The sequence below is a fragment of the Molothrus ater genome, chromosome Z (assembly GCF_012460135.2).
Source record: "Molothrus ater isolate BHLD 08-10-18 breed brown headed cowbird chromosome Z, BPBGC_Mater_1.1, whole genome shotgun sequence".
In the NCBI taxonomy this organism is placed as follows: Eukaryota; Metazoa; Chordata; class Aves; order Passeriformes; family Icteridae; genus Molothrus; species Molothrus ater.
The window spans coordinates 27,176,896-27,435,876 of record NC_050511.2 but is presented as its reverse complement, the minus strand read 5'-3'; the positions used below and the strand labels follow the sequence as shown (position 1 = coordinate 27,435,876).

Here is a 258,981-nt window from a genome sequence, read left to right as displayed (position 1 = left end):
AGCAGCCAAGCCCAACCAAAATCTGCCATTGTCTTGCTGAATGACATGAAGGAGAGAGCAGAATGAAAGTTTATTTTATCTTGTTTAATTGCACTTGATATCATCGATTTCTAACCATACACTACTGAAGTTTACTTATTTCTATCTATAACAACTGGGTAACTAAGGCCTGAAGGAGATCAGCAAAAACTGCAATTGAAACCTTGTCACTTCTGCTCATTCTTCATTCTTCACATGAATCTGGCTGTGCTGTGTGACAGCCTGGAGAAAGAGACAAGTATGTACCTATTTAAATCAGGTAAAAGCACTGAAATCCACCTGCATGAGAAGCAAGAGCTGTCATCAATCTCAAGTGTTAAAGCCTAGACCTAGATGCATAAATTCATATAGACATACCTAAAATTGTTCATATTTTTCAGATGTGTAGAACAACTGCAGTAATTTGTTTGCATCTGTCATCAGGAGAATTAATTTAAAAAAATAAGAGGTAGCCCAGTGGTGGAAAGGAAACAGATGAGTAAATATATTAGTTTAATTAAGCCATAAAATGTGTCAGATCTCTTAAAAGGAAGGCTGGCATGCATTACAAGCTACAGTAAAGCAAAACAAAAATAATTAATGCAAAGAAATGGTAAGGAACAACATTACTATGCCTAGACTTTGGTATGGAAATATCTCAATATATGAGTGGCACTAAAGAGATACATGAAGAAAAAGCACACTGGGTTTCAGGATGGGCAAGATCAGGCATATCTTGTGTAGAAGAGCTCTGACTTTGGATCTCATTGCCACAGGGTATAATTTTTTAAAATTATTATTTCCTCTCATATATACTTAAGAGTCTCAGATGTTGCTTTCAGTAAGTCAAATGTCTGATCTGCTCTAGGAGGGGGTGAATTGGTGCCTCTCTAGATAGTAAGAACAAAATGATTTGCAAGACATCTTCAGAATTTAGGCCATCCTTTAATTTTCTATCTATTTACCTTCTCATGTACCCCTTCTTACAACTTACTCTGCTTCTCTTTTGAGCTGTTTTGGTGAGCTAGGGGAAATTATTCCAATTCAGTTCCTGAAGACTAGCTAAAATAATGTTAGAATTTACTTATTTCTCTATTAAGGTTTTGTATTTCTCTTAATACTAAAACATTCAGTATCCTTTTTCACATTAAGGATTTCAGAGTACTTCTTGGTACATCTAGAATTATCTGCAGCATTCTTAGGACAGAAAAATGCCCTTCTGCAGGTACAAAACAATGTGATTGTAGCTGATATATTTCTTCCTGAAGCTTGAAATACCTTAAAAGAGTTGCACAACCTTAGAAAAAACATAAGACAATTATGCTTTACAACTTGTGAAGGCTAGAGACAGATCTTATTTTTGTGTTCTGCAACAGCAAGACTATATATATTGAATAATATTGAAGACCTCCATATACCTTTTGCTACAGTACAGTGTTCTATTATTTTCTGCTAGTGTTTTGTCCCTAAAAATATTTAAGGAAAAAAACATGCCAAAGTTCTAGGCTTTTTTTCCTTAATAATTTTCTTTATTTTTTTAATTTCATCAAAAATAATTCCACAGCCTTGACCTCAAAAAAAACTAAACCCGAACCCACAAAGTTGATAACACAACACCCATTGAAAATTAAAGAAGGGTGTAAAAAAATCAAGCCTATGAAATAGGGATGTTTTCAACATTCTGATGAGCAAGCTGTTTTAAATTTAATTTTCCTATTATAGAATGATGGACATTGGCTTTGATCCTGGATGTGGAGTCAAGCTGGCAGTTTCTGTAAAGGTAGCTATAAATTAAAAAACCCAACCTCACAAAAAAAGTATCCCAATAAAATGGAAAAAGAAATGTAGCCCAAGCCCATAGATCATTCTTGAAATGTTGAAATTATTCTAAAAACTAATTAATCTATTTGAAAAGACTAAAAGACATAATGCTTTGCAAGACTACCTGCTTGTACACCTAGTGAGTGCAACTACTGAGCAAACATAAATCTATATTCTATTTTAAACATTTTTTTATTTTTGTCTGATTTTGAGACATCGTGGAATCATTATGAAATTAATAGAATACATTTGTGAAAAAATATCAATACACTCTACCTGTAAAGATGATAAGAATATATTCTGTAGCTATATTGATCACTGTTACAAAGTTGTCAGAGTAGATCATGGTCAGGATTGTATGCATGAAAAAATGCTTTAATTTTTTGTGCTTAATTTTTTTAATGTTAATGAAACATACAGAGGAATCAGTCTTGAAAATGTGAACACTGTCCTGGGAAAAAATGACATATATTGACCGTGTTTGGTATTTTTTCCTGAGGCTAAAATAATTCAGATTATTTTGTTGTCGAATTAGGAGTGTACATAAATACATAAATAACCATTCTATTGACAAATTATTACCACATAGTGTCCTAATACTTACACAGTCATGTATTAACTTCCAAACTGTATAACTGTCTTAACTACATTTTAAGTGAATTACTTAAGACCAGCGTAGGAATATTTTCAGCATTTTGAGGCATATGAATGTTTCAGTGCTGGGAGATGCTGGGAGAGCAGTCCTACTGGAGCATGTACAGTACAGTGCAGTGCAGAGCAGAGTGTAGCAAGTGGAAGCTTGCCCTTTCATACATCTTAAAAAAGATCTTCAGTGATTCTAATTAAGAAAGGAAAAAATCACTTCAGTTTTACTTATTTAGACCTTCAACTTTTTCTGCATCGGTTAGCTTACTAATATCATTTTTATAAGTTTTGGTGACAGTTGATTTGTTCCATAGGAAACTAATGAAGTGCCTTTTTCTTCTAGTTTATGGTGAGCATATAAAGGAAACTGCATCAACAGGGAATTAAGGAAATTTTGAGTATTATGTTTTTTAAAATGTTTTGATAAAAAACCAGTATTTTAAAAATATTTCAAAAAATGTGTGCTAATAATCTACATAAAATATGGGTAGAATAGTTGAGGGTTTTAAATTTGCTTTTTTAATTTAATTTTGCTTTTTTAATTTAAGGCCAGTCCACAAGGTAGAAACTTTGCAATAGTTTTTTAATAACATAAAGCCATGAGTATATACAAAATCTGAAAACACAAACTGATCAGTTCTTTCTAATATCTCTTTGTCTTAATGAGAAAATAATGCAGTAAAAATTATAGCATTTCTAAGTTCAGTGAAGTGCCAAGGCATGTGGAACAAAATGCACAAAGACCTTATGTTTCTTATGTCTGTAAATACTTTAGTGTTACTGAGCACCCAAAATCACAGAAGTTTACCTTATAGCCTGGAACATGTCCCTCCTGACATCTGACCTTGAAGTTTAACTTCCATATATGCTATATAATGTAGCATATGTGATAAGAAAAAGTATATGATAGGAAAAATAATTCCTCCACTGAGCTTTACTTGACAGATGCACTGATTGTCCTCAAGGGCAGAGCTGATGGGGGGCTGATTTTATATCTGGTGCCATGAAATTGGTCTAATAGCAGTAGACTTTTCTTTCACAGTTGCTGTTTAATCCAGTGTAGTTTTAAACTACCAGAACCTTTATTGGTATATTTAATTAATCCAACCCTCTCTTATAATTTTAAAGTCACATATTTTTCTATTTCAGCAGCTGTTTCTGAATGCACAGGGGGATCAATCTAACTACATAGAACTTCCAGAATATTACCAGTAGGTGCTTTATCTTCTTTGCACTTGTTTCTCTACTCTTGCCAAAGATACCCTAAACCTTATCAAATTAGTCATTCTTCATGTTTTCTTCAACTGAGATTTTTTAGAATTGTTGAATTATGCTTAACAGTAGATAAAAAGTCTGGATTTGAGCTAAAAGTAACAAAGAGAGGACATTGGGAGGGAGTTTTTTTGTTGTTTGGATTTTGGTTTTTTGTTTGCTTGTTTTGGGAGGGTATCAGTGGTTGTTAGGGTTTTGTTTTGTTTTCCTTAATTAAATGAAATCCTATGCCAGATCAATGAGATTTTTATTGTTGTTGGAGTCAATGGGACCACAACTGGGAGGAAGACAACAGCTGCAGATGGGATTTTTCTTTGCTAGCTTATAGCCCTCTAATATTGAATACCTTTTTTTGCTACCAAAACTCAGTTTTGGTAACTATATGTTCTTTTATCAGCTATTTTTCACTGTTGGTATCAAAACTCATCTGTGTCAAACTAACATAAAAGAATAATGATGAAAAAGTATTAGAATTCCTTGATAATGGTTTACCTGTTAAGCTTTTAAAATCTTGGATGTGGAACTTTACATTCTAGATCACTTCTGGTTTTTTTAGTAAATTGTGTTCCTGGCCTCCGTAAAAATACTGTGTATATTGTCACTTATTTTAATGAAGTTTAGAAGATGTTGTATCCACATCTTACTTGGAGGAATTTCTATCAGTGAGAAAGTGTGATTATTTTTTCTTATTTCAAGCAGTGTAAATATTTCATACTGTGCTTATATGTTCTCCTGGCTGCAGACATTTTATGTTGTAAGAAAGCAGGCAAGCAGAGTGGGAAGGTGGCATCAAATGTGTTTCACAGATTGAGATTTAACTAGTAGTTATGTACTATTAACAGAAGGCTGAAGGAAAGCCAAGCTCTGAAAATCATCACAGGCAGACACGTTTTACAAAGTCACAAATTTCTCATTTGCCTAGAAAGAATGATGGCATATCTGTGAAGTGATCATGAACCAGCAGCAGTGTAAATCCAGGGGCATACTGTGGTAATGATTTTAAAAATGATTCTTCCTTTTCTTAAAAATTCAGCCACTTAAGAGTCCATGAAAAAATCTAGACCAATATGACTGCAAATAGTTTTCCTTCCTAATGACACAAAATGGGTAAGTATGAACAACAAGTATAAGTATGAAGAACACGTATTTCTTACAACACCCTTCTTTAGCCTCATGTGCGAAGGAACTCTGGTAGTAATAAAAAAACTAATTAAATTTGTGAAAGAGTAAAAATACCTGAGTTTCTGCAAAGCATTTAAAAATGTCTGTCAGAGAATATCAGCATGGCAGGGATGAGGTTTGTGTTGAAAGATGATGTCTTCATGGGCAAAATTATTCAGTAAATCTTTGTAGAGTAGACAGACAGATCTACTATCTGGAGTGGAGGTTTACCTTTTCACTTCTGATTTTTGTAATACCTTCTCACCTACTGACTCAGAAATGAACTCTGCTTAAGGCAAATGACTAAAATAAATTTGAACTAGACCTCATATATATTTCCAAGATTTTTGAGCTGTGGATCAGGCATTATTGTTTTCAGATGTACCTTGATATTGAGTGTTGCACAGGATATATTGTTCTTTGGCACACTAATATGTACAAAGCAATTCCATCCCAGAAGAAGAGTTACTTCACAGCAGCACCTGCATCTGACCTCTAGGCCCATGTGAAAAGGCTGGATCTTTACTGTAGTGGCAATCATGTCTCTTAATCTTGAAAAATTAAGAGGTAAAACTGTGTTGAAGAAATACCACTTTATTAGCATAATAATAATTTGTTCCCCAAGTGAAGATGATGATATTTTCTTGCCATCATTTAACCTCCATACTACACAAAGTACGTATGTATTAATACAAGGTAATGGTGCACAAAGCAAAAATTATAGGATAATATTCTACTGCTGCTCCAGCAACTCTGCAGGATGCCTCATTATGCAATATATGGTACAAGTAGCCACACAAAACATATGTCATTATAAAATTATTGATTCTAGCCGGCAGTTGCTTTTTACCAGTCTTCACAAATGACATAAATGAAATTGAAGGACACTGTTCACCCACACTCCATTTGGAGATTTATTTTAATGAAGACGTAATGAAGCAGAACGTTTTCTGGATAGAAGATAATGATAGCAAATGACAAAATTATTTTGGAACTCAAATCTCTTGGTAGCACATTGAAATGGATGAGTGAGTGAACACTAATTTAGAAATGTTCAGCAAGTTTGAGGTAATATGTTAACTGAGATAGCCAAAGATCTGAAGAGCAAAGTAGAGAAAGGAATTCAGAATTATTGGCTATGCAACTCAAAAATGAATTTGACCTTCTGGGACATTTCAAGAGCTTGAAAATACTCAGTGCCCTTGGCATCTTTTCTAGGCAGAACTAAACAGTCATTATATTCCCAATTTGTTCTGAGGAGTTTTATCACAAGATTTGGAGCTTTAGCATGGTCTGTGTCTAAGCCTCAGCTTTTTTAGTTGCCTGCACACATTAGAATAAAAACATCTAATTGTGAGCTAGGATTCTACTTCAAAAGAATGTAAAAAAAAGTGGAAAAATACAATGGTAATGGACTGTAAATGGTTCAAGGAAAGAACTCATCTTTTAAAATATTTTAAAATCTCATTTTATCTGATACCTAGCCTTCTTTCCAGTACTTTCCAGTACCCTACAAGAAAGATGGAGACAGACATTTTACAAGAGCATGTTGTGACAGGACAAGGTGAATGGCTTCAAACCTCAAGAGAGTAGGTTTATATTAGACATTAGGGTTTTTTACTGTGAGAGTGGGAAGACAGTGGAACAGGTCATCTAGAGAAACAGTTCATGGCCCATCCCTTAAGGTGTTCAAGTCCAGTCTGGATGGAGTTCTGAGTGACCTGGTCCACTGGAAGGTTTCCCTGTCCATGGCAGGGGAATTGGAATTAGATGATCTTTAAGCTTTCTGCCAAGCAAAACTGTTCTATGATTCTAAGTCTTGTCTCTGCAACCATTCACCCTTGTCTTCTCAGCACATGCCCTTGTAAAAAGTCCTCTGGCTTTTTTGTAGATGCCTTGTAGATGCTGTAAGACCAATAGAAATTTTTCCTTGAGCTTTTTCCAGGCTGGAAAACTCAAACTGTCTCAGCATGTCTTCATAAAAGAGGTGCTCCAGCCCTCTGGTCACTATTGTGGCCACTCACTTCAAGAGGTTCATGTCCTTCTTATGTTGGGGACCCCAGAGCTGGATCCAGTACTATAGGCTGGATCACAAGAGTGAAATAGAGGGGCAGAATTACCTCCCTCAACCTGCTTGTCACAATTCTTGTGCTGCAGCCCAGGACATGGTTGGCTTTCTGGGCTGCAAGCTCACTTTGCTAGGTCATGTCAAGCTTCTTATCAAACAACAGCCCTTGTCCTCAGGGCAGCTCTCCATCCATTCATTACCCAGCCTGTGTCCATGTTTGGGATGACCCAGCACAGAGGTAGGCACTTGTATCTGACCTTGTTGAACTTCCAGAGGCCCACCTTCCAGCACAGGCTCACCTCTCCAGCCTGTCCAGGTCCCTCTGGATAGCATCCCTGCCCTCCAGTGCATTGGCTGTCCACAGACTGGTGTCATCAGCAAACTTGCTGAGGGTGCTTCCACTGTCCGTGCCACTGCCATGGATACTATATAGCACTGGTCCCCTGAGGAGCACCATTCATCACTGGTCTCCACTTGGACATCAAGCTGTTCCCACAACTCTTTAAGGGCTACCACCCAGCCAATTCCTTATCCACATAGTGTTCCACCCACCAAATTTGTGTCTCTCCAGTTTAGAGACAAGGATGTCATGTGTGACAGTGTCAAATGCTTTGCATAAGTCCAGGTAAATGATGTCAGTTGTTCCTCCCTCATTCACTGTTGCAGTATGATTTTAGGGTTACCCCAAAGCCCTGGATTTCTCCTCCCTCCTTTCCCCACCCTGCCCCCTGCCAAGCACTGTCTGTCAATCCTGGAATTCCAGAAGGGCGTCAAGTGATTGGGCAGATTCAAAAGATGCCCTCCACCCTCCGGGGGGCATTGGGTCATCCAGGTGTCCTTTGTCCCTTGAGACCTCCTCTCCCATACCTGGTTGGTGGGCTCCCTATCCCTCCCTCCTCCCCTCCCCCGGGTAAAAGGGCAAGCAACCATGTGGTCCAGGAGTTCTGTGGTAGGATTTGCTGGATTCAGAGGCCTGTGGGCCAGAATAAAAGCTCTGGATTAAAACCCTCCATCAGAACTGACTCCTTTCCTTCTCTACTGCCGGCAGAGGGAAACCTGAGGAGTGGACCGTCTACGAGAGGAAGATCCATCCCGCCGCCACCGGAGCCCCGGCATGCCTGGACTTATCTCCACGTGCCCAGCTGCAACATCCAGCTAGCCAAAAGCGTCTCCGAGGTGAAACACCACAGTTGCCACCTTTTGGTTCAGCTGCAGGGGTGGACAAGCTCAGGCACGTCCCCTCCACAAAATTGGTAATACCAATAATCCACCAATGCTATAATCCTTCATAGAAGGCCTCCAAACTTGTTAGGCAAAATTTGCCCTTAGTGAAGCCATGCTGGCCGTTGCAAATCACCTCCCTGTACCTTCATTCCAGAAGGATATGCTACATGACCTTGCCAGGCACTGAGATGAGATTGATAGGCCTATAGTTCTCTGGGTGTACCTTATTTCCCTTTTAAAAAATCGGGATTATAGTTCTGCTTTACCAATCAGTGGATTGCCACAACTTCTCGAATATGATACATAACTTAGCCACTTCCTCCATCAATTTCCTCAGGATCTGCAGCTGTACCTCACCAGGTTTATCTCAAAATCCAGCTGACCCTTGGAGCTTTTATTCTGTGTATCCTTTCTCCATGCTCTTAAATTTCTGCTAAGAGAAAATTTCTGCAAGAGCTGGGGAACGAAAGCTGTCAAAGGGTATATTGACCCAGGGAAAACAGGATGAACACCATGGGTTACCATATCTCCACAAACATAGATGAAGTGCTGGCTGACAAATTACAGCCCTCCCTGAGCTGCAATGAAATGTATGCCAAAATTTTAGCTGCAAGAAAAAAGCTGGTGTTATAAAAATGCCCATGATTTGGAGGCAATCTTATTTTGAGACTTGAAGCTTGGCCTTTGAGGTTAGGTTCGAACTGCATGGGAAGTCATAGACCAAATTTTCATGGTTGTAGGGAAGCCTTAGACAGCCAAGCATCTGTCTCAGTGCATTAACTGCAGAAAAAGCCTGCTAGGAGCAAGGAGGGGAAATGAAAGCAGTGTAGTGCAGAGCAGCCAGGTGAATGCTCAGCGAGTGTGGTAAGTAAATCTCATACACAGCTGTTAGTATACAAGAGACAATATTTTAGGGCAAATTATGCAAGCAGTTTGAACAGTAATATGGTCATTGTTTCAATATATCATGTGAGGGATGTTGTTGATAGTAGTTCATAGGAGACAAAGCACTTACTGTCATTCTTAGTGTCATCTTTTCTAACTTTTGACTAATTTAGTCCTATATGTGCCTTTCAGTGATTCAGTTTGTGCTGGTTCAAAACCCAGGTGAAAAATTAAACCCATTGTAGCTGCCCTCTTTTCCCCCTGTCCCTTCTGATAATGGGGGAAACTAGGAGAAATTGTAAATTGGAATCACAACTTACTGAAATAATCACAACAGTATTAGTAACAAAGAGTATACAAGAGGCAGAGAGAGAGTTTTACCCACAAAAAGGTATTCACCGAACATCCACCTGAGCACCAATCAGCATACTCTCTAAATACAGGCAAAATAGAGACCATCACCACATGGCACTCAGCAAAACAGAGGCAGCATGCCAGGGAGGCTCCTCCCCAGTCCAGAAACAATGAAAGACAAGGACAAAACAAAATCTGGAAAACTACTTTTTCCAGATAAGGATCTGTGGTGCAGAGATGTTGGCTCTGGTGGTGGCAGCAGTACTGGTGCAGGCTCTCTCTCCCTTTCTGCCACCACAGTGGCAGCAGTGCTGTGGGTGCAACAGTGGTGGCAGCAGCAGAGTGGCAGCCAGCAGCTCCTGCGTGCTGGCTCTGATGGCTGCAACAGGGTTGGTGCCAGCTCTATCCTGGTGTCTAGTAGCAGTGCAGTCCGGACTCCGCTCTGGCACACGCCCTTCCATGTGCCCCGGCTAAAGATGGTGCCACTTCTGTTTCTGCCCCTAGCGTTTTCCTGTCGAGGCCGCACCCCTCCTCCAGCAGTGATGTGGGTGGTGTAGAATACACAGCACCGAAAGCTCCATCCTCTTGTCCCTGTATCCAGGACAGAGTTCTTAGGCCTTAGGATTCTTACTTATCACCAGGGGTGCAACTATTACTGGTAAGGGAACAATTAGAGGAGGTAATTCTAGTTAATTAATTACAGTAGCCAAAGGAGAAGACTTGAGGCTTTGCTTCAGTCTTCCTGGTAATTTGCTGCTTAGAAATTGTTTAGCTGGAGATCAGTAAACTCTATGGTAAGAAATAGAATTAAAACCATAAGAAATCACCTTCTATTTTTTTTTTATTTTAGATTTTAAAATGAATTTTTTGGACACAATATTGTCATGGAAATGCTGCTGGGCTTGAGGCAGCTGACTTTTCCAGCCTGACAGAAATTTGTGGTCACCAGTGGTAAGCAGGAATTCAACCTATCCTTCTAGCAAGTTTTATAATTAAGTTTCTGCAGGGCAGTTTAAGCATAATTTCACAGTTCTGATAGAAATGTCCTGTAAGAACAAACAACTCTTTCTGAAAATAGCCTTTGGAGAGACAAAATCTCCTGAGAAATAGCTGTAGAAACTCTTTGTCATCCAAAAGGACATAAAGTCCCCCTATGCATCAGGACTTAACTGCAGTACAGCAGATTTGCATGGTAAGGTTTTTGACTGATGAAATATGAAAGTATTTTAACAAGTGAGGAGGTTTGTGCTGTGCTAGCAAAAGGACTTCATGGAAATGACCCCACACTGCTGGTCAGTATCAGGAGCTTGCAGAAGGCAGCTCTTTTCTATGGCAGAAGCGGAAAGTATTCAAGAAGCAATCTGTACATAAATTCAGATAGATTCAGTCCATCTGTGTGTATATTCATCCCCTTGCTTATGTCCTCTTTTCACCTGCTAAGGAATGGAGAGGAACTGGGGTCAAACATGTAGCGGAATATTGTATTTCAAGTTAGTAGATTCAGTTGTAGGTTCACTTTAGAATTTCCAGAGATGTCTCTAGCTCCCCAGGATCTCTCTATCTGGAGACCATACAAAAAGATGAATGTGATTGTTCTCATGCAATCAACCAGTAGGAAGGAGTCAAACATGTTCTTTGTCAAAGCAGGAGTCACAACACAGAAATCATGTTGTATAATCTTCACTGTGTCAGCTGACAGTAGGTTACTTCTTTTCATCTAATGTGTCTGTGGGGCATTCCATTTGTGTTGTCTGTAGTCTAAAGAAATTCTGGTTACATTTAAATTCTGCTACTTTCAGATTACGACCACATGCTTTCTTGAAAATGAAAGTACATTCTACATTGAAAACTAAAATATAATAGCAGGGATAGAGTCTGTCGCAGCGCTGATTTTCCTAGTCTCAAATTTTGTGAATGTAAAAGTCAGCAGTGGTTAACTTTACTGTGACACCCTCCCAAGCCAGTGAATAATGTAAGGGGTTTTTTTTGGTCAAGTCTGTATGTTGAAAATAACAATCAAAAATTTTCTTCCTTTGAGGTGAAAGAGTATGTGGATATTTTGGGGCTAATAATCCTTTCTACCAGCTTGTTATGTTGCCTTTACAGGAAGGTAAGAAGAAACATACAGGGAGATATTTGCCCAGTAAAATGGTGTGTTGGTCACTCAGTTTTCAGCTCTAATGTCATGACATGTCTTCATGAGTTGCAGGAAACAGCAAAGAATTCAACCTGGACAGATCAAGGCACAAAATCTCAGAACATGTGATTTCTGAGTGTATGTGCTGAGAAATACAGAATCACAGAATCAGCTAATTTGAGAAAAAACATTTGAGATCATCCAGTCCAGCCTGTGACTAATGCTACCTTGTCAACCAGACCATGTCACTGAGTGCCACTTTTCTTTCCTTAACCATCCCCAGGGACAGTGAAACCTCCATGTCCCTGGGTTGCCCATTCCAATGTCTATCACCCTTTGTGTGAAGAAATGCCTCCTAATGTCCAACCTGAACCTCCCTTCAAGAAGCTTAAGACTATGTCCTCTTCTAATATTCATAGCTGCCTAGGAGAAAAGGTTGCCTCCCACCTGGCTATAACCTCCTTTCACGGAGTTGTAGAGGACCCCTGATACTCCTCCCCTCCAGGCTAAGTGATCTCAGCTCCCTCAGGCACTCCTTACAGGACAAGAATTTCAGATTCCTCACCAATTTCACTGCCCTTCTATGGACTTGTTTCACCACCTCAATGTCCTTCCTGAATTGAAGGGCCAAGAACTGAGTACAAGATTTGAGGTGTGACCTCACCAGTGCCCAGTACAGGGGAACAATCCCTGCCCTGCTCCTGCTGGCCACACCATTGCTGGCACAGGCCAGGATGCCATTGGCCTTCTTGGCCACCTGGGCACTGCTGGCTCACATTCAGCTGCTGTCACCAGCACCCCCAGGGCCTTTTCCTGTGGCAGCTTTGCAGCCACTCTGCCCCAGCCTGTGGCACTGCCTGGGCTTGCTGTGACCCAAGGGCAGGACCCAGCACTGGGCCTTGTTGAACCTCACACCACTGGCCTGGGCCCATGGTCCAGCCTGTCCAGATCCCTCTGCAGAGCCTTCCTGCCCTCCAGCAGATCAGCACTCCCACCCAGCTTGGTGCCATCCATGAATTTGCTAATGGTAGACTCAAGCTTCTCATCCAGATCACTGATAAACTTAGTAAATAGGACCAGGCCCAACACTGTTTCCTAGGGAACACTACTAGTGATGAGACTGAATATACTTAACTGAAGGGATCAGTTAAATTCTGAACATCTCTATAGTGAAATTACCCTAACTGGGCAGTTTGCAACAACTTTTTCTAATATAACATTTACTGAAGTGAGTAAGCAGTCACACTTTTCTTCTTTGTTATTTTTTGTTTTAATTTCTTTTTCTTTTTTTGTATATTTTTTTCTCAGTTTGAAAAAAACCCCAAACAACCAAACCAGCAAGTAAATTATCCTGTAGAAGCCATTTTTTGGCAATGTGGTTTGCAATTCATAATTTGAAAAGTTTTTCCAATTACCATCATATGTCACTTTAGCTGTGATTTGATGCTGAAAGTCTGTTGTTTGAAGTTTTCCTGAATTCTACAAAATATAATATAATTAATATAATATAATATAATATAATATAATATGATACTATATAATTAATAGCATTAATATAATATAATTATGTATATGTACATTAGGCCACTTTTTTTTTTGTTCAAATTTAAGTCTGGACAAAAAATCACGATAATAACAGCAAAAATAGTCCCTAAATAGTTAGGTTTTTCTATGCTAATTTATTTCTTGCCATCTCCCTAAAATCACTTTGCTTGTATAATCTATTTTGCTGAATAAAAATATTCCATTAGCTAGTAAAATAATTTCAATGTTTTTGTGCAAGCATGAGATTTGTATCATCCTTTTTTAGGAGCTGTCATGTTAAAATAAGGTGACTTCTTATTGCTTACTCCATATCATTTAACAGACTTATTGCTGAATGGGACTCTAATAATTCAGTTTCTTGGAATTGTAAGTAGTTGGAAAATAGGCACCCAACTGGAAATAGTTCAAAATTGCTTTGGTTTTGTGCTCTCAGCAGTAAGTAGATGGATTTGGTTTTTGTCAAGCTATGTTTGCTTTTGACTTCCTCATCTTCAGCACTTTGAAAACTCAGCTTCAGTATCAGATGGATGCTCCACATCAAACTTTGGAAATGTTAGCCTGATAATTATGTCTTGATCCATTTCACTGAAAGCAGTCAGGATCATCTTTAATGCTGTACTTTTCTCATTTCATCCACCCATGCCTATCCATTTTGCTTTCATTTGTTGCTTTTATTTGCATGTGGGGTAGTTTTCCAGCATGCTTTGCTTTGTGCACTTGGATCTGCAGGCTAAGCATGATGTATTTGTCTGTCATACTCTCTCTTTGTGCCCAATGGAAGTGTCCTTTTATCATCGAGCACTCGTTTCACCTCGCTGCATTGCAACAGAGCTTACACAAGCAGTTGTAATACTAATGCTGTTCTAAGAATTAATTGCTGAAGCATTCATCATTAAAAGGAGATATTTTCATCCAAATGTTTTAGGGACAAGGTAGTACTCTTAATTATGTCAAGGACCTTTGAAGTCTCTGATTTCAGCAAGCTGGATTATGCGGTGCTATTACTGTTATTCTGCTCTCCTTTTGTGGCTGAGTGAGACACTTTTCAAAGGTCTAAAAATCCTTCAATGACACAGTGTGAAATTCTTTATTCAGGGAGACATGAGAAAGATCTTGAATATTCATCTATGTTATAAGCCACGTCTATATTTATTTAAGGTGATATTGGATATCTTGCATTTGGCAAGGTAGGAACATTACAGAGAAATTGAATTACAGAGGAGTTTATTTTCACAGAATGGTGCTTTCTTGCCCGTTTTTGTCCATTTTTGATCCGCGTTGTTTTGGAAAGTGAGAGAATCTGACCATGAATTACCTGTGGGTTCAGTTACAAGTACTTGAAAATGGCATCTGATTTTAGTAGAAGATCTGATGTCATTTGTATGTGTTTCAGACTTGAAAAAGGTGGACAAGTGAGAGGAAATTATGTTGTGACTAATGAGTCAGTCATCTTACTCTTGTCAGATATATGAACTGTCAACTTTCTTACAAGACCTTGGCAATCAGGCTGACATTAACTATGAAGTCATTATTGCCTGTAATCTGTAGCTATTTCAAATGAACTCATTACACAATCTATATACCATTGGTATATATTCCATATTTTCCATGTATGGGAATGTTCCCAGATTACAGAAATAGATCTCTTTGTAGAAATATACAATGCGCACCTAAAAGAAAAAAACCTTCTGGTTCATTCAGATTTTTCTTCCCATGTTCCTCCACACAGTGAGTAAACATCAGGGTCAGTCTAAGCTGGCTATTTTTCAGGTAAGTGCATGTTATCATATGCTGCCCTGAATTTTTCCTTGAAACTCTGTTAGGGAAGGGTGGTACTAAAGATGTGCCCAGAGGCCATGATCAATATGCACAGGGTAAGGTGTACGTTGCGAGCAGGTGGGGAGTTATTGTGCTTCAAACTTCTGTGGAATTCTAGATGATGTTTCTAAAAAAAGGCAAATTTTATGTGCTTGCAGTCAGCATAAGTGAGCACAACCTTAGAAAAGCAGTGAAAAGGACTTTGTAGTTGTTTTTTTTCAGCTTGCTTACCAATTCCCTCTCATGGTTTAGTCAAAAGACTATAAGAACTATAAAGACTGGATGTGGAACTCAGTGCCATGGTTTTGTTGATGAGGAGGTGTTACCTTACAGGTAGGACTTGATGATCTCAAAAAGTCTTTTCCAACCTAGTTCATTGGGTGGTTCTGTGATTCTGTGGAAAGACTCCACATCTATGTTTTCATATTACTGTGTCTCTTTTTTGAGATGTAAATAGACAAGAAAAAAGGTATTATGACCTCCTGAGTACACTTTTACTGAACAGTTTTATTTGTTTGAAAAAAAAAATCAAAAACTTGCTATTCATTACTTAGAGAAGTCAACAACACTCCAAACAAGGGTGAAAGAGGTGTAATGAAAGTTAGGTTATCATTACCAGAGTTGTCTTTAAACAAAGTTTGTTATGTTTTCTCTTTGACACAGAATACAGAACAACACTGACAGATTTTATAGCAACTGGATTATTTGGTGGAGATGGTGGGAAAGGAAAGGGAAAGGAGCAATCACTAAAGAAGATTTGAGAGTTTTCCTCATGCATCCCCTTAATATAAATGAACTGTAATATATGCCATTTTCTGACTATATAAAATGCTTGCTGTGGAGGAAAGGAGCTGCTGTGGAGAAAAGGAAGCGTTGTTGTGGAGAAAAGGCAGATTGCCATTGGCCTTCTTGGCCACCTGGGCACTGCTGGCTCATGTTCAGCTGCTGTCACCAGCACCCCCAGGGCCTTTTCCTGTGGCAGCTTTGCAGCCACTCTGCCCCAGCCTGTGGCACTGCCTGGGCTTGCTGTGACCCAAGGGCAGGACCCAGCGCTGGGCCTTGTTGAGCCTCACACCACTGGCCTGGGCCCATGGTCCAGCCTGCCCAGACCCCTCTGCAGAGCCTTCCTGCCCTCCAGCAGATCAGCACTCTGGCCCAACTTGCCTGCAAATTGCAGGCAAGTAGCACTCAATCCCTTGTCCAGGCTGTCAACAAAGAAATTAAACAGAATTGGCCCCAGTACTGAGCCCTGGAGAATCCCACCGGACATCAACAGAATTTAAGTTCATTCACCACCACTCTCTGGGCCTGGCCATCCAGATGATTTTTTACTCAGTGAAGAGTGACAGCAAAGTGTAACTGCATGAAGCAAAAGAATGAGGTATTTTAAAAGAAAGATAATGGAAGGAAACAATAAACATATTTCTGGGCACATGCAACTGAAGGAACCAAAATATTTAAACTCTTAATTAACTATGAGTAAATTACAATTAACCTCTTTTTTTTTTCTGAATGCTGTGATCTAGTGAGGAATTCTTGTGCTATGGAAGAAATGTTGTACTTGTAAGCAGTGTTTAACAAGTAACTAGGATGCAGACAGAAATCCATGAATCCAAATCCTCTCCTAGGACACCATTAAACAGCTGGTATCATGGATTGGATACCTTACAAACAAGATGTAACACAGCAAGCTTATCAAGAGATGAATTGAATAAGGCAAAGGAATGACAATTGAAAGACCACTATGTTTTAAAGCATATGGAAGGGTGGATCTAAGGTAAAGGATCTTTGTTTATCGGTACTTATGTGTTTAAGTGGGATAATAAAAGAAATTGATGCACTTATCACTAACAAGGAAAGTCAGTTTCTACAGATTCAGTTAGTTTATCTGTATCTTCAAATGGTAGTAAATAGTGTACTTCCAAAATTGTCAATTATAGTTATGCCATGTAACCTGACAAGCATTTCATTAGAGTGGCTTAGTCAATCCAGTAACTTCCAGGATTAGTTTTCACCTGACTTTGACTCCTTGCTTTTCCATGTATATCAGAGTCCTTACACTTATCATCATTTGTGTGTGCCAAGAGCATCTCTGGATGACCTGTGTCTCATGCAGAGCAGCTTGGTCTGCTGCTTGTTCAAAGGCTGAAGCAATGCCTCCCTGGCTGTGGCAGGTGTAAGCCTGCAGGACAGAACCTGACAGCATGGAAGCAGACATCGCTATCTATGGAAACAGCCTTAAGAACCATAAGTGTCTGGGATGCAGGGCTGATTGCAAATACATGTCTCTACAAATCTACTGAAGAACATAAGTTACCTGTAATTTATAATCTTTATAATTTCACTATGCAAAGAACTAGCTACTTCAAATTTTCATTTGAATTCTTGACAAAACCTAATTTATGATGAACTTTATAATATTAAGAACAAATGTTTGTTTTACAGCATCATCCCTTTATTGCATAGAGAAACACAGTAAAATTTCAAAAAACATACTTCCCTGTAGTCAAATTCTGCTCTTTGCTATAATCCAATTATCCTGAGGATTGTGAGCATGCATCTGAAACCAGACACTATGGCTCATGCTCACTGAATAATAGTAAATACTGACGTAGCAAACTGTGTTGGTCAAGTTGTTTATGTGGCATATTCAAAATTCCCTGCACTCTCAAAGCCTAGAATTGTCTTAATTTACTCCAGTGTGACGAAAAAAAATTGTGGAACAATTTAGTCTAATTAAGTTAATATTAGAAGGCATTTGTTATTTTCAGAACAGTAGAGCATGAAAAATACAACTACAGTGTAACAACCACAGAGTTAAGAAGTTCCAAGAAGTTCACAGAACAAGATGAAATAAGGATAGAAGAGACTTTGACAAATTTATTCCATTTCCCTTTTCTAGTTATGGTTGTCATCACTATAGGCATGTCTGTCGAATCTGCTGGTGAAAAATCTCCAGTAATTGGGGATTACTGCATGCACCATGATATGCAAACACCATAGCTATCCATTCATTTATTTAAAGTTATAACAGCATCAAAAGAGAAATCTGTTGTAGCCAATTATTCTGCCTTCAATGCACATTCTGATCTTGAACTCAACCAAGGGAGGACCTCCTAATGTACACAGGTCATCTGTCATGCGAGAGATTTAGCAGATGCATGTCAATCTCCATAATCTGTTTTGGAGGGCATGGGAGGAGCAGTTACTGCTTTCTGCTAAAACTTTGTGCCTCGTGTCTCTGTCCAAATTTGTATACACCTCTGCCTGGTTCAGAGTTGTCTACTCTCAACTGAACACAGAAATTACTTGTAATTCTAGGACCTATATCTTGTAATTCTAGGACTGTAATTACTTGTAATTCTAGGACTGTAATTTTTTTTTCTGAAAAAAAAAAGTAGCTGAAAATCAGGGCTGCTAAGTTTCTGATTTTTTTTTTTAATATAGAGAATGGGTAAATTAAATAAACATTTTTCTTCCAGCCTTCAAATGCCAGAACACTGAAAATTTTCATCATGTAGCAAAATTTCTTTTGACCTCCCTGAAGTAAGAATTCCTATCTAATATGTGTAACAATGATTCTGTGGTTAGATTTCCCTGCTGAACGTTCAATGTACTGATTTGTGATGACTCTTTTGTCTCAAAAGGTACAGATTATTCTTATCTCTTACCATGCACAAAAACTTGCACGCATTGGTTTCTTCCCTATTTCAGCAGCTGTGATCTCATCAAGATTTTGTAAGGAATCACCTATGTGGGAAAATAAATTCTCAGTTCCTAGGTGGTGTGGGAATACCCATCTGGATTCATTAGGGCTGATGTTGTTTTCCTTCTTGCTGTTCTGAATTTGCCATTATAGTGATCCGCTCTGTGGTCATAGTTTAGTGATTAGTCTTGCTGTGTGCTGTTTCCTTCCTTGGCAGAAATAAACCCTTGCCTACATCCATCTGTCAGTGGTTGTGTTAAAAAACAGATATTACCATTCTGGGTCAAAGCAAAAGTTAGGCTTGTATCCTGTCTCTAATTATTGTCAGTTCCAGAAGCATCATGGAAATGAATTTACCTCCCATTCCTGTGAATTCTCTCCTGCTCTTAAGCATACAGTTGCATTACCTTCCAGTCTCTTGTTTAAATTGTCCTTTTTTAACTTGTCATCTTTTTTGGGTTTGGTGTTGGTCGGCTCTCATCCATAAGAATACATTTTGATAATAATCTTGTTTCTCAGTAGAAAAACCTGAAAATAGGGGAGTTTTGCTATGATATATGTTAGTCTTTGACAATAAATCAAGTAATTGCACATGTGCCAGCAGCGATCTGCTGGTGTTCATAATAACAATGTGAGAAGACAGGTGGAAGGAGAGAGTTTTCCTCATGCATTCCCCATTGCCATTGTTGAGGCAATCTGAGTAAGAATGTAATGTTTTGTCTAGCAGAGCTTATTTTTTAAAGTGTGATTGTAAAAGCATAGATATGCAATGTTTGTAGTCACGGGAACTTTCTGTGAGTACCAGAGTAGTGCAAGGACCAAGCTTTATTCTGGCATACTAGGCAGTGCTGATGCAAAGGATGTAAGAAGGGAATCATGGAAGTAGGAACATATTTTCTCCCTTTGCTCCTCATATATTGCTGTTCATTCTTTCTATCTGCTTCTGATCAGATACTATTTAGATGGTGAGCAGTTAATTTGCTCAAAAATGAATGCAAGTTTTCTTTTATTCTTCATCAGTTCTTGTGAAAGATACCAGGCAGATGGATGTGGAAACTGAAGCCCTCCACCTACAACAAAAAAAGCAGACATCAACCAGTGTAAGCAATCTTGTGCTGCCTGATGTGTTGGGGCAATGGGGAACTGAGTTTTCACAGCATTAATTTTCTGTTTTCTGTGACACCATTGTTTACATGTTATCTATTACGGGTCACCATTCATTAGGAATGGGGCTGGAGGCTACTAAACAGTTATCAGATGACAAGTGGACTAGGTTTTGATCAAATCAGTTTATAAAAGTTCATGTGTTTAATTTAATTAAAAGAGCTTCTGTGGAGTTTATCATAAGACCATTTTCGGTTACTCTGTTTCCTAGAGGAGGAGGTTTATCTGATCCTGCCTTCTTGCTTGTGAATGTGTTTGCATGTGTCTTTGTATGTGTTTGCTTCCCTCTCTTCTTGGAATAACTTTTGCACCTTGGGAATCCTTAGTTACATGCAAAGAGTCTCAAGATACAAAATTTCTGCAAGTCACATGAGACAGAAAACATAAAAACCCTGCTGAGGAAATACTGTATGACACATACAGTTAAGAAAGAGATTTCATTAGTTATTAAAATAATTTATTTTTTTGGTTTTTAATGTGTTCATTGAATCCTTTTATTTTCTTTGATGTTTGCTACAAAGAGGAGTCTCCTTGGTATGCAGAATCACCTTAGTGGTTTACCTTTAGAGAGGGTAATTAATGTGATCCTAGAATTGGGCTAATTTTTTTCTCCAAGTACTTGAAGCATTTTCCTTGAATTTGAGTTGTTTTTTTTTTCCCCCACAGAATCATAGAATGTCCTGAGCTGGAAGAGATCAACAAGAATCATCGAATCCAACTCCTGGCCCTGCACAGGATATCCCAAGAATCACACCATGTGTGTGAGGGCATTGTCCAAACTTTTTGAATACTTCCAAGCTTGGTGCTGTGGCCACTTCCCTGAAGACCAGGTTCTTGTGCCCAGCCACCCTGTGGGTGAAGAACCTTTTCCTGATATTCAACCTAAACCTCCCCTGACACAAATTCAGGCCATTCCCTCAGGTCCTGTCACTCTCACCACAGAGAAAAGATCAGTGCCTGCCCCTCCTCTTCCCCTAACAGGGGAGGACTGCAATGAGGTTTCCCCTCAGTCTCCTCCAGACTGAATAGAACAAGTGACCCCAGCCACTCCTTGTGGCTTTCCCTCTTTTTTATTAAGTAACCATTATTTTTGCTGAAATTATCAACTCAAATCACTTAGACATTCAGAAACCTTTCTTCAGTATCAACATGTAGAATCCCAGTTTGTAGGAATGTACATCTATAAAGTTTTTCCAGTGAAGTGAAGTAAATAGAGTTCTTCAGGTAGTTTGCAAAAGTAATAGTAAGCAGAGTTTTGCTTCATCGTATGTTGACTCTGTCCTACCTTGCAAAACAATTTTGTCTTATAAATTTTTCTTTGTGTACAGAATGTTTACCATAATTCATGTTATTATCACTTAAATAAGATTAAATCATCAATATTTTTAAACTATATTGCCATCATGGAAAGAAATACATCTGCAAGTAAGGTCACTTAGAATTTTTTTTTCTAATTAGTTAATGGATAGTATTTTTCCTGTTGTGTGTATATGAGGGGGAATATTGCTGATTTTTTGAATAGTGTTGTTAATCAAACACCCTCACCTATATGTATCTTTTTCCCTAAAAGTTTACTCTCTGTGCTGCTGGAAGTATTGTCTGCTGCTCATGGGGGATGCTACTACCCATGACTGGCTCGTATAGTTCCCACTTCTAGAAAAGACTGACAAAAAATACCTTCTACTAATGATACAGTGTAGTACAACAAAATTGGTGACTGAATTTGTGCTGTGAAATTAAGCTACACCTTGGGACTGAGTCTTTTGGTGGGATTTTTCTGAATGCAGATTATATCATGCTCTCATCTATGGCTGAGGACCACAACCAGTCTTTTTGTCTTTAGTTCTGTTTGTGCAGGCCGACTTGGCATAGCAGGCTGGTCCATAACACTTACCTTCAAAGTCCCATTTTAAGAAGATGGCTACATCACACCCTCCTGCAAAGCGATGAAATGCAGGTCAGAGAGGCAGGAGAAAATACTGCTAGTTTCATGCAAAGCTGTTTGTGTGGGGAGTTTCTTAAAGTACAGATTTAATAATTGGGGCTTACATGAAGAGTATAATTCTTGATGCAACACTGGAAGAATTGAGAAGAGAAGGGAGGAAAATTGTTCTTTCTGAACTGGAGAGATGATCACCACATAACATCCCAGTGCAATGACAGCAGAGGAATGATTTGCTGTGAAGTGAGAGTTTGCACTAAGTGATGCTCTGTAGGGTGGTGGGTGATCTAGTAATACTTAAAGGTAATAAGAGTGTATATGGGAATGAAACAAATTATGTGAAACAAATACTGTAAGTGAGATTACAACAGGAAAGAAAGTAATACCAGGTAATGAAAATCAAGTTACCAGCCATTTTCTAGACTTAGAATCCAGTAAGTTGAGTAAGCACTAGATTTCAGATGTTATCAGTAGACTAAATGTTACTTGAATTATTTTTTTTTAATCTAACAGTGATTACATACATCCTGTGAATTAAAGCCAGGTTATTAAGAACATGCAAACATTGACTGTGTACAACAAATTAGTTGTCCTTTTTCATAAAGGACAACTAATTGTCCTTTTTCATAAAGGACAATTTGTAATAGAGCAGTGTTAAGATGTAAAAGAGTCACACACCACAATTTTAAAGGCAATGATCAGATTTTTCTGAATATTTAGTGTACGAACTGAAAACAGTTTTTGCTGACTAGAGTAATAATGCTTCCTAATAGGAACTTACTGTCACAGTAACTAGTTTGCATGGACATCACTAGTCAAATAAGTTTATGTTCAGCCCTGTATTCAAACAGGCTCTTAAGTGTTTGATTTGCACCAAGAGTGGAGAAGTTATGTGTGCCTTTGTGGAAAGAACAGCGCTCCCAAAGCGCTGTCTTTTAACAAGTGAGAATTTCACAATACAGGTCTGGAAAAAATCTGAATGGATCTGAAGGGTTTTCCCAGGAATGACTCTCAATTCTGAGAACAGGAAACAGCATCGGGTGCTGATTATTCTTTCTGTGGTGGTTTAATCCATCCCTTCTTCTTTACTAGGACATCCTGTTGATATACAGCTGATAGTCTTGGTGGAGAATTCCTCAAAGAAGAGGTGTTGGGAAACAGATCGCATCATTTTCTCTGAAGGACCTATTGGTCTTTCATTTCAAAAACATTTTGAAATTTCAGAAGTTAAGACTTCTCAGTCTGCTAGCACAGTGCCCTTCAAATTCTTAAAGCTTCATATGGCAAGGACAACTTTTCAACAAAATGCAGTAGACAGAAAGAGCAGACAAGTATAGTTGCACATCGGGAGTGTGTGGACCATTTATAAATTTGCAGATTTGCTGTATTCAGCGGCCTAGATGCTTAGATTCTGAGCATGTCCATAGCATTTGAGATATGTTCTCAATATAGAAGTCTGTTCTTCTAAACATGCAGATGAAACAACTGTTGGAAAACTGAATTGCAGAGAGAACTCATCCCTGTGTTTAGCATTCCTCTACATCTAGATAGCAACAAGGGGACCCATTTTACTACATAATCAATGCAGAAAAATTTAGGCCCTACAGACAGACCTAAAGTGTCCTCTTGCCCATCACCTCTAATGAAGTGGTGCTGTAGAGAGAAAAAACTCAGTTTTAAAAACCAAATTAGCAAAAAACTTGTGAAGAACCTGGTCTGAAATGTCTGAGTGCATTTGCCTCTCCCAGTTGTGTAGACAAGAAGCATGTGAGGAATCCTGCCTAGTTCTTCCTTGTTTCTTCTGCAGCAGACAACAATCAAGCAGTACTACTATTTGGAAGAAACCTCCAATTTTGTATACACCCGCTGCTGTCACAATTCATTGGATATTAGCCTTCTGTTATAACTTGGCAGTGCAAAGAGCAAATTAGATGATGTTACAATTGTCTTCACCTAGCTGCAGATGAAGGGAGTTTGTATGAAGCTGACATTTGCATTGTAGTGTTAGTTTTGGCTAATCTGCCTCTCCTGCACTGGTTTCCAAACCAAACACAAAAATGGGAGGAGACATAATTGCTGAATAGCTCTGAAGGGTTTTCCCAGGCATTAGTGTCAATTGTGGTAACAGAAAACAGCATGGGGTGCTGATTATTCTTTCAAACTTTTGAATTAAAGCTATGCATAGATCTGGAGACTTCGCAACCTCTTAACACTAGGAAGTTTTATGTGCTGTTCAGTGTGAAAATATGAATTTAATAGTCCACAAACTTCAGCTAAAATGAAAATTTATCTTTATGGGGAGCCACAAAGCCAATAGTATATACTATGATTTTAAACAGTGAAATGATTTTATTACATTGTAGGGACAAGTCTCAGAATATCTACAAATGCAAATATCTATAATGGAAAAATAAGAGAAAGGTAATATTTCCAGCAAAGGTTGAAAGGTAACCCTCGGCAAATATTGAAGGTTGCTTATTTGTTGAAGTGGCTCATTGTGGATCATTGTACCTTGTGCACACTAAAATATACAACATATTTGACACACTGGGACACTCCCACACCCACACCCACATTCTTGGAGGAGTGCATAGGATTTGAAAGGAGGCTGCAGTTAGGGGAAGAAAGCCAAGGTAATTTTGTGCCTTCAATTACAGTGTGGATGGGGTGCTTTTTGTTGGTGTGGACATCCACAGCAAAGGGAAGCAGGACATACAGATAACTATGTTCACGGTATTTTTTACTTCTGATTACCCAAGATTTACATCAACCCTCCTTTTGATGGAAGGTTCTGTTGCGATTTCTACATTATAGCATTGTGTTGCTGAACTGGTATTGCATGTCAGTCCAAAAAGACATGTGGGACCCGCCTTTAGACAGAAAACAGAAGAGCAACACACTGCACTGTGTCACTAACATTGCTTTGAAATATTCATGTCAATATCTTTGAAGATATGTTTATCACTGATTGTACTACAAAACTGTCTGGAACATAAGAGTTTACCAAATTCTTTCTCTTTGTGTTGATTAGCTCAAAAGTAGGGCAATAGCAGAACCCTTAGTAATGTCTTTTGTACCCCAGAACTTTTTATTCATAATATTCATACTTCAAGTTGCAAAATATAACCATGAAAATTATAGTACTGCCATATTTTCCCATGTATTTTTTAAAAATATCACTAAGATTTAATTCTGCATATGAGAGGTGTATGATAGGAAGGACTTAGAGTGGGTGACGAGTCTGTTCAGTTCAATGCAGTTACTCATCACTGTGGGAGGCTGCATTCAAGCAGCCTGGCATCAAGAAAGCACCTGGTCTCAAACTTTTCATCACTGTTTTCCAGAAACAGCTGCCAATTTAGTTATTTATACACCAGCTTGAATTTAGTTATTTCCTGGTTTTTGAACGCTTGACTGTATGACCTGACATACCTTGTTTTTTGTAGCTCTATGTGTAATGTCACACCATTACAAAATGGTGCCTTAAGGCTGTGGGGATAAAAAAAACAAACAAAAAAACCTAGTTCTTGTTTCGACAATTTTTTTTAATAAGTTTTGTTGTACAACCGATCTTTAAGTAGAATTTCATAAAATCTTGATGTACATAAGAAAAATGTGCTTTCTAAAATTATTATAATAAAGGTTGTCACTTAGTGGTGTACAACCTCAAAGATTAGTAAACTGTCTGTATTTCATTTCTTCAGGGTTGTTTACAGAGTCTTTATTCAATCTGATATAAAGGGGTAGTAATGTCTGAAATCAAAGTAGTGAGATGAAAGGTCAGATATGACCTGGAGAATTCACTTGTGGACAATGGGGGGTGTGTGAAATGCCTGTTTCTGGTTTGCCTGCATTGTAGAGCTTACTGTCTCCCAGCAGCAAACTTCTCTGCCTTTCCTGCCCAGCTGATGAAAAGCAGGAGGAATAGCTTTGGGATAAGACACTGAGATGTACGACTATTGCTTGGGGACCCTCAGACTCTGTGGAATTTATCTCCAGTTTGTCTAGCACTCACTCATACCATCTTGTCCTGTGAAGCCACTTGCCTAATCCCAGAGTTGGTTACAAAACTGCAAAGCTATAACCCAAACCAAACCCATGCTGTGATTCCTCTGAAGGCCGCACAACCCTTCTTACTCACTGCAATGAAGTTGATGGTGACCTTTATGAACGTGAATGCCTTTTATGGTGTATACAGTAAAAAGAAGTGAACAACAATCTTCATAAAGGAATTAGCCTTTTAAGCTCTCCAGAGGTATCTGGTTTATAGTAAATTGGAGTGGCTAACTGGATGTTGCCTCTGAGGTAGTGCAACAGTTTACTGCCACAATACACAGGTAAAGATGGAAACTATAAACAGCCTCATTATGAAAAACTGGTCACTGACTGAGAAATGTTTGCTGCAGGGATAAATGAGGTGTTTTCGAAGTACTTGCTAGTACACTCAACCCAGAATGAGCACATGAAAAGATTGATCCAGTCTTGGTACTGGACCACCAGGCCAGTGGCCTCAGGTCGTTTTCCCAGAATGGACTATGCAGTCCAGCCTGCATTTCTGCTCAGACAGATGTACACAGTACTGCAATGCTGAACAGGGAAAGTCACATTGCTTAGTTGGGGGTTTGGTTCACTTCTGGTTTTGATCCTATGTCTGTCTTCCTGTTTCTCCTGTACTTAATAACTTGACACACACTGAAAGTAGATCACAATAGCAGCACCTGGTACAAAGTTTGTAATGTAAATGTATGAAAGGGATATTGGGCCTTTTGTTTCACATTTTTTCCACATTATTTATTGCTAAGAAATCTATTTGGAAGACAGGAAATACTCTAGACTGAACCTATGCTGTTTGCAAGTCCCTGGGTGTGGTAGAATCTGGTTTAGCCAGGGACAGGGACACATCTGCAAATGAGCAGGTTTTTTGGAATGCTGTTGCCAGACATCCACAGGAAGTGTGATTTGAGAATTGTCTTAACTCCTTTACTTAGCATGGGACTGCTGAAGAAACATTGTGGCTTTTTTCATGGGCTGTGGACACAGGCAGCTTTGAAAGAAACTGTACTCTGAGTCAGAGAATTTGTACTCCCTGTCTCTATTTATTATAGAGAACATCTTTGAAGCAGAATTGGATATTGATATGAAATGGAGAGAACTGCTGCAGGTGACTTTAAAGTCACCCAGACTCAAACCCCCTGATTTCTCCCAGCTTGGGAAATTAACTGGGAGAGGAAGAGAGGAAGAAGCCTTTATATTTGTGCTGCCATGATGTCACAATAGGAGTTAAGGAACAAAAAATATCACACCCGAAAAGTGCTTTTCACTCACTGCATTTGTGCTTCATGGTAGGCCTGGTGTCATGACTATTCCCATTTTGTCTCTGAAGCCTGCAACAGACTTCAGGCAGCCCAATGTCTGAGGCTGTTTCCTGGTTTAACAATTGCTGGGACAGTTGTGGGTACCTTGCTTCTCCCTCTGTCACACATCTTTTCTTCACAAAACAAAGGAAGTAGACACAGCAACAGAGGTATGAGGGCTGTTGGATATCCTTTTGTACTGCTGCAAAAAGCAGTAGGCACAACTAGCCTGCCTCCCTGTTTGTGCTTCTTTCACGTATTGAAATACAGATGTTCCCTCTGGACCTGAGGAAACACTTTTATTCTGTGAGGATGCAGAGCCATCAGCTTACAGCTCTTCTCTGGCAGACCAGTGAGCAGATGCTTTTCTTCCAAGCATTTCTGACAGACACTTACATAGGAAATGATGCTTGCTCCAATGTGGTCCCATTTTTTGCCAACAGTGGACTGCACTCATGGGGCAGTAGCCCACCAAACTTTTCCCCTGACCTTTGGAATAACTTCATGATGAGAAACAAGATTCCTGAGCTTACTATTCATTTAACTATTGAATTCAAAGGCAAATGAGGAAAGCAAGGTTGAAAGAGAGCAGAAGTGCCCAAACTTCCTCTGCACCCACAGTGTGTCCACTTTGGGGTGTGTAGTGACCTCCTTAGGTGTTCCCTGAGCCCCAGAAGTATGAGACAGAAAAGGCTCCATGGCTCCAGTGCCTCTCCCTCCTGCTGAAGCTCACATCCCACACATCCACAATCTGTGTTGCTTTTTCTTGCCAGTCATGTGCTGTGGGATCTTCAGGCAGATATGAATATTTCTGGTTCTGAAGGCTCCTAATTTTTTCAGCTACTGCATTACTTATTCCTCTTTAAGTGAAGCTTCTCTGGCTTTTGGCCTTTGATCATCTTCTCTAAATGGTTCTGATGCAATTTACCCCAGTTTGGGTCCCCCTCCCAAACTCACTTTTGTTTACATTTCTCAGGGCCTGAGATGGCGAGGAGTCCTTGATTCCTAGGCTTAGAGAGGAATTGTTTTGTCTGACCAAAATGGGAAATCTGTAGCTAGCATTCTGTATGGAGTTCAGAGTTATACAGTAAAGAATTGCAGGATTACAAATATATGAAAAATATAAAAGCTAAAATCCTAAGGCACCAGTTCACATAGCTATAAAATTAGGGCAAATATATCAAGGCTAAATCTTGATTACATTTCAGGATCATCACAATCATATGATAACAAAATCTTTTGAAATCATGTCACACAGCTGGCAGGGCAAGGACATCCTCTCTTGGTGTCAGAAATGTGTGTGACTGAAGGTGTGTTTGAGCTGCAGTGTTCAAGTGTCTTTTGGGAGCAGTTTTTGTGGAAAATAATTCACAACCCCATCAGAAGTTGCTTTCTAACATGCTTTTGAAAGAGAACAATAAGAATCAAAACCCTTTGGAGGAAGGAGTTTGAAAAGGTTTATAGAGATAAATGTGACTGGTTATGGAAAAGTATGAAAGAAAAGGAGTTTGGAGTCGATGTTGAACAGCAATATTTACATTCCTGGCAACTTTGTTGGTTTTGCCTACTTGAAGATACTGGTAGAATAAGAATGTTCTCCCTTAAAATCAGTTGATGAATCAGTGTTCTGGACAGAATCCAGTTTCTTATCTATCTGGGATCGAGTTACCCTACTTTCCCTATTTTTGTATGCGAACAATGATAAATGGAGATATCAGTCTCCATGGGAGACTAAAATGACATCACTGAAATAGCGATGATGTTTTTAACAACCTTGTAGATGAAACAAATGGGCACAGTTTTGACCTAACATCTTGAGTTATCACAACCTTACATCTTCATTACGTTGTCTTCTTTTTACTGAAACAATGTAGATATGAAACAATGGCAGATTACAGGGATAATGTATTAAACTGATGCAAACTATTTAAAATGCAAGATGTCAAGCAGTGGCTCCAAACATAGCACACATCATCTAAAAAAAACCCCAAATCAAAAAACCATAACACTCTGAAGAAAGCTAAAAGAAAAGAGAAAGTCTTTCCAACTATGAAATTATTTTCCAAATCCTCCTAACTTAGAATCTTGAACATAGCCAGTGTTAAAGAAATTAATTCACTGAAAAAGCACACAACACGCAATGTTCAGGAAAAAATATTGGTTAGTCAGAGAATATCTCTGTGTTTCAATATTTAATTTTGAATCCATATTTTAAAAAGTGTTAAAAGTTTAAAACCAAACCAAAGAAACTGTTTTAGATGCAAGCAGCAACCACAAACCAAATCACTGTTTAAACCAAGCTAAAAAATTGGTGTAACACCAGTTACTTTTATGTATTATAAAAAATTTTGCTTTAACTGGACAAACTTTACAACAGTGGTGATTTTTATAGCATGTATATTTTGTAAAGCAGCTTTGCAAACACTTCCTGAGTAAGCCTCTGCAATATTTTTGTACTTTCCTATATTTGACACTGGTGACATCTTGTGGTAGTTTTAGTCAAGGTAAATAGCAGCTGTTGCTTTTGTCATCCTTACTCTGCAGATTTGCTTACTGCTGAGTGATGGAGTCCTGCAATTGATAAAAATGCAGTGTATGACTTCATGGTGAGGAGATACTACATCTACTAGATTTTAATAAAATAAAACTAGCCTAGTTAAGTGTCAAATCTCACTCCAGCCACAGAAAGGAGAAAACAAAATCAAACTGGTTATAGCCGCAATTAGTCTGTACCAGAAAATTAATGATTCTTTCTGGAAAAGACTACACCCTTGCTGAAAAGGGCTCTTTAATAAAGTTATGGGACAGACGGGGAAGTGTGTATGTAACTCTAGACAATGGGGACTGCAAATGTCACAGTCCTAAGCCTCCCCTCTCATGTGTGCTCAGACAGCAACAAAATGACATGGATATCTTGTCATTCCCAGAACTACAGTGAAAATCCTCTATTAAACAAGAACTACCAGTATTAGTACAGCACAAAGAAAACAACTGATGAATCCTATAAAAATCTGACAGTTTTATCTGTCCTTTTAACCCAAAATACTTTATCCGGTTCACTAGCAAGAAAGACAGTATCACTATAAGGCAAGTAGTAGGCCAAATTGTCAAGTGAAATTATTTCATGCCTGCCTTGCATGGTCCTAGTGACATGGATAGTCTCATCTGCCCTTGCAGAAAATACGGTGGAGGTTTTTATGTTGTAATTTTCCCTGACCCTTGTATGTTTTGTTTAAAGAGGGGTACGTTGCAGACCTAGGAAAGGAAACAGTCAGAAAAGGTACAGCTCCCATGAATTCTAGCCAAGGATATCTGATCCTGTGAATTGCTTAATACAAGGGCAAAAACTGTGGTTTTGAGAAGTTTTTGTAGGAGTCCCACATACACATTATACTTAGCAATGAACTATAATGCCTGCTGCATGAATGCAGTCTTGGATTTCAGTTAGGTGCTGAAACTTTGATGAGGACAACACTGGAAATTCCCCTTCCAAGGCACAGTCCAAGCACCCACGGCAGAACCAATGCAAATGATCAGTTTTGGTGGAAATCAGTAGCTTGCACTGGTACAAGTAGCGTCACAATATTAAGTAAAGCACTGGTGCATCTAGGGCTGAAATTCTATAGCCTTACTAGTAAGAGGACTATGATGTCTAGAAACAATATGATGAGCAAGTGCCTCACCCTGCTCTGGGAATACCAGAAGGACTAAGAGACACATTTGCACAAAAGCTTTTACATGATCACAAGAAAAAGAAAATTAGAAAAATCAGGGATTTATTGTCTTAGAATTTGTGTGTAGAATACTAAATGTCTGAACTACCCATGATTGAACAGTCTGGTCTAGGTCTGGTAGCAGGAATAAATAACAAAGTAAGGTCTCAGAGCTGCTTATCTAAAATTGCATTGAAAGCAATGGCAAAAACATCTGATAAGCATTGTTAATTGCCTAATTCTACTCTCTCATATAACACTTTAAATTGGCTAAAATGCTTTATCCTGCTTACTATTGGTATTTCACCACTTTAGAGGCATTTTCAGGAGGAGCATTATTCAATTTATCACCATGTAAGACCTAAATTGAAAAAGAATTGGAAGTTATATGTCATTTTTTTGGTGAGATATACAAATGATAGGCTAAATGAAACACAAAATCACAGAATGGCAGAGTTTGGAAGGCACCTCTGGAGGTCCTGTGGTCTAACCCCTGCTGCAGCAGAGCCATTTTGAGCTGGCTGCCCATGACTGTGTCCAAATGGCTTTTACAGATCTCCAGTGGGGGAGACTTGACAAATTCTGTGGGCAACCTGCACCAGTGCCCAGTCATCCTCACAGAAAAAAGGGTTTCCTGTTGCTTAGAAAGTACCTCCAGTGTTTCAGTCTAAGCCCATAGACTATGCCCTGCGTTTTGTCTCTGCTCCTGTCACTGAACACCACTGAGGAGAGCATGGCTCTCTTTGTTGCACTCTCTCTTTGGGTATTTGTAGGTATGGATGAGTTCTCTTTTCTGGACTGGACCCATGTCAGCTTTTTCTCATGGTAGACACTCTCCAGTCTCATTAACATCTACTAAAGATTATTGAGAATTACCTCACAGTGGTACAGGTGAGTTAATTCTCACACTCATGTGTGCATCCCAACAAGACTCTGGTATGTTCAGATGGCTTAAGTGATCCCTGACCTGATCCTCTTCCACCAAGGAAGAATTCCCTATGCATTTTCCTTTCTCCACATTTTTCATGTGTCTCTGGGTTTTCTGCAAGATGGAATTGCTAGTAAAGACTGAAGGTATTTTGTACCACAGTGTTTTCTATGTCATAGAATCATGGAACATAGAATGATTTGAGTTGGAAGGGGCCTTAAAGATCATCTAGTTCCAACACTCCCTGCTGTGGGGAAGGACACCTTCCACTTCCTCAGCTTGCTCAGATCCCTATCCAGTTTGGCCTTGGACATTGCCAGGACATCCACAACTCCTCTGGGCAACCTGTTCCAGTGCCTTACCACCTTCACAGTAAAGAATATTTCCTGATATCTAATTCAAACCTACTCTCTTTCAGTTTGAAACCATTCCCCCTTGTCCTGTCACTATATGCTCTGGTACAAATGGAATGATGGAATGCCATGTTCAGCTGCTGTCACCAGCACCCCCAGGGCCTTTTCCTGTGGCAGCTTTGCAGCCACTCTGCCCCAGCCTGTGGCACTGCCTGGGCTTGCTGTGACCCAAGGGCAGGACTTGTACAAAGTCTCTCCAGGTTTCTTGTAGGCTCCCTTCAGGTACTGGAAGGCTGTGATTGGGTCTTCTTTTCTCCAGGCTGAACAAATCCAATTCTCTCAGCCTTTCATCATAGGAGAGGTTCTCCAATACCTCCAATATTCTGGATGCCTTTCCTCTGGACTCATGTCATTTCAGTGCTGGGAGCAGAGAGCTGATGCGGCACTGCAGGTGGGGTCTCAGCAGAGCAGGGCAGAGGGGCAGAATCCCCTCCCTGGCCCTGCTGCCCACACTGCTCTGGATGCAGCCCAGGACACATTTGGCTCTTTGGGTTGGGCGTGCCCATGGCTGGGTCACGTCCAGCCTCTCACCCACCAGCACCCCAAGCCCTTCTCAGCAGGGCGGCTCTGCTCTGTTCATCCCCAGCCTGTGTTGATACCAGGGTTTGCCCAAGTTGCACATGGGGACCATGAAATTCCTATGGATCCACTTCCTGAGCTTGTCCAGGTCCCTCTGAATGGCATTCCATCATTCAGGTGTGCTAAGTATGTCACTCAGCTTGTCACACTTCAGGTGTGTTAAGTATGTCACTCATCTGCAAATTTGCTGGCAGTGCACTCAATCCCTTTGTCTACATCATAAATGAAAATATTAAATAACACTGGTCCCAGTATGGATCTCTGAGGGACACCACTTGTCCCTCTTGTCCATCAGGACTCTGAGCCATTGCCCACAACCCTCTGGGTGCTACCATCCCACTAATTTGTTATTCACCTAACAGTCCACCCATGAAGTCCCTCTCTCTCAATTTTAAGGGAAAAGGATGCTGCGGGGGCCTGTGCCAAAGGCTTTCCAGAAGTCCAGGTAAATGATACCTGTCACCCTTCCCCTGTCCACTCGTGCAGTCACCCCACCACAGAAGGTGACTGGGTTGGTCTGGCAGGACCTGCCCCTGGTGCTGCCATGCTGGCTTTCCTGAACCACCTCCCTGTCCTACGTGTGCCTTAGCACAGCTTTTGGGAGGGTATGTTCCATGATCTTCCCAGGCATGGAGGGAAGGCTGACAGATGGGTAGTTCCCAACGTCCTCCTCTCTACTCTTTTAAAAGATGAGTACGATGTTTTCTTTTTCCAGTCACCTGGGACTTCACATGATTGCCATCACTTTTCACATATCACCAAATTAAATATCACCCAAATATGAGAGTGGCTTTGCAAATACATCAGTCAACTCCCTCAGGACTCAGGGATGCCTCTCATCTTAGTCTTCTGTTACCTACATGCAGGTTCTTTTTTTTTCACCAGCAGGACTGAGAACACCATCTGGGCCCAAGAGTCAAGTTTTGTCTAGCAGTATCATTTCCTTTTCTATGGAAGCTGAGCAGTGGTATTAGTCAGAGAGCCAGACAAGCTTCTGCAGTCCCTACACATTATCCTGGACAGAGGACCCAGCAGGCAGCAGATCTCTTCAATTGATATGTCAGGTCAACAGGTGGTTTATTCTGTACCCTGAACAGTGATTAATTGCAGCAAGGACTCACCCACTGCAATGAATCACTGTTTCCTCCTGGTACTATTGCATGTTTTAGGGTCAGGTGGACCAGATAATTTGCTTGAAGGTGCATGAAGCTCCTACTCAGCTTTGAGGATAGTGAAGCTGCAAGCCTTTAGGTGAGAAAAGAGCCTTCCCTGTTGTGCTGTAAGCCACTTGCTTCCACCTCTTCCACTCTCCAGAGGTTGCACTTACCTTCATATTAGGGATGAACACTGCCACCTTCTCAGCTGCAGGTGGGATTGGTGGCTCTTCAAGCTGTTGAGCCTCAGAGAATGTCCTATCTCTCTTTCCTCTTCCCTTGTGCTATGCAGCCTGATCACTTCCTTTGGGTAACTCCTCATCTTGGCAGCAAAGATCCTCCAAGACTTCACAGTTCCTACAACAAATTAAAATGAAACAACAGATTTTTAATGGAAGCATACTAAATGTTCAAGTAGAAGTAGCTGCTGAAGTACAAATGTCTTCAGGCCGAACATCCTGCTATTATCAAAGAACTGTTCCACTTGCCAGAAATATCTTTCTCATATTAGGTATCTCCAACTTCTGCCACTGCTTGCTATCACTATTTGTCCGTACAGGGATCCTCCTTCACACCACATCTAAGGTGTAGCTCGGTTTCTGTGTAAAGGTAACTTATCTAACTTATCATCACCTCTTATACAGAGACAGCCTAGCCTTACAGCTATTAGTCAGTGCACGGCTTACATACAAAATTGAAACTAAGAAACAAACAAACAGAAAAACCCCTACAACAAACCATTGTAATGCAAGTTACAGAAAGTTTTTATATTAAATGTTTGACAAGTTACAAAGTTTTCATATATATCTGCTGTGAAAATGACCATTAAGTGTAAGACTCTCCCTGGGAATGGTGATGCTCAAGAAAAGTTCATAGCATTTAGAGAAGGCTTTCCTGCAGTCTCATAGGTAGCTTGAAGCAGAAGAGAAACACTTTCTATGAAAAAAATTGTCTGAAACAACTCTTTTGAAACAACTTCAGATATACAATATAGATATGATCAGGGTATGGCTAGGGGAACAGGCTTCAGATACTTGCCAACTAAGGCTTTGAGTTTTCTCCAGGGTTGTAAGAAATGACTCAGAAGGGAGGATGTGAAACAAATGTGAAAAATCGCTGCAGGATTAGATGAAAGGTTATTCCACAGAGGGAATTTATATTGTATATCTGTAGTAAATAAGTAAAACATTGCCCAGTTTCAGATACCAAGTTCACTCTAAGCTCTCTGTGAAGCACTCCTACCTGCAGGTTTTTTGAATGCCATAGGAAGAAAATCTAGTGCCTTCATATTTTTGTGTATCAGCTCTGCTAGGATAATATATTATTGGATCATCATCGCACTGATGGGAAAAATTATGTTCAGAGATCCAAATTATTTTCTCAAGAAACTGTTGACCTGTCTTCATGACTTCATTGATAGGAGCACATTTTGCTTTCAAAAAAGTAAAAGGGGCAGGTCTGAGAGAAATGTCTTGTGAAAATCAGTGGTGAAACAAACTAAAGGAGTATTTGTAGAAATGACTCGATTTCTAAATTCTGCTTCTTGCATTATTATATTAATGGGGTTTACAGATACTGAGGTTATGGCCCTGGACAAATAAGTATTTCTCTCTGCACACTTTTTCCCCTAATCATACTTCCAGCCAAGTGAGAACAATTTATGCTGAAATTGGTGTCCACATTTGAAGCTCCTAAAGTCTTTCGTGCCATACAGGGCATATTATGTGCCATAACAGGCATGTTGTTTTATGGCATATTTTCCTACCTCTACAACATACTTATGGCATCCTTGCCATGCAGAGCTTGGCTGTTCCTGAGTCTCTTTTTTCAAACACAACCTGGCACATCCTACTCTACTGTCAGACCTTGTCTGTGAAGCCCTGACTAGCTTGTGAGAAAGTATGAGGAGGCATGGGCCTGTGTTTTATTCAGATATAAAGCCTTATTATTCAACTGACCTGGAGGTCTCCATGTAGGGTGAGCTGCAGCTGTGTGAAGAGTTTATTGTCTGTTCAGCAGTGGTGCAGTTGGGTGCAGCATCTTCTGCTTCCAATAGGAGAGTAGACAGGAATGTGCTTCAGCTGGGACCTGGACCTCTCTTGTCCTATATAGGAGCTGGAGAGTAACAAAATGGCATGAAGCAACTGTGTTCATGCAGCACAAGCCATGCAAACAGACTACATTCAGTGAATGACATTGTGGGCAGCTCCTTTGATGGATAGTTGGGAGGTTGGAGTTGTATGGATGATGTAAGTCTTTGAGTTGTGTCTGTAATGTCTAACTGGGATACTGGGCACAAATAAAAACACAGTGGGCTGTGAAATCCAGATTGCTGGATGCACTGTGCTGCTGATTGTAGAGGTATTGAGACATGGTTTGAGTGAAAAACAGATACATGGCCTTCTCTAAAAAGATTCAGGCACTAGTTTTCTGTGTGGTGCAGGAAGTGCTTCTTTCTGATATGTTCCCTATTCCTGCACCTGTTCCTGGTTTGGCAAGAGGGTGACTCAATATTCTATGTGAATAGCAATATGTTTTGTGAAGCATGATGATATGAACTTATAAGATAATTGCTGATACAAGAAAACAGATTTTTCTGTTCCCACTGATCTTCCAGGTGACTGCTTAAGTGCTGCTCATTGGTAGCATCAAGGCAAAGACTGCATGATTAACCTTAGGGCTTCTGAGAGAGGTTGTAATTACATCCAGGCTCAATCAGGCTCTTCATCTGTAAATAGAGAACATTCTTTCACCACCTGTATTGCCATTAATTGAGGTGATCTCCACATAAAAAGCACTTAAATACACCTATGAAATGTGGTTTTATTCAGCCGTGATATGACTTATTTTTCAAGAGAAATATTGTTTGAAGTAAAAACAAACTTGGTGCAGATGTCTCTGTTCAATACCAGTTTCTCAGTTCATTGTATCTTGATGGCATCTTCATGGAAATTGAGTGCTTGTTCATGGTCATTTCAGTTGGAAGAACTATAAAACATTTTTCTCTTATTTCTCTACAGCATCAGAATTTGTACTGCTCTCTGAAGCTTTTACAATTTAAAATCATGAGGCATATGGCACTTGCCAGTGAAATGTTTTTGTTCTGAGAGTCTAGACTTAGGAGCTCAGTAGTTACTGCTTTTTGTTAGTTTGAGTTAAACAGCAGCAAATTTAAAAAAAAAAAAATCACTGCTTTCTTGACACAATTTTATGTAGAAGACAACTGAAAGAATCACAAGTGGCTGACCCCTCCAGCACCTCTGGAAATCACTCTGAGCATCATCATGGTCAACAACAGCAAGTTAATCACAGCTTTGAACAAGCAGACAGATTCAAAAACCTTCCTGTTCCCAGTGTTTAACTACACCCATATTAAAAAACATTTCAATACTTCTAGCCTGAGCCTTTCATGCTCCAGCTTGGGTCTCTTGCTTTTTCATCTATTGATGTGCACTTCTGAACAGAATTTGTGTCTACCTTCCCTATATCCTCCCACGAGGTTGTTGAAGGTAAGAGAAAGTGTAACTCTCTGATGAATAAAACAAGAGATGAGGAGAAAGCTCAGGTACTCAATAGCTTTTCCCCCTCAGTCTTCACTAACAATCTCTTCCCGCAGCTCTGAAGTGGATGGGGAGCAAAGTCTGCCCACTATAAGAGATCAGGTTCAAGACTACTTGAGAAATCTGAACAGACATAATCTATGGGACCTGATGAGATACCAGAGTCATGAGGGAATTGGCTGATGTAGTTGCCAGGCCATTTTCCATAATATTTGGAAAGTGATGGCAATCAGGCAAAGTCCCCGGTGAATGGAAAAGGAAACATTGTATCCATCTTTTAAAAGGATAGATATGAGGACGCTGGGAAGTCCTCTGCTCTGTGCCTGACAGACACTGTCTTGTGCTCAAGACAGCCAGCACAACTTCACCAAGGGCAAGTCTTGCCTAACCAGCCAAGCAGTCTTCTGTGATGGAGGGACGAGGTCAGGGGGCAAGGAAGGGATAAAGATGACGTTTATCTGGACTTCTGTAAAGCCTTGTAATGGTTCCCCAAAACATCCTTCTCTCTAAATTGGAGAGAGGAATTTGATGGATGGACTATTCAGTGGAGAAGGCTAAATGGCTGCATCCAGAGGGCAATGGATCCAGAGGTCTGTCTGGAAATCAGTGATGGATGGTGGCCCTTGGGAATCTGTTTTGGGACTGATTCTGTTTAGTGTCTTCATCTGTGATACAGACAAAAGGATCAAGCACTGTCAAAAGTTTGCAGATGACACCAAGCTGAGTGGTGCAGTTGACACATGTGAAGGACAGGATGCCATCAGAGGGACCTGGACAAGCTCATGAAGTGGGTCCACGGGAATGTCATGAGTTTCAAAAAGACCTAATGCAAGGTGCTGGATCTGGGTTAGGGGAACCTCTGGTATTAACACAGGCTGGGGATGAACAGATCAGAGCAGCCTGAAGGCATTGGGGTAACCTTATTTGCAGCCCTTCACTACTTAAGTGGGCTTTATGAAGAAGATTAACACAGACTTTTTTTGGAGGGACTGAAACAACAGGGCAAAAATAGGAAAATAAAAGGGTAGATTCGGACTAGACATCAGGAAACATTTTTTACAATGAGGTGGTAGAACACTGGAACAGCTTGCCCAGCGAGCTTGTGGATGCCTCATCCCTGGGAACACCCAAGGTCAGGTTGGATGGGGCTCTAAGCAATCTGATCGAGGTGAAAATGTCCCTGCTTATTGCAGGAGAGTTGGACTAAATGACCTGCAAAGGTGTCTTCCAACACAAACCATTCTATCATTCTATGAAGTCAAAAAAGCAACAGATCTCCCATCCCTTTTCCCAGGTTGACAGAAGGCTAGGGGGCTCTCCTGAACCTAACCGAATATATTAATCTTTTCCCTATATTATTGGGATCCAAAACTGGACACAGCAATTCATATCCACCTCATAAATGATGAATCATTAACAGATAAAGGATAACTTCCCTGGATATGCTGTCTCTGCCTTTGCCAGTACACCCAAGCATTTGGCTGGGTTTATTTGCTGCAATACTGCTTCCCAGGTAACAGAGTAACAGAATAATTTAGGGTGGAAAAGATATCCAAGACCATCAAGTCCAAGCACTGGTCAAATACCACCATGCCCACTAAACCACAGCATGAAGTGCTGTATTTTTCTTTTTTCTCTGAATGCTTCCAAGGATGATGACTCCACCACTCGCTGAGTAGCCTGTTCCAATGCTTAACCACTCTGTCAGTGCAGATATTTTTCCCAATATCCAACCTGAATATCCTTCCTTGGCACAGTTCCTCTTGTCCTATTGTTAACTGCCTGGAAGAAGAGACAGATCACCATTTCACCACAGACTTCCATGTAGTTGTTCAAAGCAGGACCCCCCTGAGCCTTTTTTCTGCAGGCTAAACAATCCCAGCTCCCTTAGCTGTTCCTCATAGGTCTTGTGCTCTGGAACCTTCACAGCTCCATTACCTCCTCTGGACCTGCTCCAGCACCTCAATGTCCTTCGTGTACTGAGGGGCCCAAAACTGAGCACAGGATCTGAGGTGTGACCTCACCAGTGCTGAGTACAGGGGACAATCCCTGCCCTGCTCCTGCTGGCCACACCATTGCTGGCACAGGCCAGGATGCCATTGGCCTTCTTGGCCACCTGGGCACTGATGGCTCATGTTCAGCTGCTGTCACCAGCACCTCCAGGTCCTTTTCCTGTGGCAGCTTTGCAGCCACTCTGCCCCAGCCTGTGGCACTGCCTGGGCTTGCTGTGACCCAAGGGCAGGACCCAGCACTGGGCCTTGTTGAACCTCACACCACTGGCCTGGGCCCATGGTCCAGCCTGTCCAGATCCCTCTGCAGAGCCTTCCTGCCCTGCAGCAGATCAGCACTCCCACCCAGCTTGGTGTCACCTGCAAACTGAGGGTGCACTCAATCTCCTCATCTAGATCATCCATAAAGAACATAAAACAGAACTGGCCCCAGTACTGAGCCCTGGGGAGCACCACTGGTCACTGGCCACCAGCTGGATGTATCTCCATGCCCCACTAATCTCTGGGCCCAGCCATACAGCCAGGTTTTTACCCTGTGAACAGGGTGCCTGTCTGAGCCATAAGCAGAGACTTTGTCCAGAAGAATTTTGTGGGAAACAGTGTCAAAGGCTTTACTAAAGTTCAAGGAGAAATACCCACAGCCTTTTCCTCATCCTCTAAGGTTGTCACCTGACCATAGAAGGGATCAGGTTGGTCAAGCAAGATGCACATTTCACAAACCCTTGCTGCTGGCCCTGATCCCTTGTATTTCCTGAGCATTGGTGATTAGTCCTAAGGCCTGTAAAGGGTAGTCATGAAAAGTAATAATTTACTGCAGCTTTCTGGGTAAGTGAGTAGTATGAATCTTGAACTAGTCAAAGACACTTGGCTTAACAACACACATTGGAATTAATTTTGTCTCTTTGATTCAGAAACTTGGGCTGGGATAGAAAGTGTGTGAACTTGTAACTCAATGTTTTCAACTTCTGCTTTTTCCCCATTGCCCCATTTTTCCCTGGCCAGGTAGACAATGTTGCTCTCTTAAAAATGTTCAAGAGGCAAGAGATCAAAATGCTGCACAAACTGTCCCTGTCTTGCAGCATAGTTACTCAAGAAATCATGCCAACAGTCACACTGAATTGAACATTCTGCAGTTGGTGGTTGTATCTCCAGGTGACAGGTGAGCCAGTCTGGTTGCCAGGAGATCTCTGTCTACTGCAGAACTTGAAATCTAGCAAAAACAGGTGGTTTCACAGAAATTACTTTTCAGAAACTAATCATATTGACAAATGGCACTAAGATGTCAAAGGCTGAAGGGATCAGTGGGGAGGTCACTACCACACTGCCAGAGCATAACTGTCAGGCATTTTGGGTATCATCAGGGGCTGAAGGCCCAGTTTTTTATCTTAATATATATACGCAGAAAATCTGCACTGGGATTCTGTTGAAGCTGCAGCAGTGTACAATAAAATTATGGCTTCTCAAAAAGCAAGTCTGGAGCATGAAAAGACCCTGTCTCAGGTCTGTCCTACAGAGGTCACTGCAAACCCACGTCTGAGAAAACTGCAATGCTGGTTTGCAGTACTATCACACTAACACTGAATGCAGGCTGAAGTGTCTTTGTCTATCACCAGTATCTATTTACATCTCACATGTTTGCACCGTGGCAAACAAAAATGTCATGTATCCTTTCAGACAGATTCAGGGTAACTTTGAGAGCAAGACATTAGTAAGCATTATGTTTTGACTTCTCTGAGCCACAAAAAAAAAAATTAGGACTCCAGCTCATCCTGTTTTTTAAAGATGGACAATCAACTCTAAGTTAGAATAAAACTTGCATTCTTGGACTTCTGATTTTCCCCTACCTTAAGCAGATTTGCATTTTCACAGATGCCTATAACATTCTGTCTAGGATTTTTGGCGAAATCTTTTTATTGTTTGTTAGTATTGAAGAGTGGTGAAATAGAGTTTTTCAAATTAGAAAAACAGCGAATAGTACCTTTGAAAAACCAGTTTCAACACATGGATTGAACCTCAGATTGCATTTAGGGAAAAGGTTTATGAGATGGTAACCCTTATTTAACAGCAATATGATTATATGAAATAACAGCTTTATTTTTTTGATTACTGTTCAAGTGTTTGTGTGCAGTGTTGGAGTGCAAGTGGTAAAAGAAGATATAGTGATTCTTTTCCTGTGACACTGTTATAGGAACATGGTTTCCAAACCACTGAAATAAGCTTCAGGAAAGAAGCCCAGATAATGCTTCTGTGTACATATTACATTACTATTTTTAAGGCCTAGACTAAAGGAGAACATGCAGGCTTACAGCTGAATTTGGACCTCAAAGAGTTTGATTTAGACCTTGATTCATGAACTTATGGAAGTTCCAGCTTTGGCTGTGGTGGGGTTCTGCAGCCAGTGCTTGGAATGGCTGTGTGTCCTGTGTTTTCCCATGGCATTAGAGCTTCTGCACCTGGGATGGGGCAGCCCTGGATGTACAGAAAAATGAGATGCTGGAAAGCAATGCCACAGAAAGGACCCTGGGAGTCCTGGCTTATGGCAAGTTGAACATGGTCAGCAGTGCCCTGGCAGCCAGGAGGGCCACCCGTGTCCTGGGGGCATCAGGCACAGCATCCTCAGGCACAGCATCCTCAAGCAGAGCATTGTTGTCCTGCGCTGCTCTGCACTGGGGCAGCCTCACCACGAGGGGTGGGGGCAGCTCTGGGTGCCACAATAAAGGAGATATAAAGCTATTGGGGACTGTCCAAAGGGCCATGAACACGGTGAAGGGTCTAGAAGGAAAGCCATATTAGGAGCAGCTGAGGTCAGTTTTTCTGTTCAGCCTGGAGGAGACTGAGGAGAGACCTCATTGCAGTCAACTTCCTTGTGATGGGGAGAGGAGGCAATGGTTTTAAACTGAAATAGGGTAGATTTGCTTGGATACAAGGATGAAATCTTTTACAATGAGGGTGTTGAGACACAGGAACAGATGCTCTGATTAGCTCTGGATGCCCCATCACTGGAAGTGTCTAAGGTCAGGTTTCACACTCTGATCTCGTGAAAGATGTCCCTGCCATGGGTCATCATTATCTTTAAATGTCCCGTTCTAACCATAGCCATGGTATGATTCTATATTTTATAGAAATATATTCTATATTTCTATATAATAAATACCACAGAGGTTTTTTTTATATTTAAACAGTAGAATGTGTAAAAAACCTTGTATACATAGGGAAATGCAGAATATTGAAAAAGGATACTTGAGTATAGACTGTAACAACAAAAGGTCACTTAGGAGTCAGCCATGCTTGAACATATCCACTGACTTTATGACTGCTACTTGACCTACCAGCATCCTTTGTTGCAAAAACAGTAGCAGAGCTTCCTTAGAAACAGATTATTCTGGGGGTGAAACTGTGTTATAATAGCTGCTCTGTCTTGAGCTGAGTAATCATAAGAACCTAAAAAATCACCTAATGATCTTATTATGCCATGTAACAGAAATGATCAGAGGACTTGGGATTACAACAGGCAATTAAAGACAGAGGTGGCTGAGTTTTTTGCCCCTGCTATTTATATTACTAATTTATTAGTTAGCCTGAGGTTTAAAAAAGACTTACCATGGAACATTAATAGTTGGCCAACATCCAAAATTATCATCCAGACCAGAATGGAGAGTAAAAGTCTATTCTATTGAGACCTAAGGTGCTTGTGGTCTTTCGAAGTACAGGTTTTGAGGAGCTCCAGCAAGACCTGAGTAGAAAAATGTGATGCCAAGCTCTCAGTAAATAAGACCCAGTGCCTCATTCTCATATTTGGGTGCCCTTTTCTTACTCTCTCTCTTTCACAATATATCAGGGCCTGTAGGACAGTCCTGGCTGGGCAAATACATTTCATGGAATGAGCCACCTAAAAGAGAAGCTGTCTGAAGAGGCAGTCAGCACTTTCCCCTCTCCCAGACACTATAACATCAAACCTGGAAAGCACCTGGGAATGTATTAATGGTGCAGCAGTGAAAGTTAATTAGCATCTACTTTAGAGATAAGGTTTTCATTTGTGCCAGTATACAAAGGCATATGCTCTGAAAAATCATTAGCTTGAGGAATGCCTTTCTGCCTTCCCATGCTTTCTAGCCAGACAGCATTTCTTTTTGTATTTTCCTTCTTTCCTAGTGTCCCTACCTTGTGACATACTGAAAGCCATGTCTGCAGTCCAGCTAAACACTTAAAACTCGTTTAATTTTAAGTATTTTTATGTTTTTCTATTGAAATCAAATCAATTCAAGCTGTTGAAATGTTTCCCTGTAATAGTAACATGTTGTGCTGTGAAAATTCCAGAAAAAAAAAAAGAAAGACTTTGGAATGCAACAAAAATGTTCATAACTATTGACAGTCATTACTAGCATTCAGTATTGTTTTATTTTAATGGGTGCAGGTTTTCATCAGACATTGATATGATAACTGTTGCTTGGATTTTTGAGTTTATATATGTGCATATGTGTGTACATATATTCTCTCTAGAGATATGGCATCTCTTGCAAAAAAGAGATGATGCCAAAGTTCTTGGATGGCAACAAGAAAGAAAGAAAGAAAAAGATACAATGTGTTATAAAGATTTTTTATATTTAATTTTCCTGTTTCTCTGTGGTTAGGTTCTTCCACAATTTATATAACCCCATGTTATATTTTATGTTGTCAGAGTTGTCAGAAAAATAAAGAACTATATTAGCACATATGACACTTTGAATCTAACCCAGAAACAACAGTCTGAATTCAACTGCACAAGGAATAATTTATAAGTGTTTCTGAAAGTCAGGATTCAGTCTTCATTACAAGTGTGATCAGGAAGGTAGAAAAGGAAAGGAAGGAGATCTCATTAAGTGTCACAGCACTTCTCTGGAAACCTTGGAAGATTTTTCTCCTACAGCTAAAGCTCACTAGATTTGTTTGTCTAATCATTAGATTTAGGAATTTTACTGACAGTGTTATTTTTTCAAGTCAACTCCATTTGAATCCATGAATGCCAGAGATTTTCGTGGAACTGCAAACCCCTTCAGTTACAGCACACAGAAAATTAGTAAGTTGCTTTGAATTAAGAAATTTTAAAAGTGAGCTCCTTACAAAATACATTAAAAATATAAAAAGCAGCATTTTGGGAGGATCAGAATATGTTTTTAGCAATGTAAAGGAAATAGATAGAAATGTACCTAAATCACTTATGCCTATGGATATGTATTGTCAGGTTCACAGAAGTTAGTGAAGTGCATAGCATACCATAGAGTAGAATTTTGTGCAGTATAAGAAATAATAAGTAAAAATGCAGCTTATTAAAAAATTTAGATGCACTTGTGGATTTTTGATCATTTCTGAGACACTCATATGCCCAGAAAGAGTGGAACATGTTAATTGGTGTTATTCTTTTCTGTTTTGGGTTCTTTAAACTGGAGCAAAGAAGCACACAATAGGGAATTGGCAACATTTTAAGGGTTTTTTTGTGCAATGTAGACTCTTACAGCTTAGAATAATTAATTACAATGGAATTAAGTAAAATTGTAGTATTATATAGATCACCATAGCTGTTTTCTTATCCATTTTACAAATGGATGAAAAAAAGAGAAGTTTTTAGCATTGCTTTACTTAAATTCAAGGAAAGACTCAGGAGATGAGTTCCAATACACTATATCCCTGTAGTTCTTATAGAGCCAATTAAATGTGAAGATATGTTGATACAGTTATATCAGCTAGGCTAGGAATATGAGTGAGTACTGTTGTGAGAACAAAGTCAGATCAGTATTTTGATACTGATCTAGCTAGCATATAGATAACTTTCTTATTTCTTACATATGTCTAAACACAACCTTTCGAGAATTTTGTGTGACCAGCCATTTATCTGGACTTTGATTTAATTTCAGTAGAGGCTATAGGAGTCCTTTCTAACTTCAAGTGGAGAAATACTGTTTAAAGGAGAAAATTCAATGGTGCAGAAGCAGAAAACATAGAAACATATTCTACCAGTGAAATATATGATCCCAGGAAAAAGTTAGACTTCTATTAGAATGAATTCTATGTAAAATTGAACAAGAACCAGAGTAACATCAAATTATTCACATGTTGTTTTTAAATTTAACATCTTCTCATAACAGAAATATACTAAAACAATGAAAAGAAGGGAGTGTGGGTGATTTTCTTAAGGACATGGTAGAGAGTACAAAGTCAAGGTACCTTTTACTCAGGCTTCATGGCGACAGCTGTTGCCTTCTAACAGGTAATGGGCTTCCTGTGGCAATACTATGCATTCAACACCATAGCTTCACCCATATGCCTCCCCCAGACCCCCTCCTTAATTGCATGTCACCCTTGAGAAGAGGCACACTGACTGCTGATGACAGCCATGTTTGGGGTGAATTGTTCAATATCTGATCAATTAAGGATCTACTTTTTAGTGTGTTTTCACCCAGTATTTTCTGACCTAAATTAGTTTCTTTTCTAAATTAGTAGAAGTCCAAAGGTACTACAATGAAGAAAGCTAACTACACACATGTCAGTATTTATTACAGGATATGAAGTAAAATTTAACATTAAAAATCAGTGTTGAGGTGAGTAGGCATAGAAACAAGAGTAGGAGAAAAAATTGCAGTGTTATATGCATACCACTGAAGTGATTAATAAAATGCTTACTCTCCCAAACAAGAAAAGTGAGTTTCAACATTGTACTTATCTGCTGTTCAATCTAAAATTGCTGGAGCCTACAAAGAAATCATTATTAATATCAGAAGATCTTACTGTTGGACAAACAGTAGTTCCACTTTATCACAGCATTTTCTTCTAAGGTTTCTAAGTGGACTGTGGGAAATTTCCTTCTTTTTTTCTTACTTTGCCTTCAATTAGCATCCTACCTATAACAATGTTTCTAGCACTGTTATTCATCAGTAAGTATTAGGGAATGGACATCATGCTAGCCTGAAATCCCTCATAGTTTCTCCATGGAAATCAGACATGTTTGGTTTAGTATGCTTTGGTCAACATCAAACTCAATTTGACTTCAAATTTGACTCAGGCATGAAGACAGAGGTACACAAGCAAATGCAGTCCCTCTGTTCTCTTCACCTGTTTGTCAATGTACATGATATTCCCACTTTGTGACCTGAACCACAGCATATGAAATACCTAGAAAAGTGTCAGCTAAGTATTAATATATTCTAGTAAAACTCCACTGCTGATATTAAGTCTTTTCACTGATTATTTTTTTATGAGACTTGGGAAACTTATTCTACTCATCAGTCTCAGTTCCAGCTTCTTCAGGTGCATTGTAGGAATGTAGAATTCCCTTGCAATTAATTTTCATCTAATAATTTTATTTTCTGACCCTAAATAGATAATGACTGCATTCTTCTGTAAAGGTTCTGCATGTGTGTTTGTACCGTATAAAACTAGACTACAATATAATTAAATGAATCCTGTTTACCAGTGCCAGCTTTGTTTGTGCAAGAATACTGGGGAATCAAACTCACTTTCTTTGAGGAGGTTAGTAGAATGCGTGTATTTTTTTCATATTTATTCCACAGGCAGCTTTCTCTCCACCTGACAGCTTACATTTAAGAGTGGGAGTGGAACAGCTTTTATTCATCTCTTCAATTCACAGTGCAGGGTGCATTGCTGGAGCTGCAAGGAGAGGAACTGATTTGTTACAAGGATATCTAGATGCTGTAAGGAACTTTGAAGATCTTAGCAATATGCTCTTCGTAAGTATTAGTTTCTCGCAGTGTGGAGGAGAAATATGTTGTCTCATCTCCCTCATAGCAAGTAAAACCCACTAAAAAAAGTAATATTTTTGAAATCTGGATATAGAAAAAGGAAATAGAACACAGAAAAAAATTCTGAGGCCCTGCTATGTCATGATGGTATCAGACAGCCCACCTTGATGTGCTGTGAAGACCAGCTAAATGCAACCTGTGACCTGTGATTGAAAAGATGAAGAAAAAGGATCAAACCCCAAAACTTATGCCCATATACCCTATTTTTTAACTAGAAAAAAAAGAGGTATCAGCCCCGAGATGCTGGAGCCATGGATGATGGGAAACAGCAGAGGCCCCTTGCAGAGTTCCTTCTTGCCAGGAGTCAGTCTAAGCAAAGATGGGAGAGGTGCAAGACTTAATTTTACAGCTAAACCACGAAAACCCAATTCAATTATATTTTAATATACTGGTGTCAGTAAAAGTATTCAAGATGGAATTAAAGAGCTTTTTTTTTTTTTTGTCATATCCGCTTAACTAGCAAAAATATTGTTCTCATTTACACAGCAACTATGAAAACAGAATAGATATGAAATGGAAGATCTGAGGTAAAATTGAAGGATTAGACCAACAGTGTTAGTTAGTAAGATTTTTTAATCTGTTTCCCCTCCCTCCAAAAATAAACAAACCCAAAACCAAACCCCCAAGACAAGCACATGAACCAAACCCCCCCCCCCCCGAAACCCAAACAGCTTGAAAAAGCTTCCGCATTTCTGTTTGCATCTGAGGAATGGTTGTTCAGACTTGGGTTTGTTCAAATCAGCATGTCCAAGGCAACAAGAGACAAGCCCTCTTAATCTGTTAGTATTCTCTAACCAAGTATCATCGTATTCTAGGTACTCTTCAGATTCTCTGTATTTTCAGTGGAATTTTGCCCTCCCATTAAATTGACTGCCACAATTTCAAAGGTGTTTGGGTCAAAAATTTTTTCAGATTTGCTATAGAAATGCAAAATTAATTTGTCTTACAATCCTAGTACCTAGGTTTTTTCCCCTAAAAGGTGAGTTCTGCTGCTACCAGTATACAGAAGAAAGAGATAAGAAAAACTAAAACCAGCTGTATCTTCTGGTTGTCACATTCCTTATTCTCTGTTCCCTCTGCTACAATGGTTTTCCTCTGGACACTGAAAAAAATCTGAGTTTCCATACATGATGCTTCAACATCAAGAGAGTAATTCCCTTTCCCAAAAAGGCCTCCAAAATACCAATAAAGAAAATAAATTAACTCATCTTTATTCAATTTCTTTCTCCCACTTGAATGAGCTCTTTTCAGAATCTTTAGCCACTGACCATCTCCTGTCAGGGCTCACTTACAAAGATGGTCTTTCCCTGGGACAAAGGTGACAAGGATTTATGTGAGCATGTCTCTCTTTTCCTCCATACCTAGGAATAACATTCTAGGACAACAAACCAAATGACATAATACAAGAATCAGGCTAGGAAGAGACTTTGCAAGGACTGATGGGATACTGTGTTATTCCAACAGACTTTGGGACAGAGAAAAAGAAGAAAAAGGGAACTTTTTTTCTTTAAAAAAGAGTATTTTGAAAAATGCTTCTGTGTTTGATAGTTTGTAAACTGAAGCCTTAATTCAAAGTTCACTGTACCTTCATATAGCACGTAACTATACATTTCCTTGAGCAGTAAATAAAATTTTATTGAACTATGAAAATGTAATTGGGACTGAAGTGACAAATATAAATTTTTATCCTCAGATCTTGGATAGGTGGCAGAAGAATTACTGTGGATTCAGACACATTTCTTGAATTTCAGAATCCACTAGCTCCATTAGATACATGCTTTTTGATAGAGGGGATAAAATTTGCAGTAGAGAATAAGTAGTAGTTTTCTGAAGGACTAAGACATAGCCTTTTCATAATTGGGATGTGTGCTTTATGTGAGGAGTGAGTATGGGTTCATGCTGATGGATATGAATATGCAATGCTGTATGACAGGTATGAACATGCAGTTGTGTCACCCACTAAGAAAACTTTGGATGTACTTACTTTTAATGCACTTATTAGTCTTACCTGTCTTATTTTACATAAACTTTGCTGCTATTTCAGTACACTGAAAATTAAGAATTATCTTTAGATATAAGTTGCAGTTTCTAATGCTAACTTTGTTAATTTGAGGTTCTGATTGTCCTCTTTACTTCATATTCAGGACTTCTCAGCAGGCTACATCCATGGCAGTAAAAACTCTTATCCTCTATGCAAAGGCTGCCTATATCTTGTGTTTTAGACCTTGTGTTTCTCAAGGTGGTACATTGATAGGATTCATCACTTCTTTTCATTTGAAAAATGGAGACAAATTACTTCCCATACATATAAATAATTTAATAAGGCAAAGAGATTTTTTTAATGGTGGTTAGATTTGGTTTCTGATATTGTCAGGGCTTATTTAAAGCAATTTATTTAATGCAAACTCACAGCTTAAAAATACTTCTGCTTTGAATGTGCTATGAACAGTAAATTTACAAGTATCTCATTCTCTAAGTGTCCATACACTTAGAAAAAAATCCCAAAACACTGGAAAGCAATGAAACTTTAAAAGAAAGACTGAAGCCTCAATATGTTTGCTAGGTCTTCTGGGTATGTAAAGAATGCAACACTGACTTCTTGTGAACTTCAGTCACATTAATTGGATGCAATATGAATGAATGACAAAGGACCTTTAGCTTGGAAGAGTTTATTCAGCTAAGGATCAAGGCTGGCCTTGAGGAGCCCAGTGATGTGAAAGCATCAAAACACATCCCCCTCCCTCAACTCTCCTGCTAACAGCTCTCACAGCACAATAGGGATACAGGCTTCCCTTCACCTTGGAAGAAGTAATAATGACTGCCACAGTGTCATTCTTATTCTTGGAGAACTGGGATTTAAAATTGTTTTAAATGCAGGGTTGGCCATGCTTGGCATGAAAGGCCCATGCCTGCTGCAATCTTCAGTTGCCCAACCATGTTACTGGGCTCCCTTGCTGGAGACTCCCTGGCTGATAGGATGCCCTGCCATGAGGTCTGCATGCTCATGTGCTCATGCAGGTGGAGTGATTAGGCAATTTGCTGTTCTCTGAGCCTGGCTTTTTAGCTGCTTTATTCATCTCTAGCTGCAGCTCATTTATATTCTCAATTCCCCAATTACACCAAAGGGGAATAAGATGGACCCAAACTGAAAGAACCAACATGTTTCAGTTGCTGGGCCTTATCCTACATGTGTAGGAGTCTTTTTGAGAGCAATGGGTGCTCTTCTCTTCATGGCATTTACCTCTTGGCTGCAACTGGTACTGCAAGAACTGATCATCAGCTTGGGGCCACAGCATCCCTGTGCTTTTGCTCTGAGTGGATACTGCCAACAATACTGCCAATGGCTCACACTATCACATTGCTAGTCCTGCAATTTCAAGTCAGATTTCCTTCTAATTGAGAAAGGCTCTTGCATGCATATCACAGCTTTCTATGCCTGGTGGAAAAATGCCAGATATTAAGCCCCTTCATCCTCTTTCCCACTTCCAAAGCCCTGTTCCTCTGGTTTACCTGCTACCCTGCCCGTGCACGAGAAAACCATAACGTTTAGGTCCTGTCCAAGCCCACTTACAGCCTCCGTGCAACCCCCCAAGCATTCCTCATAAAGCCCGTAGCGTGTGGCCCCCAGACTATCCTCCAGGGAGCCTGCAGCCCCCAGAGCTTCTAAACATTCCTCCTGCAGAAGTGGTGCAGCACCGCAGCTCCCCCCGGTCCCGTTACACACAGACACAAAATCCTCCCCGCCTCCCCTACTGCAAACACCTCTGGCCTCCAGCGCACCCCTCGGTTCCCTCATCCCCTCTAGCGTCTATGCAGCCCGTCCCCCCTCGAAGCCTCCCCGTCGGCATCTTCCAGCCCCTACATGGCCACCCCACCAATCCCCCTCCACCACCCGCCGGAGCCCCGGCTACCCCCGCCCCTATCCAGCCGTGTCCCCACGCGTCCCCTGGGCGCAGGGGGCGCCGCGGGGCCGCTGCCGGTGGGACGCCGCTTCCCCTGCGTGGCGGAGCAGGCGCGGCTGGCGGGGCCAGCCCGGGCCGCGGGAAGGGTTAACGAGAGGCGGCGGGCACATGACAGCGGGCACGGCCGGCCGCGCTCGGCGGGAGCTGCGCGCTGCCGGCGGGGCAGGCGGGAGGTGAGTGCCCGGAGCCCCGCGGCGGCGCCGCGCCCCGCCGAGCCTGCTCGCACCCGGCGGCGTGCGGCGCGGCACGGCACGGCACGGCACGGCACGGCTCCTCCGCTGCCCCGCTCGCCAGAGCCGTTCGCAGCCCCGCGCCGCCGGCCCCAGCGGGGAGAGGGTGAGTCGGCGGCTCACGGCCTCCGTGTCAGCGCGGGGAGGGCGGAGGAGAAGGGAAAGCAAAACAAGCGCTCTTGTGGTGCCGCCAGTTCGCGGTTACTCACCTCGCCGGCCGGTCCGCCGCCGGGATGGGGACGCAGCTCTGTCTGGAAGGACGGGACAGACACACGCCCGGGAGATTTGTCATCCTATTGGTGAATAAGCGGAGCTAGGTACCCGCGGAGGGAGGCTGCGGAGCGGCGCGGGCGGGAAGCCGGGAGCGGCGGGGGGTGCCGGCCGGAGTGATGCGCATCCCGCGGAGTTGCCGTGCAGAGACTCGCGGCTCTGATGCCGGGCAGTGTCCCGTCCGGAGCTTCCTCTCGTCCAGGGACTGTCCCCGTCCGCAAGAGATGTGTCGTGCTTGGTGAGGTGACAGCTCTCTTCATCTGCCGGCCTGTATGTTGCTAGTAACTCCAACCTCTTAAATTGAAAAGACTCGAGACTCATGGCTTATAGCTGTGCCCTCCTCCCTTGTTCGCTTTTGGCCCCGGCTGAAGCTGCTCATGCTTTGCTGCGAGATCTGTGGGGTGAGCCGCGGTAGTGATAAGGGTGGCCGTAGTTGCTCCCCGGGCCATCAACCCGGCAGTGTATGGTGGCCTCCCGCACTGCCCCACGAGGGTGGTCATGGCGGAGGAACCAAGGCAGGGCAGGTGTCCAGGGCCCCATACCTCTGCCTCTGCATTGCCGTCGGTTCACACGAGGACATTGCTGGTGGTTTCCTACGTCCTGCATGGACAGAAGGTCTCACCATTGCTCATACTGCAGCATTGGTAACTGTGCCTGCACTCCTGGAAAGTTCAAAGCCTTTATAGGCAAAGTGAACAAGGCAGCATTGAGAGTAAAAGATGCACGAATCGGGGCTTGCAGGTACCTTTGTTTGCTAGGTGAGGATGCTGCGGCTACTGATGGCATGTCAGAAAGCCTGCCTCAGACTCAGGTACTTAGATGCCTGATTTGTCTCAGGTTTTTCAAGCACCTTGTCTGAGGGTTGTAGGTAGCCCTGCTGAGAATAACTTTGCTCCTGGAAAGCTCATGTTGTGTTTTTGGAGCAACCACTTGCAGTAGCACTGCTGTGATATTTAAGGTCCTAGTAGAGAGGAAGCTTAGGAGATCTTAATTAACATAATAAGCTTGAGAAGGTTTCTCAGGCAGACTGGCAAAAATGGTAACTAAGCTAGGATATACATCATCCTGTCCACTGATCACGGCTGCTCTTTTGGTGGCAGTTGCAGCAGTATCAATGACTGTGCTCTGCTCTCTGTTTGTACAGTCCCTTGCACAAAGGCATTCCTTTCTGTGACTAATCTTCCTAGGAATTATAGTGATGCAAGTAATAAGTAATTAGTAGATTTCATTATACTAGCTCTGAGAAACTCAATCATATTTGGTTGGTTGCCTTGAGTGCTGTGGAAGATCTTTAGCTATCATTTGCCTTGCTTGTTCATGCTGTATCAAGAGTGCTTTCTGATGATGCACGAGAACTGAAAACTATTCAGATTGTGTGACCTTTTCTAGCTTTCCTTGGCTGACAACCTGGCCTTAGAAAAATGTGATATTTTCAGAGTACTGCAGTTTGGAATCAAGACCCCTGTGGTACTTCAAGAATTCTACTATCAAGAAATGGATACAAATGACCAAAACAGTGGATGCTAATACTATATATTTATTATTCTAAGTAGTGTCTGAGTTCTGAGATGCTGGCAGACATGGAGGGTGGGGAAGATATTCTATATCAATGAGACAAAAGCTAATTTTTTAGCCCCAGTTTTGAAAGCACACTGTCTTCCTTTATTGCAGTTGGGATTCTTGATGTAGCTATTGTTCCAAACCTAATTTCAAACTCTCAATTGTTATTTCTTGCCTAGTTAAATCTCTATGTGGTTTTCCTTTTCAAGGAGAATTTATTACCATGCTCTGTTCTGCGAACCAGAGCCAGATAACTAAAAACACTGTAACACTTCCTATGCATGGGTGCTCTATTTAGAAAATGCATGGTGGTTTACACCTAAATTGGAGTGTGTCTTTCTCACAAGTAGTTGTGAGACACAAAAAACTGAGGAGTCAGTGAAGCTGAGGTGAAGCATCCCTATAGCTTTTGGTGCCTGTTGCTTCTCCCTCCATCACAGTCCTGTCCACCCAGACTGGCTCATCAGGGGTATGATGTCAATACTTCTGAGTATTTCACTCTGGTGCCACTGAGAGATGATGCTCCAAAAACCATGGCCATGCATAGATGGAAGGGCTGATAGGGGAGAATAGAGCTAAAAGGGTAGGTAGATCCTTTGGGTGGCCATGTGGCTGCTCAGCCCTGGGAAGAAGTAAACTTTTTCCTGGAATTGTGCCAAGGAAATTGTTGAGGGGAACGTGGTGAGAGTCTTGGCTATCCATATTCATGTTTGGGATGAGGACAGGCACTCACAGTCTTGGAATGCACAGTCCCTCATAAGGGGTTATGGTTCATGTTTGATTTCTGTAGTGTCTGGTAGCTGTTGTAGAGGTAAGATGTGTCCAGTAGAAAAATAGGCAAGAAAAATAGGAGGTTCAGTGCCTTGTCTTTCAGTCTCCTCCTTTGGGATAGTGCTTGCTACGCCATGTGCAAAATACCAGTGTCTGATAACTACTTCCATGAAGGCATCTCCTGAGCTGGATTTACTATTCCTTAAACTCATCTCCGCAGTGGAGTAATTTAGCTTTTGTTGAAATTGAAAAGTATTTTACCTTTCTTTCAGTGGATGAAGCAGTAAGCCAACTCTGATTAAAACTCTCAGAACTGCCCTGGAAAAGTAGATGATATAGCATACTGTGCTACAGACATAGATTTGTCAATTATTCTTTTGTTTCACTTTCTGAAGGATTAGTGTTTGGATTTTCCAAGGCTTCAGTTCAGCTTGAATTTAAATTTTATTTTTATGAAAGTGAATTTATGAATCATTGCTATGGATTTTGAGCACTTATGTTGTCATAATGTTATTGATGCAGAGTCATAGAACTTGGAGTAATGTCAGCTTAGGAAAAAAGAGACTTTTAAAGCAGTGGACATAAGTGTCCTTTTGACATCTGTGGTGGCACAAAATGGTCACTACAGTATCTTACTGATGGACAGAAATATTGCATTCAAAGATGGAAAGTGCTTCTGTTCCTTTGATAGAACAAAGTAATTTGTCAGTACAGCCATTCAGTTTCAGGTTATTATTATTTCTGGTGGTTTTTTTGGTTGTTTGGTGAAGGGATTTTTGTGCATTTTAACTTAACACATAAAATTTCAACCCTATTCAGGATTGCAAAGCTTATTTCTAAATAAGCCATTGTATTTGGTGCTGTACTCTCACAATTTCCAAGATCACTGTGATTAGAAGTGTATGGGGTTTTACTATTACAGGTAGTTATTTCTGGATCTGATGCAAAAGGTAGTTAGACTTTTAGAAAATAATTCATGTCCTAATTTAATTACTTATATATGATTTAATGCATCTCTAGATAATCTGGTGTTTTGGTCTCATTCAGTTTGGCCACTAATATGAGAAGGTCCTGATTTCCTGATGGAAATTGATATAAAAATATCACAAAATAATAATTTTTTTAATGAGAAGACTTACTCTTTCCAAGGTGCTTTAATATTTTAAAGAAATAATATATTCATTTGCATGTTAATGTTACATTATACATTTTCATGATATAATATGAATGGAGACTAGGGGAAGAAAATGCAGAAGAATGGCTTAACAAGTTCCTACTCTCATAAAAAATTTTGTTTTTTTCTGCTTGCAGGTCAATTGGTTCAAAAGACAGTTTGCTAACATGAGAAAGGAAATTGTGAGTCCAGAGGCCTTTCTTCAAGTGTAAAAACCACAACAGTAGGAAAACATGATGGTATAGAACACTGTCATTCCTTGTAAGATATAATGTTGCTAGAGGAGAATAGCAAGGGACACCAGCATTATAACAACACAAATTGTATATGAACCTCGGGTTTATAAACCTTGTAGGTCTGTGTAACCTATGTAGAAAAATTCTGTTGATTAAACTAAAGGTGCTTTTGTTGAGTAAAGCTAATACATTCAGTATGTTATAATCTTTTCTTGATTATATTTGTACTTTTCCAATGTAGTTAAAATTGCAGACAAGAACTACAGGGAAGAATAATTTTTATTTGTAGCCAGTTTATAGTGACATGGTATAAACCCCTTGCCCGAAAAACATTTCTAAAGACTTAGTCACCTCTGTCCCTGTTAAGGTAAGGGACTTTCTGCTTTTAAAATGAACTCTTAGAATTTAAGAACATTCAGCTCTCCCTGTCCTTGGCTGAATTGGAGAGAGTGATTTATGCTTCATCCAGGCATGAAAATAAGTACTACTGACTTTTATTGTTGTACTTTACAATTTTTATTCCCACAACATAAATATGTAACAATCAAAAATAGTATGTAGAGTAAGACTTTATGACCATTTAAGTGTGGTTAAGACATATCTCGCATAGTTAGTGATTTTGCTCTTTCCTTTGAAGATAACTTGCTTAGGCCTTTCATTTTTAGTGAATTTTACCTGGAAAGTGTGTGTGAATACTTCAGATACATGCATAGATGTCTCTGTAGGCATTTAGATGACTTTCAGTCTAGAAATGTGCTGTGAGCGCAGTTTTGTGAAATAAACAGGATGATTTGTGTTTTTTGACTGTTTACAGATGGAGAAAATGGAGACATTACAGTATCAGAGTAAGCAAAGGTTTAAGTATGAAGGTTTTTCGTTAAATTCCGTGATGAATATTCTGATTGGAATCTTATTGGCTTCAGTGTTGAAAATTTTGTGCTGAAGATAAAGTTACAGTTCAGTGTTTTGCTGCAAAGAAGAACATAACACTTCATTAAAACCTTAATGCACATACGAATTAAAACCATGATTGAAGCTATACTTCAGTTTTGTTGCTGTCAACTTAATTTGTTTGTCTGAACAAGTTAATTAGGCACTGAGTCTGTGATTGAACAAACTGCTTAAACGTGTGCTTAATGCTTAACAGATGAACCTAGTGATGAAAATTGGACCTGAGCTGTTCAGCTGAATTAGGGTTGAAATTATACTCCATCTGTATGATATCTTTGCCCAGTGACTTACTCTGACAAGTGCAGCTTTTGCCTAAAAATCTTCTTTATGTCAGGAAATGTTTATATCTGGTTGATTCTGCCTTGGAGTAGGTTGTGGCTGAGATGATCTCTCAAACCCCTTGCCAGTCTTGTCTTCTAAGATTTAAATAGGAAAACATAAGTGATGAAAAGTCGGAGTTCAAAATTTATTGGTATAATTGGAAAGAAATCCTTGAAAGTTTGCTACTATGTGGCTGTATTTCAATTATGGCATATCTATAGGCTTATAATAAGCATTCAGTTTCAAAGTGATTGCAGTTGTGTTTATGAATGCTTCCGTGCTGTGCTTTCCTCCAGTACTTCTGTGTTGTGAAGAGTTTCAGGGACCACAGAGGCTTTTCTGTGGTTTTGCTGTTTTCTCTTCATGTTGTTTTATGCATATCCTTTAGAATATGAACTGCTATTTTCCTGTTTTGTCATGTGCTTCCCTACTGCATGTGCTTTTCAGCATAGACTGAGGAGATGGCAGAAAAAATTGCAATAGATGAGTTCATCCTAATGACAATTCCCTATCAGAAGGTCTTTTTGAGTCTGGCTGCCTTATTGTACTTGATCAGCATTCACTTAATGTTATGGCTAATTTAGATTGTGAAGGCAGCTGACCTTATTGGAAACTTCAGCTTTTTGAAGAGCAGAGAAAGGAAAAAAAAGGTTTTCTTTGTGTTAGAGCTTAAGTCATTGCTTGGCTTTATTCTTTCTTCCTGAGAGACCATATAGAGCTTGTACTTTGTTTCTTGTAACCAGTAAAGTCACAAAATTAACAGTCATGTGCAGTCCTCTTTCATCTGTTACTTACTACAGCATAATTTATTTTTATTTATGTATTTTTAAACACCTTTTTTAACACCGTTAAACACCTTTTTAAAAAAGGTGTAATACACAGTGGATTTCTCACTGACTTTGGATTGATATCAGTCATAGCTGTGAATCTTTAAAAACACCCTTTAATTACATTAACTTCTTAAAAAGTAATGGGAAGTCATACAGTATGAGCCATTGGACAGCAGGTATTCCTCAGGGATCTAGGATCATCCGTGGACAGTATATCTCACCAATCAGAATTCATGCAGGAGCACCCTGCCCATCTTCAAACAGCAGCACCCCAATCCCAGCTACTGGAAACTTGTCTGCCAGCCTGCACTTGGAGGAGGGATAGCTTGTCAGAGCAGCACCGTTGACAGTTCTATTCACTCCCCTGCCCTAAATTCCAAGAAATGTGTGGTTACAAATGAGAATGACCATTTATTACAGGTCCCACAACCCCCAGAACTGCCAGTCCCACAGTTTTTAAAGCCAATACAACAAGAATTTTCAAACACTTTCTCCCCATGCTGAGGTGAAGATAATACTCATTTTTCTACTGCCATCAGTAATAGCAATTTTTTTTCCAATCACACATATGCAGATGGTATTGGTTTAAGCAGATAGGAGCCAGTCTCTTCTTTACTTCTCTTTTCCTGCGAAGGAAGAGACACTGCAACAAGATGTCTTGATATTTTCCACGACAGAAACTCATCATTTGATTATGTTCGGGACTTTGTATTACACAGCAGTTGCTTGGAATCACTGAGTTGTCCTAAGATTCTTTATAAACAGAATAACCTAACCTTTTGACTCAACAAATCCAGAAAGTATTTTTATGTTCTATGACACCAGAATTTTTGTCAGTGCTATCAGGAATACTCTGTGGATGCATGAACACACCTTTCCACTGGTGACTAACAGCTGCTTACTGATGAAAGCAGCAAGAGTCATGCTTTTTTAAGGTGTCTAGCTGGACATGCTGTAGAGTGCTTTGCCTTGACCATAGAATTGCAATGCATTTCTTGAAACCACTGTTTATGCTGTAGAAATTAATGATGCATAACACTCACAAAATTTGGAGTCTGGTTCTCTGTGAGTAAGTGCTTTTGCTTCAGATGAAAGCATACTTGACTGTCTGCTCTTAGGTCTTAGAAGTCAAAATGGAACATGTAAGTTTGCAATACTTCTTGACTCTGGTCATTCTGGAGATGAGGATACTATTTTGGAGGAGTTTTTAATCATATTTTCAAAATTTATTGCACATGGACATGAGAATTTAATGTATAGAAAATAATTGAATGGTTTAAAATGAAAAAAAATTAAATTAATTTAAAAAGGCTTAGGTTGATATCCAAGTGGAAGTGGAGAAAAGGAGAGAGACTTCCCATTTTATTACAAGTGTGTTGATTCTCTCAATTTCCTCTTTTTGTTCACTACTTCATTTGACAATGTAGGAAGTCTGTCCCTCTTCCACAAGGCTTGCAAACTTGAACCAGTATCATTCCAGAGCTAGTTGAAAGTTAACTGCATGTTGAGTGCTCTGCTGAGTCAGACTGGTGGTAATACATATACATATTCATTGTGTGACCTCTGGGATCACTGATCTGGTGCTCAGAGTGGTGGAGGTGGTGGGTGTAATCCACAGCACACAGAGTGAAAAGAGGTGGACCCCCCACATGATAGTTTTGGAGGAACATTTCTCTCTTTCACTTCAGGCAGAGCCTGATTCTCGCTGTCTTCAAAATTGTACATTTAAAACTGAGAATCCATACTGAGATCTTTAGAGTAGCCCTACATAGCAGCTAATCCACCTACTACAGTATGTGTTGCAGAGCAGCATGGGAAGGTGAAGGGAACATCAGCCAGTTCAATGTCCCTGGTCTGTGCATTTTGAACTGGGATTTTTGTCTGCTGTGCCCAATTACTCTGCTCCTAGATGCTGTCAATTCTGCTTTTCCTTCTTGGCTTAATTAGCTTGCATACCTGTGATATAGTCAACTTTTTTGGTAGGATAGCAAGTAGAAAATTCAGCTGAAGGGCTGGCATAAGGGAAGATTATGTATAAACACTGTAGACATGGTAAAATACTGTGGACTTCAGATATCAGCACTGGTCTTCAAATCTTTCATCAATGCAGCTCTTTGGGCAGAAGTTCTGTTAAAAAATAGTACAATTTTAAAAAGCCAGCTTTTAATTGAATGTTCTATTAAGAAAGTAATTTATTTTAAGGTATGTACATTTCAAAGTGTTCAAATTAGAACTGTGATCTAGTGTAGTGATATCCAAAAGTTATGTATTTGAGGATTTAGTACCAGCATATTATGCACATCTGAATAGTAATTTTGTTTTTTAGGAAGTCTAGTAGCTATTCTTATTGCTTGTCTTGCTCATTCCTATGTGAAGACGATGGATTTTTGAGTGTGAGATGGACCACATTCAGGCATATCTCGAGTGTTCTCGTGTCTCATGTTGTAATAAAAATCCCAAGTCTTTCTGAAAACAGCACATGCTTTCTGAAAGCACCAGTACATTCAATGCTTGTATTTGTTTCTCATATTCAGTCAATGAAAAGATATTTTTGAAGTTCATTGAGAAATATTAAAGATAAACATGTCCCTGTTGGTGTAGGTAGTTGCAGGGGGTAGCTGTGGGAATAATTAGGGACCTCACTTTTGATTTTTCCCTCAACATTATTGGTGAACACTATGGGAGGGAGGATCCAGCTCGGGAAGATGGGTCCTTAATCTGAATCACAGAGATTCAGAACATGTTATGACAATTCATTCAAAGTTTAGGAGGAATAACACAGTATATTGTAGTCTTAAAGCAGCCTGGATTTGGCTGATGAAGAATTTTTACTGTGACCAAAATGCCATGCGGACATGGTGCTAGTGACATCAGTGCAGCTGCCGCACCTCCAGCCACTGCCCTCACAACCTGGTGGAGATGTCCAACATGGACAGGGTGAGGGGAGAGGCGGCCAGAAAACCTGGGTTTTGGTCTTCCTGTGAATATGCTTTGAGCTGGTGTGTCTGGCAGGATTTTCAGTAGTTGTGAGCAGCTCACAGCTGTGAGTGCCTTAGCCATCTCCTTGTGTCTCCCGTTCTCCCTGGCAGCAGGTGATACCACATGTGGGAGGAGTTCAAGCCTTGGAACCAGTCTGGCCTTTTGTTCTACCTTGACTGCTCTACTAAAACCAGCGCAGTCAGCATGTGGGTTTGTGATGAAGACTGTATTACAGTTTTGAATATTTGAAATAAATATGACTGAAATGGAGCTTGAGGAAGCAAATCTGGACATCTGCCCCTCAGATGGGGAACTTCAATAAGAAATACAAAAACTTGTGCAGATAGTAATTTGTTGTCCTTTTCCAGGCATTGAAAAGACAACTGTCATCCATTTCTGAGCTTTCTGTAGTATTGTCCATTCCTTGACATAAAGACAATACTGTATTTTATTTTCTGCTTTCTTGCATATGTGACTGGTATTTTTTTTATGGTAAAATGAGTCAATTAGCTCATGTTAAAATGAGTCAATTTGTTCATGTGTAAGATGAGCTTGTTTTCTGTTAGAGATGATTAGGGATCTTTCTTATCCTGGAAATAGGTGACAGACATCTTGGTATGTTGTTTGATTTTATTTTCCCTTTAGAGACTCTGGAATAAGAAACAGCTCCAGTGCTACTAAGCTGTGTGAGAACTGTGAACTTGGTCAGCAAGGATAATTTGTCTCCAGTTGCCAAAAGAGCCTTGTTTCACTTTTGAACAATAACCACACAGGTCTGTGAGGAGTGTTATATGCTGAAGTGTTAATCAGTAAGCAGCTTGAGCCACACTTGAAATCTCTTTAACGTACTTATTTTGCTCTCTAGTTCTTTTGTTTTTATGTGTCAGTTGGCGCAGACTGAAAAAAAGACATTAATCAGTATTCTGTGCAGTTCCTTATGCAGAAAGCTTTACTAAAGACTCTTTTTTAGTTGTTTTCTATAATCAATAACCAGGCAGTTTTAAAGCCTGGTTATTGATGATATTTAAGTATAAAAATGTAAGTGATAATGATCTTAGTTTTATCCTGTTTGAAATATTTTTCAGCTTTGCAAATCTTTTCGTGGCCTTGATATGTTTGAATAAAACAACATATAATCCATCAACACAAGGAATGCATTGGCATTGGAGTTCTGGCAGTTGTTTCTGGAAACCCATTCTGTAGACAATAAGGATAAGCCTTGATGGATTCTTTTCTCTTGTCTAGGACTTTTCAAAGTGGTACAGCTGTGAACATGAGACTCCTTGAGTTTAAATCAGCAATTAGTTTTAGGGGCTGGATGACCAGCAGTGCTGGTTGGCCTTGAGCAAGTTCACTGCTGCTGTTGGTATGCCTCTCCTAGAATGTGCAAGAAGTTTACGTAACTTTTATGTAAAGTGAATCTGTTTTCTGCACAGATTCCTGTTGCAAGACACTCCTTTGGAGTGCTTATTTCAGGCTTATTTCTCTTCTCCTCTATCCTTCCTATTTCAGGCATGGTTCAACTCCTGAACACAAATGACGTTCAGGCCATTCTTAAACAGAAATGATGGATGTAAGGAATGATTTACATTGACTCTGTACTTTTACAGTCTTTATCTTAAATATTCAGAATTATGCTTAAGAACAAAATGTTGAAGAAAATAAAAAAAGCTGGTGATGCCAAAACTGTGTGTTTTAAAGGCCTCAGGCAACTTAGAAGAATGCCCTGAAGAGTCTAAGGCTTAATGCCAAAAAGGAGCTACTTTACACAAGAGCTGTAAACCCACTCAAGAGTATTAGGCATGTTGCCAACAGTTACCCATTCTGTGTTGAGTATATTTTAACTTCTCTCATACTGTGTCTTATACCCTTTACCCTCCACTTTGTGGACTTGGACAGATTTAAAATTAATGGCAGCAATCCAAAATGCAGTATAGCGAAGGTGTTGGTTCACTTTTCTTTGATTTTCCTAGTCCAAATATTATTCTTTCTGACTAGAGCAAACCCAATAAAGGGGATAGGGTGTATTTATCAATAGATTTCTGACACCTGGTTTCACTATCATGACAGCTTGTGGTTTTCCTCCATTGTCACTGATGCTTATTTATGTCATCCTAAAATTGGCTAATGAGTTTTGTATCCTCCAAGTCCACAGAGAGGAAAATTTGATGCCTCAGGTCAATCTGTTAAAAACAAGAAAACCAAACCAGATCAAACTATTATATTTTCACTTTACTCCGAGAATCTTCAACTCTAGTTAATGATTTTTCAGTTTTGTTTTATCACCAGGAGATGGCACTAATAAAATCTGTTTTCATACAGAGAGATGTATGTTTCAGCCACCCCTTATAGAGGAAATTAGTAACAAAAATCCAGTTGAAGTATGAAAATTCTGGAAGTTTTACACCTGAAAATTCTTGAAAACTGTGTTGAGGCTACCTGGTCCTCTGAGTGAATTAAGATTTCACTATTTTGGTATGAATATGGGTAAGTCACATAAATTTTCTGTGCCTCTATTCTTTTTGTTGGCAAATTTTGGAAAAGTTATTTTTACATTCAAAAAGTGATTTGAGATCTCCACATAAAGTGCAATTTATTGATGTAAACACAAAATTACTTTTAGACCTGCATATGCACCTATAGAGATGGAATATAACATGAAGTCTGTCTATGCCTTTTCACAGAGGAGCAGGCTACCAAAAAGCTGTCCCGTACACACTTCAGCATAGAATTGTGCAAATACTAAATTTTGCAGTTGTATTTGGCATTTTATGTTCTTCCAGAACTATATTGCCTTTTCTAGCAGTACTGTAACATGATCTTCACCATTGTGATGTGTTTCTTTATTTGGTCCCTAGTGCTTCAGACCTGTTTGATGGTGCTGAACAGGAAGCAAAACCACTGTTTGCTTTAGTGTAACTGCTCTGTCCTACCACTCCCCCACAGAAAACAATGAGAAGACAAGCTGCTCTTCTGGCATTTATTCTGAACATAAAATGCAAAGTTGTCTTTAATTTACTTTCAGGGAACTCATACAGCTATAAATGCATGGAACACTCCTGCAAGGAGTTCCGTGTTTGAAATTTAGCTTTGCTTGGACAATAAACTGCTTAACATGTACCTTACCTGTTTCTAACTGGGTTATAAACAGCTTGCATGTGTCCCTTTGTCCATGTTTCTGTTCCTTTTACACCTTCCAGGCTGAATTTCATCTCAGGCCACTGAGGTGTTTGCAGGCATTGTTATACTTCAACTAGTGGAGCATTTCTTTCACTCCCAGTGGTAAGGGTGTGCACCATTTTTTCAGCAGACTTGAGATACCAGCTCAGTATCCACTGAGTGCAGTAGAAGGTGCACTGTGCCTGAAATAGAGTAATAAAGGTTTGCATTTAACTGTCGTATTTGTGGGCCTAAGTCAAATACTGGCATTTTGTACCGATGTTTGTTAAATTCTGCTCATGACATAAGCATGGCCTTCTGTTGTTCCATAGACGTGTTTTGGAGAGATTCAGAATTGTTTAGGTGTCACTGGGCTACACGTGCTGCTGAAGCTGATTAGGTGTTGAATTTTTTTCAGAAGTTGAATTTTTTCAGAAGTTGGAAATCAGCTCAATAATCTCGGCAGAACCGGAAGTTCCCCCAGAAGGGGATGTAAAGAACACATCTCACATGAAATGCAGGAGGGCCTGGGGCAGGAGTAGGGAATGTGCTTTTTTCTTCTGTGAGCCCTTTGCCTCAGTCCTGTGACACAGGATACAGCTGAATACATAGGCCCTTGTGGGGAAAAAAAAAACCCAAAAAAAACCCCCAAGCAAACAAACCTTACCTTGGGGTTATATGTTCAGGCAATATTCTTCAGCTGCAGATCTAAATACATGAAATGGAACTTGAGATAAAAATCTCATTTCGTTGAGGTTTCATGTAGTCAATTCTACAGATACTATATGGTTGATAAGATCAGTGGCTTAAGTGTTTTTTCCTGGGTTTTTTAGAGAAGTCTATCCCTGTTTAGTCTAACCATTTGACACTTTATTAGTTTGGTGGCTCTGTGGGGATTAGTTGCTGGCTGAAGTTAAACCGTGACATGTTGTTAGAGGTTTCAGATGGTGAGTGGAGAGCCTGTCTATAGTGGATTATTATGCTTTAATGAGCAGAGGCCACCAGCTCCTCAGGTTTTTCTGCTTAACAGTGACTGACATTTTTGGCTGAGGACTGTACCAAGCTGCGAGGTCAGTAGAAGAGACATGCCTTTCCCAGCTTTAATTATTACAACAAAGCAGTTGCTGCATAACATTTCCCTTGGAAAACATCCGGAGAGAATTTTTACCTGACAGGTTTCCCTGGAAGTGTTCACATGTCAGGACCATTTTGTCCAAGCAACATCACCAGGGCATGAATCTTCTCTTGGTGCTTGGCGTGGTTGAACTTCAGCCAGTGAGAAGAACTGGTGTCTGGCTGACCCATGGTAGCTGTGTGCAATAGTGAGGAAGCTCTGGCTTTCCCTCTCCACTTTCCCCTTGCAAATGTGTCCAAAAGCCTAATGAATTTTGTCCCCTGAAATGATAATGAGTCATGCTTCAGGCAAATTCCTGTTGAAATCAACGATGTACACAGAAATTCATATTTGGGCTCTAGAAAGGGATTTCTTTGCACATTGATGTAACTTATCTGCATTGTCAGAATTGTTCTACAGAGTTTCCTGTGGCTTTGAGGGCAGCTTGATAGGGTACAATGTTATTTTCTTTCAGAAGGCATTCCTTTGTGTTCAGAAAAGGTTGCTTTGTCTGACTCTACCTTGGTACTTCAATTTTTTAATGAAATTAAGCCTTAAAAGTTAGTAAATTTAATTGAGATGAATAGGAAGAAGAAAATATATTTAAACAATTGTGAATGGATGCAGTACCTGGTAGACCAGGTAATCACATACTTTTCCATTTTTACTTCCTTTCAGTGTCTATCCCTTTTTTCCCTAAAATCAAACAAACAAAATGAAAATAGAAAATGTGCTTTCTACTGCTGTCCAGTCTGTATCTCATCTGCAGGGAAATAAGCTCCATCATATTGAATATTAATCCCAATATTTCCGGGTGGGATGTGCCTGGGCTCGTCTGACCCTTGCTGCTGGACCAAAGGCGGCAGCTGAGGTGTTTCACCTCAGAGACACCTTTGGCCGGCTGGATGCTGCAGCTGGGCACTCGGAACAAATCCAGGCATAGTAGAAACTCAGTTTACCTCTGGTGGAAAAGGTTCAGGCGATGATGAAGAGAAAAAGGAGAGGATTCTATCATGGAGTTTTAATCCAGAGTTTTATTCCAGGATGAGAGACCTCTGAATCTCGTAACAGCTCCCAACAGAATCCCGACCGCATGGTCCCATCTCCTTTTAAGCCTGGGGACAAGGGGAGGGAAGGGACAGGTGAGGCACCAACCAGGTGTGAGGAGGGGAAGGCTCAAGGGATGAAGACACTTGGACAGGCCAATGAGCCCGGACCTGAGGGGCATCTTTTGAACTTGTGCCAGCCACACGATGCCCTTGTTGGAATGTTAAGATTGATGGACAGCTCTTAGCAGCAGGGCAAAGGGGGAGGGGAAAGGAGAGGTTGGCACACCTGGGGGGTTGGGATAGGTGAAACAGGAAATGGCATCACACTGCAACACATCAGATTAAAATCTCTTGCCTACTAAAGAAGCTATATATGGGTCTCCAGTAGGGAATGGGATAATGCACTTTCCCCGCAGTTTCTCTGCAGGAACTGCTATCATTTGCAGGAGAATCCAGGTCTTTCTGCCTTTACAAATATTTTTTTGGTAATTCCTACCTTGTATTTAGTAAAAGTCTTATACAGAATTGAGATTTGAAGAGTTAATTACTGAAATATCTAGCAGTAGATTAAAACTAGTAGATTAAATAGCACCAGTAGATTAAAATTTACAATGTGGCTAAAAAAACACTGTCAAGTATTAGGAGCTGGCAAATTGAAAATGGCAAGTGTCAACTGGAAAGGCAAGTTTCAAAGTCACTTTTGACCTAAAATGTTCTCTCATTTTCCTATTGATCAAAGATAATACTGAAAATTGAAATAGTTAAATTTGGCAGATTTTCTTTCTTCATCCCTTGTCCCTAACTGGTTTAGCTCTACTAAATAGTACTCAGAAGGTTTTGGAGATGGAATCTCCATGCAATGTCTGATCCAGTTCTCTAGTTGCTAGTGGAGGTAACAGTTGCTAATGCTGGTGGAGAATGCTGGTTGGCCTTTATAGAACAGATATGCCAAGCCCTATATAATTTTTCTAAATTAAGCTGTTACAAAAAACAGGATATCTAACCTAATTAGAGAAGAGACTAGAGGTAGATGTTAAGTAGAGATAACGTAAAAAGAGCAGAGTAAAAGCAGTAAGAAGAGAAATCAAAATGTTTATTCATAAATGCCCTATGGTCTATATATATATGGAGTCCTTGCTGGCCACCAGTGCGGGGGTTTGGGTGCAGCAAGGCATGGTCCTTCCCAGTCCTTTGCAAAGTCTTTGTGTCTCTTTTCCCTAAGATGTGACTTTCTGTCCACCCACAGCCATGCTTCTGCCCCTCTTGGCCCTGTGTTGTACCCTGCAATCTCTCCAGCCTGCTCTCCTCCACTAGCCCAGCATCTGCCAAAAGCTGCCCAGCCCCTCTCTTCTCCAGGGGTGACCTTGGTGCAGTCCCTTCTAAAAGGAGCCTGTGGAACCCGGAACATACTGCTCAGGTCAAGCTGTCCCAGCAGCTGTAAGATAGAGGACCTTGAAAGCATGTTGGGAATGTTTCTTTCTTCAAGAAAGAAGAAATATTATCATGTCATTTCCAAAAAATAAGTTTCCAAAAAAGGTTTTGAGTTCCCCTTCAGAGAGGGAGTTTTTAGGCTGGATAATGTTTTATTAAGGTAATAATTTATTCAGGTTACTGAAAAAATTTGTGGTCATCATCACCAAGAGTGATGATTTTATATGAGCATAGGAAATTGTACAGGTTTTTCTGTTAAGGTAGTATTTAGTACTGACTGGAAAAAAAGATGGAAAAATAGAAATGAAAAGTTGCCTGTCTGCTTTTTAGTATCCCCAAATCTTGGGATTTTGATGAAAGATGTTTCTCTTTATTTCACTTGAATGTCTCTTTTCATTAATGTTGCTTGAGTACTTTCAACTAGTGTTATATTCTGCCTTTTGCATAAAAAAGTTACCTTTACTTTACAGTTAAGCATTACAGTTTGTCTTATTCTGTCTGTTTCTGGGACTTGAATGAGATTTGGCCAGTGTAAAGGCCTTGGGGTTACCAAGAGTTTTACTATGAACATTTTGGAAATATCATAAGTACGTGTTTAAAGAAGGAAAAAGAAATCTCTATATGCAGTTAAGTGATTTTTACTTAGGAAGTTAAAAAGAAAATAGGTACTCCAACTAAAATTGCACTTGAGAAAGCCCAGAATAAATTTATAATTCATGCTTTATTCAAATACCAGTATATTGGTATTGACAATATGACAGGCAGTGATCATCATTGCTGACATACCACTTTGGCAGCTAAATACAGTTCTTAACTGTATAGCATACACTTTAACATGCTTGCTCTGTCCTCCTGAGACATTTTTAATAGCTTATTTCAGAGTTCAGTTGTAGCATATTTGACCTAGATTGAACTTGCATTTGTTGTATACTACTGTTAGAACATTTGTTAATAAATCTGCAGTTGGCTGTCAAGTTCCAGCTAACCAAACTATAATTGGCCTGTCAATCAGTATTCACAAATAAATGTTGTTTGTAAAAAAACTATTGACCCAGCATTGATGTCAATTAATTAATGAAATATATCTTCTAACACAATCTTACGAATCTTACGAATGTTTTGATGCTTTTGGCACTAAGAGAGGACTACTTGGATAATTATTTGCATAAACAAGTAGCTATAAATTTAGTTGAATTTCAAATATGAGGAAATGTTTAAAAAACTTCTAGTATTATAAGAGAAAGACTGTTCATCTTGAGACCTCAAGACAACCTGATGGAAGATGGGTTGTCCATGGTGTACCTTCCCTGGCCAACCCACCAGCAGTGGGTTTGTTAATGCTGCTCCATGACTTTTCTTTGTCCAGAGAGGTGCAAGGCTGGTGTGTTTCACTTGCTTAAAACTAAACTGGGATTCTTGCTAGATTTGCTGCACTGCCAGGAGTGGCTTTCTAGATTGACTTCTTGCTTGTCCGTACCTTTACCATCTTGCATCTGCTTTCTCAACTACTTCCCCTCTTTGGTGTGAAATATGGTTACATCTTAGTTCCTTGTGAAAAGCCATTTATTTTTGAATGTACCATGTGTGTTCGTAAGAGAACAGGGAAATTTCTGCAATGAGTACTTGTCTCTGAAATTACTGGGTTCATGTGATGGGAATATTCCTTCTGTTGCAGTGAATTGTTATTTAACTGCACTTGTTGTGCTGTCAAGATGGAAGAAGGAGTAGAGAAATTATACTGTATTTTTTTTTGGTTCATTGGATAGCTCATCTTCTTACAAACATGTCAACAGCAGTGATGGAAGAGGAAAACTAGCTTGTACAAAGACTAAGTACAGTGAATTGTAATTTTGAGAGGTGGAGAAACTGAAACTTGGGGCTTGCAAAAATTCTCTCTTTCACTTGTGTGGGAAAACACCAAACTCCCTAAGTCCAGTGAAGAGTCTAATATGAAAAATAAGTCTGAATAGATATTGATTTTAAATTGTGCCTTTGGCAGATGTAAATATTATCTGACACAGGAAACAGAGACTGAAAACCTTTTGCCTCCTAAATATTACACTGTATGAAGTTAAGGGTTAGTGGAAGTAAAGGATCATCATCTGGACCACAGGAGATGAAAACGTCAGTATATAATAGGGCAACCAGGACTGGAATTACAAAGTGTAATTCAAATACAGATATAATTACTTACCAACACTACTCTTGAATCAAGCTTAGCTTGTGATTGTATTCAGTTCTTCTGTGGGGTTTGTAAGTCTGTTTTCATAGCTTCGTCTTAATATTCAAAAGACTAATTTAGACTTGTGTATTTTCTTATAATTGTGCACTATCATTTTTAAGGGGAAAAACAATTTTTTAAAAATATTTACTTCAACAGACAAATGGCTGAAGCCTTCAAACCTAAACCACAGTGTACAAATCTTCCTCCTAGTAAAAGGAAAAGGATTTTTGTGTGCATTCTGTAGAAGACTCCTGCAAACATCAATCACTATGGTACTAGAAAACTGTACTGAGGAGAAAATATGACTATCCATGGGCCTTGAGAGTGGGAAGATAAGCTCCAGTGTTCTCTCAGAGAGTTCTGAAAATACGATCTGGGAGGTTCTTTCTACACAGCTGTGTCCTCTGTTGGCCATGAGAACAGGAATTTTTTACATTTTTATTATCAGATAATATTGCATGAGTGCTCCCTGTCTCTATCATTAATTTCTTTTTTAATCTAAAGATTTTTAAAATTAACCTCTTCCATTGAGAGAGGTGGTAGGCCTGTGCAGCTGGAAAAACGATTTCCTTCAGATTGTAACAACTTTTCCTTGTCAAAAGGTGAGATTGAAATGTTGAATGAAAGGTTACTGGAGCTGTTTATTTTTAGCATTTGTAGAGGAGTGATAGAAGTTTTATTAGAAAATGCTGGAGTTCTATAGACTATAATAGAAAACTATGCTGATACTGGCTGTTTCTGTGGAAGTGTTGAATGTATGGAAGAAAAGTTTATATTGGATTCTAAATGTTTAAACTGATTTATTTATTTTTAATTAAATCCTGTAATATGGAATTCCACATAGAACAGATTTTGTTGAAATTAATATAGTAAAATAGTGTTAAAAGGAAGCCAACAGAGTTTTGATTAAAACTGCCAAACACTGAGCATCAGTGTTTTCAATCATTCATACTTTGTTGTGAAAGGTGCAGTCTGAAGTTCAGATTACTTCATTCAAATTAGTCAGTTGCTGATGCTAATGAAGTACAAGGTTTAGGGTTTTCTTCTTAGAGTCTATTCTCATCCATTTTCCTGGTGAGTATTCTAATTATTTACACTATTTCTGCTTATTATAAATTTACATAATATATACAGTATATGTACATATCCTAACTTTACATGCTGTTATTTGTGTAACAAAAATTTGAAATGTGAGATGCAAATGTCCTTTATTCCTGTGTACAAATGAATCATATACTGTAGCTAACTTGTAACCAGAAAATAGTGGCTGCTAGTTACTGCTCTGTGTTTGTGATAATACTCTTGCCACCAAAGCAAAAAAACCACATCGGCTTCCTTTTTTATACTGCAGTAGGACATGATGTCATATTTTCCCCCATATATTAAAAAAACCCCAGCCTATGAAATGAAATACCTGCATCGCAATCATGTCTATTACCTTTTGTGGAAAACTACTATTTCTTTCCCTTAACTCTAGTTTTGCTGCCTTCTCAGTAGCAATTCCTGCTCCAGATGCTCTGAGTTGTTGCCAATATTCTGTCAAAATCTGTGACTGTTATGGCACAAAACTGTACAACTGCAAGTTAAAGAAGTGTCTTAATATCTTAAGCATAGTGCTTGTGGTCATATCTCTCCCATACCTGTTACTTGCCTTCTGTATGTGTCTTTTTGCCTGAAATGGACCCTTTTGATGAATGTTGATAAACATTTTCAACATGCTACTGAGTCTGATTCAAAATTTTACAACTTGATCCTTTGCTATAAGCCTTTAATTGAATATGAAATGTGCATTTCTGGCAATGGTGAATATCAACTCTAAGTTAGTGCACATCACAGGCATGATAACTCAGAAAAGACTCAGAAAAGGTTAGTAATTGTCATTTCTCACAACTGATAGTGCATGTCCGAAGCACCTTTGGGCAAGTGTCCTTTAACAGAGGCAGTGAACTCAGATAAGTTGGAGGGCCTAAAAAGCGTGACTTTTGCTTTTCAGCTCTATGATTGTGGGTTTTTTTCCAGTCTATCTTCCACCATCCTTGTTGTGCTCTAATTATTTATTTCCTCATCATTGTTGCCTTCTATTTTTAGACTTTTTGAAGCAATGTTCAAATCTCCTCTCTGTCTCCAATTTCTTTATAGAGTGATGAAGAGCTACTGTGACAGCACTCATGATAAGCAACAATGCTGTAGTGTTAAAAATGCATAGTTTATACACAACTACGGAAAGGCATACATACAGAGCAGGCATAGCTGCAGTGCGCAGTGTCTGCCACTGGAAGGACTGAAGTCTTCTTGCACAAGAAAGTAAGGTGTTGATGCAGATTTCATTGCTTCGCCTTTGACTTTTGGTAAAACCGATACTAATTGAAATTGTGTGTCAGAGCTGAAAGTGTGTGAAGGGATACCTGGAGGAGGAGGAGGGAGAACAAAGTGTACACGCCCCATGTTTACTTAACCATAGTATAATTCTGCCAGCTGGACAAAGGGACTATGCTGCTAATTGCCCTGCTACAAGCCAAGTGGAACACCGAGGACCAAATCTGTGTAAATGACATTCAGGTTACTTGAGAAGTTTTGCAAAGCTGTTCTTCCTGAAGGAGAGACCTGAGAAGTATTGTGCCTCAGAGATCACAGGTTGCACTAGGCAGATGCAGTTCTGATTTACTTTCTTTTCTTTACTCTTACTTCACTATTACTCTTTTACTCTTACTTCACTTCTGCCTTTTTCTAGACCAACGCTGTAGGGTCAGCCTTGGAGTGTGTGTTGTCCTGTTGCTGTGCCCTGATGGAAGAATAGTTGTTTTAGTCTGGTATTACTTGTTTTTTAAGCCTTCAGAAGTGGTTACACTTTGATCCTGGGATTTTAATTGGTGTAGGTGAATTAGAAGGTTTGCTGGCACTTTTGAAAATCTCACTTTATGTTTACAGAAGTAGAGGTGGGGACTGGTGCTGTGCAGGTGTAAGGAGCAGCTGGAGGTTGGGAGCTGGGCTGAGCAAGGTCCCTGCTGTTGCAGACATCATGGTAACATCTAGCTGTATTCTTGCACTGCAGAGGGTAGCTGAAACACCCTTGGTATTCTTATATCGCCAGCTGATAAACATGAACACAGCGTCCTTGGTGTTGGGCGTGGAGGACAAGCAGGGTCTTCTCAGTACCCTTGCCAGTCCTCTTTGGCTTGACTGTGAAAAGAAAATGCACATGAGTACATTTACTGACGGCTCTGTGGTTGAAAAATGTTGATGAATATCAAGTCACACCATTTGAGGCATGCAGCACCTTCTATCACTCATTTTGTGTGTAATAAGTAACTCAGCAAAAACTTCAAAGGAAAAAAAAACATGTAAAACGATGTATTTTTAGCAAAAGATATGTTTACAACCTATGGTTTTAATGTGGGGAAGAGTATGTTTAGAGTGATCTTTAACTTTTTTCCTCACAGTTGAATTTTATAAAAGTAAATTTGTTTTTTATAGGTGTTCATTTATAAGTAGAATTGGGAGTATTTAAGAGTATGAGAAATATATATTCCTATTCCTGACTAATAAAAATGATCCTTCAAGAGCTCAAGCAATTAGCCTGCTTTTGTACAGTCATATAGCAAACGTCAAGACAGGAATTCTGTGCAAAAAATAACAATTTTTTTTTGTGATCTTTATTTTGCATTTCTTTTTATGTTCAGTTTTAGAGATTCTGGTTCAAGAAAGATTGTGAATTCCTCAGTCTCTGAGGAGACTTAAAAAGCTTCTGTAATATATTAAACCAGAAAGAAGAAACCCACATTGATTGGACTAAAAAAAGAAAAGTGCTGCTAAACAAGAACAAATCGTAGTCATGAGCAGTTTCTTTCCACATGACTGCTCCTGTGAATTCCTTCACTGTATCCTAACCTATAAGTTCATTAATGGTCAAACTGAATGATTTGAATAGTTCTTTACCCACATGTGACCGTGTTCACAGGGGTTCTTTGATGAGGGAAGAGACGAGAATGTTGACTCCATGTTCAGAAAGCTTGATTTATTATTTTATGATATATATATATTACATTATAACTATACTAAAAAGAAAAAGAAGGGAAAGGTTTTCTCAGAAGCTAGCTAAGCTAAGCTAAAAATAGAAAAGAAAAGAAGGATAACAAAGGCAGCTCTCTCGGACTCTGTCCGAGATAGCTCAGCCTTGATTGGCCATTAATTATAAACATCCAAGATGGGCCAATCACAGGTGCACCTGTTGCATTCTACAGCAGCAGATAACCATTGTTTACATTCTGTCTCTGAGGCCTCTTAGCTTCTCGGAAGGAAAAATCTGAAAGGATTTTTAGTGAAAAGATGTCTGCGACACCCACAGATCTCCAAAATGAATCTCTTAAATTAGATATTGGAATCTTTTGCAAGGGCTTTGAACATTGAACATAATGATAATAATCTCATTTTTTCCTTTGTGATTACCTAGCATGTTATAACATGACTAAGATTTCTTTCTTTCAAAAAATTTCAAAGAGAAAGAAATGATTTTTTAAGACTTAGGGAAACTAGAAACCACGGGCCAAGTTATGGTCCTAACAAAACTACCCCCAGTAAAGGGACTTTAAAACTTCTATAAAATAGAAAACTTAGGTGTGGCAATTGAGATTTATATGATTTAATTAAAATTGCCAGGTTTTTTCTGATTATAGCTGTGATCCAGTCCCATAAATTAAGAATTGACACAACTTTACTTATGTGAGACAGCGTATTCCCAAGTATTTACATCATTGCACATGGTCAGGCTGTTGGGTTGTTTATCTTTTTGGCCAACCACACTGTACTTTTTCAAACTAATATCACAAAGAACACAGAATCACAGAATTTTCAGGCTTGGAAGGGATCTTTTAGGGAGATAATTTAGTCCAACACCCTGCCAAGGCAGGGTCATTTGGAGCAGTTGTCACAGAAACACGTCCAGCTGAGTTATTAATATCTCCATAGCGGGGGGCTCCACAACCTCCCTTGGTAGCCTATTCCAGTGCTCTTGTTGAGGTGGAACTTGTGTTTTAGTTTATGGCCATTGCTCCTCATCCTGTCATATGCACCACTGAAAAGTGTCTGGCACCATCCTCTTGGCACCTGCCTTTGAGAATTTATATGTATGGATGAGATCCCCTCTGTCTTCTCCAGAGTAAAGAGACCCAGTTCCTGGAGTCTCTCCTCATAAGAGAGATGCTCCAGTCCCCTCATCATCTTTGTGCCCTCTTTGTGGCCTCTGCTGCACCCTCTTCTTGTCTGTCTTGTACTAACCAGCTCTGCATCTCTCTTGTCCTGAGGAGCCCAGAACTGGGCCCAGCACTCCAGGTGAGGCCTCACTAAGGCTGAGTAGTGGGACAGGAAAGTGACAGGACCTCCCTGTGATAGCACCTGCTGGCCATGCCCTTCCTAGTGCCCCCCAGGATACAGTGGGCTCTCCAGGCCACAGGGGTGCTGCCAGTTCATGGTCAGCTTGTGACTGTCACTGACATACCCAGGTACATCTCTGCAGAGCTGCTTCCCAGCAGGTCTGTCCCCACCCTGTTACTGGTACTCGGGGTTGTTTCTCTCCAGGTGCAGAACCCTACACTTGCCTTTGTTGAACCTGCCCAATTCTCAGCCTATTAGGGTCCCATGGAAGGGCAGCACAGCCTTCGGGTCTATCAGCCATTCCCCTCGGTTTCGTATCATCAGCAAACTTGCTGAAGGTTCATTCGATCCCTTTGTCAAGGATGTTGGTAAGCAAGTTGAGTAAGACTGGGATAAGATTGAATAGTATGTTCAGTGAAGCACCCCTCTTTAGCCCATGGATAACCTTTGAAATATTGATAGCTTTTTCCTGCCCCTTAGCTGCAACCATTTGAAAGACAAGGTGGCAGTCTACTTAAAAATTTTGTAATGAACATAACAGGTTTAGAGGAGTAGAAAACATGGAGGAGATCAAAATATAGTAATGAAAACTTCAGACTTTACAGATATCTGTTTAGGAGTTGTTAATTTAAGACCTGTAGTGTCTTTTAAAAATTAAGTCTTATTCCATAAGCAGAAATGCAACACAATCAGCCTGATATAACAAATAGCTGTTGCAGTAATATGTTATTGTTTCTCAGTAGGTATTACAGCTGGGTACAACTAAAAATGCACATGAAACAAAATTATATGGCTTTTAATCACAGAAGCATGTTTCAACACCTAATGCACACATATGTAGGAGCAAAAGTACTATACAGTTCTCTTCAGCTGAGCCTTCAGGATTCCTCATTTCTTGAGTTTCTTAGGCTGAAACATCCTTTTAAAAGAATACCAGGTGATTAAAAGAGCAACAACCTTTATGTGATGAAAACAGAAACTGGCTTTTAATTATTCAGAGTGAAAAAAATTATTCAAATTCAGAGTTCTTGCTGTTTTCTGAAAGATGTAAAACATCCCTGGTTTTACAAAAAATGACTTTCTTTCCTGAAAATGTAAGCCTTGTGAAATTCTGCAACTACATTATTTCCATGGAAAGGTGAGTGTTTAATGCCTATTCAATGTTTTATTTTCCTTTTTATCACAATGGGAAAACATTTCTCATTTCAAAATTGTAATGCTTTTAGAAGTAAATTTGAATTCTGCAGTGATACCAGAAGTCTGGATATTCCTGGGAACTGCTTATCCTCCTTACCTCACTGAGCTGGTTCCCCATGTATTTTTACTTTTCTAGAGGAGTCTCCTAACATTTAGTTGGGTTTTTTCTACAGGAAGTATACCGCATCTGTCTGAATCCAGTTAACTTTCTTTATAGCTGTCCATACAGTGCTGGGGTTTGCATTTTTGACCAGACAGTCTTGATAAGAAACCAGTGATAACACACTAGTGTTTTGGTTCTTGGTAAGCAGTGTTTGCACAGTGTCAAGGTTTTCTCTCCATGACCCTACTGAAAAAAAGGCCACTAGGAAGGGGGTGTGCAAGAGGCTGGGAGGGAACACAGCCAAGACACCTGACGCTGGCTGACCAAAGGGATGTTCCATACTGTATGATGTGCTCAGTCATGACAGCTGAGAGAAAGGAGGAGGATATAAGGGCATTAGTGGAGATGGCATTTATCTCACTGAGCAACTCCTACACAGACTGAGGAAGTGGCTGGACACCTGCCTGCTGATGGGAAGTAGTGAATACATTTCTTATTTTGCTTTGCCTCAGCATGAAGTTTTTGCCTTTTTTATTAAACTGTCCTTATCTTGACTCAGGAGCTTTTTCCATCTTTTCTTCTCCTGGGCTATCTGTGCTATTGTGGGTAGAGAGACCAGCTGGGTGGGCATCTCTCAGCCAGCAAGCTACAACATCTGGGCACTCACTGAGAACTCTTGCCAAACCAGACTACAAATACATACTCTTTCTTCACTCAGCCTGTCCATGCAGACTTGATTCTTGAATGTTGCTTGAGGAAGAGAAGCTAGTTATATAAAGGGAAAAGTACTATAAAAACTGTTTTGGTTATTGCCTTTTCTTCAATTATAAGGACTTTAAGTCTTCTCGGTTGACCCGATTTAGTGTACTGTAGCCTTTTGGAAGTGAATGGACTTTGCTTTGCATTTTTAGCCTGCAGTATGCATTGTAAGTACTTTTAACAGCAAACATGTTCTTTAACATAGAATTTCATGAACTTTAGAATAGAGTGTGAATTTCAGCATTTTTGGGATAAAATGACAGCTGACTGTAAGAGATTTATATCTCATTCACATTAACTCCAGGGAATTGCAGTCCTTGAGTTGTGGGGAATCAAATCCCTGCAATTTAATGAAAATCACACCAGAATACTAAAAAACCACACACTAAATTGTATGAAGAATACATGAATACTTGCATATGACAGAAATTTGAAAAATTACATAAGCAGATCATAAAGCCAAGTTCTGTTTGGAAAAAAATTACTTATGTACTTGTGAATTTAACATCACTGAAATTCACTAGGATGATGTCGTCAAAAATCACATGATCCATTTTGAATATTTTACTCTTATCTATACAGCACATTCTGTCTCTCAAACTAATATGAAGATAGGTACCACTCGATTTTTTTTAGAGGTATGGAGGAGAGATACACAGTTGGGTTGACCAGTTTCCTGAAATGATTTCAGTGTCCATCAGGACATTTGTGTGGGTTTCCACCCTTGAACAAAGGTACTCAGCTCAGCAGAGCACGCAAACACTTGCCTTTTTTATGCCTTTGTCTGTGAGCACTTCTTTCCGCCCTTCAGATGGCCCTTGCAGACACCATTGCATTGGGATACCACTGTGGTTTCCTGTGTCTTTACCTCAGACCTTAGTCAGGAGCCAACTTTGGCTGCCAAACCCTGCCAACACGGCAGCCTCCTCTTTGCGAAGTAATAGCTGTGGTTAAGACGTCATTCTTTGCAAATCAATTTTGGCAAGGATGACAGCTAAGGGCAGGAGCAGGACTGGTATTTAGGGGCCTAAGCCATTCAATTGGTCTTAATCCTCCCTCTTATTAGCCTGGCTTTGTGGAAGGTAGATGGACTCACTTTAAAAAGATGAAACAAGCTTTCATTTTGGTCTTTTCTTTTTGATCACAACAACAAAAGACCTGGGAAACTGATTAATTAGTATGGCTTGGGCTGATGAAAAGACTAAGGAATAAAGAATAAAATTAAAAGAAAAATGTCTAAAGCTTTGAGAGGAGTGGAAGCATGTAGTGCCAATACAGTTTTTAAATACTTCTGTCTGTTTGTATGATTTTCTCAGGCTTTGCCTCTCATTGACATGAAGAACTAAGGTGGCAAGACAAGTAGAGGGTTTTGTTTGGACCATGGTGGTGCTGATAGTGGCCTCCTCTAAAAGTCAGTTTGAATAATAAGAACCACTGTCATTCTATTATTGCAATGCACCTTACTGGCTGTATGTTTCATAGAATGGGATTGCATGTGAAGATAGTAGTAGAAATTTTCAGAGAATTTGTGGTAATCATGCAGGTGGATTTGCAAGGACTAATTTCACAGTCTAGCAAATGTACTTCCAAATAGCTCAGACGTATTCCTATATCTTTAATTGAGAAAATTCATACTATGCATAAGTAAATGAACCTTTCTGGTAGGATAGATGTTAACCACAGGAGTTTTCTTTATGAATTGCACTTGGATTTTGGTTTCTACATACTTATAAATATTAGTTTCATTGGTCTTTATGCTTCCTTAAGGACATGATTTTCTGACTTTATGAATTAAGGACTTTTGGCAAGGTAGTTACAATTACTGAATCCAGGGTATGTTTTAGCTGATTACTGTGAAGGTGGAACAGCAAAAGATCAGTGTGAGAACTTTTTTAATGAAAATAAGATGTGTCAAAATAATTTTCTTTTTCTTGATGAAGTACTTTTGTTTCAGCAAAAGCATTTTTGTTTCCACTGTGTGTGAGGAAAAATTTGCACAATGGTTGGAGATATTGCTACTATAGCAATTCAGATTTTGCTGGTGTCTGATAGACATGCTTGAAATATATACATTAGTTAAGAAGATTATCACTTGAAAATACAATTGTATTTTTACTGAGAAGTTTTTCTGAGGTGATACAATATATTGATATTTAATGAAGCATGAAAGACTTAAATGAACCATGAAAGCAATAGTTAAACTAATTAACTGAGTATAAAGCCTCTTAGAATATGTACATTATGTGGGCTGTATGCTTGTTATTTCTGCCTGGTTAACTGACAACTAGGGTAACATTCTTACCTTTTAGGAGAAACAACCTTTAACAGTATCTTGGTTTTAGTGTGAGGAAAGAAAAAAATGTGCTGCTCAGAATCTCAGGGACAATACTATTTGAAAAATAGTAGTGTCCTTGAACAGTTGACTTTATCTGGGAAACAAAAACGTACTGAATGCGTCTGCAAGCTACTTAGATTCCTGATTCCATACTGCAGTTTCTGAGGTTCTTTCCATGTTAGCATTTGTCACCTGTTTTAAATGGGTATCACTATTAAACAGGTTGGCTTTTTTTTTCCCCCCTTTTTTCTTTTTCTTTTTCTGCTTCTTGTACATTTTAGTGTCTCAGAGGGGGAAAGATGTTTTTCTGAGAAAGAGCAGTCAAATGCCTTGGATTATCTGTAGAGATTTAGAAAGGGAGCCTCACGTGGTATTAGAGTTTAACATTAGACAACACCTTTATTGCATGCTTTTTTTGCTGAATTCATGCTATTACTGGAACATGACGTGCAGCACAGTCTGGCACTGACGTATTAGGTGGCAAAGACTGAGGGCTGGCCCATGCTGGAGGTAGAAAGCAATCTTCTTGCTCTTCTCTGCTCAGGACTCATGCACACAAGGCGGCAGGCTTTGCTTGGAGGATGTTGTCATAGAGCATTGGAGTTAAGGCAGCCTTCATCTACTGAGAATCTGTCTCCTTACCCTTGGTGCTGTGCTGCATCCCCTTTTATAAGTGAGTAAAGGAGGCAGAAGGTTTTCCCTTTGCCTGGGGCCCGGAGGAAGGAAAGGGTCTTCTTCCCATCACTGCTATGCAGGCAAGCTGACAGGAGACACACGGATAAAGTGTGCAACAAAGATGATAGATAACAGTCCAGTGAACACATCAAGAAGTCAGAAATTATGTCTGAACAGGGGGTACATTGCTGTGCTTATTTACTTTGATATATGGAATAGGTCTTTAGAGTAATGGATCTACATGTGCCCAGAGTTGCAGATAGCAAAGCTCCTATGTGGTATTTTCAAAACACTAAGAGCATTTAGACAACAGTAGCTATCTGAGCATGTTTTAATTAAATTTAGGGGAAAGAAAATCAAGAATTAATGGAAAATATTCTAAGAATGTATTTCTAGCATGAAGAAAAGCACAGATGTGAAGTGAATGTTGAACAGTGCTAGAAGTTGTTGTGGCAGATGAAGTGTTACCTAGTACAGAGAATTATTTTTTCTAGAATGTTTTCTTGTTGCCCCTCCATAGTTGGCTGCATTGCAATCAGATGGTATCAACAAAAAAGTATTCTAACAAAATTGCTTGAATTAATTAATTTATTTTGCAGATGACTGCAATACTGTTAAAATGCTGGGCAAAGTGTTTCCCTATTGATTTCACTTGTGTCCTATAATTCACAATATATGAAGAAGTTTTAAAAATATAGTTTTTTTATAAGTAATGCCACATGTAAGTGAAATTGTAGTCTGTGCTTTCACACACATACTGATAAATGCTCTGTGTTTATTTAAGTCAGATTCAGGCAGTAATTGCCCAGTGGCACTGCAGCTGGAAGGTATTATCTCTTATTACCTCTAATTCCAATACAATTATCTTCTGTTCATTCAAATACTTGTAAATTTCCATTTTGATTATAATAATACTTTTCTCATTGTCTGTATTGTAGTGGTATTCTAAGAAGCTGGCCAATTCTGAAACTTAAACCTGTTGGGTTTTTTCCCCTGTTAGTATTCACCGATATATACATATATTGCACTTTTAGTAGAGTTTCTCTTGATTTGTACCAGTTATTTGATTATGAGGCTTGCACAATGTATTAATATTTCAGAAATACAAACTAATTGTCAGGCTAAGTTTTATAGTTTATATAAGTTTAAATAGAAACTGGTTGCTAATACTATGGAAAAGTAGTAGCACAAACCAAAGGTGTACAGCTCCAAGTTTTCTGCAATAAAAAAGCACATACCATATTAGCCTAATAAGGACAAAAGCAGAAGTCATCTAATGTTACTGATAACAAATAGGGAGTTACCCATTCCAGCTAAAACATTTATATTTTAGTTCAGTTAAACATTAACTTGTATGTGCACTAGTTAACTGATAACGTTTTACGCTTTATGCAAAATAAAAAAAACAAAGTAGCTTTCTAAATAACTTTTTTCTAAGTGATAGGTCTTCCTGATATAGATAAAATGGATTCAAAATTAGTATGAGATATTACAGATGCTTGTAGATCCAATTGAAAATCTTTGTTTTACTGTGTTTGTACTTTCCTGGAAGTTTCCTGAACCTGACTGTTTCATAATATATTCTTAGTTTAGTCATTACAAGACCACTGTTTTCATTTGTTTAAATTTAGTGGTTAAAGTGTTCCATAGAAGTAGGTGATATCATTGCTGTCTGCTCTAAACCAGCTAAGTTAATCACCTGTGAGGTATTGTTTTCACTGGTTGGTTCTGGATAATTTTTTACCTCGGTTCCAGTTGAAGGGAGACATTGTTTTTCATTGTGCTTTGTCAGTCTCTTTTGTCTCAGTAGAGTTGCTGAAAGTACATGCTTGATTACTTCATACAAAGATTGCAAGTAACATTGGAAATTAGTGCAAGTTAATTTACCAAATGCACCCTGATAGTGAAAAAGCTGCCTTTACAAGATTCAAAGCATGAAGAATCTTTAAAGTGCATACACAGTACTGTCTCTTAATACCATGCCATCTTATAATTCTGTTTAGTGTATTTTCTTGAGATTATTTTTATTGATTGTAAAGATTAGATCTCTGTAAACAGTGAAGAACATGGGTTATCCAGTACTAGTCAGATTAATGGTGTGTCTATCTTGGTGTTCAGAGTGGACACTGACACGGGATTTGGAGAAAATCTGTTACTAAATTTCATTGTTGAATGCGTTAAGGAAACCATAATCTATAATCATAACCATAATGTTAAAAACAGTGAGCTTTTAGGATCTTAATTTCAGGATGTTCTCTCTAACTACAAATCCTTGGGTTTGTTTTGTTTTGTTTTGTTTTTAAAGATAATAAATGCTAAGAATCACTGTTTCACTAGCATGTAGTGGCTGTGTATTGTAGTTGAGAAACTACAATATTTTGTAAGACTTGCAACACAAATAATAATTCAGCAACTTTTTGAGTCATAGTTTAATAATTTACTTGTACTCTGAAAAACTCCAGCTTACATGCTATTAAAAAAAAGCTCATACCTAATAAACTTGTGACTGAGCTTTTGTCTAGTTCACCTAGAAACTTCAAGGTCTTCCAAAAAGATCTGGACTCCGAGTATGATGCCAGTTTGATGGAGCCCAGATTTCCAAATCAGTAAAGATTTTATTTGATCATATGATCAAAGAGGCAAATGACAATATTCCCTCTAGCCTGCCTTTTAAAAATAAATTTGCTCCCCTTTGAAGCTTCAGTTTAGCACACTTAAAGAAGGTTCGCAGGGTTCTGATATCCATTGCCCTGCAGCTGGTGTCTCTATCTACACAGTTGTTGTGCAACAGAGTTTCCTAGGTGGCTGTGGAAACAATAGAAAAGTGGCCGTTTAGTTTAAGGGCAAAGGGACAAGTGCTAGCTCTCTAGCAGTCATTAATAACTGAAATTGCTGCAGGGGAAGCCTGAAAACTTTGGCAAGCTCAAGGTGAGAGGGACTAAGATATTACCATTGGGAAGCAAGTCTTCTATGCAAACATTTGAGTTTTTTGAGTTACCAGCCACTGCTCCCCCCCCCTCTCCAAATAGGGTGTCAATGACCGGGCAGATATGGTGACAGACAGTAAAGGTGTAGGGGCTGCAACATCCGGAGGATTAAATGTGTTGTGAAAAAAGGCCAAACGTGTTTTCAAACAGCCGTGGTGAGTTTAATCTAGGTGAAGAATACATTCACACAATCTACCTTATTCTATGGTCTCTGTCCTCTACCGTATTTATGGTCTTACAACATGCTGTTTTGCTTGTGCCCTTTTCTCCCCATTTTGGTGAATAGAGAGTCCACAGAAACAAGACTGGAAACCCAATACAAGGGAAACATTAAAACCAACCACTTCTAAAGCTCTTAACGCATACATTTTCTGTGTATGTGTACACAGAAAATCCCCTAGGGAAATTCACTTTTGCTCTCTTATTATAATTCTTTTATTTCTAGCTGTTACTCTAACAGTAATGAGAGAGGTTTTCAGATCAAAGCTACTTTAGTAGCTTTGTTTCATGATGATTAGTTCAGTAACTATAGAATTTATTAATCAAAGAGATGTTTGAATTTGATCTGGTGTTATATATTTGATATGTATGTAGTGTGTTTCAGAACACCTGACAATTAAAACTGGTTTTGCTTTTGTATGTTTTTGTTGACCATGATTTATATATGGAAAGCATAGTTTACAATTTCAAAGGTTTGGTGAAGTAGCTTTTTTTTTTTAAACTGAGATACTTGGACGAATGAACAAATGACTGCTCTTTACATAAAGAAATAGGCAAAGAAATTGGTTGATTTCAGTCAATATCTGATAAAAGAAAATGGTTTTTAAGTGAAACTGATTTCATATCGCATTCTTTCTCCAAAAAGTAAGGGAATTACATAAATTAGGAAAATCTCATCTAAAATTCTGTGTATCTAAAGCAGTTGTATTTTTCTGCATTCTTTGAGTGTTCTTCAGAAGATTACAGTGAAATAATTTTGCATTTCAAGGTTGAGTGAAGCTTAGCTGTTAACCAACTATAGAGAATAAACAGGGAAAACAGGCAGCCCAATGAATGAGGAAGTGAATGGATTAAAATATTTCCATAATTTTTTTTACTGTTTCTACTTGTTAAGTATTACTGTTATATGTTGATAAGGAGCAGTTTTGCTTTATGTGTTATTATGTTTATTTAGAATAAAGCACCTGCTCTGGTTAACTGTAACTCTTACAATGAGCTACTGCAGGACTGATTCCACCTCCTTAGTTCCTGTTTGCTTTATTGGACTGTCTCCTGATCTATATCCTACTATAAAGGAAAAGAAACTACTTCTTTGGCTTATTTAAAATATTGGCTTACATATTTTTCTTAGAATTTACAGTCATTTAAACCTACTGGCATTCTCCTGAGAGTTTCCTGTTTATCTCAGCTGATGTGGATTCAAGGCATCAAAGAATTTCTAGTTGTCCTTACACTATCCAGACATTTCCAGGCTTCAGAACAATGATACAGGGAACCTGGACTGGCACTCTGGGTATGTGATACCATATGCTGATGCTGGAGGTAGCATTCTGACATTTATCCAGAGCTTTTGAGCACACGTTCTGACAGCTTGCTTTTCAGCAGCAGGCTCATGACAGGCCAGGTCCATGTTGGAACTAGCCTGTTTAACTTTATCCTACATCAGATGTGGTCTGTACTTTCGTAGTGGGCTTGAAGCTGGCATAAGCTTCCACTCTTGTGCTCAGACTTAGTTCAACATAGCTGCTGCCTGATTCAGATCAAATTGATATTGTTCAGTGACCTGCAGGGCATGGGCAAGCTATTAATGATGGTCTTTTGACACATTTATGCCTATATGAAGCAGCTGATGAAATGTTATGACTTTGCTTTTCACAGCAGCAAACTTTTACTTTGCAGTCTCTTTCAGTGGTGGGAACTGATGATTTATTCTTCCATGATAATCTTCCCTGCCTTTTTTCAGTGGAAGAATTGTAATTTTTTTGTCATAACAGCAAATGCTTGTCAATGGTAAAAAGAAGAAAATCTTTTGCTTCTGTTTTTGCATAAGAGAAAAGTCCAAACAAATGTTCCTGAGGACTAGAGTCTTGCATAACTTTTGTTTATCATTCCAGTAATACAATCTCCTCAAAGTACTTAATTTCTTATGTTTTCCTTTCAATGGCTAGCAACCAGGCCATTTTTTCTCATCATCCTTACCATAACACAGCAAATTTTCTTACCTGCTGTTGGCATCCCTGAGGTACTGTTTATACACAGATAATAATAGCAGACCCTGTAATTGAAAGGGAAACCAGGATGCATTAAGGATGCAACTTTCTGTATTTTGCAGCACTGGTTTGGCACTACTCCCTTTTCTGGTTTTTCTGCTGGGATTTGTTTTTTTTTCCCCAACATGTAAGCTTCAAGCAACTCAGATTTAGTAATGAGTAAACAGTAATTTCACTGTATCATTGCAGATTGTTATTTGAGATGACATATGGCCTTTCCCTAATGGAAATCTGACAAATACACAGTCCTTGATTTGCTGATATGATAAAGCGGATATTATTGTTACTACTGAAATTTGTTTAAAGTGGCCTTTAAGTAAAGGGTGTTAATGGCATCATCCAGGAAAAGATCAGTATATATTTGGTACAGTTTCTCAATGCTAGTTAGTAGGTTGATGTATTATTAAGTATTCCATACATGCATATATACATACACACACACACACATACACATGCGTATATATATATATAAAAATATATATATATATGCATGTATATATGTATGTACATACACTCTCCAAGCATTACAACTGTATTTCAGTGTCAAACCCAGTTGGGTTTCCTCCATTGTTATAGTACACTTTTATATAATTTGGTGCAGAATATCTTTGATTCTATACACTAAAGGCATTTTCTAAAAAATAGCTAACTGAACATTTATGGTACACACATACATATAGGTATATTAAGTTGGATAATGTATTTTTTATAGTGTGAATGGAGCTTGTAAATTTATTTCACCCCATCCAGGTTTTTGCGAAGAGGAGTAGTATTCATGTTATTATCAGAGGCAATTTAAATTTTTTGCCTAATGTTTGCTACTGGTTCCAGTTCAACTCTCTGTAACATTATAAAATCAACTGCTGAGAAGCACATTGATTCAGCTTTATTGAGTTCAAAATATGTACTTGCTTCACAGGAAAGAAATTGAAACACCTTCTCTTTTTCTTTTGATTTAATTGAACATCTGTAGTGGGAACAGACTGTAATCCTACAAGAGCTTAAATGCTTTGTTGTGGTGTCCACAGTGGGGATCAGTGTGGGGATCATTCTGAGTGCAGAATCAGGAATTCTCTTAACATGTTTGTCCTTGAAAGTATTTGATCTGGAGGGAATTGAAGGATTTGGATTTTCTTCCTTTGACTGGGGGGAGCCATTAATGCCTTAATGTACATCTCTTTGCAGTCTGCAAACCATCTGAAGAACCTGGAGAAAAAGTTGTGTGAGTTGTATGCCCGCTTCAAAAGTAGATTTAATTTAGGAAAATGGTTTACATAGAAATACTTTTCACTGTTTGTCCTGATGTTGCTGTCCTGCTTTGTGGAGTATTCTGAACAGGGAAGCAGCTAGAAATGTGAATTGTCTAATTATTAATTTTCAGCTGTGATGAGAATTTGCTAATGTCCAAAAACTTCCATATTATGACATGCATTTTAACTTTCTAATCTCAATGTGTTTTAATGGAGGCAATTTTGTAAACTACCATCTGTGATCTAAATCACAACAGAAAATACACTGGGCATTTTGAAGGTATGTCCCGGTGGCCAGCTACCTTTTGTGCTACTGTGTAATAGCTATCAGGTTGAGTCATGGCAGCAGTTATTAAAAGCAGACTGTGGCCTTTAAAGAAAGTCCAGAATGCTTCTCAGTTTGATTCAGCTGAGATTCCTCTACCTAGACCTCTGAGGAATGCTGGGTCCAGCTTGAAGAATGCTGGGTTCCAGCTGTAACTCTCTCCTGCTAGTGAAACTACTCAGCCAGCACTGCAGTCTGCATGCATATCAGAGTCTCCTTGCTTTATGCATAGGTAGTGGTAGGAATGATGGAAGGGCTTGCAATGGATTGCAGCTGCAGGGTTTGGTAGGACTCAGGGCACAGTGCTCTTCTGGCAACCTCCTTGGGTTCTCCCTTCCTGTCTTCTTCATAGAGAGCTGTCCTTCAGCTGAGGGCTTTTTACCTGGGGTGCTTATTCTGGTGTTTTTCCATCATGCCTGGTCTTTAGCATATGTACTTCAGCACATGTTTTACACATGCATAATCTATCAATTCCCCTGTAGAATATTGCTATTTATGTTTTGAGAAGTTCGCAAAATTCTTGCGTGGGTCCCCTGTTTTGTCCTCATCCGAAGATTCCCATTACTTTCTGGAGTTTGCAAAGTGATGTGATAAAAATGAGGGAGTTAGATGACAGAGTTCATGCGATGCTACAATGCGAGTTCTGTGCCTCATCATGGATTCATGAGAGAGAAATACTAACCTGCTTTGTTTATTTTAGGAAGTTTTGGTTATGGACACAAGGGCAAATCCATTGGAAAAGGCAGTGGCAACAATGCAATAGTCACCAGCAATCCCATGACAGTTCAACAACTGAGACCTCTTTCATCTTCAGCGAATCAGCTTTCAACAGCATGCAGCCAGATCAGCCCTAGCTTACACAGGTCTATGGATGCTTCCAGCCTGAGTGCCTCTCCATCAGATACAAGGTCCTCAATTACCTTTTTATATTTAATACTTTAAAAGGAGGGGGTTTTAATTCTGCTGTAATCGCAATGCAACATTTCTGGTTATTAAAATCAGAAAATCATTCTCTGTTATGCCATGGGAAATTGAATTCCCTGCAATTTAATTCAGATCAACTATAATCATGCTTCATGTTTGGGTCATTCAAATAATGGGTGAAATTTGGCCACACAAAATCTGTGTATGATAGGATTTTTTTATTAAATAAAGGCTGTTTTATAGTCACAAGCTAGATTTTTGTACTTGGTATAAGAAGTGTTATGGAGGATGGAAGCAAAAATAGTCCACACATTACATCTCCATAGTGCTAAGTGTGCTGTGTTAGTGTCTTTCAAATAACATCAAGGACAGACAAAAAAACCATAAATGCTCTGCACATGTTCCTCTCTCCTCATTAAATGCACTTGCTTTCAAATGGCTTGTTTACCATCTGATAATTAATCAGAACAAGTGTCCTTGAAAATTTGTTTTCCTAGTTCTGTTATGTAGGTAAAGAAAACAATGACCACTTCCTGTTGCCTTTTTATATCACTACCCCACAGATAAACATTTATTAATTAATTTTAAATGCTTAAATAAGTTAGAGATTATGAGTTTGAGTTTTGTCAGCAAACATTAATTAGAGGAAAACAGGTTTTTGAGAACCACCCTATAAGTACATTAGGCACATACCTGGATGTTAAAAATACAGTGAGAAAATATTCCAGTGTATTATTTTGGAATTCACATTCCCCATTGCCTATTGAGTTGAAATGTAGTTTTTATTTACAAAAGACCATAAGAGTCTTTATTCTCAAAGCAGTTTACATTTACTGTGTTGCTTTATTACAAGCCAAGAGACATTCCTGAAATAATTGAAATTGGCACTTTGCAAATGGAATAAAACCTCCCTTTACTCTTAAGATAATTTTTAACATTTCTGTCACTTTAATTGTGAAGACTGAGCCCCCTGGGAAAATATAAAAAATTAATTATGCTTCCTATGTAGACATGTCAGCAAAAACCATTCAGTGCTAAGATGATGACAAATGACAAATCCAAATAGAGATGCCTTTCAGATCAAATAAAACTGATGCTAGAAAAATATAATTGCATACATCCAATTGTTACATACTTAAGTTTTAGGTGTGCCTATGTGGTTCCAAACACTGAATGTGTGGTTGGATGTATCATGTCAGTACTGAGTTATACAGTTTTGATTTTATTTCAAATAAACATTTACTAAGGGCAAACTCAAGTTGAAACTCTGTCAGAATCAAGGCTATGGTGTCCCTAGAGTACCTTTTAATGATTTATCAATGAAGGTGTTATAAAATAAGTTTATCATACAAAGAATGTCAATTTCAGCAGTTTTTACCTCAATTTGTTTGATAGGGCAAAGCAAGTTTAAAGTCAGATTCTAACTCACACTGTCAAAACAGTGTGGCTTTTTTTTCTTTGTGTTTTTTGGGGAGGTTGGTTATTTGTTGTTCAGTTTTGAGCTTTTTTGGGTTGTTTTGATTAAATTTCTTGAACTATGAACTGCTTTTGCCTAAGTGAAGTTGGCTGGTTCTTCCTGGGCAGAGTGCTTTCTCTAGATTTTATCTCTCAGGCACTATGAACTGTGTTCTGGCAGCTCAACCCAAACCAGATTATTTGTTGAATTTACCAAAGCTGAAGTGAATTTTCTTGATTTTTACTGATGGAAGAAAGAAATCAGTTGGCAAAATGAGAGTTTTGCTACACATAGCATCAGATTCTGGTGTACAGACCATGGGGGATAAAACCTTCCCCATATTTTTTGAGTTTCTGCAGACCTGTTTTGGAGTATTCAGTTGTGTTGCATCAAACCAGATGTGTATGATAGGACTTTTTTATTAGATAAAAGCTGTTATATAGTCACAAACTAGATTTTTGTACTCAGTATAGGAAGTGTTATGGAGGATGAAAGCAAAAATAGTCCACATGTTACATCCATGCCATTTGCTTTGATGCAAGTCAGAAAAAGAGCTGGGAAAGAGCAAAGTGTTCTTGGCTAGTAAATAGAAGACCATAAAAAGAGAGAAAAACATAGTTTTCCCTCTTCCATGTTTATGTTCAGGATTCTGATTATACTCTCACATTGTGGCCTCTGTACACAAAGGGAGAATACAACGTAATTGAAAAGTAATCTCTTGTGAATGTTAATGAAAGATCTGGTCCAAACTCAAGCCGGTTTGGTTTACAATAAGCAGATGCAACAATTAGTACCATCTGAGATTCTGGCACCCTGATAGATCTGGTCCCTCATTTTCATATTAGGTGTGTTTATCTTCCTCCTATTAGAAAACTACTCAGTCACAGTGTTGGCTGAATTTTAAATAAATCTTCATTTTTTAGGGAGCCAGAATTTTTAGTATTTTCTGAATTTAGATGCTGAAGTGCTGCAGCTTTTTCAGATTAGCTGGCTCTTACTTATTGTATACTTGAAATTCTGGGCCAGCTTTTTATTTTTGTCCTATTATGATGAGACTTTTAAAAACCAGTTTTTCTTCAGATTCACCAATGGATATGCCCCTTTGTGTTAGGCATTAATAGCTTTTTGTATGACACTGGCCATACTATACATCTGCTTAAAACTCTTGTCAGTATAAAAATAGACTTTTATTAATGCACAATTTCTTTTTCTTTATTTATAGAAGAGAAAATAAAAATTTAAAGAAAAAAAAATTTAAAGAACACCCCTACCCTCTCCTTGTATTTTCTAGGTGTGAATGGTAGCATGGAGAAATCAAACGTTACTTACTTGTCTTGCTTGAAAACTGTGGATCTGTATTTGGGGTCACAACATACTAGCATGATTTAATTGCCCTATAATGGACTGTCCTTTAACAAAGCCTGTTGACAACAGCCCAAACCAACTTTTTCACAAACAGTCATCCCTTTAGATCTAAATGGCACACAAGGCTGGCCTGATAGAGCAGTCTCATTCTTCTCATTTCTCCCAAAGCAAATTGTAGTCAGCATGCTAATTGTGGTTTCTGTCTGTAGTCTGTTTTGCAAGTGCCGTTTAAACCCTCATGGAGTCACATAAGGTCCATGACAGTACCCTGCCCTGACATTGAATCAGAACAGGACGTTTCTTATTCTGACACAGCAGATCAACCATGCATTACAGAGCAAGTATCTTGCGCAAAGGGGCGTTTAACCATCTCTCCCATTGGTCACCACAGCAAGGCTTGCTGCTCTTTTAAGCTACATTTTCCCTGTTTGTGAGCTATCTTACAGCACCTGCAAACTAATTCCTCTCTCTCTCAGGCTGTGCCAAGCTTCCCCTCCAGTGTCCTTGATCCGTCATTGAAATTCTGTGCTTCTTCAAAACTGTGTTGTTAAAATAATAAACCAAATAATTAATTCTCAAAACATAAGATGTAGAGGCTTCTGGGAGATTGTCAGGTTTATCTAGATACATAACCAGTTCTTTCTATTGTAAGAGCTCCTTAAAAATAGAAATTTATATACTGATAGCACCACTAGCTGGTAGGAAATCCAAATCTGCCTGGGTGTGAACTGGAAACAAAGAAATAAATCCCGTTAACCTTCAGCCAGCATTTACAGCTATGACTCAGGGCCCTTGATGCCCCTTTTATTTCCTTTTTATCCCTTTCTATAGAAAACAATACTTTTAAGAGCCTATATATTGAGGGTTTTCAAGCTATTCAAAGAATATTTGCGGGGTAAAGAAGTTCCATAATATCTCTCTGAAAAATGCTCGATAACAGCAAGATTACACTTTTGTGAAAAATTTTGATTGCTGACTTGGAGGCAGATACCTCTTTAAATCAAATCTAGAAAACCTCTTCAACCAGTTCTCCTACATTACTCATTTATTTTGTTTGTTTTGTAAAGCTAGATATTGTCTGTATTTGTAAACTAGATATATAAAACTTCTGTATGGAAGTATTTGTATGTATTACAATTGACAAAGTCATTGTAATACAGGTTGAATATCCATTCTCTTTGGATTAGCTTTCTTTCTGTTTTTTTCAAGCAAAAATAATAGATGACTTAAATCATTATGGGTTTCATAGAAGGCAGGAACATAATGCTTTGGCTTCAGAAGTCCACATCTATTTACACCACAACTGATGAAAAGATATGCAATAATTTCTGCAGTGGTGAATCAAGAATCTTTACAGTAACTTTCTTTAAAAATCTTGAAGTTTTAAAGTTGGCTTCCTAAGTGACCTTTTTACATGTATATTGCCTTTGTATAACTACTGGTACATTAACTGAGTGTGCTAATCTTGAGCACCTAGTATTAGGGAGAGCTTTTCTCACATGAAGCCTTTCCTTAATTTTAAGCATGCGTGTGAAGGTAAAAGATCTACTTCTGAATTGTCTAACTGCTTACTTTATTATACCTTTATTTCAGGTCACTTTTGTCATGTGAGACTCTGGCCTCTACAACATTAAGCTTGTCAGAACGTCACTCCCCTCTGAGTGTTGAACAAGAGTGGTCACATAGGTACAGGACACTTTCTTCTGTTCCTCCTGACCATGGTTTACAAAATGGCAGTGAGCTGGGGGACTTAATAAATTTTTTGCCTGAAGCATCTACATCCAGTGACTCATTACCATCCTACCTATATGGCATGGAAAATAAGAATTCTCCTTACTCCAGTCCTTGCCAGTCCTCAGTCTGGTGTCAATCAGCCCGCTCCAAAAAGAGAGCACTCTCAGTATCTCCTCTGTCTGACGGCATTGGGATCGAGTTCAATACAATCATTCGTACGTCCCCAACTTCTCTGGTGGCCTACATCAACAGCTCCAGGGCATCGCCAGCAAACGTCTCTCCACAGCCTGAGGTCTATGGACATTTTTTGGGAGTGAGAGGAAGGTGTATACCACAAAACTGCTCTGTTTCAACTGCCCAGAAAGGCTTCCACATGGCGAATGGCACTGTCACTTTTCCAGGATATGTTGAGAACGGGAGAGGTGAGTACCAGCGGATGCAGCAGCTGGAGCAAGCCAGCTTGCAGATGGTTGCCACAAATAACATGGTGATCCAGCAGGGTGTGCTGCCCATGGACAGCCAAGCAATGGGCGCCCTGAAAAACGAAGAGCTGGGTGACTTCTCGGGCCCTACTGTTGACATGCCTCTTTCAGCCCTGGTGCTGCCAGCGCCTCCTCCTCAAGGGCCGCCCCCGCCGTACCATGCTCACCAGCGCCGGCACCTGCACAGCCTCCCCAGCCACGTCCCCGCGCTGCAGGCACTGTCTCCTGCCCCGGGCGCCCCGCTGGAGGAAGATGGAGAGCTGGAGGATTTCAATGGCAAGCATGGCTGTTGCTGGGTTGACTGTGGGAAGCTGTATGACCATCAGGAGGAGCTTGTGAGGCACATAGAGAAGATCCACATAGACCAGAGGAAGGGAGAAGACTTTACCTGCTTCTGGGCAGGGTGCCCTCGAAGGTTCAAGCCATTTAATGCCCGTTACAAACTGCTGATTCACATGAGAGTCCACTCAGGAGAGAAGCCGAACAAATGCACAGTGAGTCTGAGTTCTGTCTTAACAACGAAAGGCTCTCTATTACTTAAGAAAATAGAGTGAAGTTGTAATTTTGCCTTTGCTTCTCCCATTTAATGGTGCACTTCTTGAACTAGTCTGTGAGAATGAAATGACTAGTCTGTTCCATCTTCCCACCTAAACAGAAAGGAAAGGTGTTTTTTAATTTGGTACATACCAACAGATAGGATTAGATGAAAAAAAAAAAGTGTTTTCTACATTTATAAACTTTTATTGTAGACTGCAACAAGTAACATGGTAAACCTTCATAATGCAAAACTGAGGCACAGTCAGTACTTAGGTATTTGCATGAAGGATGCATGCAGGAAAAGTGCTGCAGAATAAATGTCACAATTTATCCTGAGAGATTCTTGCATCATGTGACACCTTTTTGACTTTAGGAATTTTCAAGACCTTGCATAATGTTACCACAAGAAACTGAGAAGAGTTGAGCATTTTTTTAAGGCAGTTGTTTGTTCTACTACAAAAAACCAAATCCACATACCTGTTTCTATTAGTACATTAGGAATAAATCCCATAATAATTTTTGTTTTCACAGATTCTAGCAGTAACCATCAACCCCTGATGTTGTATTTTTCTAGCAAGAAAGATTTCTTAGGGTCACTGCAAATCAGTCTAACACATAGGTAGTCACATGGGTTCATAATCTGGCTGTAATCAGTTTGTGCTTGGTCTCTAGTGCACCACCTATAATCTCTGTAATACAGATTCTTGAATTGCCTTACATATAGTCTGTATTTTGGATGACCATGAGCTTAACCTTACTAAGTGCTTATTTAGTGTTGTCAGACAGCAACCTCAGTTTTGAGTCTGCAGCATAAATTATGATGAAAAATAATTCGTTGGAATAACCGCTGATTAAAAAACATGTTTACATGTGGTGAAATTTAAATCAATGCTTGGAGTCTATATCAGTGTATGTGTTGTTGAATAATTTTTCAGCATGATGTAGATGTTTGCTTGTAAAGTTAAGAGAAAAAGTTTGTTTCTTTTATTTTTTCAAAGGGCTAATGTTCTGCAGGATAGAGTGGATATCTTTCCAGATTTCCATACTGCATTTAAAGAATCTAGTAGAGATTGTGTTGTCATGCTAGAAAGGCTTTTTATCCTTCCCTTTTGTCACACCAGAGCCTTAACGCAGGCTCTCTGCTTTCTGAATATTGTTAAATTCCATAATATTATTTTTCTTCTCTCCACATATATTGGATCAGGGTATACCATTAATTTCAGTTCTTCCTCAAGGATTTCTCATCACCTTTATGGGAAGAGAGAGAATGAGGAAAAAAAATTACTATGAGTCAAGAAAGTATTTTTTCAAGGGAATATCACATGTAATTAAAGATACGAAGACAGACATCAGTGGATGAGTAAGAACAGACAATAGGATGAAGAAAGAGGGTAGGAATGATGAAAGAGCAATGAAAAAGAGTAAATATCCAAGAACCCAAGGTCTTTATAATAGAAGAATTATGATGAAGGATCCTGTAATACTGGGGAAAACACTGTGCTGGTAACACACTAAACTCCCTGCTCTCCCTGTTCAGAAAGGGTGCTTACAATGACCTCCTGATTATAAAGCCTCCGTGAGGCACCCTTAGCTTTGAAGATCATTCACTGATGATAAATAATGTGTGAGTGGATAAGGTATTTCCTATGATAAAGTTTTTGAGATTACTAAGCCAAAACTAAAGTGCACACCAAGTCTTGCTGTGTCACCAAAACATAAGAGGTGTCTAGATCAATTTCTCGAAGAGTGATTGTTTTTTAAAGTGTGTTTAATATTACTGGACTGAAGCAAGCATTGCTGGATAGCTCCAAGAAGTTTGTGTATCAGAAGCAGTGCCCACATACTTACCTTTCTTTCATGCTGAGAATTATAATTAAATGTAGAAATACTGAGGGTGATATGATAACCTTCATAACATGAGTGCAAATCTGGAGCGTACGTCCCCTTTCTTGGAATAAACAAGCAGAAACGGCATTCTTTAGCACAGTTTGAATGAAACAACTTGGTGCTTTATCCCTTTACCATTTCACAAATGGTGCGAATTTGGAAAAACGTATTTGGCATTCTAATGTCCAGCAGCCATACTTTCTTGATATATTTAGAAAATTTACTTCAGACAAACATCATACCTTTCTCACCAAGAAGTGAAATTTGCAATCATATCCATGCCATGTAAGGTTTCAAACTGAGTGAGGTATTTGAGAGAACATTTTGGGCAAGATGATAATGAAGAATGACTTCCAAATTAATAAAAAAATTACACTAAAGAAATCTGAAAATTTTCACTAAACCTCTACGAATTTATGCTTTTAAGTACAAAATCAAAACAATCAAATTTATAATCTTTTTTGTCCATCTAGAGTCTTTCTATAATTTACTTTCTGGTTCTAGCTGTAGCATGCCTGTTTCTCTGAAATTACTGAAACTAATAGGCTCTATGTCCACTGTATTTTGCAGTCTAGTAAGAGGAAGTCCAGTATACCAAACAGGAAAAGGGAAAGAAAAGTGGCAAGAATACAACTGTTACATTAATGAACCAGATTTACTGTAAAGAATGTGACAGAAGTAGTAAGCCATGGGGAAGAGCCATCTTAATGTAATCTATCAAGATATCCTGTAATCAAAGGCAGGTGGTTGCACCTGTCATCGTACTGCCATCACACTCTAATCTTTGTGTAAGCATTGCACGTGTTGATGGTTCAAGAACAACAGTTTGCAAGACACAATGTTCTCATTGAGCATAAATTGCAATAGGTCCTAGGCAATATACTTGTCATGTCAATATATTTACTTGTCAGTGTTGTTTATCTCTGTACTGCTGAGCATTGAAGGTGTATTGTTACACATTCTGCTGTGCATCCCCAAGGACTGCTGTGATATACAGTGATCTTTACATCAGCAAGATTCATGAGTTTCGGTAATATTTAAGGTGAAGGTTACTTCTATGTTGTATTGTAATAATAATAGAGATAACATGAAATTAGATACCCAACTTCATAAACTGAACTTCATAACATAGTTTTATTCTTCTGTGTTATTGTTTTGTGCCAATGAAATCACGTACTTCAGAATAGACTTGCAGAACAGCTAGGATTTCAATACTTTATATGCTTATCCTTAAAACCAGAACCATGCTTATAGTTAAAATCAGAGTCAAGTGACCTCAGCATTTGTTTTGCCACATCTGAGTTAATATGTATTTATCTATGTAACAAAAATTTAGGGCAATTTTAAACTAAAGCTGCAAGTGATATTTTACTGTTTAGTTCCTGCTTGTTCTGGATGAGCTGTCTTCTTTGAGTCTGGAAGATAAAAGTGTTGAAGTGTAAATAGTAATCAAATATCAGCACATAAAAACATGTGACAATCAGGATAATCAGATCCAAACTTAAAGAATTTTTTTGGAATAACAAGTCTTTAAATAGTTGTAAAAATGCATTGGGCTCCCTTACTGATCGTTAAACATCTTGCATGTTCTATTCTAACTTACATCACCTGGGAAGCATTCTTCTTTTCAGTGACCTGGTTTAGTGACTAAAAAAATTATTCATGACATAATAATAATAATAATAATAAGAAGAAGAAGAAGAAGAAGAATTTAGTGTCTGCTCCTAAGCTTCTTCATATAAAGTAGATATAGCATGTTCTAATGTGTTGTATTTATCTATTAATCTGTGCATTAGCTTGTACTTTGTCAGAATAAGTCAAAAAAGAAAAAATATGAAGAAAAGTTCATATTGAAGTGCACGTAGTAAGTACAACAGTAGCTGAGATATAATCTGTAACATTTGATAGCAGTTATCTCACATTGGCATTTGAGGCTTCCACAGATTTTGTTTGAATTAGGAAAAGGCTGAATTCCCATTTAGCTGTTGAAACCTCAGAGCAGCAGTTGGCAAATGCTGACCTTTGTTCTCTTTGTCTCTACCTGTGAGCTAATTTTCTACTCAGGTTCCCTTCTTTTATAGTGAACATTTTTACTTTTTAAGTTCAGCTTCAATAAGAGCTATTTAATTAGTCTTATTGTCCTGCTATGCAAACATTAAACTTAACACACTCATTCTGATGTAAGCAGCAACAGCATGATGTTAGAGATAAGTTCAAAGCTCACATTTCACAGCTTTATTCAGATGCACTAAGAATGCTTCCCCTTTTGAGTCTGTTGCTTTTCACTCTTGTTGCTTTCTGTAAACGCTGAGCTATGCTACAGCCTAATGCCTTTAGTATTGATAGTACTACATGACCACATTTTTTAGTGCAGCTATTTGATGTCATATAAACCATTAAAATTGCTAGTATTCCTGTCAGATTTGAAGCAACATCCATTTAACATTTGCTAAATAACTGAAATTATCCCACAACACGTCTGCAAATAATGTAAAAGAGAATGTATGTGAAAAAAAGAACATTAAGCTTAAAATACTTTTTTAATGCTTTTTTTTATGAGACACAAGCAAACTTCCTTGGGTGAGCATGAGTGCTTGGATGGATGTGTATATGTGTGCTGTTTGAAGAACATGTCCTTGGAAAATGTGGAAATTTTGATTAAAACCAGAAATGCATTGTGTAAAAATGATTGGGATTTTTTTTCTATCTTTAGGCCTTAGCATTGTGTCTTCATACGGTATCTTGTATATGGCATGTGCAAATATTTTGATTACAGTATATGCCATGTTTCTTGATAAGACCATATCACATCCTATATTGCACTGAACTCTTGATAAAATAGAAACTATAAAAAAATTTGAATTCGTTTTTCCTTATATGCTTGCAGAAGACCTTTTCACTATGCTAAAGTAGGATTTGAGCACTTTGTCTTAAACAATGTCACAAGAATGGTAATTCAATTGCTGAGTCAATTTGCTGAAAATTAGAAAGAGCTAAATTTACATTTGCCTGTTGCTGATTCTTTCCCTAACTCAGTAAACAAACTGAAACAGAAATAGCACAGAAAAAGCAGAGACGTATGATTAATTAGACTATATCATGGTGTATGGATACAGAAAGTTGGGCTTTAGCTGTCTGTTATAAAGCTAAGCCTCTCTCTAGCTCTCCCAAGTTTAGTATTGCACTAATAGTGCAATATAAGTGATCTTCTTCTGGTCATGGTTATGATGTCTTAGCTGTTTAAAGAAAAAGTAAATTATGAATTCTGGGTGTGCCTCTCCAAACAGCTCAAGCTCATGTGATCACATCAGATGGCAGCTAGTCCAAACTAATGAGTTTTGCTTCTCGGCACTTGTACTAATGGCCTTTCAGTATTGTCCTTTCAGTAGGAAATATATACTGTGTTCATAGTTCAAAATGTAATGATAGGTGCTTTTTCTTTGGCTGCTGAAGATGTACAACTTGCACTTGAGTCCAGTGGGGACAAGAGAGCTTCTGGTACTCAGGGTACTGAGCCTCAAGAGCAGAACATCTCTTTAAGCAATCAAAAATTGCAGAGCAAGCTCCTTTCTACATGTAAATGATGACAGTGAAAAATCGTAGCCAGAGAGCCCGTGTTTTAGGTTTCAGAATAAAATGTTTATGAAACATCTAACTACTTTTTTTTCTTTTAATTAATAATTGATTTTGATGTTAAGTATTTGAATCAGCTTTTTTTTTTTTGCCTTTTGACTTATAGAATTGAAAAATTTAAAACAGAACTTGAATGGAATTTTCCAAACCGACATATTTTTAGTTTCATTGTAATCCAGAATATGAATGTGAAATATCCCAAAATAAAAACGAACATTCCTGATTGCAGAAACACTTATGTTTGTATGGAAGGGTTTCTAATTTATTACCTCTCTGTTTGTAGATAGGCACAAAACCACATTTTATTTATTTTTATTTTCCTGGAGCATAATTTTAATGAAATATAATTTAGATATTTTTCATTGCTGCACCAAACTATAAATAAATGGTAAACTTAAAAAAATGAAGAACTCTTATATTTCATATACATCAAGTAAGGAATCCTAAAACATAATTTACATCTACCAAAATTTCAGCTACAAGAAATTTGGAGGGTGTTTTGGTGTTGGGTTTTTGGTTGGTTGGATTTGGGTTCACATTTTGCGTTTTCGTTTGTTTTTTAAACTTAGGTTTTAAACTAGAAAATTAGTTGAATTCAAAGCTGAGAGGGGTGGGGGGAAGGAGGCTAGCATTACTGTTGATGGTTTGGAGCATTTTTGTGTGAAGATTGGATTACTCTCCAAGTCATGAAATCTTTATAGGTAACTTCTGCTCTTTCCTACTAATTTTCTTTTGCCTTTCCAACATCCCTGTTTGGTTGGTGACTGGACCTCTATCAGAAACAGAGTCAGTAAACTTTGAAACTTTCCATTTAGTGATAGAAAAGGCTAACAATATCTGACAGGAAAACAGAAAATGCAAGTTATGATACGGTTACAATAGCAACAGACAGGGATCTTTCCTAAAAAACATGATTCTGTTTTAAAGCAAGGAAGAGGGAAGTAGAGGGAGCTAGTTAATAGATTGTGCCATCCATTGCAATGTTACTCCTTCAGAAAGGAAATACAGCTTTACTTAAAAGTAAACACACTGTCAGCTTTATTCAGGTGATTGACACTGATTTCCTGAGGATTAGGGGTTTAATTAACGCTTCTGGTGTTCGGTGGAAAACTTCCCAGACATCTAAGTCTTATGGTATATCTGTGAACATAGGCTTTAAATACAAGTGCTGAGCATTAAGCTGCACAGAACAATCATTGGATTACTTGTACGAGCAGTTAGGAAATGGAAAAATGCCAAATAGCTTTTTCACTAAGTATGTTCAGTGCACTACATATGTTCAAGTAGGTTGAAAGCCAAACGCAAATGTATGCTGAAGCGTTTGTACATCCTGAGGCACTCTTTGACATTTTTTCATTATTCAGATTTAGTATAAGATACTGTTACTGCCTTAATTCTTGAAGGACTCAAGGGAAGGGACTGGTTCTGTATTAATGGCTAAGTTGCAAAGCAACAGTCTTATAGACTTCAGTGAGATTTGTCCAGGCATAATCATGCTCAGTTCAGTGATTCCACTCATTTCTATGTCGTGTCTTGAACCACAGAGCCATTTAGGTGGGCCTTTAAGATCACAGAGTCCAGCTGTTTACCCAGCACTTGGGAGACCAGAACAACCCTCCTTCATTACAGCATCCTTTTGGAAATTGTAGAGAGCAATGACTGCAGCCTCATCCCTCCCGCAGCCACAGGAGCTGACGTGTGCCGGCCAGCCGCTCCCAGAGTGGCCCGAGGAGACCACGAATTCCGCCACTCCCAGGTTCTTCGCAAGAACCCCGGGTAGCGGTGCCGTCTGTGGCATGGGTGGAGCAGGTGAGAGCGGGACTACGAAGTTGTGAGGCGAAGGAAGGAGAGAGCGGACACTCGTACGGGTGCCACAGCGCTTCATCGCCCCAGGCGGCAGCAGTGACGGTGCCAGGGAAGGACCGTTCGGGGAGGCACCGATAAAGGGGATGGGCGTGACAGGAGGAGACACGAGGGAACCGATAAACGAAGCCCAGGGAGGAGCGAGGGACACAACTGAGCCAATAAGGATTGCATAGGGGAGGGAAAAGGCTCAGGAGGCAAATCATATCTTAAGTAAGGGATAACTGACATAGAAGGTTCTCGAAACAAAGGGGGGGTGGTTTACAATGATGGACAGGGAACCTGGGCAGCACCAGGAGGGAGGAGATAAACTTATAAGGACATAAAGGGAAGGACTAGGGGATCGGTACCTTGACAGACAGGCCACTGGCGGGAAAACAAGGGACAAACAACTCAGGGACAAACCGTTGTGAGGGAGGAACATGGGGGGAACCACGGATCAAACCATAATCTCAATTTATAAAAAATAACCAACTTTACAACAAAACCTGTTAAAAAACACACAATGCTACAAATGATGTCTCTCCTGAATCTCAAGCACAGTAATCCAAACACTGAGAAGACAAAATTCATCTTGATTCACTCTGATCCTTGAAGCAATTCTCTCTTATTGCATTATAGTCCCAATTAGCTTAGGTGGCATTTAGCAGATGCTAAAATCTTGTTTCCTTTTACAGATACCTACTTGCAGGGTAGGTTTCCAGAGAACTTGGACTGAATAAGGATTAAGCACTGTTCTGGGCACGATTGTAGTATCTGATCTCCCTGTAAGTGGTTGAAACAGGCACCTTGAACAAGGATGATACCACATACAGCCAGTGCATCGGAGTGCTCTGTTACAGAAACATGGTTGCTGTTCATCTTAGGCTAACAGGGTTTGAATAACTGTTGAACAAACTTTTCTGAACAGGGTGCATGGAAACAGGGTGGCCTTTTTAGAGCTAGTCACTGTGAAGATTCCGTCTGTGTCAGTGTAGAGTGCTGGACTACTTAAGAAAAGCAAATTCAGAAAGGAGCTAGTGAGGATGCTGTTGTGTCTAGAACTGTAGTGGTCTGTTGTAGCATTAGGGTTTGCTAAATGTTTTTATAGCCACCTGGTGATTGTTTTCTGATAGCACTCAGAATGTTTATTTTTCCTGTCAATTAAAAACTGTTTCAATTTAGGGTTGACATTTTCTTACCGTTGTTTTTACGGATATACAGCAAATTTATTCCATGAGTATTCAGCTCTTGAGAATTAACACTCACAATTGCAGAGTTCAAGGTCACAAGTGAATCATTTTAGAGAAATGTCACTGTGGTAAGAAATTTTTTTATGTGTTGTTTGTTCATGAAATGTTGAAATGTAATCTTACTCAGCTGTCCATGAAACAATGTGCTTGATAAATAGAGTAGTTGTAAATAATTTCCCACTATCTCTTTTTCTCTTTTTGAATGCTTTCTGTTGGTCATCAACTGGCACAAGCTCAAGTCAAAATCACAGCACGCCTTTATGTTTATTCTGGGTATAATTCTATCAATATGTTAAAACAAAATTAACATTCTTTTGCTCTTTACTGTATTCTTTACTGTTAAACATTTGCAGAATTGCCTCCAAGGTTAATCAGATGTTAACATCAAGCAATACCACTTTTCTTCAAGGTCTGCTGTACTGTCAATGGATGTCTTTTCCTAATAACATTCAAATTTCTGTTTTAAGAAGTTGCAGCTATGCAAACAAGCTTATCTGGGCCAACAATAAAAAATAATTTATTTTAATTAGGAGTTATCACATAACAGAAAAAGACAAGGCTGCTTTTGTTCTATGAAAAGCCTGCTTTGCCTGCTTGCAAAAATGCATGGATTTCTTTCCAATGGCTTTACATAATTGGTATGACAAAGGTTCAGTCCTGTGATCCCTAAAGTTTCCAAATGATTCAGACATACTTGTCCAACTTTGTTTTATGTATTTGATGGTAATCTGTAAGTTGGTAGATGGCATGAACATGAGGTCTGCTTTGTTTGTTTAAAGGAGTGGGATAAGCATAAACTGAATTAGAGAATATTTATGTTGAGACTGCTGAAATTATTGAGACCACATTTTAAAAATGAGCCACTGTTGAGAAACAAGGTTGCTCAGCTCTGACTGTGTCACAAGGACTCTTGAGTTTTCAATGACTCGATAAATGTGGTCTGAATCCATTATGTAAATTAACAATGTGAGCTGCTAAGTTGTGCCGCTGATTTTGTGCCTGCACCAGTGAAGCAGGTCCAGTGTCACATAAGTTGTCAAGGAGACATACAGACTGAGCAAATACTGTAGGAATCATTATAATTGATAGCCCTGTGAGCACGGTAACTGAAAATATGCAATACCTCCCCAATCAAACTCAGGCTATTAAGGTTAGTTAAATGAATCTCTGTGAAGCCTGGGTTGGGGAATGTGGCATTTCACTGAATCAGTGGAGAGTTTGGCTCCAAATTAAAAGCAAGCTGTTTGAAGGATTGTTGACCTGCTTTAATTGTGGGAAGGTTCTCAAAAGTCTATGATGCAAATTTGTGAGAGATGACATTTTTTCCAAAGGCAGATGTTCGCTGGTTCTAGTTCTGATTGTTATAGTAGCTGAAACACCACTTAATGCAACACTCATCTTGAATACTAAGTCTGAATCATCACGCATCTTGAAAAATGGTGATGGCCTCTTTGGACATTTATCTCCCATCATCCTTCAACTATCTACAGTGAAAACTTTTAGATAGTATTTGTAAGGCTTAGAAGACAGAAGAAATAAACTTATCATAGCAGGTTCTGTTTACTAACTTCAGTTCTTATACTTCTATCATCATAATAGTAGTGGAGTACCTTATTTTGTTCCTTTAGGAAAGGAGAGATGGGTCACTGAATCCATCAACATGGCTTTTGCAGCTGAATTAAGGTTAAAAAGTTAACATTGTGTTATTTTATATTGTATTTTGCTGGTGTGATAGATCCTCTGTTACCATCAGGCAAAAATGGTATCAGCAAGGAAGTGGTATGTCTGGACACTCTTTGAACCTGAGGGAGATAGAGAAGGCTAAAGTGACCTGAATAAGGAGAATTGTATGATGCTTATGTGGAGGAGGACAGTGATCATCCAGCCCTTGAACACTTACATGGCTGTGAAGATCTGATACAATTTTATGTCTAAGATATTAGGAATATTTAAAGAGGAACGAAAGATAGAAATGAACTGCTTTGGTAAGGGTAAATGAGAACTTATTCCAGTGAAAATACAATCTTTATAAAGGAAGGAGAGTGAGACAAAATAGTGCTCTATTTCTATTCCCAGTTGACGAAAACGCTAGTAGGTTATCCATCTCTCTGGCATTACCTTGAGATAATGTTTCTTTCTTTAATAGTGTGTATGTGATATAACTGAGAAGCATGAAGCCTTTAGTGGCTCAGAGAATGCAAAACAAGCTTGCAGCAGGGTGAGGCAGCTGCATGTTTCAGAGGAAATGGTGGAGTCATGTCTTGGGTATGAATACAGAGAGCATGTCTAGAAGTGTAGGGATGTTGAATATTTTTGCAACAGACTGCTTGTGGCAGAGGCTGGAAACATGCTGTGATGTGTTCTCTTAGATAACCTGCTGCTTGCATGTGGTATTTCTCCTGCTACTTGTTTCTCCAGAGGATGAGAGGAAGGACATGGTTGAGTAGTTTGACATGTTGTCACAAGGAAGAGGAGAAAATTAGGCTACCAGGCTTTACCTCATGTGTGATGAAGACAAAACACGAATTTGAGGCATTTGTGTTTTATGCATACTTGAAATTTGCATTATTTTTCTCAAATTTTAACCCTTATAGACAAGATTCAGTCACTTTTGTACTAGTTAAAAAGATTTTCAGTCCTTGTACAATTCTGTGTAGAGGAAGCAGGCCACAACGCTAATCCTGGATATGTGGTATTTGGATCTATTCTGGCATGTATCTAGCAAGCTCAGAGTTTAGGAAGAGTCAGCTCAGTTCTGCCTTTTTAAGACTGATAGGTACAATGTTAGTGATCCTGACAGCCTACCTCCGTGTACGGATAAGCCATAAAAACAACATCATCTTTAAAATGGTGGAGGAGATCAAAACACAGTTATTTTGTTTTACCTCTAGAGTGACTCTAGGGAAGATACAAGCAAAATTCTGTTGATGCTTTAGAATCTGACTCATTGCTGTGCATTTGGTAAAGATGCTGTGTATTCCATCAGTTTTCATTCCTACTGAAAGACTTTTTTTTAAAAAGCAAGCATACCCAAACCCTACTTTTAAAAATCCCTTTGTGTGGAAAGAGAGGGCTGAATTAAATAGCTTGAACACTCTAATTTTTGTATGGTACCTGGGGTTCTTTGCATTAATTTACACAGTATTTTGGTTTCCTTGGCCAGTAGGTTTCCCAGAAACTGAACAGTGCAGGTGCAGTAACTTCATTTCTGAAGTTAAATATGTTGGCAAAATGCAATTTCTCTAAATGAAATGGGGACCTAGTTTGCTGACAGGTAGCCTTTTCTTTTAAAGTTGATTAAAATCTTTACAAAGAAAAATGTTTTTAATTGAGTCACAGAGAAATAATTATCCATTCTATACATTCACAGTAGTTTAAATTTTTCAAGGTCATGATCCCATAAAACATTATGTCATTGCTGTCACACTCTCCACTCTAGTCACCACTTCAAAAACAAATGTAGAGGAAGAAAATAATTTAAATGTATTATTTTATTTAAAGTTGCACAGGAAGTTGTGCAGTATTCAACCAGATTAGAAAAGGCACATATATTTTGGGAAAGCTAAAATACTAAATGGAGCACATGTGTCCCTGTTAAGGAGCAGGCACATTTATTAATTAATTCTTTATCTTCCTTTAGTATCTTCATCTAGATCTGCCTGCAGGGTAAGATAAAGTGCTCTGTTCTGAGGTTCTGTCTTCTGGTTGTGATCATACAGGTCTGCTAGCAACTTTTGGTCATTCAAACTTGTTGATATGAAAACCTGAAGAGCAACTTCTTAATTTAGGGAAAGTATTATAGTTTTCTTCATTTGCTGATAGCATTAGGTGCAAGATTTTGTTGTGTGAGAGGGTGATCTAATCTACAGTTATGGGCATTCAGTTTCAAATGATTGTATTCCCTGAGCTTTGCATGTTCCTGGCCCCTGCAAAGCCATGGTAAATCATAGTTTCTGAACACTTAGTCTGTTACAGCTCCTGAGTTCACAAATACATTTTATTTCCCTTTTGGAATTTATTTCCCTTTTGTTGTTTGTATACATATAATACACAATAATTAATAGTTAGTAATTTGTGAAGTGTTTAGTACCTTTTTGCTTTTCAAGTGTACCTCTTAACTGTGTAAGAGAAGGAACTGTCAGATTTGTATAACATCCTCTGTGGGACTCAGTAAGCCTGGTCTCTAAAATACTTGTAGTTCACAGAATCACAGAACTGGTCAGGTTGGAAGGAACCTCAATGGGTTGTATGCTCAAGCAGGGTCATCCCAGAGCACATGGCACAGGACTGTGTCCAGACATTCTTGAATATTCCCCCATGAGGGAGACTCCACAGCCTCTCTGGGCAATCTGTTCCAGTGCTCAGTCACCTGCACAGTAAAGAAGTTCTTCATGTTCAGAAGAACTGTGCATCAGTTTCTGCCCATTAGTCTATCCTCTTGACACTCTCCCTTCAAATACATAAAGACATTAATGAGATCTTCTATCATCCATCTCTTCTCAAGGCTAAACAGGCCCAGCTACCCCAGTCTTTCCTTGTAAGAGATGCTCCAGTCCCTTAATTATCTTCATTCCCCTCCACTAGATCTGCTCCAGGAGCCCCATGTCTTCCCTGGGCTGAGGAGCCCAGGACTGGGCACAGCACTCCAGGTAAGGCTTCACTAGGGCTGAGCAGAGGGAAAGGATCACCTCCCCATACCTGCTGTCAGTGCTCTTCCTAATGCCCCCCATTGGCCTTCTTGGCCACAAGGACACTGCTGGCTCATGGACAATGTGTTGTCCACCAGGACATTCAGGTCTTTCTCCACAGAGCTGCTCCCCAGCAGATCAACTCCCAGCCTCTGCTGGGTTATTCCCATGTACAGGACCCTGCACTTGTCTTTGTTGAATTTCAGACAGCTGTTCTCTGCCCATGTCTCCAACCTGTTGAGGTCCCTCTGAAGGGCTGCACAGTCCCCTGAGGCCCGCTGCTCCCAGCTTTGTGTCATGAGTGAACTCACTGAGGATGCGTCTCTCCCTTTATTGAAGTTATTAATGGAACTGGACCAATTTTGAACCTTTGGAGACACCTCTAGAGACAGACCTCCTAACAGACACTGTGACACTCATTATGACTCTCTGGGATCTGCTGTTCAGCCAGTTTTCAATCCACCTCACTGTCCACTCATCTAGTTCACACTTCCTGAGTTTATCTTTGAGGATGTTGTGAGAGACAGTGTTGAAATACTTGCTAAAGTTGAGGTAGGCAATATCCACTGCTCTTCCTTCAACCCTCCATATACTTGTTTCATTGTGGAGGCAAGCAGGTTGGTCACTGTCAGGGTTTTGCAAAACCACTAGTGACCTTTGCTGTGAAGACTGGAGTGACGTTAGCTTTCTTCCAGTCCTCAGGCACCTCTCCTGATTTCTACAACCTTTCAAAGGTTGTGAGCAGCCCCACAATGGTGTCTGCCAGCTCTCTCAGCATTCATGGATGCATTGCATTAGGGCCGATGGACTTGTGGGTATCCACTTTACCTAGGTGATCTCTAACCCAGTTGTCTTTGACCAGGAGAAATTTTTCCTTGCAAAATTCCTTGCCCTGGTTTCCTGGGCCAGAGATTCCTAAGAGCTGGTCTTGCTAGTGAACACAGTTGCAAAGAAGTTGCGCATCATTTTTGACTCATGTATGTGATTAGCTGCATATTTTGGTGAGAAAAATTTTGAAGTGTATTATAACTGATAGAAGAAAAGCAATTGTTGAAAACTGGGAGTACATTTTCCTAGTGAATTGTGGCCTGGAATCACTCAAATTTATACATTGGTCCTTATGGTGAAAAAACCTGAACCTTAGAATAAATCAATTGTTGGTCATGCATAAGAACTTTTTGACTGATGTGTGAAAACAGAGGGAAGAGTAGGGAAGCAGCAAAGAGCTTGATCACTTTCCTTATATCAAAGATACCCAGGGCATTTTTATTGTGTTTTCTGTGGGGCAATGAGCATTTGAAGCATTGAGCGCAGAGAAATGCCCCTCCTACTGTCCTTGAAGCTGGCCTCTTAGGAATAATATTATCAAGTGGAACAATTTACTGGCTATATTCAGGAGGTCAGGTGGATTTTGTCATACCATTGTTTCATTATTTTAGGGAAATTAATGAGATGCATCCTGATAAGCCTCCAGGTGTATGGTGCATGGCCCATACACCTATATCCCAGGGTATGCATCTTAGGAAATGTGAAGTTTTTACTCACTGGTTTTCCCTGAGTCAAGAGATAGTTGCAAATTGAATTCTTATGTAAAGAAACTGTTCAAAACATGTTTTTGTTAGTTTTGCTTCATATTGTGTATATAAACAGACATTTTGATTTTTGAGAATTCCATTTTTCTGAAAGCCTCATTTTTGCTTGTTATAAATATCTCTTCATAAAATATCTCTTGTGTAAAACATGCTGGCTCCCTTTACTACCTGTTAGAACAGCAAACTAAGTATCTCAGTCTTGGCTACTTGACAAGTGTATGATCTTCATGGCTTGTGGTAATAAAAATATGATAGCCTTACTGTGGATGCCCTTTGGTTTAAGTGGTGCTGTATCAGAATACCCACATGTTAAGGAGAATCACAAGTTTCTTTCCTATCTGTTATGAGGAATTATACTATCTGACGTGCATGACAGAGCATGTATTAGATTGCTAGAGGTATATTGCAAAGTAACACAAGTTTGAGCCATTACAAAATAGTTAAGTTGCAAGACTAAGCCTTTCATAGGTAATGGATTTCTTTTGAGAAATTTGGGTGATTCAGAAATATTTGAACAGAAATCAATCAGAAGTATCACCACACCCTGTAAAAATAGCTAAAGCTGATTCTGCTATGGCTGTAAGCAAGAGTCTTATCTGGCTAAACTTGTATCAAAATTCCAGCTGGTAGTGGGAACTGTATATTTTAAATGAAGCCAAGTAACAAAACAGCATATGCTGTCCTGTCATTTGACTTTTTCTAATAAATATGGCTGTTATTGCGTAACATACTTAGGTTTTTATACTAATTCTGGAGTATCTGCTTAACAGCTCTTCATTTATTAAGATATTAGGCATATATTTTCCCTTAATTGAACACCTGTCATCAACAATATAATAGCACTCTGAAACATGGGTACGCTTAGCATTTCTGTAAACACTGTCAAATGTTTTTAAAATGCCTTTTTAAGTCAGTTGTAAATAGAAGAAAATACCTCTATGTTTCAAGGGCTGATAGCCTCTCAAAGAGAGATGAAAACAGATTTCTCACTTCAAGCAGGAGACCATTGATGGGAATGACAGCAAAATGCATGATCAAGTTTTCCTCACCTGCAGTGTAGAACAGGAGCTACAAGGCTTGGCTGACTCTGGATTAGTATTGATTGCTGACTTTTTTTAAAGGCATGTCTGCATTGTGTTTTGTCTGTTGAAATAAGCACTATTAAAGACCTTAGTTTGCAGTCAGTAATCTCCTAAAATAATTTATTTGCCTGATCCTGTTGCCAGATGCACTATCCAAGTAGAACCACCACTTTTTGTGGTGGCTAAAGAGACTTAGGTGATAAAGCAGTTTGTTACGTTTCTCTGCTTTAAAGTACGTTGATCTTGCTCATGGAAAATATTAGTATTTTCTCCTTTGTTTGAACTGTACCTCTATGTTTTCAGTAATTGTTGTCTGTGACTTAGATCTCATTAGGATTATGCCAAGGTCACTGAATGGCATGTCAGCCTAATTACAGCGGCTTTCAAGCTGAACAGTTCTGACTCACAAACAGGAATTCACAGTTAGGTAAATGAACAATCTGAAATCTCCCAGCCATATGCCATACAATACATAGCTACATGCAGTAAGATGCTGAGTGAAGACTGTATTCCTTGGCTCCAGAGAACAGCAGATAAATTTAAAAAGTCCTTGACTTGAAATGGGACTGAGCACCCCAAGGGTGGGCTGTAAATTGCAGATTTTAGCTGCCTTATTTTAAACAGGTTAAAAACGAACAGTTTGTTTCCCTTATGTTATCTCAGCTGGAAAGTCTTTCAGCAGCAGTGGTGTGAGATATGTGGTTCCCTAAAGGAAGGGCATCTGCTAGCAACAGAGTGACTTGTTCATTGCAAATAGTGAACTATTAAATAGTTCTAAGCTCATCACAGGGAAAAAAAATAAAGACCATGTATCAGGTTAAAAGTCCAGTTCTTAAAAAAAGGCATAAGCAGCCTGTACTCATTTGCCCCAGAAGTTTCCACATGTTGAAAACCATATTATTGATGAAAACCTTCTTATAATTATGTCAGAGTATGTGTCATTGAATATGTTTTTGCACTAAAATCTAATATATTTCTGCAGCTGAATGATTCATGAGAATTCTGTTTGCAATGAGATGCAGTTCCCGTTGTTAGTGTTTTGTGCTCTATGTTTTACCAAACTGACATCCACATACCTTATAAATCTGACTGCCATATGCTTATAAAATATAATTGGCTTTATTTTGTACTTCAAAGGTCATTGCTGTGGTGCCTATCTACAAAGATATCAGATGCATCGAATAAAAAATGTCAGAATACAGAGGAAAGCAGAATACAGCAAGAAATAGAATCTTCTTTCATGCATTCCCAAGTAGATACATCAATAACTTTTATAATTTTGCTTCTAGTCAGTGTTTATTCCGATTAGATAAGATTAACTCAGGTGTTTTTGAGTACAGGTGTGACAAGACAAAACTGCATTTTGCAGTTAAAAAAATAAAATTGTAGTGTACCTTTCATGTTATCCCTAAAGTTAAAATAACTGAAGTGTCTGAGAAATTTCTGTAGACAATAGATATGGTCAGTTCTAATGGCCAGACCTAGGCAATAATCAAGGGTAGAGTTGCATGCTACCATCAAGTAAATTATGGTCCAGATCAAAGAGGCCAAGAAATTCACTCTTTCAAAAGCCTTATCAAGAGCATCTGTCATCCATTGGCTCAAAGCAGCAGTCAGAAGAACCTGGGCAAAAAATTTAGATTTGGGCTAGACTGGAAACCTAAGCAGTCCATGAGTAAATGGTTAAAAAGCAGTAGCTATAACAGAGAACTAAAGACTAGTGATTTTTATCAGAATACTGGGGCAAGATTTAAGATTGAGCAGTCAGTGAGGATCTCTGCTGTATCCTAGGGGGAGTAACCTGGTTGTTGTGGGCTACTCTGTCAGCTTCACGGTCTTGCCTTTCAGGTCCTGGAGTACTAATTTATGGAAGCACAGAAGTGGCCAAGTGCATCTTGGTTATTTTATTTACTCTGAACTGTTTCTAAATCAACTGTTCCTGATCAAAGAAGAACAATTGACATGTGTAATTGGTTGCCTGTCTGGGACAGATAATGTCCTGAAAGGGAAAAGAACTTCTTGAGAGGCTCTTAAGTTTTGTGGCAAAATATAGCTTCCACCTTGGCCTCAGTTATTCAAGATGTCTGAGAATTGTGCTTTGCTGCAGTGGTTTGCAGTCTCTTAAGTGACTAGTTAGGGGAGAGTGAAGAAGCTCCACAGGTCATGTGCCTTATCCATTTTAGAATGTTGTGCACATTTTTGTGTATTCTGTGAGATGTATAGAGTGTGTATACTGTAAGTACAATTACTGAACATAGTAAAAATACTAGGCCATTTTAATGGAGGGAGAAGAATAAGACAGTGGCTAAGTGGTTTTTTTAACATCTAATTTGTTGAATTCATTCTCTCTAATTAAACTCCTAGGCTGACTATAGAATGGAAAAGATGGATCATAAAATAGAAGTAATGTGACTTTTAATTTAAAATGTGCATGGCTGTTGACGCAGATATTTAAAATACAGAATTTTTTCTAGTTAGTTTGAGATATGAGTTTTGAGCTTCTCTTATGAAACCAAAGTGAACCACTAACACATGAGTCATTACAGTCTCTTTTATCAAGATACTATGGCTTGATTTAATTTTCTATGGAAGTACATTGATAGATGAAAAGCCTCACAATTACTTCAATACAAATTAAATAGCTGAACTCCTCGTTAGCACATCAGATATGAATGGTTATTAGTGAATATATTTTGCTATGGTTGACTTTGCAATTGACAGCAGCAGTGCTTGCATGTATAAGGATAATGGTTGACCCCAATCAGCTTGTATAGTCCACAGTGACCTGATGCTTCCTGGGAGAGTGATCAAAGTTCTGTGACTCTTTCTAATGCAAAGAGTTACTCATTATACTCCCCAGGAAATTCTTTGAAGATTTGGGATTTCTGTAATAAACCCGAAGCATGCAGAACAACCACTGTCAGAGGTGGTAAGCTGTTATTCCTTCATGATGGTTTTAGGAGACTAGTACTAGTGTTCCATGGAGATTTGGGACATCTTCATTTATTTTACATTAATGTAAAAGTACACTACATTACTTACATTATTGTAGTAGTCTATATTTCAAAAATCTATGTTCAAAACTTGGTATCTCAGTAGTATCTTTCTGAGAGTTCCACTATGCAAAGGTATGTAAGAGGCAAGGAGAAGTAGCTGATATTCATTACTGTTTTCCTCCTCTGTGTTTATGACTCAGTGTTATGAAATATTAAGATAGGAATGAACATTGCTTAAGACAAAAATCTTAAATTCTCTGAAATATTGTCACTAGACCATTTGGTTGGACATGGTTGGCTCCATAATTTTCCATCTGCATAAACAGAATTATTTAGAAGTCATTGTGCAAGTGTTGCAAAGAACAGGATATAAAATTTTTTAGAAACTCTTCCATACTTTTAAAGTACTTAGATTGGCTAAACACTAGGCAGTACCAGATGATGACACTTGAGGGGAAGATCCACTGTACACCTCACATCACTGCAAAACTTGGGTAAAAATAGATTAATTTTTAGCATACATCATTTTCTCTGTCATTCTTAGAATTTTATATTCCAAGTGAATAGAAAATGGTCTCTCCTAGGAGGCAGGGAAGGAAAGTATTTTGAATAAAACTTTGAAGTTTTATTCATATGGGCGAAACAATGACGTTACAACTGCACTACATACGAGGTAGTTCAGCCCTGCTGCTGCAGCTACTCCTTGAGATCTGAAGGCAGCAGTCTTCCCAGTGGAAAGAAAGGTTCAGAAAAGAGATCTGTGGTCATTTGTAAGCTCAGGGAATGAGCACATCTCCCTTGAATGACCTATAAACAATATATAAAATTTGCGCCCAGGAGTCATAGTCTGTCTGTCTCCTTGATGCTGCTTAACTCTCTGAGAGGGGTTTGGTGCCTCAGACTCTAATGAGAGTCTTTTATCCGCAAAGACTTCTTTTGTGTACCTCACAACCAAAACAAAACCAAACAAGATATACCATCTCTAAGTAAAATCTTGCTCACATGCTTGGAAGAGCCTGAAGACTATGTTAATAGTGCCATCTGGTGACATTTTATGTAGCCCTATGCTATTTTTGAGACCATTCTATATTTTAACTTTTTTTTTCCTATTTATATGAAAACATTTTCAGACATTTTAATGAAATTATCTGGACTAGATCCTCAAACAGCTTTTCCTCTTTAGTCTCGTGACTGCTTTTGAGTGAGTTTTCTCCTCTTGAAGGCAGTTCTTTAGACATGGTGACGTGACAATGGATCGGCAAAGTTGTTTTGGCTGGGGATTCCCCATTGTGAGAGGGATCTCGGACAGTATCAATTGGCAAGTGCTATTAAAATAAAAAAAACCTGCAACCAAACAAAAAAAGTTTCTTGTAACTATTTGCTACAGTATTCTATTCTTCAATTCTATTTAGTCTTGTCCTGGTTCTAAGCCCAGGTGGAGATAGAATGCTGCAGAGCTACTTGCTCAGTCTTCCCTCTCCTTCCCCCCACCCCAGTGGAACGGGAGGAGAATCCAAGCAAAAACTGTGTGTTAAGACAGTTTAATAATTGAAAATAAAGTAAAATACAGTAATAATGGTAAATTATTATAATGATAGTAAAAGGGGAAAAAACAAGTGATGCACAATGCAATTGCTCATCCCCCGTGGACTGTTGCCAGACCCCTCTTGCTGACCCCAGACCAGCCCTTTCCAGGTATCTCCCCCCAGTTTATATACTGGGCATGATGTTCTGTGGTGTGGAATATGCTTTAGGTCAGTTCTGGTCACCAGTCCCAGGTGTGCTTCCTCGCAGTTTCTTTTGCTCACCTCCTCACTGGTGGAGCAGGAGACAAGGAAAAAGAATTCCTTGACTTGGGATAAACACAACTTAGAAAAACCCCAAACATCAGCGTGTTATCAGGGTTCTCATTCTGTATCCAAAACACAACAGTGGAACAGCTACTTAGAAGAAATAATCTCTAACCTAGCTGTTACAGTGCTGGATCAGTTCTGTGAAGAGGAAGCCAAAGAATGGATGTTTTACTCTGGTGGGATACATCAGCAGAGATGCACATGTAATCAAAGATTCCCAAGATTATAAACAGCACTAGAGAATTTGCAATGAAGACACAACATGAAGTTAAAACCAGATAAACTGAGAACCTGTGTGCTTTTAGCACATTTTTTTGCTAATACCTACTTGCCTTCTAAAGGTCTTACTTAAATTTGCAACAGCATTAAGATTAAAGTCTGTAATTGTACCACAAAGTGGAGAGAGAGGAGAAATGCCTGAACTTAACAAACAGATGACTGTTGAATAGCATTCCTTAATGACTTTTTTTTTCCCTAAAGGGTTCAGACCGAGTTATGTTTCCAGACTGCTGAGTGTGTATTATGCTCCAATGGTCTAAAAATCCCCACTTTAACATCTGATGGCATAAGAGCATAACCATCTGAAAGTATAGAAGGAGGTAGAAATTGCTCTTTATGTTTATATTTCTCCAGTATTTGAAATTATTACTCTCTTTAAGTGCATAAGGAAGGCTATAAATCTTTACCATGCCTTGAACAGGCCTGTTACTGTTAACATTCAGTGAAACATGAAAAAGTTTCACCAACTAGGGTTTTTTGTGAGATCGAGACTTCAGCCGATGTGCTGAGTTCTGAGTAAGTACTGTCTCTGTGATACAGGCACGATTCGCGTGTCTGAAGCAATACAGCAGACTCTTGAATGAGTAACATATTTTGAAGACCACAGGACAAAAGAGACATGTCTCTTCTTTTGATGAGAGGGACTTTATTTTGAGATGCTCTTAGTCTGTTAAACATTTAGCCCTCTAATGGGGACTTCTATACTTTTTGCAGTTAAACTTTGAACTAGTAATTTATAATAATTGAAATATCCCTTACAGAAAGATATCTAATCTTGAAAACTTCAGGCAGGAGGAATCAGTAGTTATGCTAATAACTCATTTGCATGATTAATTAAAATTCCATTTTTAAAATGTGCCCTTTTACTGATTTTTGTTTGTATAGTTTCAGCTTTTGAGCATTAGATTAATGCTTTTCTACTACTAAATCAATCAAATAAAGTAGTAAGCCTGGTGTCCTTTAAACAGCAAATACTTAGAAATACTTGCAAATACAAATACTTAGAAAAACTGAAGACCAAACAATAAGCAGTACATTGTGTTATCAGTCCTGTATGATGTAGCTGTAGAAAAACACTTCTCATGCTTGCTCCAATAGTGACATAAAATAAATTTCCCGAGGAATATAAAAAATCAAGCTGTTAGCTTCAATTAAATAAAATGTGTGGGCTACAGTCTGTAATTAAGAAGAGTGTTTCAGTTATTCAGGAGGGATAAGTGTTTTCTGTAATCTGTCACTGCAGATATTAAGTTGGATTCTCTTTTACTTGCAATGGTGTTCTGCTGAAAATATTGGAACATCTGTCTAAATACCTTCTTTTTAAGCATGGTTTAGCAATGTTTTGTCCTTAGCTATTACATGAAGTTGAAATCTAATAGTTTTAAAATGCTTTCACCTCTGAAACAATAAAATAGTTTTTAAGTGTTTGTAACAGGTTTTAAATGTTGAAGGAAAAGCTAAATGATCCTGAGGTGTACTTGTAAATGGTGTCAAAGATACCACTTTTTTTTTCTATGTGCTGGAAAAAATTGTCTCATAAGAGAGTTATACAGGATATGTAGCTTAGTGAGATTTGTCATAGGAATGAAAAATTGCAAAATCTTGACTTGAGAGACTAAAAATGTTGATTCTCCGGGTCAGATCTCTAATATGTTGTTCATTGTTCTTGTAGAAGGTTGATCTGTACCATGGCAGGAGGTGGTATTTATCTGAAGGACAGGGCCCTTATCAGCTTTGCCTTAGCGTTCTCTAAGAGGTGGTTTAGTTTCTGTACAGGCTGTACTCACAGCCTGCCTGTGAGGTGGCTGGATCAGCACGGGGTCTAATTAGCACTATGGTTTCTTGGTAATCTTCCCTGTATCAGTCCCCTTCTGTTTCTAAAGTTGTTTGCTGTATCCATTGAGCCTACATTGTAGTTCTCTACTTGTGGAGAACTCTTCTCCACTGCCATTTCACTTTCCAACTAATTTATCTGTGACTTACATGATATTTGCATCCATAAGCATCAGTGGTATTCTGTTTCTGCTTAGAAATGTGGTGAGAGAACTAGGTGCTTTGAGAGATGGTTCTCTGTTCAAAGTTTTTCAGGCCACATCAGCATTCTTTATCCAGAACTGATTTCAGCATGCATAATCATTTCCCTGCTTCTTCTGGTTGATACAGGTGAACTAATCCAGATACTGCAGGAGAACAGAATTCAAATGGGAATCAGGTGGGTGGGATTTTAAGTTTGGGGACATTTTGACTTCATTTGTGCAGTTTCTGAACTATATATGGATATTTGAGAATATATCTTGTCATTATTCTCTGTGAATATCTGTTTCTGCTAGCACATTGAAGCCTTTGTGGGTCATGCTTAAGAGTTGTTTTTCATTTAGAGAAGTCTTAGAGTAGCTTACCAGTATTGCATATAGAAATGGTTTGCTACATTTCATACAAATCCCATCTCTAATTATGCACAATCGTAAAAAAAACTATTTCTGAGCTGAGTAATTTCCAGACTTCCTTGACAAAAGAGAAGGCACAAATTGTAGATTTCTGCTAGAACTCTTTGTAGTGCATCTACACAATTTACTTTTGCTAAGGATAGTCCTGCATAAAAATAGGAGCTTTCATCTTGGCCTTTCTCAGTTTGCAATGAGGGAATTAAATCAAATTTTTAAGGTGAGGTAATTCTTTGATATGTATGCATCCCTATCTCTTGTTAATGAGCAAGTAATTGGACACTTAAGACTCACTTCCTTTGTGTAGTATGTTAGAAACCAATGCAAAGATGACTAAATGCTTTCTGTAAACATCTAAGTCTTAGTATATGTTTGAGGAGGTAGAACAAAACTATGTCTGGTGCTAGAAAATGCTGGAGAGAAATTGAAATTATGAGAAGACAGACATTAAAATTTATTTAATATGAATCCAGGAAATTTCAAATAAGAATGGGCAAGGCAACTTGTGTAGTTCACTTCTTTAATATTTAATACTGCAAGCAGAGGCACTTGCTCTTAGGTATGGCTGCTTCATCTTCCAAAAAGAAAGAAAAAAACCCAACCAAATCTACCAACCAACCAACCAACCAAAAAAAACACCAAACCAAAACAACCAACCAACCAACCAAAAATCAAACCCAGCTAGAAAGACATGGAGGAATGAGTAACATACAAGGGAGAAAATAATGTGAATCTTGAGAGGAGTCAGAATAGAGTCAGACCTTGAAAAAAGGTTGCTTTCTTTTCCTGAAAGATCTTCCTTACCTAGAAGAATTGTCTTTCTCATCCCTGGAAGTGTTCAGTGCCAGTTTGGATGGGGCTTTTGAGCAACTTGATGCAGTGGTATGTCTGTACTCATGGAAGGGGGTGGACTAGATGATCTTTAAAGGTCCCTTCCAAAGCATTCTGTGATTTTATGAAAGGCGTGGTTGTTTCCAGTGATGCGTCTTACTAACTGAAGCATTGCAAAGTTTTTATCGGAAAACCTAATTGTTCTTTTTAACAGTCTGTTTGATTGTGTCCTCATTACTCTTTTTCAACTTTCTATGTAATTTAGCATACCAACATAGATGTACATCCTAAATATTCCCTTTTATTCAGTTACTACATTTATCTCCTGTATTTTGCTTTTTGTATCCTAGAGGATGTCTTCTTTCTTACCGGTTCTAGAGAGACAAAACATAATTTTTGCATAAGGGGAAGGGCAGTAAAAGCTGAAGGAATTTCTGTGGCACTGTTGGCATTTTGTGGGCCTCCTGCAGTGAGTCAAAAGGATAGAAGCAGGAATAATTATGTGCTTGTTCATGTGCAAATGGATAAGTATTTTTCCATGGTTCAGTTTCAGAGAAGCTCCCCTCCTCAGGATTTTGGGGCATGTGAGTAAAGCAGATACTTAAGTGTTTGTTGCAGCCATGGATAATCCTCTAAATAAATAGGAATTGCATAGTAGAAATGAACTATTTTCTTTGAAGATTGATTAACTATTTCTACTTATAAATTTTAGAGATATTCACAAAAGATATTCTCAAAAATTTTTGTAGTAACATTTCTGCCTGAAGACTTCTGAGGATAAATTAAGTGCCATACAGTAGGATGAAGATTTATGGTTTGACTATAAGTCTCTGCAAGGGCCGCTCTTATACCAAGAAGCTGTAGTTGTCCCATTTGCATTAGCCAGTCTTGCCCCAACCCTGCAGCACTTTGATTTTCTGTGATTTCAGTCTAGGATGCATCTGGGGCACATTCTAATTTCTCAGATAGGAGCCAAGGTTTCTCTCCTGGATGAGAGATCAGGATCTGAGGAGTGCTCATCTACCTTTGGCAAAGCTTATTCTTGTGGTTTACTTTCCTGTTGGCATTGAGGAAGGACAAGTAATGCCTAAGGGTTTTTCTGCCCTGGGTTTTCAGCATCCAACTAAAGCATCTTTTAAGAAGCACTTTTTTAATCATAGGATCATACTCTTGCCTCCTGGAAGTGGGGGTAATTTCTGATAACTGAAGCTGGATGACAGAAATCAGCAGTGACTCTGGGTAATGTTGTATGATTTCCTGCATAGAAATTCCTTTATTCTGGTAGTACTAGGAGCAATCACTGTGTTAATGTGGCATCTAGCACACTATGAAGCCATCTAAACTTGTGTTTTGTATGCCCCTGGCTTACAGTGAAGCATATCTGAACTGTTGTTCATTCAGTTTTCCTACTTCCCACCTCATTCTTTGCTAGCTCAGACTAGGTGTGACCTTCTGTGTAGCACATTGCTCCTGCCCCCCAGCAGCAAAAAAAACCCAGCAGCAGGTAAGACTGCTTTCTCTTGCACATTTGTAGATAGTATATGCCAGTAACGTTCAGCCCTTAAATATGTTTTGGACCTTTTAAATTGAGAATTTTATAACTCTCTACTGTATCTAGATAGTCCTTTTTCTTGTTGAAAATAGAAAAAAAAAGCAGAAGGAGTGGAAAAGTAGGAATGGACATGAATTACAAAAATTCAAGTTTTTCTGAAGCTAAATGAACTTTCCCAATTTAAAGCCCTCAAGGAAACTAATGTAATCTTTGGGTTGATGAGATGAAGCAGTTTTACAATCATGTCTGATGGAAATGAATAATGAATAGGCCAGAGAAGGAACGACCCTTGTTCCTTCTAATGGATGCTAGTTCAAGCATGCAGAGGCAGCAAAATAAATATGATAAAATTCATCAGTGATTGGAATATATCTAGTATGGTGAAACATAGTCTTTTAGAATCTCTGTTTCTGATTTCTGATCTTCTATAATGGAATTTCTGTTTTCTGTAAGGATTTTACTTTTTTTTTTTTTTTTTTTTTTTTTTTTTTTTTTTTTTTTTAATGAAAGAAATGTTTATTCTGTTTCCTGAATGAGGAAAAAGATTCTGGTATTTCAAAATGTAATATCAAATAGTTGTTCCTTTGTTATTGGGTTGTTCCTTTATTATTGTTCCTTGAGTTATTTCTGCCATTAAAAGTAAATCTTTTTGTTGAAGCTAAATGCCATATCTGGTTCTCAAGGTCCAAACTAATGATATAAAAAAACAAAAAAACATTGGTTCAGCATGGAATCATAGAATTACTTGGGTTGGAAGGGACCTTAAAGGCCATCTGGTTTCAAACCTCTGCCATGGGCTGGGAACTTCTGATTAGACAGCTCAGAGCCCCATCCTGCCTCGTCTTGAACACTCCCAGGAATGGGGAATCCGCTCTGCAGCCACTCTGGGCAACCTGTTCCTGTGCCTCACCCCCTTGTACTAATTTCTTACAATATCTACCTTAAAACTACTCTCTTTCAATTTGAAGTCGCTGCCTCTTGTCCTATCACTATGTGCCTTGTAAAAAGTCCCTCTCCAGCTTTCCAAAGGTAGGCTACGTTTGGGTACTGGAAGGTGCTAAAAGGTCTCCTTAAAGCCTTCTTTTCTGCAGGCTAAATGATCCTGGCTGTCTCACCTGTCCTTGTAGGACAGTTGCTCCATTGCCCTGTCAGCTTAGCTGCCTCTTCTGGACTCGCTCCAACAGGTCAGCATCTTTCTTCTGCTGAGGGCCCCAGAACTGGAAATGGGTCACACAAGGGCAGTAAAAGCATAACAGTAAAATCAAAAGCTTACAAAGCAGAAAAATATATATTTGTGTGTGCAATAAGGGCACTTTTTTTTCTGATCAGAATATGCCCTTTTTTTTCGTAAACATTGGAGGGATACCTTTTTCAAAAAAGATTTTTAAAAGTCTATTCAATACAATGCTACTGCCTTGGGGAACGTACCCCAAAAAAAAGATCTGATCTTTTTTTTTGGGATCTAATCACTTTTTTTTTACTTTTCATCATTATTTCCTTTGTAAATAGATGCTTCATGTAAGACATGAGTAAATGGCTGAGCATTACACTTTTCATCAGACATTATCTCTTCTGTTATCACTTTTTCCAGTTTTCCTGACTGTTTATTTAGTTGTAAACCTCCATTGACTCATGTAATTAGAAGTTTCCTTCAGTGTTGACAAAAGTAATCTTTATTGCTTGGTAACAAGCTGTGTAACTCTCTTTTGAACTTCAAGAGAAAGAGGGACTGAAAAAAAAAACATTTGTGGAATGCCAAAAATGGAAGATACCATAGTAATTACTTCAACAGAAAATACTCTTATGTATAATTAGATTATGAAACATCTCTTTATCTACATGATTTATTAAAATCTCACTTTGAGTCTCACTTCCAGATTTGGACTGCCAAGAATATTTCTGAAGGCTTTTCTCTAGTCCCACAGTCCTATAGGTACAGTGATGCTCCAGCTGCTGTTGTTTTTAGTCAGGGTTCTGAGCATCAGCAGTTACAGGCTTTCACTTCCCCAGATTCCATAAAACATGGTTAGTGTTCCTGGAAAGCAAGCTGGATTTAGCAAGAAGCCAGTGAGCTGTTGGGCTTAATTGTGTGGTAACCAGTCAGACTGAGTGCTGTGCCTGCCCAGGCTCCTGGTAAGTTAACCGTATGTATTTCTGTTTAAAGTGAAGCAGAACTTGTTCTGTTTTCAAGTGCACACTAGAATGTACAGCCTGTCAGCAGTAATGGAAAGTATAATAAAGTTTGCAAAATTAACTCTGTGGCTGGGGATGTAGAAGCACCAAAGCCTGATTTCTCTTTAATGTCCTCAGGAGTGAGGGATAGAGGGATATCTGCATGGAAGCCTGTGTCTCAGCAGAACCACTCAGATGTTATGAAAGTAACATTTTTCCATATGTCTTTGTTCTTGCCAGAAGTATATTTGAAGCAATGAATCACAAAGAAAACAGAATCACTTTCTCTAATGTTCACTGAATTCTGTATTACAAGAGGTAGTACCAGGACTACCAGAACTACTGCTGGAAGGTAGTAGCCATTGGGGGACTAGACATTATTTTTTCTCTGTGTGATTGGAAAGTAATCCACAGGCTCTCCTACCATATTAGATTTTTCTTATCAGTTTATTTAAGTTTCAGATGCTGTCTCAAATTTGAATATATTTGTAGTATATCAGGCAAATTTCAAATGAACTTAAAATGTATCTCTTCAAATATATTTTGAATAGCAACATCATGTGTAGAAACAATACTGATAGTATTTTTAAGCTACAAAAATGTGTACACTTTGGCCTTTCTCCAAAGCAAATTTAAAAAGTACAGTGAATGATCTCGGAAGGTCCTTTTGGATCACTCTTAGTAGACAAATCTTTCCTTGAAATAGCCTGAATAGGAGTATGCTTTCAAATTTGTTCTGTATGTTTATCTTCTTCTGTGCAGTTGATAGCAGCCAGAGCTCTTTTATTATACAGATATGGAAGAAAACTGCCATGAAGATTTGGGGTCTGCCATTTAGCACTTGGTAGGTGTTCTTGCCCTGATTTCTGAACTCCATTGGTGGGATTTCACTCTCCTCAGGAAGTTATCTAGGCTCTTCAAATTCTGTGGAGGGAGACACACGGCCAGACACAAACATTTCCAAAGAGGCCATTCATCTGACCCTAAATCAGTCGCTGGATGAGATACCTCAACTTTTCTACAGTGTCTCTAATAACTTTTTCTAGGAACAGATGGTTAAAGGAGATGTTGGCTGCTGTAAACCATTAGCTTTTTGAAGTCACTTGTTGCTGTAGTTTTCTCTGAGTATGATAAAAAAGTAACTATTCACTGGACACTGCACTTACAATGCCCATACTCAGACTCTTGTAACTTCTTACCTCTCTACTGATGCTTCAGTCTTTTGGCAAAGGAAAAGCTAAGAGGAAAAGTGCTTTTCTATTCTAGTCCCTTGCTCTTCTAACAGAGCTCCCATCCAAGCTGGGATGAAAATAATCAGGAGAGATTTTCTTTCCCGTCTTTTCTTGGTCGTTGTTAGCTGATGGTGTGATTATCAGTTTTCAGCTGCTGCCAGCTTTTAGAACTTTTTTCTTAGTAATTAGAACATCAGATTTAGAGTGCTGGAAGTCTCAGAACAGCATTTACCCTTTTCTGATGGCTGCCAATGCTTACAACAAGGGCTAATCTGGGGAAGGCTGAGATATAATGTGAGTCAACAGCACATCAAAAAGCTCATTCTTATATTCTGATTCAGTCTGCAGAGGGGATTTACAAAGGGAACATTCAACCCTCACTGACCAGTTGGTTTGATACTTCTTATTGGTAACTGAATGGGGGCTTGCCTTGTTAAAAGGCATGAACTCCTGCAGAACTGGGTAAACATCCAGCTCCTCAGAGTAAGGGCTTGATGGTCCCATTTCCTTTCCAGTGCAGAATAGGGATCAATAGCTGCAATGAGTAACAAGATATTGATTTTTGCTTGTTTTGCAAGAACATTTTTGACTTAAAATGTATTTCCTGTCTTAGAAATGTGGAAGAAGAAAAAATCAAGTAAAATGTGAAACAGGAAGTAAGATGAGATGAAATATTCATTTGAAAGGAAAATTAACCTAACAGTAATGAAGATAAAAGTTAGAAGCTTGAGATAAATGTCTTCAAATTAAGAAAATTCTATAATTAATGCAGAAACCAAATAGGTTTTTTAGAACATTAACTAATTTAGAAAAAAATATTAATTTATAAGTAATTTTCATGTCTTGTAAAATTTCTGATGGATTGGTTGTAAATTGCCATTTTTCATGTATCATTTCATTCTTTAATGTATATGACTTTTGCAAGTGTGTGTCTGTGGGGTAGATGGTTATAGGCTCCCAAAGGTTTAGTTTAGGATTTTTTCAGGGTCACCTTTTATAAGTTGACTGTAACAGAGTTTTTAATTACTGTACTTTGTTCAGATGTAAAAGGTTTTCTCTCTACATGTAAACATAAAACCCCCCGTTAAAAGCTCTGTGCAAACTATTTTCTGCAAATGCTGCATCCCTTCTAAATTGAGGGAGATGTTTATTAATTTGAAGGCTCGTATCTTCACCTACTTTTTGCGTCCAGTGGCATTTTTAGCTCAGGTGAAAAGAAATATAGGCATGAATTTGTTATAGAAATAGGAATTTTTACTTCAGGTAGAAACAGCTGGGTAGTTGCTTGCAGTTGGGGAAACAGTGAGGTTATTCTATTCTTGTATTACTTTGTCTAAGTATATTTTAGTCTTTTGCTGTTTGTCTAAACTAGTCAGTGTGTGAAAGTTTTGGGGTTTTCTATGCCTCTCACCATTTCTTTATGTGGAAAATATGTGCAGTTTATTTATACATAACTTCTTCAATTTTAATGTAGCAATAATTAGTACCCCATTCACAGGACTGGATTTATCTTCTGTTTGTCACTGTGTAATTCAATAACCAGAGAGTTAACTCCTAAGCCTGACTCATGAAATGTCAAATTTAAGTACCATAATGGAAGAAAAGGTAGGGTGGAAGTTGCTTTTCTTTTATGGATTGGAAATGCTGTATCACCTGTCAGAAGAAGAAACCCCACATCCCCACTGGCACCAGAGAGCTGTGAAATTCCTTATTGAACCTTATTCCTTATTACATGGCTTTGGGCAGGTCCATAAGCATGCAATTTTTTGAGCTTGAAGTCCCATGGGCACTTGCAGTTCTGGGTGACAATGTGTGCAAATATTTGGTGTTGACAGAGCTGAGTGACTCAGCACAGTTTTCATTCTTGACTCCCAGTCAGGTCATAAAATAGTTGTCTTTCTGTCTGTTCCTTGAGGGCTCAATGAAGCTGGCATTTTTGGGAAATACCAGTCGTATTTGTGTCTGATGGAAAATATGATGGCAGTAGCTTCCTTTGGCTCACTTTTTTTCCCTGTGCCCTGCATGCAACACAGAAAGTCCAAAACTTAGCTTTGTAATTGTTAAGGTATTTATGTCCCTTGTTGAATTTAATACTAGGTGACTTTCTCAGTGTCCAATAATATTTTGTTTGCAAGGCAAGGGTTGACAAGATTCTGAGTTTTGACCGTGCTTTCAATATCCAATTATGCCATCTCTGACAAACTGCTCAAATTCAGCTAATGACCATTTCTGTGAAAGAAAAACATGCTACAGGATATCTGAGATCTTATTATTTTTAATTGATTAAATGCACTACTCTGTCTGATGTACAGCCTTTATGGCAGATAGTCATATTACTGCAAGTAAAATGCATGACAAATAGTAACCAAATATTCAAACAAATATGGGGTTTGTTATTGCCTAGGCTAATATATTTCTCTCAGTTTTACTAAGAGAGTGTGTGACTTTGAAACACCCAAAAAAACCCACTTCTGAATAAAACAGTATTTCCTGAAGAGTGAGAAAAAGCTCTTGTCTGTATCCCCCTCAGCACTCAAGACTAGATAACATGACTGTAAGAGCAAGCTCATGCTCTTTCTTCAACAATAGAAGTGTTGCTCGTTCAGAGCTGTAGCTATAGATGATACCCCAGAAAATTTCCAGAGCTTCATTGTTCACCACAGAGACTTAATCAATCCTTCCAGTGTAAGTGTTTCTGTGTTGGTTGTGCTATGTGACCATCTGCCATCTGGTGATGGGATTGTAATGGCTTTGAACAATGTCATAGTCATCAAAACCCTCAAAGAATATGACAAATATCGAGTGGCAGTATTGTCCAGTGTTTCACTTAGAAAGAAAAGAGTGATTTAGGACTCCTTGTGTGGGAGTTTTAAAGTATGTACAGAACCACATAATTTTCAGGAAGGATGGGCTGTGCTTGAGTTGGGGGCAGTATAGGGGATGCTGTGAGCCCACATTATCATCTTCTGCCTACATTTTGCTGTCTCTCAGAAGAATACTTAAGCACAGATTTATTTAGGAAGGCTTAATTTGGTCATCCATCCTCCCCGTGTTTAATCCTTTAAATGTGGAAAAAAACAAGCTGCAACAAGACATCTTTATTTCATATATTTTGCATCAAGGGGTAAAATGACATGCTAATTAAAAGGGTTTTTCCTGAGTTTCAGGGTGAACAGTTACTCACAGATTTGCTAATAGGGTACTTGTTTCTGAGGGTTTAACCTGTGAGTAGCAGCACAGAAGCACAAACACATGCTTTTGTCTTAGCCATATTCTGCCCAATGTGACTGGAGACAGGCTATGCTGGAGTGACAGGTAACACGGGGCCAGATGAGGAGAAGAACCAGAGGAAAAGAAGGAAGGGCGTTCTTCCTAGGAAGACACAAGGAAGAAGATCCTAGAGTGATCATGTCTGGCAGTCTCCTGTTGTGCACAGGGGTGCCACAGGACAGGCTGAGGTCAGGGCATGCTAAACACAGTAGTGAGCACAGATGCTGGTGCACCCTTGGCTGAGCAAAACGGCCGTTTGCACTTTGATGGCTGCACAACTGTGCCCTTTAGGTTAAATGGGAGATTATCCTTGTCCCTGTGAAAAACTGACTATGATCCCAGAATATTTGTCCCAACTGCACCTCAGATTCTCCCATAAAAAGGGAAGGGGTGGCTGAAAGCAAGACTTAAATGGCCCATAACTCTTGAGCTGAGACCTGTATGCAGCTGTTTATGGGGTAAGGCTTTATTTTTGTATTCTAGCTTTGCAAACATATTTTGTTTAACTTAATTTAGTATCTCTAAGCTGTCACAAGAAGTACAAGCCAGTAGTTTACTACATATGTGTATGGAATTGATCAGTAGATATTTGATGAGATATTCATTAAAGTTAAGATAAATTGATGAAGACTAGTTACAACTAGTGTGTCTTATAGGATGATATTGCAATTGAAATCTAACCCCAAAACTTGACTTCTCCAGCATGTGCAATGCATTTATTTTACCTTCTCTAGAACTCTAGAAAATCACTCTGAACTTTGTAGTAGACCTATAGGTTCTAGGGGCTGAGTATTTCCTTATGTCTGTTGAAAGTCTAACAAGGCTTCATGTATCATGAGCTCTTTCCCAACAACTAAAAAGAGAAATAAAACCTGCAGGTTCAGACCGAAGTGTCAGAATTGAAGAGAGGTGTGATGTAAGAGTGGCATGCAGCACTGCATTCTTTTTTTTTTAATGTGGAATTTGTTTTCTCATCAGGACAGCACCTTTTAAAGGTTTTTCTAAGAGGTTTTTGGTGGTGTCTGTTTCAAGTAGGATAAATTAGCATCATACAAAGTTAGTGAATACTTACTTCTTCAGTGCTTGATTGTGATTTCTGTAGCACCTAATATTTAACCTATTTTGCAATTCTTAAGCCATCACAATCTTGCCAAACTCAGGGATCCTAACATTTGTTTTTCCTTAGCAGAGTTTGCACACATGGAAAAAAATGCCAGGAGTCTGGGCACAGCAGAGCCACAGCTTCAGAGGACTCCTCCTGGAAACCAGATTTGGGAAGGGAGATCTAGCTCAGGGTATGCTTCTCACATCCCCATCTTTGCCAGATATAGTCAGTGGTTAAACTGGTGTTTCAGTCCACACCTCTGTCAGGATAAGGCCCTGTACTTAAGTCAGGAATGGAGCTGTCTGTCTGCTCTTTGATCTCTCCTGTTGACTTTCCAGACCAGAGCTGTCATCTTACTCATGTTCTCTGCCAGACATAACTTACAGCAGCACAGTAGCTATGATTAGCCTGCTCACAATTTGTGGCTGAGGTGACAGACCTTATGCAGTTTAGCCAATATGATTAGGTATGACATGGAAATGTAACCTAGAAACCAAGAGTACATGTTCCTTACACAAACAGTTCAGTACAAAACCTGTTATAGTCTATGTCAGACCATTGCAGATATATGTTTTTGCCGAACAGCTGTACCTGAAGCTTAAACAAAACATTTGGAATTCAGTAAATTGAAATGTTTTTAAAGTTTTAAAATTTCTTTTCATATTCTTATTTAGATGTATAATAATTTTATAGATGATAGTTTTATAGAAAAATGCTGCATGAGGATATGGAAATAGTGTATTTACAACTGGAAAAATAGGAGTTTCCACATGCATATTTAGTCAGACCTGTTTATTCTTGTGAAAAATTTGTTTGGGTTAGCTGGCTTTGCCTAACTGTTTATTCTTCAGTTTTTCTGACCAGCCTGGTTGCAGCATGAGATACAGCAGCTGTGTTCAGAACATGTTCAGCATACAGGACTAAAACACAAAAGAGACCATCCTTTCTAACTAGCCTTTTCTATTTTCCTATCAGTGGTTGTTTTAAACCAAAATGTACCTGACTATAGTTAGCCCATATTTTAGAGTTTGCTGTGTGAAGAGGTCATTCATTTACCCACCCACACAGCAGGAATTTCACCCAGCCTGTACTTGAAGGCTATATTGAGGCTCCTGCTGGGAAGCATGGTTGAGAGAGAAGGCTGAGAGAGGCAGAGTCCTGCAGCCTCCCCACTGCAGCCAAGACAAGCTATGCTGTTCTGGAGTGCCCTGGGTCTTCTCATCATTTTAGAGGACACAGGTCTCATTTGAGATTTGATTTTTTAAAGAAAGACAAAACCATCCAAACAACAGAAAATAGAAGTTGGGTGTTTTGGATGTGTGATTCACTTCAGGGAGGCCAGTGCTCCTCTGTGTTGCTGGCAAGGCTGCAATCAAGCCTGTAATCACAGGCTGAGGCAGTGCACAGGCTGTGTCCCCTCCCACGGCCCTGTCACCTCGTCCCCATGCCTGGGTGATAGCTCTGGGGACTGCTGAGGTCCTTGGGGTGCAACTAGGCTTCCCAGATGCCGCACAGGATCAGTTACTGGGGTATATAGCTCTTGCATGAAAATCTACACCTTGCTATATACCTTTCTTGCTTCTGTGTATCATGTTATAACCCGTGCATGCTCTGGGCAAAATTTTGCAGGGTTGACTATGAGGTAACAGGCACTTTGTTTTTATTTGTGGCTGTCTAACCTTACACCCTGCATAGTAATGTAAGGAATAGGTATATGCTTAAAATTTCTCAAAATTATCAGCACAAATGCATAGATGAGACTAAGTTACAGTGCAGATTTCAGACAAATCCCTAGAAAATGACAAATTGCTTTTTCTAAGCTTTGTGAAGAACTCACAGAGTTTGGATAACGCAAACTGGAAAACACTGAAGATTGGAAAAGCTCAGTTAAGCAACCTGTGTATACATAGTGCTGTTTGTGGGATGTCAGTACTTTCCTTGAACTGCTCATTCCATGCTTTGAGTTTATTGACAGTCATTATAGAAAGTAGCCTGTGTGATATGCTGGATCTCATGCCTTTGCCAGGCATTACTGCCCATTCATGGTATTTGAATTATAGCTCAATGACTGCTTCAGTCATGCTTTTATTTCTTTTTTTTAAATAAAATTTCTCCCAGCTCTATGAGTTTTCTAAATTAACTTTATTAGCATTTGCTATAAGCTCTTTTCTATGTATGCCTTTAGGTGTGGACTAATATATTAAGATCATCTTGGAGATCTGCAGTTCTCTGCAGTTGCTGTCCTTTAATCTATGATCTGCTATGACTTTTATTTCCACTGGCATTTTTCTTTAACCTTTAGAAAATCCTGTATCTGAGCTTGAGGTCTCTTCTGAATTAACTTTGGAATAAGTAATTATTTAATTCTCTAGAAAACTGCATCCTAACTGCTTGATCTTCAAATTACTGTTGTAATATATTTGAGGTTCTAATGTTTAAAATATGGGCCTTTTGATCTTGGAATACATAAAAATTACAGCTTATTTGAATCTCAGGTAGAGTTTTCCAGCTCTTTTACAGAAGATGAATTGTCTCCTGAGTGTGCCCATGGTTTGTAGAGGATCCTGTTTAGGGGTGCTGACTATGGACCCTTACATCAGTGAGTCATGTTGTACTGATTCCAGCTGTAAGCTGTTTGCCAGGATAGGTGCTACTCACCAGCAGTCAGCTGCAGGTTCAGCATATCTTTGCTTCTCACAGTGTGATTCACAATTTATTATTGTAACACGTAAAAACTACCTGGATAAAGCCCCTAATAGCACAAATTTAGCCACATTCATAGAGCAGTCAGGAACAAAATATTACTTTTTATGAGGACTGCAGTGTAGAAAATGGGACTGTAAACCTTGCAGTCAATTCTGAACACTGTCAGTGCTGGACTTCAACTGCAGTCACTTTTCACTTTTTCAGGGCTTGCAGGTAGCACCTGTGTTTGATCCAAGAACCAAGAGTTGGGAGAACCAAGGCTAAGAAAGATGAAGAAATAGGGGGTTTAATACTTTCAGATTGTATGCTTTGGTAAAATTTAAAAAAACCCTAACAAAATAAAACAAAACCAGTAATCCAAAACCAAACCAAACCAACCAAAAAATCTCAATAAATCTAAAACAACCCAAAACCAGCCCACAAACACAAGCCAAACAAAATCTCCACTATTACTAAATGATTGAAGGTTTAAAAGTATGCATCATCACATTTCCTTATGCTGAAACACCACAAGGGACATCCACTCCAGTCTCACGCACCATTATAAAGTTATGTCACAGGGAATAAACATGGATATATTTACCACAGAAATCATAGTTTGCCAATCAAAATTGCCACTTTGTTGTCTACTGAAGGTTTTCTTTGTCTAAGGGAACTGCTGATCTGTCAGTCTCCCATCTGTGCCTGGGAAGATCATGGAACAGATCCTTCTAGAAGCTGTGCTAAGGCACAGGGAGATGATTTGGGACAGCCAGCACAGCTGCACCAAGGGCAATTCCTGCCTGATCAACCCAGTGGCCTAGGGTGGGGTGACTGCATCAGTGGGCAAGGAAAGGGCTACAGATGTCATTTATTTGGACTTCTATGAAACCTTTGACATGGTCCCCCACAACATCTTTCTCCCTTAAAACAGTGAGAGTGATTTCATAAGTGGACTGCTAGGTGGATAAGAAAGTGGTTGGTCTGGTCAGCCAGAGGGTTGTGGGCAATGGCTCAGAGTCCTGATGGACATCAGGGACAAGTGGTGTCCCTCAGGGATCCATACTAGGACCAGTGATATTTAATATTTTCGTTTATGACATAGACAAAGGGATTGAGTGCACTGCCAGATGACACCAAGCTGAATGGTGCAATTGACACACCTGAAGGATGGGATGCCATCCAGAGGGACCTGGACAAACTCATGAAGTGAATCTGTGGGAATTTCCTGTGCTTTAACAAGGCCATGTGCAAGGTGCTGCACCTGGGTTGGGGAAACCCCCAGTCTCAGCACAGGCTGGGGATGAACAGATCCCAGCAGCCCTGCCCAGAAGGGCTTGGGGTGCTGGTGGGTGATGAGAGGCTGGACATGACCCAGCCATGGGCACTCCCAGCCCAGAGAGCCACACGTGTCCTGGGCTGCATCCAGAGCAGTGTGGGCAGCAGGGCCAGGGAGGGGATTCTGCCCCTCTGCTCTGCTCTGCTGAGACCCCACCTGCAGGGCTGCATCAGCTCTGGGCTCCCAGCACAGGAAGGACACGTGAATCCAGAGGAAAGGCATTCAGAATACTGGAGGGATTGGAGCACCTCTCCTGTGAAGAAAAGAATTTCAGACTGTTCAGCCTGGAAAAGAGAAGGCTTTGAGGTGACTTAATTGCAGTGTTCCAGTACCTGAAGGGAGCCTAAAGGAAACATGGAGAGAGACTTTTTACAGTGGCATGTAGTGACAGAACAAGGAGGAATAGCTCCAAATTGAGATTAGTTTAATTGGATATTAGGAAGAAATTCTTTACTGTGAGGGTGGTAAGGCACTGGAACTGGTTGCCCAGAGAATGTGTGGATGCCCCATCCCTGGAAGTGTTCAAGGCCTGGTTGGATGGAGCCAAAGCAACCTGATCCAGTGGGACAGGGGGGATTGGAACTAGATGATTTTTAATGTATGATCTTTAATGCCCCTACCAAAGCATCTGAGTTTTTAATTTCAAAAACTCTTTCTTAGAAACAAAAGAAAAATTCACTGAAAATGCATGGAGTCCTAAAACAGGCTAGTAATTGTATGCTTTGACACTAAGTGAAAATAGAGAACTTGACTCATGTACTTGGTCACTCTGGATTTAGTCAGACATTGGATGTTGAGGTAGGAAAAATCCTAATGGCATGAATAATGTGCCAGCAGACTAGACAGACAAGGAGGCAGTAGAGGTTATCACCAGAAATACGTAAATAGAGTTGAGATGAGAGTTCAGGAAAATACAGTGAGTAGATCTATGGATAATGCCCAGCCAGGCAGAATGATTCAAATGATTCCTCCCTCCCCAAATTCCTTCATCGGTGAGTCAGTCTGTGTAAATAAGGACTACAGCCAGACAACTGAATAAATAATTTGGATTCTTTCAACTGAGCAAAGACATGTTCATGACATCATCTGTGTTCTCAAATACCTGTTCTGTTATTAAAGGCTCAGCTTCATTCTAAAGAGCAATTTCTTGTGCTGGTTTTAGTTTATATGTGACCCCAGTACTCCTTATTAGAGGAGACTTATGAGTACATAGATATTGTGACTGTTCTTTGTGAAAGCTTCTGCTGCTTGCACATGATACATATTATAAGCATTGGAGCAATGTAGTCAGAACTTGAGTAATCAAGTCCAGAATACAAAACTGTCTTTTTTCTTCTCCTTTTTTGTTTTTTTTTTTTTTTGTTTGTTTGTTTTTGTGGTTTTTTTTTGTTTTGTTTTGTTTTTTGTTTTGTTTTGTTTTTTGTTTTGGTTGATATCAGTAAGAACAATAATAAGGGACTTTACTTAGGCAGTAATAATGAACCATGTAGGAGCTTAGTAACATTGGCTGAGTAACAGATTTTTCAGGGAAAAAATAATGGTCTTCAGGCTGAATATCATTAAATAATTTTGTTGTGCTGCAAATGAGACTTTTAGGACACAGGGATTTGTAGGTGGTACTACTTCTGTATAACCTGAGATACCATCCTTAACTTGGTCCGGTGATAATCTCTCCAGTTAAACACTGCAGTTCAAGTAGACATGAACTAGTTGAAAAACCTCACTCCTAGATACCAAGAAGTAAATGTACCATTTTGTGAATGATCAACAAAACCTAGACAATACACAAGGGCTGTGTTAGCTTTAGCTAAGGAATAGAGTACTGAAGAAGAGTTCTTGTTCAGTCCCCCTCAAATGTAAAGCAGCTTTTCCAGGCCAACTCTGGCAGAAAAAAATCTAATATGCCACTCATTATAATGATATAGAAGTTTAACACAGCCTGAAGGAAAATGCTTGTGAAATACGTGTTTCTAAAAACACTCCTTGTGGTGGAGAGAATGAGGCAGAGAGTATGACTTTTTCACAGAGAGAAAAGAGATTGAAAGAACAGACCTGAAAAGAACATTAAAATGTTGCAAGATCACATCCTGCAGTTATCCATATAAATGAATATTTGGATAACTCAGCAAGAAAAATCTAGCTGACGAAGTAAAAATGTCATTTGGGTTAACTGAATCTATGGAAGCTAACCCTAAATGAGTCATTAATGTGACTGTGAGGATAAAGGTGATGAAATACTTTACCAATGACTACTATATCTTCCAAGAAATACAGATTTTTAAAACCATAATTGGATAGCTCTCTGAAAGATATGCCTGTTTCAGTGTATAATTTTCTGGTCTTGATACACAGGATAAAGATCTGTAGACTGCAGATAACCCAAATGGTTTTAAGATGTATATAGCACAAATTCAGCAAATCTGATACAAATAAAAGGTGAAATTTGGGATACGTAATATGAAGTAACCTTAAACAAATCCAAGATTAAACTGAACTTTTGATCCTTTCTCTCAACTTTTCTTCTTTTATTGTTTTCTTCTTTTTGCTCTCTCCTGTTTGGTAGAGAAAATGCTTCCCTATTGCAGTTTCTGTCCATAAAGAGAAACAGAGAAGATAGGGTCTGTCCTGAAGTGCATCTGAAGTTCCTGTAGCTTGTGTGAAAATTGGTAACTTGATTCAGTAGGAGCCTAAATTATTACTTCTATTAAGGGAAATGCAGTTAAAATGCAATCATTCAGATTGGTGGAAACTCCCTGTCTAGTCAGTGCCCTTTATTCCAACCTTGCTGTGTCATAGGTTGCTGTTTGTCCCACCAGTGGCAAGGGGCAGATCCCAGGAGAGAGCTGGAGTTGCAGGAAGGGCTGAAGAGGCAAGGCAGGGTGGATAGGAGGGGGAACTATAGTGATTGCAGGCACAGGAAATATTATTGCAGTACTGAGAGAAGGTAAGGGGAAGAAAATAAAACCTGCATGGAACGTCTTGAAAAATGAGAACACTTACTTACAAAAACACTCTACTGGTCTGCCTGTATGAGCAATAATTTTTTTCTGCTGTGCTGTTTACTCCACAGTCCGTACTCCTGTGCTCAAACAGGACACTTGTCCTTTGCACAATAGCTATTCTAATGTCTCCTGCTTAAATTGTTACAAGGCCATGAAGAATTACTCCTTTTTCCCCATGAAGTAATTTTTCTCAATTGTATGAGCTAAATACAACCTATGAATTGATGATAAGATTGTATAAGATTATAATTCTAGCCCAAGATATGATCAAAGATATTTTATCACTAAGCTTAACTATAGAAATTTATTGTGTTATTCACTTTACTTTACAAATTATGCTTCTAATTGAAATACTATTTACTTTTAAGCACAGAGTTACCCTTTTATTAGTCTGACAGTGGCAAACCAATTACTCACCTGAAGCAAAGACATTAGAACCTCAATGTCATACCATAAATATAATCTTTAGTTTTTCTCTTTCTTTATGATGAATAAAGTGTTGATTTGTGTGTTTGTTGAATGAATTAAATTAAGATGAAGAATGCAGGTGCTATTTTTAAATTTTATACGCATTAAAGATATGAAACACAAGGGCATCCTCAGCTGAGGAGTTGAAAGGAAAAGCTACACATTTCAGCTGTTGGCACTGAAGCAGGTTAGTTTGGACTAAAGTCTTAGCTTTAGGTAGCTACTAGAGAGATTCTTGGGATGCTAAAAGTAATGTGAATCCAAACCTGATGCTTACAATATTCACACTAACATGTGTAATGTACCACCAACAAAGTCTTCCCAGAAGAGAAATTCCTCAGTTGCTTGGAGGTTTTTGTTGAGCTTTTTTCTTTAATTATTATTATCTCCTGAATGGGTTTTATACCATGAGTGGACAGAAAGGCCCTCAGAGCAAATTGATAGATTGCCTTTATTCTGTATAAATGGACACTGAAAAAGAAGAGCTCAATTAACCTATTAGTGTGAAAGAACATGTCATCTTGCAAAAGTTTAAACCTTTCACTGCAAGAACAAATGGAAAATTGAGATGCTTCTGAAAGTGGTCTGTAATTAATATGCTAGTCTTTTTTTTAATTACTACTTTAGTAAGCATTTTTAGTTATATATGCAGCTGTATTAAAATTCAGAGGAGTCTTACCACATGCTGCTAGAGGCAGAACAAATTATGAGAAAGTGCATTTTTGAATGTCATGTTCTTTTCTGTAAGTAAATAGAATGGTTCAGCAACAAAACAAAGGAATTAAAGTGTGCTAATCTGTAAAGTAGTAATGAACTCACAGATGAAAATTCAGAGTAACTTAGAAAAACCCCCAACATAAACCAAACCAGTTATATTGTAGTTAAAATAAAGATTCACTTTCTTACATGAGCCTAGTAGTACTGATTTTGAAAGCCGGGTACTGGAACAAAACTGAAATGTTTAAATGCTGATCCTTCGTGGATACCAAATGAAAAGCTGTTCTCACACATGGTATTTTGAGAATGACTGAATGTGGAGTCTGTTCTTATTCCAGGGCTGATTTTGCTAATCACAGTATCCAAGTGTAGGATGTTTGTACCAAAGTTAGACCTGTATCACTGACTTTTTCCATCCATGAAGACAGTACTCCATTCATGTGGACGGTTTGCACCCTAAGTTTGGTTCATATTGACCCTCTTTTTCCACAAATGCTTCATAAATATGCAAAAAAATAAAACCGTTGTGTTTCTCTTTCACTCTGTCTCAGTTATAGTCAGAATTATGTTAAAATGAAAACCCATCCATGATGTATCCTATTCTAATAATGACCCAGGAAATACACTGGAAGCCTGTGAAGGTTTTTTTTGCTGAGCATGACTGCAGAAACTGGTTGTGTTTATCCTCTCATGGAGTCTAAGTATCCTGACCAAAGAGTAAAAATGCTCTTTTTTCCAAGAACTCAGTATTGACATAAAAGATTAATATATAACAATATCATGTATTTGTATATAAAATTTATCCAGAAGAAATTATTTTCAAGTATATACAGTGAGAACATTACTGTGATTTGATAAGGTCTGCATGATACATCGCTTCTGCTGTCTGGTTGTACTTTGGACAGCACGGTGTAAATAAACCTGTTGCTTTCAAGTCCAGTATATTAGAAAGAAAAGCTGCAACTTAGCAAGCTGCTTTTAATACTATGACAATCACAACAAGGACCATAACCAAAAGTTTGATGGCAGGCATACCACCAAAAGAACCAATTTTATCTGTTCAGGAGCATGGGAGCTCATTCTGAAAAGTAATTTAAAGAACTATAGCAGAATCTGTGTAACAAGATGCTCACAAGCAGAACATGTAAAAGAATTAATCCGGTAACTTCTCAGGTATTTATTTAGAGAAGCTGTAAGATCTATTTCCATTCCCAGAAACAACTTGGGGGGACATTGTTTACTTGTAGTGCAAAGAAAAAGAAAGAATTTTAATGATTAAAAAATCTCATTTGTTGAGCTCTAAAATTGTTTGTATCTAGACCTTAGTCAGATCCTTTGAGACCTGAAAATGGTAATGTTTACTTTCTTGAGAAGGTTCTAGTTTATGAATGTTAAAGTTGTGGCTATTCCTTACTCATAAGTATGATTCTGCTAATGGCATAAGAGCCTACAACAATTCATAAGAAACTTTAGGACAATTTATCCTTAATTGTAGTAGGTTTGTTTATTTGTGTTTTTAAATTTCATAAATATGCAAAGAAATCTGACCAAGAAATTGGAAGTGGGATGTTTCTATTGTCTTGATTATTCTATCATCTTAAATTCCCATTTTTCTGATATTTTAGAGATTTGTGGATGGGTTCCCAAGGAGCACTGTTGAACACCAGGTCCCACTCAAAAACTGTAGGCAGCATATCTGGTTGGGTGTATCTGTGAAGTATTTAGAGATGTGATGTGAATGTGGATACTTCCAGGACTTGGAACTTAGAAATGTGGTGTCTGAGGGCTGCAGGGTCTCCAGGTAAGTATTCCCTAGGTTTTCTACCTCTGCTTAGGTCACTGGTAATAAACCATGGCTCAGGCAGTGTTGTCTTTGGCTCAGTTTTGCCATCTAAACACATCTCTGCAGTAGACATATACCATTACTTTGGGAATGTCTTTTCTCCAAATTCAGTTTAGAAAACAATTTAAACAAATCTAGTTCAGAAAGCAGTTGCTTTCAAATACTCAACCTGATAGAAGCATCTCCTGAAACCACTAAAAGAAAGAACCTTTTTCATAGAGCATTTTCCCTGGGTTTTCTCTCCCTGCCCATAAATAAAAAGTTTCCTCCACTCTTCCCCTCTTTACCTACATTGTTGCTCCTTTACATTCTTTGATTTTTTTCCTCTTTAGCTTTTCTCCTCACTGAAGCTTTTCCATTAACTGAAAAGCATAACATTGACATCTTTGCAACAGTGGTGTTTTTTGTTAGATATGTCACCCCCTTTTCTTTGTTGCTTACTTTCTTTATGGCTAGTACTTTCAGGGGCAGTTAGCTGCCCTTCTCCTACAGAATGAAGTACAATGCCAGCCCATGTTTTACTGAGCCACTGGGCAGTATATGCAGAAACATGATGAACTTACTTCAACTGTAAAACGAGAACTTCTCTGATGGCTGAGCTAGGAAGCTGGCAAGAGTCCATGGAGCAATCACGTAGTACTCATTGAAATTCACTGTCACCACTATGGTATTTAATTAGCTGAGTGGTTGGAAACCAGCTACAGGGAAGTGAGAATAAAATTCTGAAAAAAGAAAGCAAGAAAAAAGAGAACAAAAGAGCCAGACAGTCTGTACTGATTCAGACAGAAGATAGGGTCAGTAGTACTTTTTCCATTAGCCCATTTTCAATAGCCTTGATTACAGAACTTGAATTAAGAAATATTTCCTACTGAACTGGTACACAAACACTCCACGAATTTTTACAGAACCCTTCTATTCATCAATATCAAGTACAAATCATGTTATGATTATGAGTCTAAATAATACTGTTATTCTCTCCTGTTAAAGCAGAGACCCTCATTTTTCATTCTAGCTGAGGTGAGAGTTAAACTGCTGTTAAATAAGATGTCCTCATGAATTTCCCTAAGCTTGCATGCATAATATATGCTAGAAGTCAAAAATGTATTGTGCTGAAAGCATCTTTTTATAAAATTTAAACATTTAGCTTGCAAGATTATATTCTTTTATATAACTGATAACTTGAAGAACATTTGTGTTGTGATGTTGAATAGGCTAGGCTAATTTCAGTTTAGCTCTGTCCCAAATGCTTTGTAGCTATGAAGCTTCTACAAGATCCTGAATACCCCACAAGACCTGCCTAATGGATGAGGGAAAGGCTGTGGATGTTGTCTACTTGGACTTCAGGAGAGCCTTTGACACCATCTCCCATGGCATTCTCCTGGAAAAACTGGATCCCCATGGCTTGCACAACCTGCAATGTGAGGTTCAAAGCTGGCTGGATGGCAGGCCAGGAGAGTGGTGGTGAATGGTGCTGCATCCAGCTGGCAGCCAGTCACTAGCGGGGCTTCCCGGGGCTCAGTGTTGTGGCTGGTTCTGTTTAATGATTCTTGATGAGGGGATTGAGAGTATCCTCAGTATGCACACAGACAGCACTAAATTGAATGGGATTTTTGATCTGCTGGAGGGCAGGAAGGCTCTGCAGAGGGATCTGGACAGGCTGGACCATGGGCCCAGGCCAGTGGTGTGAGGTTCAACAAGGCCCAGTGCTGGGTCCTGCGCTTGGGTCACAGCAAGCCCAGGCAGTGCCACAGGCTGGGGCAGAGTGGCTGCAAAGCTGCCACAGGAAAAGGCCCTGGGGGTGCTGGTGACAGCAGCTGAACATGAGCCAGCAGTGCCCAGGTGGCCAAGAAGGCCAATGGCATCCTGGCCTGTGCCAGCAATGGTGTGGCCAGCAGGAGCAGGGCAGGGATTGTCCCCCTGTACTGGGCACTGGTGAGGCCACACCTCAAATCCTGTGCTCAGTTCTGGGCCCCTCACCATAAGAAAGACATTGAGGTGCTGGAGCATGTCCAGAGAATGGCAATGAAGATGTGAAGCGTCAAGAGAGCTGCTCCTGAGAGGAATCTATGGCACCTTATGCATTCTCTACATATTTATTTTTCACTTGAATAGGAAACTGTGCCTCTCAGCACATTTCTGTGTTCTATGGATTTCTTGGATGTTCAATTATATGAGTTCATGTTCAGTAAATTTTGCTCTTCCTTGTACCTATTTCAGATTACTTTGCTGGTTGTGACCAGAACTCTGCATTTTTTAGGTTTTAGTCTCTGTTTTGTGAATTAACATTGTTTATAATTTTGAGCTTTCAATTATTCACATTTTGTTTACTTTTGACTAATGATAATTACCTAAGAATTTGCATTTTCAACTCTGTGGTTTTGTGTGTGCAATTAGTGCCCAAGAAACAGGTGAACTTCATTGTGAGAGTAATTTTGATAATTTCAAAGGTGACAGCTGTTAGTATGAATTTACCAAGATTTCTATTCCTTAGGTTTTACTGGATTTGAATGAAACACAGCAGTAGGCTATGATTTCTGAGAAAGGAAGGAAAATTTGTCTAAGAAGTGAAACAGTGAAAAAACTGAATATAGTGCTCACAGCAAAGAGCAGGGTTATTACAAGTCTGTTCTTTTTTGTTACTCTCCAAAAGCTGAACTGTTCACAAAAGCATCCTTTACTGCCAGTACCCTGACAGCCACATCACAATATTGAACCAGATTGAAACAGACAGAGGTGAGTCAAAGATATCCTGATGTTGTCCACAATTTTTTTGTGCCAAAGGTGTGGTGGTTGTGGTAAGCTGTTTCAACTCCTGATTTCCATAGCAGCAGAAAAAAGAAGTCTAAAAGTCTACAGAAAGCTATGGGCTTTTTTGTTTCCTAGGTCTGCTAAGCTTCCACAAATGCTAAAAACTTTCTTGAGATGCATGCACAATGTGTGAAGTCTTTAAAAGTGCCAAGCATGTACTCACTTATGTGGAAAATACAATTCATACAGATAAGGAAGGTGCTTATTCCTAAAAAAATATTGTTAATGTGGCTACAAGCACCCTAGGAGGAGGTTTCCTACCTCCATGGTCAGCTTTTCCTGCAACAGGTGGGAGAATGATGATCTTTTCAGCCTCCTTGCATTCTATTTAATTATCATGGTCTTCCTCTTTATCAGCTCATGAACTACTTGTCCCTTCTTGTTCTTGGGCATCTATCTTCTCTTTGTCCTTTGAAACTCAATTCAGTCATGAAAAATGAAGTGGTGAGGTAATTTTAAAAACTTATTAAAAAACTCATTAAATTAAAAAGCATTCAAAGAAGTAAGTGTAAAATAAAAAGTTTTGAAACTTTCTGTATGAAGTAAGATAAAACAATTTTAAGTATGTTTTAGTAGCAGAAATGCATTTTTGAATTGTTACTTTTGACATATTCAAGATTAAAAATAACATTTGTTGCATTTTAGCAAAAAATTTAACACGTGTTCATGCTTTTCTTGCAAGCAGCCAAAAGAATTTTTAAAATCAAGATTAAAATTTACAGGCTTTGTTTCAAACTAACCAGTGGCCCCAGAAATAAGCATACTACTGCATCAAGTCTAAAGGGAGAGTAGGGGCAGTGTCCAATGTGACATCTGTGTGAGGCTCTGGCAGGCTGTACCTGTCACTCAAGGTATTGTAAATATAAATTATTGTACCATGCTTTGTGTTTAAATAACTTACTTCACATGGAATATTTTGCAGCAACTAACAGGAATGCTGTTTGCTGTTTTTCTCCAGCAGTGCCACATAACTGTAATAAAAGATTTCTCAGTTCATTTTTAAAGAAATTGTGCTTTTCCAGAGACTGCCCAGCCAAATCAGGCTGAAAAATGAGACAGATTTTGCAAAACTCATCCACCTGTTAATAACCTGAGCATGCACAGCCATAAACCTTGGAAGAAACTATTTCCAGAAACTCTGTGCATCTGTAGGGGGTCATAAAGATAGTGGTGGACAAGGAAAACCAAGAATATTATTCGGAGGGACAAGACTACATGTCTTCCATCATCAGCACTAACTTGTGGAGTTTTAGCCCAGTTTTGTCTGCTAAGTGCTGTATCTTTTTTCCATTTAGAGTAATTTTTAATAGCTGAAATGTACCTGATCAAGAGTTCATAATCCTTTTCTGTTACTGGGCCCTTACTTCAAGTAAATACCCCATTGCTTTCTCATTAGAGGGAGAAAATAGTGATTTGTAATCCAGCTCTGTGATGTAGCTGGCTGTAATTAGAAAATTCTTATGAGTCTTTGATCTATTGCTTGTAACACAATGTAATTTGAGGAAAATAAGATGTGTAAGTTATTATAACTCAGTTTTTGAAAAGTTAATATAGCTTGTTTTAGTAATGATTTTCAAGTAGTTTGACATTGAAAAGACTGGAAAAATATACACTTAATTTTTCAAGTAAAGAGACTGCAATTAATTTACCCTAGGCAAGGTGAACTTGTTTCAGTAAATTAGATCATTTTGCTATTTATGTCCTTGGATTTTATTATGTCAGACATATTAAATCCCATAAACTGATATTCCAAGAACTCACTCACCTGCAACCTGCACTCTAGTTTTCCATACCAAAAAAAAAAAAAAAAACCCAAACAAAACAAACTAACAAAAAAAAAGGGTTCTTTGAAGCCTTATAAAAAAATCTTGTCCTAAATTCCCTGTGACTTCCTTTACAGGTAGATAAAATACATGCCAGGAAGTCCAAAGTGATTCAAATTTATTTGTTTTTCTTTTTCCACTTCTTCCAAGGAGCCTCCTTTGGAATCTTGTTAACTTGTTTATTTCTACTCTTTAGTGCTAGAGCATTGCTTGTGTTTAATGTCTTACTGGGAAAAAAAATGATGAATGTTTTCAAGTTACATTAACCAGCATTCTCTTTGCATTTACAGTAAAAGAAAATCAAAATTAAAGTTGACTTGCTGGCTCCTAAAGAAAGCCAGAGAGGGAAATGTTGATTATCAAACATGAAAACCTATGGTAAAAGCATAGAATTTCAACATCTAGTGGCATTTTCATAAATCTTAATCATGTTGATCACTACTTTAAAGGTGATCATGTTGATCACTTAAAAAAAATTAAAGTAGAAATTAATACAATTGAAGTGGAAAATAATAATGAGATATGGATTCTGTGAGACACAACTGGAAACCCAGTTAATATTAGTATATTAACTTCTGTTTATACAGGTTAGAAGTGTATAAGTCTACCTCATGCACTGGAAGGGAGGGGTGCAGGAACAGCAGAGATCAGTGGGCACTGTGGCTGTTGCACTGGCCATGGAGACTGGGGATGAATCCTAATCCTACAGGAGTAACAGGCAGTGCTCCTGAACTGTGGCCTGAATATCAAATTGGTTACTACTTCCACTGCTGGAGAAATTATGTTGTGAAACTGGGATGTCCAGTAAGCAGAAATATTCAAAGAACTCCTAAATTGGACTTCAACACTTTTTGTTTTGCTCAGTTTTAAAGGCTGAAGACCTCCTTTTCAAAACCCTGTCATGCATGTCAAGAGCTCTTGTCAAGAGCTCAATATTTACAGTGGGTAGGTACCAAGTAATTTGTTTGCATACACTACCTGTATGACTCAATATTGAATGTTTTTGTTTTGTTTTGCTTTGTGTTTTTGATTTTGTTTTGTTTTGATAATAAAGCACATAGGACACTACCAAGCCAATAATTAGTCAAAAACTTAACTGAGCTTTGACACAAAACATTGTTAAGTCATGCAAAACATTGTTAAGTCATTGCATACAGGTTTAACCAGCAGAAATAACACAAAAACCTAGATTCATCATTGTCTATGGCTAGGTAGGAGGTCTAGAGAAGAGGATCTTTGCAATAATTTCACTGCATTGATGATGCCAGAGTCCAGCTTTGAGTGAATTAGAATTTCTCTGCTGATTTTTTTAAAGATTACTTTTGAGAAATTCTCTTTTGTATTTGGATGAGTGAAAACTTAATAACTTACACTGAAACCTGAGGATGAATCTTAGAGTTTCCCTGGAAGGAAAATTTGCAGACTTCTCATCCTCCCTCCCTTTTTCTCCTTTTGTTATCATCTGTAGAAAGATACCTGACATTCTAAAATGCCTGTGCATGAAACTGTAAATTCACACCCACCAGAAAGTTGATGAAAAGCTCTTCTGACCTTGTCATTTGCTTGAGGAGGCTCCACTTCAGTTTTTATAAGCTGAAAAATTGTTGGAAAGCATGTGACTACAAAGTACTGAGGAACAAATTTGTATTCCTTTGTAATACAAGTATTAACAAATTGAAAAAAAATCCAGACTACTCAGGCACAACCATAGATACTGTGCTTTTAAGACAGTGAAATGGCACCATAGAAAGCTTTTCCCAGTAGCTGGTGTCTGCTGGCATTTATTCTTCCTCTGTTCTGCTGGCTTTGAAAGTTGCATAGTAGCATAGGTTTCCCCTAGTCGAGTGCTTATTTGTTAAGGCTTCTTGCTAAAATACTAATGATCAAAACAAACCTACCTGACTTTATGGATGAAGGAACACTGCAACATCATAGCTTCCATCCGAGGTGTTGGTGGAGCAATTAGGAGACCATTTGGCAGCAGTATGCAGTTAAAGTTGGAGTCACCTTTGGCTGGCACCAGTACAATTCGGTGACCTTATCTCACTGATTTGCTCCATATATGTCAATCAAGTGAGAACAATGTTAAAAACACCATGTTTAATTAGATAGCAAAGTATGTTTTTGATTTAAAGGTCTAGTCAGCTGGTTTCATAGTCATAGAATGCTTTGTGTTGGAAGGGGGCTTGAAGATCATCTAGTTTCAGTCCCCCTGCCATAAACAGGGACCCTTTCCACTGGAGGAGGTTGCTCAAAACTGTATCACACTTGGCCCTGAACAGTGCCTGGAAAGTGCAAACAAAACTTCTCTGGACAACCCTGTTCCAGTGCCTGACTGCCTTCACAACAAAGGATTTCTCCTAATATCCAATCAAAACCTACCCTCTTTCAGTTTAAAGCCATTTCTGCTTTTTTTTCTTTTTTTTTCTCCTGTTACAATATGCCCTGGACCTGCAATCAGCATCTCTTTAAAGAAAATTTTTTCACTGAGACCTTTAACCATTTCTCTGTGCAGGTCACTACTAAATGATTGATAATCTAAAAAACTCAGGTCTAGTTTTTCTTCTATAGCTAAGAACAGAATGCCTTGTAAGCATGTCTATTTCTTCTTATTCATAGAATAGCTCATTTCTATAGCACATGTATTGAAAATGAATGCAAAATGCCACTTCTTCTAGAGGTTCTTTTTTATCTTATTCACATTATTTTCTCACTTGTAAAATTTTCTGCGTAACAGAGATCAGTAGTGTCTCACAACCCTTAACTTATGTTGACGTACTGATCCTAACCTTTTTCATTGAGGCCTTTATTCTAAATCTTTATATTCTGATTGGGTACACAAGCTGTGTTTTATTATTTAAAGTTATTCGTGTTCTTGTACAAACAGCACAAATATTTATGAATACACTAAAAGTGTGTTTTCCCTGGATAGTCATCAATGTTGGTTTGAAATCAGTTTTTATAAAAGTGTGCTGAAATATGTAGATTTGCAGAATGCTCAGACTGAATAGACATGTATTTAAAACTTGATTAGAAACAAAACTTGGAAACCCAAGTCCCAGTCTTTACATGTAGCTGTACTGTGCTGTCTTTCACAACTTTGCCATCTTAGTCAGCTTCTGTCCATTATAAGATTTATAAAGCATGATTTCTGATAGAAGCCAGATCCATACAACAGTTAAGGGGATAGTTTTGTAGAAATCTCTAACACTGAAAAATGTGCTTTATTCCCATGAAGAAAAAACAAGTGTGTTTCTACAGTGCAGAAGGTCAGTTAGGTGGAGCTACCTGACCTTGAATTTTAACCTGACAAGTCAAGTTCTGGGATGAATGACTACTCTGAAAAGCTACTATCAAAATGCAGTTTTTTCATTGCTGCTGTACTTCTCTCACTCTGCCTTCAGGAGTCAAGGGTCACAGATTTCTGGTTGAAATTATGAGTAATCTGAACAACTCTGATTCTTTCCTGTTGCTTCCTGAAACAGTTACATATTCTGGGCACATTAAAGGAATTCTGAGAAGATGACATAGGATTATTTACATGTGGATGAGTTATTGTGTACTTTTTGCATGGTACATTTATTCCTTTTCTTTCTGTCACCTATTATCATTCTCTGACACCTGTTAGTGATATAAAGTACCACTTAGTGTGGTAAAAATCTGCGTTTGGTGGGCTTATTTCTTAGTTTTTCAGAAAATAAAAACCATATAATAATGGATTTGTTTACCTATTCTTTTTGATGAAAATCTAAAAAAAAAAAAAAAAAAAAAAAGCTGCTTTGCAACTTAAGGAGCTGCTTTCCCAACTTAGAATCTTTGTGGAACTGTTCATATGCATTTAGCCATTATTTTTGTATTGAATTTTTTGAATTTTACTGCTTCAGGCTGCTAGTGGACAATTATAAAAAGTTCTATATGAATCTTTCCTGATGTAAACTAGGAATACTGAGTTTGGATATTTACTTGGCCCGTTCAACACTTTGACTCTAAAATTTTGAGGTACCACACATGAGAGCAAGAGTTTATCTGGGTGTGTGCGAATGCTAACCATTAAAGTAAATGAAAAGAAAAAATATTTTTCCCCTTCCTCTATATATACCAACGCTTAAGATCAATGTTGATCCATTAAATAAAAATATAAAAAATAGTGTGATTTGTTTTCCATGAGGAGTACTTCACTCTGAAAGTGATCAGCAGTTAGGAAATATGAAGAGTTTCATACCCATTTCTTTCCCTAGTCTTATTTTCCCTCTCCTGTATTCAGATTGGTTTCACCCCTGCCTGATTTTAACAACAAAACTTGCCAGTCAAGGAGTGTGCATATTTTAAAAACTTTTGTCTGCAATGCTTGGCAAGTTGCAATATTTGTCATTTCCACAACTCCTCCTACCACAATGACCATTGCCGTTTTTTTTTTTTTTTCTGCCAGTGAATATAATAGTCCTTTTTTACAACCCTATCCCAAATATAAATTAAAATTAGCTCAATAAAATTATGTTAAGCATAACTTTTTATATCCAGAGAGAAGGGATAGAGAAGGCTAGGAACAATTTAAGATTCATGTCCAATCTTGGCTTCGGATACAGGGCTTTGTTAATGTTGAATTTGCTTTCTTGCTGAAAGGAGGAAAAAATCCCTTCTTGTCACCAGAAATTAAATACTGAATGACATCATTAGGACTCAACAGAATCCTGGGATCCTATGAAGCACTGCTCTGCTTTTCTTTTTTCTTTGTCTCTTTTCCTCTTCTTCTTTCGTTTTCCTTTTTTAAATGGGAACAATGATGTTCAAAGTCATTACATTGCTGATGAACCATTAAGTCACTCAGCCTTGTTTAAATAAGTGTATTTCACATAGACATACAATCCAACAACAGTTATTGTCTCTTAAAACTGGATCCTGTTTGCTGAGCTACATTGCATATGCCTGCTTTCATTAAAAAGATGTATTTCCAAAGACTTTGAAAAATAACTGCTTTACTAAAAATACAGAGAAAATGTGATGGAATTTGAAGGCTTCTAGGGGGAAAACTGAACACATCTTGCTGTCACTGTATTTACAGAACTTTTCTTGTACTATAGGGTAGCATACAGGTGAAGGTCCTGACTCTGCGAAGATTTATTTATGGGATGAGCTTATGGCAGGGCAAGTCATCTCAACTGAACCAAGCAAGAGCTCTTATGGTATTGGGAATAAAAGCCCTTCCAGAAGTGGTGCCTTGAATAGTTAGGAATGTGATGAAAGAAAATATTCCTCTGAAACTTCTCATTTATTTCTCTTCTCCTGTCAAATACCCTATAGCAACTGAGGACATGGTGCTAACTCCAAGTTACCTTATTAATCTGAAAATAATCACAGCAGTGGAGGAGTGGGTTATGAACCATTTGCCACCAAAATAAAGGGATATGGATAATTAGGCCATCATAAGACTCTCACATCTTGTACTTTCAGTGAAGCAAATTCTAGGTATATGTAGGGGGTTTTATGACAGATTTTACCCCACTGTAGTAAATATGGTCTGATATTAAGTATTAAGTGGTTATTATTACATCAGATGAGGAACCTGCCACTGGCCTGATTCAGATATCATTTGGGTGGCCAAGAATATAGAGAGAATTATCTAGTAATGATCTGCTGGATTGGGCTCAAACTGCTCTACTTCCAGCTGCTGTGTGTGATCAACTTTCCAAAAATATGGTCTGAGTCAGCTGGTAACTTCTTTCACAGAGTTTTCTTTCAGACTAAGTGACTTGCATCATCTTTTAACTAAAATGAAAACAACCCAATGCTTCACTATTATCCATGTAGGTCGTATACTGCCTTCAACTATTCCTTCTCTTTAGCTGTTGAAGCTTTATTTTCTTATTCTACAAAATAATTAGTGGTGTTTGTTAACCTCAAGTAATTTAGTTGGTACTGTTTCCACCTCTCTTGGAGTCAGAAGGGCATGCTGTGGCATATGGTCAGGATGCTTGGTGGGCTCTGAGCAGTCATTTACTTTCTTGTAATGCAAAGGCCTCTTTAGTCTGACACTTGTGCTGCTGTCAAAAGCAATGAGGGTCAGCAGTTGTGGTGACAAACTAGTTTTGACAAGCTTAATGACCCCAATAAAGAAAAGTCTGCAGCTTGGATAGCAACTGCAGGATAATTGGTTAGCTCAGCCAAACAAGAAACATGTTAAAATCCCAGATCCTCTCTGGCAGGCCAATTACACCATTCAACAAGAGGTGGAAGGTTGCCATTAGCTTCTAAAGTGATACAAAAGCATCAGTAGGCTGTATTTCAATCAATTTAGTTTGCTGTGATGGGATATCAGGAAACTGAAGGAAACAACAGCCTTTCAAACAGTGTTCATGCTATACATTGTAGAAACCAAAGACAAATCTTCATAATAGCCTTTAGACATTTATGGACAATAGTGTCTTGCAACGTTGCAGGTAAGTATGTGTATGTTGATTCAGCTAGATGCAAAGGACTTATTCAGGCTTTCCCTGGGTTTTCAGACTGTAGAGCAAAGCAACCAAATTGAAGAAATTAAGTAATGTAAATAACAAATTACCAACTGGCATGCAGTTAATGGAGAGTGTTAATGTTTGATCTAAACATATCTTTTTATAAAGAGAACACAACTACTATAGGGACATAGCCACAACATCAGCATCTCATAATTACAGTGTATGCTGTCAATGAACATCAAAATGTCACTGCTAGCAGAGCTAGCAAAAGTTATCAGATCTGCAGGCTTCTTTTAAGTAAACACTGATGCAGGCAGGAAAAGAATCCATATGGCCATCTTACCAGCAATATTATCATCACCAACATTCTTCTTCATTTCTGGGTTCTAGTTCCCCCTCTGAGTTGCAATGTTGAAAGTAAATAAACTAATCCCTCACTTTTTCTGCAAATTGTCAGTTTTCTAGGGGATGCACAAGTTTCCAGTTCAGCGCACCCTCTTTGAGTTATCTTCAAGGTCTGAAACTCAATTGATCTTCAAAGATAAACCATTCCAGTTTCAATGCTTTATTAGTATATAAGATAGAAAAGGAAGAATACAGATACCACAGGTGTTTTCCACAGTTCTGCTGGTATGACTGGAGACAGGAAGTGCTCAGTCCAGCATGATCCATCCTGAGCCTGCCCATTCACTTCAGCTTCTTGGTTCTTCCAGATCTCTAAAACCATGCCAGTTTTCCCTCACTCTTCATTCCCTCCTTCCCACACACTCTTCTTGTTACCTGAAGGTTCTTCAGGTTGTTACCTGAAAATAATCAGGCCTCTCTATTTATGGAGTTATTAATTACAAATGCTTATCAAATTTATCAATCCACTTAATATATTTGTAATATAAATACCAGATTTCCTTACCCTGCCTTTGGACATCTGTCTAGCAAAATGGTAACCTTTTCCATTAAACTTACTTTGAAACAGGAACTCCAAAGAGGTGAAGTGCAATAAAGCTCTTCTGCTGTGTTTTTAACTGATTTTCTGGCATACATCAACATGCACTTTTAGCATTGCACTTGATTAGGAAATGAGCATAATCCAGGCTCAGAGTTAGTATTCTCTTTCAATTAGCTCATGTAAGCTTCATCTGCTATTCATTCCCAATTAGTTCTCATGTTGTGTACTTATCTGCTTTTTATCATCTGCCTTTGTGTTAATGGTAAAAACAATTAAAATAGAGAATATGGTTTGTATTGTCAGTTAAGAAAAACCAAGCACAATGACTTTGTTCAACAGTGCAAAAATAGCTCTGTTGTAGATTCTCTAAAACATCCTTTCACTGTGGGAAAAGATGAGAAAAAAAATGCTTAACTTCACAAGGATAGTTACTTACTGAGTCATCCTTTTATTTTCCTTTGATGAATTTTGAAGCTTTTTTATCCTTGTTCTAAGAAAATTGCACAGCTCATCCCTTGTGCATCTGAATCTGCAGATATTTGGGTTTTGTGTTCTCTTTGGCTGTACTCACAAAGCAATAAAACTTAGCCACAGTCTAAAACGTCCTCTGGGTGTTCCACAACCAGTTGTGGTGTCAGACAAAACACTTAAATGAATCAAGTCTAGTAACTCACTGATTGAACACTTCACTTGAAAAAGGGCATTTGTACTTACCCTTAGCAATTATGCCATGTGTACTGATCTTATTTTTCTTCCTGGCCCTGTTTTGTGCATCTCATTCTTCTTCTTGGCCCTGCATGTTTTGGACTGGCTTCTCTCATCCTAGCTTTGGATTCATTCCCAAGGTGTTTTGCTTCTGTAAATCCTTTGAAGCTTCCCTTGAAAATTATCAATTTCATGATAGGAACAAAATCATTACATAATATTAACAAAACCATTGCATTTATCAAGGCTTGTGATTATTCCACTGACACCCTACATTTATTGCTGAATTCCTGTATTCACTCTTTCTTGCCCTTCTTCTCTAATGATCACCTAAGGTTTATTATAACTGAAACCTCAGTTACATGGTGAGAACCACTTCTGTGTAAGATGTGTAAGACCACATCCCTCAACTTTTTTATTAGCTTATTCCTCAACTTTTCCCGTATTAAATTTTTCATTGTTGAACAGCTTTTTTGGCTCAGCTGAGGGAACTATTTTGCATTTATTACTCACAGTCCCTTCACCACAGCTGTTTTGTCACAAGGATTTTGTTTGCATAAGACAGCATCTCAGTAGATGGGACCAAAATCCCCTGTTTTATGAGTGACTCAAACAAGTACAGGGATCCATGTAGTTTTGCATTACCTTGTCTTCTGGTTTTGGAAACTTGAATCTTTTTATACCATCTGTGTGGCAGAAGAAATAACCCTGTAGTGAGTCAGAAAATACTGGCATTGGCGTTTTCTTGAGCCAGAAGCTGTTGGCTGCTGAGCTCTTTAGAAAAAAAAATCATATTGTGCCCTAACCAGAGTTTTAGCAGCAGCGAGTGTGTGCCAGCAGCTCTGCAGAGCACAGTCGAACTCCAAGCCTTGCCTGGTTGTTCAGAGTGTGTTCTGTGTACTCAGCCTTGCTCTGAACCCCAAGTCCTGCCCCTGGTAACCAGACACATCTGTTGATTTAGATATAGCCCTGCCTCCTTCCAAACCAAGGTCTAACCCAAACATTTGTGCTCCCAGATTCTGCATCACATTGTTATCTCCAGCAGCCTTAACTCACTGGGGACAGTCTGAGTGAAGTGGCTGCATTTGTCCTGAGCACAGCCGTGGTCCAGCCAGGCTCGTGGCTCTACCCTGGCACAGCCATGGTCCAGCCAGGCTCGTGGCCCTACCCTGGCCAGGCCTTGCCTGCAATACAGCCCCAAATACCTTCACAGTGTGATTTCTGCTGACTCCAAATGTTTTCCGCTATCTGCTGTGAGGGCATGTCTGCAGGAGGTTCTGGTGCATGTAAATTGACTTGCAGGTCGTGCAGGATGTACTCAACTTGTTGGAACCAAGGGATGAACTTTGCTGGCATTAAATGGAATGTCACAAAGCTGTAAGCTCTAGCCATTACATGAAATTCATGGTAATTAATTTCTATGTTGTTTTGGGGGGGGGGGGGTTGTTTGTTTGTTTGTTTGTTTGTTTGTTTGTTTTTTGTTTGTTTGGTTGGTTTGTTTTTTCTTTTTCTTGTGTTGAGAGGGAGGAGGAAGAGGAGGAGCAGCAGCCTGGTTTTCTTTCCTGTTGTATGTACATATTGATTCTTTGCATTTGGGTACACTGCACCTAAAGGAGGAAAATAACATCTAAGAGTACATATTTTCTTTTTTGGGCTGTTTTTACTGTCATGGGATCTCAGAAAAAATCTTTCCTAGTTTGACAAGGCACAAACAGGCAAGAAAATTTGGTGTCCTCGAAGGAAGATGGTGCCTATTTCTGCTATTGGCATTCCTTTTGATTTCTGTCTTTCCCATCAAATTATCTATTAAATCCTTTCATTTTAAATTCAAAGCATAATATTTCGATTTTAGTAAATGCTCCTGCAAAGAAAGAGTAAACAGTAAGCAACACTTATACCTTGTCCAACCTTTAGCCTCTTCCATTGGTTTTCTTATCCCTAACTCAGACCCATCAATAAGTTCTGTTGGTTGTTTTGAAAATTATTTTGCTTATGAAGCCACACCGCACTGAAGAACTGCATTGCCATTACATGAATTCTTGTCACCATCTTCTCACAGTCATAGGTTGTTTGCTTCACATTCACATGGCCTTCTGTCTTGCCCTTTTGAATCTGGAGAGCTTGCTCACCAGGTGGGTTTCTGTAAGCTCTCGTAGTTCTCTTTTTAATGCACAGGCTTATAAAATGTGGGAGTATTGTCTGAATTGTCATGAATTTTGAGATTTAGTTGCAGATAGTCAGAAGCATATCTTCCACTGAACAAATTCAATGAAGCAAAAAAGCTTCTTTCTGCCTTTATTCTTATTACACTTCCCAGCAGGGCAGAAGATTAAGGAATGCATACTCCAGATCCGAAAAGAATTTCTAATTTATGTTCTTTCTCAATAAAATACATGGCTTAATCCTTTCTTTAAAGCTTTATTTCTTTCTTTCTTGCCTTTTTTTTTTTTTAACTAATTGAACAAACAGGCCCTAATTGAAGAAAAGCTGAGAGTGTTAAGCAGTCAAGAACAGAAAACAGTTACTGGTCTGAAAAGTGCATTTTGAATGTTGCTGGAAATCTTTATGTGATTTACTCATGGGGCAAGAAATAAACCTCCTTGACTGTTTCATATTGTGATAGACCCCTGCTGATTAAAATGCAAGCACTTTTGCCTCATTTTCCACAACTGTTTTTTTTCTGTGAGTGGTTTGTGTTTTGCCCTGAAAAGATAGCTGTGTAAGTAGCTCTGCTCAGAACAGGAGAAAGTGAGGGTTTTAAATGTTGAATTGTATTATTGATTTCCCCTTTAGCGGGGGACAAAGAGGGAAGAAGAGGTAAGGCTACATTGCTAAACAGCTCAAATACATTTCACTCTAATATTCTGTTTTTTTAGTTTAAATTACCTATTACATATCAGAGTGCAGAGGCAAGTTCTTGATATGACTTTTAGTCTTTGATATGACTAGTTCAGCAGAATCCTACTGTTAATGCCCTTAAAGGTGCTGCAGAGCAATTCAGCCAGCTACATTATGAGTTAAGGCTTTATAATTATCTTGGCTTATGACCTAAGGATTAAGAAACTACTTGTAATTCTACATTCCTTGCATATTCGGAATTCTCACTGACTTTAGTGAAAGTGGGGTATATTTAAGTAATGCAGAATTAGGACCTGGTTATTATGACAGAACTGTTTGAGTATGGGCTGGCAGTAATGCAGCCGTGCTAAGATTGTTTAAGAATTCACCTTTGCCCCGTTTTAATTTGCTTAAGCTTCTGCTGAATAGTAGATCTTGCAGAGTTTGCTGGTCCAGATTTTTTCAGTAGCCATAGATACTAATCTGGATACTTTTCAATAAAGCACCAATAAATCTGATCTAAAAGTAATGGAGTTGTTTTAAAAGTTCTGGAATTCAGAAAATAAGCATCAAATGTGAATTTTCTTTACTTTCTAATTATTTAGCTTTGGGGTTTGTGGAGTGGCTTTTAGGTATTACAGAGCATATTTTGATTAGTTATGCTTCCGAGTGTTTCAGTGAGTGCATTACAACTGTAACCCCAAATTAGCCATTTCAAGTACCAGAAAATGTTGAATATTTACTGATGTATATAGCCTTGAATGTATCTTCAGTGTGATTTACTTGCATACGAATAGTTAAAAGTATCACAAGGTAGTATATTCTTGTTTGCTTCTTATGTACAATTATCAGGATTAAAACTTCTCATAAATATCTGTGAGATGGCATTATCATGGTAGAGGGTAAGTATTAAGAAATAGAGGTAGAAGAAATAAGTATGCTTCATGTCTCTTTTCCTTAAGGATGGAAATTTGAAATTAGTAATATAGTTAGAGGATAGCCAAGTAGTTCTTATAGCTATGTATACAAGTATACTAGATGGCCATAGCTATAAAGATTCACATGTTATATTTTAAGGGAAGAAATCTGCTAAAAAGCAGTGCAACAAGTAAAATTTTGAAATACTACCTATAAAGTTTTGGTCACCATGGCACATTTGTTATAAATCATAATTACTGGCAGAGGTTCTGCCAGAGTGTAACAGAAACAGTCCTTTCTCCATTATGAACTGAGTGGAACATGAATACACCATGAATTGAATAGTTTGAACTTAGTAATTCCATAAGAAACATTCTAGAAGCACTATCTCTTTGATGGAAAAGAGTCAAATAAATTTTGACATATGAAATTTGCAAAAAATTTTCTCCCCTGATGAGGTTGTTGTTGCATAATGCAGAATATCAGACTTTTTGGTGCTTGAAATCAAACAGTGTGCTTCCCATGTATACTTATGCAAGAGCATACTTTGAGAGAGGTGCTTCTCAAACCATTACATACTAGCACAGTTTAATCCTATAGTTATTTTCACTATTAGGTATTCTACTTATATGTGTAAAAATTTTGTTTATGTTGGAGGTTACATATGATTGAGCCAATTTGGCAGATGAAAATAGTGCAGCATGTATGTAAATATTGTAGTAAAAGTAAGAGAATTGCCTTTTTAGTATATGGTTTGCTGCATTTTTTTAGTGAAACTTAAACTTCTAAATTCAAGTCCATGTTTGGCCATGCAAATTTCCTTCTACTAATGATGCCACTTCCTGTATACATTGTGCTTTTTGTCTCAGGCGCTTCAAGCTGAACATTGCTTAATGCAAACAAGTAACACATTAAATTATGCCTTATGCTTTTGCTTTAACAAAATCACTTTAACCAGGCCCTTTAAATTATATCAGTGTCAGTTTGCCAAAAGTGGAGCCAGTCAAGTTGTTTTTTTTCCTGGCATAACAAAAGTACATAATTTCTTTGCACATTAAGTTTGCATTTGCAGAGATGTTCCACTGTATCCTGGTGTATTTTCTACTGTATCTTTGGCATGTTTGCATTTGAGTGCAAATGCTGCACTTGGGAACTATCAAATGGATCTCTTACTGCCCATTTTGCTCTTGACAGTGATCTAGTAGTTTTTTTTAATTAAAAAAAACCCCAAAAAACAACCCAAACTAAGAAAGTTAAGGTTTGACTATTTAAATAATAGAGTTTGCCAAGAGACCCTGTGCCAGATAGCAGCTGGCCTTGTGTACATTTTCTGGGACTAAAAAGAACCTCATACCCTGATTTATAGAACACTGTATTGAAAGTTTTACAGTATCAGCTGTGAGCTATGCACCATAAGTGAGAATTTACTGAGAACTGTCTTAGTGCTTTTCTGCCTATAGTAATCTTTATCTCTGAAAAAGTGGCAACTGGGTGTTAATATTTTCAAATAACTGTAAGAAAAAATACTTTGTTAGTGTCTGTAGAACAGCATGCATGTTTGTTTCAGTTTTTCAGTCCTGATATGAATGTTTATAAATAGGATAGGACAGGATGGGATGTAATGGAATACTCTTATTTCTATGATATAAATAGATATTTGTATGATGTTATTATTTATAGAAAACAGAATGAATCATATATGATAATCTTGACATGGAGTATGGTGAGGAAGAATCCTCAAAACAGTTTATTTCCCATTTCAACTTCCTGGTTTCAGAGCTTCCTGGTTACTTATTCCTTTTTTCCCTAGTGTAATAGAGATCAGATTTTAGTCCTTTGTGAAATTCACAAAGAGCAAATTCTAAACCTACAGAATCTTCTCAGTGAGAATGTGATTTACACTACTGCATCTCCATATTTGAAAGCCTATGGTCTCAATTATAGTGTATCTCTGACATGAAATCCTGTAGAGAACAGAACCACAGAAGTGAGATGTAGCTACATACCTGAAAGGAAATAGCTGGTTTTTTAGTTGACAAAAGGTTGTTTAGTTTTTGCATGTCTATACGAAGGAAAAATTATTCAAATGCACAGGGCTTCTCTGGGGCTTAATGATAATAGTAGCTACCTTAGCAGTGAACAACTTTTAATAGAGAAAGCTGCATGATTACAGATGATAGCTTCAGTTACTTGAGACTCAAAGACAACCTTTTAGAAAAGCCAAAGAGGAAGAGAAAGAAAGGAGTAAAACCGGGGTGGGGGTAGGGGGAAAGAAAAAAGCAAGCACATTCTTCTAAAAGGAAGCAAAGAAAGAATTCCCAAAATGTTCATTTTTCCTCTAATAGTTTCCGTACCATATGGTTTTTGAATCAGTAGCAGCTGATGTATTCAGTAATAGTTCCTTTTGAAGACACTTGTCATAATATTTACCTTCTCTACAGCAACAGAAATAGCTTCTGAGGCTGAAATGGCCATGCTTACTAAGACTGATGAAAACAAGAGACATTACCATGGTGAATGAATCTCTTGACACCATTCTTTCAGGGATAAATAACATCAATTGCACTGTGTTTAATTTCAACAGAGATATTTGTATCCTTAGGCATAGTGTTACTTAGAAAATAAGGTTACATTGTGCCACAGATCTCTAGAACATGAAAAGTATGAAGGCTTCTGGAGATCTGATATGAAAAGGAAAAAAAGAACATGTTACATTTATCAAAAACACAAGAATAAACAAGCCATCTGTAAAGAAATAGTGTGGTAGGCAGGGACAGTTACTTACTCACATACCTCTTCTTCTTGCACTGCAATTTGATGCCATCCTTTGTCCACTGTCCTAACAGACCTGACATCAGAATACCGATCTCCCTGGAAAGGAGATTAAAAGTAAATTTTATTGAGACGCTCAAATAATCTGTCTATATACAGAAATAGTCAAGTGTGTGCAGTGTGACCAAAAAAGTGAGAATTCTTCAAAGGGAATGAAGAAACTAGCCTCTCATGTGCATCTGTCTGAAAAAGTAGCCTGATTCAGTTTCCCATGTGAACCATCTGTCGATTTTTGATCTGTACTGATATGTCCTCTTTTCCATTGATTTCATTGCCTGTATAGGAGCATGTGACTCTTCTTAAAAATACCTAAAAAGATGGATGCATTGGAAAACAGAAGTCAGATTAGGATATAGTCTATTAATCTTGTTCAATCCCTCTACACACACAAAAAAGCATTATGTCATGCTGCTTAGTCAGAAGCTCTTAAAATGTGAGCCTTATGGTTGTGTGCACAGACTAGTCCCATAAGTCTTACATCTGAATCTACTCATATGAACTTTATTCTACATCTATTGAGTATAATAAACATGTTAACTTAGGGTAGGAAGTACAACGAAGCTAAATAACAAATTACTTTAGATTTTGTCATGGTCTGTAATTATCTTTTGTTCGCATTTATATTTATGCATGCTGGATCATAAAATTTAAGGAATCTACCAGAAAAACATGAAGTGAGGATATTGTGGTGAAAGGAACCTTTTTTTTTTTTTTAAGAGGAATGAAAAAGTAATTACCTATAGACCAAATTGTCATTGAAAGACTGGGTAAAGAAATATCTCCTATAATCTGTGTAACGCATATAAACATAATCTGTCATTATTTACTGGAACAATAACTTCCAAGACATTGAATAATTTCATAAGTCTAAGGGTAAAAGCAAAAATAAATGCCAGGCTGTGCATAGTTTTGAGGAAAATATATGACTTTATATAAGCTAGTGCATTCACCAAAGCATTCAGATACCACATTAATGTTCTAACACACCAATGTGTTCTGTTCAGATAGGCACTAAGGTGAAGTGCTGCTCTGAATGCTACATTTTCCCCATTTAAACACTTCAAGGGTTAAAAGCACAATACTCATTTTGCTTTAGATGAACCTGGGCCTTTAAATCTCAGCTGTGGCTGCAGCCTCCTTCTCAGTGAGTGCCTGATGTCAGCAGTTTGAATGATGTCTGACACTAATTATGTGCATTCACAAGATTGCTAGGCTGGAGAGTCTAGGGATATAAAAAGCTTTTTAAAAGGTTTTCACATGAGGTCTTACTCTCATTTTTTTGGAAACACTTCTTTTGCAGAGCGGCACCCTGCTAATACTGTTGAGGAAGGAAAATGGTTACACGGCGATTAATTAATGCTTGAAATGCATTGGTTTTGTTTGAAAGCCCTATAAGGAACAGCTTTTACATCTGTTTTTGTGATAAATACAAAGCTGTGGAGAGATACCTTGTCCTTGTCATACCACCTGCCTTGATGCTGACACAGAAGAACCTATATGGTCAGCATTTCAAAGCATTCAAAATTAAGTGGCAGATGGACATTGCTAAATAATTAATATGCCTTTTAGCTGCTAATGAATCTTAGAAAATGCTGCATGGCTATTGAGTAATTCAAAGATTTGTTTTGGGACCTTATGTATACACAACTCTAGATTTATTTTTTCCTAGATAGTTTTTAAGAATACCATTCCTTCCATTTGCACATATGCATTCATGTATGACAGCATTTCCTGAAATCTAGGAATGGCTTATATTTTTATTGAGATATCTCCCTTCAAAGTTTAAGATTTAAAATTTCTGCTTGTCATGCTTATGGTCAGTTTACAAATATTACAAAAGTAAGCAAGTCAAGCAGCTTGTCAAGCCAATCTCAGACAGTGATTTGCTTGCAAACCAGGTATGGATCAATACATTATATGAGTCAATACAGTGTTCTGGGGTAGGTGTCCCTCTCTTCTTCCAAGTAACAAATGTTAGAATGAAAGAAAATAACTTCCAAGCTGTGCCAGGGAGGGATTAAATTTGATATTAGCAAAAAATTCTTCACTGAAAAAGTTGTCAAGCATTGGAAGAGACTGCTCAGGTCAGTGGTAGAGTCACCATCCCTGGAGATAATAAGAAGACTTGTAGATGTGGTGCTTGGTGACATGGTTTAGTCGTGGATTTGGCAGTGCTGGGGTAATGGCTGGGCTCGATCTGAAGGGTCTTTTCCAACGTAAAAAAGTCCATAGTTCTATGATTTTAAGTTTTTTGTATTAAATTTTATTAGAAGGGCACATACTAGATGTAGAGTACTTCACTTGTTCTCAGAATAGTGGTCCTAAGTAGTTAAACAAAGTTTGTACTTTTAACATGGACTAGTAGAGAAACAGATACTGAGAATATCCCATTGACAGAGATGATCTCATTGCTTTTCCTGGATTATCGCATTATCAAAAGGCACATAGTAAATCAGCCAAATGCAAAGAAATGTAAGCAGAAATGAAGTCATATAGCTTATAATTACAATATGAGAAATTGTGCCTAGAAAAAAGTCTGAGTTGGAATTTAATCCTACCAACTGTTACCAAAACCCTCTGTAAAATGCTATGACTTAAAGAAGGCTAGGATGATCCTGGAATAAGTAAAAAAGGGAGTTTTATTCATGTTACCTGAACACCTAACATTGGTAGGTCTCCACTGAAATATTGATAATGTATTTTATATCCCAGCAGAATATGCAGAAGTAGTCAGAAGGGGACCAAATCATATTGTGTGAGTTTTTAGAGCATGTGTCTATGTGGTCATGTGCAATCAGTCCTGCATTAATGTGGGTTTGCCATGCATTGAGTGGCAAAAAAAAAAAAGAGCTGAGTATGATTTGAGCTGTATATCTTTGAAACTGCTGGTTTTCTTACCTGTGTGGATACAAGGGGAAAAATCCAGTCCCACAGTTATGGTACCATGTATCCTTGGACACCACTGGTGTCCATTGCGCTTAATGAAAAAGAGGTATGGAAGGTAGAGATGTGTATTATTTTATTTTGGTTTTTCATGGAAAGTATTTTTGCTAGGTTAAATTTTCTTATCTTGTTGACCTTTTAAAATCAGTGAGGAATTTCTCCCCTCTGATATGTATCTTAGTTTCTGGGTGCACATTTTTCTTCTCATTTTGCATCATGAAATGTTCCCCATGACTGACAGGTTACTAAGCCAAATGAGCTGGTATTTCCCAACTCTGGGCATGCATTTGAACCACTTGGTTAATATGTCCTCTGTGTGTACTTAGGGTTGGCTTGACTTCCCCCAAGTCAGATTGGCAGAGATTTGAATAGTTCTTCACTGCTCCATCAAGCTCTTGCCATATCAAACTTTCTGAGGTCATTTGGATGTAGCTCATGTGTTTCCCTATACCAGAGCCTTTCGAAGGGGCTCTCAGTCTCTTTTGCTTCTTGCCTGAGACATGCATTCAGTTTTACTGAAGAAAAAATAAATTCTGTCCCTGAAGTATCTAGGTTTGTTACTGAGATTTTGTGTGGACAATAGCTAGCTCTTGTACATAGAAAGCCAGCTGCTGCAATTTAGTGGTTATAGGCAGACTAATGTTTAGCAAAATCAAATTTAAAAAGGAAAACTAACCCTCTCCCAGTAAGCTTAGAGACAGACCAGATGAGGAACATGTAATTAAATGTATTCATTGTAATATCCCATAAATATTTTCTCACACATGACAATGGAGAAGGGAAATGCTGATTCTTCACCGTTCAAAAAATAAAAGATGATCCTTTGCCACAAACAGTGATGCTTAGAAATATTTGCAGATCACTGTATAACTGTTTCAGATGAAAAAAGATATTAAAAGCCAAAACTTGAGGAGAGTAACATTATATTGTATACTGGATTAAACATTTCTGTAAAATGAAGTATTGTTCAGGTGTCAGTATTTCTAAAAGTAATTCATTTCCTTTCATTTTTTGGAGGTTTGGAATCAATTTTGAAGGAAGTCTGAGAAAGCATTGTGTATAGGGAGAAAGCAAATACTTTTGATATGTATAAATTGTTTAAGAGAAGGTTAAATTACTTGATAACAGAAAATACCTCGAATAAAAAAAAGTTACTTTTTACATTGCTTATAATGTTAATACAGCAGAAGAATGACAAAAGAAAATATACTGCCTTGGTGCTGAAGCAAAACCTATTCAGACAGGAAAACGTGAATATATTTAATACCTGATATTATTAGATACTGGATTAAGAAGAAGCTATGTTGACTGTGTTTCACTTTTATATGAAGGCTGCATACTTTTCAGCAAATGTATCAGAGCTCAGACAGATGTCTGCCAGAACAAGTTCTTCAATCCTTGCTATACTAGTGATCAACTGAGATAATCAGAACAGTTCCTTTTGCAGAGAAAACTGACTAATTTCTTTGTCACTTGGCCACTGACTATCTGCTACTGAAGTACTCACACAGGCATTACCATGCTGTTCTACAGTTCAAAAGTCTAAATGTATTACATGAATTCCAGTAAGGGCTCAGAAATGTATGGTGCATCCAGCAGGGCTTTTTGTGTTGCACAGATTATTTTATATAACTTATGAAATTATATTGTCATTTTACAGGAGGGTTGTTTGGTATGCTGAACATCATCTCTGTGTGAACAAGGATGAACAGTGCACTCATGAGAACATGAATGTTTTAAAGTCATAAAACTGTGATTTTTTTCTGTTGATATGCTTTACCATTCCCTTTAAATATATTGTTTCTTCCTTTTCATAATTGTCCTTATAAAAGCAGAAAGTAAACATGAACATATTTTAAAAAGGACTTTAGGAAGTACAGAGAGGAATTTTCCATATGAGCTACTTAATGGTTTCAATTTGCATGCAGCAGTAAAAATAGAAGCTCAGTAACTGATTTCTGTATTGCAGTTTAGGAAAACATTGCACAATTAATTTCACGTAAGATTTGCAAAAAGTCTGGTTTAATCAGGATATGTTTGGGATTGTTAAACAGATTCAGAATGCCAAGGTATGCCATATACTTAAGTGACTACAACAGTTAATACCTTAGAAAACTATGAGTCCCATTTCTAAAACATTTATCAACTACTTGACTTTTTTTCCCCCATAAGTGATCCTGTCTTGTCTGTTATACTTTCACTGAAATATTTTTATCCAGATAGAAAGTATGTTCTGTGTTGTTGAGAAGATTATCTTTTCATTCCTTTTGTCTTAAGGACCCAAGGCTTTAAGAAATTTGATTTATAGAAGAAACATTCATTAACTGTTAGTAAGGATGGTTGTCTTAATAATACAGGCTTGTAGATTGTTTTGCTAGAATGACCTTTCCAGCAATACACATCTATATATTGCCTTGTTAATAGGCCAGACAGTAATTTAAGGCTGTGGGGGGAAGAGGGAACTGTCCTTTCTTCCAATTTATACTGAGCAATGCAGAAGTCTTCAGAAATAATAATTCTAAAATCTGTATGTTAAGATTCCCCAGTTCTGCTTACTTAAACATTTCTGCCTATCTAAAATTAATGGTAATTTTACAGCCATATAAATAATATTTACATGTTTAAATTCATTTACATACTTAAAAATTCAAAGTTTAATAACCTGCAAAATAAACAAAACAGAATCATGTTTCTACAACTTGTTCTTTGGTCTGAGTTGTACCCTATAAAATTAATGACTTCTTGAGATACTAAAATTATTCTCATGTACAGCATAGTTACAGTCATTAGAATGTATGTTTGTTCTTTAATGATGTTAATACAAAATAATAACTTGTCTGTATAAGATAGGCTAATCAGTAGATTTCTTTCTCATTTTAACAGATGTGGTCTTGAATTATTTTAGTTCTTGAGGGTCATTTTTTGAAGGCTCAAAACTGAAAGAGTGCAATTTTATTAGATGTTAGGAAGAGATTTACTGTGAGACCCTGGCACAGGTTGCCCAGAGAAGTTGTCTCAGCCCTGAAAGCATTCAAGCCAAGGCTGGATAGAGCATTGAGTAGCCTGTTCTAACAGGTCTACCTACTCCTGGCAGGGGGGTTGGAACTAAAAGATCTTTTAGATCCTTTCCAACCCAAACCATTCTATAATTGCACAGCTTTTGTGATTAATTTCTTATATCCGTTTTTTAGCTCCCATGTTTTTATGCCGTCTCCACTCTTTACTTTTTCCTAGAGAAAAAGTGATGTTTTTATCAAGGCAATTTTAAGATATATTGGTGTATCTTATTTTTTTTATCCTGTAATATTTTCTAAAAATATATCCTTAAAAGCAAAAATATTTCTACTGTTGCAACTATGTTTTGTATGCATGCTAAAGCTCTGTAAACATAAAGGTGACACTATTTAAAAGCATAAATTAATGTTCAGTGATCAAAACTGGATAATCCGAAAAGCACTGCTTTGTTTTGGATAAAGGGATGGAATATAAATAAAAAATTTCATGGGTCGAGATATTTTCTGAAGTGCATGTGTAGGAAGGATAAATTACAATTATGGTATAGCAGGCGTGGTTCATCCTCTGGATCAAGCTTTACTTTCTTAAGCTTAATTTTAATAGTGCTGGTTTATAGGTAGTGTGTTATACTTTATTCTTCGAACTTGTAATGCTTTTTTTTGCAGTAATCCAAAAGATGTGCTTAAAATTAAGTGATCCAAATTTTTTTCGTCTTTTTTTGAGGATGTTCTGTAGGTTGGGCTGGTTCTGAGAGAAGCCTCTGTTATGCTGAGTTGCTAATATCCAGAGAAGCCTGGAGCTGAGACAAGGATAGCTAGCAGTAGTCTTGAGAACCCCACAGTGACCATTTTGCTCTGTGTGCCACAGGGAGGAGATTCAGCTCGTGCTGCCTTTCCCAGGCAGGTGCTGCACTCTCAGCTGGCTGGTCCCTTTCGGTCTCAGTGTGCCATCTGCAAAATGTAGGACATACCCTCCTAATTCAGCCACACGCAAGGAGGATAGCAACACCCACCCTGAGAAGCCAGGCCCTGCAGAGCTACCCAGCCATAGCTGGCTGGAGGTCTCTGCATGACCTTTTACCCTTCTTTCTGTTCAGTGTTTGCTGTTGCAGTTTACTGTGTGTGCTTTCCTTCCAAATAATTTCTTTCTCTTTTCTAGTTTGAGGGTTGCAAGAAAGCCTTTTCCAGACTAGAAAATCTCAAGATTCACTTAAGGAGCCATACGGGTGAAAAGCCGTACCTTTGCCAGCACCCTGGCTGCCAGAAAGCATTCAGCAACTCCAGCGACCGTGCCAAGCACCAGAGGACACACTTGGACACTGTAAGGACACAGAAGTCCCATTGCAGCCCTCTGAACATTAGAACATCTGCTCCTTTCCTCCAGCTTGGTGGCAGCAGGTAGCCCATAACCTTAGAGGCAGAAGGGTGGACAGTCTGATGGGGCTGTTGGAGCTGCCTCAGAGGTGACCCGGTCATCTAAGCATGCAAGAAGATGGACCCAGGCAGGTTGATAAAAAGACCACAGGTTCCATGGTCTTTGCTGCAGGTAGAACAGTAGCTTTCTCCCACTTAGTTGATCTTTAGGGAAACTGAAGCCCTCTGCAATATAAGGTGCTTTTCTCTGGTGAAAAGTTAAAGGTGGAGCATGTACCAGAAAGTCAAGAGAGAAAATTATTTCGTAAATTTAAAAATTTTTGTGCCAACAGATTGTCCCTGGTAAATTTGAGTGATAGCAGAGATTTGTTTTAAAACCTCTGTTTCAGAAAAGAAATTTTGTGTTTTCTCAGAGATAGTTTCCAAAGGTCGGAAGTCCAGACATACAATTAAAACAATGCTATTTGAATTTAATGGCTGTTTAAAAAAGTAAATTATCCATTTTGAATAGTCAAAACTATGGCTGGCAACTTAATAATTTGCACAACGTGTTTTCAGAAATTCTTTATAGAACATAAGTGAATTAATTGCTGAATAGCTACTTCCAGGAAACAGTTGGACCTAATGTTCATTTAATACTTAGTATTGTGAACCTACAAGTCTTCAGGCAAGACAGACAGCTTAGAACAGGCAATATGAGATATTTATATGAGTTAGATTTATTGGGCATTCTTTTAAGAAAACTATAAAGGTATTACAGGGTATTTTATAGGTATTTTTCTAAAATGAAATATTATTAGAAAATGCGAGCTGAAGGAGTTGGTCAGTACTTCACATTAAAATGGGGTTTTTTGTGTAATACTTTTGAAACTTCAGTGTTCAATGCTTGGTTGGGGTTTTGCTTGCCTTCTTTGTAATATAGTAAACTAACACTTTTTCTTGTTCTCTTTTTCTGAAGCGGATCCTTCTATAATCCTAAACAGTCTTTCTGGGCCTTTACTGCAGTTTCTTTACCTGATTCACTAAAGACTGTAATTTCTGATTAAGTCAAAGATTGCTCTGAGGGTGGAAAAATTGTAAGTATATCTAGCAATATTCCTTGTACTACTAAGAAAAAAAAAGGTAATCATGAAAGGTGCTGTAATGAAAACTTTCCTTATGTTTGTCTTCCTTTAAAACTTTACTTCATCCTTTCCTTTTCTAACAAATTGTGAAGCTTTCTGCGTGTAATAATGTACAATGTTTCTGTTCTGTAGTAATGTGGTTTGTAGCATCCCAAGGCTCAAAAAGTATTCTCTTGAGTTAAAATAATCTGTGATATAACAGTAACTTTATCATTTTTTTCCTTTTTTTTTATTTAGAAACCTTATGCATGTGAGATTCCAGGATGTACTAAGCGATACACAGATCCCAGTTCCCTGAGAAAACATGTGAAAGCCCATTCTTTCAAAGATCAACAAGTCAGGAAAAAGGTGATTTTTCTGCTGTCTTGACCAGTTCAAAGTTTATGTGAAGAAAGCAGTTATAATATTAGATGTTTCAATGCATCTTCAAGTACTTCGGTTGATTTCAGGCTTTAAATGATAAAAAAGAGTAAATAGATTGGTGTGGTTTGTATGTAGATAATTTCATCTCTGACTTAATGGTTTAATGCTTTATGTTTTCTTCTGTAGTTGTTAATCACTTAACAAACACAACAAGGCAAGTAAAAATAATTTTTGCAAACATAAATTCTTGGTGTCAAATTCTGCCACTTGGTAAAAACACAGTATTACAAAATAATGGCCAGTCTCAGATGGAAGGATGGATTTTGAGGGCAGTATGTGGGACTAAGCTCTAAATTGTATTTCATTATTCCAGATACTTCCAATACTACCAAGATATTTCACAATGCTGATTCCCTGTGGTTGTCAAGTCCATGAATCATGAACTGTTTATATGTATAAGTGCATTTCTAAGGAGCTGAGTTGCTACCTAAGGAAATTCTTTTTGAGCATTTTCATCATAGCTCCTATTAATCACTGGCATAATGTTTACAAGGTACAACATAGGTAGTTACTGGACCTTTGTAAAGTTATAATTACTAACTAACATTATGCTTTGGTATTTGAAATATTTCCTGACAGTAATAATTATGAAAAATAAGAACAACAAACATTTTAATGAAGAATTAAGGTTATTTATGGATTTAATTAAAAGTGAAAATTGGCTTAATGCCAAAAAGGTAGTTATGAAAATGTGAATTCATCAAAAACAACCATAAAAATAACTATAAAAATTCCATGGTGATAAAGGCACAGTGGACTAATACTTCAAGCCCTAGGGATCTTTTCTGTTGAAAAGAATGAAACCCTTTGCTGTCACACCCCGTTAGTCATGAATTCCTTTAATATATCGTGCCTGACTGGCTTTAATCCTCTCTTTAACCTCCCTCTGCATACCAAGTGACATTATTGTGTCATCTTAAGTTGCTGACTCTCCAAGACTGTACCTGTAAATGTATCTTTGATGTTGCCTAGACTTAAATAGCAGGATGAAGTATATTTGTAAGAGTAGGATCTTATGTGCTGTGCTGATGTTTACACTGAGTCTTCACCCCGGATTCTGTAGATGTTTCTTCAAAGATTTGACTCTTTCCTTGGCTCTCTAAGATGGGATTATGCAATGGGATAGAGGTAAATTTCCACCTCTGAATTATTTTAAGCAACTTCTGTTGGTATGTGTCTATGACTTACCATACAAGGCAAAATTATTTTTCTGGAAATCTGTAATGCAGTCACTGTTCCCCTTCACTTGCCAACCCTTAGTTATCCACTAAATACTAAATTTAATTGGGAATCTGACCAGGTAATGGCATGAAATCCAATATACCAAGAAGATCCCAGCACAAATGGATTTATTAAAAGTAATTTATTGGATACAATAAAATTTCATTTACTCTTCAAAGGAAAGCAGAGCCATGCGAGAATAAAGATAGTCATGCCCGCTTTAATCATCTTTGTGTATTTTTAAAAATCATTCATAAAAATTAGGGCAAACATCTACACAAATACCATGCAAATATCTGGGAACAGATGCTGAAAATATTTAGTAAAACATTTTAGGTATAATCTCTATACATCATATAGAGATGTGTACATCATTCTGTCTGTCATTTTAAAATATTTTGGTGGGGTAAAAAGCAGTGTTTGCTATCATAGTTTTAAAAGGAAAAATTGCTGACTCTGCCAGGATTTCATCTTTTCATTGGGAAGATAGATGCAATTTCATCTAAGGCAGGAAGTCACTGAATGAAAGCTCCCAAAATGAGAGATTAAAGTGATGCTGAGAGGAATGTTAATGTACAACATGCCCCTCAACTACAATTACTTTTGAAATGTGTTCTCTTTTTAATCTTGTTCTCATTTCAGCTTTGAAAGGACAACAATTTACAAGATGTTTTTGTAAGCTGGCTAGACAAGTAAGCCTATTTTCAGTGGCTACAATTTTTTGATTTCAGTAAAGCACAAATGTCTTTCATCTGTGAACTGATGGTAGTGTATTGAAAATGAAGAATCCATAGCTCTTTTAGTTTGTAAAAACTAAAAACTTTTATTGAAGGTAATGAAAATGAAATTATGGAACATTGTGATACCACAGCAGCTGGATAGAAGCTTTCTAACATAGTTTTGAGTATTAGGGAGCAGGCAGTTGCTGGACACCTGGAGGATCCTGTCTCCAATTGAATGCCTGCGTGTCGGGTAAACAGGGTGTTTATCTTACAGAAATGATCACATATGCATTAGCTTTCCCCCCTTACTGGATGTATATGTTTTACTTTATTTTACATAGTCTCATCTCTTGTCAAAAGTCCTCATAGGTTCCTTGGGGTCTGTCTTCAATGTCCCATGTCCTCTTGGGCTGTTCCTCAGCCCCCATTTTTCAGTAAGTGCAATATAATTTTTTTCATAACTTCAGCTTTGTTAGCCTTGCAGAGCTGAGCTGGCATCCTGCTTGTGTTTTGCATGGGTTCTACTTGTGAAGTTACATCCTTAATCTATTTCTCCAAGGCTTTGCTGTTCTGTTCTTCTGTCCTTGATAAGAGTAAAATGTTGCTCTGTTCTACGCATATCCTTAGAATAATTTTACTCATTATCTTGTCCATATTGTATCATTAACAAAATCCAGATCCCATGCTGCTGGATCACATAAGCACAGTTTGGAGGGGGCCACAGTGGTCATCTGGTCCAACCTCCCTGCTCTGTCATCCCAGAGCACATTGCACAGGATTGTGTGAGACAGTTCTTGAATATTCCCAACGAGGGAGACTCCTTGGCTTCTCTGGGCAATCTGTCCCAGTGCTCAGTCACACTCACAGTGAAGAAGTTCTTCGTGGTGTTCCTGGTGTGCAATTTCCTGTGCATCAGTTTCTGCCTGTTGCCTCTTGTCCTATTGTGTGGCACTGGTGAGAAAAGCCTCTGACACCCTCCCTTCAGAGACATACAGTGTTGAAGAGATCCCCTCTCAGTCATCTCTTCTCAAGGTGAACAGGCCCAACTCCCTCAGCCTTCTTTGTGAGAGAGACCCAGGGGTTTGAAGTCTGTATAGAAGGTCAATACCACTGTTATGGTCTTCATGAAGATCTATTTGTTGTGTAAGATAGAACTCAGCCTTGTACAAGTATGGGATCATTGTCTTTTCCATTCAAGTATACCAGGAAAAGTAATTTGCTACTTCTGTAGCAGTCATGCTGAAGAAATCTGTGTTTGTAAATCTGAAGAAAATATTTAATTCACTTTCAAATACTGAAGTGCAATTCCCACTGTGAATGTAATGGAATGGACTCTCCACTGGCTTTGTAGATCTTGTCATGAATATCTATTGCCTTTCTTAAAGGTTTTCTCTTTTTAAAAAAGTGCATTTTCAAACAGATGAGAGATAATTTTAAGAGGACAAAAAGTTCTGAATTTGTGCAGCTGTTAGGCAAAGATAAAATCAATTTAGTAACATTGACCTCCTCAAGTGAACAATGCAGTGGCTATGCTTTTGGATAGTTTTAATTTTATCTGTACCAGTGAATAACCATTGTCATCTATAACAGTACTTTAAGGCTATCTGTCCTGCCAAAAAAAACCCCCTGAAACTGACAGATTTAAAATATTGTTTCTTTGAAATTAAAAGAAAGTGAAATAATTAAAGATACAGCTAGTTAGCTCCATCTTTGTGAAAAAAGGAAGAGATAATTTGAACAGTTGACATAAACAAGACCAGCTAAAGGGAATGCAAAGTCTTAGTCTGGACTTTGAATTGAAGGATGATTTATACCAAATAATTTCTTTATTCAGCTGACCAGCTTGTGATTTCTTGGCAGTTCTATGTGGCCAGATCATGTCTTGGTACTTTTATTTAATTTATTTATGAGTCAGATATATTACTTAGAGAAGCTTTGAACCCTTTGAATGCTTACCTGACAACTGTCTCTAAAAGCTGTCTGTCCTGTAAACCTGTACTATCTTAGATCATTTAAATGGGTCTGGAGGAACCTATACAAAGATTCAGCTGACCAGATAGGTTAACACCTCAGCAGATACTCAGCGATACTCCTATGTCACTACTTACTTTCAGCCTAACACAGGAATTATGTTTATTTTTCTGGAACAAAAATTTTTGTACTCTCTCTGACAGAAATAAAATATCATAGAGGCATAGCTTCAGGAAAAGCGGTCCAAAGGATATTTCTGAAAATTATCTAGACATGATCAAGATTTTTACAAATTGTAGTTTACATGGCACATGTACCAAATCACTAAGGAATGGAGGGAGTGGTGAGACTGAAGAAGATAAGAGCTATGTGCTGGGCTTCTAGATTGATTTATTTCTTCCTACATTGGTCAGTAAATGTAAAATGATGTCTGAAGAGACACTCTCGAGAAGTTAGCAAAGCATTATCCCAATCACAAATCAAGATGGATGCTACCTATGATATCTGACTGGAAGGAAGTTTTTTCAGGTGTTATTTTTCTGTGCAGGAATAAAGCACAGAAGGCAATCAGAATTTCTCTAATCCTGGTGCTATTTATGCATTATTTCTTCCCTGTTGCATTTATTGCTCTTCCAAGATTGATGGGCTAGCAATGGTAGGAAGTTTTCGGAGTACTATTCCTGATTACAATAAGAAAAATGGTGATAGACTGCACTGCTGAGATGAAGCAGGCAGGATGACACCTCAGCCATATCCACTCCTACTTCACACTGTGATAGAGGCCAGTAGCAGGGCAGACAGTCCATACTAGGTGTGAAGCACACTCAAAGCAATGGGATAAGGATTTAAATCATCTGGCCAAAGCAATTACTGGCATTCCCTTTCCAAGTGGTCTCTGCTGAGCTTGATGAGGGTTCCCATCTGAACTGAGGGGGCTTTACACCTTGCTTATAAAGATGTTATAGATATTCTTCTTCTCTCACTGTGCGACCTCCATATTAGCAAAAAGGGAATATAAAATCCTCACCTTTAGAGGCAGATCTTAATAATTGAATTCTTCTGAAGCCTAGTTATTTTATATTCCTTTTCTATAAGTTCACTTCTTCTCTCTTAGAGCCCTGTAATACATAATGCATATAGAATATAGAATGGTTTGGCCTGGAAGGGGCCTTAAAGAAGATCTAATTTCAGTGCCGTGCCATGGGCAGGGACACCTCCCTCTAGACCAGGTTGCTCAAAGCCCTGTCCAGCCTGGTCTTGAACTCTTCCAGGGATGGGGCATCTACAGCTTCTCTGGACAACCTATCCCAATGTCTCACCACCCTCACAATAAAGAATTTCTCCCTGACATTTAATTTAAACACACTTTCTTTCAGTTTTAAGCCAGTCACCCTTGCCTATCAATACAGTTCCTGAAAGAGTGTCCATCTCCAGCTTCCCTGTAGGCCATCTCCTCTCCTCTCCTCTCCTCTCCTCTCCTCTCCTCTCCTCTCCTCTCCTCTCCTCTCCTCTCCTCTCCTCTCCTCTCCTCTCCTCTCCTCTCCTCTCCTCTCCTCTCCTCTCCTCTCCTCTCCTCTCCTCTCCTCTCCTCTCCTCTCCTCTCCTCTCCTCTCCTCTCCTCTCCTCTCCTCTCCTCTCCTCTCCTCTCCTCTCCTCTCCTCTCCTCTCCTCTCCTCTCCTCTCCCCAGCTTCCTCAGCCTGTCTTTGTAGGGGAGGTGTTCCTATCCTCTGAGGAAATTGGTGGCTTCCTCTGGACTCACTCTAACAGTTCCATGTCCTTCCTGTGCTGGGAGCCCAGAGCTGATGCAGCCCTGCAGGTGGGGTCTCAGCAGGGCAGAGCAGAGGGGCAGAATCCCCTCCCTGGCCCTGCTGCCCACACTGCTCTGGATGCAGCCCAGGACACGTGTGCCTCTCTGGGCTGTGACCACACAATGACAGCTCATGTTGAGTTTTTTGTCAACCATCACTACCATGTCCTTTTCCACAGGGCTGCTCTCAAACACTTTCCAGCCCAGCCCGTAGTATGGTATATAAACCTGTCCACCCTACAATGAAAACAAGAAATGGGAGAAAACCCAATTGTTTTAAGACATTATTTTCTCCTATTGAACAATATTTCTCTGGAACTAAGACATAGAGGTGTTTTCAAAAGGTTAACATGGGAATTTCTATAAGGTTTTGAGAGATTTTCTGGCTTTCTATTATGGGTTATGTCAGCAATTATTTTATTCAAAATAATACAGACCTCTTTGCCTCTTACAGAGCTGCATACCTCATGATAGTTCATTTTTTAATTCTTTTACAGTACAGTAGAAACAGGGTTTTTATTGTGACTACATACTGGTTTTACCACACAAGGGACAAAGCTACCAGTTTGCTTAAAGATTCTAGAAAAAACCAAAATTTTATACTAGTCTTTAGATTTTGTGAATTACACAAGAAGAAAACAGTGTCTGGGGATTTTTTTTAGCTAGTATATTTTGTTTGTTAATTTAATGACAGCTTTCCAACTTTTTCTTTCTTTCTTTCTCAGTATCTGAACGAAGCTTTTTTGCAACTCAAGAAACATGGTGCTTATTGTGTTTCTTACATGAATGAAATTATTTTTTTTAAATATTTTTCTAACTCAGAATGTTTAATTGATGAGGAATGTGGGAGCCAAGGAGGGTTAAAGCATTACACCACTGGTGTTTCAGGTCATTCAGGCACTAAGCTAATTACCAGTAACAGTTTCCATTATGTGACTATATTAATCTGGAAGACCTGCTCTGTTTGTGAACACCATCCTCATGCGGAGCAAACATACGACATATGACATAAGTGGCTTCTGCATCTTTCAGTTTTTGCTTGACCTTATTCAGAAATCTTTGTTCAGATTTCACTGTTTAAACTGCAGTCGGGAGAATGGGTTGAAAGAGAAGCAAACCTATTTTCTTGCTTTGAGAGCAGTTGAAAATAAGGACATTTTCCCTCATTTGTTCTCTATGACATCCACTTAAAAGATGTCACCAATGCAAAAAGAAGTGTATTCAGGGCCACGGGGTCAGTGAGCAGTGCCCATGGCAACTAAGAAACTATTCTGCAGAAGAAAATGCAGTAAGGAGTAAGTGTTTTAATCCCTAACTTCAATCCCTTTACTTCCTGTCTTCAGAATGAAATATAAATCAGACACCATGGCGTTCAGCAATTTTTCATGAAAGGCATGTTTGCAAAAAGGGATTATGAATGGGCAGCAGTGTTTAAGGAATTTAATAATAGAATTTGCTGGAAAACTGTTGAGACTAGGAGTGACCAGTTCTTTTGAGCGTGGTCAGTGAGACACAGGAAGAGAGGCTCTGAAAGCTGTGTACCCCTGGCTGTGGCTGGCCGCCCTGTAGCGGCAGCGGAGCGTGCTGAGGTGGGATGTGCAGGGCATACTTCTCAAGGAACACCCATTGTGGGGGACATGCTTTGCCAGCACTACATTTAGAACTTTGCTCACCAGGGAGAAGGAAAAGTTGAAATCCTCCAGTGGTTTTCCTGGTGTTCTGACAGCTGTGGCTGTTTTATAGCCAGGAGATTGTTGGTTCATTTTATTTATTGGTTAACGTTTGTTATTCCGTATACTGATTCCTTCCTGCACTTGGTTTCTGTCCTGACCTTATACTCCTGTGAGCTCTGGCAGTGTGACATGTTGAAAAGTGCATAAGAAAGAAAAACTAAGTGCTCTCAACCTTATTACGTTAACACCTGTGACAGAAAAAAAGGAAACCAACCCAGATTGTCTCAAAATTCTATAAACAATTTCATGCTCACAGCATTTCATGTTCTTCAGGTCCATTTTTGATATCAAACAATATCCTTTTCTCTATTTCATTGTCTTCACTTCCCTGCAACTGTACATGACTATATACATGACTATACATGACTATGTACATGACTATATAGAGCAGAAATCTTTCTTCTGGTAGAGAGACTCCGTGGTTGGGCTTGGCAGTGCTGGGTCTACACTTGGACTTGGTGGTCATACTGGTATTTTTCAACCTGAATGATTCTATGATTCTCATTAGCCTATCCAACTTCAGTCTGGGCTTTGAATGCACTGTCCTGTTCATTATGCTCCTTAAGCAACACCAGGGTCTGAGCAAGCAAGATTTAAACTGTGCACAGGGTACCTAGGAGGTTGCAGTTCAGCACCCTGATACCAGCATATATACCCTTCAAGTCTTTAGTACTGTCCTCAACAAGGGTTCCTGTTCCAGGGTGAGATCTCTGTGATTTCACACTGCTGGATCTGGATTTGGGCAGCTGCATTGGCAGGTGCTGATTCTGGAGTCCTCAGTACTGCTCCTGAAGCAGCCATATATTGGCCTCGCTTGCAGTGCCCATTTGATGAGGGCTGAATTATGGCTTTAACAACAACAAAAAACCCAACCTGACACAGAAGTGCCCCACAGTAAATCAGAGACAGTAGAAACTCAGAAAGTTAGCATGCTAGCCTAACTAGCACTTCACATCATTGTCTTGCCTGATAAAGACAGCAGAACAGAGCAGCATTTTACTCTGATAAGGAGAATAGAACAACACAGCCTTGAAGAAATAGATGAAGGATGTAATTTAGGCAAACAGAAGCCACACAAAATGCAATCAGTATGCCACTGAGCTCTGCTGATGAAGCAGAAGTTAGGCAAAACAACGATATTGCACTTACACGAAAAAGGGGGTCGAGCCACATAAAAAGGATATGGAACATTGAAAACTGCCAAAGAAGGTCCCAGAGAACCTATAAGGACTTCTGATAAGGTGTAGAGCTGTGTAAAATAAAGTGATACATAAACATCTAGCCAGTGGGGATAGCTGAAGAATGTGTGATTGGTGTGTACAATAAACACTCTGTTTACGTGATGCTCAGGACACTCAGCTGGAAGAAGGATCCCCTGAGTGACCAGCACACTGCACTAAAGAATGCCTGTTCTCTAATAGTCAAATCCATGTTAGAAAATTCCCATCTGGCTGGTATATATTGTGCCATGTAGCACACTAAACAGACAATTCGCGGACAATGAAAATGTACAGGAATGCCTTGAAGAATCTTCGCAAAAGTAGAAGTCATATGGCTGAAGGCTAATGATTTTGACCTCTTGAAAGCAGAGTAGTAGAGCTTTTCAGTTCTAGTCCTAGACTCTCTTCAAGAGATTATTTTGAAGAGAGTATTTTCATGTATGACCTGGTACATGCATGCATTTACGTTCAAATGGAGATAAATACAGAATTCAATATTTAAAGTGAAGGCCAGTGTTATGTAAAGGATGCTGCAGTTAAAGAAAAAAAATTACAAATGTATATTTGTATAAACAATCTTTCTGTATAAACAATAGTTGACGTTATCAATCTACAGATTACCATGGCAATTTTCGGTAATCTGTGATAAGGAGAAAAATATGTTTGTGCTAAATGAAGAACCTGGTGGATAAGTATGTGTTTATTTTACACATTTTTCCTCTCATGAAGTGAAAATTTACCAAACAGATGTATTTTTAGAACAAGAAAGCAAATAATTTTGCAGTAGAAGTGTTTTCTTTGTCAGACTGCATTTACTTGGAAAAATGGATGCTTAGCAATATTGTATAATAGCTATATTCCCAAATCAGCCTGGCACGAAACAGTAGGTTTTTCCTGCTTTTTGAATTGAACTGGTCAGCTATTAGACTGATGTTCACATATAAAATCAGCTACAAGCTTCTTGGAACTGCCTGAAAAAGAGGATGAAATAAAAAAGTCCATAGGTATAATTTGTATAACATTTCAGATTTGATACAACTTGATGTGGGATAGGAAGAGAGGTAATATATGTGTGTGTTTGTGTGTGTGTATTTGTGTGTGTGTGTGTGTGTGTGTGTATGTATTCAAACATCTGTATGACTGCTTTTCAATTTTCAACTGGACTGTGGCTTTTTTGTTTATTTTAGAAAAAGGCCATTGCACTCACTCTAACTGTACTTCCCTTTTTTAAAGTAAGATTTGCAGGGTTTTTTTTTTAATTAGAAGTTTCCTTTCAGATCTGTCCCAGCTGCAATTTTTCCCTTAAAGTGGTCTTCTTGGTAGTCTGTATTGTTTTAGTAGTGATTTAATGCAAAATATTCCTCAAATTAAAATAATACTAACCAAAAGAAAACTCTCTTTTCTATACATAATAAAAGCAGAATTCATTTTAATATTATCAATCTTAATGCAACAGTGTTTTCCTCTTATAATATTGCTTTAAAATCAGAATTTCTTTTTGACTTGAAATTTGCCAAGGTTACCTAATTGTGTAGGTTTCAGGTCTTTTTGATTTTTAATGCAAGACACTGAAACACATTTTTTATGTGTTTTCCTGATTTATGCTAGAACATGAAGATGGAAACCATTTTTATATTGAACTCAAATGTTCAATATAGTAAAACTTTGAGAGTAGCAAAAGTAACCATTTCTTGCATAGAACCTAACGTCACTGCTGTGCAGGTGGGCTAGTTGAGCTTGATTTTTATTGTTTTTTCCGGCCAAATGTTTAATTGAAATGGGATCTAAAGGCAGGGGAAAATAGCACACACACACACACACAGATGCATATCTGAAAGCTGTGGTAGACAATTAGCAGAACATTTATTTTTAGAAGTCTTGCACAGATGACTCCCTGAAAACAAAGGGTACAGAGAAATCCCTTCTGTCTGCATTGCTTCATTGCCCCAAGATATCTGTAGCCTGCAGAGGCAAGAATTAGGACAATTTTTATTGATTCTGTGCCAGTGTCTGTTGTCAGAAAGGTCTAGTACTTTGCAAGAAAGTGCTGGACCTTGAAGCTGATCTTTGTGAGTAAAAGGATGATCTGTATCCAGCAAGAAAAACCATAATATGAGTAAATACTGTCTTACAGCATCGCTTCATAAATTTAAAATTTTCTAGCGGTGACATCTGTGTACTCTCAATGTCATGATACCAGCAGGACGTAATTTTACTCTAACTGTACAAGTAAATATTAAATTACAGGTACTCCTACAGAAAAGTTAGTACAATGTGGCCCTGTGTAGATAGGTTGTGCTTTGCTGTCACAATGACAGCTTAAATTACAGACAATGAAAATGAGGAAAAACTACCTACTTTGAACTTGACATTAGTAAACTTAATACACAGACTATTGAATAGCAGAAATTCCTCCTTGTCTTTATACACAAAACAAAAACAGATCTATAGAATGATTACAGTTAGTGTAAAAAATTCCTGTCAACAAAACATACCAGTATTTAGGGGGTTTTTTTTGCTAGTTTTAGACATGGCAGACACACATCTAACCTGCATGAAAATAAATAGACTATAACTAATGCCTCACTTACATATGTAAATACTTTACTCAGTATTTACACAACATGCATATATATTAAGGACATGTTTATGTAAGCAAGACTTAAAATGTTATGATTTGATGAGATAACTGGCATGTTTGAATGACTGACAGTGTCTAGACTTTACTGAAGAATTAATCGAATTAATCTGAATACATACAGGCAGGTTTTGAAGTTACTGACCTTTTTTGTGTGGTTTAGGATTTCTCAAGCTATACTGCTTCTTTTCTTATAAGTGCATTCATAAACACACCTATCGTATGTTCTCCTTGATGGTGTTTGACTTCTCTCATACAGAAGCAATGCTGAAGAAACTAGTCAGGTGGTAAATAAACATGCAGATCTCAAATGAAACACACATTAGTGAGAGAAAAATTTTTTAAATTATCTTTTCTTGTAAGGAGACATTTTCTCTGGGATTAAGTCATGCATGAAATCAACAGCATGCCTCTGCTTTTGAACTCGAATGTAATGAAATTGAAAACTGAGGAATGAGAATCTTACACCCTTCAAATTATTTGTGCTTGGTTCATTTAATTTGGGTAATTACTTATTCATATACAAAATGTACAGGAGTAGAACGTCCATCCATTGTTCTGAAAGGCAGTTAACATTAGCTGATTTTCACATAAGTTAAACAGTTGTAAACTATGACTGAAATATTATTTGTTTTGTATATTAGAAAAAACTTCCACATTGTGATAATGGAAGTGCTTCTGTATTTCCAAATACAAAACTTCACAAGTCTTACCACAAAATTGAGCTATTAAATTCAAAAACTATTATTTGGACCAAATATCAAATACAGAGGAGTTTTAGGTAAGTAAAGCAATTGATTGCTAACTTGCACTTGGATCAGCCATAAATTTAGGTTACATTCCAGCACACAGAAGGTGGCTGTGCTTACCATGTCAGACTTGTCAGTTATTGATTTCACTAGTCAGTGAGGTAACTCCATGGCCATACAGTTCTCAAAAACAGATTGCCAAGTTTTCAGTCCCAGCATGATTGTACTGGTGCTCAGCTGAGTGATCATGAAAGAAGCAAGATGGTCATGGGGAAGTGACATATTTCTGTCACAGTGCTGGGAGATCTGTGCTGGGGTACAATTCATATAGAAGTCAAAGAGAGTGTCAGCTTCCTTTTATACACTTGGATGGTAAGTCTGCAGTCCAGGCTGGAAAAGAAATACAGTGTTGTTAGAAGAGAGCAAGAAATGGATGGCAGCAGTTATAGCTGGTCAATTATTATTTCTCCTTTATAGCTTTTTCAACTGAAAAAAAAGTTTTACAGTTGCAGTGAACGGTTTGTGGTTTTTACTTGGTTTTAAGATAATTAGTCTTTTCCTTGTCTGTTCTGTATTTCTTGACATACTAAAGAAGAATCATGGCCCCAATTTCCCTGCATTTGTCACAATGCAAGACATTGCTTTCAGTTAAAAAAATTAATTAAGTTTAAAAAAATTAATAAGTTTTCTGTGAAATATGTAAAACTATTTGACTGATATAGTGTGTTGGATTATGCCCTTTTCTGACTTGTGATTGTATTTCTAGAGCTTGTGATTGAAAATACTAAGCAACCATAGCCAATGCATGAAATAAGAACTATCCTCAGAAATCAGATCACAGCTGTCTCACAGTGTTTCTTTCTCTATTTTTGGTATTCTGTTGATGATCCTAGGTTTTCTTCATTTTTATAAGTTTTGAAAAGCCAGAAAATTTATGCCAGCACAGATTGTCATGATAGATTTGTTCTAAATACCAAAGGATATGCAAATGTAAGATTCCTGAGCAGTGCAAATTAGAAAAATCTGTAAAATAGGTGGCTGCATATTTTATTTTAAAATAATTACTTAATTCTTGTAACTAATGTGTAAATACTTAACTCTCATTTTCTTGTTTTTCTCGCTGTTTTATCTGTGAGTGCCATCTGATATAGAAAATGTATCTGTTTCTTAAAATAATTCAGACAACTTTACACAGGCATCTTCTGTGATTGTGTATTCTGTATGATAGAATCCTGATTCTTTTATAGAAGTCATGTTTTTCATATTATATTCACTTTAGATTCCATAGAAATTTAAATTCACATAAGGCTTATTGATAATGTAGTGTAAGGATTTGAATGAGGATATATTTGACATTTAATTTCACAAGCATTGAGTTTCATGAGAAAAAGCCATGTTACTAGTGATAGCAGGAAACCTAGCACAATTACTGGATAACAGCAGAAAATGGCATGTACCAAAGTGGGAGAAATGTTTCTGCTTACAACAGATTGTAAATATGGATAATAAACACAATCATTTGTCAGGGTATTTCTTCACTTCTCCCTCTTCCCCATCCATTCTCCCCCTTCCTACAGTTCTAGAAGAGCAAATGTACCTCACAGAGGTAGTGTACCTCTGGGCTTAATAATGGCTGGTTAAGTTTTTAAGAGAAGAAATCTCCAGCATGCAGAGTGAATGCATAGGTATCACAGGCTATCTCCAGCTACAGGGTTGGGTGTTTAGGAGGTGCAAGACCAACTCTTCACTCAGTTGCCATGGTTTTACAGTAGTGCATATTATCAAAATATTTGGTATATTGAGTGTTTGTTGGTAATATTTGGTAATTTCAGTGTTTATCAGCATTTTGTGGCACAAGGGTCATCTTGTGGCAATGGGTCTTTTTATAGTTGCGTTAAGAATCATTTCCTCTTACTTTTCTTTCTTCATTTGCCTGGCCCTGAGGTGTTCAAGGCAAGGTTGCATGGTGCTCTGAACAGCCTGATCTAGTGGAAGGTGCCTCTGCCTGTGGCAGGGGCACTGGGACTTGGTTCCTTCAAATGAAAACTATTCTGTGATTAATTTCTGAGTATAATATGTGCAGAAATTTGTCTTTTGGTTCCTCTTCCTCCCCTTAGGAGTTGTTTAGATGTGCTAGGCTGTCTTCTAGTTAACTGTTACCTGCTCAGCCCCCATGGCACCAGACAAGAGAGGAGAAGCCTCAGTGGCCTCTGTGAGATTTTCTTCTTGGGAAAGTGCAGCACATCCAAGTGCGCTAGGTCAGGGTTCTTTCCATCATGCTGCACGAACCTAGATGACGTGACAGAATATTTATGGGCATCTCAGCCATTGCAGTAGCCAACATGCTTGTAAGCACAGACCTTCATTTTCCAGGCTTTTAAATGGAAACAAAATGACTTAAAGGAACAGACAATTTTTTTTTATATATAACATTAACATCAGGCAGCAGATCAGGACAGGCATCAGCCCCAGCAGCCTGCAGCAGCATCCATAATCTGTCCTAAACCTCAGGGTGCAGTTTGGCAGTACAGCCACACCATCCTTGTTAGGGTGCTGCAGCCATGACAGAGCACTCTCAGTTCTGCAGTAATGTGAAACAAATATAGTCCTAGTCTGTTTAAGAATGGTGTCTCAAGACAACTTTAGTCCATATTGAAGTGGTCCTATTTCCACTTGCCTGTATATTACCTCTCCTAAGTGGTTGCTCCCAGTCACTCATTTCCAGTGTTATGAGCACCTCTGCTCTTCTGGTCCTATGGTGAGGCAGTTCAGGGCATTAAACCAGCATGAAAATATTTGTATCCATTATAGGACCCCTCTGCTGGTACAAGCATGTCAGACATTTGATAAATCTTCAATACTCATTATCTAGGCCACTCCTCTCTTTTGCAGTCTGTGACAAAAGAGCACTGAATCCTTCTGTCCAAGATCCTACCTGTACAAGTAGTGCTTGTCCTAAGTATAGTCTTGTGTAAGCATCTGGAAGTGTTTTCTTCCTCAGATTCAAAAAGTGCCTGCTAGATTGAAAGAATGGTATTAATGATGATTTAAAAGGGAAGGTTTCTGATTGTGCTCCATTTCTTTCTCTAACCTCAACATTTCTTCATTTTAATTTTTCACTGTCTTAAGATTTTTGTTATTATTTCCTTTCTTTTGTCCATGTCCATGTTTAGTTATAATTTCTCCTTTTTTATCTCTTGTTTTTCAGTTGCGATCAAGCTCAGAGATTGGCCAGGACATCCTGAATGACTGTCTTGCAATCCAGCCCCTCCAGCCAGTCCTGTCACCACAGGATGCTGTAGATAATACCATGGGACATTCCCCAGGGTCTGCTTGTGATATTTACCCAGGTATAAAATAAGACAGATAAAAAGCTGCTGTATTATTCCTCACTTAATATTAGGGATAACTTTGTAGAGTTAGCAATAGCTGCTTTGTATTCATTCGTAGCAATCCCAGCTATGGGGGAAGAAAATAAAATATCCAAAATACATTAAGTTTGGAACTGTTCACTTATAACCTTTTCTTATTATATAATAGCAACTAAAGGCTGAGACACCAGTCATGCAAACACACATCTGCATAAGTCCCAACCACAAAAAAAAAAAAAATGCATTTCTCTCTACAGGCATAACATAAACCCATATCCTTTAAATATCAAATGTACTCTGAATGAATGTAGAATAGAATAGAATGTACTCTGAAATGCATATCTATCTCAGAAGAAGGATAGAATGTGAAAAGCAATATAAAAAAAGATTTTGAACATGTTTTTATGTTTTTCGGAGGGAAGGAAAACCTATCATACTATACCCATGAAAAGACCTAATACAACATAGATGGATATTTTTGTTCTATGGGCATTTGATTATGCAACCAATTTACTTCTGCCATTCCTTGTAAACATCTTGAATACATTATTTAATTTAAAATCACAATATTTTTCCTCTGCCTTATTCATGGATCACGTATCAATTTTTCAATTGATCTACATTAAGAAACTGAAATGCTGCATTATGAGTATAAATATACAATTGACTGTAAATAGACAATAAACACATTAACACTATGAATGTATGATCCTATTGTATTGTTTCAGTTAAATATCTGAGATTTTCCTGCTAAAATACCTTTGTCATACATGCCTACAATGTTTTTGTTAACATTTCAAAAAAATTTGAAACTATCAGTAAATTATGAGTGATAATAAATCTTAAAGCTCACGAGGGCAATGGGCAGGATGTTAACATTTTTAATGCAATATTTTAGTAGTTGTGAGAGCCTCTGTTTTTAACTTTCAGGCAAAATGCATTACATCTTTTGTCACTTCAACTTTTAAGTTGAATAGAGAACCAGATGTAGGAAGTGAATTAATTGGCTTCATTTATGTTATCTGCAGTGATGAAAATGACATTATATGAAGTGGCCACTTCAATAGGTGGTTTTATTTTACTGAGAGGTTTGTAAAACTAGCAATTCTGTTTCATGCTTTTGTCAAGGCTGCTGTGAGTCACACAATAGTTAGTGATGATGTAGGTGTATATGACAAAATTTAGGACGTTTAAAGCTGTGATTGATTGTATTCTAGTTTATTAAGTAGTTGGTATTATTTGTATGCTGTTAACTTTTAAATGCCTTAGTCTGAGTACAGACTGAGTGTGATATTTACTATGCGAAAGAAAAGGGAAATTTCAGATTTTAAAAATGTGATTTTGGCCAGAGAAATTCTGGGAACATGTAATTGGTTATAGTTGTTTATTTTACATTGTGCATTGAGAGGGAGTTGGATAGTGAGGAATGTTGGGATTTTTTAAAAATTATTTATGGTTTTACCAAGTGTAACATGCAAAACTGAGAGATAACAAAGACTCAGCTTTTCCTTTTCTTTTCAAGTTCCTGGACAGAATGGAAGCTGGGATGGGACAGTGTGTCAGATTTCAGAAACTGAGGATATTCTCACAAGAGATGAACACAGCAATCTGTGGGGCACGCCTCCCCAGCTTCCAGGCTACCCTTAAATGTCCAGCTCTGTTTGCTGGGTCAGTCCCAGCACAGGCTGACAGTGGCTTGAACAAGATGCTGCCCATGACAAGCTGGGTAAAGCTGCTGCCTCCAGCCAGCCCTCAGCTGGCAATTGTCTGCCATCATGGTGTTTCATAGACAGCTTCTGAGACTGAGACATTACTTTCTGTAGTCTCATTCGTGCATTGTCTTTCAATACTTGATGTTTGCAGCACTACTAACTGTGAGCCTCCTTTGATATAAAAATATATTTTGGTAGTTTCTTTCCTGGCACTGCTTCCTATTGTATAGCAATTTTTATGGTAATTTAATTTTTATGGTAATTAATCAACGTACTCTGATCAGCATTAATTTCTGTGTAAGTAATAATCTGCTTTCTCTTACATGTCTTCCCAGCTATCCATCATTTGGCAAAGTTCTTGTAGTTCTAGTCACTTGTGTTGTTTCACATCAGTTAGAGGGTACTATGTCAGGCATAGAGCAGTCTGTGTCACTCCATTTTGACAACTACTTGATCCAGTTGAAATAAATTGTTTCATTAAGGACTCATCAAGGATGCTGCAGGGTGATATACTATGTGAACAAATGAGATAAATCTGACAGGCAGGAAATTATTATATTGAAATGGCAAAATGAAAATTATTCATGTCCAATTGAGAGAACCGTAAAATACACAAAAACCTAAATGTCTTGCCTCAGAGAAGCTACCCTTCAAAATTCACTTAAAACAATGTTTTTTTGTAAATACAGCTTTGAGACTTTGGAAAAATTAAACACATTATTTTTACTGGGTACTGTTTGAGACAGCACATTAGCTGAAATGTCTCTGTTCTACTTTTAAAGTAGAAGGAGGAATAGATTTTCATACTTCCAGTGGTGCCCAATCAAACTTTTCTTACCTGAAGGTGATTTCACTTATTATTGATGCACATTTAAAGGTTTTTTTCTTGTAGAAGAATTCTACAGAATAAGTGTTTGAAAGCAAACTGTTAGAAATAGGTAAGAAATGCCAGAAGTACATGTTTAGATGCAAGTCCATTTTCACTCACATAGTAGAACATCTGTAGTGACCACTGTATAGTTTCTCAGTACTGATAAAATACAGAATCTATAGACACAGACACATTTAAACAAAGTGCAACAATAACCTTTTTGATTACAGATCTATTACTTGGAGTTAAGTCTTCAAAAGAGCTTTTTCTTATCTTGTAGTTTTTGTAACTTCATAGAAGAAATCCAAACTGACTATTATCTTATTAATACAGTGAGGTAGCATTACAGCTTCTTTGCTTAAAACTAACACAAAATTACATTTATGGGTCTAAAGCAAACAGACTAAGGGCTAAGCATTATGATAGTATCTAGGTTTAAATTTTGAAAAATACCTAGGCATTTTGGTTTACTTGGTTCACAGGATGAAGGTGAGAGCAATACGCTCATAATAACATGGGGATGATGATTTTTCCTGCTGTGAAACAATATGAACTTACTTTGTGTAGAGCAATCTGGAACCACTAAATCCAGAAGAGTCATAAATAATGCAGCAGAAAAAAACCCCATCTTTTTACTGTGCTGTTTGGATAAAACTTGACCATTTCATATTTATGCATAAGCCAGAATGTGTAATTCATTTATGAGTAGTTACTGAATATCACACTAAGTTCTGCTCCAGAGCAAGCAAAGGATCTTTCTAAAGCTTGTCAACTGCATAATTTTCTTTGCAAGTTGGAATTTAAAAATTATATCAATTATTTGAATGCTAAGTATTTTTTAAATAATGTCTTACACTATATTGTGAAACTTTGACCTAATTACTTCTATGTGTATACTTTCTGTGCTTTGCTTGAGTAACACTTTTCTTTGGATTTTTTCCCTGCTGAAATTGTACTAAGCTGGGTGCTCTGTGCACATAATAAGAAAAAATCCAATCCCTCAGGAATTTGTATCTAAGGTAACAATAGGAAAGTAGGCAGGTACAATAAGCAGGTAGAGGTTAAGGACACATACAGGAATAGATTAATGAAATTATTAATTAATGAAAGGATTTTATTAAAGAAATTGTCCTAGTGAGTCCCTAAGAGGTGTCTGAAAAAAGCAACCTACTTTTCTTTTTTAAAAAAGTCTGTTCTTTTCTTTAAAAATAGTTTTTTAAGGGTGATAGGCTTGGAAAATAGTTACAGCTCATTCCTGTTAGAAAAAACAAGAATGGGAAGGAAGAACTGACATATGAATGGCCCTTGCTGTGAAAAACAGAATTGTATTTGATGTGTAGGGAATGGATGCAAAAGGAGCAGTAATGTAGGACTACCAATAATGAAGAGGATCTCTGTTTTCACCTTTTAGGCTGAATTTAAGTATTGCATACATGTCTAGAGCTCCTGCTTAATGTGATGTAGTCACAGGTAGAACCATACACACATTACAGGGGGCAGAAAGTGTTAATAATATTATCTTAATTTAAGGAGGATAGTTTGCTTCCCTTCAGATTTGCCCTTTTATTTACCAGTTTTACTTATGAGTTTATAATTTCTATTTTGAGACAACTTCATGGTTCTCCAAAAATTGATGTAATGTTTGGGTACGCATTTTTAAGACCATTTACCAATGGACTGCTACAAACATTGTGGGCAACACGGCCACTTGCACCATTTGTGGTTCCATTCATCATGATGAGACTGAACTTCAGAAACTGCAATCCACTAAAAGAGAAGAAAATGAAAGGCAGGGATGTGATCTAGAGATGCCATTTCAGGAATGGCTTAAAATACTGGTCCAGACCCTGCTTTATTCTTCAGTACTTTAATGTTTTCCAGTATCTATGATCTGCCTATAGAATACCTGAAAAGGCATAGAAAAGCCATCAGTGCAGGTGGTCCATGTGAAAGGCCAGCTTTGGAGACAGACTTATTATCTTGAAAATGCAATTTTTACTTCTACTGTACTTCTTAATGCATGATGGCTTCTTGAGTTTCATGCTCACTGGAGACTTCAGATTTAGAGATGAGCTGAGGTTAAAGGTAAAACAGAAAATAGGTTTTTAATTTCCTGGGCTTACCACTTAAAACTCAATACAGCACATATCCACATATTCCTGGCTACAAAATCCGGTGGACTTCCTAGGGGAAGAGAAAGAGGGGAATATATGCAGGTGATGCTTACAAGTGCAAAAAAAATTTCATTTTCTTCTGTGCAATAGTAAATCCGTTGTTTTCAAGGACCTCATAAATATTCCTTACAGAAATAGAAGGCTATATTTAGTAATTAAAAATAAAGCAACCTTGCAAATGTAGGTATGTAACTAACTGAGCTACAACATTAAACCTTCACACTGTCTTACTCTACATGGTAAAAGCTCTCAGCCCTACTCTAAATTCATACTGTCAATAATTAGAAGAGAGATATTTTGGTGGCAGAAATTGTTTTTAAGAGTGCTGGTAGTAAGTCCAAGATGCTCTTCAATTAGAGCATTTTTTTGCAATAATGCATAATTTGCAAATTTCTGCATTTAAATATGTTCCATGAAATTACAGGTTTCTGACTCCATTGAAAAATAACTTCTTTTTGGCCTTAGATTCTGTGACACTTTCAATACTACTTTTTGGCTTTCTTTTTCTTAAAGAAACCTTATTCAGGATCATCCTTTTCTCTTGCAACCACCTAAATTTTTCCTATGCATTGTGAGGGTACATGTGAATTTAGCTTCTCATAGAGAACTGTTTGCAGAAATATTCTCATGGAAAATTCTTATGTACTGATAAATGGATATGTGATGAGACTCCAGAAAAGAAAACAAGACTCCTTCCTCTTTTTGGCTGAAACTTTGTCCCTGTTGAGGTTCACAATCTGAGGTTCATAGTCGGGACTAAGTTGGGACTAAGCTATAATCATATTGTAAAAAATGTTGTAGCTTGGACTTTTTAAGGGATACAGAGGAACAGCACTCATGATTCTTTGGCTTTTATTGAGGTTTTTTGGATTTTTTTCAAAATATCTGAATATGTTTAAAATTTCTTTATAGGTTTTAGTTTATCCTGAATTGATAAGCCTTCTCGTAGCAACCCTTTTGTTACATAATCATAGAATGATAGAATCATAGAATGGTTTGCATTGGAAGAATTCTTAAAGATCATCTAGTTCCAACCCCCTGCCATAGGCAGGGGCACCTTCCACTAGACCACGTTTCTCAATGACCCATCCAGCCTGGCCTTGAACACTTCCAGGGATGGGGCATCCACAGCTTCTCTGGGCAACTTTATCCAGTGTCTCACCACCCTCACAGTAAAGAATTTCTTCCTGACATCTAATCTAAACCTCTTCTCTATTTGTTTAAAACCCACTTAAAACTAACATTTAATTCTACATCTTTGTGTGTGGACCCATATGGTGGTACTACAATTGAGCATGCTGGTTGTCATGAACATTTCACAGAATCACAGAATCTCTAGGTTGGAAGAGACCTTCAAGATCATCGAGTTCAACCCATGCCCTAACACCTCAACTGAAACATGGCACTGAGTGCCACATCCAGTCCTTTCTTACACGCATCCAGGGATGGTGACTCCACCACCTCCCCAGGCAGGCCATTCCAGAACTTTATCACCCTTTCAGTAAAAAACTTTTCCCTAATATCCAAACTGTATTTCCCTTGGTGCAGCTTGAGACTGTGACCTCTGGTTCTGTCAGTTGTTCCCTGGAGAAAGAGATCAAACCCCACCTGACTACAGCCACCTTTCAGGGAGTTGCAGAGAGTGATGAGGTCACCCCTGAGTCTCCTTTTCTCCAGGCTAAACACCCCCAGCTCCCTCGGTCGTTCCTCACAGGGTTTGTGTTCCCAGCCCCTCTCCAGCCTCGTTGCCTCCTCTGGACCTGCTCAGGTGTCTCAAGGTCCTTCCCAAACTGAGGGGCCCAGAACTGGACACAGCACTCAGGGTGCTGCCTCACCAGTGCCGAGTACAGGGGAGAATGACCTCCCTGCTCCTGCTGGCCACACTGTTCCTGACACAGGCCAGGATGCCCTTGGCCTTCTTGGCCACCAGGGCACACTGCTGGCTCATGTCCACTCAGTTGTCACCAGTACCCCCAGGTCCCTTTCCAGCCACACCGTCCCCAGCCTGTAACGCTGCAGGGGGTTATTGTGGCCAAAATGCAGGACTCAGCACTTGGATTTATTAAACTTCATCCCACTGGACTCTGCCCATCCATCCAACCATGCCAGGTCTCTCTGCAGAGCCCTCCTACCCTCCAACAGATCAACACATGACCCCAGCTTAGTGTCATCTGCAAATTTACTAATGAAAGACTCAGTACCCTCATCCATGTCATCAATAAAGGTATTGAACAGAACTGGCCCAGCACAGACCCCTGAGGGACACCACTGCTGACTGGCCCCAGCTGGATGTGGCACTGTTCACCTCCACCCTCCGGGCCCGGCCTCCAGCCAGTTCTGAACCCAGCACAGAGTGCTCCTGTCCAAGCTGTGGGCTGCCAGCTTGTCCAGGAGTGTGCTGTGGGAGACAGTGTCAAAGGCCTTGCTGAAGTCCAAACAGACAAATCCACAGCCTTTCCTGCATCCACCAGGCGGGTCACTTGGTCACAAAAAGAGACCAGGTTGGTCAAACACGACCTACCCCTCCTAAACCCATGCTTTGCTCAGATTCACACCATCTAAATCAGGTATTTAATGGACTGAAAAGACATTGGGAAGGTATTTACTGCCAACGCTTTGAACAAGTAACTCACATGTAACACAGCCTGAACCAGCTAGAAAATGTGCAAGCATGGCTTACAAAATACTTGCATGGAATGCTCATGGTGGTTGTGGAAGAGAACAGCTACATCAAGACGAACAACTTTTGCTACCGTGTGCTGAACACCTGGTCATAATCCAACCTTTTTACTCCTGATCCTGAAGAGGTTAATTTTAAATGCAAATATTACAGTACTGGTAAACTAAGCCATTGTATATTTTTACACAGCTTTGTTAGTTTTTGTCATGGTAAAATGCAGGTTACCCTATTTTTCCAAGGAATAATTTAAATAGTCTCTTTTTATTTAGATAATCAGGGCTTTCCTTTGCAGTGTCCTGATTCATTAAATATTCTCTGTTCTTTTGCTGTCAGAATGTGTGCTTGGTTATTTTTCAGTATTTTCTTCTGTGCTGTATGTAAGATAAAATAAGAATTTCAAAAGTTCATTCCTTTGTTTTTATCTTCTGCACTTGTCCTGATGCTGCGCTGAGAGACAGACATGGAAAACGTAACTTTTGAGGTACATGAGCAAAGTGGGAAAAAAAAAATTCCCCTATCTTACTAAGAAAATGTCCTCGACTTCTTCTTTGCAAGTTATTCTGCTGTTTTAAGTGATGTCTCATCTTCCTGTGGGACCTGCCTCCTGTGTTCCTCTTTAAGGTTTGGGATGTCTTCTGCTGTCAGATGTCTGTCATCACTTGGGTTGTTACTAGGAGGCTCTGGTCCACAGACAAGTTAACAAAGAGCAGAGCCTGGCACCAAGGCACTCCTCCACCTTTGACCACCAACTCAACTTCCCCTAATCTTTGACATTACCTCTACAGCATCTGTATTGGATGCTTTTATTCACAAAGTGGTTTCCTGTCTGTCATCTTGCACTGTGTGTCATTTCCACCAGCTGAAAAATGTCCAGGGCTGCTCCTTAATGGGGCTACAGTATAATTAGACTCCTGAGCATTTTCTTAACTCTGTCTTAGCTTGGTGAATATCCAGTGTGTCACAAAGGTGGGCTTGTAAGGATCAATAGAGTCTTTCCAAGAACATGCTGAGGCTTTGGGAGACAAGGTGAATTTTCACCTTTTTGATCTTCTGTAGCAGAATTCACACTTGTGAATGAAAAATGATGACCTGTGAAATCATTTCCTTGAAGAGTGATCTGTGGTGAGGCTTCCTCTAATGCAGTCTTTCTTCTGCTAGGATTGCAGCATCCATGGACATATTTCAGCCTAGAAAGGTGTTTTATTAGTGACAGTGCCCCTGGGGAGCTGGTTTAAACTCTAGGATTTTATCATGAAACTCAAATCATTAGCATATTCAACATATTCACTAGCATAATGTAAATTTTATAGGTAGAAATTTACTCTGTAACTAGGTCTGAACAATACCTTTTTTTTTTAAAGAGACAGATATGACAGACAAACAGGAGAAGTAATTTTTTTTCTTTTAGACAGACTATCTAATTCATTCTCTGGGTTCATAAAATATTTAAGAGGATGCATTTGTCTGCCAGTCAACATCAGCATAAGCTACTTGACACAAATGTCAGTAGAAATAGTTGTGTAATAGGATTTTCAGAGATACAAAGATTTATATTTGTCTGATTTAAATTTTTTTTTTAAAGGGGCTACCAGAAAATAAGGTTTTAGGATTTGGGATGAACTAATTAGGACATTTGAACAAAGTCCTACATTGCTTTTTTTAGTCAGTAAGGAAACAGGCAGGAAATTTTCCTTATTAGAAAAAATCCAAGAGAAAACACATAGAAAATTATTAAGCTGGTAAAGATGGTTTAAAATTTTTGTATGTATTACTGAGGAATCTGGGCAAATCATAGTAATAATGCTCTTCAATAAATTTGTAATTTTTATAGATGAGGGGAAAACGTAGAAAGCATTTCACACTTTATGAAACTGTTCTTTCTGTTAACTAGTTCTAAAAATACAGATCTTAGGAATATTGACACATCTTCTACAATAGAAGAGTATAGAAGATTTGCAGCCTTATTCAGACAAAAAATTCCAAGACAATGAGCCTGGTTGTGATCATTCATGACTGGTTTTATGGAAATGTCATTTGGAAGCAGCAAAGAATACTTACTTATTTTCATGTGGTTCTTCTTCTTCTCTTTGTGAAAACAACACATCAGAAAACCCGTAGTTTTCTTAGTTTCTAAGAGTTGGCACTACTGCTTGACAGGAGGGGTTATATGTTGGTGTTTGGTCATTTATCAATATTATTGTTGTTTGGTCAGTTGTCAGCATTGTTTCCTGCCTGATGAGCATTATTTCTCTCTTACTTTCAGCAGCTGTGATCCCCAGCACACAGATAAATCAAAGTGGAACAGCAGCTGGGGCAGTGTCCCTGTCCCACCCCAGCAGCCATTCTTCCCCAGGACAAAACATACAGGGCAGTCCTCTGCACCCTCCCCAGGTACCTCTTCTCACAGCTGCTGACTCAGAGAGGTAAGAGCCTGTGCTTCCCAGCTTGAGCCTGAGGCTGGTCTGTCTTCAGAGCTGCCAAGGTGGGGGGAAATACAATTGTTGGTAGGCACTGGTGGCAGCCCTGGCCTAACAACTGCCCTAGGTAGGGGTTTATCAGGAGGAGAGGTGAAGTGGACCATGTTATTCCAGTCTGAGAGGGAGATTTTCCATCCATTTCCATTTCAGGGACTTGCTCCAGTCCCTTCTTGATCCCAGTGGAGGGCCCAAGCAAGGAAAGTGATACCAGCTGGCACACTGAACTTCAGATGACCACAGCCATACCTACAGTATGGGGGCCCTGAGATTCATGTTTCTGTTTACTTGTGGGAGAAGAGTCATATTCTGTCAATATTCTCCCAATACTAAGCATTTCTGAAGGAAGACCTTGCCTTTATTTTTTTAATTGCCCTTTTATGAAGAACAACAGATAATGAACAAATTTTCATTTCACTAGTTTTTTGAGTTTATAGTCAGGATTTGTTTTATGACAGTTATGTATATTTTTACATATGCTGGTTAGGTATGGTAAATTATATGATTTTAGATATCAGTGACACAAAAATCAATTGCTCAGATGTGTCTTGATTTTCATCATTAGACATTCCCTAAATTATTTTCAGCACTCTTTCCAATGATTTAGATAGTGTATGGTACTATAGATGTAGAAATCTACAGCTCATTAAACCAGAAGTCTATCAAATCACAAGTCTGAAGAGGCCTAAGTAAATGTTTCTTAGTGGAAAAGTCAGGAAGATAACATCATCCCACTAAATACTAAACTGTCACTATCTGCTCATGGATACTTAAACATTATTTTTAAAATTTCTTTTTCAGTGCTCTAAGTGATAAATTGCTGTATTTCACTAATGTATTTCAGAGTATTTAATTTCCTTGAGTGACAGATATGACAGTAATTTGAAGAGTACAAAATCCCCAGTGATAAACCTGAAAACAACATTCACTAGATTTCAATTACTGGTAAATGAGCATAATTTCTTTGGATGAAAGCAATATTCACTCTGCCTTGTATCAGGAAGATAGGAGAACATGTGGCATCGAGAAATTAACTACAGGTGAAAGTACATTGTTATTTCAGACTTCACATGTGAATTCAGCCAGTTCTGGAGCCACTGGAAGTTGTTGAGCTTTTTGTGCATCAGTCTGAGATGGAGCTTACTGCCTCATGATCACTGGAGCTCATCTGCTTTGTTCCTCCCTTCCTCCCCACTCCTGCCCCCATGAACCTGGTCTTTTTCCCTTGTGCTGGCTCTGGCCCTCTGTGCTCACCTCTGGGACTGTCCATGCTCTCTTGCCTGACACAGAGGCTCTTCTCTCCCAGTATAGTTTTCTCTTCAATGCATGGCCTGTCCATCCATACCCAATGATTGCCAGAGCACGAGGGGATAGGCAAGGACACATTAACAGTTGTTCTAGGTATAAAGGTAATTATAAAAGACAATGATCTTATTAGCCCATTTCTGAGGTTCTTCTGCTGTAAAACCATAGCAGAGGTGCCTAGAGTGAGACTTCCTTCATTCAATTCATTGAATGCATTTCATACATGAAGATAATAGAGTACTCTACACAATAATAAAAAGCTACCATAGTATATTCCTTTTTCATTTGTTAAGTGTATACACCCTCTCTAAAAAGGCTTTAAGTGCTAATTCCCATGTGTGGAGCTGCTTGGGGTTTAAAAAAGTTCCAGTGTCTTCACTTAGGTAGTGTGACAAATGGTAATTTAAATTCAGAAAAGGAAAAAAGTATTGCAGCAGTGTTGGTTTGATTACAATACATAGGGCAGAAGTTAGGGGAAATGTTTGAAAGAAGATTTAAGGCAGAATCTGTGTATTAAATCTAACAGAGTACACTTGCCTAGGGGCCTTGCAAGTAGGCTGTCACCTCACTTCATCGGTGTGATGAGAACAGTGAAAATGTGAACAAACCTTCAGCAGAGAAAGTGACAGAGATAGTGTCTTTAAAAGGTGTGAATCATCCTGTTTATTTCAACCTCACTGTTGAGAGGACTGCAGGATTTAGGGGTGCAAGCAGAGCATTTGTTGCCCCTCATTTCTAAAGACTCTTAAGGCTGACGAGAAGAACTTAGGGCCAGAGTGTTCGGTTTAGCAGTACCATTATGCTATAATAAGTTCTGCAACAGTAATTCTTTTTGCTTATTTGAGTGTGTGGTTATATTCTCTTTATGATTTCACTGTAAAATAGTAAGTAGCTCAGAGCTAAACTCCCAGAAGCAAAAGCATCTGCATAGTTCTACCCAAGAAGCCAAGACTTCCAACCTTCACGTTACAAAGCCCTTTGTATGTGTTATACAAAGGGGGCTGCCTCAAAGAAGGTCTGTAGTTAATAGTGTGGTTTTGAAATAAGTACATCAACTTCTTGCCAGGCGTGGGGCACTTCAGAGGATTGCCTGAAGTTTTCTTTTTAATTTTCTTTTTAGTGGGCAAACAACACCTATAAATGACAAATGCTTGTGTCGGAGTATTGGTAAGGCTAACCCTGAAGTTGAGCCATAGAGTCACAGAATCCTAGAATAATTTAGGCTGGAAAAGACTCTTAAGACCATCAAGTCCAACTGTTAACCCAACAGTGCCGAGGCCACCACAAAACCATGCACCCAAGTGCCACACACACATCCACATGTCTTTTAAATACCTTCAGGGATGGTGACTCCACCGCTTCCCTGGTGAGCCTGGTCCAATGTCTGCCCACCCTTTCTGTGAAGAAACTTTTCCTGTTACTCAGTCTAAACCTTCTCTGGCACAACTTGACAATGTGTCTTCTTGTCCTGTTGTTTGTTACTTGGGACTTGTTGTTACTGAGTTCCACCTAGCTACAATCTCTTTTCAAAGCAAACCTAGCAAAGTTTGGAATTTTTCTCACACTTTTTTTTTTTCCTCTTTGCCACATTTGCAAGAAACTTAGTTCTCTGATACAATATAGGCACAGAAAATACTGAGAGATTTTATAAAAAGTTACATAGTCTCCCTCCAGGGAGTCTATGTATTGAGGTATCTGCTCACAGCTCTCTTCCTTAAATTCCACTTTAAATTCCACATTCTCCTTTCTTCTTCTCACCAAAGAGAAGATGAGGTACTGGTCAGAGGATTTGTTTGTTCTTTCTACCATCCCTTCTTTCATCTAGATTTTGGTTTTCTTGCCCAAAATATTTCTGTTATGCAAGAAGATTGCATTCCTTAAAAAAAAAAAAAAAAAAAGATGACAACGACAACAACAAAACAACAACTAAACAAAACAAACACAAAACTACAAACAAACAAACAAACAAACAAACAAACAAACAAACAAACAAACAAAAACCCCCAAAACCAAAGCACCCACAAAACTTGTGGCAGAGAAATCATTGGAGAGAAACATGCATCATAGGTAGGTAAAAAATTGAGCTTTTATTATTTTGGTCAAATGAATATATTCGTAACTTTGGGAAAAACATCTTATTTGTTCAATTTTGTTGCTGGCAAAAGGTATGCTTTCCTTAAATGTGTTATTAAAACATGTTTATTTGATTGTCACTTTTAAGTAGCCAGACTAACTTACAGTGCAATATGCTGGGTTTCACAAACTGTGTTACAAGAGAATGTTTCCTTCACTGACAGCAGACTGAGGATCTGTAAAGACACAAAGACACAGCATAAAGTGTGAGTTCAAAGAATGTGAGTTCACAGAAAGAATGTAAGAGCAGAGAAGGGATACACCATCTCAGATTTTTTGGACTTTTTTAGAAATAGAATTCAGGCATTCAGGAAGGAATGATCATGGATTTTTCTTCATTTAACGTTGTCCGAAAGAGCAGCAGTGTACAGGACACTGTTCGAGGCAGCAACCTCTTACAGGGAGCTTGTTCAGTCCTCTGTCCAGCCAAACCTTCAGCTCAGCCAGATGAAAGCCTGATCACCTTACTGTGTGAACTGCATAACATTTGGATATGTTCCCAAACTGCTGAAGCCCAGAAAAAATGACTCAGCCGGTTAAAAGAGCAGCAACACAATAAATAGTTTTGACAAGTTGTAAGAAGAAAACTATGGCCTCTGAAGAAAAAAAAATCAGGGTTTTCAGCTTTAATGTTCAATTTCCACTTCAGCAACATATCTATAGCAACCATAAAGATTCATTTTTTCTGAATGGTGACAAATGCTTTCATTTACATTGCAAAGTTGAAGGGAAAAAAAAGAAGAATGAAGACAGAACTACATCCAACTTAGTTACATAGTTACTGTCTCAAATATTTAATGTTAGTAGCAATTTCTGCCATAGTGTAGCATGGATTAATGGTAGTAAATTATGTCTTTTATATGCAGGTGAAGTTTCGTTTCTTTCAATATATGAAGAAAAATATTTTTAAAAAATTTAAAAATACTTGGTTGCAGTGAAATAAATTGAGGAGTTGCAAAGCACTTGGGTTTCTAGGTGAAGAAACATCTTATATATATTTTTGCTACAGAGACATAAGAGGTTGTTTCCCCACTCAAAAAAAGATTTATTTGTACGTGGCCAACCATGATAAAATAAACTAAATTAAAGCATTATATAAATACACAATTTATACTGTATATTATGACTCTTTGATTTTCCTCTTCCCTTCCTTTTCCACACATTTCTTGGGTTGTGCATGTAGTTGTAGTGACTGTTTACTGGGCCAGCTCCAGTAAAGTATGTGGCATTTTATGTGGCATTTTAACTAATCTCATCAAAACAGATAAGCTTTGGTAATTCATTCATCTTGCTTACTACCAAATCTAGTCATTCTCCAGCAAGACACTTTTTCACAGCTAAAATTGGAAAAGAAAGATTTTCTTGTGGCTCCAGAAACATTTCTGCTTGGATTTTACATCAGGCATAGGATAGGGCAACTTTCTGCAAATCTGGCTGGTTCCTGATTGAATTGACACCTGGGCTTGACTATAGTTCTTGATTACAGTTTCCAAGTGGTATACAAACTGGACCTGAGTGTTTCAGGAACACAATTAAATTAGCTGTTCTCTCAGGAATATAATGAGATTTGTTCAGAGATAAATCTGGGCTGTGACAAGTACAAGTTTCTCTTGTTAAGCAGAAGGAAAGAAAAAGTAGAAAGCTATAGTCATGGATATGGGTAAGCCAGGTTGATTTATAAATAATTATAAAGATCATGTCTACTAAAAAGGAGTCCTGTCTGCCTGTAAAATATAATGTATTATTATTGGGAGGATGCTTTTTGGATGTTAAATCAAAGGTAAATCTGTAAAACTGTGCTTTCCACTTTCAGTTTTGAAAAGGATTTTTCCTATTAGTGGCTACTGGTTAAAATAATTTTTCAGAAATTAATTTTCCTAAATTAATCCTGAAAAGACAAAGGATGATATTCCATGATTTTTAAAATAATCATAATATTTAAAGACTGGTTGTGCTTGGCTCTCAGTCTCTGGCAGGAGATAGCAGTCTTTCTATGTGACTCCTATACAAAAACTAACTCCAGTTTTTACTCAGGAGACATATAACCAGGTAGTTACAGCACTTTTTAAAAACCTCTGATATTTTTATCACAATATAACTACTGATTTCTCTTTCTAAAAAAAAATTGTATCTTAGAATTATTGTGAAATATGTGCATGCTTTGTTCTCTTCCTCCCTGGTTTGTCTTTCAGTCTACTTACAGCAGTTATCTGGAACAATTAAATATTTGACACATTACTCAATGGCTCAGTAGTAACATTTTTATTTCCTCCATCCATATAACTTTTCTGAAGTAATATATGTTTATGAAGTTAATATCACATCAGCACCAGGACCATCCAAACCCTACCTAATATGCTTAAAAATGTGCTTCTCACAGAAAACTGAATAGGCAGGATGCCATCCAGAGTTCATCTTGAGACTTCTTACACTCCAAATGTAGATTATGATTCACCAGAAATGTAGTAAATACCTTTCAAATGAAGTCAAAACCACATAGAGATAGCATGTGGCAGATACAGATTCTTAGCTGCAGCATAAAAGGTCTCAAGTGACTTTTATTTAAATATAGTTATAACCTGTATGATGACCCTACCCAGAGGTGTTCTGTAGAGCTGCTACTGGAGTTGCACCTTCTGTGATATTCAGGGTGTGTTAAAAACTTCCTTGACACTTCTTTAGGAAAAATATGTCTTTATATTAGGGGAGGAAAAAAAAATTATCTAGTATATTGAGGCCCAGTCTCAGGACAACAGGGACCAGATTCATAGTTTAGAACACCGGCAGACTGTGTGAACTGCAGGCACTGATCCCTCCTAGCAGCCACAGAGAGAGGATCCCTCTGATCCCTCCTAGAGCACACAGAGAAGGGTATTCCTCCTCAGCAGACTTGCAGCTTATTTTTAGTGATGGAGAGACAGGCTGATCTGCAACAAGATTTGACATGTCACTTTCCACTCACCTTCTTGCAGAAATGTCATGGTTCTTTTTTGGTGCTTTGGTGCTTGGGAATTTTTCCAGCTCTCCTCTCATTGAAAAAAAAGTGGCCCAGAGCCATTCCAGAGCCATTCATTAAGTAGCCAGATCCCATCAGTCTATTGGCTGCTTTGGGGCACAAACAGAATCTCTTTAAAAACCTAGCTTTCTGCCTGCAAAAAAGATTGCATGACCTATCTTCAATGTACTTTGAGGTATGCAGTTCTAAGGAAATGCAGAAAAAAATCAATAAAAAGTTAAATTCCATAAAACTCTTGTGTAAAATCTTCAAAAGCATTGCATATCCTTGTGCTGCCAGTTATGACAGAGCTGTGCAAAACATAGGGGATGAACCTCTGTGGCAGCTGCACCACCAGATTTGTTCTCAAGCATTCTCTTTTGCCAGTCTTGTAAGTTTGTAGTTTGAGTCCAGGTCAACATTTTGATGTGGTCAGATTCTGGAAGCAATTTAACACTTGCCCTTACCTGCTTTATATTGACATCAGATTGTTTATTTTCAAAAACCTCTGTGTAACATACGAAGATTTCTAGAGTCTGAAACCTGGGCCCGAACCTAATATCTAACAACTCAGTGGCCAATGACCTGAACTGACCTCTCACTGTCAGTGAGCAAGAACAGCTATCTATTGATAAATAAAGTTGGTACAAAGGCTTACAATAAACTGCTGGCAGTGGCTCCAACATCAGGTCTCCCTTGAGGCATGTCCTCCAATTATGGCTTAGACACACACACAGAAGGAGTGGATTAAAAGTAGTTTTCCATGATAAGGGGCAATTCAGCCTGCTAATTTCCCAAATGTCAAGTCTAATGATACATCACCATTTAAAAATATGTCATCTCTATTTGGGCTGCACACTGTTATTTTGGAAGTCTGTATCTGTGCAAATAACTAAAGTGATCTAAATAAAGTAAAAACAATCTTTAGCTCTTATGTGTTGGAGATCTTACAATTTTGGGGTTTTGAACTTCTAGGTTTGTTGCTCCAGCTCCTTCTCATCACATCAGCCCCCACAGAATGTCCATTCAACATCCCATGATGCAGAGACAGACTCCACAACCTCCTCAGCTTCCACAACTTGCAGGGATGCCTCTGAAGACATACCAACAAGCAGGAAGCCCTTCTTTTCAGCCAAATGCCCTTCACATCCAGGGTAAGAAGGAAGAACCTTCATCACTGATGTCAGCTGTTTGTTGCTATTGCAAATCTTCAAATTAAATGCTTCAGGGATTGGCACTGATATTGTTAAGGTACTTTTCCTTGAAAGACCCTAGAAGGTAGCCTTCAGGACCCTGCCTTCAGACTTTCTTAAAATATTTACCTTAGCTGGTTGTTATTCATCCTGGTACAGAGTTACATGTTTCTCTTCATATTGATTTTCAGTGCTGTTCTTGACACAGAATGGCAAAAAATCATGGATGGCTTTTAATTTTCTAAAGTTATGCTTCTAATCCCTCCTGATTTAGCACGTAAGTATTAACTTGCTTTTCAAGAGGTAGGATATTTTTGTCCCTTGCACTTGTGGGGAGATGGAGAATTCTTCCTGTGTAAGCATGGATGACTCTTGCAGCTGTGTTCCCACTTGTGCTGTGTAATCAACATCTACAAGACCTCTCTCTCTCTTCAATCCTGTATATTTCTTCTGTAGCCAAAGAAAAAAATCATCAGCTCGTGGGTTGTTTTGTTTGTTTGTTTTTCTTAGCTGGTGGAGATTGAATGCTAATTACTTTAACATTTCAGGAGTGTGTTGACAGCAGTATTGTTGTTTCCTCTCAAGTGTTTAAATGTATGATTTGCCATACTTATAGACACAATTACATAGCAGACTGGACTTTTAAAGGTCTTAGGAGTCTGCTTATCGATCAGGCTTCCTGAGTATTATCATTGTAGATATCATACGAAACATCCTGGGAAGAGCAAGGTGTATTGGTTTTGCACAGTTTGATTTTTGGTAGCAGAGGGGCCACAAAGATGGCTCCTGTGAGAAGCTGCCAGAAGCTTCTACCATGTCCAGCAGAGCCAATCCGTGATGGCTCTGAGGATGGACATGCTGCTGGCCAAAACTGGGCCAAGGAATGAGGTTGGTAACACCTCTGTGGCGACATATTTGAGAAGAAAATCAGAACAAAGTGGGCACTTCTCTAGTCAGAGAAGAGAAGAGGAGGAGGTGAGAACATGTGAGGGAAGCAATATCTCAGCACCAAGGTCAGTGCAGAAGGAGGGGAGGAGCTGCTCCAGGTGCCAAAGCCAAGATTACTCTGCAGGTGAAGCAGCTGTGCCCCTGCAGCCCATGGGGATCCACGGGGGATGCAGAGATTCACCTGCAGCCCGTGGGGGATGTGCTCATTCTGGAGTAGGTGGATGCCTGGAGGAGGCTGTGATCCAGTGGGAGACTTTATAGGAGAGAGAGGGCCCCTGCTTCCAGGGTGGAGCAGCCTGTCCTTGGAGGACTGTGCCCCATGGAAGAGTGACCACACCACAGCAGTTTTGGGAGGACTGTCTGCCCATGGGAGGGGACTCACGTTGCAAGAGGTGTGATTTGGCTGCTGCTCATGAGAGTGGACCCACAAAGAGAAGTTCACAGAGAACTGTCTCTCATGGGAGGGACCCCACAGCCTCACAGGGGAAGAACTCCTCTCCCTGAACAGCAGAAGAAAATTTTAGTGATGAACAGACCAAAACCCCCATGTCCTGTCTCCCTGTGCTGTTGGTGGGAAGGAGGAGGGTCTGGGCAGGAAAAGGTGTTTCAAGACCTTATTTTACTTCTCATTATCCTCCTCTGATTCTGTTAGTAATAAATTTCACTTTGCAACCTTAAGTTGAGCCTGTTTTGCCCTTGAAGTGTTTTCTCTCAACCTTTATCTCACTCATGAACCTTTTGTTAATTTTTTTCCTTTTTTCCCTCTGCTGCCCAGCTATAGCAGGGAAGGGTGACCGAGTGCCTCTTGTGGGTGCCTGGCATTAGGCCACTGTCAAACCATGACACAAGGCTTCTTTTTTCTATTTTCTTCCACTGATGTAATTAGTCTCTCTCTTGGCAAAGAGAGGAAAGATCTTCCTGAGTTCCCAAATGTGAAGGAGAGAAAAGAAAGTGCCAATCCTGTTACATTCTTCATATTGTACTGGCCACAGAGAAGCAGGATCTGAGTCTGAGGCAGGTGGTTTTCTCCACAAAGTAGTAATTCTTTACAGCACTGATCAGTACTAGAAGAACATGAAATTTACCAATGGACATAAGCAGTTATAGTTGGCTTTCTATATTCCCTGATAGACATTTCACTAATAATGTATAGCCAACAGAGTACAGGGTGAAATTTCCTAATATACAGTTCATTGTCAAATGACATACATGAAGGAACAGGTCCAGTAAATTCCTAGTGCAAGGCTTGAAGGGGTCAGGTTAGCCCTTCTATTTCCACAGTACAAAACGTTTTACTTGATTCCCTTTTTTGTTGAACATTTGGCAAGAAATCATCTTGAAAGGCATTGAGACATTAAGGTCTGTCTTTCTGCCTGGAGCAGAAATTGTCTTTCAATTATACGGATGGCTTTACCACCTTCTTCCTTTCATGGCAATGGGAGTTTTATGAGTCCTAGAAGTTGAGAGCACAACCAGTTGCTCCAGAGTAGAAGACTTTCCAATGAGTCCTGCCTCCCAGGGATTCAGAAATCCCCCTGGATTAATTGCTACTCCACACAGGACTTGCACTGGCTTGTGCAGCAACCTTCATATCTCCTTGGGCATCTTCTCTTCAGGGCAGGCCAAAACAATGCTACTGTGTTCCCATCTCCCTGTCTACTGTCCAAAGAGTATTTAAAAGGATGAAAGATGTAGGTCATCATTCTTTACAAGAAGAAGGCCCAGTAGAGACCCTTATCTGAGTGAATGTCACATTTGAATTGAAGCTCTGTTACATGTCCAAATTTAAGATACAGTTTGATACTATCTTCTGAGTTGAATTTCAAGGGCTTGGACCTTAAACCTGTACCATACTTAATCCCATGTTATCACTACTGTGTCTGCTTCACTCTCCTAGGAAAGCTTATTGAGAAGCTTTCCAAAGCCTGTTGAAAACAGACACTGCTGACAGGAATTATTTGCACACAGATAACAGCTCAAAGTTCAAATTCTAAACAATTTTGCACTTAAAACTAGTAAAAAGACAATGTAGACTGAACTCTTAATTCTTTCTTTTAGTATTGAAACATACAGTACAGTGCAATTCAATACCCACAATGTGGGTATTAAATGTTTTTTCAAAGATCAAGTAACCTATCATCACTGTACAAGGTATTTGGTCAGAATGTACTCACTCCAGCTTAAGCACAGCTGTCTCATCCTATATGCTACACTGAAAGCATTGTCCTGTGTGCCTTAAGGGCTGCTTACCTAAATTCTCTCTCTCAAAAGCAGATGTTTGAAGAGTTTATGTTTTCCCAGTACCAATACAAGGATTGCTGTCTTCCTTGGTCAATTCATTGCAATGCAGAAAAACACCATGGAGTTATCTCCACACGATACTATTATGTATACAAGAAGTGGCTGTGAGAAGTTCTGTTAGTTTCTATCTCCTGCAGTTCATAACCTGCCTTTTCAAGATTTAAAGCACTGTAAATATAGCCACTTCAGCTCAATCTGCTAGTAGACAATGGTGACAATCTGCCTCAGTATGTAGTCTTAAACTTGTCAGTTACATGTAAATTTGCTTTATCAAGGAAGAAAGAGTTTCATTGCCCAAAAGCTTTTTGAAGAAAACGAGTTCTAAACAGACACAATTTCTGAAAGCCTGAACATCTTAAAAGATCATGGTGATCTCAGTACACTATCCTTTAGAGAGAAATATTTATGAGATGCAAGACTGACAGCCTTCTTGTATCTAATAGCTACTTGTATTGTGAAATGTCTTTTCCTTGTAAGAACATTGTCTACAGTTCAAGCTTCATTATTTGTTCTGAGTGATTTTCAACATACACAGTAATGTCAGAGAGGGCTTTCTATTGCCTCAGTTATTACATAATTGACTAAATATTCCCTTTTCTTGCTTGTGAAATTCCCACTATCCTTTGCTGCATGGAATGTTCAGAATTGATGTTAGATGCCTCACTGAGCTGTAGAAATGAAGCTCTTCTTTTCCTTTCATTAGATTGTAGTATCTTTTACTGTATTACCATAAATCTGAAACTATCCTGACTTGAAGACTGGAACTTCCCAGCTAGATGCTTTTGTATGCCAATGTAATATGTGTTTATAGACAGAAGACAGTGCAGGTGCTGGAAATCTGCAACAATTTGTCCAGCACCTGTATTGTATTGGTGATTCTTTTCAACCATGAAAAACTACTCTCATGAGAGGTGTCTGAAAACACAGGCACCTACAGTCCTCAGGCAGCTGCCAGAATATGGTATTGCTTGCTCTGAGACAAGCCAGAAGAGATGTTCTAGCTATGAAAGGAAAGACAGCAACAGAGGCTACTTCTTCACAGTAGAGAGAATTTATTGTGCTGTGTAATATGGAGTAAGGTAAAAGTTCTTTGGGCATGGGTAAAGCTAACTTGCTTTTAGATGATACTGTAAACATTTTTGCACTAGAAATCTGGTTGTTCTTAAAAATTGTGTCTGTAACTCTGTTCACATGTCTTTGTGAGTTAAGCTGATGGCCAGAGCTGTCTGAATTATGGAAGAAATAAAAAAAAAAAAGCAAAGTATTCATTGAAAGAAAATAAAAAGTTGTCATTTCTTTAAAAAAAAAATATGTTAGTTTATATGAGTTAGCTATATTAGTACCTCTATTCAGACAGGTCTACTAGTAACAGCTATCTTTAAATTAAAAATAATAAGATTTTAATAAACAGAAACATTTCTATTTTTTCACATTTGAAAATCTGTCTGTTAGTACAGTATGTGACTTGGATCTCTCTTGTACTCTTCCTTTTGTTCTTCACAGCCAGATGGTACCACATGATTACATGGTGTTCGTGTAATTTGCCTACTGGACATGCAGAAATAGGTATATTTCTGCATGAAATATACCTATATTTCCACAAAGAAACGCTATCTTGAAGTGTTTCAGACCAAAGACAGCTGGAATTTTTACATGCCATAGAAGCAAAGATTACTCAAGCATGGCATATATTTCTGAATGTCAACTATAATGATTTTCTTGAGAAAATATTCTCTCTTTCTTGTGACAGGCAGAGAGATGACTGAGGACAAAATAGATGTCCATCAGAAACTTCCAACCATATGGAAATGATAATTGTGGCAGTCATTCATTACATATCTATAATGAAATCTTTGTCCACAACAGTTCAATAGGATAAGGACACTATTACAAATGTATGTGGACCACAACTGTATGAGTGAATTTGAGCTGAGCTGTCTACCAGGGTTTTTGGCATGAGCCTTCAGAACAAGGCTCTTTATGTTATTAAAAAACAAGAACTTCTTGCTTTTAGAAGCAATTCTTACAGCTTACACGTCTATCATATTCAAAAATATTTCACTTTCCTAGGGAAGTTACGCTGTCATGTCATAGCTGTTTGTTCTGTACCTTGACATCATGAATCTTGGCTGTAGTGTACTGATTCAAAGAAACACAGCTGATGTAACCTTGTGCATGTGTGTATTTTAAATAGTTTAATAAGAGACAAAATTTTACATTCCAGAGTTGCAGCTGAAATGTTCAGTTGCTGGAAATTTATTAGCCAACCTGTTTGCCTTTTTTTTTTTGTTTTTCAAGTGCTGCATGAAACACAGAAAACTGATGGTACAGTTAGTTCCCTAACAGATATCTCAAGTATGGTCAGGGTCTGCTGCCTGAACTGGATTTGGTTTCATGTTATCCTACATTCACCCTTATTGCAGATTATCTTGGGCATGACACTGTGTGAATAAAGACACCAAGTTAGGATATTTTGCTGTGTCGTGTTGGACTCCAGTTCTAAGACTGGCTTGATGCACTGCAGATGCTCACAAAGACATTTAGAATAGTGATAAATAACTGAGGGGAAGAGAACCACATATGTTTATTTCTTGCTTATGACTCTCTGTTCTAAAAGATGGATAATTGACACTGAATTGTGAAAAGAACTTTTACCTATGAAAGTGACACTACTTTTCTGTGCTCTCTTTCCATGACAAAATTTTTTTTCTCAGAGTCTCTACGTATGACTCTACTATCAGCCAGCTGTCTTGGCATCAATGATAGATCCTTGGATTTTATTCAGACTTTACTTGCGTAATCTTCTTTCAGTTTGAATTTAGTATTTTCTTAGATTTTCAGACAGATGCACAGTGTGACTCTGGAGAATACCAGTTCAGACACAGGATTGTGCAGTACAGGGAGAAATTTCCTGAAAAATTTCAGCTTCTAGCCAGTCAGTTCCTCTCACAGGTCATGATGGAATCAGGATGTCCATGTAGTAGCAACCTGAGGAAGTTTTAGGGAGCATCATATCAATATGCTTTATTTGTTTAAAATTATTGAAGACCTGGTGATAGGACAGTTGAGGTTTTTATCATTCTCATGGCCATGGTTCCATATACTCTCTTTTTTATCTCTGTCCAGGTCTTTTTCTGATGGCCTTCTTCTCATTCTAGGCATTTATGGACAGCTTCAGACTTTCTGCCCTCCGCATTATGCTGACACTCAGAAGAACATACAAGACAGTGTTTCTTGCAATATGGTTCCTCCTGTTGACGGCTCAGCTCTCCCATCAGCAGGCCAGGGAGGGCTTGGCATTTTCCATGGAAATTTTTCAGATCATTCTGCTATCAAAGGTAAATAACAGCTGGTCACTCCATGTATGATTGTGTAGAGTTTGTGAACTTCGGCAGATATGCATGAGCTGTGTATTTGGGTGGGACATGGCCTGACAGATTTGACTTTTTACAAAGAGGAGAGAGTTTTCAGACCTTCATGGAGCAGTTGGTGTTGGGAGGCCAGAACTCGCCATGGGTGACAGTAACTACCGGCCTGTGTGCAGTCTGAACACTGTTGAAGGCTTCTCAAGATTATAGCCTGTGGGGCTTACACAGCCTCTGGTTTGTGTATTTGAGCTGAAATGAGGTCCATTGAGCCCTCTGTGATATTTGTGCAGCCACTTCTTTCCACTGCACATATTGTGGCAGGGACCTGAGATGATTCAAACTGCTGATTTTGCTTGGTGCATGTTTGGTTTTTATCAATCTTGAATTTCATTTATTCATGTTTCAATGACAAAAACTTCCTGGATGCACACTCATCTGTGTGCACATAACTTATCTGTGCCTAGATGGAAAGTTCTTAAGGGGCTTGCATGCTGCTCTGGAAGGCTGAAAGATCTCTGTGCAAAGGATCAGTTCAAGACAGTGAGCCTACTCTTAGTGCTCAACTAATGCCCAGGGCTTTTACTGTCCTTCCACACAGGATGAATCCACTTAACAGTTATTGTTCTTTGAAGTCCCTTTTATGTCTTGGTCCTTCAGAAGTGTATTGCAAAGCCAGTGCACCTGTAATTACAAAGAGGAATCTCACAGTATGTAAACATGTTATCCAAAAGATGGGAGTGTGTCTGCAAACAGTTATTCTTGGGCTTACTATTACCACTTGTAAAAGGCAGTAATTTCTGTGCCAGAGTCTACTTTATGGCAATATTCTACAATATTTTGTTGCCTTTTATCCTGTGTTCAATATGATGAAATGTGTTAAACAAGCATGAAGTTTATTTTTAAAATTATCAAAATTTTAACACCCATTAAAATGGGGAGGTTGGTTGCAATGAAATCTGCTCTACTTCAGACTTGATTCTGAGAGAACTGAAAATTCCTACATTGGTAAGCAGTAAATTGTGTAATTAATTTCATACATATGTTGGCTTGTTTATTTTATTTCTGTATTTGATTTAAAACAATTTCCAGTTCTATGCATAAGTATTAGGACATCATTGTATAGTTATCCTACTTATTAACTGGGGCTTTTTTGTTTTGTTTCTTCTTCCAGTGTATGACTTTTCAGCAGGGTCTGTAGATATCTTTGATGATTCAGCTTGCAGCATGCCAGAGGACAGCAGTTTCCTACAAGTAAATGCAGTGGATCATTGTTCCAGCCAGCTTTCTCCTGTATACAGTGAAGGCTAAGTAATGTGTATCTATTTACAAGAACTTGATTCTGTTTCATCTTGCCTTTCTGTTATTTCCCTACAAATTTTTTCTCTCCATGAAACTGCCATGTATGTATGGGGATATGACTAGATATACATACATAATGGAGAGGAAAAAAACAATTACCAAGCATTCTTCATTTAATCAAGCAGCCAACTGGGAAGGAGAATGTTTGGAGAAAGCAAGCTTTGCCAAAATCTTAGCAATTGTTTATTTTCTTCTCATCTGTGGTACAGCAACTATACTTTTAAAATTATTTCTTCTTTTCATTTCTCAAAGGGAATTCAGAGACCAAATAAGAAAACTGGTTGTTGCCTGTAATCCTTTCAAGCGGAATGGGTGCACTTGCAGAAAAACACAGCTTTAGAAAATTCCTTTTTCAAACAAGGAAAAGAAACAAAACCAGAGCATACTACAAACATTTCAAAGGCATAAAGTTTTTGCACAACCTGTCTGCATGTGATAGTTCCAAAGTTTAACACACACCAGTGTCCAAAAGGGAGAGAGGTAGACATACATATAGGCACTACTATTGGAGGCATTGGTGTGGCTTCTTTTTGGATCAAAGGTTGTTGGTAGAGAATTTCTTACAGGCCTCATGTTAGGTGTCCTTTCCTTCCCTCTTTATTTTAAGCCACACAATACAGCTATTCTTGTTTTCCCAATATTCATTCTGACCCTTTAAACATGAATAAGATTATTTAAATATACAAGAAGTTACGTGGGCTTTGTGGCTATTTAGCAGATCTACCAGATAAGCATAAATGCATTTTAACTTTCAGTTGCTTTTTAATTAGATTGTAGAGCATTGTTGCTGTCTGTGCTATAGTCTTTGCCAGGAAGGTTTAAAATCTTTTGTAGGAAAGAGTCTTCCTTAAATTCCACATTTTTAAAAAAAGCTATCTGTACCGATTCAACTAAATTTTGGTTGTCCTAATCTTTTTCCATAACACATTTTCAGAAAGAAGAACTACTTTTAAGTGTACTATGATTCCTCTGATTACTTAGAAAGATAAAACTATACTGATTTGGTGGTTTTGATTTTTCTGATCAATGTCAGGCTCAAGGTCCTCAAATTTAGTCCAGGATGCAAGCAAATTGGGTTGTAAAACATACAAGGTTATGAGTTAAAACCAGTATTTTGCACTGGAGATGCTATCACTGTGATCCTGCATGCCTTGAGAACAGCGCTTACATTAGTAAGATGGAGTTTTTAGGTTTTAATTTCTGTTCATACATTTTGTGGACTTCTTAATGTGTAGTGTACATCATAATATTCTCATGACCTGATAGACTAAGGACAGAAAAGTTCATCCTTGCAGGCTGGACCATAACTATGCTTCAGAAATAAGTCTTCCAAAAAGATAAAATAAAAAGATTTATACAAACTTTTTTTTTTTTCCTGGCAAACTTTTGAGAGTTGTTAAGTCCAATTTGGGTCAAATTCATAACTTAATCTGCAATTATGTGGAACAGATGAATTTGTGTCCAGATGTTTGTGAACATTGGCAATCTTTTGAGGTTTGTATTCATGAAGTATATTCTTATGTGCAGTTATATGCTTAAATATTTTAATGGAAATATTTTCATCTGATACATAGAATATATGGATAAACCATGCACATAAATGAAGTACAACAAGAAGCAAAGTGACTAAAATGTAGCTAATTCTGTGCTAAATTCTTCCCCCATATATTCTGCTTCTCACATCACAAGAGAATGTGTCCCTCTGCTCCTTGCACTAAGAGGTCTAGATGTTACCATATGTGATTTGCATTGCATTAAAAGACAGCACGCATTCTTCACAGCTATACATAGGCAATCAAAAAGACAGTCCTTTTGCATAATGTGCATTGACTGCAAGTTTCACTTTTTAATAAAGCTTTACTTTTGTAGTACCTTAAAGCCCATTCTGTGGTCACTGCACAAATGTAACTTGGTTTAGTAGGAATAATTACTCACACTGAACACTTTAATTTCAAATGTGTGGAATTGTGTTTTGTTCCACCAAAGTCAGCAAGGGCAGGATCAGACTACGTGTGGACACATACATGTACCTATATACTTCCATATATATAAATCCCTCAAAATTCTTTTAAGCACATGATTGTCTGAAATTTGTCCATTGCTGTTTACAAAACTGAAATATTGTTGCTGTCTTCAGATCTGTACCGCCTTGACTTTTAAACTTTTTGAAATATTTTTTTCTAGTATCTGAATGTACAAGTTGTTCTGTAGTGTTGAGAATTATACTTTTTGAAACATGCTGACCAAAGGGAAAGTGGGAGTACAGAATTCAAAAAGGGCATTTTCAGCTTGGGGGTTCATCATTTACATTTAAAAAAGGAAACTTTTGCTAGTCATTAATTCATTCTTTCACATATATATGTATTTACAACTTTCCATGAGCCCTAATCCTAAAAAGAAGGCCCTAGAGAAGAGTCAAATCAAGCACATGAATATGGGCTACCAGTCTGTAAAAAGGTAGGCCTATGTTTACTTCTCATTCAGAGACAAAGAGGATTCTTCACTATTATTTCATTATTCTCTTTGGAGTTGGACTGACTTTGAGGCATCAGTTTAATCACTGAGGGCAATTGCATAAAAAGCCCCATTGTAGCTCATGTATATTGGATATTTAAATAGGGAATCCTGTTTGTCACAATAAAAAATGGTGCTTGAGAAAATACAATTTTGTGGGTTATCTGCATAACTGAGTTATTTGCAAATACTTGTGCCTCCGTGAGTTTTGTGTCGTTATTCTACTTGCTGTATTGTTAAGTTTCTAAAGGGATTCATATCTAAGAGATGAAGTTATTTTAGACTACAGACATTAATCAATATTGAAAATAAATTATTTACAGTTATTCTTTTATACAATGTAACTCTTTCCCGGCTCAGTGGTCTATTTATATCTGCATTAGAAATGGTTCTACACTGGAGTTTAAAATACAGTTTCAAAGTGCATCTGTACAAGTGGAAGTGTATGAGAGTGCACATGTGGATTTAAGGCTCCTTTTCTACATGTGTGGACACACAAACATGTAGGCATTGTGGTTTACTACCACCAGATGCTGAAGAGTGGCAGTGCTAAGGCCATCTATCACACTGTATATTGTTTTCAGCTTTTCTTGAAAAGGTGTGAATGAGTATAAAAATTACATTTTAACTGTTTATTCCCTGTTATCCCTGTGTAATTTTATAGCAGAATTTTCAAATAGCACTTTTTTCTTGTCTGAAATTTTGTTCTTGGTTTGGGGCTTTTTGTATATATATATATGTGTATATATATATGTGTATTTCCTTGAAGCAGTTAAAGCAAAAGACCACAAATGAAAATTAGCTGAGTTTTTATTTAAGAAAAAGGAATCCTTTTGTTCTGTACAGAAAGCAGCATCTGTACAGAAAGCAGCATCTTGTGTAATATTTTTTACACAAAGCACTTTGGTGAGGAGAGAAAGTGGGATCATGTTTTTCCTAAAGGTTACAGAGTAATCTACATATTTATACATGCTTACATATATACATATGATCTTAATTTGCCATACTGTATATCTGGCTGATATACCTTGCTCTAAAGAAATGTCTGTTGTATGTCATGAAAAAAACAAAAATTCAAACAAGTTACACCTTTTGCTCTACCAGCATGTGTAGTTTTGTGATTTTTTTACAGTTATTTTTCATACAATCATAAGTTATTTTTGTCCTGTTTCATAACATTCTGTTTTATGTAAAGTGAAAGGTGTATGTGCATGGTACAAAATAAAACTGGAAAATTGTAATTCCATTACATTACCTATAGAACATGTTATTGTGAGATGCCTTTAAAGAGAACTGCTCCAGGCACTGTCGTTCACCATAAAACTACTAATATTTGTATGGATTCATAGAATTAGAAAGAGAAATAGGAAACAAACTCTTGGAGATTTCTCAAAAAATCCACTCAACTCAGAGTTTTAAGTCTGGATTTAATTATTGTTTTGGTGAGGCTAGAGATTTGTAGAGATAAATGAATGCCTGGGTGTGTGTTTACACCCCAGGTGGAGACACAAATAAAAGAAGAAAATTTAATTACGTTTTTGTGCTGTGATAATTTTTAATTTTTATGGGTTTCTTTGATCATGTGATTTGACAGTACAACATGTCAAGGTATTTTGCTTTTTTGGGTTATTGTTTCTAACATACTCAAGGAATTAAACTATGTCAGAGCACTTAATATAAGGAAAAGAGCATTTTTAAACTGCTTTGGACAAAATGGAAACAAAAGGCAGAGACAGAAGTTGATGCATGCTTATGTCCAAAATACATCCTGAAAACCCAACATGCTTAGGAGATAAGAAATTACCTCATACCACACCCACATATTGGACTAGAAATCAAAGGACAAAATACAAAATAAAATAATTGAGTGGAGAAAAATCCAGTTGCAGAACTGTAAAGAGACCTTTGAAAATAAAGGTCCTAGTTGATCTTACTATGAAATTATTGACATGGTTGCCTCTGTGTCAACCATGAGCAGACAAAAAACTACTAAGCCCACAGCTGCTGACACATATGTGATCCCATAGAGTTTTGCTAAAAATAAGCTTTGCCCAGTGCAATCTTATTTACCCTGCATCTTAATTTAATGTAGGAAATATGCTCCATGGTTTAGCACATGTTGTTAGTGAATTCTATAAGCTACCATGAAGAACTGAGAGCTGCTGAATTCAAGTGTTCCAAAGTTCTTTTTTTTTTTTTTTTTTTAATGGAGAGCTCTTAAAATGAGAAATATACAAGAAGTATACAAGTTCCATATGCAGTGGAAAGTAACATGGCTCAATATACCTCAAAGCCATGTGCTTTTTCCTGCGTGCTTGAGCTGGACCAGTGTTTCATGATGTCCTCAAAACTATCCTATAGAAAAATAAACATTATTATGTCATTATGTGACAGGCATATTCCTCCAAAGAACAATACTTTCTGAATGAAAGTTATCTAAACTTTTTATTTTATAAAGTGTTGGTGTTTGGCGTTTTCCTATTTCAGAATAGAATCATTTTTGAAACATCATAAATTCTTACAAGATAAAAATTTGGGGGGTGGGAGAGATTTTGTCAATTCATTGTGTTCACTCACAGCTGTGAGTTCTCCCATGCAACTGTGCCAAAGCCCACTGTATTTGTGAATTCATATCTTCTCTGCCCTAATGGAAAATACTTCAATAAAGCTTTATGTACAGCAATCTCCTTCAATAGGAGGGGAAAAAATAAACATAATTCTTCCATTCTGAATATGTATCTACTTGTATTTACTGCACCTAATAACACAATACCTTATATTTGCAGATAAGAGTGAGGATGTCTATATGAAAACAAAACTGACCATTTTCCTAGACCATGTTCCTCAGGAAAATTCTTCCCATGATCCTCAAGAAAATACTTGTCCTTCAAACTTGCTGTTTCCTACCTTGGATCACTTTGTAACTCCAAGTATCATATATGTTTTGAATTCCCTGATTTTTAGACTGTGTCTGTTACTCACTGTAAATATGACTTCTTGAAAAGCAGTTTTCAAATTTTTCTCCCATAATGGATAGTCTTAAAGTGGACAATTTGTGCATGACTGTGTATACTCACTGCAACAAGAATCAGAATGGTAAAATTAATCTTACAGAATGAAAAATGTTAGCTCTTTTAAGGTTCCTATGTCTTCTTCCAAAATGTTAGTTTATATTTTTCCTTCACCTTCCTTAAAACTATAATGTTCTCATTTAAAAGCTAAGTATGAAAAATCATTCTACCACATCTTCCCATGCCATTTATAGATTTACAACCAAAGTAAATTTACACAGCAGTCAGTATCATTAATGATTCACAAACGAGATGGGTTAGTTCAGTGAACTGTAACAAAGAACACCTTTCTATGTGTCTAGTTAAACACTCCAACATTCCTTTGTTATAACTAAAAAATGCAAACCTTATGCATGATTGCAGCTAGGTACACAGGATAAAGCATTACAAATACATCTAGGCAGACAGAACAAAATATAACCATTTCCTCAATATTATACTTTTTTCCCTTTTGATCAAAAATTATCAAACATCAAACATCAATAAGTGGGCAAACTTCAAGCTTGGCTGCATGTAGATCATCTAGCTTCAGCTATTCCAGGAATAGACATAGTGAAATTGATTAAGCTCAGGGAAGGGTGAGCTGGCCTTCTTTTTTCCTGAAAACTCTGGCTAAAATCTGTTGGAAAAATAAAAGCCAAAGTGGCTTCTGCAGCTGTGACTGCCCTATTAGACTGGCAGCATTGTGATTTCACTTGTTAAGCCATCACTTTGCACAGCCCACAGTTGAAATGAAACTGTAGTTTTCTTTGACTGGAAGAAGAGGAAGGATACTTTAATGGAAGTTATATTAGTAGTATATGAGGGAAGTTCCTAGAGAAAAAGTTAAAACACTAGTACTGAGCCAGCTTATCCATTGAAAAAGTTGGAATAATGTTACATAGCTCCATTATTGCACAAAACCTTTATGCAATGAGGAGTTAAAACAGTTCTTAAAAGAAATTGGAAGTTTTTACCCTGGAAGTTTAAAATCAGTGAAGGCTGCATTCCTATCATTCACATTTTTTTCCAACCCTTCTGTAGAAGCCTAAAAATGCTTGGTAAAATTTTCTAGTTCCAATGTCAATTTTCTCTTTTGTGACTTTGTTAAGACAGCCCACAAAAGCATTGAATACAGTAGCAGTTACCTAGGTATGTGTAGAAGAGAAACTGTATTAAAATTATTAAACTGATTTTAGGAAACCTTCTAAAATAGAATCTGCACAAAGCAGAACTGTGCAGATTTACTCAATATCAGAATTACTCAAACCAAAGCTGAACCAACATTTATAATAAGGTGATTTTACTCAACTAATGGAAATGCTGCTTAAAGGTTGAACCAGAAAGAATGGCACTCATATCCACTGTGGTACTCTTGTTGCTACACTTTTTTTCCCTATTCGCAGCTGTGTGTCTCAGATACTCGAGAGCCCATTCGATTGTTAGGTGCAGAGTTTGTGCTGGCAGCTGGACTTTTTGTTTTGGTGGCCCTTTTTCACAGAAATCACATGCTATACACACTGCTGAACAAACATAGTTTGAGTAAAGGAGGAGGAAGTTTGCATCTAGCTAAAAGGGACTTATGTAATAGTAGCTTCACTGCATTTACTTTAAAATTTCTTCTTTGATCCTTACCCCTAAAATGACAGTCAAGGAGGCTACACTTAATGGCTCAAAGGACTAAAAGAATTGATCATGCCAATTCTATTGTCCTTCATTTTACTTTCACATCACTATGTGACCTCTAACAGGACATTTACCATACAGGAACAAGCAGTAGCCAGAATGCTTGTCTGATCAGTTTTTCATGCCTTACTGATGAAGTTGTTACTTTCACTGCGTGAATTATGGCCTTACAAAAGTCATCACACACAATGAAGGCTGTTAGCAGATAAACAAGGACCTTAAAGGAAAAGATAGCTAAAAGGAACTTGATGCTCATTTAGACCAAGGGACCACAAGTGCTGCTTAGTGATGCAAACTGGAGGACTCTGATGGCAAAAGGTTCACTGAAGCAATTGGAGACCAATTTGGCCCACAATTGACCACAGCCTGCACCTCTCCCAAATACACCTTCTGCAAAGGTCCGTGGTTTTGGTGACTCTCGCTGCTTGAGAATCCCACCACAGGAAGGATTCTCACAAAGCTGGCCAGCTGCATTTTACACTGGACTTGAAAGGATTATGGTTATTGGGCAACACCAAAGGCACTGGATGTCATTCTGGCTGCCTGTCCTAGAGAAAAACTGGAGCAGAAACCTGATGTAGGGCGGTTTCCCAATTAATGCAACATATAGCATCAAATTAATCCCCATTAATACTGTCCTGTTATTACTGCTGGATCTTTTTGTTTAGTGGGTTTAGCATACTTTTTTAAGGCTAAAATCAGTACTAAGAAAGGAGAGGGGAAAAGTCTTTTTTCTGTTGTTGTCTCTTCTATATTTTTTCTCTTTTGTGTTCAGAAAGTCTTCCTGAAAAAGCACAATAAACATTTAAGACATTTTGGGGCTGCATAAATGTGAATGAGGGTAAATTTACCCCTTTCTCTTTGCAGAAAAAGGTAAGTAGGAAAACTGATGTTGTATGTCTTGCTTGAGAATCATACACAAGTCTAAATTTGAATTTAAGTTTGGATTCAAAAGCAAAAATAAGTCAGAGATAAGTTCAGGAAATGCATCACTGAAGGAAATGTGATATGTGAAGGAAAAAATAAAAGCAGTCATAGTACAACATAGTATGATATATCTCTATATATGTAGAGAGACAGAGAAAGGTCATATAAGAGTTGATAAAAGCATTTTCCTTTCAAAGCTCTCAAAGTTTTTTCCTAAACCAAGAGAAGAAATGCATCATTCACCTAAATTTTAGTTGCCAATGGCACTTATAAGACTATAGATTACATATTTTCAATCTAGGTAAAGCCATTGCCAACATAATCAGAAAGAGAAATCATTGCTTACTAGAAGGCATAGGTTGCTTACAACCTGGAAAACCTTACAGTGGTGGGTTTTGCCTCCTAATTTTGCCTTACCTTGATTTTATGCCCACTGCACTTAAAAGTCTTATTTCAATTCCATGTAAACCCTTGAGCAGATTCTCAGTGGCACTTTACTATATGTACCTGTTAGTAACAAGTGGCCATTTTCACAAATACTATATCATCATTTTGGCATGGCAGAGTTGTACATCCACTCTTCCCTGACACAACCAACTGCATAAACTATACTACAGAGGAGAATTTTGCATGCACAGATTCCTGATCTTTTATTCCTCTATTCTTTTGTCTCACATTTTTGAGAATACCAGGTATGCAGTCTTCCTTGGTATTTCTGTGGCACTTACTGAATACCCTGAGGTTCGTTTGTAAGACAAGTGTGCCTATGTGGGAAGTACAGAAAATCTCATCCCAAAGTCAGGAAGAACCTCTGTGATCTTCTCATCCAGTTTTTTGTTGAAGGGGGATAATAGAAAAGTCTATGAAAGAGTGACATAGAAATGTTAACTTTAATCCAGGCCCCATTTGAACTGAACAAGGAGTGATTATCCTATACAGTCTATAGTTCGAAACCCTGTAATGAACATGAATACCAAATCAAGCCTAGCAAGTGCCACACTAAAAGCTCATCTAAATTTCACATACTTGGGTTTTGGTGGAGAGGAGAGAAAAAGAGAGTAGTCTACTTCTTTAGCCTCTCAAAGCTGCTACTTGCTAAACTATGTGTAGGTCTGTAAATGTTGGAATTAATCCTGTAGCCTTACCTCATCCCACAGGCATTTAACAAAGGCAGTATTCTTGAATGCTGAATTTCAACTAATTATCAGGAGTGAGAGAAAAATGGGACAAAGAGCACCTGACATGATGCCATGTTAATAATTCACTGAGACATCTAGGATAACATGCTTTCAGTACAACATTTCATGCGCTCTAGAAACAGGCTCACTCTTCTCAGCAGAGGAGACAGAGCACTTGCTGAAAAATGGCAGCTAATAAGTGTGCCACCTGTTTGTACATCATTTAACCTGTGTAAGTGTGTAAAGGCTTGTTGCAGCAGGGTTGTATTTTACATCAGGGTTGTATTTTACATGCAGGAATTGGGAGGAGGTTCTTTGCTTCTCTGAATCTCCTTACAGCCTCCAGTTAATTAATCCTGAAAAATGTATGTTGAAATTTCAAACGTGCATCTTTGCACAGTAAGAAAATCTAATGGTGTGCAAGGGCACTCCAGAAACGGTGAAAAATGTTGCCTGACCATGCTTCTTAAAGGGGTCACAATCTTAATGAATTATTTGAATAACATAATTATGACAGCCCCCTAAAATATATACGCATGGCATATCTTGAAAAAAAATTGAAAAGCAGAATCAAGTTATGCCCCAGACCAAATTCAGAGCAAAGATAACACCCCACCATCCCTGCTCCCCAAACTCTCCTTTATGAGTGTGCATTTTCTAATTAAGGATACATTGGAAAGATGCATTGCCCAGATTATCTCCTGGACTTGCTGTCTTTCTACAAGGTCATCACCATCGGGCATCTCTGAAAGGAACAAATTTCAGTGTTACTCATGGTATTACAAGGTTAGCACACGAGGAAAACTCAGGGATATTGGTGAGCCTAACTCCTCTTCAGCCAAGGTGAGCGAGTTCTGTTATGGAATAACATGTTGAGACAGTAAGAGCTGCTATCTAAAATGCAGCAATTGAGTGAAACAATCTTGAGGATTCATCCCTTTTACCTTCCTCTGTATGCAGCAAGAGGAGATGCTGACAAAAATAACAGCACGTTCTGCCTGGGCTCTGCATTTGCTGAGAGATCTAGGCCCCACACCTGCCTGTTCCCTTGGGGTCACAGGTATCTAGAATATTCTTGACAATGTCAGGGAAGGTCTCCTCATGCCTTTTTGAACTCAAGGGATTCTTTGTTGTGTAAAACAATTTACAAGCATCTAGAATGAAGAACAAAAGTTGCTACTGGCCACTGAGTTATTTCAATACCAAAAAGTAAAATCAGCAAGAGGCATGTTTCAAGCAGCAGAACAACTACAAGCATGTGTTTCTTCTACTATTCAAGAGACTTTTTCATCTGTATTATACCAAGAAAAATTATGTGCACAGACAAAAGCAACAAAACAGAGGAAAAAGTCTCTATTTGTTTCAGAGCAAAAGCCCTGGTAACACATGTGGCAGTTGCATAAGACAAGTGAAAATATACAAATTGTTAAAAAAATCCAATCTTATGCCAACCCAAATAATGTCGTTGAGTCACAGAATTCTAAGAAACTGTGCCATCACTCCTGTAACTGCTTATGTGCCTCATTCAGTTGGAATGTGATATTTCTAAATTTTTTCAGTGTCTCAGTCCCATGCTTGACAACATTAATTTTGTTCCACTTCCTTTCTTTATATTTGATAGTTATGGTTTTGAGTTAAGTTTCTCAGATTTTGAAGTAGTGTCACTCTGTTTCCATGGAATTAATTTTATGCTGACAGTGGGAATACACAGAATGCTTGTGTTTAGCAGAAATGGGCTGTGTACTTAATTGATGTTTGAAAAGTTGTGCTGATAAAAAGATTTGGGAAGTTAATACAATGCCTATGACACTGAAACAACAGTTTTTTGTACAGTGGAAAACACAGGCAAGCTTTAAGAGATACCTTAAAATGAGGATTTTTTTCTGTTCTGTAGGAAGCTGGTACTGATCAGATATGTACTTGTGGAATGATGGCAGTCATAATCCCACAGCAGTTTCTCTGAAATTCCTGGAACTAGATTGACATAACTCAGTATTGGCAGAGTCAAAATCAGGTATTCAGCCTTAGAAGGTGACTGTGCTGGGAAGTGCATGCAGATCCACTCCCTTGGAGCGCTGACTCTAAAGAACACTCTACTATAAAAATATTTAAATGACCTTTGGTTTTTAAGACAGCTGGTAGCAGGTATATTTTGCTCCAATGATCTCCTCTATGATGTTCTAGGTAACAAGAGAGGTTATAAAGAAACTACAAACTATTTGCAAGCAGATGCATAGAAATTTGTCATTGGTGTCACATTCTTTACTTTTCAAAATCAAATCTGCCACACATGTGGCAGCATAACGTGTCCTACAGTTATTCTACTAGTCCTACTGTGTTCACAGTCCTAAAAGTGAATGAAGTTAGAAATTTATTACTTAGCAGTCTTAAAAAGTGAGATGCAGTGTGGATAAAATGGTCTCATTTCCACAGTAAAACTACAGTGAAGTCGGGATGTCTTTGTTTGAAAAGACAGGTGTCTGCTAAGGAAGGCAGGGGCCTCCCTTGAAATGGAGAACATAAAACCCTTCCCTCCAAATTATTATAATTGAAATTAAGGGGCTGTCAGGCAATATCTATGGGAGTAGGAATAACAGTTCTTTATTAGGGAAAAAATAAAAATAAAATAAAAATGCAGTAATACAAAACAACAGAGTCAGAATACAACCTGGCACCCTGTTGGTCAGGATGTCGGTAGCAGTCTGATAAAATGGTGGCTGCAGTCCTGCAGTGACAGGTGTGGTTCTGTAGAAGCAGTGATCCTGTAAATGGGTGTAGTTTTCCTCTGAAGGTCCAGTGTAGATGGGCCTGGTCTTCCTCTGTACTTTTAAAGTAAACGCAATCAGCCTCAGTGTAGAGTTTGGTACTAAACTTCCAGTCTCTCACTTCCCACTTTTCATACTTGAGTTGTAAGGAAAAATTTGCTGGGACAGAGTTTGGTGTAGTAACAAACAACAAATTCGGAAAGACATTTTGAGTTTCCTGATTAATAGAGCTTTAAAATGAAGAATCCAACAGCTATTAAACAAGTAACAAATGAATCTGAAATGTTGCAAACAGCAGAACAATGGTTTATTTAAAAAAAAAAAATCCAGTGGAAACTCAAGGAGATTCTAATTGAAGTGCTATTTAAAAGCTATTTAAAAGCTAAGAAACATAATTGCCATAGGTTAACAGTAAACTATCAGTCAAAGAAGTCATTTGGGAGGAAAAACCAGCACAAGTTGGAAATGTACCAATTGCAATGATTACCTTAAATTACAACTTCATGAATAAACTCATGATCTTCAATTCTAAGTGCATTACTGCCAAGAAACTAACTCAAGAAACAGATAGGTGTCTAAATCTATTTGAAAGAAAATGCCTCAGAAAATTACTTCTAAATCCATTTTGAAACCTTTTGATTTGTCAAGAGTTCAACACCTTACTTAAAGTTATGTGGGAAAGATGGTAAGGATATATAATTCACGTAAAAATTTTCTGCTGCATGTTTGCCAGATTGTTAGCAGTCACCTGAAGGAAATCCAGTACCGTATAGCATTTAATGAGGGCCACTATATGGCACTTCAAGTAAAGGACAAGCAGAAAATAGATGGCAAAATTCATAGCTGGAGTACTAAAAATCTTCTCAGCCTTCCTCTTTCTTTAAAACCTATGAGGAAACTTTCAAGCCAAAGTTATAGATTTCTAATGGGTAAAATGAATCCATTAGAAATCAGAGGATGTTATAATTATTTCTACTAATAACACAGGAGAAAACAAAGCCAAAATGAAATAAAACCAACAGCATTTTCTTGTAAGAATCAGCAAAAATGGTGAATGGGAAATAGTACAATGACTACTAACTGTTTTGTGCTATCACACTTACTACTGCTGTTGCTTCTGTCTGATATCATTCTTTTCTTTTCTGTTCTTAGCTTAGCTAGCCTTCTGAGGAGAACCTTTTCTTCTATTCTTTTAGTATAGTTTTAATGTAATGTATATCATAAAATAATAAATCAAGCCTTCTGAAACACAGAGTCAGATCTCTATCTCTTCCTTCAACATAAGACCCCTGTGAACACCATCACACCCCCCCTCACATTTTTTTTCTACACATTTGCATATAATTCCAGCAATTAATTTAGAGACTGTTTTTATGCTGTTCCTTACAGTTATGTTGTTTCTCCCAGGCTAAAAACAAAACCCAAAATAACACCCTCACCCCAAAACCAAAACAACAACCATAACTGAAAAACCAGAAAAAATTACTTATATGAAAAATAAAGTTGAATAATTTAAAGCCACGCTTTTGATGGCTGTCAAGGACAACAACACTCTTAAAAACAATATAAAATTTCCTGTCTGAATGGAGTTTAACTAAGAAAGCTAAACATCTTTATGAAATGGAAAAAATGAGCAGAAGATCTAAACAGCATTATTCTATCTGCAGAGCAATTTCAATTGTATTGCTCTTATGCAAGGCATGGGAAGGTATGGTATAACAGCTGTTTAATTAGGAGGAGTCATAGAATCACAGCAAGAATTATTCACTGTTACAATCATAATTTTCTATTTTATTTTCCTTCCTTTCTCCAGCACAGAAACATTTGTTAGTCTGGGGAGTGCACAGGGAAGTACATACTAGCACACACATTTATGAGAGGACATAAATGTTACTCAACTTTTTACAGTTCTTCCAAGTAGACTGAAGAAAGAAGTGAATACTGAATCAATTACATCTATTCCAACAATGGCAAAGGATGGCAAAGTGCATTCTCATACTTCAAACTGTCAACTTCAGTATTATAGCACTCCATATTTAATGGAGTCTACAACATATCCCATTGTTATAATTTCATAGATAGCACTGATAGCAAACCAGTGTGCTACTTTTGACTCTTGCAGTTTCATAAATGAAAGACAAGTAAAGATAAACTGCTGTCAGGAAACAAAAAAACCCACAGCAACAAAAAAGAAAACACACACTCCTACTCCTTCTCCTACAGCAAAAACTCAGATGACCTGTATATTTGTAAATTAGGAATTTTTTGTCAATGTCTATACTTATGTTAAATGAGTATTAATGACTTGCTATATATTGCCTCCCTCCTAGGAAAGTGTTATAATCTAATGATTAGAGAGATGCCTCTGCCCAAATTAAGGAGCAAAAAAGACTATATGCCAAAGTCAATGGTACAGAATTTATTAATAGTAAATGTTAGGTGAAGAGAGAAAGAAATAGAAAAGAGAGGACGGTAGGGGGGAAGTGAAGGGAAGAGAGACAGATTAAGCAGAAAGATAATTACTGCCCCTGTGGATCCAGTGGTGTGCTGTTCATCCTCTTGTTCTGGTCTACTCAGTAGTGAGGGTGTCCCATAAAACAGAGTTCAAATGGGTTCATACATGCTCAGGTATATGTGGAACACCCAAGCATATTCCCTGTGAGTGTATATTTGGGCTTCTATGGTCACAGATTTTATACTCTTAGCCACAGCAGGCAAAATCCTTTGGTGATATTTACAGTGTTTAACAAAGTTATGAGAGGCAGCATTTGTTTTTCCAAGTTATTTGTCTCAAAGGTGGTTCCAAAAAGTAATATTATGTTCTGTCTTTGCTAAAAGATATTTCTAATAGTTGCCGATTGTCAATATATTGAATATAAAAAGAGGTGAGAAGGGAATACTTTATTGAAAGTGACTGTCAAGAATACTGTGCAGCTAGGCTCAGAGAAAAACTATCATCCATTATACTTCTGATTCTGAGAAATGCTCTTCCACAGTCTGTATGTGAAAGAAGTTAATTTAAACTTTCTTAGGTCCAACAGAAGGAGTCAGACAGCACAGGCCAAGTCTGACAGACATGTTAAATGATGAAATACAGTTTTGGTTTTGCTGAAGACTGGCACTATAGTAAATGTGGTGAGTCTAATGCTGCAGCCTGGCACACATGCATTTCTGCTCCTTATCTGTAGAAGTTCTTAGTGCATAAAATGAGACGGGGAAAGATCTGAGATGTGTGCAGATGCACCAGCAGCTCATGGCTTCCTGCCTATCCCAACCACCACAATGGAAAGTTGCAAAAAAGGTAAATCAATTACTTCTCCTAGGTGAACCATGAAAGGCCTGCTTACAAAAAGTTACCTATCTATTTGCTATGATTCTTCCTCAAGAGGCAAAATTGCTTGACAAGTGTATAAGGAGTATTCACACTACTTGAGCATTTTCCTCAGTGTGGCCACATGACAATTTTGAGATCTGTGAGATAAAACCAGGTATAAGACTGATAGCAAAACATTTTTCCTGGGTGTAATTTTGGAAGAGTCCACTAGTCTTCTCTTAGTGTTACTATTGAAGACACTTAAACTTACAAAGATGCAATTGTCTAGCAACAAAGAAGTATCAAAGAAGATAACCACAAACTCTAGACAATTAAAGGCATTAAATGTACATTAATTTGTGCTTTCCTGTTTGGGAGTAAGAGAATGTATTAGTTCCACGTATATAGTTGCTATGTATGTATATATACATGTGTGTGTGTGTGTGTGTGTGTGTATTTAAAGCACAGGAAGGAAATTCAACACAGGTAAGATGGGGAAAACTGTAAATTCTTAGGGCATCATTATACACATTGAATGTATTTCATGACATGCCAATCAGCCAGAAACTGTATTTGCTGAACACTTTCTTGCTTTAACATTTAATGACACACATTTCATACTGAGACAAATGAAATCACATTTAGACAATCTATAATTTTTAATTTAAATTATCTTTCATTGCCCTTCCAACAAAGGGATTATCTGTTGGAAAATTTTATTGAAATTGGTCTCAAAAAATAAGTATATAAATGTTGGCATTTCAATCACTGTTGTTTTCTACTTCAGCTTCCTTATTCTTGACCCAGACTATTAAATAGATACTTTCCCAAAAAAAGCAGTTAGTATTATTAATTGTACAGATCTACAAATCCTTTATTGAGTTAGGAATGGCTGGTCTAAATCAATACTGCTGCATTAATCTCTGCCAAAGCATGTACATTTTCTGTCAGGTTACCTTCAGCTCACAATGACCATCGTGATGGTAAATCAGATATGTATTCTTGGTAAAACAGAGTACATTGGAGAATGAAATCTTTTTGAGATTTCAAAAAAGGCTATAAGGCAACTTATGGAACACACAGAATCTATGGAAACTGTTAGGAAAGAATATTTTTGTTGGTTTTTTTCCATATTTTAAGTATTCTTTTACAACTGACTCTCTTATGTTACTGCTTTAATAATTTCTTTTCATCTATCAAGCTTCTTATCATAAAAGCATTTGGAGATTTTAGCAATATATGCAGTCAAAAATACATATAAAGACCCAGATAAGGAGATAAAAACCTGAAGAGCCAAGCATTTATAAGGTAATTGTCATGAACGTGTTACAAATGGCAGCACAGAAGTGCAAAAAAGATGGACACAAAAATTCTCTCTCAGACAATGGTGTGGCTGTGCTAGATGTCTCTTTCCTAAGGATATTTTCTGGGAGTAAAGGCAACAGTATGTTTTATAACTTAGCTATCTCTAAATATTTGTGTCAATCAAGTCTCCTCTGAGGATTTTTGAGTGCCTTTGATCAGTTTTAGGCAAATGTGACACGGGTGTCAATGATAACAGCTCTTGCAGATGCACATAAAATAGAGCAAAGAAGAGAAAACTAATCAGCACTCCAATGACTAACTGTCAGGATGCAGCATGAATGCAGTTTGCCTTTAGAAACTGAAAACATACACAGAATATTTCTCATTACAGGACAAATTTTAATATGAGTGCATCTAATCCAAGACAGAGAATAATACAAGCATGAAACAGAAACCATCGGAAATAGTGATTTGTTGCTCATGGAGCTGGATCTTACAGAAATGTGGAAATTCTGAGGGTGGCTAATTTATTAGGTGGAAGGTACATTTTAAAGAGGACTTAGAGGTCCTCTGAAAAAAGACAAATCTATGTGCCACAGGTCTAGTATTTAGTCTAATGAAAGTGAGGTGATTACTAATACACCTACCATGGGAAGCAATAATGAAGTTGAGACCACACAGTAGGTTACAACAGACTTTTAGGCATGATAGAGTAATGCCAGCACATTTATTACTGTCTGAACTGTGGTTTGTTGGACTCAGATCTATCTTTATCTACTTTATCTATCCAACATTCTAATACACATGCTTTAATTACACTATCTGACTATCCCAGCCTTTTAGAAATCATTTTCTGTGCAAAAAAAGTCCTGGTTTAGGGAACTGCAATTATTCACGAGCAGAAACAGTATGAAAAGCACCTCAGACTCAGTCTGAGAAGCTAAAGTTGCTGCTTTTGCTACTGTCACCCAGAAATTAGCTCTCACTGACTCTGTTGTCAGGCTTGGATTAGGAAGCACATCCTAAAGTGCCTGGCAAAGTGAGTTAAACTGTTTCCAGTTTATGTCCAGCTGAAGCTGATGGAGAACATGCTTGATCTGATAATTCAGCATCAACAAGCTTGGTTCAGCAAAATATGTACTTCCTCTGTAGTGTTTTAGTGACAAAAGCCTACAGGTAACAAAACTCATACTGATTTACACTGCACTCTTTATCCCCACCACTACACATTTCACCCAGAAAAGGAGTTACCAGAAGTGTTTCATTAGAAAATATGTATCTGCTTTCTTCCTTGTTGCTGCCTTTTGGAGACATTATAAAGCCATCAGATCTGAAAAGTAACTTTTCTGCTGTCAAATCAGTCCAGAATTCAGAGTAAGATCAAATTTTTACCTAATGCAAGCATTGCCACTTTGTCCCATATTTGCTTTTACAAATACTTGCAAGGAACAAAAACTGTTATGGTTCCTGTATTTTCTAACAGTCTCATTTACGCTATTCAGTAACAGAAAAATAATACCACATAAAAAAGACTCTTGAAATAAGTTGTCTGCCAAAGCAAACACTGTGGTCTTAGATATCTGAAATAAGTCTACAAAATGCATTCTATAGCTACAACAGACTAAGCCATAGAGCTGTAAGAGGGTGCACGAACATTTTCAAATGCCAAGTCCTGAAGAAAGCTGTGAAATGTCATCATTCAATTCACCTCAGCAGACAAAGAAAATCCAGACCTTTGATGACCCCTGCTGAATAAACTAAGCACTGCATTTAAATTATAACTCAAGATGTACTTGGAAGAATAGTTCAGTGCTCACTATCATAAAAAAACCAAAGAAAAGCAATACAAAAAGGACTCATTCTTTTATGACATGCCAAAGAAAACAGCTTTTTTGCAGCTGGACTAGCACCAGACCTGAGAGATGTACAAGATAGTGTAACATCTTGAACAGGTTTAATCTAATGAACTGTATTCCTGCATCCATTAAAAAAAACAGTGAAGCTATCAATACTATATTTCTTTTATGACCCAGAGAAGAGGAATCTTTAAACAGTACAGCAATCACAAGGAGAATCCAGACACCCTCCTGCACTGTCTGACATTGTTTAGGGCACTGAGAAGGTTCCTACTGTTCCTTTCCACAACAGCTCTTTCTGCAAACACTCTGTGCTAAGCCTGTTTTAAGTTCTTCCTTTTGGAGTCATGTACTAATGATGGGAAGCCCTTCATCAAACCAACTCAATGACTCTGCACTTCTCTGGAGAATAATTAAGGGAGATGTAGCATTAGAGAATTATTTATCTCTTTTTCTGTAAATACACTAAGTCCTACAATGACTATGATAACACACAATATAAATTGCTCTTTAAAAGGACAGCATGACGTAGGTTGTTGCATCACAACAGCCATAAAAAACATTTGGAATTTTTTTACACTGGGTCTGAAATGTTATACTAATTTTTTTATATTGTTTTAAAGAAAGAAGCTGGAATTTGTGAATTAATTGCTAACAACTATTATTTCATTATGGGCATGCATATAAAGTAGAAAGTGTCTAACTTAGACATATGCGTAAAAGTTATGTCTGTTTTATAGCTAAGATAAATAATTTATTACAGGTAAGCAATGTATGTACAATACAGACCAGCTGTAGATATTTCTCTACCATTTCTGGTCTTCTGGCAGTGAAATCTAGCACATGTGTGGGAGGCACAAGATAACTGCAAACTTAGAGCTGAAGTGAAGGACGTTTTTACAACCCAATGAAAAGGGAAGCACTAAATCACCAGAGTTTAGACATTACACTTCTATTAATCAGGTATAAAATTTACCAATAACATTCAAACTATTGAACAGACTGAAGAATTTCTTAGTGTAGTGTGACAGTGTTCACAGGGGTTTTCAGGATGGGGAAGAGACGTAGATCTGACTCCATATTTCAGAAGGCTTGATTTATTATTTTATGATATACATTACACTAAAACTATACTAAAAAGAATAGAAGGAAAGGCTCATCTCAGAAGGCTAGCTAAGCTAAGAATTGAATGGAAAGGAATGAAAACAAAGGTCTGTGGCTTGGACAGAGCAAGAGCCAGCTCTGCTGTGAGTGGTCACTAATTCCAAACATCCACACGAGACCAATCACGGATCCACCTGTTGCATTCCACAGCAGCAGACAACCATTGTTTACATTTTGTCTCTGAGGCCTCTCAGCTTCTCAGAAGGGGAAAAATCCTAAGAAAGGATTTTCACAAAAAGGTGTCTACGACAGTGTAATGTAACTTTTTTTGCAGGCAATTCTGAGTTTCACACATGGTTTAAATTTCCCATCTCTCTCTTCTCCATCATCTTAGACCTCAGTCTAACAAAGCCAGACAAATTTATTTCTCACCAGGAATTTCAGAAACGTTACAGAAAACAAACTATTTCCTGGAAAATCATGATATTAATCAATTTGTTTAGAAAAGCAGGACCTGAGAAAATTGAAGAGTCACTGCAAAAAGCCTGGAAGATGCTGCTTTCTTCTACCTAGCAGCTCTTTTCAGGAGAAGGAATGCAGGCAGAACTGGGAAAGCAACCATCTCTGAAGTGGCAAGATGAAAGCATATTCACTTCTAACTCTGCTGAACCACAGAATGTGGTGTCAGGACAGCAAGACTCCCACATTTCCTAAGGAAGCTAGGCTTGCTTTGCACATTTCTTCTAGGAGTTCATCAATTAAAGGAGGGCAGCTCTAGAGAACACAAGAATCTTGTATTTCTTCAAAACTTATTACAATACAGCATTTTGGTCTCTGTTCTAAACAAAAGTGGCTTCAGATTCAGAAAACCATGGCATCAAAAATTAACACTCAACCCAGCTACAAATATAAAAGAAACTTTTCTCCATTTGGCTAATCTGCCAACTTTCATTAACCGTCATGTGTCCTTCAGTCGTGAGGGACAACTCGGAGACAGCCTGTGATACTATATATATATATATCTTGGGCTGTCACTTGAAATTTTAGGCTACAATTACATGTGATCCTGCTACTATGTGTGAAAGTGCTACAAGAAAACCCTGCCACTGTTCTGACGAACAAATCAATAACATAATATGGGTGATGAAGAAACCTCTTGTCACATTTAATGGTTGTTTTTCCAACCTAAATCAGTACATTATGTAACTGAGAGCACTGACCTAATAGCTAGCAGTGCTACTAACATAATGAAAGGGGAAAATAAGGGCCTCAGGAAAGTATCCTTTCAGTCAAAACACAAAACTGCATTATCATGTGGTCAGTAGTTTAGGATATAGATACACCACAGAGAATATGCAACCTGCATAATTAATTTACATTGCTAGATATTGGGTCACCTGAGGATGCCTGTGAAATCAGTGAAAATACAGATCTTTGCTGGGTTTTTTTCTACTAGTAAAAAAAGGTAAAATACTTCCAGATACGTACATTGAAAAAAACAGAGGGATCCAAACAGTTCTCATTGCTGTCCTCACCAAAATATTTCACCACATTTAAATTAGGTAAGCATTGCAGCCTGATGGCATGAAATAAGGCCTTAAAGACTGGGTAATCCTCAACAATAAACACGTATATTTAGATTTGTATCTGTATTAGTCCACACATAAAAATTTTCTTTGTGCTCCAAATACGCTGTGATCTGACTGTTATATAGACTGTTATACAAACCAAAAACTGTTTTGAGTTTCTCTGAGTAACAATTTGATGCTTCTAGCAGGAGGACTTAATATTATCTGATTGCTTGATAAGACAGCCATTACCCTGAACAGACCCTAGGCAAGAGTTTTTTTGTTGTAACTTGACAGTAGGTTTATTGAATTAAATGTGTCTAAGATACAAGGTATTTGTGTCACTTCATACGGCTTGTGTAGATCAGTTTTAGTTTTTTCTCTTTGTAGCCTACTGTGAAAAGAATAATAGTGTTCCCTGAATTTCTTTTATAGTGTGCCCTTCTTGGTGAAGCAAAGTAGAATATTTCAATCACATGGACAATTCCTTTCTCTGAAATTTCTGAAGAATCAGAAGTGGCAAAAACATAATTTTTGCAAATGGAGATCTACTTATCTTACTAATTGCCAGCCATCAGGGCAGTGTGAAAGATCTGTAGGTGTAAGAAATTTCTCTGCCTGATCTCACAAACTGAAAGGGACACTGTCAGGCTAAAACCTATGTTTTAAAACATCTTTTATAAAAAACTTCCATTAAAAAAATCCCTTTTATGTGGACCCATTTTTGATGGGTCTTTCTTTTTCTTTTTTGTTCAATTATAACAACAAAAGCAGACCATGCAGACTCATTTTTGGGTGTATTCATTTTAACATGCTGTTTCACGGTAATACTTGTGGATATTGTGGCATTGATCTGAAATCTCCTGCAGGAATATGCTTTCTTTCAATGCTCTCTACTGTACCAAATGTTTACAAACATTTTAAAACATTAAATATAACTTATAATTAATCCCCATATGTTGATGCAGTTTTTTTTACAAGAGTCATTGATTATCCTTTAAACTAACAAAGAGAGAAAGATTCCTTTTCACTATTGTGACATATTTCATCCTAATTCATTACCCTAATGCCCCTCATTTTTGGTATCAGTTTTTCCTGTTAATGGTATAAAACTTGTACAGAGTACTTTAAAAGGATAAGAAAATGTTATTGAAAAAATATCCTAATTAGATGTTTGCTTCAGTAGCTGCTTTTAGTACAAAAAATTACTTCATGTGTTTTCCCTTCTTCCCCTTCTTTTTAAAGCTTACTCCCTCTTGTGCCTTTCTTAAAGTATCTGGAATTTTTTTACATACTACTTAAATGACAACAAGGTTCCAACAAGACAGACAAGCAATGCAACTAAATGAATTTTGAGGTATCATGATAAGATCATGATGATGACTTTTTTTCCTTATTGTCAGCTGCAACATTCTACTTGCAGCTCCAGGACAAAATCAAAAGTCAGTTGCAAGTTATTCCAAGCAGATAAAGTAAATTTGCATATGCCAAACAATACAGATGAGGTCATTGCTTATGCAACAGGCACCTTAATACTCACATGCAACATTCTTGGAATACAGATAATAAATGGTCTTGTAGATCTCTAGGACATTGTTATTATATACATCAGTGAGAGATCATCAAGTATGTGTTTTCATGTCATGCACGCCAAATTTTAAGTCAGTGTCCTCTATACATTATCTAAATGTTTTTCTGAAATCAACTTTGAAATTTGATGAGATTTTTTTTCTGAAGAAAAAACATTCCAGAGATGCAGAGCGATATTCCAGGTAGATGTTTATTTTTTAGGTTGGATAAGATCTTGAGCAACCTGGTTGAGTGGAAGGTGTCCCTGCCCATGGCAGGGAGAGGTTGGGACTAGATGGTCTTCAAGGTCCCTTCCAACCCTTAACATTCCATGATTCTATGATTTTGTGATTTAGAAAAAGATCTAGATTCAACCTTAAACCCACATAAATCATTCAATGAATAACAATGCTTTAAAATGTCAGTTGCTACCATTCAGGCTAGTTTTCATGAAGTGTAAACCTACAAATATATGGCAGACTGTATGCCCAGTCTGAGAATTCACTACAGACCTATAGACTGCAGAATGCCCCAGATGCCATTGGATCACTGATGTCCATTTATCAGTATTAATCTCTATAAATTTGACCTGCAAAATAATGGGAGGATGTGAAGACTGAAGGTACATCTCGTGGGTGAGACTAAACATCTTGTTTGAACCTCCCATTAAAAACTTTTTATCAATGAAAAAGCAATGTTCTAGATTTTAGGAAAAAAAGCTAACCAAACCATTACAACAAATTTAGAGATATCTGTGTCTTCTGAAGGCCAAAGGTGAGGTGGAAAAAGCATAAAAGAGAGCAACGATATACTAGTATTATTGCTTTGTTTCACCCTGCATAGAATACAACTGGGTCCCAAATCACTTCACCATTGTTTTCTTCAAGAAGAATGAAAATTTAATTCTTCATTCTTGTTTCTCTTTTCTCTGGTGTCCCTTGAAGGAAAAAGGACCTTTTAACTTAGACATTGCTATTGCTTTATCACTTGTGTTTTTCAAAAAAACTGTTTTAACAATTCTATTTAAATGGCTGGAGAAAGGAGCCAGCAGGAACCTCTTGCAGTTTAACAAATGGAGATTCCAAGCACTGCACCTGGGGAGGAAAAACCCCATGAACCAACAGCAGCTCACCCAGGAAGGCCCAGGAGGAACCCGGGCCGGTGGTGAGCGCCCCAGTTCCCTGCCAGGCTCACTGGGAGTGCTGCCAGCGGGACACGGAGGGATCCTGCCCTCTCCCCTGCCCTGTGAGGCCACACCTGGAGTGCTGTGCCTGCTCTGGGCTCTCCCCTCACAGGCTCACAGCCTACGAGAGATGAGGAGCTACTGGGGAGAGCCCAGAGAAGGGCCACAAACACGGTGAAGGAACAGGGGTTTCCCTCTCCTGTGAGGGAAAGCTGAGGGAGCTGGGTCTGTTCTTCCTGGAGAAGATGCAGCAGCACCAGACTCACCACAGGACCTGACAAACTGAGGGGTTTAAGGCCACCAAAAGACGTCTGACACGTCTGAGTGGGGTCTTTTCCCTTTGGGCTGTTTGTTGTGCTCGCCAGGCAACAGCCGGGTGCCAGAGGCTCCTGTATTCGCACACTCGGCCCAGTGTGCGGCCTCCAGCAGGACCCGGGCCCTGTCCTGGCAGTGCCCCACAGCACCACTGAGGGCTCCCGGCCACTTCCTCCGTCCCGGACGCCTCCCGCAGGTACCCTGTGCCACTGGCTGGGCGGGAGCAGAGTGGAAGGGAGATTTCTCCTGCCATGGGGGGCAGCGTGCCTGGGGGAACGGAGGGGGAGGCAGGTGTCGAAGGCAGCTGAGGGGCTGCTCGGTCACTTTCCAGTAAAGTCTCCTTTTCCTGCAAGGAGACCCTTCGGGAGGCCCCCGTCTCCCCTCTCTGCCCACGCTCTGGGCCTTCTCTGCTGCCCGGCTCCCCAGAGAAGCTCTGGCTCCGGGCCCGTCTCTCGGCAGCCCATGGCGCGCGGTGCCGCGGAGGCTCTGCAGGAGAGCGGCTCCGCCGCGCCGGCCGCCTCGAGCGGGGAGCAGCGGGAGGCGGCGGCGGCCGGGCTGTGCCCCATCTGCCTGGGCGACCTGGACAACGCGGCGCACGTGGACACCTGCCTGCACACCTTCTGCTTCGCCTGCATCCGGCAGTGGGCTGCCGTGCGCGCCGCCTGCCCGCTCTGCAGGCAGCGCTTCGGCCGCATCCTGCACTCCGTCAGGGCGGACGACGACTACCAGGAGTACGTGCTCGGCCCGCCCGGCTGCCGCCAGAGCGCCGCGCCCGGCCACAACGCTCTCGGCCCGTCCCCGCACCGGCGCTACCGGCTGCGCCCGCGGCCCCGCCGCCATCCCCCTGCCAGGACAAGGGGGCGGCCGCCAGGGGCCGGACGGAGAGCTCCAAGAAGCTCCGACACCTCTGCCCGATAGGCTCAGGGCAGCGCCCGGCCCGCCCCGCCGCTGGACCTGCCATCCTCTCGCACGTGCTGGGGGCGCGGCTTACGGCCCTCGTGCGCTTGGAATGAACACCCAGAGCATTCCCGGAGCACGCGTCTCTCGCAACCACTTGGTACACTGCATATGAATACACTAATTCGGTGGAGGTGTTATTTCATCTCTGTCTCTCTTTTTCATTACTATTATTATTAGTCATAATAGTATTGTTATTTTTAAAATTATTAAAGTGTTCTTATCTCAACCCAAAAGGTTTATCCTTGTTTTTCCAATACTCCTCCCCAGTAAGGAGAGGGTGACAAGTGGGTGCATGGATCTCAGTTCCTGGCTGGAGTTCTCCAGCTGGAAGAACCCCAGCTTTCATCGGTGCTGGTGCTGGAAAATCATTGGCTTTGGACACAACAAAATTCCATAAGCTTTTCAGAGCATGATTCCCTCAAAACCAAAGGAAACCACTTCAGGCAATGCTTTCTAACAGTACCTTGTTAGTGTAGGATAACAAAAGGCAGAATGGCCAGAACATGCTGCAAACTTCTTTATATAAATGCTGCAACAGAGCCTCTTGAACTCCCAAAGCCTTTCCTCTCCAAGCACCACAACATCGCTGCCTGTAGTAGTGGGGAACAAAGTGACACTGACCCCCTTTATGTATCTGAAGGAGATCACTTTATTGTAAAAATTGTCCCCTTTTTATACCTTTAATCTCTACCTGACATAACTGAAACCAAACCAAGACTTAACAGAATTTAACAGAAAGAAGGCACCCATTGGCTGGCTCAGCTGCTGTGCTGCTGTCCACACGTGCAATCATCCAATCAGCTTCCTAGTCGTACTCTGTCCACGCGTTTCTCCAGCCAATCACAATCTGACTTCCAACTGTCACTCAACTGACTCTCTCCTCACTCATAACTGCCTCGCAGCCCACAACCGACTTCAATCGGCCTTCTGGTGAGCCTAAGCAATAAGCACTTTAACAGTTATAGCCCCATATCCTGCAGCTGCCCAAGCTTTGTGGCCATCAGCCAGAATGCCTGACCTGAAGCAAAGCCAGGTCCATGGACACAAGCCACGCTGACAACCCTCTCCCTCCTGGTGCCTCCACACCCAAATGGATCCGGTCATTCCCCTGTCACAGCCCTCTGAGCCTTCCTCTGACCCTTCCCTACAGCAGCAGCCCAACTCCTCTGGCCCAAAGTGGCTAAAATGCAGGAGAGAGCTGGTTTCAGGCTTCACAAAAGATATACTGCTGGGGACCATCTGTTGACCTGTACCCCTTGCCTTGGTGTTTTTTGCAGAGCAAAGCTCTAAACTCCAAGCATCCCAGAACTTTGGGAGCCACCCAAGAAGCAGACTGACATGCAAGCAAAGCATATCTGTGCCAGGGGCCAAAACGTGGGTTCCCCACCCCTCTCTATCTCTGAGTCTTACTGGGCCCATCCCAGTCCCCCACTTTCAGTCCTCTCCCCAGATACACCAGCACCATATTTGAACATTTCTACGAGCTCCACACAATCCCCTTTTGCTGGGGCAGCCCCACAAACTCTTATCCCACATCCCACATGGTTCCTCAGCCCTGCTGGCAGAGTTCCCATTGCCAGTGAACCCTCTGCACAGCATTCCTGTGGGACCCATCTCCATTGGCAAGGAAGGGTCTGGAGGTCCTGGGGACATGAACATACAAATGACACTGGTGGTGTGCCCTGTAGCCAAAAGGCAAAGAGGCTCTGGGGGGGAGACTGTAAGTGCTGCCAGCAGGACAGGGAGGGATCCCACCCTCATTGTTGGGTTCGGCTGTCTGTCTCTGCCCCAACACGGGTAGTGTGGTTCTTGGGTGGCACGCGTTTTAAAGGACGAGTCTGGACTCTTCAGCTTTTCGGTCTTCGGATTGTTTATTATTTCTTATCTACAAAATTTTCTGTCTGCCCAACAGAGGTCTGATCTGCAAGCAGTCACAGGCACTCTCTGACCACCCACGGGGCGGTCATGTCTTTTTATACTAATATCTACGTACATAATATTTACCTTTATTTCCCAATGCTTTTCACCCATGTTAGCAAGTGCACCTTCACCATAAACCAATCCCCAAGTGCCAACATCACCACAGGAGATGGAGGACAAGAAGTAGAAAGAAGAAGGACAAGACACGCCTTGATCCTTCCATCTTGTCTCCATAACCCCCCTGTACCAAAAACCTTAAAGTCTATACTTCACCTTCTAAATGTGTCTCTTTTACACCTTTTACTCTAAAGTGATTCTCTTGTCCTCGAACTCTTGTTATTTCTGTGGATGGATCAAAATCAAGCCACCAGACACTTCTGGCAACATTCCAGGATTTTCGAGACCCCCAAGGGTTCTCCTGGCATCTCTGGACATTGGGAACGATGTGCTGAGATCCCACACCTCATGACCCTCTTCTCTGCCTGAAAAAATGTGCAAAATTCCATTGTGCAAAACACAAGATGAAGCTTTTTACTGTGGTGGTGACCATAGACTGGGATATTGTTGAATAAGTTGTCTATACATTTAATTGCCATCTTTATACCTTGGAAACAGAAGGTAGTCTTCTTCCCTCTACCTGCTCCCTAGGTACTTGGTTGTGCAAAATTAACTGGTCAAAATAAGCCAGGAACCAACTACTGGGCCTCTTACACTGCTAAGAACAGCTGTGAAGAAGTTATCACTAAGTACAGATTATCTTCTATAAAATATGGAAGAAAAATGCATTAAAACATAGCATGAAGCCAAATTACAGTTCTTGGAGGGTGTGTTGTCTCTAAGTCAATGTTGTCAACCTTATGTATCTAATCCTGCGTGGGACTCAGCATAAGTTCATGTCTTTACTTTACAGAAAAATCTAGAAACTGACTCCCACATATCTACCTTCCAATGTCACCTTAATGCTACTATGTCTGGGCAGAAAAACTTTGTATACAACTTAGCACAGGAAAGTAATAGAATTACCATTTTGTGCTTTAGGCAAGTCAAAAAATATTTTTGCTTTAAATTCAGGAACTCTAATGCAATCACATAATTAGATACTCTTTTCAAGTTTAAAATAGCCAGTGATCTCTGTATGAGGACCCAAAACTAATTTCCTTCAAGTGAATATTATGAAGCTTCAGAAGAGAAAAAAAAATCAATGCCCAGAATTTGTTTGAAGTGATACGTTTTGTTTTTAAAAATGGGAACCCCTCCATATAGTGAAAAGATCAGGAGAAGGCATGAAAGATTAAGTGGCAGATGAGATAATAGACAAGATAATTGCAGAGCATTAAAGACTCAGATTTATTTTTAAGACATTCAAGTTCTATTTAGAAAAGCTTTTTGTTAACTTTTGTGAATCTCAAAAGAATTATCCTAACATGTTGAACAATAATAGGACTAATGGTGTTAAAGCATCATCATTTCCTATTCCAAACCAGCCTATACAGTAACTGGCCACAGAGTGTTTTTGCAGCACAAATAGAAGATAACAAGACTAGAGGAGTCATAATGCAGCAAAACCTCAATATGCCACAAAGAGATTTGTCGTGCTCTGTGCTGGGGTAAGTGACAAGTCCTGAATTTTCTCACTGAGCTACCATGCACAGGGAAGTTGAGCACACTTCCCCTCACAGGCTCACAGGCTCTCAAGCACCATTTTGTTTCTGTGGCACCAGAAAGGTCATGCTAATTCAGGGTGAGAGCTGAGCGTGTGAAAGCTAAGCGGACAGTTCCCTGAAACAGAGCTGCACTAGTTGGATAGAGATAAAAAGAAAAGCAAACATAAATCTGTGTTGATAAGTTAACAGGCAAGCAAATGTGTAGCTTAGCAAAGAAATAGAGAACTGATTTCTGTATTGGTTTGGTCTTGAGACTGTGGAGCTCTCTTGAGACTCCCCTGGTTTTATTCCACCTTTCTGAAACAATGAATAAAGAAAAAAATGCTGCCTATTGTCAAAGCCATCTGCATGCCTTCTAGTGATATTACACTTCTGCATTTATCACATATTTTCAAGAAACTCCTAGACTCTTCTGTTTAGGAAACCTATTCTCTGTGCTTTTACAGAGAAGATTTTCTAAAGAGCTACAGAAAGTGCTTTCCACCTATATTTTTCATCTCCTCAGATTAAAAAAATATTAAAAATATTCTTAAATTATAATTTTAAATATATACATGGAAAGGTACATGTATTTTACATATATACTCATACATACACTTGCTTGTTGATAAAACTACATACATGCATAGATGTGTATATATTACACAAAGCTATAAATATTCATGCCTGACTAAACACTATAGATTGCAAAATGTGGACACCATCGTAACATATGAGATGATCTGTTTCCCTTCTATTACTACAAGCCTGAAATGACACCAGAATATAAATATACGTATTTAAGTGCATTTTTAAAACTATGACTGACAAAAAACAATTCTACAGAGGTTTTTGAAGATGTTCTTAGTTCTATCATTACACTTACAATAGAGATTATTTAACCTTAGATAGTTAGTGAGTTGTTTCTGACCTTAAGGAAGTATGTGAAAATGTTTATTTGTGTGTATAAATTACAGGCAACAAATACTACTACTATGGACAGATTAGAGGAAGGAGCCAAATTCCTGAGGGTGAAGAAGTAAAACATGGGAGGTAAAACTAAAAGAAGACATAAAAATGAAAATCAGTATTTTATGGTTGGTGAAAGAGAGAGAAATTTCCAGAGTGCAGCAGGGCATGTGTAGGTAATGAAAATTACAGTTTAGTGACAGTATGTTTGCATTAGCATGCAGAAGAGCTGTAAGTGAAACATTTTGCTTTGCTCAGAGATAAAAGAATGTTGACATAATTACTGTTGAAAATTAGGATGGCAGCTGAGCCCTGAAAGACATTTCTTATTTGTGTGGATAGATTAGAAAGACCTTACCTCAGATTTCATTCAGGAAGTTCATTCAAACATACAAGAGTTTGTTATGGCAAGAATTTGGGGATCTAGGCATAACGCTGTGTTGAAGATGATGCAACATTATACACTTGAATAGCAGTCAGTGTGATCATTTGTTCTACAGGAAATAAAATGTGCATAAAGAAGTGCTTCTCTTCTGAAAAGCTTCAATAACAGTAAAAAAAAAATAGAATTACCATGGCGACAACGAACAATCTTACATGCCAACATGGAAAAAATAAAACAGGGAAACAAAACAGAAAATCAATTAAGAATTTAGGCGATGATAAACTGCACAGTTTATCATCACAGTCTGATTCTTTATCATGTATTTCAAATATGATTTCAGATTAAACAAACTATTTTCATGTTGCTGGTAGTTTAAAGATCCTCAAGAAACTGAGGCCAAACAAACTGGCTGTAAACAATAAAACCATAAAATCTTATGTCTTTTGTGGAGGGAAAAGAGGCAGAGAAAACAGAAGCAAATTGATTTTTACAAAACTATGCCGAAAAAATTTTTATACTCTCACTTTCTTAACATGCCAAAAACTAACTCACAGAAGGTAAACTTAAAAGTCCATTCTTTTCCTCTTTTCCCATGCTAAATTTTCACCAATTTCGGGAATTTCTCAGCAGTTAATGACATGATGATGTACTATTCTGAGTCTTTTTTAAGTTGGTAAATGAAACTGCTGTGGACAATAGACTACTGTCCTCATTTTCATTACAGTCCCTAGCAAGGGGTCCACATTTTCTACTGGAGCAGTATCTTCTGGGTCTCAGTGGACCTAGAGTAACTTATCTCATATTGTGACTTCATAATGAAAGAACATATGCCAACAGAAAAATTCAGGTTCTCAAGACAGAAGAGGAAATAGAACAGTAAGATTGCACAAGCGAGGACAGGGATAAATAACTGGAAGAGATATGAGGCAGAAACCAAATGAGAAATATCAGGGTATTAATTTTTCACAAAATAGTGTGTCTTGGAAAACATGCTAATAATCATATCCTTTATTCACATAACAGGGAATTTTAGAGATCTGCAGAAGCGTTTTCTGTATAGATCAAAAACTAGTGACACAATTTGGTAAGTCTTGGTGAAAAATATTAATTAAACTATACCCCTGTATTGTTGAGCAGTAGTGTTAGCAGACTCTACACAGACAACTTCTCTGGGAAGGAGTAAAATTTTGTTATTTTATGTCTAGATCCATGGTTTTTTACATAATTTTGGTAATCTCCCTGTCTGTCATCAATCCTCCTTTCTAGAACACTCATTTATTCCTGTGTTTCTTGACTTGGATCCTTTCTGAAATTATCTGAATATCAGCCATGAACCTGTGAAACTGTTTTAAAAGCTTGAAAAAAGCCAATGCTGTCTTACTCATCTGAAAAGGAAGACCTTAACTCAGTGAATTGAATGCATTTATTGCACAGTTTTACAACTTCATTACAGAGGAGTTTCAACATGGTTATGTTTACTCACCTAACAAACAATGGAACAAATTGTTTTGCCTCTGAGAGCTGTCATATGGAGCTCCTGAAGCTTTACATTTACAACATGTGTAATGTGTCTTGAAAAGAGATGGAACCACATCTTCAGTGGTAACAGAGAAATTCTAAGGGTCAGTTTTATACTATTGAAATACTTCTGACCTTGGGCCAAAATGACCTTGGGCTCTTGTGCTGAGCACTTAGTAAGTTTTATTCCAGCATAATAATGAAATAATGCACATAAAGCTACTTAGCAAGAAACATCAGACATGATGTCCTGTGTTAAAGAATAGTTAGGACCCTAGGTTCTGAGGCAGAGTTGGTTTATTTCAGCTTGAGCTGTGTGCCTTTGGAAAGGCATCAACCTACTTCTCTGAGCCTTGGAAACAAGTGTTCTCTTCCAAACTTGGTTTTCAACAGCAGCCTAGGTGGACCATTTGCATGCTAACCTGACAAAGGTTGTGATACCTCTCTGATAGAAGTGCTGGTATATTTACCTCTTCACTGTTAAAATTAGCACTCCTAACTGCCACTGAAACCTATATGCAGGCAAAACAGCTTTTTCTCATATCTGAGATACCAGTTTCTGCGTCAAAACTCCATAATTTCTCAGATATTGGCTGAAGTTACTCACTCAATAACATCTTCACTGCTGCTGCTAGTGAAGCTCTCAGGCACCTGTCCTCAAGCCATAGAGCAGTTTGCAGTTTTGATATTTATATATAGATTCAGTCTGAAAACCAGTCTTTTTCTACATGGAACTGAGCACTATTCTAGTGATAAAACCCCCATATTAGTTTTTACAGTCAGGCACCACTGTGTTTCCAGCTAATACTTACACCACCAAATCTGCCCCTAAGGTACTCTCTTGTTTCTGCCTTTGCATGTCTTCACTGTAGCACACAAGGTTCTCTTGCATGTTGTGATCAATATTCCACTACAAGTTGCTTTTAGCTGACTAGCCTTCTACTGGATATGTTAAGGGACTGACCAGTTTTTATCACTAACACTGGATAGGCTAATTTTCACTTTTGTAAATGTGAATCAAACTAGGGGGAAAAGCCTGAGTTAGTGAAAGGGAATACACAGGAAACAAAGTCAGCAAGGCAAGATGGTTTGACTTAGAAGTTTACTCTTTCTAAGTGAGTGAATTAAGCCAAATTATTCAAAATTCTGCAAAATCTGGGGGCAAGGTTGTGCCATATAGAATTAAAAAAAATACTTTTTGTAAGAATCTGGGATGCATGTGTATTTGACATCTTCCGTTCCCAGAAAAAGCAGAATAAAGGTTGTGTAAATTCATTTCCCATCCACTCAGTCAGTAGAAATCAGGTCAGCTCTACTTACGGCTGCATTAGCATTCAGATCAAGCTCACTTCACTCACATTTCCACCCAAACATCTCATTACAGCAGTCAGTCTAGGCTGTTCAGGGCACAACAGATATTTTCATCTTTTCCACATCTGGCCACTTGAAAGGTGTGCTTTCAGTTTCTCTGACTTTAACTAAAGCAGTTAGAAGCAGTCTTTGTAAGGTCATGGACCAAGTTTTGCTCAGAAGGTGTGACTCATCCACTTCCAAATCCTGATATTGTCCAAGTGTTGTTTGCCTCAATGGCATTGACCATGCAGTAGATATTGGTACTGATGTACCAAGTACAGTAATGTTGCATCAGAAACAAACCTGAAAAAAGTTTGCTTTTTCTTGAAAAATCTTTTGAAAGACCTTTGAGGACTAATATGTTCTAGGTTGTGAAGATAAATATTTGAACATCTGCAATACAGAAAAATATGAGGAGATCAAAAGTGAAGAGATAGACTTATGCTGTATCAGGAGAGATCACAGTTAATGTTGAATTGATATCTCATTTTAAGTGTGTTAGGGTACTGCTTTGAAAGATCTCATACTATCAGAAAGTTATGTTTTAAGTAACTGAATCTACAGAATGATTGAGATATCCTAGGAGAGAAAATACACCCCAGTGTTGACTGCTAGCTTTACAGCTCAGAACTTAGTTTCCAGTGTTTTGGGAACAGCATTTCCTCTGGGAAATGAGACTAGATGCCACTTTTAAGTAATCCCTCCACCATTAAAAAGCAGACAGACAGAAATGTCAGTAGGTGGAGCTGCCTTTCCTGCAGTCAATAGAGAAGTTTCTCTGCAGAAATTGCATTTGCAGGCACCCAGTCAGCTTTTCCCAGTCCCTGGCAGATGGTACTTGAACAAAATATGAACGTGCAAAAGTGCAGCTTTTTTACATCATGTTACCAAAGTGCACAAGTCAGGAGAAGACAGAACACAGAACTGACAATGTTTGTCAGCACAAGCTGTTTATTTTTTCTTCTTCTTGGTTTTTTTTTTGGGTTTTTTTTCTTTTGTGTGATCCTAGTCATGATGAATAGCATTATTTTACAGTTATACGCTTTTGCTCCAGAGCATCTTGTTCACAACAGTAAAACACCCTATAATTCATACTTGGACTGAAGGTAATGCTAATGTAAATATGTCTATTTTCATCATCTTCAGCGCTGAGGTACATGAAGTACATCTTTGCAGATGATAATCAGGCTGACAGTTTTTTCTTTCATTATTGTTCTAGTGAAATAAATATGCAGTTCATGTATTTATTACTAAAGAGTACTTCCACTTCATCTCTCAGCTTGAAGATGTACAGTGTAATGAGGGCTGTGATCAACCCATTGTCTTTATTTTAAAAGGAAGATTCATGAATCTGATTAACTGAAAGAATGATTGTGGTATAAAAATTTCTCAGAATCACTTATATGAGGTGAAGAATAATCATGGTACAAATTTGTGATACATGTCTGAAGATTGGCTTATGTCATATGAAGAATTTCATGTCTGCTTTATTTCTGAGGCCTTGAATAAGTATGGCAAGGAAGGTTCTCTGACCACCATCTTCAAGTTTGACATTCCTGAGTAACTGGTTCATGTTTTTTCACATGGCAGGCCACAACCCAAAACATTAATCTTAAAATGAGTAATTTTGGTTGTGAATGAAGAGTTAATGCTTGCCCTGATAGTCCTAGATATCACAGCAAAATCAGCTCCTCTGGATGTTTACAAAGCACACAGAACATACATCATCTTCTGATTTTATGCACGTCCTTATGGCCTTCTTCAGCAATCCTAATCTCCAATCTTTTTTCCAATATGCCTAAAAAAACTAGCTCATATATGGGGTTTAGCCCATATATGTCCAGGTGATATGCTGGACAAAGGTAGTCTGTCAAAATCTTTGAAGAATTTTTCTAGTTTTGTGGTAAGGGCAAAATGCAAGAAAAATTTTATTTTGTGGTTATGGTGAGGAAAATATGCACAGAATGGTATTTGATTTCACTGTGCTGGTAACAGGTGCAGTGCCTTTGGGCTCATATCTCTTGATACCTTTCTCATTTTAAAATTTCTAAAATAACCAAGAAAGACACTTCTAATAAGGACCTGATTTGCACATGCAGATGACAATAGGAGGTGCTTGAAAGCAGCTCTGAGCAGTAAGGCACTTCAGTGTTCATTAGATGCTAGAGAAGCATGGTTGATATATTTATCTTCAGAGTGACATTTAACCATTCATCTGACTGTAAGATCTTGAAGTAATACACACTCCATCCCCAGTTTCTGCCTGGCCTTCAGATCAGAAGGTGGGGACAACAATGCAAGCTATATAGCTTTGTTTACTTTTTCCTTTCACTTTGTCTCAGTGAAAGGAAAAAAGTCCTCCTGAGCTACAGTTCCATGTACATTGTCACAGGTAATGAGCACTGTTTTTATATTGTCTTAATCTTAACAATCTTTTAAAATCATATTAGGTTTTAGCATCTCTTATGAATGCCTCAGAATCAGGGCCCTTGCCTCTTTCAGCAAAGAATCTCTAGCCAGTGCTAATTTAATCAAACATCAAGAATATCAGTAGTTAAATGGCTGATGATTCCTTCCAGCACATGAGATAAAAACTTTTGTTTCCATGCATATACCAAGAGTTGCACAATTTCAAAAAGTAACTTCTTTTCCTCATTTAAGCTTGATCCATCTGCTAGTTACTAGAAAAGTATCAACTAAATAAACTGAAGATGGTAAGTCTATAGCCTCAAAGCATTGTCTTGACCAGGAACAAGTTTTGGTTTTTAAATTTATGTGGATAATCTGTAAGTGATATTTACTTTAATTTATTGCTTGGCTATTGGTTAAGGGTGTATCCTGGTGAACTGAGAATCCTGAAGTAATGGCCTTGAAACTATTAATCTAAGGCCAGCAACAATTTAGAAGAAGAACATGGTGGGTGTTTTTCTGTATCTTGCAGTTTCCTCTGCTAGGAAGAGGTTGGACCTTGCAGCATTGCCCATCAGCTGATAACAAGATCTTTTGGAGACATGGCCCAGTTACCTCTGTTACACTGTGATAATACAAAGGTACAGGACGTGTTTAGGCTTATGTCAATTAACATCTGTATTACTGAAGACTAATCTCAAGAGAATAAAGTTTGCAGGGTGTAATGACTACTGAGAGAATTTCAGATCAATAAATTTTAAATTAACAACACAAAAATGTTTTTTGCGAGGCAAAGTTGTAAAAAAATAATACTTTGTTCCTATTCAGAGTTGTAATTTTTATTTTAACAATTGGAAAAGCAGATAGGGAAAAGTTTGGAGCCCTTTATTCACTATTGTTCAATAGCCAAGATTCCTCTGTAGAGCTGCTGCCTCACCAAAAGTAAATTTTAAATGTGTATATTATATGTTTCAGTTTTATAATGAGAATTGTCTTAAACAAGGGTGATATTCTTTAATACCAGATTTATTTGCCTTCCTTCTGTGAGAGTTTTTGATATGGCAGGATTATAAGATCAAAATAAGGCAGTAATGTAGAACCATCATGCTGAAAAACTTCAGATAAATTTCATGCTGATATCACATAGCAGCAAGGATGGGCAGAAGGAACAGTCCCATGAGATTTCCATTTTAGTTGTCTAGCTTTACTGCATTAATACAAAAGCCTGATTTCTTACTCTATATTCGTCTGCTTATATCCCACTTTATAGTGAATGTTTTACTACTATAATTACTATTACTACTACTATCACTTAAGGTAAAGAGATAGAGTCTCCTATCCATTGGGGTTTCTTACCTTTTCTTTATCATCACCATAAGTGGAGATCATGACATAAACTGAAAAAAAAAAAGAGAGAGAGAGAGATTTGACAGAGAGGAAAGATAATGTTTACTCTTAACAAAACATTCTTTAGCTTGGAGTTACACATGCTTAAAAGTGTAGTGCGTTCCAACTGTAGCCATACTACTTCGCCTTACCTGCCATTAATTTATTAACTTTTGTCAAGAATTAAGTTTGTTCTAATGTATTTACCCTTGATTTTCTAAGTCTTCATGTCCCATGTAGAAGATAGATAATAATGTGAGTTTTCTCCACTTACTGTGAGCATGATCTTTGAAAGGTTTCCATAATTTCAGTTGGCATGTGTGATGCAGTAATTTTAATGAATGCCTAAGCAGATTGCATCTAGTCCTTTTGTATAGTTAGGAATAATTAACAGTAATGAAAAAACTATTAGCTAATCTCTCAAAACAGTTTTAGATTGTACCTTTGTATATACACATCCTCCAAAATGCCTCAGAAATTCTTTAAATTCCTATTACCTAGAAGTGTGTTTTAAGATCAGTTCCTTCTAAGATCAGTCCTTCTATATATACTGCACAGTATCTTTGTTGATTTAACCATTAGAAAAGTGTAAAATAAGTTTCAAAATTTTCATCACTGCTTTTTGAACAGGTAAGAAAAAAACATGATAAATAGATATGGTAGAACAGATTTCACCTAAACAAACAAATTTCAAGTAGAGCCAGATTTACCTATTCCTTATACTACAGAGTATATTTTAGAAACGATACCTATCTCAATATATTAAATGCACAAGAACTTCAGATTTTACCTTTAGGTCCCTTGTAACAAAGCTCAGAAGTATTATCATATCGTATAGAGGAACCTAATCCATGTGAATATGTTTGGGTTTTCAATATCAATTATCTAGATTCCCCAGTGAGGATTTTTACATTTTATTTAACTGTCTTTTTCAGACATACCTGTATATAGTGTGAGTGACTCTAACATGTATTTCTTTCCCATATTTAGTTTTGTTTGGGGATAGTTACATGAACTAGGAATAATATGGTGTGTTATGTAAAAAGTGAACACTTTTTATGAATATGATACTGTAAATTTTAATAGAATTGAAAATTACTATAAATATTTCAAGTATAATTCTAGAAACAATTACATATGTCCAGCAATAAAAGGAGTTATACTTAGGCAGGGTATACTTAATGACTGAGAAAAAAATACAATCTACTTTAGCTTTCTTTACAGAGGATGGATGGTGGATCATGCTCTGTTACGAATAAACCAGCAATCCCTAGAGAAAGCAATGGTTCCATCAGGCCAAACAAGGAGATTAGTAAAGGTTAAAGGAGATATTGCTTCACTTAACTGGTAAAGTTCCCAGTGATTGAAAAAGGGGAATATAATTTGCATTTTTAAAAAGGATTAAAAAGGAAGACCCAGGGAGCTGCAATATGAGACCCAGTCAGTTTCACCTAGGTGCCTGGCAAGATAGTGGAGCAAATCCTCCTGGAAACTATGGTGAAGTGTATGGAGGACATGGGAATGATGCTCAATTAAATCAGAAAAAATGATTGGTTTACAGCCAACATGGCTTCACTAATGGCAAATTGTGCCTGTCTGATTTGGTGAGCCTCCTAATGGAGTTACAGCATTTGAAGATGGGGGAAGAATGACTGACATAATCTACTTGTCCTTGTGCAAAGCATTTGATGCTGTCCCATGCTACATCCTTGTCTCTGGACTGGGCAAACACTGATGGGTGGAACATTTGGTGGATAAGGAATTGGCTGGATGTTTCACTCAGAGAAATGCAGCCAACAGGTTGATGTCCAGGTGGAGACCAGTGATGACTTGGGTCCCTCAGGGATCTGTACTGAGTATTATTTAACATCTTTGTTGGCAACATGGACAGTGGAATTGAGTGCACCCTTGGCAAGTTTGCTGACAGTGGCAAGCTTAATTGATGCTCTAGGTGCAGTTGATATTCTAGAAAGAAGGAATGGCATCCAGAGGGACATTTACAAGCTTGAGAAATGGTCCAGTGTGAGTTTTACAAAACTCAATGTGGCCAGGTGTTAAGTCCCGTACCTGAGTCAGTCAATCCCAAACATGGATACAGTCTGGATGATAAATGGACTGAGAGCAGCCCTGCAGAGATGGACTTGAGTGTGTTGGTAGATGAGAAGCTCAGCATGAACCAACAATGTGCACTTGCATCCCAGAGAGTCAGCTGTGTTCTGGGCTGCAGCCAAAGCAGTGTGCCCAGCAGGGCAAGAGCGGGGATTCTGCCCCTCAAATCTGATCTCATAAGACCCCACCTGGAGTGCTGCAGCCAGCACTTCTACAGGAGTAAGTCCAGAGGGCCATAAATATGAGGGCTGGACCAAATCTTCTCAAGTGTGAAGACACGCTTGAGACAATTTGGGTTTTGGGACCATTCTTGTTCTTTAAAATATGCTTGCCTGAGGTTTTGTAGGATTAATGACAGTATTGTCATGAGGCTGTTCTGCAATGCGAACTCACTGGATGCAATGCCAGCTAGCTCACAGGTGCCACAGAAGACTGTGCAGGTCAGCTAGTGCTAGCTGGTAGCAACTAGTGCTTAATTGCTGCTTTCTGTTTTAATATCAAATCATGGCCTTTCCTCTCAAATACTAAACTAATTTATTTTATACTCTGAGGGAAATGAAATAAGGTCTCTCCTAATTATTTCATTACTGATTTCACTTCTGTGGCCAAACACTTTCCTAGCACATAAATTCAATACTAACTGTAACACAAAAATTATTGGAAAAGATCAGACACAGGCTGCACAGGTCCCCCCGACTTGTGGACCAATGGGCTGCTGGAGGGGTTTTGCCTTCTCAAGCTTCTTAGCTCCTTCTGTGCATTCAAGGCCAAGGCAGATAAATCATGAAGGCTATAAATCATAGCTTCATCTGATCCTTCTCCTTTCTGTTTTCTCAGACCCCCACCAAAGCCCCACTACAGAAAAATGGAAATACCTGTGAGAAACCTCATTGAATACATAACTCTGATGTGCTAGGATTTGTTGGTTGTACTAAAATCTCTCCTATGTGTCTTTAGCCATCTTCACCCTTCAGTCATTTCATGTCACTATTTCCTCTATTTCCACAGGAATGAAAGAGTAAACATGTATAATTTAAAATATAAAGGAAAAAATCTAATTAAATTTGTGTATTGGCAGAATAATGAAATCAGAGTATTCCCACTTTTATCAGATTTTGCTTTGTCTACCTCTCATCTTTTGGTCATGCTTTGGCTTTTTTTAGATCTTTGTGTCAAAGGGACTCTTTTGACTGTTATGAATGGACTGTGGTTGAGTATTACTGCAGTAACTGTACTAAACCAAGTAGACATTTTTATTCTAGTGACTCCAAATACTCATTTCTGGGAAGCTAATGGCATTTAATCTAGCTGTGAGTGAACAGCAGGCTCCAAAGCAGCCTGTTGATCCCCAAGTCAAGCTCAGCTGATAAACCATTCCCTTTACATCTAACAGCTGGTAATAGATGACATAAATCAGATGCTAAGGTAACCATTTAAACTTTAGTGAGCCCTAGCAGGGCTTCCTCCAATGTAAATTTATATTGTCTCCTGGTATGTGGAAATCACTTTGTAAATATTTTCTGTTCTGAGCTATTTTAGTGCTGTACTTTGGCCTATATAAATGCTGTCATTTATGTCATCCCACAGTCTTACATAATCCTCTTCAAAGAGAAATGGTTAAATGCTTCTTAGCTCCATCTTGACTTGAACTTAAAAATTCTATTATTATCATTAACTATCTTTATCTTTACTGTTATTATTGTAATGCACATGGTTTCCACCTGGACAGGTTCCAGCTTTGTCCAGGGCATTGTAGGAAATGTATATTATCTCCATTTGTTACTTTATTTATGTTAGCAGTAATGACAAGCCTTGGTGTGTATATTTTGGCATGTAACTGGTAATGTTCAGCAGTGTCCTTTGCCCACCCAAAAGTCCATGTGTTTCCATTACTTTCTGCAGGTCCAAAGTCAACCAGATAGACTATTTTTTCTCTAAAATTTGTATTTGTTTTCAAATTAAGTCATGTAAGCTAGTACAGTTCAATGGAAAATTCAGACTGAAAAAATACTCATGCAGGTTACATATACATATTAACAAAAACTATCCCAGGTTTAGTTGATACCTTACAGCAGCAGCCTTTGAGCTTTGATATCCTGATATTGCTCTGCAAAACAAAGCATTGCTTGCCCCAAGTCAGAGAATTTTCATACACACATAGGTGTGTAAAATTATTGCAGAGTTGAATTTTCAGTAAAACAGGCATTCTCAGAAGTTAAGTTGATGCTAAAAGGCTTTCTGTATGGATTTTTTTTTTTTTAAGTAAAAACCAATGTTACCAGGATTTGCTGTCATTCTGTCTATGAGGAGGATAGTTGATTTGATCAGGGGGCACTGTGAAATTCTGCTTAGAAAGTGTGAGAAGCAAAAGAGATGTTGGAAAATGTACACTAGAACCCTAAAGTGAGAAGAGAAGGTAAGTAAATGAGATGCGGGAATACAGAGAATAAACTGCAAACTAATTGGAGGCAAGATGGAATAAAATGTTGTAAGACACGAATCACGTTTAGAAGGATGAAAAGGCAGGTTGTTTGTCTTGTAATGGCTGGGGATTAAAGTAGTTGTCCTTATGCAGCTAGAGAAAATATCTCACACAAATTTAAGGCTACATTTTGACCTTTACACATTACTTCATTTTAGGTACGTGTGACTCAGGAAAAGTACTTGTCAAGGTAAATACAGGCAGAGCAAGTATAGTCTCTTTAAAAATCCTAAGAATTTCAAACAGTATTTTCTGGAAGTAGTAACTATTTATTTTCACTTGGCTACTTTGGCAGTAATAGTTTATCCTATTAGTATTAGTATTAATCAATACCCATGAATGCCATTATAGGTATAAGGCTGAAAAAGCATTTCCTTACCATTTGTTTATTTCATATTTTTTCTTCAGTTTGAGATATGCTGTTACTTCTGTGAAAGTGGAAATTCTACTACTAAATTAATGTTCTCCTATAATAGATACCTTCTAACTAGTTTCTACATTAGCTTTCCAAAGGTAAAAATAGATAAAATGGTTCTAGCAGCATCAGGGCTATTCAATTTTAGGTTCCTACACAGTTTTGCTGGGAAGTATTTAAACATTTTGCCACATGTTTTTACCTCATAACACGGGCAGATAATTTTTTGAAGGTCTATAAGTGTGGCTATTTGGGACAAAGAGTGGGCTGATGGTCTGTATAAACACCTACCTGCCAGGCAGCAGGTGCGGCATTGCTTCTGGCCCAGACAAACAGGAAAGGTCAGGACAGAGTTTCCTAAGAAGTAGACACAGTAGAATCTGTGTCTTTAGAGGCTGAAAGAGCAATTAGCAACCTTGTTTTGGTTGGCATATTGTTTTGATTTGTTCTTTACTTTTTTGATGGTGCTGGTCCCAGATACTGTGGCAGTATTCTTTTGTCCAGCTCTTTGGGGAAACTGACACCTTGACAAAATTGAACTATGATAGCTCAAAATGCTTGCATGGCATTATCTGGTGTTCAGCTTTACTACTTCCTTGGTGTTTTTCTAGTACTGATATGTGCTATATAAATATTTTAAAATACCAGAAAATGAGATTCAGTATTTCCTTCCTAACATGCACAGAGAACTTACAATCTGGGTTGGGGTGTGTAGGGATGATCTTTTCAAAGTTTTATAAACAGCAGAGGCAGGATTGACAGAGACCAACTGTGTCCTTAAGGGCAGTTTTCCATTCTTAAATATTTGTATGTAACGGAAGCTTGGTGCAGAAAGCTTGACAATTTTATCCTTAGTTTTCTCTTGACTGCTGTAAGGACTTAAATTTTCTCATACTTGAAAATTTACTCTAAGATGTCAGAATGACTTTTGAGAGAGTCTCCAGGGGAGGCTTCCTAAAGTGCTGAGCTAGCTTCCTTCCAACAATGACTGATTAGAAAAGGACTTGTGTGCTCACACAGGACTATCATACAGGAAAAAAAAAAAAAAAGAATATTGAGGCTACTTGCTGCAATAATGCACTCAAAATTTCAGTGCTTTTTTTTTTGCTTTCAGCATGCCCCACTGCCAGGCAGACTTAGTGGGGCAATGAAGGAGAATAATAGAATAATAGAAGGACGCTTTCCATAAACTAGCAGCCAGCAATGGTAACAGCAAGCTACAGTGCATCCTGTTAGCCCTGCAATATCACACAGGTACTCTCCTTTTCTGCTTTTAATTATTTCTGATTAGTTCTTGAATACTACTCAATCTCTGCCTTCACTGCAGTCACTTGTATTTGGGTTACTATTGTCAAAATGTCTCCTGCGAAAATATACATTCCAGTATACAAATGGAAGGCCGAAGAGTAGTGGATAAAGTCATTGCTTGGCATGCTACCTTCTGCAGTGGGTACATGCATCCTAAGGTGGTTCCCCAGATATTTATTCCGTATTGAAGCATAAAAAAACAAGCAAACACTGCAAAACCCAGGCTCTTTCTTTAATCCTTTTTTTTTTTGGGCAAGTGGGCTCTTCTCTCAGTAGGACAGGAAGTCCTACAGTGCTTACATGCACCTGTGGAGGTTAGTTTTTCTTCCTCTCTTGTCTAGTTCTTCCCCTGTCTCTCACAGTGCTTATGAGATCTCCAGGGTTCACATCACATCTGTCTTTTCTGCATATACAGATTCCTTATCTAATAAAAAAGGTGTCATATCATGAAATAATTTTTCAGATAGGGTTGTACTTTAATTATCAGCATAAACTGGAATTTTTTTTGGTGAAAAGTGAAAAGATCATATTTTGAAATTAACTATCACGCTAAGTAAATTAATAACTATATAGATTAAATAAGCATGGAGCCTAGAGACTTAATCAAATGGGCCAGTACAAGAGAAATTGCTTTTCATGTTTTGATTAAGTCTATTTGAACCCTGACAAGAAAAGTGCAATATATATTGAGGGAAGAATCCAACAGAATACCATTGATTTTGCATCATATATTGTATTAAAAAATACAAAATGGATACAAAATATGAAATAAAAAAATGGAGCTGCAATAATCTTGAGATCTCCAAGGAATTTACAAAAAAAAAGAAAAACCAAAAAAACAAACCCCAATCCAAACCAAAAAAATCCCAAACAAACAAACAAAAAACCCAAAACCCCAAACTAACTCCAACCCCCAAAACAAAACAAAAAACCCAAAGTAATTCTAAAGGAAGAACTATTGTATGAGAACTTGCAAAAAGAAAATATTCTAGTATTAAAAACATAATGCCATATATTTATAAGGAAATTACATATTAGAATTAATATAATTTTAATAGTTTCATTCTAGAATCCTGTTTCTTCAACTAAAGTCCACAAGTAAACAACTTTTTTTCTGAAGGCAGCCTCTCCTGGCTCTTTGGGTTTGTAGACAGAGAATTACATATAATCATGTGTGAGTATTCTAAAAGTTGATAAAAGTCTAATTGGCTATGAATGACATGACATGTCATGACAGAATTATCTCTACTGCTGATTCTTTTAACATTCCCTACAGAAAAAAACAGGTTGAAAGAATATTAAATTTGTGAAGTTATGCTTAGGATTCCAGAAATGCCAGAATCAAACTTTAATTTTAAACTTGGAGCTGCCTCAGTAGTTCATCTATTATGCCAAAATCTTTACATACAAAAGGAACACCAAACACCCTATCATTTAAAATCACCATAACATCTTTGCTGTCTGCATCAAAAGCAACATGCAATGCCTGCATCCTACTATTAGGGGGTACACAGCACAATGGCACCACGTACCAAAAGAGGTGAAGGACAGCAAGCTGCAATAGGCCAAAAAACATGTAACATAATGAATTTTGGTATGTTATTTTCTTCTTTCACTATCCTTGAACTTAACACCTACTAAAAAATTGTCTGTCAAAATGCTCATCTGCTGCTAATACTATTTCTTCCTGTCTGCTTTTTGGCCTTGTTTTAGGACATATTCTCTCCTTCCTCCTACAGGCCTCTTCATTCTCACTTGCAGAACCAAGTACCTTCATGCTGCTTTTCCTCCCCGTCCCAGGATTTTGCTCACAAACACACAATGTGTAACAGAAAGTGGGGGAATCAGAGCCTCATGGCTCTGCTGGTATCTGTCCATGGGCAAAAGAGATATTTTAGGCCCTTGGGATAAGTGATTAAGGGATCAGGAGCACAGGTAGTGTTTGTTCTCTCACCTGCCACTTGCAGGTAATCATGAGAGAAGAAACAGGAAGGTAACAGACTAGGCTCTGAGCTTGGCTCTGAGCTTGGTGTCTCTGGCAAAATTGTGGGTTCTCTGGTCATGCATTGGTTTACATGACATCAGGCCTGCTGGCAACAGATGATGTACACCTGTCTCAAAGGAGGAAAAGGAACTTGCACAAGAGCCAACAGGACTCATTGAGAAAGTCTAGGGGAAAGGGATAAAACCAGGACTGCTAGAGATAAGCCTGGGGACAGCATGACACTGAGAGGTTGCTTGTGCAGCCATCTCAATAGATGTAGGGTATTGAGACCAGGCAACAGCAAAGACGTGTGGGCTGTTGATGCCTTAGAAACCAGATGTGCCTGAGAATGGTGGCATAAGCCGTAGAGCTTCTCTCCCTGGAAAGGTGGCAGGATCAATATCCCAAATGAACTGCTTCTACACCATGCTGCACACAGCATGGAAAAGAAATGGAGGAGCTGGAAGCCACTGTGCAGCAGGAATGCTATGACATAGTCAGCATCACAGAATCATGGTGGGATGATTCAGGCAACTGGAATGCTGCAACAGAAGGCTTTGAACTCTTCAGAAGGGATAAACAAGGGAGGAGGTAGGGTAGTGCACACTTCCTGTGTGCTAGGAAGTGTTCTGATTATGCTAATAATTGCTTAATAAGAACTTAATAATCGTGCTGATGGCTCTGAAGGTTTATGGGTAAGAATCAGGGGGAAGGCCAACAGAGCAGATATCCTGGTGGGCTTTGGTTACAGACCACACAACCAAGATGAAGAGGCAGATGAAATATTCTGTAAGCAGCTGGGAGCGGTCTCAAAAGCATTAGATCTTGTTCTTGTGAAGGACTTCAATTTACCAGATGTCTGCTGGAATACAACACCCAAGAGATTTCTGGAGTGTGTGGCAGACACAGCTGTTGAGTAAGCAATCTAGGGAAAGCATTTGCTAGAACTGTTGTTTGTGAACAGAGAAAGACTGATGGGCGATGTGATGGTTGTCTTGGGCACAGCAATCATGAAATGACAGTTTTCAGTTCTCAGAGAGAAAAGAATGAAGGTCAGCAAATCTGCTACCTTAGAATTCTGGAGGGCAGACTTCGACCTGTTTAGGACACTGATTGACAGAAAGCCTTGGGAGGCAGTCGTGAAAGGCAAAGATGCCAAGGAAGGCTGGAAATTCTTCAAGAAGGAAATCTTAAAAACACAGGAGCAGGCTGTCCCTATGTACCAAAAGACAAGGTGCCAGGGAAGGCCAGTCTGGCTGAACAAGGAGTTTTAGCTGGAGCTCAAGAAAAAAAGATGAGAGTTTAAGCCTTAATGGGCATACAACTCAAGTGGACTACAAATAGGTAATGAAATTATACAGGGAGCAAATTAGAAGGGCCAAAGCCCAACTAGAACTTGGTCTGACTATTGTCATAAAAGACAATGAAAACTGTTTCTGTAATATATTCTCAACAAAGGCAGGCTAAGTAGAATCTCCATCCCTTACTAGATGCTGGGAGAATTATAGTGACAAAGGATGAGAAAAAGGCTGAGGTAATTGATGGCACCTCTGCCAGTCTCTAATGGCAGGACAAGGTGTTCTGAGGGTACCTGGCCACCTGGGCTGGAAAACAGGGATGGAGAGCAATCCCTAGGCTGGAAAACAGGGATGGAGAGCAATCCCTGGAAAACAGGGACTGAAGCTCACACAATCCAGGGGTAAACAGTCACTGACTTGCTACACCACTTACACAGGTCTAGGAGACCAGATGAGATGCAACCACAAGTACTAAGGGAGCTGGTAAAAGTGCTTGCTGAGCCATTTTCCACGATTTATTGGCAGTACTGGCTACCCAGGAGGGTCCTAGCTGACTGGATTGTTACTCCCATCTATAAGAAGACCAGGAAAGAGGACCTAGGGAACTACAGGCCTGTCAGCCTGACCTTGGTGCCATGGAAGGGCATAGAATAGATCATCCCAAGTCTCATTATGTGGCAACTGTAGAGCAACCAGGAGGATCAGAGCCAGTCAGTATGAGTTTGTGAAAGTCAGATGCTGCTTGATGAACCCAATCTGCTTCTGTGACAGAGTGACATGCTTACTGGATGAAAGAAAGACTATGAATGTTGTATACCTGGACTTGGTAAAGCTTTGGACACCATTTCCAACAGTATTCTCTTGGAGAAACTGGCTTGGATCGGTGCACTGTACACTGTGAAAGCAAAATGGCTGTATGGCCTGGCCCAAAGGGTGATGGTGGATGGAGTTACATCCAGCTGGTGGCTGGTCACCAGTGCTGTTCCCCAGGGCTCAGTACTGTGGCAGTTCTGCTAAATACTGTTACTGATGATCTGGACAGGGAATTAAGTGCAGTCTCCGGCACTGTATGGATGACACCAAGTTGGGTAGGAGTGTTGATCTGCTGGAGAGTGGGAAGATTGTTCAAAGGGATCTGGACAGGCTGGACCATGGGCCCAGGCCAGTGGTGTGAGGTTCAACAAGGCCCAGTGCTGGGTCCTGCCCTTGGGTCACAGCAAGCCCAGGCAGTGCCACAAGCTGGGGCAGAGTGGCTGCAAAGCTGCCACAGGAAAAGGCCCTGGGGGTGCTGGTGACAGCAGCTGAACATGAGCCAGCAGTGCCCAGGTGGCCAAGAAGGCCAATGGCATCCTGGCCTGTGCCAGCAATGGTGTGGCCAGCAGGAGCAGGGCAGGGATTGACCCCCTGTACTCAGCGCTGCTGAGGCCACACCTCAAGTCCAGTTCTGGGCCCCTCACTCCAAGAAAGACATGCAAGTGCTGGAGCATGTCCAGAGAAGGGCAGTGGAGCTGGGGAAGGGTCTGGAGCACAAGTCCTCTGAGGAGTGGCTGAGGGATTTGGGGTTGTTTAGGTTGGAAAAAAGAAGACTTAGGGGAGATCTTATAGCTCTCTACAATTCCCTGAAAGGGGGTTGTAGGAAGATGGGGGTTGGCCTCTTCCCCCAGATAACAAGTGATAGGACAAATGGAAATGGCCTCAAGGGTGCTAATGGAGGTTTTGTTTGGATATTAGGAAAATTTTCTTCACAGAAAGAGTGCCCAAGCATTGAAACAGGCTGCCCAGGGAAGTGGTGGAGTTACCAACTCTGGAGGGATTTAGAAGGTGTGTAAATGTGGAACTCGGGGACAAGTTTAATGGTGAACTTGACAGTGGAGTTTAATGGTTGGACTTTATGGTCTTAGAGGTCTTTTCCAAACCAGATGTTTCTGTGATTCCATGTTGTTTCTATGTTGTTGCTCTACCACAATGAAAGGGTTAAGAGCACAACACTGTGAACAGTGGATAGCCTGAAAGCTAAATGGATTTGGCCTTCATAAGGGACACTGAATCCTTCCTACTAATGTGGCAACTAATCTTACTGTGATCTTCATGGGCAGTCAGGACCCTAGCTTCTGCTTTTGGTAGATACTGTATACTCACTTTTGCAACAAATATGTTTCAGGGTATTGAGCTGAAAATACCTACCTTTCCACCACAACTCCCTTTCTATTGCCTGGACAAGATCTGCACTAATTTTAACCAAATTCCTTCCAGTCTTGTCCATAGTAAAACCATGAACATACAGCTTTTGGACTGCATGCCAAAACTGCTTCTTGTGTCTCTGCAGCCACCAACCACAACTGACAGATTGTACTCTCTGAATGGACACAGACATATGCAACATATAATACAGTGTCATTAAATTCCTGGGTTTAAATTGTACTTTATGAACTTGTGTAATAGTTGTTTAGGTATCAGAGAAATAAAATATTCTTACCAAGATGCAGAATATGAGGATGCAAATTTTTTGATCTATTGGTCCAGTGTGTGAAACTGGAAAAATCTTCACACTTCATCATATTTCTGTCCTCTTATCCTCAAAAACTGTCTTTGTATTCTTTTGGATGGTATCGTTGAATCTGAATAGACACTGAATTTGGCAGTAAGCAACTTGCACAATATAGATCTTACTGTTCCCCCTACAGCTTGCCAAAAATAAAAGATAAAACATGCTACAGTTACTTGAAATAACTTCTAATTTGTGATACATCCACTTAATCATGGTCATTTAAAAACACATTCATTTAAAATCTTAAATTCTGTATAAGAGATGACTAAATTCAGAAAATATACTCTTGACTTTTCTTAAGAGTGATGTAAAGTAAAAATGCACTTTTATCACATATATTGTATTTAGATTCTTGGGAAATATGGTCCAAATACTGAAGTACAATAGGGTTTCTGTGATTCACAAAGATTATGAAAATATGTTAGTCATCATGACAGTGACAGTTATTTAGTGCTTAAAAGCACCAATATACAGCAACTATAAGGCCTGGAACAAGATGTGGTGATCAGAGAAAATGCTGGGACAGCTCAAAGAATGGGAGAAGTGAAATGGGCAGATTCAGGGTCTGCAGGAAGGACAAGCTGGGAAGGTGAGGGGGGACATAATCTTTTATGTGAGAGAGCAGTCAGGATGCATGGGCTGCTCTGGCCTGGCTCTCTGCCTCAGGATGGGTGATGGGATGGCTGGGTCCTGGTGGGTAAGGATTACAAGGCAAATCCTAATGTGAGGAGAGATGTTTATGAAGGGTTAGGAAGGGTTATGACTCTGATAAGGGATATGGGGAAAAAACCAAAGCTTTCTACAGGTTCCTTGTTGGGAAAAAGAGAAGGGAAAATGTGGGCTCATTGCTGAATGGTCAGGGATCTAGAAGTAAAGGACATGGTAAAGGCCAAGTAGTCAATACCTTCTTCACCTCAGTCTTAAGAAATAAAGCTTTTCCAGTTCACTAAGACCACAGAGAAAGACTGGGGCAAGGAATACTTATCCTTGGTGGAGGAAGAGCAGGTGAGAGAACATTTAAATGTCATTAATATGACTCGATATTCATGCATTCACAGGACTTGACAGGTTGTACACATGAGTGCTGAGGGAATTGGCCCTTGTCTTTGTGAGGCCACTCTTGAGTATCTTTGAAAGGTCACTGCAAATGGAAGAAGTTCCTGAAGACTGGAAAACAACAAGGGCACAAAGGGGATTCATAAAACTACAGATTTATCATCTTCACTTCAATCCCAGGCTCAAAGGATTATGGTAGCTTGCACAAACACCACCTAGTGTGGAGTGGTAACTACTGATATGCTACAGGGACTGAGACTGAGTCCACTATTGTTGAACAATTGCATTAAGGGCCTAGAAGTGGTGGGACAAGAGTGCAACCTTAGAAAATTTGCAGATGATACAAAACTGAGATGAGTGCTGCTATGCAGATAGATCTGGGCAGGCTGGAGAAATGGGTCAACAGAAACATCAGGGAAAATGCCAAGTCCTGCACTTGGAGGAAAATAACCGTCTATGTCACCACAGGCTGAGGATCGATGAGCTGGAAAGAAGCTTTGACCAAAAAACATCTGGAGGGCCTGGAGGATGAGTAGACCATGAGCCAACATCATGCATTTACAGCAGAGGCCAACAGCCTCCTTGTCTGCATCAGGAAGAGTGTTGCCAGTAGCCAGGGAGATTTCATCTTTCTTTGCTCAGCCCTGATGAGAGACACCTGGAGTGCTGTGCACAGTCCTGAGTTCTCCAGCACAAGTGAGACATGAACATATTGGAGTGAGTCCAGCAAAGGGTCACAATGATAAAGAGATTGAAGCATCTCTCACTGAAGGAAAGGCTGAGAGAGCTGCGTGTGGAGAAATCTCAGGGAGATCTTATCACTGTATGTAAATAATCTGATAAGCAAAGTAAAGACAGAACCAGAGTCCTCTCAGTGGTCCCCAGTGACAGAAGAAACAACAAAAATCAAAATACTTAAAATTCCTTTCAAAAATAAGAGGAAAGTTTTTTTACAGTGAGGGTGACTGAAGGCTGAATGAGGGTGGTTGTGAACAGGCTGCTCAGAGAAGTTGTGAAGTCTCCATCCCTAGAAATACTCAAATTTAGTTGGATACACAGCCCTAAGCAACATGCTGTGGCTGATTTGTTCTGGGCAGGGGTGGGACTGTGTGTGCTCCAGAGGTGCCAACTAGCTTTGATGCTTCTACAGTTCTGGAGCTAGAACCTCATTTAGACCCAATGGTAGCATAGCACAGTAATAGGAACAAAGACTGGGCACACTGTGCTAATGTCAATATTCTCTCAACAAGAAAGAACAGGATCTGAATTTGTATTTAGAAAGCACAAGGGCACATGGGGTAGATCTGTAGTCTTTCATTCTATATATCACATGATTTAAGAAAACAAGACAGCACCTCAGAAAATTAAAAAAAAGAGGGTTAAGCCTTAATAGGGAGGAAACCCAAAATTTGTTTCTGCCCCTGTCTTCTAATGGCAGTCTGTGCCCCGTTTTTTGACCATTCACCTTGTGCCTTGAGTCTTGGCCTTTGCTATTCCTAGTTGCTGTGGCAGAGCACATAATATCCTGGGCTCCCCTCTGTTGACTTACCTGTTGTGCTGCCACGCCATGCTCCTGGCCTGGCAATCCTGTGACCCAGCAGCCTGGTGAGGAAGCTCTGCACTCACAGGATGTCCCTGCTTACCCTGGCCCACAGTTACCCATCAGATGGTCCTGCACAGCCCAGGGTGGCTTGCTCAGGAGACTGATGTGATGCTCTTAACAAGGAAGGATTTCACACCCATGTTCTTCAAAGAACTAGAGCTTGTTTCACCCCTTGAGTTACGAGCCACAGCTATGGAGCAGGTTGCTGGTTGCACCTGCCCTGATTACCATACTCTCACAAATAGTACTTCTGCTCTTCGTGCCTCCTGCTGCTTTAAACAAGCACGAGGCAGCCCAAGTCCCCCATCAGCCTCCTGGGGCAGGCCTTTTGGGCACTTGCAGCCCATGCTGCTTGACCACCATTGCTGTGACAGCCCTGTCTGCCTCCATTTCACAGCTCTACAGCCACCACTAAGGCACACAGACTGCCTTGTTCTGCTGTAACATCAGCTTCCAGGAGAAGTATCACGGACTCTGAAATGAGCTGGAGAACCCCACAGAGCTGCAGTCAAGTAAATGTGACTCTACCTATGCGTAATGGCACATACATTTTTTGAGTCTTTCTACATTATTTTAATTTTAGATGCTACTAAAAAGAAAATAATTAAAGCCCAAAATAGCAACAAATTTTAAGCTTTAATTTGTAACAGATTTTGAATTTGACAGATTCGATTGTACAAATTAGGAAAGAAATGAAAATATACAGAATAGGCTTGAATAAATGTTTTCTCCAGGCTCACTGCAAGGGGTAAAAAACTCTAGTGGAACTCTAGCCTTCAAAAGAAGGCTATAATGCCCTTGACTGTACACCACAACTCCCACTCATTTTCATAACATTGTATGTGTTTGGTTCGCTGAATCAACATACAAAGCCTTATATCACAAACAAGGGCTGTTGTTTACAGATGCCAAGCCTACTAGAAGACCCTAGATTGATCTACTCTAGCCCAGCCAGTGAGGAAGTATCCCCATTTGACTTCAGCAAAGGAGCCAAATCTATGTAAATAAGTGGATGATTTGGTTTATAATTGTATGCTGAATTTAAATTAAGATCTTCTAGGCATATGTTCTTCCGGGTGGATATTTGTATTAGAG

General features: G+C 38.6%; 1 protein-coding gene and 1 long non-coding RNA gene across 2 annotated transcripts; one reads left to right on the top strand and one right to left on the bottom strand.

The window, feature by feature from the left end:
- Positions 1–19,629: 19,629 nt before the first annotated feature.
- On the bottom strand, positions 19,630–35,967 carry LOC118699735 (uncharacterized). The gene is made up of 4 exons (XR_004982116.1): positions 35,860–35,967; positions 34,075–34,258; positions 21,713–21,754; positions 19,630–19,724 (listed from the first exon to the last, which is right to left on the bottom strand). It is a non-coding gene; the product is annotated as an uncharacterized LOC118699735 (long non-coding RNA).
- Positions 35,968–86,408: 50,441 nt separating this feature from the next.
- Positions 86,409–210,255, top strand: GLIS3 (GLIS family zinc finger 3). Its single transcript, XM_036403884.1, has 10 exons — positions 86,409–86,442; positions 87,496–87,703; positions 92,134–93,250; positions 163,500–163,661; positions 165,076–165,186; positions 180,532–180,673; positions 190,395–190,554; positions 198,014–198,192; positions 204,639–204,818; positions 206,020–210,255. The coding sequence occupies exons 2-10, from the start codon at positions 87,573–87,575 to the stop codon at positions 206,154–206,156; spliced, it is 2,319 nt and encodes a 772-aa protein (XP_036259777.1). The 5' UTR covers positions 86,409–86,442; positions 87,496–87,572; the 3' UTR covers positions 206,157–210,255.
- Positions 210,256–258,981: the final 48,726 nt, after the last annotated feature.

What these genes read in the sequence shown, in the direction of transcription:
- GLIS3 (XM_036403884.1), top strand. Translation starts at nt 87,573, where the DNA reads ATGACAGTTCAACAACTGAGACCTCTTTCATCTTCAGCGAATCAGCTT. An exon ending in AGAAGCCGAACAAATGCACA is followed by an intron (nt 93,251 to 163,499) that starts GTGAGTCTGAGT and finishes TCTCTTTTCTAG; the next exon opens with TTTGAGGGTTGCAAGAAAGC. An exon ending in AGAGGACACACTTGGACACT is followed by an intron (nt 163,662 to 165,075) that starts GTAAGGACACAG and finishes TTTTTTATTTAG; the next exon opens with AAACCTTATGCATGTGAGAT.